The following is a 288,358-nucleotide window of genomic DNA, read 5'->3' on the forward strand; positions in this document are numbered from 1 at the left end:
CGTGGAGCTCAGAGCGAGAATTATCCCAGAAAAAAAAAAAATAAATAAATGAGCAGAGATGGATGGGCCGTCATCAGCGAGAGGCGTGATGACGGCCGGGCTGCTCATGAAAAAAGCAGAAACCTTTTAAGATCCGGGAAGAGACAGAGTAACACAGGCAGCCTCCTTCTTTTGGCCACACATTTGGTTGGTTCAACTTTAAAACCTCTGCTCCGCCAACAGCAAACCCTCTGGAGGTTTTCATGTTTTCCCTCATCACAGTATGTTAATAAGAGATTGTATACGCGATATTATGGGGTTACTAATTTGTTCTGTTGGATTTTGTCATACCTAATTTACATTTAGACTACTGTATGTCTTAGAAATAGGAGCCACGAGAGGGCTTTTGTTTTATAGATAGAATTATATATTCACAGTATATTGCTATGATGGAATAACTTGATTTATTTTAGTTTTATTTTTATCTTTTTTTGGCGTGGTTGCATAGTGCCTATATGGGTCGTGTACCTGCCGAGCTGATCGGCCAGTCAGACGTTGAAGATGCTATTAAAGGAGGAAGAGGAAGGCAGCTGACGAGACACTACATAAAAACGGACCAGGGGTGATGTTGAGGAAAGGGTTTGTGAGCAGAACAGGGCTGTGGCTTTATTGTACATTCCAGACAAGTACAAAAATGAACACGTATGTCTTTTATTTTGATGAGAGTTAAAGGTTCAGAGCCTCTACTTTTGTTTGAGGAACAAAAAATTATACAAAAAAAAAAACCTCATAGCATCTTCTGGGGTCTCTAATTTCAAAGGCACAGTTGCAGGAGGGGGTGTGGGAGGGAGGGGGCGCCGAAGTCTGATTTTATCTTTGTGCAAACAGGTCACATAAATCTAGAATACTGTGGTGCAAAGTTTCAGAGTTTATATTTTATACAGAGGTTTATTTCAGCAGTCTTGTTCGACCGAGACGACGTGTGCATTTCTCAGTTTTATCTCTGGAGTAAAAAACAAAAAAACAAAAAAGAAACACAGCATTTATGCAGTTATACTCAAACCGATGCAAAACGCTCAGATTTTATTTAAACGCCAAACTCTCTCTCTCTCTCTCCAGTGAAACGTCACAGTCCCCGTCCTCCTCAGTGACTATTTGACTGTAGTTTATTAGGAAGGGGTGCGTCGAACCTTTCTAGGCGATGGTGATGAATGTATTTGTGTGTTTTCTATGGTATGTAAAAAAAAAAATTTAAAAAAACAAATTTAAAAAAACCCCGTCAAGTGCTTGTTATAGGCTGTGCTCTTGATGGAACTCGGTTCAAAGGAAAACGGGAGGAAATAAAGACGTCGACATCGAGGGGGAGGAAAAAAATAATAAAAAAATAAAAATAGTTTTGGGAGAGGAAGTCTTCTTTTTATTAGTAGTCAAGTCCAAGTTCAGTTTGATGTATTTTTGGAGAAATTAGGTTTGTACATGTATACTCTGCGTTGGCACACTTAATATGTAACATGAATAATAAAAAAATGTTTCACCTCACACAATCTGGTTTTGTTTTATTATTTCATTTTATTTTATGGTCTATCCATGTACAGTGCAGGCTAAAAGTTTGGGCAAACCTTCTCGTTCAGTGGTTTTGCTTTATTATTATTATTTTCCACATTGTAGAATTATGTTGAAAATGTCTGAACTATAAAGGAGTATGGAGTAATATGGAGTAATGTAGAAAACTAAAAAGTGTCCAAAATGAGTGGTAGAGGTCACCTGGTGACCTCTCAGATTGGCCACAGAAACCAGATGAGAGGGAAATAAGAGGAATGTTAATGTTTGAGAAGGTTTCCCCTCTAAATTAGATCCATAAGACCCTGATGTATTATAAATGTTTGTTTTCTGCATGCTGGTCCCTCCTTCCTTCCTTCCACACGACCTGACATGTACTATATATTAAATATTTAAATAGGATCCAGGCTAAGTCTTTTAATCAAACCTTTAAACCTGAGTTTTCCCTGTTTGTGATATGCATGGTAATATTGGACAGATATTTCTGTATATAAAATCATAAAATCACATTTTGCACATCCTGCGCCTGATTAACAAACAGTTGGATGACTCTTGGATCCCTGTGTTTAAAGATAAGACTGATAATTTAGTCTTTTACAGCAACTTTGAGTAGAGCAGTTTGCACTACTCAAGGCTTCAAAACATGACTGGACGATGCTATTTTCATTATGGTGCAGTATAAGTTCACACAAACCACGGCCACCAGTGAATAGTTGAGGAGCTTTTAACTTTCAAAGTCAAAAACAGTAGAGTGAGGCGAGCTATTCGTCTTGTTTCACTGATCACTACCACTGTATCTGTTAATCAAACAACACAGTGAGAATCCCTCTAAATTAGTCTGATGGGGATGATAAATTGCATTACAGCCAAACATGTCCTGTAGGAGGGATTAACTACTTTTTTTTTTTGGCAGAGGATTTACTGCTGCTGCCAGCGTGAAAGACAGATGTTTGTTTTGTGTTTGTGCCAGTTACGAGTTTTCAAGATGAATGGAGACGCCAAATAACGACTCCAAAGGATAATACCGTGCATCTGTCTTAAAGTCCTGTGATGTGTTTTTATTTCCTGGATGAAATCTTGCTGAGTTTTCATTTTCATGTACAAGGTATTAGGTCTGTTTTGCAGCTGCTGAGTTGTGTTGTGCATTTAAATCTGTTTGGATTTTGTGAACATTTAGAAATATAAACACTCTTGGTTTAAATAAGGGGGGTATAAAAAAAAAATCACCTGTTTCCTTACAATTAACACTGAATGATGAATTCTGTTGCGGTGATGTTATGGCTGCTGCTCCACTGCAGCTCTGCCATCATTAATGTCATTAGTAGCACCTGTGTCTGTCCTGCTTTGTCAAGTGTCTGCTGTGGAAAAAATGGCTGATTACTGCGCAGGTGTGTAACATTAAGAATTTAATTGAATGTGTTATTACTGAGATCCGAGCAGAGTCCCTCTCTCATTTTCCTATATTTGGTGATGAAAGATTTCATTTTTTCTGTCATAATCTATCATTGCAACCCCCTAAACTTGTTTGTATATTCATAAAATGAGTGTGAATATGAGCTGGGAGTGTATTTTTTTTATTTCTCTAATATTTTCCTTCTTATCATGGAGGGTTTGTGTATTTTACTCTGTCATATTTTAATATTTATCATGATTGAATTCTATTCCTGGCCACATGTGCACCTGCAGTTGCTCGCTCTGGCCACAAGATGGCGACAAACGCACAGTATTTAAACCAAACGCAGGCCTTGCTCCGTGCTGCCTTCAGGTGTCAGTTTTAAACTGCGAGGTGTGCAAGTAAATACAGCCTACACGTTTGTCCAGGTGTTGGAGTACAACGGATAATTGTCAGTTGAGCTCTTTTTTGAGGTTTTGGAAGACGCCCAACGCACACAGTTGTTTGGAGAACAACATACGTGACAGACGTAAGTTAAGCACCCGGAAATTAGGTTAAACTTAGTCAAAAGTTAGCTTGTGGCCCGTATTTTCTTATAACGCCGAGTACTCACGGCAACAGCAAATTCAGCTTCGTTAGTTGTGACAGTTAGCTAGAAAATATAACATAAAAAGGTGTAAGAAATCAGCAACAAGTATAGTTTTATTTTTCATGTCCTGAAAACACATCGTTGCATTTACTTAAACTAGAAAGTTAGCTCGATTCCTCGTTTCCGTTTCTCCCACGGTACCCAAAGGCAACACAACGCCAGCTCAGGGCGCCATTTTGGCTCCACAGCTTCTTACCTTGATGCAGCTCCTCTGCTTGGTCATGTGTAGAAATTCAGCGTCATACTATTATTGCGTTTTGAATTATCATATTTATTTTTTTGGTATTATTTTTAATTTAGAAAGACAATAATAGTGAATAAGTTAATAAAATAAAACTATACGCTTGTTTTCAACAGGTGTAAGAGAGTTTAAAGAGACGAAATGTAAATAGTTTTACCGATTTATATGGAAACCGACCTGTAGATTAGTTCTTAACAACTCTAATTAAATAATTACACACATTTGACATGTGTCTGTACATTTTACATGTTTATTTTAAGTAGTTTAACTTAAATAAACGTGTTTTTGGAAGTAAAATAGCCAATAATTTATATATTTTCTCTGTGATATAGGTAGTACAGTTGATTTACACTCACTGCAACAACATTATAAGAGACAAGAGGCGAGCACAAAATATAAAATGCATAAAATAAAAGAGCTTATAGATATTGAGAAACGTGTGCGCGCCAACACACAGAAAGCAGGCACACACATGCGGGCGCGTGCTCAGACCTCCACCCCCTTCTCTCTCTCTCTCTCTCTCTCTCTCTCTCTCTCTCTCTCCCTCTCGTGTCTCACCCTCACACCTCAGCAGCAGCAGCAGCGTGCAAATAACCGCGCACACACTCATGCACACGCACGCACATGCACGATCCCTCCCCCTCTCTCTCTCTCTCCCTCCCTCCCTCCCTCTCTCTCTCTCCCTTTCTTTCTCTCTTCCCCTCTCTCTCACACACACACGCACGCACATACATTTCTGCATCCTGTATTTTTTTTTACGCACCGGGACCCGGGCGCTTTATAAGCGGTCGTGGATTATGTTGCCAGTTTTTATAACAGCGGAATATTGGCCTCTCCTCCTTCGACTCCAACTGTGAACGGCAGCACCGCGCGCGTTTTTCCTTTTTTATTTTCCACATTTCTTTCTCATTTGGTTCCTCGTTACTTCTGAGCGCCGAGAGACCGCCGAGACGCAGAGCCAACGTTCAATGCTGTTGGAACATGTCCTATGTTCCCTTTCAAGGTAAGCTCACATTGGATGTAGCTGTACATATGTGTGTCTATGTCTGTTTTTTATTTTTTTATTTTTTGGACATCTTTCCTGTCCTCCTCCCTCGTTCCTCTCCATCCTCTCCCCCTCTCTCCCTATCTGTCCCTCTCTTCCCTCTCCATCATGTGAAATATCTATAAGCACCATAGCCGACAGGTGCATAGAGATAGCCCGGAGCGCCTTGTGGATGGGACGCACGCACAAACGCGCGCAGATCCGGCGCAGCGTCTCCCAGCGTAGAGCTGTGCATGCGGCAATTATAGTATTGTAATAAGGCGTGCATGTGCGCTGGTGTCACGGTCTGTACTCTTGCAAGTGCATTCCTCCATCTGAGAGCAGTCACCCTGCAAGCCCAGAGCACGAAATGCTTCAGATCCTCCTCTGATAGAACGTTAGAGTCCTCTCCTGAAGAGTTTCTATCTATTTGTGATGTAGTACCTCCTCTGATAATGCAGTTTACACAGCTTTTATCCTACTTAATGGTTCATTCTGTGTATTTTGTGGTGTAACAATCCAAAAATAGCCTTCTCAGTGCTGTATGAAGAGTTTTTATCTCCTATTTTATTCATAAAACGTTCATTTATGGACTTTTCTGCGGCGTGGATTTGATGAAACGTGTTTTAGGGGTTTTGTCAGTAGCCTGTGCAAAAAAAACAACAACTTTGAAATATGGAGACGACCAAAATGAGAGGCCACTTCAAATCATTGCTGGTCTTTTATTTCCCCTCATACTTGAGTGTGAGTGGGTGAAAGGCGCTTCGGTGTACGGTAAAGGCAGATTCCCTTGGTATCGTTGCACTGCAACTGTGACTAATGCTATATGTGAGCAGGCGTGCTGCAGTGAGCTGCCTCACATCTATCCAGTTGGAGATTTGCAGTGTGTATGTGTGTGAGTGTGTGTGCATGTGTGTGTGTGATTAGAGGGTTTAATTTGAGACAAAGCAAGGTCCTTAAAGTGTGATGTTTGGAGTCAGATTGGAGTGAGATGTAACGCAAAGTTTGGAGAGGCCGTGAAGGACTGGGGGGGGGGGCGGGGGGGTGTCGTGGTCTGTGTGAGTATGATCCCAGTAACTGTAGGGATGTGTGTGTGTGTGAGGAAGGCAGCAGTGTGTAGTCAGTGTGTGGGCTCAGGAGAGAGAGTGGAGGTGTGCTGCATGTGACTGCGAGAGTGAGAGCGAGCGCACACCCCTCACAGACCTGTAACCCCTCCGTAGAACAACGTGCGTGCCACCAAAATGGAGACGAACCCGGACCCGAGAGCCTCGGCCGTCGACCCGCGGCCCCTTGCTCTGACCTCGGGAGTCATCATCGCGGAAAAAAGAAAAAGAAAAAAAGAGAGGGCCGAATTTAACAGTGGCAGCCGGCTCGGCTTCTTTTTCACTCCTGCTTTTTTATTCCCTCCGAGCGAAGCAGATAATGGCCAAAATGCCCTCTTGTGCAAGTGCAGTTCTAGAAGTTGGTTGCATAATGTTGGTGAGATGCTCTGTGACACTGTGCGTGTGTGTGTGTGTGTGTGTGTGTGTGCGTGAGCCCACTCTGAGAGTCATTGCCAGGAAATTGTGAGCACAGCGCTGCACCTTCAAAACCTGCCAGCGATGGCAGCGAGTACTCTTTCATTTCCAGCATTGTGGGAGCTAAACAGTGTTTTAGTCTTATCCGAGCTGGTGCAGCCAGCCGAGGGTTTTATTCACTAAAACCACTGCGCCGGGCCTTGCTAATGGTTCAACTCAACATTTACACCAGCGGCATTAATATTTGTGCCGCCAGGTGATGATATGAGATGAAACTTGTAAACTGATCTAGCGTTGTGCAAAAATACAAACGTTTCTTGTGGAGTATTTTTGCAAATCCGCCTTTTAAATCTTTATGCGACACCTTTTTTTTGTTTTAAGACTCTGTTCTCCATAGATACCTTCCAGTCCGTGGTGAGAGCAGGCCCTATAGTGGATATGTTTTGGCCGACCACCTCTGTGCACTCCAGACACATACTCCTTCTAGCTCCCCTGTCTACCTTTACATTAGAAGCTCCATGGTTACTCAAAGCGATTATGTAACACCGTGTGATATTTATTGCTGCACAGTGACTCAACATTCAGAGATAAAATATGTGGCAGGGCGGCTGATATCAGCGTGACATTGATTTGCGTTGAGATACGGATCCACATGAAGGGGAGGCTTTTGAGAATCTTGCAGATGCGTTTTTTTTTTTTTTTTTTTTTCCGAAGCCCACGTTGACGAGTGTGTTTCAGCTAATGTACCAGGCAAGGCATTTGCAGTCATGCCAAGTACCGGCTCACATGAACAGGCAGTTAGTGGGAGGCAGGCAGCAGCAGCAGCAGCAGAAGAAGAAGAAGACATAGGCCTTGCTATCCTATCCTGGCGAAATCTTTCTCTGTCCTCGTTCGTTCTCTTAAGCTCACACCTCCTTCCCGTCTATCTCCATCTTTTTCTTCCTCTCCTCCGCTGTGGTCGACCCCCCTCATGCTGAACCACCCACACATGCACACACATGCTATTCTACCTCCTCTCTGCCTCTTCCCTCTTTCCTTTTCTCTATCCGCGAGACGCAGATGGACACTATGGAGTCAAGCAGCCGTCCGCTGAGCTATCCCTGGCCTTGTCGATTTTACAGTAGTTTGATACAGCAGCTCCTGTCAAGCATGGCCATCGTTAAAGAGACAGCACACCGCCAATGCACTGCAGCACTCCTCCCCCTCTCTCCCTCCTTCTCCATCCCTCTCTTTCTCCCATGTGACATAAGGGACTGTCTTACACCCCTCCACTTCTCGGGCCGTGCCAAGAACCGTCATCTGTTAGACTATTACTGTACTGCATGCGCGGTGTTCATGCAAACCCCGTGCAACAAGATGATCCGTCGACGGAGAGAGCCCATTCATTCTCCAGTGGGCCGCTGAGAGCTTTGGAGATGCGTTCACGGGGTGGCTTTTTTCTTTTTTCGAGTGTGTTTTCAAATTAGCCGTGGAGTCGACCAGCGGCGAGCGTTCGGGACAAGTAATGCTTGCTTTGTATCTCCTATCTCCGGCTGGAGAGCTGCTGGCAGATCTTTAGTGATCTGATGTTTCACGAATCAAAGAACACCCTCCGTCCGCCCTCGTCCATGTTCAAGCTCAGTGACGTCTTAAATCTGTTGGCCGAATCTCCTCTAGATGTGGAAAGTCAGCACTTCTAAATGTCAGCCCAGACTGTGTCTTCAGCCTTTTCTAGTAACCCCAAAGCTCCCCGGTCAAAGACACAATGATGTCTTGGATACTGAGGAAACATCAGTGACACCGTGTCGTTATTCTGGCTCAGAGACGGAGGTTTCAGTCGGCGTTCAACGTGGCCCTCATTTGATTGTGCTCACATAATATTTTACATTACACTCATTAGCACGTGCAAGGATTCAGTGAATCCTGCTGTTCTGTCTTCTCTCTTTTCTGTCTCTACCCAGCGGCCTTAGGCAGATGGGTCCCTCCATATGAGCTTAAGGTTCTGCTCAAGGTTTCTACCTGTTAAAAGGGAGTTTTTCTTGCCACCGTCGCCTTCAGGCTGCTCTGGGGGTTTCAGACCAGATGTTGTAAAGCGTCTTGAGACAATTTGTCTTGTTATTGACGGTATATAAATAAAACTGAACTGAACTGAATAAGCACGGGTTGATGCAAAGTGTTTGTTGAAACGCACATTATCTGGCGTGCTCTTCAAGGTCTTTGGTACTTTGGATGTCAATCAATGATCCAAGATCTGATGCGATTGCTTTTGGGGGCTTTTTTATATCATGGGTAAAAAATTATAGTATGTCATCTGCGTATAGTGTGAAGCAGGTCAGTTTTATAGTCCCACAAAAATGGGAATTCTTAGTCCAGTTGTGTTGTCTGCATCGTTAAGTTGTGTCCAGGGCCCGTCTACTTCAAGTTTGGTTTTAGACTAAAGAAATAAAAGTTTATTGGGCAAGAGGTGGGGTCCACCCTGGACAGGTCTCCAGTCTATCACAGGGCTAACACAGAGAGACACTCACACCTACGGCCAATTTAGAATCACCAATGAACCTAACCAGCATGTCTTTGGACGGTGGGAGGAAGCTGGAGTACCTGGAGAGAACCCACGCAGACACAGGGAGAACATGCAAACTCCACACAGAAAGGAACCAGATGTTATCGAACCCAGAACCTTCTTGCTAACCACCACCACACCACTGTGCCGCCTGATTTTCAATTTAAAAAGCTAAAACAAAAACTGCTAGACAAGTAAATTTACCTTTCGTCCTTTAATGTCTGAAAAAATAAAACAGAAAGAGAACTAAAGGAGAAAATAGACGTTATTTCATTCATTTAAAACCTACAGAGGTTTTTGTAGAAGAAGAAGATGTTTCCATCAGTCAATGCTTTAAAAACTTTCTGTTTGTCTAAATGGAGCACGGACATGACTCTGAAACAATATATCATCTGAATTTCTCTCTGAGCGTTTGCCTTGTGAATCTGGAGAAGTATAATGATCCATGCCTGGACCAGAGAGCACTTAAAATACCAGATGTTGGAGGCTACTTCCTGGTTCATGGAAGGAAAATACGGCTGTTTTCTTTTTTAGTTTTTTGACTTGTTGCACTTTTATCTTTAAAATTACACATTAGTAGAAAGAAAATTCATTCTAATATTAACTTTCTGTAAAAGAAAGATTTCTATTTTATAATCTTTTTGTTTTTTGCATTCAAAAATATGAATCAAATGTCAGTTATTTTTCTAATTTTCGTTTCTGGTTTTAAAAGCAAACCAGAACTCATACCAAAAAAACAAAATGCACGGGCCGTTCAGTCTTCAGCTCCGTCCTCTCTTCTCTGTTTTCCTATCTGTCGCCCAACACTAAACTAGCTCTGGTGAAGAATGCTCTTATCCTCTAAGAGCCTTTAGTGCTTTAGCGATACTGGGGGAATCTACATGGGGGCTGCTGGAACTGAGTCGCCGGGAGGAGTGGCTTTTCAGATTCAGCCGCACTTTGGGTGGGTGGGTAATTCAATTCTGCTGCAAAGCCCGAGTGGAATGACTTGGTGGGTTTGTGCAGGGAGCGAGAGAGGAGGGAGAGGAGAGAGAGGAGAGAGAGGAGAGAGAATGCCTCGGCTTTTGATTGATCTTGTCAGGATTCAGCAGAAAGGTCAGGATGAGCTGCCTCCTCTCTCCCGGGCCAATCAGGGGGGCTGCCAATTTGGAATAATGATCTCCCCCCGGATACGGTTGGCTCATTGGGTTTGCAGGCGTGATGTCATCCAATCCCATGGACGCCCGTGATTCAGAGCTGTGAGGTTTTAGCCAAACACCCGAGGCAGTGTGAGGAGTTACTGTACATATGTCATAGAGTAATGAATTATTTGAAAATCTGCAGATGTGCCATCACTGTTATCTTTTTGTTGGGGGAGGGGGAAATCTGGTCAGTGATTTTATAAAGTTGCATTAAAAAAAGAAAAATCTTTTCTAATGAAAGTTTTAAAATGAGATGTCATACAGTATAAAAGGAACCCCATATTTTTTTATATTTTGTGCTGTGGCTGAAAAAGTCTACATTTAATACCATTTTGCATAATTAAAAAATATGCACAACACACTGGAGGGTTTTTCTTAATAATTTTTTATCATTTTACTTTCAGAGTACTATATTTCAAGTACCTTTTTTTATGAATTTTACCCGACATAGCTCGAGGGTCAGTAAAATAAGTATCTCCACCGAGGCCGGAAGCCGGATTAAACGTCCGTGTCGATCTATCCATCTCTGAATGACAGATTTAACGCGTTCTGCTCGGCCTGCGTTCAACCCGCTTCGCCACGCTCAGTACGACTTCACTACGCCGTCGGGCTGGTTAATTAGGCACCTGTGGAGCCATTCACTTCAGACATATTTCTATTTTTACCTCTTTGTGTATTGAGTTTTGTATTTGTGGAGCTTCGCCGTGCGTGTTTGGTCGCGTGCCTGAAGCCGAGGTGCTGCAGTCAGAGAAGCGGTCACATCAGGTCACGGACGCTATTGTGCGAGCTCAGCCGAGCCAAACCTCCATTCAGCCGCAGCGTTGAGTGTGAGGCACATGACCTCGACTCAGCGTGAGGATGCTCGTGATTTATCTTTTGCTTTTGGCCATTTTAGCGTTCATCAGATTTTTGTGAGGTGATACTAAACTGGAGTACAGACGCTCGGGCTGATTTATCTCAGTTCACTCCTCCTGACAATCAGAGAAAAGATCTGGTCCGGACCTCAGTGGGTACCGAGGCTCAGCCTGGATTATCTGGAAATGTGAGGTGTTTACAGATCAACTCTTGAACCTCAGAGTCACCTTCAATAATGTGCAACATGTTCAATATTTAGGGATTTGTTAAAACTGACACTTCAGGTTCTTGCTGAAGAATAAACACCCTGCGTTTCTTTTCTTTTTTTACACACAGTAAAGTATTCTGAAGCTACAGTGAGTTGTTGCACTGCAGTCTGCAGCCGTTTCCCTGTGGTTATCACACGAGGTGGTGCCTTCAGTGCTCCGTGATATTTTCAAATCTTGTAGAGTGTGCAACTTTGGGATTAGAGATCTTTGAAGTTTCTCCTTAAGTGTGTGATGCAACCTGATCATCGGGCGAGATTTCAAAACTCCCGTGGTCTACGCGCCCGGCTTTATAGTTTTTATAATCTTTCCCCCAACACTGTTGCGTCATGTTACTCCACCTCGTCCATTTTGTACAATTAATTGCATACTTCACTTTTATGCATAGCAACTGGAGGACCCTGTTTTAAAATTAATTTTTAAGGACAAAACTGTCAAGAATAAGTGACAGTAGAAGGATTCCTGTCTCTGGGAAACGCCACCGGAGAAAACTGTAAGCAAGCACAAGCACAGTGGATACAACTAGAGCTAAAACAATTAAATAGATAGATAGACAGCTCACTTAATTGATCCTGTGGGACATTAAGTTTCCTGTATATATATATATATATATATTTAAAGACACCAATCAGGCATAACATTATGACCACCTTCCTAATATTGTGTAGGTCTCCCTTGTGGTGACTCATCAGAGAATGGACATGGGCCTTCTGAGGGTGTCCTGTGGTGTCTGATAACAGAATGTTGTTAGTGGGGGGGCTTTGAGGGGAGGGGCCTCTGTGGATCATCCCACAGATACTTGATCAGTTTGGGATCTAGTGAATTTGGAGGCCAGGTCAACACCTTGTGCTGTTCTTCATGTTTGTTTTTTAGTTGTTCCTAAAGTGTTTTTGTGTGTGTGTCTGTGTCAGGCTGCATCCTGCTGGGGATGGCTGCTGCCATCAAGGAGTGTCATTGCTATGGGGTGGGGGTGTCTGGTCTGGTCTAGGTGGGTGCTACATGTCTAAGTAACATCCACACCAATGAATGCCAGGTCCAGAAGTTTCCCAGCAGAACATTGAATTGTCACAAGATGGTTTAAATGTTATTCACTATTCCTGTCATAATGTTGTGGCTGATCGGTGTATATAAATGCTGAAGAAGGAATAATAATCCATTAAACTGAGTCAATTAACAGAAACTAAACTGTGTCTTTTGATAATTCACAAATTCCTTTTCAAGCTAAATATCCTGACACGTTGAGAATTAGCTCTTTCTTCGTTTCATAAATTGCATTTACACTACTGGTTGTTTCAAGACCTCACCTGAGAAGTAATGATTTCTATTTTCTCACAATTAATGGATTACTGGAGGTAATGGATGAATCAACCGTCAAAATAATGAATATTAAACTGCAGTGCTTTAACTTTCCGTATATCTTCGTGTATTTTCTCTGCCCAGGTTTCATCTGGGCAGCGGCAGGTTCAGTCCTGAGCCAACACATCCATAAATTTAGCGCAGAGGTTTACACCATCGCAGCTAGGAGAGCCAGGTTTGATCCTTGGCTCCTTCCTGCGCGCAGTTTGCACGTTTGTGTGGGTTTCTCTCTTGTTTCCTCCCACATTGCAAAGATGTGCAAGTCGGGCAGAGTGGAAACTCTAAATTGCCCACAGGAATGAATGTGAGCGTGAGTGGATGTCTGCTGATCTGTGTTCAACCTGCCATGGACTGGCGACCTGCCCGGCCTCCCGCTATCCTCCCAGTGCATGCTGGGATAGGTTGTTGCCCCAGGTGTACCAGAACAGGATTAAACGGGCCAGAGAAATTAAATGAATAAATGATTAATCTGACGCAGCACTCTGCATTAAAATATCAAATAAATCGAATATCTTAGACGGTAACAGAACGGGTTCAAGTGATTCTACCCTTTTATACCAATGCAGACATTTTAGGATGTAAAACAGTACATAGAGTCGTTGATATTGCAGATACAAATACAAATACAGATACACAACTGTTCTGATGAATGATTCATTGTTTTGTTGACGCTTTATCCAGGAAAAATGCAAAACGCTCCAATCTTTTAAAATTGAATTTGTTTGGTTTAGACAAAAAAAGGGGTTGAGTTTTAGGACATGTGACGCACGTCTCATCGTCATCTTTAGACCTGAATGATTCACATGTAAAGTTTCTGTCAGAGGCAGCCAGCATATCGGACGTAGAGCATGATAAACGACGACGCCTCCTATGAACAGCAGCTTTACGGATCTGGCTGCGTCTGCACCAGGATGCATTTTATTTTAGATATCTCATATATGACGAGTGGTGGTATGAGAAACTTCACAGGATGTAAGTAGCAGTGACACAGCGGGCGTTGAAAACCATGGCTTCAGCTTTTAGTTTGATCTGTAGCTCTGTACTAAAATTATTTATCGTATTAGTGTAATTGTTGAATGGTTGCTGAGTAGCATGGCTGCGCAGTGACATGCGTTTTAATAAATTTAGTGAGGACTTTCAGGGTGTAAACTCATATTTAAGTTTTGGGAATTGTGTCAAAGGAGGACGTCGGCTCCTCTCTGGTATTTGGAAATTCGGATACTTCAATCAAAAGTGTACCTGTGTTCACACCTGGTACTAAAATGCGTCTGCACTTGCGTTTGAGATGTGATCTCAGTTTTGTGCTTTGTACGCAAATAAACATTGACATCATTTGTGGCACATGTAATATTGTACCGGCTGCTGTCTCTAATGGATCTCTACCTAGCGCTGGATCAGAACCAGCTATTAGTTGTGTGTGTGTGCCATGACTTGGGGTGATGGTTCTTATTTTGGAACAAGTTGTGAAGTTTCTCTGTCATTACATTATTATTTATTTATTTTTCTCCACCCTGCACAAAACTCAGAAGTTGAAACCTTCAGCGCTGTGCTATTTGAGGACACCTGTGAATATTGAGGAAATGCGTAACTTAACTCCACGTGGCTCCTTATACGTCAACGCGAACACATCAATGATGCCGATAGTTCAGAATCACAAAAAGTGCTGTGATTAAAAAATAGTGTTGTGTATTGAATTATTTAATTTGTTAGTTGTAGTTTAGATTTATTTATTATTCAGTTACTTTCAAGGGCTGAATATTTTAAAAGGCTCTTATTTCTAATGAACAAACATCACTCACGGTATTTTTTCCTCTTCTGGTGATGATTTATAATTGTGGTTGTGTGTGTTTTTATTTTCAGAATGAATGAGGCAAAACTCTGTTTGCTTATGCAGGATCATTCCTGCGGTCTTTAATGTGACCGAGGACTCATTGTGTGTTCACACTGCCAAAGGAAGGAGGTCAAATGTGATGCAGACCACCTCCACATGTGATCTGACGTAAATCGTATGTAAAGCGGATTTTCCACGACCCAGAAAGTTAGGGGATCGATCCCTGGCTCATAGACCAGAGTTGCTTCCAGTGCCTGGCAATGTGTAAACGTTCTACTCAAATGTGTCCTGGGTGTGTTCACACCTGTACTTAAACCTGGCCACATGTGATCAGATCACCCACGATGGACAGATGTTGGTATAAGGGTTAGCGTCAGCTAGTGTTAATCATTTACGGATGTGTTGGGAAAGTACCCCTTCTTGCAGGCGGTTTAGGATTCTGCGTCAACTTGATGGCGTAGCTACGGTGACAGCCCAGACCCTACGCAGACCCTAACGCCTTAGAGCATGACTCGTTTCAGTTGCCGTTGTTGAAAGTGAACCAGGAAGTAGAGACAAAAATGAACCCGTCATGTACAAAAGAGCCAGCTCTAAGAGCCGATGCTTGGTAGGGAGTCAGAAGAGCTGATTCCCATCGAATGAGAGCCGGCTCCCCACTGTTGTTTTTGTTTTTTTTTGCCTTTTGCTCGTTCATCTCAGCTCAGGTGAGGACGGAGGTGGAACTTTGTTTTGATGGGCACGCCATGTGGCCAACAACATGTGAGGACTTAGGATAGACGCTGTGGAGCAGAGTGTCTTTACTGCAAAATAAAAATATATTAAGAGCAGGTTCCACCACAAACCTGCACAAGGACATTTGTACCGTTTGTTTACTGAGTTTGGTTCTGTTTTTGCTTGTGTGGATTTGATTGCAGTGTTTTGTTCATACACATTGAATGCAATATGTATTTCTTCTTCGGGAGCCGTGGCAAAAGAGCCGGGTCTCAGAAAAGAGCCGAACTTCCCATCACTATACGCTACGCACGTAGGTTACGACGTCGTCTAGTCCTGCAGTACTGTAAATGAGCCTTTATGCTTCAGTTGTGTGTAGACTTGAGGTGTATAAGAGTTTTAAGGGTTTTACAACCATGTTTTTTTAGATAGTGCACCTCCATTTTAGATGTAGATTACAGTTCCCTGCACTATGTTTGTCTGCATTCGTGTGTGTGTGTGTGCCTGCATGCTGTGTGTATTCATGGAATATGTGCGTAGCAGTATTTTACCTCCACTCAAAAGACCTCACAAAGGTTAGCAGGCTCACTCAACAGCTGATGGTAAATTTAGCCTCCTTTTCACACAGTCCCACACACGATTTGAGTATTTCTCTACTGTATCAGAGCACACTCAGGCATGTTACTGAAAGCACCGGAGAGAGAGGTGCCATTATTTGAAGGCATTAATTATCAGAATGAGAGGTGGCTGTAATGACAATGTTTTGGGGAAAGATTTCACAATTTGTAAGAAATGTTAATTTCAACCCTTGGATTTCTTGTGTTTATGTTTGACAGTGGTGAGTGTTTCTGGGCGCGAACGACTGCAACGTCTGCAACGTCTGCAACGTCTGCAACGTCCCGACTAAAAAGACTGTGTTTGATTAACAGCGCTGACAAACGGGCACAAATGGATGGCGAGGAGAAGGGCTCACCGGATGCCAACGCCACACTTTTAATTTTGTGTTCTCACTTCACCCTCGCGTTTAAATTTGGAAAATTCCAGGCCTTTCTCAGGAGCGTGTAATATTCACTAGTGCCGTTTAAGAACAGAGGGGGGAAAGAATGCTTCCATCCAAGGAGCGCTGCATGAAAGAGGACGTCTCTGGTGGAGTGATGTTTGACGAGAATCCCACTGTTCCTATTGTTAAAACGTTCTGAGGTGTTAGGATTGCTGCATTTAAGGCCAGAAGTAGTTCTCTCGCAGCTCGCAACAAAAGAACCTCTTGCACCTTTCTCCGGGAGGACTTAACTTACATCAAACAAGCTCTTCTCTGATATATTTTTTTTTTGTGCCCTTGCAGCATTTGCATGCACGTTTGTGTTTTTGCAGCAGTCACATTGCTGACATTTTCTAAGTGCTCTCAGCTGTGGCACATGCTGCCATTATTTACGGGTGAAAGGTTGGCTTGTAGATACTTTTGATCCAAGCGGTTTGCCACCACATCTTGACCCCCTCCGAGGTCCCGGTGCCTAGCTTTATGTAATGCATGCAATGACATGGAATATAAACTGTCAGAACTACTTAATGCTAGCCGTTCTCTCTTTTGTAATCTGTTTGCGCTTAAATGGATCAATTAATAAATGATAAATTAAAAAAAAGGCAAGTGCTGCACTCAGAGTTTGGATATTTTCCCATAGAAAGCAAGATTTAAAAATTGTAATCTAATAAGTTATTGAAGAAATTGTAGAACTGTGTCGCTGCTCAAATGACGTACTGCAGTGCTAGCATATTGCTCAGTCAGCACTTTACACCTGAGTTAACACTGCTACAGACTCATGCAAGGTTTTATTAATTACCAGTTTACTTCAAGGTCTACAGGGGACATAAGGTTTAAGCTGTGAAATTATTCAGAACAGTCGCTCAGTAGGAATTTAGAACAGACAAACTGCGGTGAAAGGTGTTGGATGTGACCTCGGACGCTATAAAGGAATGAAGAGCGGTTAGGTCTGGATTGATCTTCCGTATTCCTGAGATATCACTTTGTGTCCGGCTCACATCGGCCTGTCTTTTCTCATCAGCAGAGTCTGCGGGCCACTGTCACAGGAGCTCACACGATCTATCAGTACAGAGAACATCTGATATAACAAGGCTCTATTATCTGACCGCTTTAATGAAGGAAGAGGTCTGATCCTTTTCAAGTGATGTCACCACCTCAGCCACCGAATGAACTCACGGGGTGGGAGACGAAGACACGGAGATAATACACTGTAGGGAAACGGGAAGTGCTGACTCGCATAAAGTGAATGTCAAGCTGTCCCCCGCAGACGGAGCATGCACTTCATACAGATGCAGCAAACTTCCAAGCACGCTCATTCCTGCACTGTTTTTCTCTTGTGCATGAGATCTCAAAACAGTGTCAGCCAATGAATACATTCATGGAGCTCCTGACTCTTTATGTATCTTGGGGAGATTAGCATAGCACCCCGTCTTTCTTTTTAAAACATTCCTCCCGTTTCTCATTCACATTCTTAACCATTCAGGTGCTGCTGGAGCGGCCCCAGGTGTGGCTGCGTCGCCCAGTTTGACTGTTGTTGAGGGGACAGCAGAGCATCTGTCTTTTAAAATACACTGCAAGAATTTTTTTTAGCAAACAAACCAGAAAAACTCTGGGAGTGTGACATGTTTACTTAACTGGCAGTGAGTTTGGAGGGAAGATGTAGACTAATCCACATCCACACTAACAAAGGAGTGAGGTCAAATGTGTCCTGGGTGTGTTCACACTTAAAGCTGGACACTTGTGATCAGATCATGCAGGCCTGCTTTTAATGCAAGGTCTGAGCAGGGCCTTAGCTTCACAGTTCATCTTTTGCAGGTGTATTTGTATTTTTTCCAGCCGAATGTTCTTGCAGATACGAACCAGCAAAAGTCTCAGTCACAAGCACACCCTCCAGGGAAGATACAGCGCTGCATGTTTACTCAACTTGCCATGCATTCGGAGGGAAGATGTGGACTAATGTCATCTGGCAGGAATGGCTGCCGCACACTGGAAGCGCGCTGCTTGTGTCTTGTTTGTGGGGAAAGTGGAGGTTGAAGGGTGTGTGTCCGTTTGTGTTAGCGGCGGAGAGGAGAGTCTGACAGCTCAAGTAACAACAATGAGGACGAGTGAATGAGTCCACAAGGACACGTGTCCATGTAGCTGATGTCTTACATACCTGCATGCTGACCTGGACATATCCTAAACCTCTGTCTCACACACACACACACACACACTATTTCTATGTTTGTGAGGAAGTCCCATTGACATAACACATTCCCTAGCCCCTAAACCTCACTCTAACCCAGTGACGTTATTCAAAACACCTCTTAATACGATCGTTATGACGGCACTGCTATAGAAACCATCAACATCATACAGATACGCAATAAAACAGGACGTTGCATCGTAGACAGGTATCTCATATAGAGACATGAATGTCATTACTAAAGAAAGAAACTCACTTAGAACAATTCATAAAGTCTCCTCTCACTCACTGCAGCCACCAGCGCCATATACATCAAATCCTGCAGAAGCATCGGTGTTGGCACTCATTGGTGTGGATGTTACTTAGACATGTAGCACCCACCTAGACCAGACCAGGCGCCCCCACCCCATAGCAATGACACTCCTTGATGGCAGCAGCCATCCCCAGCAGGATGCAGCCTGACACAGACACACACACAAAAACACTTTAGGAACAACTAAAAAAAAAACATGAAGAACAGCACAAGGTGTTGACCTGGCCTCCAAAAGGCCCATGTCCATTCTCTGATGAGTCACAGCGGTTTTGGAGGCACAAGGGAGACCTATACAATATTAGGAAGGTGGTCATAATGTTATGTCTGATCGGTGTAATCCAGTATGGATCTAGATTGAACATGTCGTCACAATGTTTTATTTGGGGAATACGTTGACTCATGGATGTTTTGTCTTGTCATGATTTGTTCTAACCACTACAGTGATATACAGTCCACATTAACATACCTGGTAATACTTTTCACTTTAACAAAAAAAAAATGTGTATTTTGTCCCCGTAAAAGAATCCCCCAAACCGCTGTCGATACCAAACACAGAAATGTCAGTAATTATTATCTATTAATTGCAAAGACACAATCTTCAGTGATTAATCATTCAAAAGTAGTTTCTGACATTCACATCCAGCCAGTCCCTCATTACGAGCAGGATGTTGGTCTGAATCCTCAACAAGCTCAGCTGCATCATGAACATTGTGCCTGGTAGCAAAGTAATAACGTACAGTACGTTTGTTTGTGTTCATTTGCTTTGTGTGCGCTGGCTGTTTAGAAGAAACTGAGAATGGAAAAGGGCGTTTGTATTGTTTTAATGTGTTCAATCTGTAGTTCTTTACGTACAGCAGGAGCCCACATTGTGATGTGTAGTCCCAGCAGAGAATCTGGTAGTCTGGATTTGGCAATTGTTTGCATTTGGATCAGGGGGGATCTAATCCAATGTTGCGCTGACAAACATGGCCCGGAGTAAGATGGATGACATGATCCCGGATACGTCAACATGGGATTTCCAATGCAGATTGAACTTTGAACAACTACACCCTGGTCAGTGCCAATTAAATGGCTTTAGAGGAGACGGATGAGCTAATCGACCTAACAGGAAAGCAGGTAGATAACTAGTAAAACATAATCATATTGATAAAAAGGAGGCTTGCTCAATGATAACCTTCTTCAACCAGACAAACGCACACATACACAGGGCAAAGAAACTCTTTAATCGTCCTTGTGCACACACGTCTGAGAGCAACAACAAGAAATAAAAAACACGGCTCAATATATCCTGAGAGCATAAAATAAACCTCACTGTTTATCTAGTTTAAAACAAAAAGATGGTGAATTTCACTGCTTACGTAAAGACAGCCTTCTTCCTTTTGCTTCAGCATTTGTTGTCGTGAGCTCAGCATTGCGTTTAGCTTTTTTACCCATTCATGTAACTGTGTGTTTGTTTGTGTGTGTTTCTGTGTACATGCATGAATACTCCTGTGTTTGCAAATGGCAGAGTACCTGATGTTGTGTTTTTTTTTTTGATCGTGTGTCGGTGGATGTGTGCTCAAGCGTCAGCTCCCCAGGGCGTACAGTACCAGAGCGAACGTTCATTTTGTGTAGATTAAAGGAACACCTTCTCTTTCTGTGCAATGAAACATACCTGATTAATCACGTGACCCCGTTTTAATTTCCTTTACGATGACGATCCCACCCCAGACGTGACAGAGGAAGCAGAGGACGGAGATTAAAAAGGTCGAGGCTCGGTATCGGAAGGGGTTCCTAATGTTTTGCACTCTCAGTGTGAGTTTGTCTCTGCATGCGAGTGGTTCATGCACCATGCACTCTGTGAAGAGTGAGCAGTGAAGAATGAAGGAATGTGTTATCCCTGCTGGCAGATGTATGCGTGAAAACATATTTTTGTCTCATACACCAACGGCTTCCAAAGCCCCGTAGTTAATGGAGTTTGCAGGCATGTGCACTGATGAACTTTTATGGAAAGTGACAGTACAGTGATGGTACTCCGTGTAGTCATGAATATGTGAAGACTGTGAAGTGGATGCAGTCTAAATGGCTGCCAGGTCTTTGTAGACATGGATGCCTGTTGTTATAGATGTGAGGCTGTTAATGCACTTACCTTCCCCGTAGCCTCTCACAGGCTTTGATGCATCTCGAGGTTGTATAATATAAGCAAAAGGAACTCTGTGCCACTACTCAAACTTGATGATAAAATGGAATTGCCAAAATCTTCTAAAATAAACATTTAGGTTTATTTTGTCTGATAAATTCAGCAGAACTTTCTTGTCTCCTTTTGGATGCTTCCTTAACCTGAGAGGTTGAGCTCGTCTAAAAAGACTCTTACCAAAAATAAACTAGGAATAGCTCCAAAACTATGCATGACCATGGTCTGTATGGACAAGTTAGACTTCAGAGAATGGATTCTCAGTGTTAGTAACATCTCTTGATTATGACTGTACTTAAGAGTTTATAGAAATACCGCAAAACACACATAGTCTACAAAGCGTTTAGTAGTTTTTGCGGTACCAGGCCGACTCTACATTTGGTCATTTGGTCAACCAAACCAAAACCACGTTGGGTTTGTACCTCTTCAAAGGGAATCTGGCTACAAAATACTACTGATACCCACTACAGGAGGCAATGTACACACAATTCAACTTTTGGCCATTTGATTTAATTCTAGGCATGTTAAACATTGTTGATAACAAACACAATATGCCCACTAGACGGAGGCTAAAGACCATGTATATAATGATGATTCTGTCAGGCAAGTCACCATGTGGTGCATAGTTGGATGGAGACTTAGAAGAAGATGATTAAAAAACAATATAATTTGGCATTTTTGGCAGTTGTTTTTGGATTTGATGAAATAATGACATGCTGAGTGTGAAATCTTAAGTTTGGCTGAGGCTTGCTGGTTAGCTCTAGCTATGTGATGTTTTATATCAATGGAAAGAGTAGCTTCTCTAGTTTCAAATGACACCCAGCGTGGCAGAGTGGACTGTTGTGTTAAATTTTGACTGTCCAGTTTAGGCCTAGTATGGTCTGAACATGTTGCATAGGAAAGCTTTGATGGCTTCATCTTTATCAGCACCATCCCTAGCGCAGTCAAATGTTAAAAGAATGAGCTACCTATATTTACATCATCATCATGGTCTTATTGCAAAGCTGGTTAGATTGATAAAAAAATACATTTTACAATCCTCAGCAAGCACTCTGTGCAGCGAGTTCCTCACATACAGTAATGAGCCCAGGCGTACTTTATTCACAATGCTCCCAATAGGTAAATTTAATCAAGTCCATCGATATTTTAAGTTATGGGATCAAAATGTTAGTCGAATGAATTTAATCTCCAGTATGTGTCTGAGGGATATGCTGAACACCATGTGCAGCTCTTATCTGAATCATCCTGCCAGTGAAGAAATGCTGGCTGCTCATTCAGCTGAAAGATGGGCCAGGTGGAACGAACCATGTCGGTCCTGTGGTCTTCAGCCCACGCTGCCAAATAAATGAGGGTTCTGATAGATACGGGCCTCTGAAAGACAGTGCACACATTTTTTAAACCGAGGCTGCAGATCAGGTGATAGTTCTGTACTACTAAGACGGCAAATAATTACACTATGAGAGACAGTTCACAATGCATTGAGGTTATATGCATTTAAACTCAGCATATGGTTACCATTAAATGAAAAAATTTACATTTATTCTTTTCAAAGCTTTGTCAAACAGCAGCTACTCACAAAGCTCTGGTAACAAAGAAAGTGTAGAGGTCACTAAGGCAATACTCCAACAAGCCCTGCAAATTAAATTACGATAAGCAAATGAAAAATTCATTAAGAGTCATTGTTTGTCCATGCCCTACTGTCGCCCCTATTAGCCAAATGACATTAAGTGGTTTATGTCCTCAAAAAACTGTTAAAAAAGAATTAATCCCAAAAACCAACTCGGTTAGGTTCAAAGAAAGATCATGTTTTAAAATATGGACTTTACTTTGTTAAGGTTTTAAGAAACTGTGTCATATGAAGTTTTAGTTAACGTTAGAGGGCCTTAATCGTCCAGGTTACAGTAATAAATAGTCACGTTTAGGGAATGATTGACCTCTTAAGGCTTTTCTATTTTAACTTCTAAATATTCGGTCAGTATCTGCTCCACAGCTGTGAGGCTCAAAATGAACAAACTTGAGCTCTGTGGAGATAACTTTTCCTATTCAAACTGTGAGTAACTTAATGCTTAAACTGCCTAATGACAACGAATCTGTTAAACTGAACCTATTCTAAAAGTTCTCACACTAGCAAATTTGATTCAGCAGAAATGAAGAACAGCGATGCTACAACCAAGAAACTTTACAAGTCCAGTTGCCCTTGTTTCAGCCCTTTATGGGGTTTGTGTTTTAATATCTGACCCGGTACATGGTCCTCCAGGATGGGAAGGACTTGAACTGTTGTTCTGAATGCAACAAAAAAAAAGAAAAAAGAAAGTTGACTGTTGGAAACGGATTCATATAATAAAACCCCAATGTTCTGTTGACCCGTTAATCCACCCGGACCTGTTCAAACTTGCAGCCACTCTATAACACTGTCTACCCTACTTCCACTTTTTTCCTTTATTCCTAGGCTTTTGTCACTTTTTCAATTTTTACGTAAATGTCAGATCTTGCGTTCATTTAGATGCGTATTAAATGTGCCGTCATTGCAGTTCTTACAGAACACAGATGAGGTGGAAACAGGCGCACCTGTTTGATAAATAACACACGTTTCTTTGTGGCAGAATGTGTTTGAAAGGGAGGCAAAGATTTAGTCCTGAGTGTTCCCCATAATGTATTCTTGTCAGGCTCTGAACACTATTTAGACTCTGGGTTAGTAAAACTCCATTGAGCCTAGGCTAATGAAATTCTTCTTTTTCCTTAAGGCAGAGTGACCCAACTAAGCTTTTCAGTTGTGGAACAAAATTAGCTCACATTAAAAAAAAACTATTTGGAGTTAAATTAATTAAGAGGTGAGTTCCAAAACATATTAGAAAGTAAATTGAAGAAATAAAATAGTTTTATTGTCCTGTTTTTGTGTAGCTATAGCGAAAGAGGACCCTCCGTATTGGTGGCGGTGGTTGTGGCTGTCATTAATAGCTCATATCTGCAAAACGATGCATTATTATGAAGCTCACCAATTAAATTAATGGATTTGAGTTCAGGTACACAGCTTCACAGTTGGATTGTCAGCACATGAATATTGTAATATTGGTCGTCACAGCTCAGAGCGGTGTGTTCCCTGTCATACCTCTAACCTGAGTAATTCCTTGGTCTGGATTGGTGCTCCATACTGCTTACCTGACTCCTCCTCCTCCGGTCCGCCTTCTGCTATCATCTGTCGGAGCGGTGTTCAGATGCATTCTCCAGTCAAGCTGCTGCCATCATCGCACCACCTGCTTTAAAGATCTGCCAAACTGCCGTCCAGGGCGGCTGTGTGTTTTTTCAGCTCTTTGATTTGTTGAATGTGTGTGGTTGGTTTTTTGAAATATCCGCTATTTCTGGATTCTTTCATACCTGGGTTTTGAATGATTGGCTTGTGGCAGAGCCAGTTTGTTATTGGAGCAGGCCTAGGTCTTAGTTTTCTTCCACATATTCCACCAGTGCACCCTCACGTAGGAGTTGTATTTAATCGGGACATTAGGGTTCAGGGGTGCCTCTCATTTTTGTCTTTTGTTTATTTTACAGATAGTGTAGGTTGAGTCATCAGGATTTTATTTCACTTGTTAGACGTTCCTCCTTTTGTTTAAATTTGGAATTATTTTAACCACTACCCGCTGCTTGTAGTTTAATCTGCTCATTAATTCATCAAACCTCCAAATGAACTTTGGTTCATAGAGGAATCCTTTCTATTCCATTTAGCTTAAGTCCCGGGTTGAGCTGGGCCGCAACAAAAAATAGATGCTTTGTTTCTCTAAATTATGGATGACCGATATAAGGCCTGGTGAGCTTCTGCAGCTGAAGAGTGGTATCTCCTCAGGCCTCGTCAGACATCTCTGTTATCCACACCTTCTCAGGTGGGGCTGGTGAGACTAATTAAGATTATGTGCAAGCCAAAGACACTTGCACTGCCATTGCAAGGCTAGTAGGGGTGCAGGAGGGCATAACATTGGTACTAATACCTACTAGGGGTTGCACAAGTTCCTCTGCTAACGTTAGCGGATGCCTTTTCAGATGAGTGAGCATTGCAGCAGTACTTTTGTTGTATTTCAGGACTGACACAGTCATCGTTGTATGGGCTTCATCTTTAGTGAAGTATTTCCACCACACTTGATGAACTGCTGCTAGTTTTTCTTCAACGACCCACTGGGTTCCTCACCTGTCTTCTAGAAGTTGATAAACTGACTAGTCGACGTAAAACCCCTAGTACCTTCCTTGTATTTAATAATGTAGAGTTCAGACTTTCTTGAATCTAAACATGAAGGTCTATTTCTATAACACTCCCTTTACTGCAGGTTTATCTCGTACCCATCGGTGTCTCTGTGTGTCAGCTGTTTGTCAGACAGTGCTGAGACATGAGTTGAGGTGTGTTATGAAGTTTCGGCAACAGCCCTTTGGGTAATAGGACAATGACACAGTTCCTAGTCTATCTCTGGATTGAGGACAGATGACTATAATTGTTCTTTATCTCTCGGGGACAGCTTGGCTCGACCCGCTTTCAATCAGCGTGGTGACACCAGGGAGAGAACCACAAACACACAGGGGTCAGGGCACGGCGAGCGTGACTCGGCGGTGTTGTGGTTCAGCGGCCGCGAGCTCGGCTCCATGTACTGCCTTAGAAAATGAAATAAAAACACAAAGGCTGAAGCTCGGGTGAAAATGGATGCGTCATCGTGACATTAACACGCTGGTGGGGTTGCAGTTTTTCAAAGGGGAATCAAAGCAGGATGAATAACAACGCTAAGTTTAATGAAACTGACTGAATAACAAAAGGCGCTGCAGTGTTAAAGCGGGTAAATCCAAAACATGAATATAACAAAAGGGGTAATCCAACGTGGAGACAAATCCAAAGAATAACAAAGCAGGAAACAGACTAACTGACAACCCACAAGGGAAGGACTGGATATAAATGTACAAAGGTGAAACTAATGAGGGAGGAGCAAATAATCACGCAGGCGGGAAAACAAAGGAAGCGAAATGTAACAGAAACCCACAGGGTCAGAAATCTTTTCAAAGTAAAGCAGGAAGCACAAGGAAAAACCAAACCGTTTATTAATATGTGTGCAACTTGAACAGATATATGCATCGGACCAAGTATAGTCCAAATACCTGGATGTGATCTCACCCAGCCCGTTTTATTAACGATGCACCAGGAGGTAACTTGGACTTAGTACAGCCAGATATCCCATAATGCATTTCAAGGACGCTGCTGTTTCGGTTGTAGAATGAGTTTCCTCTGTCGTCCTGTCCTTCAGAGTCAGTACGTCCAGTTTGCATACTTGGTGTGATCACTAGGTTAGCTGCCAACTTCTCTAGATACCTTTTGACTTAAGTTGTTTGCAGGGATGTGTGTTGGGGAGGCAGAGCCTTCATGAAAAGTAAAAAAAACAAGTAATGATTAAAGAAATGTTAATATTTGTCAACTGATCTGGGTTTTAAATGTAATTTGTGCTGTTATTCCAATAATTTCTTTATTGCCAAATTGTTGAATTTGCTGGGGAGAGACACGAAGTGAAGCAGCAGTGACCCAAGTCTCACCTCGGACTGCACAACCCTTCAGATTGAGTGCATGCAGTTGGCCTGTGACTGTTGCTATCTGTCTGTGTGTGTCACCAATGTAATGTTATTTTATTATACATCCTCACTTTCCATAGTCTAGCTAATGCATTTTGCATATGTCTGCAGATCTGACATAAAAACCGAATGCAAAAAAGCACAAGGTTCTGGTTCTGGTGTTCCTCTTATTTTACATAGAGACGGTAAAGCGCCAGGACGCCATAAAACAAAAAACAAAAAAAAACACTCAAGTGCAGTCTGAATTTTTTGAAATCTTGAATCGAATCTTCCTTTTTTTGCAGTCAAAACAAAATATAAAAATAAATTGACTTTATTTGTAAGTAAAGGTAAATGCAATTTATACCCCTGCGGGACATCGACAGCGTAACCTATGTACGTAGCCTGGTGGGAGCCATTTATACTTGTGCGCTTGTCAGTCTGGCTCGCTCTGTAACGACTCCACCCGAACCCTAGTCGGCGCTGTGTCTTTTTTTGCCAGTCGGGTTCATTTTTGTTTCTACTTCCTGCTTCACTTTCACCAATTGCTACTGAAACTTAACGCAGATATCCCGCCGAGATTTCACCGAAGACAAGTCATTCAAAGGTTTGTATCTCCAAACCTCCTCAGTTAACCTTTCCTCGATGTGTTCCATCTTTACTGATCCAAAATAATCATTTTGAAAATTACAGAGATGGAGAAGCAGCCAGAAATACTAAAGCAGAAACACGCTACTACCAAGCAGACCAATCACAGCTCTTGGTTTCTGTGTCGCCGTGGCGTGTAGTTAATGGGGAGGTGCACGTCAGACTATGTCATTGGGGTCTGCGTAGGGTCTGGGCTGTCGCCATAGTTACGCCGTCAAATTGACGCAGAAGCATAAACCGCCTATAAGACCTTTACAGCTTAAAATATATGTTTTTTTTACACTTTATTTCCAAAGAATATTCTCAAAACAAACAAAAAAAAATGAGAAAGAAAGGTTAAAACAGACTGCAGGTGTTTGTCTTTGCTGATAAGAGATATGAAACATTAGCAGAAGTCGGTGTACAAGCTGCTAATTGAATAGTGAATTTAAGCTTCTCTATTGGTATTTATACCCAATAAAGTAGCTCAAACGGCTCTTGAATCTGTAACTTTGGCTACGGGATGGGACAGCTGTAGATACACCAGTAGGAAAACGCTGGTGTCTGTTTTCATGAATTAGTGGCAAAAATATCTTTCATGGTTTTATGGGCAGAGGTGTGTATCCATACTGCTTTAGAATACCTGGCACCATAAATTAAATTCCCTTGGGAAAGCATATTGGCTCACTATACCATGTTAGTCTTGTCCAAGACGAGGCCAGTGTAAGTAATGGCTCAGTGATATTAGGGGAGAAGCCAAAAAGAACCAGCAGCACTTTAACTAGAGGACAGGGGGCATCTATAAAGCTCTCCCTGACATCCCAGTACATCAGTTCTTCTTCCTCTTATCTCCGCCGCATGTTTTATGGGACCTGCAGATGTCAGCAACAAGAAACGTGATTTTGTCTCGCTTGAGGGACTCCTATCAGTCAGCGAGACAGTTTGTTGTGAACAAAGCAGGCGCGGAAACTTGGTAAGAGACTTGGCAACGCTGCTCTGTTAAATAATGTTTAACAGTTACAACAATAGTGGCTTCTCAGGGTCAGAATGGAGCTGTGACAGTTAAGTTCCTGGGAGCTTTAATGAGTCTTTGTTTTAGTACATTTGTGGGTTTTAAGACAAATGCAAACACATTTAAATGAACTATCACATCCTCGTACATTAACAACAGAACAGAAATGCAGAAATGAGGAAGGAGGGGGAAAAGCAAGAAAGCCTAAAAGTCTTAATCGCCTTGTGGCATAAATCAATCACAGGACTTTCACTGAAGAAAAAGGGTTGTCGTGTCCCATATTGGACCGTCTATTTTATTCTTATATTATTATTTTTGCATTCTGTGTGGTTAGGGTTCAGACCGCTAAACTACTAGGTTGGATTTTGACAAAAGTGGTGCTTTAGGCTTCAATATACCCTTTCATGAGCACATGATACAGGGAAAATTTCTCCCATCTACTTCTCGTCCATTTTCCTTGACAAGCAGAGTGATGAGTTCTGAACAAAAAGATTCAACATACACTTGTCTGCACAGATACAAGAGGGTAACCATCAGCTGTTTCAACCCCTTACAAAATCGGCTAAAAATAAAAATGATCCAGAAGGTTTTTATTCCTTGGAAACAATGGTCAACATTCAGGTTCTGGGACCCTGAAAAAAATAGCTCCATGAAGTATACTATACCTAAAACATTTCTGATGTCTTCAACTGTTTCTTTGTGGCTGATTAGAGACGCTGAAGAGCTCCACCTCTGAGAAATATTGATAAAAATGTGCTTCTTTTTATATGTGTGGCTTCAGCTGAACCTTTGCATCTTATTGAAGCAGCATTTTACTAGCCTAGTTACCAGACTCGATTCTCATCAGAGTCTGAGTCTGGTAACACGCCATTTGGATTTCCTTGTGTGGCTCGTTTCAACCATTAGTGAAATATCTCTGCAACCAATTAGAGACATTCTTAAAGCCCCACCCAAACAATTTGATTGGCTCCATCAGATCTTTGCAGGAGTATAATGAGTTCCCAATGGAGAGACTCCAGACCATAGACTGTATATTAAGTTGATGCCATGACAGCTCCTCAGAAGTGGAGCTCCCACTGGTGGCTGGCTGCAGTATAGGTCGTATAAGCTCCACCCCCTCCTTGTAAGTGGGTGGGGCTTGAGTCAAACTAAAACACTAAAGGACATGTCAAATAAAAACATTTTTGGGATGGTTTCTGTCGTTTGAGGTTTAGTTGTTTGACGCTATAGAAATGGGATGTGACATTATGGCGACCACCAGTTGCCATGTCAACCGCCCCATAAAGAGGTCCAATGTATAAGCCAACATTTCCTTGTAACTGGTGGAGGTAGAGCAGAGCGTGGTATTAATTAAACAAAAACACTCTGGATTAAAACAATCAGACTCTGGCTCCAAACTCGCAAGATGGCGCCGCCTGTATCCCTGGGATACTAGCATCAGTTTGGCCAATGTAAGGAAGTGGGGACACGTTGTCCATATTTATATACAGTCTATGGGACGAACTAAAACACTGAAATACAAGTCAAATAACACTTTTTTGTGATGGTTTCTGTCATTTTAATATAATCCTGATGTAAGTGTCCGTTACTCTGAGGTTTTGTTTTACTTTAGATGTTTGACGACGTAGAAACAGGATGTGACATCATGATGACTACCACAGTTGCCATGACAACTGCTCCATGAAGCAGTCCTGAGCGTGAGAGTAGGAAAAAAGTGTAGCGTATAATCCAACGTTTCTTTGGAAAGGAGGGTGGAGGCAGCGCAGAGATCAGTGTTAACCAATCACCAGCGAGTCTAGAGAAATTGTGGGCGGGTCATCGACTAAACGTGGCGCCACCCTCAGACAGTAGCTTCAAACTTGCAAGATGGCGCCGCCCGTAGCCCCAGTGGAGATGTGTTGTCCACATTTTCTACAGAGGAATTTGCTCGCAGACCAACAAAGGGAAGTTCTTGCTGGATTCCAGATTAACATTAAACTTTATACCCTGACAGTTGAAGTAGCAACACTGCTAATGCTGCGACTACTTTAAAGGAACTGTTTTTGTAGTTGCCACTGAGTTTAAAACTGCACAATGTGGTGTTTAGTGATTCTTATATGAGCAAGCACACACACACATACACATTCAGAGCTCTTTTTCTCCCCCATTCATCTTTATTCTCTGCTCTGAGCACACTGAATATCACCTCCACAGCCAGGTGGAGAGGCAGGACTACACCTCTGAATGAAGCAGCTGCAAAGAGAGAGGGAGCGAGAGAGAGAGAGAGAGAGAGAGAGAGAAGTCCAATGTCTCTTTCTGCCCCTGCAGTGTTTATTTATTCACACACTGAGTGAAAAGGGACTCGCAGAGTAACCTGGAGAGTCTCTTCTCTGGTCTGTCAGAGTGTTTAGAGCCGAACGCAGAAAGAGAGAGACAATAAAACGGCGGTGGACTGGGGAGTTACAGGAGTGAAGGAGGTGCAGGAGCAAAAAGGAGAGATTATATTAGAGAGAAACCGAGCTGAGCTGGTGAATTGTAAATCAGATTGCACTAAAATTAATTTGTGCAACTTTTGCCTCAACTTTAAACCTAATTTTTGCTTTTTTTTAATATAAAAGTTAGATGTAGAGAGAGATGCGATGGGTGACTTGATTACCACATAGACTTGGCTTGAAGAAGCCACAATGTGTTGTTCAATGTAGGCGTACAGCATCACAAAAAAAAAAAAAAAAACTGCCTGGACACTCTGAAGCTTTGTTCTGCTCACCAGCACACACAGAAATATCTTCTTCCGTGAATGGGATGCTTATTATGCGTGTATAAGAATGAGCTCTTTCATTATCGTTCTGTAGATCATGTATATACGAAATATTTTATTCTGGTGTTTCCGGACGACAGGCGGGAAATACAAGATGTGCTTCAGAAGCCTGCATCCAGCACTTGATGGAAGTTGCATTTTCTATTGGTGACATTCTAAAAGTTTGCAAAAAAAAAGAGATTTACTTGACATTTTAATAGAGACACAGAGAGTTAAAAAGACATTAGGTGTTGCGCGAAGGGGAGTTGCGAACAGAGAATGAGCGAGAGAGCGCAAAGAGAGTTGTGGGAGTGAGTGTAAGCGAGTGGGAGACGGAGAGCGAAAGAGCAGCAGAGAGGGAGATAGTGAGAGAAGGCTACTGTAGCCCGACTTTGCTATTGGCCAAAGCCTGAATGGCCTCAAGCTGTTCCCGTCATTCAGCAGCATTTACTTGCAGGCCGAGTGCGTGTCCGACCCATTCACAACGAGCCTCATTGAAACGGAGCCGTTGGTTTATTTGCACCGTGTTTTGACAATAGAGTGAAACATCTGAATGTCGTGTTTATGGCCGATTCACGGCAGTAAATGCAAATGTGCGGGGACACCTTGAGGCCATTTGTGCTACTGCTAAGCCACAGTTGTCTTCCTGAGAAGCGATGAAGATATCAAAACGCTTAAAAGTTGAACAGATGGAGCTTTCTGCATTTATTGTTCATTGTGTAGTTATTATTAGCCCTCAGCTAAACCCTGCATGTGTGCCTTAATTATTCGCCAGTTTGATTGGAATCTTTTACCAAGAATTTGTGCTCCGAGGAAGAAGGGAAAGGCCACGTATCAGACAAGATGATATCAGGCTGTAGAAGTCAGGTGGATGTGTTTGAATTTAGATTTGGGAATACAGAGAGGAATAAAAACATCACAGAGATCTAGAAATAAAAATAGAAGTGTGAGGGATGATTGGAGGAGTGAGAGGGAACGAGAGAGAGAGGTGAACGGCAAAAATGGGATTCTAGGACGGATCATGTTGTTTTTCTTAAAATCCCAGAGAGCGGGATATTGAAGATGAAAGGATGGAAGAGTGACGGCGTGGAAGACAAAAGGGAAGACGAGAAAGAAAGAGGGAGAGAGAGAGGGTTAAAATGTTTTTACGGGACGTGAGACTGAGAAAGCCACATCCAGGAGAAGGAAGCCAGAGAGGCAGCCAAAGAGTGAAGTGGTGGGGGGGCTGTGAAACAGATGGGCAAAAGGAAGAAGAGGAGGAGGAGGAGGAAGAGGAGGAGGAGGAGAGAGATGGCTGGGAAAGGGGAGGGGGCTTTCGAGAAGAGGCTGCCAGGAGTTAGTGCAGAAAGTTGGACTTCATTTGGATTCATAGCGGGATGATGGCCGCATCGATCCCTCCCTCCCCCTTTAGACATATTGCAATTTGTTTGTTTTTTATCTCGAGGTCAGCCTGTGTGCAGAGCCGGCATCTACGCTACATCTATACAGCTCTAGTTTCCCTTTTATAGATAAAAGATAGGTTCCATTTTTTTTTTGCCCTAGTCCATCTTTAGACAGTATCTTATGTAACACAAAACCCTTCATAGTGATGTAAAACCATCTTTCAGGCCACGGTAGAGGGAAAGTGCTAAAGAGACTGGCATCGCAATAGCTGGTTCGACAACGACAAAGATCTGGGGATGTCTCTATCCTCCTTCCTGCCCGACACCCCTGCAGCACTAGTTAAGGTATTGCAAATTGACTGAAATCTAATTTTAAAAAGGGATAAAACTGCTATTGTTCCCATCAATCTACACTCAGTATCCTGAAGTGTAAGTGAAGTAAGTTTGGGCTGCCGATGCGTCTTGTCCGTACTCGGACCTGGACTGCTAACGCTAACAGCTCCGGCGGTTTCTGTGCTCACTCATGCTTTGCATTTAGATGGCACCGTAGGGTTGAAGTGCTTCGGTGATATGCAAGCTCTTTTTTTTTGCACAATATGCGCAAAACTCCGCTTTTATCAAGGCTTCCATCAGGTAGTTTTTTTAATTAAAATTTACCTTCCATCAGTCCTAGCAACGTGCTTTCATCTGATTCCTCCATTTTGGTAGCCGTTAGCCGAGCTCTGACGTGTGCATCAATGTAATCGGTGTACCAGGAAATCATGCACTGACAAAAGTTCTGAGTTGTTTGGAATGCAAATTGCAATTAAATGCGTACATTTTTTAATGCGTTAATTTTTTTGGAATTAATTAATGGTAATTAATGCGTTAAAGTCCCACCCCTAATATATGCAGACAAAAGACAGGAGACACAAGGTAAGACAGAGGAGTGTAAGAACAGGGGGACAAAGACAGGAAGTAAAACAAACTTAGATGCAAGATAACGGGATTACGAAATAAAACAGGAAATGCATGAAAACCAAACTGGATAAAGAAAGGGGTACAAAAACAGTCTTGTGTACTTTTGGTATTTCGAGTTTGGTTTTAGATTGGTTATTTGATTCATTTAAAACCAGAAGTTTTTGTAGGTGAAGAAGAAGTTGTTTCCAGCAGTCAACGGAGAACTTTTCCATTGGTCTAAACAGAGCACGGACTCTGGAACAATATTCAGATGTAAATTTAGACTTTATGACACGAGGCATCTGGTCATCTGAATTTATCGCTGAACATGCCCCGGGCTGTCGTAATGATCCATGCTTGGGAGAGCGCTGTAAATTCCACATGGAGGCTACTTCCTGTACCATTGACGGAAAATACAGCAGTTTTTATTATTCGTTTTTGATTTGTTGCACTTTCTCTTTTTAAATCACATTAGTAGAAAGAAGTTTAAGTCTAATGTTAACTTTCTCTGTTTCGTTTTAGACTACACAATAAAAGGTTTCTTTTTCCAGTTTTTTGTTTCTGGTTTTAAAAGCAAACTAGAAACACAACGAAACAGTAAAACCTCTCATTTAGAGACCCTTACTTCACAGACTTTAATACTTCATCTGAGCCTAAGCAGGACCATTATACACTTGAAGCCACTACTTACATGTTGTGTGCTTCAGGTCATTGAGGGCTGTCTGTATTTGGCTGCATTCATACTTCCCTAATGGGGATAAAATGTCTCATAGCATGATGCTGTCACCACCATGCTTCACTGAGATGGTCCGTTCAGCAAATTCAGCAAAAACAGGTTCTCTGAAGGCCACCGTTCTCCAGTTTATGATGGAGGTCTGTCAAGCGTTTCTTGGACATCACCTGGAACTTAAATTCACAACTCCAGTGCATTCAGTTTGCCACAAATGGACTAAAATGTCAAGGTTTATTAAAGCAAACAATTTGTACCTGAATCTGACCACAATTAGGAAATGGTCTGTTTGCATTTTCAGGTGAGAAATTGTAGTTTTGTCTTTTCATAAATTCTAAACACATGTTTTCACTCGGTCATTATTGGTTGTTGACCGTCCATTAATGGAGGGAAAAGGCATTTTTAAAAAAGATTAATTTAAAATGTAATATATAACGCAGTGAGCCAAACATGAAGGGGGGGCTGAATAAAGAGTTACTGGCGGCTGAATTCATTCTTCCTTTAAATCACTTTGGGACCAAGTCCAAAGTCTTTATTTAGTTTGACGGCAGCTAAAATGAGAGGTCAGTCGTCTGATTTATTTGAATCAGTTGGATATCCTCCAAAGTTACGCTGCTTTTAGTGCAAAATTCCCACTTTGAGTAGACAGAGGGCAAAGTCTCCTCAGCTAAAATGGATCTGCTGATCTTACTTGAGCGTCATTTTAAGGCTTACTCCCAAGTTCTAACGTGGAAAGCAAGAAAACAAGAAACCCGTTTGGCTCATTGAGATGGCAGACCATAGACTGTAGAAATAAATGGATGACAATTGCGGTCGTCAGTGGCAACTGTCAATAATCATGATGTCACACCTTGTTTCCAACGAAAACAAAAAATGGACACTTGAACGTACATCAGCATTATATTAACTCCCTACAATTTATGTCAGTTTGGCTCACGCCCCATCCACTAACATGGAGGGGGGCGGGGCTTATGAGTTACAATGCAGCCAGTCACCAGGGAGGAGCTACACATGCTTTGTCTTCACTTTCAGGGAGCTGTCATGGCGTCCAATTTTCTTACAGTATACGTGGCAGACGTGTCACATCATCTTTTGCTGAACTTTTTGCCGAATGATGGACTGTAGAATTTTTTCTCACATCTTTTAGTTTGCAGCGTGCTTCTCAGATCATTGGACCGTTTGTCAGGTTTCTGGTGGTTTTCATAACTTTCATTACCAGACATAACTGTTAATCACAGCGTGACCATGCCAGATGTGCAGAGGTGGGAAAGTATGCAGGAGTACAACACGGCGGTTTCCATTGAGGGATGTATTCATGAGGCTTTAATGTGTTTCATTAGTTAGTTCCAAGCCTCTTCAAATGTAGTTTCATTCAGTCAGCTTGGAGAGGTGCAGTGATTACAGCACATATGGTCTAATACATAATCAAATGAACCATTGTGTGATGTGGCTAGCGTGAGTGTAAAGAACCACAGACTAAGTGTTGCAGTGCAACACACCGATGGTCTGTTTGGTACCTTTTGAAGTGTTTGACAGTGTTGCAGAGCTTGGATTACTGCATACGTACTCAGTGCCAACTTACGCTCACGGTGTGTGTGTGTGTGTGTTGGTGTGTGTGTGTGTGTGGTGTGTGTGCGTGTGTGTGTGTATATATAGTTAGAGATGGAGAAAGAGAAAAGGAGAGGGGGAGGGATGGAGAGACAGAAACAGAGAGAGAGAGAGAGAGAGAGAGAGAGTAAGAGAGTGAGAGGGAGGTACAAGTCAGTATTTCATGGATGGCTGTGTTGCTATGGGAACAAGATGTGGGCTCCCTATTCCCAAAAAAAGTGTCCTCCCCTCCTTCCTTCCTCCCTTCCTTCCCTCTTTCCCTCTCTCTCTCCATCTCTGATCACTTCATTTCTCTCTTCTTCCTCTTCGCGGCATCCTTAGCATCTACACCTCCTCTTCCCTTTCCCCGATCTCATCCCACCACATGCCTCCTCTCTCTCTCTCTCTCTCTCTCTCTCTCTCTCTCTCTCTCTCTCTCTCTCTCTCTCTCTCGCTCCTCATCCTATCTCCTCTATCATCCATCCTTTCCCTGCCCACTCATTCACCACACACACTCTCTCTCTCTGTCTCTCACACTCCATCCTCTCCCTCTCCTCTTCATCACTCTTCCCCAGTTTTTTCCTCCTCTCCGTCCCCCCCCCCCCCCGGTCCCTCTCTCTCTCTCCATCCCTCTTTTTTCCCTGTCTCCCTCTCTCTCTCTCTCTCTCTCTCTCTCTCTCTCTGATCCCTCTGTCTCTTTAACACTCACTTATATTCTATTCTTTTCTCGGTTGTCATGGCAATAGGCTGGGGGCGTGAGGGAGCGAGTGCGAGCAAGCGAGCGGGAGTGGGTGTTTCGGAAGTGACATCTCTTGGGCAGTAACCTTGTTTCCTGTGTGGTGGAGTTGGGGGCGGATTCAAGGCGCTAGCAGCGCAGCAACAGTGACGCCGTGTGGACGCTTTGGGTGAGCAATGGGGAACCCGGGACGCGCAGCGCAAGGGCTGGGTGAATGATCTGATAGGTGAGAATACTCTGCCTCCATCTCTCTCATAATCTTTTTCACACTCATACACACACGTACATGTACACAAACCTTTACCCCGTCCTCCCTGAAATATCATCCGACATCTCTCTCTCTTCACCGATGAAGTGGAGTCACTGGAGGACGTTGATATTTATATTTTGCACTGGTCTGCACACAGGCAACTCAGACAACCTTATGCTCATTGTGGCTACACTTGCTTTGAAGTAGTGTTTTATTCCTGATCTCTAGTCGCTCTAAAGAGAAGCTATAGAACCTGGTACTATAGATGGGAGGTTCATCAGGTTCAGAGGAGATGTGGGAAGTGCACTTTGTCTCCAGTGTACAAAATATGGGTGCCCACACGTTTCTGGCTTGTGAACTACTTACACAGTGGCCAAGTCAGAAATGATCTACCTACATTAAAAAACGCTATTTATACATACACCGATTAGCCACAACATTATGACCACTGACAGCAGAAGTAAATAACATTGACCATCTTATGACAGTTCAATGTTCTGCTGGGAAACTTCTGGACCTGGCATTCATTGGTGTGGATGTTACTTAGACATGTAGCACCCACCTAGACCAGACCAGGTACCCCCCCACCCCATAGCAATGACACTCCTTGATGGCAGCAGCCATCCCCAGCAGGATGCAGCCTGACACAGGCACACACACAAAAACACTTTAGGAACAACTAAAAAAAAACATGAAGAACAGCAAAGGTGTTGACCTGGCCTCCAAATTCACTAGATCCCAAACTGATCAAGTATCTGTGGGATGATGTGAGAGCCCCCTCCCACCTCAAAGTTCCCCCCACTAAGAACATTGTGTTGATCAGACACCACAGGACACCCTCAGAAGGCTCATGTCCATTCTCTGATGAGTCACCACAAGGGAGACCTACACAATATTAGGAAGGTGGTCATAATGTTATGTCTGATCGGTGTATGTGCGTAACTTGCGTAACTGTAAGAACTCTTATGGGATGATACAATTCTATAATATGATTTATGTTCACTTAAAAAGTCCCCCTCCTATTCTGCATGGAAGTGGTACCTTTACGGTTTCTAACGTGGTCCAGCACTCCCACTCTTTTCTCTTCTTTATAAACTGGAAGGCTAACTACTTAGCTCGCTAGAGATTTGCGTGTGGAGATGTCAGACTGGCTGCCCGGTCATCCATCATTGTATTGTACGTCAAATGCCACAGTGAGGATAGATGATAGACGAACATGATTCATGATCCGTCCTCACTCCCTTTGCGACCTAACGGTCAATCAAGATTGGGCACCCCTGATCTAGGACACAGTCTATGGGTAAACTGTGAAGCTGCCTTAATTAATGATTTGGTGCTTATGCTCCAACTTTGCCACATTTTTACCACGTGAAGTTTCTGTAGCTGATGTGTTGGCAAACATTACGCAGAGAGTACGAGGTGAGTCCTCATGTGGAGCTTCTGGAATATGAAGTCCAGCGTTTATCTCCTTTTAGCTCTGTTTTGGGCTCTAACAAATCCTGGCGACTTTCCTCCTAATCTCTGGTGGTCTCACTTGATTTATTAGAGGTTTGTTTTAGTTTTTGCTAGAAAGAAGCCGTCTTCTGTTGCTTTAAAATAGTCTGATTCACTGTAACGGTGCATTATCAAGTGGTTTCGACCATGACGTGATAGATCCACATCATTAGGGTTAGGTCTTAGGGTTAGGGTTACGGCAAGCAGCGCCGTAGAGTCATTTGATCCATTGTTAATGTAAAAATATTGATTAGTGGCACATACGAAGGGGATTTCATGCCTGCTTTACAACCGAATCAACAAATCCTCGCAAGTCACTCAGCGTGACACTTAATCCAGCAGTTTACCAAATACCACGCTCTGTATTTGATTTGAAGAAGAATCAGACAAAGAGATGCTGCTATATTTACCACTGCTACATTCAACCACACATTGCTCACAGCTCTATTGTAGCGTATAGGGTGTTGACACATGGTCAGGCGGCCTATTTAAGCGCTTTGTTGCTCAGAGTCTCTCTTTTCTCACACCCCGCCGTGCACTTGAAGACCATGTGAAGACGGATCTTGTGGCATTGCAGAAATGGCTGCGTCAGTCTGTTTTCATTCATCGGTCTAATGTCGGTGTAAAGCTGTGAGAAAAATGTTCGGGACAGCCCGTACAATACTCTCTGCAGTCGATGACAAAAAAGTGATAAGCCAAACTAAAGCTAATGTCACATAAAGACGCTGCCATATTTCCTGATTTATTGTGTCTGCAGCAGATAAATGAACTCTTTACCACAAACAAACAACCCACCGTGTGTTTTAGTGAGTTGTTTTCACTTCTCATATCGCAGACAGACAAGGAGAAATGGAAACATCAGCAGCAGTTAAGCAGATAATTGTGGAAACAGGTGTTTTAGCATTTAACGAACGTGTCCCATTAAACCAAGAATGACTCCAAATAACGCCACTGGCCTCGTCATTAAAATGACATTAAGTGATCGACCGCAACGCAGATATATAACTTATCTCCCTGATGCTAGCCCGGAATGGGCACAAATTGGCACATTTTTCACAAAAGAGAGAGAAACTAATTGAAGCAGAGGTGCGACAGAAATGTTTGTGGGTAGTATCATGATGCAAAATGTTGTGATGGCACTGTCGCTGTCGGTTGCCGGTTGATCGCACGGTGCTTTCAGAGAGAAGAGCTGTAGTGGTGGTGGTGCTGGTGGGAAGGGAGGGGAAGGAAGTGGAGAAAGGTTGGGGGGAGTGATGAGACTGTGAGCGCTTTAAATTGCACAAGCTTGGATATCGAGTTTTGAAAGCCAGAGGTCTCAGCACCCCGTGGGGTAATCGTTGAGTAATTGGTATCGATCGACAAACCTATCAGCCCCCCGCAGATATATTTAGGTAATTTTGTGCTATGGAGCGGAAAAATTATACTGATTGCCTTTTGATGAAGCCTGATTTATTTATTTTTTAAAATTTAGATCATTATTATTCCTATTTATCGTGCTGCGCTCCCATGCCAATCCGCCGCCATGGCCTGAACTAATGTTAGTCTAATGAGTTTCTCCTTCGCAGCAGAAGTTGAGGACATGACTGATGTGCTCGTTCAGCAGGAATCCTCACACTCCCAGGCCTCTGTGACCCCCTCTGCCGACACTTGACATCCCACCTCCACCCCTCTCGACTCTGACAGACGCTGACAGCAGCCTACTGTACCGCTCACATACACCGCTCTGACTCAGAACTCGTCAAAGCGCAGATAACCCTTCGCGGCGAATGCGCGTCTGTATTGCGTTATTTTGCAGCGATCCGTTCGAAATGCCATCACATGAGAGAGCGGTGCAGCTGAGGTTACGGAGGAGACATGTGCAGTATGTGGAGCTTTTCCCTGCCTAGAAAGTAAGATGCTCTGCTCCTCCATGCTTGCAGGAGTACATTATCTGCCCCGGGCGGCACGGGGATATTGCAAGCTTTATTTTTAGCGCTGTTTTGGAGCTCAGCGATGTGTATAAATCAACATTAGGTCTGTTGGGTTCCAGTAATGACAACGTTCACTGTGGCTGACCGGTCATCCGATTGGTGCATGGCGGTCTCCTTTGTAAACTGCTAAGGATGGCAGAAAAACGCAAAAGGGCCCGTGGAGGGAAGTAGCAAGAGGAACAAAGGCAGAGCAAAAGAGGTACAGAGAGCAGACCGCAGAGAGAGTGAATGAAAGACAGAGCGAGGTGGAGGAAGACGAGGGGAGAAAAGAGGCGCCTCAGCATTTCTGCCTGTGCCAAATCGCTACAGTATATTCATGCAACCTAGAGCCGCGCCCGCCCGTGCACCGCGAACGTACCAACGGACGGACAGAAGAATGAGTGTGCTCATTGAAATTCTGTCCACTGTGCTTCACAGGCCCTTAATAGGCAGCCTCGGGGGTGGAGAGGTAGGCCTACAGTAGAGTAGTGCAGATTGGGCTGTGGATGACTCACGCTGCTATCCCCCGGTGACTATCTCAGCCTCATGACTTTGCTCTGCTCGGCTGCAAAGTTTGGATTCGGGGGCTTAGTTTCTTTCAGGAGAAAGGTAGAGCATGCCACACTGTGCTGTGTTCCTCTGAAGCCTTGTGATAATGAACAATGATTCATAGTGCACTTACTCAGCATCTATCAAATCAACGTTTATAGTTTGGCTTTGACGGGGAAATGTGCTCCTTTTATGTGGATATTCAATCAGTGCTGATGGTAACTCTTGTCAAGTGAAGCATGTGGGCTATACTGACAGAGCGAACTGAGTTACCCTGCACACATTAGAGGCGGTTTAGACTTCTGCGTTAAGTTGACGCAGAAGCTACGGCGACAGCGCAGACCTCTACGCAGAGCCTGGCGCCGTAACTGACTACACGCCACGGCGACGCAGATCAGAAAAGCTGTGATTGGCCCGCTTGGTAGTAGCGTGTTTCCGCTTTAGTATTTCCAGCTCTGCAATTTTTTAATTGATTGTTTTGGATCAGTAAAGATGGAACACATGGAGGAAAGGTTAACTGAGGAGGTTCAGAGATACAAACATTTGTATAACTTGCGTTCGGTGAAATTTCGGCGAAAGTTTCAGTCGCCATTGCAAATGAAGCAGGAAGTAGAAACAAAAGTTAACCCGACTGACAAAAAAGACACAGCGCCGACTAGCGTTTGGGTGGAGTTTATACAGAGCGAGCCAGACTGACGAGAGCACAAGTATAAATGGAGGTTATGGCGCCAATGTCCTGCAGTACTCTAAAAACACCTTCACTGTTGTTGCATTGCCTACATGTTCCAGAATGCATCAGGTGCAGGCAACGTACACAGCTCATAGTAGTAAAACAAACATAACTTGTGCCAAATGTTTTGAGAAAATGACTTGTTCAGTGTTGGTATGCCTCACCACCCTGTAGCTTTTAATTTGTTGACCAAACATAACGTCATGGGACCGTAACTCCACCACACCTCTGCACATACATAGGAGCAGAGGAGGAAAAAGTTGCGTGCATTGATAGGCGAACAAATATTTACTCCGTCGGGGCCGGTGTCATCGACATCATCCAGCAGAAACAGCCCACGTTGAAATTCACAGCTCCAGAGTGATTCAGTTTCTTTAGGCAGTGGAGATCTTTTGGAGCTATTGCTCTCAGCAGCTCGGTTTCTGGATGGTTTCTCCTTCGGCTGCATCCTCTTGAAAAGACTAATGCAGCTGCAGCCTCGAGCTGTCCCTGTTGGATTTTATTTTTCCTCTTTCTGCTGCATAAAAATAAAATAAAAATGAAATAAAAATAAATACCCTGGCTGTCAGTACGCTGTGGATAAAAAAGGTAGTAGCATGGCTGCATTTTAAATAGCAGTTTTAGCCAGGTCCTGGTACTAGAGTTAATGAACGGACTGATTAATCAACTGAACAAAACCATATTAGATAATAAATTAATTGAGCACATAGACTTAGATAAACTTTATTCATCCACAGGGGAAATTGCTTGGTCACAGTAGCTCAGTTGCACATAAAAAACACTCTTGAGAACCACAACTAAAAATAAAAATAAAAATAAAACAAAATAAAAAAAATATATAAATAAAATAAGATAAAAATAAAATGTAAGTAAAAATCTAGTAAAATAAAATAAAATAAAATAAAATAGTATAAGCAAAAATGGAGAAAAAAGTATATAAATATAAAAATAAATAAATTAGTTATGAACAAAAAAAGGCAGAAGTAAATATATATTATATACATAGGAGGGATTAATAATGTGCAATAATGTGCATTAACATTAATAACAGTTATCTTGTTGTACAACTACATAAGTTTTCTTTGCCACCGTCACCTTTGTGCTTGCTCCGAGTGTCTCAGGCCGGGTTTTGTAAAGCGCCTTGAGGCAATTTGTGTCATTATTGACGCTATGTAAATAAAATAAAATTGAATAATACTATTAATAAAGGCACAGCATTTGTTGCTCAACATTCTGCACTATTTTATGATACCTTATAGACTAACTGATTAATATAATTATTGGCAAGATTGAATAGATTCTACAGAGAAAAAAAAAAATAAGATAAACAATCAGCGTGATGAAAAAATTGCCTAAACCAATAATGGAGTAGTTTGACAGCTCTGTCAGCCTACACGCTACCCTCTCCAACCCCCTCTCCCATCCACCATTTCTCTTTCTTCCTACTCCTCCCGTTGCTTTTATAAAAACCGCACAGAGACAAAGGCTCAGCAGAAGCTTGTTGCGACCCTCTAATGCGATCCCGTCACAGCGGCCTGTGTTCATGGCCTCCAGTTTCTGTCCACCCGAATGATTCATGCTACATCATAGTATTTTTCCAAACGGGCTTTGTAGGGCTAGGAAAAAAAATGTTAGCGGTGGGTTTAGAGTGAATCAGGAAAAAAACAAACATCAGCCGTATGTGAGACTGAAGTGCCCTTAAGCAAAGCTGGAAACCTCTCCGTGCCGTGGCGAGCACACGGTTCATTCACCCCGTTTCATTCCTTGATTCGTCCATATTAATTAGCTCCGCTTGTTTAGGAGATCATCAATATTTCAGCGCCACGATTCATAATTCAAACAAGAAACTGAAAGATCAACTGAGTTGTTGTTACACCAGTATTAGACGAGTTGTTGCGTTGTAGCCGTCAACCGTCCGGCGCCGGGATTTTGGGGAGGGAGAATGTGAAACGTATAAGATAATGCAGTGTTATAATCGGTTGTGACACGCTGTAGTGTTGTATTGTGGGCCACGGGCGACTCTTTCACGAGGCGAGGGCGCACAGCTTCAGTCGGCCACCTCCTGGATCTGTGGATGTTTGCTTTAGGGGTCGGAGGACGCCGTCGGGGCACGAGGTGTCGGGAGTGTTTGTGGACCGGGTCAAACAAACAGCAGTTTTCCTTCCCCCTTGTCTGTGAGCGTGTGTCACTGTGTGAAAATGTGTAAGCGTTCGGGCCTTGTAGCGGAGCCCGCAGATGTTGTAAGTGTGAATTTGTCTTTTCCTTGGTGCAGGAGGTGTGAGCCGCCGGGGAAATGTTACTTTGACTGACTCATACTCTGCAGAAATCTTTCCTAAATTGTTTACCTCAAGATTTAGTGTGAAACTCTTCTGCATTCTCTCGGCTAAAGAATTATTTGGTTTCAGCGTAAATTAGTTAGAGGTAGAAGACAATCCATTGTGGCTAGCACTGCACCAGACCGTCTCTTAAAGAGTCTTTGAATTCCATCGTGGAGCAGCAGGATGAAGCGAGAGAACGCCTCGGGACGTTTGCTTTTGAATCCGTGGATGAAAAACTATAAACTGTTCAGTGTGTAATCTGAAGCATGCGAGAGATGCCGACCGCCGTTGACTTTTCCCTTCGCGGAGGAGACATGAACAGGGAGAGCAAATAAACGCAAGGTCAGCATTAGAACAAGCGTTCCACGGAGGGAGGGAGAGGTTGTTAAACTATTACAGCGTCTTTTATGTGGAGTCATTTCTTTGGAAGAAACTTAATTTCTGTGCTCACGGTGTGACGGCGTATGCTTTACTTTTTATTTCCTTATAATATTTAATATCGTTTCCAACTTTAAAGGCGGTCCAATAAGGCCAGGGAACGTAGACAGCAGCGAGGAAAGAAAAGACAAAGTGCCTCATTTAGCAGCGGTCCTCAGACGCACATTTTTCACCGAAGACAAAGTCAAACATCTACGTGGCTAAAATCCATATTAATGTCTCCAATACTGCGTGATCAATTCCTTTAATTATCTGGAGCTGTAAGCCCTCAGATATCAGCTTCATTCTTTTTCCACATCTTCCTAAATGATCCCTGGAATCAAGTCTGCAGGATATCTCTGGAACCTTTTAAAAAACCCTGCTCATTTAGGTGGACAGGACAGCCTGCAGGCCAAGGAGCAGATCATTAGATCATGGTGCCGAGCTGGACCCAAGACTTCTTCAATTAGACAATTATAGTTTTTAAAACGTAGATAGAGACTTTCAAATCCAGAAGGGCGTGTTTGCAGCTCCACAGTGAAGAGCTGATGCGATGGGAGCTCTTTTCTTTCACGCTGGAGTGTTGGTTAGAAGTGTCTCTTCTTCAGTTTTCTTTAGTCCTGTTTGTGTGAATGGGATGCGGTTATAAAAACAAGGACATTTCGTTTGCACTACTCAGTTATATTAGATGCTTTATTTAAGCCTTTAAAACCTGACGTGTCACCAAACGTGTTGCGAGGTTGCACAAGCGCTCTTTGGATTACCGTAATAATAATAATAATAATGGTTTCTGGAAGCTGACACGTTGCTCTTCACAGCCAGTATGGGGTCATTATGGTAACTTCACCTGGAAGGTTATTACACTCCTATAACATGTAGTAAAAATGAGCAAAGGACTTATTTATGTTTATATATATTTTCTGAGCTTTATATGGTTAGAATAAGCATTTTGAGGTTTGGAGTTAAAGTTTTTTGCGGCATTCCTGATCACAAATCTATAGTAATCGTTGGATGATTTATACAATCTGTGTAGAGGTTAGATTTAAAGCTCTTACGTTTTATTACACATAGAAATAGAGACTGGGACTCCTGTAAGGCAACAAAATCTGTCATATCTAAACATCACCATTTATTTCTCATTTTTTCTTTGTGCACAAAATAAAACTTTATCATATATATGTATATGCGTGTATTTTCATATTTTATTTATGACCAGTTCATCATTTATGAATTAAATATTAAAGTATCATAAGTATAAGTATAAAAATTACACCACAAATTGCCTACCCTATTTCACAGACGTCCTGTGATCAAACGAATCCAGTGAGAATCAGCATCTCTGTGACTTTGGGGGGTTTGTGTTTTCACTTTTTCAAGACTTTTGTTTGATTTGCGGATTTTTTTCTGTCTCTTGTCTCTTAAGAATTACGAAGAATGTGCTGTAAATCAAAGTTTGGACAGATGTTAGGGTGCAAAGTCGAGAGATGTCGCTTTTAGACAGATGAAATCATTAAATCGAGCATTAATGTGTTCACCTGCAAAGGTTAGGTTGATTTAAATACTGCCAGGTCGTTCGTTCCCAGGGATCAATAGTCTCATCATGTTTTATTTTTGAAAATATACTTTTTATTATCAATTAGAATTTGCAAAGTAACTAAAGCTGATAAAAAGTGTAAAATATCCTCTGACATACAGTGGAACGGAACAGAAAGTAGCCGAGACATAAATATGGACAGTAAATTTGAGTAAAACACAGAGTTTGCCTATCCCGTCCCATGAAACAAAGGCGTAGGGGGGTCATTTCTGAATCACATGACGTCCCCAGATAAAACTAATCCCGTGCTAACGGGGCTTTATGCTAAAATAATCTGTTTCATGACTATAGCTTCAATCAGAGTCTTTAAATTTGTGTTTAAATCTTTGCTGTTTTATTTAATAGTGCACCTATAAAGCCTCTAACATCCTGTCATTGTGTCGACTTTATCTTCTTGCTCTACAAGTGTTTGTCGTCTCTATTAATAATTCTTTACTCCACATTAAGGTGTTGTTTTTACAGCATCCTGTTCTCTCTATACCTAATGTCTGTCAAACACACACTAATGACACCTGATCAGCTGATTATGAGGACGAGCATCCTCACCACAACCCTCCTGCCAGTGATCCTAACCGACCTTCTCCTCCCCCTCTCTCCTCCCCCTCTCTCCTCCCCGCCTGCTTCCCCTCACCTGTCTCTCCTCCCTCTCTCCTTTCCAGATGCAAGGTGTGCCGTCCCCCCCTCCTATCATCATCACCATCATCGCACCCACGCCCTCTCCTTCCACGCTCCCTCCTACGACCGTCCCGCTCACGAACGTCCCACCTACGAACGTCCCGCCTACGACCGCCCCTCCTTCGACCGTCCTTCCTTCGACCGCCCCTCCTTCAACCGTCCTTCCTTCGACCGTCCTTCCTTCGACCGTCCCTCCTTCGACCGTCCCTCCTACAGCCGCCCCCCGCACGAGCGCCCCGTCTACGACCGCCCCCAGCACGAACGCCCACCCCACGACCGCTGGAACCCCCGTCTGCGCGTGAGCACCGGAAATCAGCTCTACATGTTGGACCAGGAAGAGGTACTGTCTCCACACTCTGAGGACACACTGGTTCTGATAGCGGTTCTGCACAGATGGAAAAAGAAGGGTGTTCCATAGATCATGATTAAGATCACAATTAGTTGTTATCCTGAGAAAGCACCTTATCCTACGAAATACAGAATAACTTGTCTGAAGATTCCCTCGTCTTGTCTTAGCTTAGCTTGTCTTAGCATAGTTTGTCTTGTCTTGTCTTGTCTTGTCTTGTCTTAGCTTACAATAACTTGTCTTGGTTTAGCTTGTCTTGTCATAGCTTAGTTTGTCTTGTCTTGGTTTGACTTCTCTTGTCTTAGTTTAGCTTAGAATAACTTGTCTTGTCTTGGCTTAGCTTACCCTACAACACTGTCTTGTCTTGGTTTAGCTTGTCCTGTCTTGTCTTGGTTTAGCTTGTCCTGTCTTGTCTTGGTTTAGTTTGTCTTGTCTTGTCTTGTCTTAGTTTGTCTTGTCTTGTCTTGTCTTACAATAACTTGTCTTGGTTTAGCTTGTCTTGTCTTAGCTTAGTTTGTCTTAGCTTGGTTTGATGTGTCTCTTAGTTTATCTTAGAATAACTTGTCTTTGCTTAGTTTCTCTTGTCTTAGTATATCTTAGTTTAGCTTAGCTTAGCTTGTTTTAGCTTATCTTGTCTTAGCTTAGCTTAGCTTGTCCTAGCTTAGCTTGTCTTAGCTTAGTTTGTCTTGTTTTAGCTAATCTTGTCTTGTCTTTAGCTTGTCTTAGCTTAGCCTATCTTGCCCTAGTTTATCTTATCTTTTCTTAGTTTAGGCTGTCCTGTCTTGTCCTAGCTTAGCTTATGATGTCTTAATTTATTTTGTCTCGTCTCGTCTTGTCTTGTCTTGTCTTTGTTACTCCCGTGAATTTAGGGAGAAATAATCATGAGAGTGATTTAGTGGTCTTTGCTCAACAGTAGCTTTACTGGAGTGTGTTTATAGCATATTTTATCTTAACAAATAAATTCAAGTAAATGTCGCAAGATGCTTAAATTACAACAATAGAGGGAAAAACACAGTGTAGATGAAGACAAAAGCAATCGATCTAAGATCAGTTACAACCCATTAAACATCAAGAAATAATGAGCAATGCAAAATAAACACATAATTTGAAGCATTTTCACCTCTTAACAAAACTAGTTTTAAGCATTATTGTTTTTTTTAAAACTGGTTATTACATTTTAGCCTTTGTGTGAACTTTTAACAATTTTTAAAAATTAATTGAAACTGATTTGAGATTATTTAATCTTTTATCTTGTCACATCTTTTGTCTTACACATTGACCCAGCTAATATATTTTATCATAGCACAATCACACACGGTTGACTTTTTGCAGATTGACTTGCCTGAACTCAAAGCAGTACAAGCTGTAATGCATTACCTCTGTTGTTCATATAAAAATAATGATAAGTGCAGCTTTATTTAACTTTTAATTAAACAGTAAATGTACTGTAAGCAAAAACTTTGAGTTGAGGCTGGAATCAGACAACTGCTCTAGTTCCAGTTCCAATATAGGTTCTACAATATATTTCACAAAGATACTTGTTTTAGGGAAAACTACAGGTTGACGGATGTTCTCAGCACGGCCTGTCATAAGTTGCACACAGTTTTTGTGCTACTTTAAGGACTCTACTTTTCAGCTAATAACTATTTAAAAGGAGGTCAGAGAGAGAGAGTCTATCCCAGACGCTCGAGCTTCCTTGGATCCATGTCGCCTTGGGCTTACTTTTGGGGGATTTTTTTATTTTTAAGGGCAGCTGTTAATTTCGTGAGGAGATGTCTGGTTCTTTCTCTACATTGTTTAAAAGCATCTTAACTGCGTAGCCACTAGACTCAAAGCATAAACACACACTGTGGAGGATGACTTGTCTTCAACAATCACTTTGTTGGTGAGTTACGTGGTTTAGTTTCAGTTTCAATAAAGTCTTTTTGAGGAGGGGTCTTCATACTGTCCATTGGGGCCCTAAGGCAAATACTTCCACTAGACTTGGTCACTGATGACAGCTAGCTCAGTTAGCTGATGTTAACCATCAAAGAAAGAACAAATTAAATAATATGACGCTAGCGGCAGTTATTTTATTTAAATGTCTCTCCCTCATAGTTAAGACTAGACCAGCAACATTTGGCTAGCTGTTTATCTGCTGCACGTAGCGTTTATTTCCTCAGTGAGGTATGTTTTGTGCATTGCCACTGCTATAGTTTAAAGTTTGCCAGCCCTCGATGGCTCCCCCTACTGGTCTGGGGTCCTCTGTCCATTAGCGACTAGATAAGGGACATGAACTTGGTTTTAATTTTATTAACGAAGGAACGTTGTGTTGTGTTTTTGTCTTCGGTGGAGAAACACCTGCAGGGGCTGTGTGCATTGTGTCTTATTTTGCAACGCTTTGCTTTAATTCCCCTGTTTAACGTGGCATCTAAATGTCTGATACAGCTTTACGTTAAAAACAATATTTTTGTCAGTGAAGTTACCGTTACCAACTTAAAGTTATCTTTCATTGGGAGCAACTGTATTAGACTGACACATTTCTGGTCTTGGCCTCATGACCCAGATGAAGGTCACAAACCAAAAACATGTCAGTCTAATAGAGTTGTTCCATTTACTACTAGTGTTGCTGGAGTCATGACCTTCCTATGATTATTTTCCACCTCGACACACCATTTTAGTAGGTGAAGCCGCTCCAGAAATACAATTTCTTCTACAGTTATCTTTCTTCAAACATATGTCAACCAAATAAGACAGCAGTCATTTCTTTCCTACTTCTCTGCCAGGAACATTTCAGTTTAGTTTAAGTGAAGTTCATGAGGGCCCATCAGCAGAAGTGTTACGAGAGACTGTTGTGGCCCTAGGCAAGGTACTAGGTGAAGTCGTGCCAGTCGTTACAGGAAGACTTGTGCACCATAAAATCAGATCACAGTTGATCACATGGTGATAGAAAAAGGAAAATTATTGTTTGACTTTTTATTTTATGTCATTAAAAAAACAATAGCTTGTTTGACTGCACTAAAAATTCTGAGCTGCAGTATTAATCTGATTAATCTGCAGTTACCACCAGTGGCCACAGATGTCGCCAGATGACCAGTTGACAAAAATACTTAGCAATAATAAACACTTAAAATGGGCTTGTATCTGCTGATGAATACCAATATATTGTGGTTTATACCAGTCTAATAAAAGCTTACAGACTGCTTATAAATACTAAATTGTTTAACTCAGTTAACAGCATCCCTAGACTTTATCAGTATTTAGTTATTTTCAAGGGATTTGCTCACAGTTAGAAAAATCTAAAATATTAATCCTTTCTGTTGTGGGCATTATGAGACAGAAATTGTGTGACACAGCTCTAGAAGAACATCTCCAGACAGTGTTGTTTCTGTAGTTTACAGAAAGGACATGTTAATGGGTTATTTATTGATAAAAACATCATGGATAGTTTGAAGTATTCCAGAGGTGATTTTCTTTCCTGAATAGTTTCATATAAATATAAGAGACTGCTCGTTTTATGTTTATCAACTGTTTCCTCACTTGTTTTTTTATTATTATTTTTATAGGTGACTTTAAAATGGTAATATTCTAGTGCTGATTAACTTCACTAGTGTGTGTGCTGGTGTTTCAAACGCAGATTCTGCCGGTTGTAAGAGTAAAATCTCATGTTGCTCTTCAGACCAGGAGAGGGTACTGTTCTTCAACTTTTCTAACTCTGCAACAAAAAGTGTTCCCACACACCAGATGACACAGACTGCTGATTTATAACAACGCTTATAACATCACGATAAATGGAGAGCCTCTCCAGGTTTTTCTGATCTGTTATTAGATCATGCATTTATAGTTTTTAATTCGCCTTAAATTCTTACACATCAGCACTTTTAGAAAAGTACCAGGTGATTTGTTTTATATTTTGGTGTTATGTTTTATTTTTTTTTAGTTTCAAAGCTATACACCAGCAGTTCACATTAGAATGAAATAATTCCCAGCAGCAGTTATACATACTGAAAAAAAAAAAAAAATCAGCAATGGAAATAAAAATAGAAAAATTAAATAATAATCATAATAAAACATAATAAAATATTTACAGGTATCAGTGATAAAGAAAAATATGTATATTGCACTAACTGTATAAATATTCTGCACACTTATTGCACATAGTATGTTTTTATCCATTCGGGGCAGGGTTGTTAAGAGTTTAAGAATCTTGTGGGATGAGGCTGTTACCGAACCTGGTTAGTCATAGGATGATGGAAAAAGGCAAATTATTGTCTGACTTTTTATTTTATTTCATTATAACAACAATATCTTGTTTGGCTGCCCTCTAAATTCTGAGCTGTTGTTTTAAACTGCAGTTACCACCAGTGACCACAGGTGTCGCCAGATCAGCAAGTCACAGTATCAGAGTACAACAGGTGACACAAATACAATAATAAACGCTTGTATCTGCTGATAAATACCAGTCTGATAAAGGTTTATGGACTGCTTATGAATGCTAAATTGTCTAAATTGTTCTGATCGGGGTGCTGCGAAACCACTTCCAAGAGGCTAGCGGGAAAAACTGTCCATGGTGGCAGTGGAGGTGGGGTCTTTGATTATGCTGTGTGCCCTGCCTCTGGATTTGCAATGTCCTGGATGGGAGGAAGTGAGGTGTTGGTAATGTTTCCCCACTTCCTATGCTTCCTTTGCAGTGAAGTAATGAATCTTTATGTGGCCAGTCAAAGTGCACGGGTGGCGACTTAACTGTAGTGTTTGTGTATGTATGTGTGTGTGTATGTGTGCACGGCTGCCAATAGTATTTCAGCTTGTCATCACTCAGAGGAATGGAGCATGCTGTGATCCTGATAAGGGACCCATCCTTGCTCTGGAAGGATTGAATGGAGAGCCTGGCTCAATTAATCAGAGCTTCATCCCTGTCTAATTGTGCCAATAAGGCAGCAGCTGTGAAAGGATCGGAGGCAAGACGCGCTGATGGCCGTCACCTCGGCGACGCCGAGAGGCGTTAAATATTCATGCCTGTCACTCACCTCATGCAGAGCGGGTGTCTCTCTCCTACTCTCTCTCTCTTTTTTTCCACGCGCACACTCCCCCTTCAATTTATTTCCATTCGTTTTAGATGGCTTCAGTGGCTCAGCAGAAAAGCAATCATACTGTACTTCTCCATAGCAGAGATGTGGAGGATCACTGCCCTCTCTTTCTTTCTTTCTTTCTTTCTTTTTGTTGTTACTGTTGCTGCTTCCTGCACATTTTGATATCAGAACCATCTCAAACACACACCTTTACTCTCTCTGATTTGTCCGTTTGCCTACATGCATCTAAGCTCAGTGTCGCCTGCTGCACACTTCCTCCTCTCCTTCCTATCTCCGGCTGCTCCGGGCTTTGTATTAATTCCCTCCATTGATCCGTCACTCTTCTCTCCTTTCTTCTCCCTCGTCCTATCTCTCTCTTCTTTATCTAATCTATCTGTCTGTCCTCCCTCCTTCCATCTCCATATTCATCCTCTCTCTGTTTTTTGTTTTTTTTGCTCCATCTCTCCTTCACAGTTTCTCTCTTTCCTGCTCTCACCCTTTCTCCTCATCCACTCGCCCACTCTCCCTCCCTTCCTCCCTCCCTCCCTCCTTCTCTCCAGGGTGACTGGCAGGAGTCCTTGGCTCTCCCACAGGCCACCTGTCTCTGTGCTCCATTCAGTTGGCGCTTCATTTTTTTTTTTAAAGATGTTTTATGAATGATGGCCGTCAGAGAGAGACGACGGAGAGACGTGGTCCCCGGTGGGCCGAGGTGTCGCTTCGGGCGGGGTTTGAGCCTCCTCTTTTGTTTCTAAAATGTGCCGCTATTTAAATTTGTGCCACTCCTTCGCCCGTCTGTGTATCGTCCTCCTCTCCTCTGGTGCGTTGGGTTCATTGAACCGTTTCCTAGAAATCCAGTGCAGTCACTACGCTGGGTTAGAATGGGATTACACCCTCAGTGACACATTCAACACCCATGGCTCATTTTAATTGCCAAGGATAATAGATACACTGACAAGAAGCGCTGTCTGGAGTGGCACATCCACGACACAATACCCTTCAAAGACCCAAAAGAGAAAAAAAAAACAGCTATGAAATTAAATAAGACGAGCAAAACATGCTGCCTACAGTATAATTACAGGGCCTTTTTTTTGTTTTTGTCATTGTCATTCATCACTCGAACGCGACTCCTGCACTGTCTCCCCTGAGCTTCTGTGTGTGATTGGTAGAACATTCTTTTCAGGGCATCGAAAAAAGCAAGAAAGATGGAGCCGTGTTACTTAGAAAACAAGTCAGCGTGCGGCCTGGAGCAGCGGAAAATGTCGCTTGGTTTTACTCCGTCTCTGTCGTCAAATGTTGGGATTTAGAAGAAGAGATGTTTTTTTTTTTTTTTGTGGCACAGATGGACGCAGAGCACAAAATCAAATCTTAACATTACAGAATTCATAAAATCTGTTGCCTTTGGACATTTTGTAGTCCTACAAATTGTTCGCAATCTCCATGTGTCACTGCATATATACACCGATCAGCCACAACATTAAAACCACTGACAGGAGAAGTGAATAACATTTAAACCATCTTGTGACAGTTCAGTGTTCTGCTGGGAAACTTCTGGACCTGGCATTCATGGGTGTGGATGTTACTTAGACATGTAGCACCCACCTAGACCAGACCAGGCACCCCCACCCCATAGCAATGACACTCTTTGATGGCAGCAGCCATCCCCAGCAGGATGCAGCCTGACACAGACACACACGCAAAAACACTTTAGACAGAAAGAAGAAAATGATGGGGTTGTTTCATCCAATCTAAAGGAAACAATTGGCGTCTATAAGTGATCAACTCAGAATGTCAAGATTATCCAGCTGCGATCATTCAATTAACTGATTAGTCAATCAAAAGATAACGATAATGATAGTGGTTTAATTACTTCAGTCTTTATTCAGACATTTGGAAAACAGGCAATCAGAACTAATCAGCAAATTAGCCGACAGTCAGTCTGTACTTAAGCTCTGATCATGTCACTGGATCATATTTCAGTCAGTTTGATGTCTTAAGAGTTTGTAGTTGTTGTAGAGCTCCTCAACGGCTGGACTCCACTTTTTTTGGATCTTCTGTGAAGCTGATCTGTGTGGAGACTGTTTCTCCTTCCTTCTGTCCTGTAGGGGGAGCGAGAGGGCTGACAGTGATTGCTGCCTGCCTTCCTCCTCCTCCTCCTCCTCCTCCTTATCCTTTCATTTTACATTAATCTGAGGTGACAGAGTTTCATATACCATTGCCACGCACCAGTGCCCGGTCCCCCCCCCCCAAGTCATGGGTCCAGGCTTCGCTCCCCCAACTGTGTTACGCAAGAAGAAAAACGACGGGGGGGCATAAGCTACATTCGTCCGGTTTTAGAAGTTTTTAAAAGGAGCTGAGAAATATTAACAGACAAGTAGATGCTTCAAAATGTTTTTTTTTTTTTTTTCTTGCAGCTTTGATGGTGAATTTAAAAGCGCTGCAGCTCGTCTGCAAACAAGCCAGAGCCCCTCGCTGTCTCCAGCCGTTAGCGACTGTTGTCACAGAGTGGCTCAGAGGTGGATGGAGTGTTTGCTCGTGACCCTGGAGAACGCATTCAGGTGGCTGTCGCGTGGGAGTTGGAGGGATTAATTATGTAATAAATGGAAGGTGGGCAGCGGCTCGCGCAAGGGAAGAGAAAGGTTGATTCTTTTAGTAAGATGGCTGACCTGCACCCCTGAGGCGATGTTAACAAGAACGTCCTGGTATTTGAGTAACTATTACATGCCATTTCAAACAAAAGTTGTCACTCACTCAGAAATAAAACATTTTTCTAAAGGTCATCCCGTACGTACAAGGGTTTAACTGACTCTTATCTCAGCGTTTTGATTAATTCGTCCACCTATCCCCGTGCCTGTAGTGTACAGCTTTTTTTTTTTTTTTCTTCAATACCTCGGAGGCGCCGAGAGAAAGAGGAAAACTAGGCCTAATTTGTCTCCTGCCAACTTACCAGAAGCATCTGCCAGATCTCAATGACCTTAAAAGCGCTCCTCTTCCATTTATCTTTTTTTATTAAGAAGAATTGTGCTTGGCCAGGTCCGTCTCTGTGGGACGTGGAGACTTATGAGCGCTTGAACTGCTCCCGTGCACTTATGTCCCGTACACATGTACATGTAACTGACCGGCTGCGCTAACGTTTTACATTTTATGGCTGCAGCTTTCTGTCACCGTCTCTTGCTCACTGTGCATTTTCCTGCATAATTTCCGTACAGTCACTGTTTCAGTGTAATGAGATTTTCCTGCTTATTAACATCGTATTATGTGGTTCTGCTGTTACCTCTAACTCTGCCTCATCTATTCAGGAATGATGTGGGCTAACAGTTTAGCAAGCTAACAGTAGAGTAACTTAAAGTAGGAGATGCAACCACGTCACTTTCTATAGATTTTCAGTTACAAGGCTGCAATACAGCCACAGTAAGTAGAGAGTAGAGAGACTGGGACAAATGTACAAAACACAATTTACACTCAAATTTGAGTCAAATGATGAGATGTTCCTCTGATGCAGTGTTTTATTTTTAATTATCAGTTATAAATCCAATCTAAATGAAGGTTACGAACAGCAATAATCTAGCTCTTTCTAAATGTACATATAACTGTAGTTAGTAACATTTTGGAGCAGGGTGGTTAGCACTGATGCCTCACAGCCAGAAGGTTCTGGGTTCTAATCCATGAGCCGATTGGTTCCTTTCTGTGTGGAGTTTGCATGTTCTCCCTGTGTCTGCGTGGGTTCTCTCCAGGTTCTCCAGCTTCCCCCCACCGTCCAAAGACATGCTGGTTAGGTTCATTGGTGATTCTAAATTGGCCGTAGGTGTGAGTGTCTCTCTGTGTTAGCCCTGTGATAGACTGGAGACCTGTCTAGGGTGGACCCCACCCCAGGACAGGACACAGGACAAGAGGTTACAGAAGATGATGAGACAAATGTACAAAACACAATTCATGCAGTGTTTTATAATCTAAATTATGGCATGGTTACGATCCAGCTCTTTCTAAATGTATGTAGCCTATAACTGTAGTTAGTTACATTTTGAGGGTTTTGTACATTATATGAACATTGTTTGGTTCAACTAAGAATATTCATTCATTCATTCATCTTCTATACCCGCTAGTCCTGTTAAGGGTCACGGGGGTCTGCTGGAGCCTATCCCAGCTGTCATCAGGCGAAAGGCGGGGGTACACCCTGGACAGTTCTCAACTAAGAATAATTTTCTGAAAATGTAAAGGAAACATAGCGTCAAAATAACGAGGACGTAGATAAATAAAGTGAGAGTCTAATGAAAATGAGACAGGTGAACTTTCATTATTTGCCTAAACTGAGACAATTTTTAACTGTTGTGATAGAAGAAACATTATAAGCTCGGTCAGCACGCTTCAAGAAGATCTGGAAATGTTCAGTGTCGAATAAATGATCTTGCCAAACCATTGATCACTCTCTGGGAAGCACGCGTCTCGTTCTGGAACAAACGTTGGATGCTCAAATGGACCAGATGGACCAGACTCTTTGCAAGGCAAGAAAAGAAAAATGCATCCACTGAGTTCCACTAGCATTTCCCTGACTTCTTTCCATCAATATCACAAGATGTTGTCGTGCGACCGATGGTGGTGCTGCGTCTAAAAGTCTGTTTTTGCAACAGCTGCGAACTTTTGAGTTTGAAACCGACAACGGCGTGTCTAGTATCAGTGAAGTAAGCTGTGGATCAGTGGATGGATGCAACACCAAACAGGCTTTAAGGTGTTAGAAATATTAGGGGTTTGTTGACATTAGCTGCACCCAATATTGTCCAATTTGAAATGTGAATTGCAGGCCTGATGGATTTGAGCGTGCATGAACACGACTGTAATTCACAGGATTGAAATCGATCCACGTTTCATTACAATCAGACAATTAAGCGTGCTCGTCAGGTTTCGGTTAGATTCAGACATCACGTCATATGAGGCCAATGTAAGGCTTAGCATTAGGGAAGAGGAAGAGAGGGATGGTGGTGGAGCTGGAGGATGGAGGTGGGGAGGAAGGAAGGAATGAGGGAGGGCCGTGGAGGTGAAGGGAGGAGGGTGTTATTGTTCGGCTTGGCAGGTTGAGTTGAGCGATGCTGCAGGCTGGCTCGCCCATATGTCACTACTGCTTCCTCAGGCCCAGCTGTGAGGAGCAGGGGAGTGTGTTGGAGGCGATGTGAATGTGTGTGTGTGTGAAAGGAAGAGGAAGAAATAACATGTTCGTGTGTGACCGAATGAAACAGAGTGTGTAACGCTGCGAAAACTGAGCGATCCATTATTTCTTAACAGGGCGGTAATCAAACACCGCTGGCCGCCTAACACCGGCTCCGACACAAAACACAAGAACCTGCACAAGAACGAGCAGGAATGTAATAATAATAATAAAAATCTGGCCGTGTATCTGCACAAATACAGAAATAAATTTCCCCCTAGCAGGAGCACACACGATCTGTCCTTCAGAACATCAGCAACGTCCTTTCGCAGATGTTCCTCTGAGCCGACTCACATAATTATACAAAAACACACACACACACACACAGTGCACGGGCCCACAGGACTGAACAATATTTGGTTTTTCAGATGCAAAAATGTCTAAATAAAATTTAATTAGAAGTGTAATAGCTGTTTGTGTGATAAATAGCTCAAGGCCATGTAGGTGTTTGTTCGGTTTTCTTGGTTTCTGTTCTGAAAATTTCTTCTTCGTTTCTTGGATTGTTTGATTGGTTTCTCCTGGTGTGCTCCGCCCTCATTCGGTTCACCTGTTTCTCATCAGCCCGTGTGTGAATACACCGATCAGGCATAACATTATGACCACCTACCTAATATTGTGCAGGTGCCTCCAAAACAGTTGTGACTCATCAGAGAATGGACATGGGCCTTTTGAGGGTGTCCTGTGGTGTCTGGCAACAGAATGTTGTTAGTGGGGGGGGCTTTGAGGGGAGGGGCCTGTGGATCATCCCACAGATACTTGATCAGTTTGGGATCTAGTGAATTTGGAGGCCAGGTCAACACCTTGTGCTGTTCTTCATGTTTTTTTTTAGTTGTTCCTCAAGTGTTTTAGTGTGTGTGTCTGTGTCAGGCTGCATCCTGCTGGGGATGGCTGCTGCCATCAAGGAGTGTCATTGCTATGGGGTGGGGGAGCCTGGTCTGGTCTAGGTGGGTGCTACATGTCTAAGTAACATCCACACCAATGAATGCCAGGTCCAGAAGTTTCCCTGCAGAACATTGAACTGTCACACGATGGTTTAAATGTTATTCACTTCTCCTGTCAGTGGTTTTAATGTTGCGGCTGATCGGTATATGTGGTAGTTTTATGGTTGTGTGAATGGTTTATCCTCACGTGAACCCATGATTTGCGTGTGTGAGCTTTTTCTTGATGATTCATGACTCTAATGTGGACATACTGCCTTTCTGGGATGTATCTGCGACGTCAAAAGATCGATTTTGTCTGTATTGCAGTGAAACACTATTCTGATTCGGCACTGATTTGTGTCTTCATGCCTACTACAAATGAACTAGACATGACTTGTGCCAAAACTAATAAAACTGATACTGTGATCCAACCAGCGTGCCCATTTCCTGCAGCAGCAGGCCAGGTGTTTGGTTAAGCACCAGCCAAATTTTACCTTCTGTCTCAAGCTGTTGTTTTTCAATCTCAGTACTGCAGAGTGAAATACTATAAATACCCTTTAGCAGATACTGTCCGAAAGTGTGTGCCATTATCCCGGTTACAGCAATTACTGCATCTTTCCCCTCTCTTTCATGCCAGACATCTTGCCCGGCCTTTTACTGTGGCCATTTGGATCACATTAAAGCGTCACTTTATTTCAAGCATATGCCGTCGTTAAGAGTTCTCAGTGTGTGGTTTGTTCAGTCCAGTCGGGTCTAATGGACGTTGCAGTTACTTTCCCGTCCCATACCAGACTGTAGTTTATTTTAACGGTGCTATTTTGTGCTCTAAATGAAATAGTCTCCTTGAATATGATTGTGCGACGTACATGCACCGTGTAAAGTGGTTAAAAGTCAGTGTGCAGGCCTAATGCTGCCTCTCTACGGACGCTGAGTGCCAGCTTCCTCTGCCAACTCACGGCAACCCCCGGGCCAGTGTTATGTCACATCTCCAGCTGCACAACCAGCAACATCTGACCAATCAAATCCTGCCACACACGCAGAGAAAAATAATAGCCTCCAGGTGTTTCTTTCACCCCCTGCTGGCTGCAGTGGTGGGATTCTTCTTGGTGGGCTGAAGTGTCGGGGTCGGGGTCGGGTTGAGAGATATTCTGGGTCTTATCCATGAGTCAAGTTGTCAGTGATGAATTGCACTGGGCAGGGCAGCAGTAGGGGAGAGAACGAGTGGGGCTTGCACTTGTTCAAGTAGATGTGACCGAGGGAAATTACCATATTTAGCTCCTTGTAATTGAACGGTGTTGACATCTAGATGGTTAGTCAAGAATTTCGAGACTTCTGAGACCCGTGGATTTAAGATGAGTTCAGCTGTTTGTGTGTGGAACACGTGTTTGCAGCCTCTTATTTAGAAACCACTTAAAGGTGACGGTTTGCTTGTATAAGACAGAAACATAATCCTCAGCTCAGGAAACGTGCGTTTTGTAACCTTCTCACAATTCATACTGTAGATAAAAGTGAGCTCAGACCATTTGTCTCCTCTGGATTCCATGGCAACAGCTGAAAAATCTGGACAGAGAGAAGCATCACTTTAACCCTGCTGAAAATCACAGCTCTCCCTCCAATAACCGCAAAAACCATTCAGTGAGATTACCTGCTGTATGAGTTCGCTACTCCTCCGTACTCCCCCTCCCGGTTCCTCTTTCATGGAGTCAGAGCTGGCGCGGGGCCCAGTCCAACGTTATGAAACCGCTTTGCTCGGCACGTATATTTAGAAACGCCACAAAGCAACGCGGTCGCAGTGAAGCTACAGTCGGAAACTGCGGCTTTATTTCCCGATCTACGTCGAGCTGGTTGAATGTGAGGTTAATTCAGGTTTACTGGCACTCATTGGCACTAAAGCATATTCAATTAGTTGAACAGAGAGCTCAGCCACTCTCTGCTGCCTCCTACATTAATCTGGTGGAGAGAATTAAAAGAGTGTTAGAGAAAGGCTGCGTCCGCTGACAAGACTTGGATTTAAATGGAAGCAAAACGCACTAAAAAGAAAGAGTTTAGATTGAGGCCGGTGGCTTTTAGTTGTTTGTGGGTGAAACAATTCCGCTCTGCTCTTGTCGTCAGGCGATTTAGTTTTACACCGTTGCGTTCAATGTTTATAGTCAGACATATCATTTTCCGGATTTGATTTATGTTATCAATAAAAAGTCTCCCAGTAGCTTTTAATTTTACTGAAGACATAGACTGGGGACGTTTATAATAGATAATATTAATCCAATCTGTGGGACTTAATGAAATTTTGTCATTTTAACCATAGACTGTATAAAAACAGGCGGCGGAACGTCTCCTCAAAAGTGAAGCCAAAGCAAGTAGAGCTCCCCCTGGTGGCTGGCTATAGTATAGGTCATAAGCTCCACCCCCTCCATGTTAGTGGATGGGACCTGAAAGTACACATCAAATACATTTTGAAAGATTTAAAGGATGGTTTCAGTCATTTTAGGTAGTTAATATAATGTTGATGTATGTTTGTTTCGTTATAATTATTTATTTGACGCTACAGAAACAGGATGTGTCATCGCAATGGCTACAAGTTGCCATGCCGACCGCTCTGTGAAGCAGTCCCGTGGGACTAAAAATAAGTACAGTGTATAATCCAGCATTTCCTTATAACAGGTGGAGGTAGAACAGAGCGCAGTGAGTCTGGCGGTAATGTGGGCGGGTCATCGGTAATGTGGCTCCAAGATGGCGCCGCCCATATCCCCGGGAAAGTAGCGTCAAGTTTGACCAATGCAAGGAAGTGGAGACGTCTTGTCCATATTTATATACAGTCTATGGTTCATACACAAGACATACAAATGATACTGAAAAAACATTGAAGTCCTTATATGCAAATATAATTTATGCAGATTCCACTGCCTCATGACACTCAGCCCAGTTTTTCCCAATTGCATATTCAGTATCTCTCAAATTTAACATAACTTTGAATCACAAATTTTCACTTTTTAGAGGCACTTTGTGTCCATTATAGTATCCCTCTGTGGGTGTCATGTGCCAGACATTTAGACAAAACTATTGTCAGTTAACTGCTATTTAACTAAAGTTAAATGTATGTATTTCTTATATATCAGTTTAGTATACGCCCCAGAGTGCAGCATGATTCATCAGCATTAAAATAAAATTTAAATAATTTTCCAGGAAGTTACAGACTCTATAATATTGTTATGCCTCCAAAGAGACTTTGTTTTGTCATTGTTGGGCCAGATACAGACCTATAGGTGATGTATAATGTAAGACATATGTAAAAACATCAAATGTGAGTTCTTGGACACTTTTAGAACATTAAAAATGTCTGATCTGGATTCCCAGAAGGCTATTATAGGATAAATAGCAGTAATACATCCTAAATGAAATCAGCCATCTTCATCTCGGGCGCTTTTCCTGCTGTGACATGTTTGACGTGATAAATGTCTGTTAATGGGGATGGCATTGTTAGAGGAAGCTCTGTGCTAGCTAACATTTAGCACGTTATATGACATATTGCAATTAGCCCGACATTGCCAGATTCAGTCCTCATCAGAATATGAGTCAGGTAGCACTCCATTTGGATTTCATTATAAGGCGTGTTTTTAAAAAATGCATTTAAATGGAAACAAATTCAACTCACAAGGTTCAGATGACATGGATTAATAAAGCCTGTCCAAACAATTTGATTGGCCCAGCAGACCTTTGCAGGAGTTTGGACCACGTTGGGACTCATAGTTTCATCTTATCACATACTGAATAGTTGCCCAGTACAACTTGGTATTTGAGCTTTCTGTAAATTCACGACAACCGGAAGATTGTTCTTCTAGTTTGCTGCAAACTTTATTTCAGTTCATCCAGTGATTAACGTCACAGACACCAACATGCTGGACCAGCACTGATGCAGTGGCTAACAGCTAGCAACGCTAAGAACTTGAATAATGGCTAAATGCACTAACAAAAACAGAGCTGAGTGGATTTACATATTGTACAGTGCACGCTCATTGCATCCACAAACAGGACTCACAGGAATGGATGCTGCTTAATATGTTTTTCATCGAGGAGGTTATACAGTAATATCATCACAGCAGGCAATATGTTCCCAGGAAGCGGCGCACTGCGGCGTCGCTTTGTGCTCTTTGGTTGTGGAGTAGAGAGTAATCGCATTGGCTTTTTGATTTATGATGCTTGTACCTGATTAAGTCGGATAAAGAGACTCATAAACAGAATCCTCGTTCTGTGATGTGAAGCATCTTCTTGCTCGGTCGGTCTAACTCGATTACTCCACTAGAGATGTGATAGAGTGTGTGCTTGTGTGTGTGTGTTTATGTGTGTGTGTGTTCCTCTCTCAGGTGTGATGCAACCCAACGCTGGTAGTGAAGAATATTAGAAGCTTGATGTTGTGCAGTGTCTGCATTCAGTTTTTACGCGCCCTCACTTTTAATGGACGCAGCACACTCCAAGTAGTTCACAAATTCAGGCAACTCCCACACACACACACACACACACACACACACACACAAACACACACACACTCCCTCTGCCAGTCTTTTATCTTAACAGAGCTCCTCTAGGATGAGTGGCACTCGGCTGTCTTGAGGGACATATGGCTCAGTGTGACCTGCCAGTGTCCTTCACTGTTGCTGGCTTTGCCCCAAAGCCCCCCCACACCCCCAGGCTGCACTATCATGCACTGTTCTCTGCAGTCAGTACCACCTTCTGACACTGGCTTTCTGTGTTCACACCAGAGCTCTTTGTACCCCAACGCTGCAGAGGCAGACACTTAACTCAATGAGACATCCTCAGAAGCACCAGTGTGTTGTATGAGAACAGAAATAAGGCTGCTCCTATAATTTCTATAGAATCCTTGAGTATGTCGGTAAAAAAAGGGGGGGGGGGGGGGCTGGAGACTCACATGCACACCTACGGCTTGTATAGAATAACCAATTAACCTGAAGCATGTCTTTGGACTGTGGGAGGAAGCTGGAGCACATGCAACTCCACACAGAAACAAACCCAGAACCTTCCTGGTCAGTGCTAACCACTACACCACTGTGCTGCCCCCTTTTTTTATATATATATTCATGCTTGAAATAATTATTCAACATTTATGAAAGCTGCAATAATTTCAATGATACTTTTGAACATTTTGGGTTCAAGCTGAAAAATACATCCACCCTGCACTCATTTTATAAGGCTCTAAAACTAATGTAGTCCTGCTGTCTAATGTACAACAGCTCAGACATAAATTGTGCCTTCTACTTGCACATGAATATGAACAGGGTTTTGGTAAAATCACATTTGGAAATTCAGAGGCATGTTTCAACAGATGCCTTTGCACACAACCAGACTGTCCTCCAAGCAATCAGAGCCATTTAGTTGTGAAAAAAAATTCAGATGACGTGCATGACTACGTCACTGTTACTCCTGTCCATCGCCATGTAATGCCCTGCCCACACAATTTGATTGGCTTTGCCAGAGCGTAATCAATTCCCAACGGAGAGACTCCAGACCAACTTCATTCAAGTAACTGCTTGTCCTCTGCAGTACTCTGGTAATGGGCAGGTTGGGTACAGTGGATTTATAAACCTGGATTTTTTAACAATAACACCAGTGTCCTCTTCTTCGCTGTGGTGTCCTGGGGAGGCAGCACTAAGGAGAAGGACACCTCACGGCTGGACAAGCTGATCCAGAAGGAGGACTCTATGGTAGGGACAGAGCTGGAATCCCTGACATCAGTGGCAGATGAAAGGACCTTGAACAATGTCCACCACCCTCTACAGGACACCAGGCAGAGAAGCTTGTTCAGTGACAGGCTGCTGTCTCTGTCCTGCTCCATGGACAGGCTGAAGAGGACGTTTGTCCCTCAGGACACAAGACTCTACAACGCCTCCCTGTGAGGAACCAGCTGGACTGTGGTCACTGATGATACTACTGTGTATTTTACACAGCATACTGTATATATCTATTAGGACTTTAATGCGTTAATTATGATTAATTAATTACAAACTGTGATTAAATGCATTAAAAAAAATTATGCATTTAATCACAGTTTGTATTCCAAACAACATGGAACATTTGTCAGTGCGCCATTTCCTGGTACACGGATTTCACTGATGCACACGTCAGAGCTCAGCTAACAGCTACCAGCACGTTGCTAGGACTGATAAAAGGCACATTTTATTTAAAAAAAACTACCTGATGGAAGCCTTGATAAAAGTGGAGTTTTGTGCAAATTGTGCAAAAAAAGAAAAAAGAAAAAAGAGTTTGCATACCACTGAACCTCTTCAACTATACGGTGCCATCTAAATGCAAAACATGCTGCAGAGAGCACAGAAACCGCCGGAGCTGTTAGCGCTAACAGTCCCGGTCGAGTACGGAGATGTGTCGGCAACCCGTACTGTTGGTTTTTTCTTTGTTTTAAAGTCAATACTGTTCTGAAAAAGTACTTAATGTACTTAAAATGGCACTTTAACTTTAGGTCTGTTTAGTTTTGGCCAGGGAGATCTTCTTTCTTTTTCTACTGTTTTTAATTGAAATGCAATTAAATGCATTTTTCCAGACATTAAAAGAGCTTGAGTTTACAATATTCATGTCACTAAAATCCATTTAAATTAAAGAATGTTGCTTTTTGGGCTAAACATTGTTATGCGATTAAAATGTGATTAATTGAGATTAATTAATTACAAAGCCTCTAATTAATTAGATAAATTTTTTTATCTCAAGTCCCAGCCCTAGTATCTATATAATATCTATCTAGATAGACTTAACTCATCTACAAGGGAAACTGTTGCTCAGTTGATTGAATTCTGTGATCTTTATTAACATTTACATTTCAAGTCATTTTCATCTGCTTTCCACTCCTGTTTTACCTCTGCTTTGGTCTCCACCACTTCTTTAAGCTCACACTCTAGTCTGCTAATGGACAGGTGAGGTACGGTCGGTTTATAAAGCTTCCGGCTCATGAAACAAGTCAGCAAAATGAGGCTAAAACTCAAAATACTCACAGCTTCTCAGATCCAGATCGGCTTGGTTCAACAGTCCAGAGCGTCACACTGCGTCTCACTGGGAGGAATCTCACCGTGGTTTTCCTGTTGTTGCTTTTTATTTCCGTGTGTATTTCTCTGCGTTGTGGGGCTCAGTGTCAACAAAGTACCGGCTCTGGTGTTCAGTCAGGATTTATAGGTCTGTACTTTACAGAGTGTAACTGAGATGTTTCAGGACCAGTGTCTCTGATTAGAGCGGCGGCATCTCCCATTTATTTCCCCTCAAGTCTCACTTTTATGAATTCAGGGACCGTGGGCCCAAACGTGGCAGCGTGAAATGTGGTTTATATATATATATATATATATATATATATATATATATATACATATACAGAGAGAGAGAGAGAGAGATTTTTCTTTTCGTTTTATTTTCAGTCGCTCCAAATCAAATGTCTATGGAGTGAAAAATGTTCAATGTTCAGTGTTCTGAACTTTCAACAGTATCTTTCCTCATTCTTTTTTGTATTTGCATTGTGCATATGTGCACCTTAAGCCATTAAAATGGTTTTTGAATTTAAATATGCTTTCTCTGTGTTTATTCTACATTAATTTGATGATTTTACATAAATAAATATTCATTATAAGCTTCAGTCTTAAGTAGAAAAATGCAATTAATTTATTGATAAATTAATTGCGATTAATTACAGAAATTTGTGCGATTAATTAGTTAATTTTTTTTAATCGATTGACAGCCCTACTAATATATCATTTAATAAACTTCTTTCTTGCTTTTGTTTCAGCTTAAAACTCTGATAACCGGGATGTTTGTTCGGAAATGTAACAATTAGTATGTATTAGTCATATTAACTTTAATGTTTTATTACTATTTTTTCTTAGTTTTGCTCTATTTTTCTTTTTGAATGTCTCAAATATTCACATGAGAAGTGAAGATGAAATCCAGAAGTAGACAGGATGAGGACAGGATTATTATTGTGTGATTATTGTACTTTATTATACTTAATTTTTCATCTTCACAATAAAAAATTGGAATATGTTTATGCTGCATTGTAGGTGCAAAACAAGTTCAGAATAAAAACTTAGCATGAACGCAGCAGTTCCTTGAAAACAACAAAGAGTTTTATCTGTGTGTTGATATTCTGCATCAAACTTTGCGGTACTTTTGCAGCAGTGTGTGTTTTCGTGCTGACCTTGTGCGCTCTCTCCCCCCCCCCGCCCCCCGCAGGTACACCCTTTGCTGATGCGCGAGAGGCGCTCAGAGTCTCACAGGAACAAGCTACTGCGACGGACAGTCAGCGTTCCTGTTGAGGGACGGCACCATCCCGAGATGGGTGAGCAGACAAAACCCTTTTAATTGTGAAATCAAGGTTTTTTTTGTGTGTGTTTGTGTTCCTGAAGCGATTTCGCTGTGAGTGACAGAGAATAGAAACTTCATTCTCTGAAAACCAAAAAAAATAAAACTTTTCCACATTCCAGCTGAGGCGTGTATGAGGCTTCAGCCGTCTCTTTGAGTGCAGCATTTCCTCTTCCACTGCAGTCTGGGGACGGTGACGGAAAGAGTGGAAACTTTGTAGTAAATAGTTCAGATGATACCCACATGATTTGACTGCTGAAGGCTTTTTATTGTGTGTGTGTGTGGATTTTGGAACCACTTTGGAAGGCATCTTTAGGAGGGAAAACAGGAGGGAGGGTTTTAAAGCTGTTTACCCAGACATCAAGTCATGTTCTAACTTTTTCAAGCGGCCTGTCTCTGTGTGAGCATTCCTGCGCCTCACCTTTACGCAACGTCTGCTGCTTCCTGGCAGTTTTGATTTTCAAAAACATTAGCACCTGTATTACTTAAGGTTGGGCTGCTCCTAATACGAGTATAGTTGCGTGGCAACAGAAGCGATGTAAAGCCCTGGGTATCCTTTGAGCCGTCACTCTCTCTGTTACTAGCAACGCTCACAGCAGCTCTCTGTATCCGAGCAGAGATGAAAGCGTCTCCTCTGATCAGCGCTTGAGGCCGTTGTTTTCTTTCAGACTTGCTCCTCTTTTGTCAGTTTGAGTGATTTGGAAGTTATCTTGCCTGGAAATGAAATGTATGCATTGATTACTTGATAATGGTTGCGTCTCCTTTGAGTTCTCAGTCTTTGCAAGTGATGAATGTTTGTCTCTTTGCACTTTTTTTTCTTTCTGTCTTTGTGCTTTAAACGCATAGACTGTATATAAATATGGACAACACGTTCCCACTTCCTTGCATTGGCCAAACTGATGTTATTTTCCCGGGGATATGGGTGGTGTCATCACTTAATACTCTACCTCCATCAGTTAAAAGGAAATGTTGGATTATACACTGTACTTATTTTAATTTTTTTTTTTTTACTACTACCGGACTGCTTTACAGCCAGTTGGCATGGCAACTTGTAGTCATCATGACGCCACATCCTGTTTCTGTAGTGTCAAATGACTAACTAAAAGTAAACTTATCAGAAAAATGAACATGCATCAACATTATATTAACTACTGTTGAAAAAAATAATTATTTGACGTGTACTTAAGTGTTTTAGTTTGGCCCAAGTCCCACCCACTAGCATGGGGGGGGGGGGGGGTGGGGGTGGGGGTGGAGCTTATTATCTTTACTACAGCCAGCCACCAGGGGGAGCTCTACTTGCTTTGACTTCACCTTTAAAGGAGCTGTTCTGCCGTCCATCTTTATACAATCTATGATTTAAACTTTTCTGACTCTTCTTTTGCTTCCACCTCTCAGTTTATAAATTACTTAAATTCTCCTCAGACTCGGGGAAACTGACCCTCAGATTCTCCGTCTCACTCAGCTGTTTTAAGTTCCTCCCTGGCGACGTCCTCCATCCATGATTCTACCGCCGCTGCCGCTTCTTTGCTGCCCAGCGGTGCTGAATCGACCGGATAAATGTTTTCCGTTGAGCGGCTGTCTGACCTAAAAGCGGTCAAGTGGTGACACACCAGTTGACGCGGTCCCGCTGCAGTTTGACATGTGCTGACGCTGCGGTCCTCGTTCGTGCTGCCCGTGTGTAAGCGTATTGCAAACACATTCACATATGTTGGTTTGCTGCACTACGGGCCACGATGCACTGACACCATCGCCGGGCCATATGTGGTGCCCACGCCCCAAAGAGCCGGGGGAGATTAATGGACTCCCAACAATTAGTAATTATCACAGACACAATAAAGCAAATGGACGCTGTCATAAGGCCACGCTCTGCAGGGAGTCATATGACCTACTTTATAAATTCCTTGACACATAACACTGAGCTGGTGATGGTCCAGTGAGGATGCTAATACTGTTTATGAATACATCATCTGTTCATTTTGAACTTACTTACTTTTTGCTCCCGGAAATAGATTATTAATATTACTACTGAAGGCCTAGTGTGTAGGAATTAGAGGGATTTAATATCATAAATGGAAATATAGCATTCATAGTCAAGCTGATTTTATTTAGCATATTTACAAACTATAAAAGATGGCTAAAGTGCTGTAGAATCAAAGATACAAACAACAGAAAACACAAGACAGTGAGGAGGAAATACTCATTTATAAAAGCTGCTCTTATATTGCTTTAAACTCCAAAGAATTAAAACAAAAAACAGGGAGTGTGTGGGCCACCCTAACATGCCTGGATCCTGGATCCATTTACTGATGTCTGTGCAAACACTAAATTCTTACAATTAATCCTAAAAGTGACCGGGAAGGAAGGCCAATGTTCTTGCGTTTAAATCCGAGCTGCAGCATTCTGCACTCAGCTGCAAGCGTCAGAGAAAGGCCTGGCTAACTGCAGTATAAAGGGAATTCCAGTAGTCCAGGCGGGACGAGATGAAAACGTGTGTAACCTTGTCGAAATCTTTAAAAGATGAAATAACTACACGGGGGAGCAGGTCGTCTTCCAGGTTTCTACAGTAGCCCAGAGCAGAAAAAATTCAAACACTGACTCTGCAGAAGGCCTCTGACTCCGTGTGAGGAACATTCAGTAGACAGTATGAAACTCAGGATGGTTTTATATCTTAGATCAGAATAGTAAAATTCACATATTTCTATGATGAGTGGACTAAATTTGGAATAAACTCATGATGTCAGTGGCTGTCAGAATCAGAATGAAAACGCCTCATGTAGCCACCTCAATCAGAACAGACTGATCTGATTAGAAGGAGTTTAAATGAGATAATAGAGAGGCGGTGTAAATCTTTAATAATCTGATCTCCTAATAACCAGAAAACTCTTGATCTGCTGGTTTCTCTCTGTTCCATTCTCTCTGAGCATGTTGGAGAAATCAGATGAGGAGTTTCCAGGAGGGACGGAAACATGGAGGTGGAAAAACGAGATGAACCAAGATGGAATCCATGTGGACAGAGATGATGGAGACGTGGAGACATCTCGGTTCATCTTCTTCTGCTCAATTAATTTTGGCAGTAAAGATTAAAATAATAAACATGACACACACACATCGATTAGCCACAACATTATGACCACTGACAGGAGAAGTAAATAACATTTAAACCATCTTGTGACAGTTCAGTGTTCTGCTGGGAAACTTCTGGACGTGGCATTCATTGGTGTGGATGTTACTTAGACATGTAGCACCCACCTAGACCAGACCAGGCACCCCCACCCCATAGCCATGACACCCCTTGATGGCAGCAGCCATCCCCAGCAGGATGCAACCACAAAAACGCTTTAGGGACAACTCAAAAAAACATGAAGAACAGCACAAGGTGTTGACCTGGCCTCCAAATTCACTAGATCCCAAATTGATCAAGTATCTGTGGGATGATCCACAGAAGCCCCTCCCCTCAAAGGCACCTCCACTAACACTACAGGACACCCTCAGAAGGCCCATGTCCATTCTCTGATGAGTCACCACAAGGGAGACCTACACAATATTTGGGAGGTGGTCATAATGTTATGCCTGTTCGGTGTATATTGTAGCCAGTGTCGGTAATTAGCATTAGACCCACGTTCTCCCCACTTAGCAACACATGACCACAGCATCTATTTATATCACGTCAGGGGCCATAACCGACGTCCAGACAACACCAACGAAGGGAAGGGCTGAGGTGGAGAGGTGAGACGTTCCGTGTCGTGCTGCTTCAACTTAAGTTTAATCATAAAACCATTAATTTCTTTACGAATTTATTACTACGAATTGTACACACCCGGTATCATGAACAGATTCCAAGAAGACGGCTGCTCATCATCTATTCATGTGCGACAACAACAATCTCAATCCACCGTTCATCTCAGTTCGTCAAGATTCAAGTCGTGTTCATCGTCACTCCCACATTCACTCGTTCATTCATTATCTGCATCCTCTTGTCCTCTAAATGGTCCAGGTCGCCAGTCCATCACAGGACTAACACACAAACAGACAAACGACCGTTCACACTCGCACCTACGGCCAATTTAGAATCACTAATTAACCTGTCAAGCATGTCTGTGGACTGTGGAAGGAAGTCGGAGCAGCCAGAGAAAACTCACAAACATTCAAGGCCCCAGCCAACCGGAACCGGCACAGTGGATTCAAAGCCAAAACTTTATTGCAAACCACCAAAAAACAAACAAACATGCAGATGTATAAAAGATTGTTTCTCCTTTTCCCATTTTGCTGCAGACAAGATTCAGACAACAACTGCTTCTACAACCACTGGCCTGTTATTTTTACTACTATAACTACTTCTGCAACAATATATTACAACACATACAGTAATACACTAAAGAAAACATAAATAGTTTTGTGTTTGACTTATAGCAGCTCCCCCTCAGAGCCCGGCATCTTCCATCTGCATTAAACATCTAACTGTGGTTGATTCATGCGTCTCCATTCTGTTAAAGAGTGATTTGCACATCGCTGTGAATCCATCGCACAGCTACAAAATAAATCCATTAATAATATTTAGTGTGGGCATGTTATTTCTACCTACACTGTACGTCAGTCGTGCAGGTCATGATGTATCCCAAAAAATAAAAGCTGAAAGCAACGGTAAATGGACTTGTACACTGTGCATTTAATCAGATAAATTTAGTGGCTCTAACTCAGTTTTTGTCAATTCGTTGTCTACACTTACTGTAAATAAGTTTGCAAAGATTTGGGATCGAAAAAACTGGGCTGACTTTTAAGTTCAATCGCCTTAGAAAAAGTAAACTTTTTGGATAAAGAACTTTTTTTCAACATTTGGTCATTCCACTTCCGCTTTCCATTATTTTACGAGAGTATCTAGCCCTCACAGTGTCTGCTGAGAAAAATTCTGGCCTTTGGATAAATATAGTTGATGACCCCTGGTGTAGAGTTTCTCAAAGACGTTTCATCCAAGAAGCTTCTTCAGCTCTAAAAACTTGCATGATTAGTGTCCGACGGGATACCGATCTGTAGTTACTGACAGCCCCGTTATGTTATGTGACCGTTTTCCTTCTCTTTAACTCCAGTCGTTTTTGATATTGAACTCAATTTTACAAGTTAAAGTTAAAAATTGAACTCAAAGTTCAACTGAGTCTCAAGTTTTGAGATGAAAACATAGTCAGTACAAAGATGGATGGTGAAACTGCTTCTCCAAAGCAAGTAGAGCTCCCACTGGTGGCTGGCTGCAGTATATGTAATAAGCCCCTCCTCCTCCATGTTAGTGGATGGGACTTGGGCTAAACTAAAACACTAAAGTACATATCAAATAAAAAAAATTTCAGTGATGGTTTCTGTCATTTTAGGTAGTTGTGCTGCATTGCAGAAAGCTGGGATGTCAGATTTATCCCACTTGGAGGGCACTAGATGCGACCTCAAAGCGTTCCAGGAGAACGAAGTTGAACATAAACAGCAAACATGGCCGACTGCGATAAGATAATGTTTGTTTTGTTTCTGAAGTTTTTGAGGTCTTCCAAAGTTTTTCCACCAGCAATAGTAATATACTTCTCTCTAACGGTAGATGCTCAACAAACCTCTCTTTTTGTCAGACTCATTCGTTGTTTTTTTCTTTTATCGTCAGGCTACACTTCACCTAATAACTTTATGCAGTGAGATTATAGCTCCAACTTGGCTAGCAGGACCTCCAGCTCTAAGTGGCATTCCAGAGCACTTTTTCTCTAGTAGGAGGTCTGAAATTTCAGTGGCTGGCATGGCGATCCAACATTTTTTTGTAACTGGTAGAGGTAGAGCCACGTGACTCCACCCTTGGACCATAGCACTGATCGGACTCTGGCTCCAAAGTCGCAAGATGAGTCGCAAAGAGAGGAAGTGGAGATGTGTTGTGCATATTTAGATACAGTCAAAACTTGAAAAAAAGCAATGGTGGAGGAAGTTGAAGCAGCCAGAGAAAACTCAGAGTAAACATTATTAATGGATTTATTTTGTAGCTGTGCGATGGATTTACAGCGACGTGCAAATCACTCCTCACCGGACACGGATGAATGGAGACGTATGAACCAGCCACAGTTAGATGTTTAATGCAGATGGAAGATGCCGGGCTCTGAGGTGGAGCCGCTATAAGTCAAACACACAACAACTCTTCTGTTGCTGTCATTCAGTCACATTCATTTCTCTCTTTTCATTCACTTTGGAGAACTTCTTATGTCGAAGAGGCAATTAACGTGTAATGAAGACATTAATTTCGCTGGGTAATTATGGAGCAGCATAAGCATTTTAATGCTGATGCAGGGTTTAATTAACGTGTTAAGATGGCGACGAGGAAAACTAGAATAAAAACTGTTTATTTCATGTGTCTTTGCAAACAACTCACTAATAATTCCCTTATTAATAAAAGATCTATTAGAACATATCGTACACACCAGTAAGCTCTTGATATATGCACTGAAAGTTTTTTTGATGATGCTAAATTTAATAATCTTCCAATAATTACTGATATTCTCGTGTGATTTTAGCTCTGACGCTTGGCTTAAACTTGGCAAGGATTCCCTCAAAAGTAGCCATTAAAGAGACGTGGCAAAGATTAATTGTGCAGAATATTTTACAGATCAACAATAGTGATTATCATAAAAGACGACAGTAATATTCTCTGCTGATATAATATTGTAATGAAAGGATCGGGACGGTCCGATGTGAGCTGACATTTATTTCCCAGCTAATTTGAGGAACAGTCGTCCACGCAGTCGTGTTGTCATAGTCAGATGCATCATGGGCAAACAAAAAGCTTTCCTCTCTCTTATTAACCTCTCCAGAATGTGCTGCGATAATCCCCATTAATGAATTTGGCCTTTTAATGTATCGTGTTCGAATAACGTAAATTGACTTCATCTGAGTCCGCTCTGCCTCTGAGAGAAACCTTATTATCTGAATGACTGAGCCCCAGGCAGGAGAAAAATAAAAAATAAAAAAGAAGAAGAAGAAGCGGGGTGGTTAGGAACTTCAGTTGAACAGAGTTTTAACCGACAGTGGTTAAAGCGTGAGGCGGTTCTGCTCACGTCGTCCTTCAGATCTCATTTATTCCTTTAACCATCGCAGCTTAGTCGACTATTGTGATGAAGGAGGCTCGTCTAAGGACTTGTTCCTCGTGTGACCATCATGCAGTACTTCATGCTCATAGATTTCTCTTTCAAGATTCATACAGTATGTACACCGATCAGGCATAACATTATGACCACCTTCCTAATATTGTGCAGGTCTCCCTTGTGGTGACTCATCAGAGAATGGACATGGGCCTTCTGAGGGTGTCCTGTGGTGTCTGGTAACAGGATGTTGTTAATGGGGGGGGCTTTTATGGGGAGGGCCCTCTGTGGATCATCCCACAGATACTTGATCAGTTTGGGATCTAGTGAATTTGGAGGCCAGGTCAACACCTTGTGCTGTTCTTCATGTTTTTTTTTTTTTAGTTGTTCCTAAAGTGTTTTTGTGTGTGTGTCTGTGTCAGGCTGCATCCTGCTGGGGATGGCTGCTGCCATCAAGGAGTGTCATTGCTATGGGGTGGGGGTGCCTGGTCTGGTCTAGGTGGGTGCTACATGTCTAAGTAACATCCACACCAATGAATGCCAGGTCCAAAAGTTTCCCAGCAGAACACTGAACTGTCACAAGATGGTTTTAATGTTATGTACTTCTCCTGTCAGTGGTCATAATGTTGTGGCTGATTGGTGTCAGTAACTCCTCTTCAACCTTTGCTGTGTCTTACTCCATTCCCACCCCGCTCCACAGGCCTGACACTATCCCCCTCCTCTCACCCACTCAGTAAGGCCCACGGGAAACGAGCTCCCTCCCCCCAAAAAAACAATGATGCAGTAATTTAAAGACAGCAAACACAAATCACATACCAATAAACGAATAGAAAAAAAAAGGTGTTAGACTTTTCACAGTTGTTGGTGTCGAGGCAGGCAGGCAGGCGTCGTGAGTCATTCCAATCTGTCATCTCAGGACGATTAAGACAAAGGAATATGGATGATTCTTTCCTCCAAATGACAAATGAACTTCTCTCGTTTGTGCGTTTGAAGGGAAAGTTTTGTCTTCGTCGCTGAAACACACTCAACGCCTCGATGTCGGCTTTAAATGTTATGTCATCGGATGAAATGAGTAACATTCATGTTTATACTTCTGCATTTGGGCAACACAGAACGTACGCCTTATCATCGTTGCATTGTTGTATAATTTGGCTCCCAGTCGGTGACTAGTCAGCTGTGTTGACTTTCTCTGTGTCCTTTAAACTACGGGACTGGAGCTAATGAAGACCAGTTACTTTGGTAACGCCATATAATAACCGCACACTGTGATGCATTCATAAAACACTTCATGCATCATTTATAAAGCGTCTCTCCTACATTAATACATTAATTAACGTTTACAGACAGAGCTGTAGAATAACCTGTTACATCTGCATTGCTGTTATAGTAGGATGTTATAAATGCAGTTATAAATGCTTTATTACTAATTCATAAACATCTCTACAACTTGTCTAATAATTATACTTTCATACTTTACTAATGATCAGTTCATCATTTATAAATTACATATTAAAGTATTTACCAACTAGTTATTAAGGAGTTATCAGTGGTTCATTTAGAAAGTGTAAGTAATTGATTAACAAACCATTGTATGTACATTTATACATCTTATTATTGGGTGGATGGAGATGACTTAAGGATGCGGGCAGGAATGTTTATGTGGGGATTAGGAAGTATGATTTTATAGGTAATGCGGAATTTAACAGGAAGCCAGTGGAGTTGCTGCAGGACAGGTGTTATGTGACTCATGGAGGGGGTTCTGGTGATGACAGAGTTTTGAACCAGTTTCAGTTTATGAATGGACTTGTCCGGTAAACCAAATAAGAAGGAGTTGCAGTAGTCCAGATGGGACGTGACCAGGCTGTGGACCAGAGTTGCAGTATTGTCGGGTGAGAGGGATGGATGGAGACGGGAGATATTGCGCAGGTGGAAATAGGCTGAATGGGTGATATTGTTAATATGATATTGGAATGAGAGAGTGTTATCTGGGGGATTGTCAATCTGAATGGAGAAGCTGTTTATTTTAGATGGATTTGTGGATTTGGTGCCAATGAAAAGCTACTGTTAAGTTTGAGGAAGTTGATGGTGAACCGGGTTCTGATTTCCTGTTGACAGTCAGGGAGGTATGACAGGTGGAATTGGGTTCGGTGGACAGGTAGAGCTGGGTGTCATCCGCATAAGAGTGGAAATGAATATTGTACCTATGAAATATCTGGCCAAGGGGCATGAGGTAGATGATAAATAAAAGGGGCCCAAGAACAGAGCCTTGGGGAACACCAGAGGAGAGGGGGGATGGGTTAGATGTAAATGTTTTATGAAAATAGTTCACTAACAACCACTAAATGTTTTATAACCACCACCATATTATAAACCATCTATTAACTCAGTAACTATTACTACATGTGTAAATGATCAGATGTATTCATGTATATTTAAATACTTTTTAATTAATCCTGTACTTACACTTTCTAAATCAACTTATGAACCTATAATAACTTATTATTATTATTATTTATAAAGCATATGAACTGATTAGTCTATTCATGTCGGAGTGATGCTTTATGAATGATGAATGGAGTATTTACTAATGCTTCATAGTCTGCAGTTATTATAAAACGTTACCGTTACTTTACAGCAAAGGAACAGGAGGATTTGTGCGTGGATGGTGTGTAGGAGGCTTGTGCGTGTCCATCCAGTCCCTCTGAGACATGGACGAGGAAATACAATTTGAACCGATCAGAGTTGTTTTGGTCTTTCCTTCAGTCTGGTGAAACAGTGGAGACTGGGACACGTTGTCAGTCACTTTGACTGAAATAACTGCAATGCAGAAAACTGAGAGGACGTCTGAGTGAAGTAGTGTTGTGTGGAGACGGCAGAACCGGGGAAAATTATCTGTGCAAGGAGATGAGTTCATATGTGTATTTCATGGCACAGTTTATTAGATGAAACTGCGTTCATAGGCCGGCTAGCCTCTATGTCAGGTCTGGATCAGGAGGCACAAACAGCAGTAGAGTAGAATACTTGGTGAGCGAGAAGTGAATTATTTTGTCGACTTTACTGCTTCTGTCTGCTCTGAAACTGATTATTAAATCGCTCACGCCCCCTGAGTTTAAGCATCTGGTATTGACAGTCCAGAGCTGTATGGGGTAACCTGAATTTTCCAGCAGCTGTGCGAGTCCGTCTTACTCTCACTGCATATGAGATCTAAAGCTATGGTGTTTCAGCTGTCTGCAGTCCCCATGGATCGTAGCCAAGCTTGTAAAGTAGTACAAAAGTAGCCGTATTTTAAACTGTATTTTGCAGCACGGCCAGCCGTTACAGTGGAGCTAAACAGATTTATTTGCTCTGAGATCTTTTCACGGCTGCTTCTCCAGATGTCTTGACTCGTTTCTTCCTCTGCCAACGCGCGATACTTTTGTCTTGCGTCACTTTTAGACTGACGTATTCATGCGCGTGTCTGTGTGGAAACCTGTCCTCCGTCTTCTTATTTGTTGCTTTGTCTGTGGTTTAACATTTAGCTCATTAAATCTAGTTGACAGCCTTGATACCTAGAATGAAAGCAGTGACACATGAGAGAAGGCATGAAATTGAAATGCCACCGATCCTGCATCCCAACTGACGACGCTCCCAACACCGAGCCGCGCTGCTCTCACAGTGCTCCCAGTCTTACCATGAATTCACTTGCATATTTCAGGGTTCATTTGATTGCATGAGCGAGCCTTATATTCTCTTAGACCCGGGGCCTTGATTTGGGACACTTTGCCACAGCTGACCTTTAGGTAGCAGCCTGCACAATTCTTCTCCTCTTCCATCATCACTTGAAAGACCTGCCAACCTGAAATGAGCTCGCTGCCGTGGATTTTAAGGTCCTCTGAGAGCCATGACGAGCTGTCGGGCTCTGAGGGCTGTTAATACATTTTAATTCTGCTCTGAGCACACTCACAAAAAACTCTTGATTCTTTTAATCACCGGATCCAGGATAATCGGCCGAGGGACATTTTTATATTTCACTACTTACATCTACCTTTTTATCATGAAAATGCGAAGAAGAAAGAAGTTCAGAAATTACCTCACAGCCTCTTGCTGTATAATGAAAACCATCATAATTAGCTGCTCCAGTGTTTCTTCAAGGCTTCACTGAGAGGGTTATGGCAGCAGAAGTGTTTTACGTCAGAGTGAGCTGGAGCGGCGGTGTTACCCTGCAGCCTGACACTTTATGAACCCTCTGTTGCTGGGAGAAAGTGAACCCCCCCCCTCAAAAAAGAGAAAGAAAGAAAGCCGTCTGTGTGTTTGAGGAGATTTGCTGAATCATCTGCCTGTCTTGCCTTTGGAGCTGCGAACGAATACAAATGGTCCGCTACAGCGTTGTGTTGGAGGTTTGATGGACACGGACACAGAGGCCTCCTGCAAATGAGCTGCGGCGCTTGTTTAAAAGCTTCATGTTCACTGGGCCGGATCAATAGACCGTCTGAGTAATGCTGCACTTTGCTTTTTGCGCGAATTGAATATTTCGACGAGCTGCATATTTTAGCTTATGCAAACAGTGACTCATTATCATAGCGCGAGTGATTGAAAGTTGGCTCTTGGAAGTTGTCGGAGAATATTCCCGGAGGGATGGTGCCAAACTGGGTTTAAATGAAATCAAAGTCGTTGTTTAACTTGGAAATGAAACATGAGGCGTTTGTCTCTTCTTAAACTTATTTATTCTTGGTCACAACAAATGAACTTTCTGGTATTTTCATCTCCTGCTCTGTATGTTTGTGTGTGACAGTGTCAGACAGCTGGTTTGATTCAGGTTGAAATATCTTGGTTGAATCTTCATTCCCCGTAGCGACATCATCTTTCTTATAGTTCTTAATGATATTCACAGACACTGACAAACCCTCCATTATTTCACCCGTAGCTTTCCAGAAGAGTGGCCTCCAGCCGCCACCATTTTGTCAATGTCCAGCTAACTCCAGGCTAATTCGAAAAATGATGCCGGTGCAGACGGTCACTTGTCACAGACTGGATGCATGATTAAGCCTTAAACGTGAATGACTTTATGCCTTTCCTTTAAACAAGTGAGTTGCATTAAATTTTCATTCTCCCTTCATAATGTTGACGTGAGTGGAGATTTTAGACTTTTTGACTTGCTTTTGGAGCCTCGAGTGGTCAACAGAGGAACTGCAGTTTCTATCACTTCCACGTTAGGTTGAAGCTGCATCTCTAACTACTACTGCACAGCTCCCCCTCCATATTAGTGTGACTTTATAACATATTGACTTTATATTGATTTTAGTGCCTGTGGCTCAGTGACTCTGTCCACAAACCAGAGGGTTAGCCGTTTAATCCCTGGTGATCCCCAGTGACTAACGACTGAACCAGTCACTATGACTTTAACCCTTCATGGGGCGATATTTGGTAACTTCAGCACACATTTTAAATTATGTCTCTGTCCCTGGGTTTTCACTCAGCCAATCAGTGAAGATCAAAGCAACGTTCTCAGGTCAAATGTGGCCTGCAGGGTCCACCTCCGCATGAACGCTGAGCGTAACAGCTTCATTAAGTACCATGATTAAGTGTCCTAATGTCGTCTAATGTGATAATGTGTTTGTTGACAAGTGCCTGAATCAGCACTTATGTTCTAATGGTCTAAATCATAGACTGTATATAAATATGGACAATGTGTCGCCACTTCCTTGCACCTACAACTGACACTTGAACATGCATCAGCATTATATTAACTAATTATATTAACTGTGTATTTCTGCTGTAAAGTTGGACAATTTAACATAAAGGTCTAAAGCAGACGTCTCCAACAGAGGGTCCGCAACCCCCAGGGGGTCCTCGGAGGTACTGCAGGGGGGTCGCAAAAGTTTTGGTTGACGAGACATTTTTTTTTATATTCCCCCCGCAATTTTTTCCACAAATTTAAATGTCTTTAAAGACACATATACATAAATAGGGGGTCCCCGCTCCATCTCTCCATCAGTTTGGGGGTCCCTGGCCTGGAAAACGTTGAAGACCCCTGGTCTAAAGGGATCAACTCGCTTTTGGAGCCTCATGTGGTCAGCAGAGGAACTGCAGTTTCTGGCACTTCCTTGTTAGATTGCTGCTTGAGTATCTGAAGCATCAACCTCAGCTCCACTTTATTGTAAATTAACACTCTAAACTAAAGTAGTGGAGATAAAAAAAAAAAACATTAAAGTTGTTAATGAGGTAACATATAGCAGCGTCTTCTCTGTGAATGTCCGCATGCAGCCAATCATTTTTTATTATGCACTGACCGCATATGTACCAGAAAAGTAGCCGAGACGCTTGCATCCACATCAATTTTCAGTCTTTGACTTTCTCTTTCTGTCCAGCCGAACACAAATAGATAAATTAGCTCCTCTTCTTGGTGTCAGGAGGTCACCATCAGGTTTTCTTGTGTGCATCTGAGACACAGTTTACATGCTCCTTACTGCAATATATATGCAAGCACATGCAAGTCTGTTGTACAGTAATGGAAATGGAAATGAGACGTGAGCTCTCATCCAGACAGCTGATTCTGATCTACAGACGTCTGCTGATTTGAGTTGGAGAATTAATGCATGACAACTTTATATACATTCACTGACTTGTTGTAGAAGACCTCACAACTTTTCTCCACCTGAAACATGAAAAGCTTAACGCTCAGAATCAAGTACATGCAACCAGGTAAACATCGGATCTCCATCAGTTCTTTCTTGAGTTTGCTCACAGCTGGCAGCAAGTGAGCCGATAAGGCAGGACGCTCTTCCTAAGGCCATGCGTTAAGATTTCTGTGCAGAGCTCTATGTAAATGGAATGATTATATAACATGACGAGTCTGTCTGAGTGGTACACCCCGTGGGCTGGTGTGATATAACGGTCAGCTATATAATCACACCTTAGCAACATGCAGACAGAGAAAAATAGCGATATGAAGCTGAGCGAGGCCGGTCTGGTTTCTGAGTGACAGCTGGCCACCAGCTCAGAGCAGACAAGGGGTCCTCAGCTCTCCGCCAGTTCTTCCCCGGCTTCGGGTGTGGTTGTCGGCTTATATGCACACTCTCACACAGCATCCCGTTAGCTCTGAAGTCCGTGGGGACTGTTTCTATCTGCCACTGAATGATGAGAGGATGTTAAGCCTCTGTGAAAGGGTTACTCACCAAACACTGCTTTACGTCAAGGTGTTTGAAGCAGATGATTCCAAACCCGTCAACTTGTCGGCGTTTGATATGTTCAGGCTGGAAGCAACATTAGTCTCTGTTTACTGTATCTATGGTGTTGATGGTCTTTCACACCGATCAGCCACAACATTAAAACCACTGACAGGAGAAGTGAATAACATTGACCATCTTGGGACAATTCAGTGTTCTACTGGGAAACTTTAGGACCTGGCATTCATTGGTGTAGACATGTAGCACCTACATTGGCCAGATCTTTGTCTTTAGTTCTTTCTATGTAAAACCTCTGTTGTTCTACATTCATGTTTCTGTTTGTGCAGTTTGATCAGATTTCGCTGACATTACCAGCAGAATAAGCTGCTAACAGTCCCACCACTGTCCACACATTCTGCTCCAAATCCCGACTGGTGCACATCCAACCAGCAGGTCAAAACAAAAAGCAGTGTCAGGGTCTTTAAAGCAGTTCACTTAGATGTTCTTGTAAATAAGAGAGTAAATATTTACAGCATGCCCTGAAACCCAAGCTCCACTCTCCGTCCTCTTCACTGATGACCTTTTGACCCGTCTGGTCATCTTCAGGCCAACGCTCAAGAGCCTTTAAAAGTTTCATCGATGCAGAAACTCCAAGCTCTCCTGTTCTGCATAAATATGCTGCGCCTGACAGCAATGCCTAAAATGAATATTTATTGCGTATTTATTTATTTAAATCTTCTCCGGACCCCCTGCTGGCTTTTTTTCATTAATAAAGTCAGAAGTGAATGAATATGATATGACTTTATATTTATCACAGTCAGCTTCTGCAGATGCATTTGTGTGCACGTGTGTTGCAGACAATGCAGACGTGCCAGTGTACTGTAGGGTGCAGATAAACATGCCTTGTTTGAGGTTTTACACAGTGGGAGTAGTTACATCCTTCTAAGGTATGTTTTTCAGAAGTGTCACAGTATACACCAATCAGGCATAACATTATGACCTAATATTGTGCAGGTCTCCCTTGTGGTGACTCATCAGAAAATGGACATGGGCCTTCTGAGGGTGTCTTGTGGTGTTAGTGGGGGGGCTTTGAGAGGAGGGGCCTCTGTGGATCATCCCAGAGATACTTGATCAGTTTGGGATCTAGTGAATTTGGAGGCCAGGTCAACACCTTGTGCTGTTCTTCATGTTTTTTTTAGTTGTTCCTAAAGTGTTTTTGTGTGTGTGTCTGTGTCAGGCTGCATCCTGCTGGGGATGGCTGCTGCCATCAAGGAGTGTCATTGCTATGGGGTGGGGGTGCCCGGTCTGGTCTAGGTGGGTGCTACATGTCTAAGTAACATCCACACCAATGAATGCCAGATCCAGAAGTTTCCCAGCAGAACATTGAACTGTCACAAGATGGTCAATGTTATTCACTTCTCCTGTCAGTGGTTTTAATGCTGTGGCTGATCGGTGTACATTATTACATATGCTTATTTTTTGGGCCAAATTGCTTTTTTAAAATCTGTTCAGTCATCTGATCACCTGTTTCTTGCCTTGTCTCTCTCGTTGTAATGTTGGTAGCAATGATTACCTGAAGTTATAATAAAGCAGAATGATCCTTTGAGTTGAGTTGTCTATGCAGGCAATCCAACACTATAAAAAGTTTTATTTCAACCATTTGCTCAGGTAGTACCTTCCACTTGGTCATTAAAACGTCTTAATCGCTTTCCGACATCAGCCGGGCCAGACAGCAGGCTGTACTTCCTTACTTCACATACGCCGCATCAAACCACATCACATTCATTTGACGGTTTCCCCTGGGGTGGTATTAAGAAGAACAGGCACATCTGCATGTATTCTGCTGGGAAATAAAAAACTCTTCTACAGCTGTTTGATACATCAAAACACCCCAGGACTCAGACTCGTCTGCATCACGCTCTCCCCAGCAGCACCTCCAGACAGCGTGGCAGTCATTCTCTCACCGCAGTGTGCTTCTTCTGCTTTTTTCTTTTTCAATTTGACTGAGCGCATGTGCTCCGTGACACCCTTCTTCACACCGAGTCACACACGTTCACACCTGGCAGATATCCAGAGCAACCCGTTTTTACTATCGCGCACTTCACAGCACTTCAAGAGTTTTTTTAGGGTGAAGTGTTATGTTTAAACTTGTTTCAGCAGCAGCGGCAGGTGGGAGAGTAATTCACTCGCGGCCCTGCTTTTACCCAGGTAGTTCTGGGTAATGTGGAAATGTGCACCGGTGGTGTGGTACGGCCTCTTGACTGCCTCTGGATGTAGCACCACAGAATCATTCTGCCAACTTGTTTGCCACAGTTGTAATCACAGTATGTCTGTAATGTTCCCCATCAACACGTATTAGACTCATTAAACAGAAATAGCTTCGTAATGTTTCCCCGTCAACGCACGTTAGGCTGCACTAAACAAATATAAATAAACGAGCTGAAACATGCCGAAGCAGCTAAGAGAGCTGCACCTCAGCACGAGGGAAAGTGTTGTAGGCAGGTTAGATTTCTGCGTCAATTTGACACGCTACGGCGACAGAGCAGAGCGGACTTTAACGAAAACAAAACTTGAGAAAGATCAGGAGGAGCTGGCTGGCGAAAAAGGCTGGAGCGTGGGCTGCACTTGGAGCAAACAAAAAGACGCAGGTTAATCGGATTGTGCACGAAGGAAACATGCTGAAAGACAATAGCTGGTTCTCATGTTAGTACCACGTGGGTAAACTGAAGAACTTGGCGATGAGCGGGAGAGTGTAAAGTCCTTAAGTAGGGTTCAGTTTGATTGGATGATGAGAAGCAGGTGAGATGGCAGCCCTGCCCCAGCTTAACAACCAGCAACAGCTCAATTCTAAGCACCTGAGGCAAAAAAAAGAAACCAAACAAACACAAAAGCAAAGCAATAGAGGACGACAAGTCATCTCTTAACGTTAGCGCTGTAGCCTGACGTGCATCTCCCCAGAAATGTAACTATGCGTCACAGCAATTTTGACGGTAAGAGCTGTGATTGGTCCACTTGGTAGTAGCGTGTTTCCTCTTTAGTATTTCCAGCTGCTTCTCCATCTCTGCAATGTTTGAACTGATGGTTTTGGATCAATAAAGATGGAAGACATGGAGGAAAGGTTAACTGAGGAGGTTACAAACATTTGTACGACTCGTCTTTCAGTTGCTATCGTTGAAAGTGAAGCAGGAAGTAGAAAAAAAACAGCTCAGACCAGTGTTTGGGTGGCGTTTTTACAGAGTGAGCCAGACTGATGAGTGCACAGAGTTGGGTTACTGTGTCTATGTCCCGCAGAACTCTAACTGAGCCTTTAGTATTTAGTTCACCTTGTACCATTTTTAAAAAGTTGTTGAAGGATTGCTGAATTGTCTGAAGGATGTGCAGTCATGGGTGGAGGCAAACGTCCTTAAACTAAACAAAAACAAAACTGAAATTATATTGTTTGGACTCCCAGTTCTCTTAGATGGTTTTGACAGCACCATCGGTCCTCTAGCCTCCTACTGTCACCCAGATTGTTGACTCCACCTTTAAATTTGACAAGCAGATTAGTTTAGTAGTCAAGACGTGCTTTTTTAAATTAAGACTTCCTGAACATGATTTTGAGAGGATAATCCACACTTTTATTGCCTCTCATTTAGACTACTGTAACTCTCTCTACATCGGGCTGGACCAGTTATCAGTACGCCGCCTGCAGGCTGCACAGAATGCAGCAGCTCGTCTTTTAACTGGGAACAAACAACAAGATCACATTACACCGGTGCTGGCATCCCTACACTGGCTTCCAGTCCATTTTAGGATTCATTGTAAAATTTTACTACTAATTCTTAAGAGTCTTAACGGCCGGGCACCATCTTACCTGTCTGAACTACTTCGTCGCCACACTCCAAACAGACCAGCTGCTACTGGACTTCCCCCAGACGAAGGCTCAGAAACAGGGGCCATAAAGCCTTTTTGGTGGTGGCCCCCAAACCCTGGAACAGCCGACCTTTTATATCAAAGCTGCTCCCAGAGTTTGGAGCATTTTCAATCATTGATGAAAACCCACTTCTTCTCGCTGGCCTTCAGTCCAAGTTGAGCAGGATCTCTTGGATTTTATTTTGCTAACACAGTTTTTTAATGGACAGTTTTACTTGTGGTTTGTTTTACTGCTTATTGTTGATTTATTTATATTGTTCTGCTTGTACAGGGCTTTGGTTCGAATGAGGTTGTTTTTAAATGTGCTTTAAAAATAAACTTTGACTTGATTATTAATGGTGCGCCACAGCTTTTCAGTTTAGGATTGGTTTCTCTTGTGTTACTAAATAAGATCTGATGGTGATTTAAATGTGCTGCATGTCTAGAAATTCTTCTGATGAGCATCAAATAACAGCACGCGTGTGTTTTTGTCCTGCAAGAGAAAGATATTACATATTAAACAGATCAGACTGAGTTATGGAAGTCAGTAGAAGATTAAAGAATATATAAATATATACTTTAGAGATTATTTTATAAACAGAAAGGAATATAATAATGTAGTAGTTTAAGTAAACTAGCTGGAAAACATGAACATCTGTACACGCGTTTGCATTAATCCAACAGAGGAGATGCAAGAGGAGAAGTCAGGGTATCACTAAGGACAGAGGGATTCATCGTCTGTCCACCATGAATGTCTGACCTAAATATTTAATGTGCATTAAATGATGCCTGATACGTGCAAATGCTCATCATCTTGTGGTGCAAGAGAGAAAGTAAAGGGATCGCTAACGTCCTGTGTGCACCGTGAATGTCTGCACTAAATTCCATGTCCATCGAGCCAGTAGTTTTTTGTCCTATTTTACTAAAAGCCAAAAAGGTCTGCCTCATATTAATGAGAGAGGAAAAGGTAGTATGAATTATCCTTTGGGAACCGCGAATGTCTGGGTAAACGTTCACGTCAATCTCTTACGTAGACGTTGAGATTTTTTTGACTTGATAAATGAAAAAAATTTATCTGCTTTTGGTGCTAAAGAGAAAGTCAGAGGATCACCAAACTTATTAATTCTCGGGGGACCCTGAATGTCTGTATGACCCCTCAGTAAATCCAATAACTGCTTTAATATTTCAGCTTAAACCAAAGAAGTTGACGAATTGACCGTCAGGGCGAAAACATCACTGTCGTCGTTTGAGCTAAGACGGTTCAGGGTGAGGGCAGTCGGCCTCTGAATTCAATTACATTTTAGTCTACAGCTGATCCGTGTGCTGCAGCATGAACACAGATTAAATATATAAGCACTGGACACTGATGTAAGACATAGCTTCAGTTCATGTCTCTTTGTAGCGCGGCCGCCCTGCCCCCCGTTAACAGCAGCAACCCTGCATGTACAAATGCAAACCACCGCCTTTCAGACCTTTAGCGTCCTTCCACCTCGTCACAATGCACCTTCCCTCCCCGGGTGTGAATCATGAATAGGTTGCAAACAACTGCAGTGGCAGTACCGAGGAGGTACAATGAAGTGGATGTGGAGAGATGCACAAAGAGACTGAGGTGCAACAACCTTGACAGCGCTACTGGCAAGTTGGAAACACATCCGCCTTGACAAAAGAGTAAAAATAGACTTAAGCAAGTGGTGGAAAAAAGGCAAGGACAAGGTGGTCAGTGTGACGAGAACAGCTCGCTGGAGAGAGCTTGTGAATGGAGACGTTAGTGTCAGCTCTGTATAAACTGGAAGACACCCGGTGAGTTACTTTACAGCCGAGCAGTTCAGAAGTGAAGGGATGAGCTGCTGGTTTGGTCTTAAGTAGTCATCCATTCTTTGTTTTTGTTTCGTAACACTTCACTGTGACATCCAGGGTGCCCCTTTCACAGTCAGTCCTGATTAAACATCTCTAAGGCAGATTATTTACACTAATAAATCAGGTACAACATCTCCCCGGGTCTTACGCTGTTTTCTTAAATTTAATTAAAGTAATTGAGACGTGTTATGTCAGTCTGCCGCCAAAGGAACCTTGCACTTACAGTGCAATAAAATAATGACATAATTGCATGGTTCAAAAGCTTCACGGAGGAATTGTGATGAGGGACTGTTTTAAATTTAGCAAGCTGTTGTTTTAAGGGCCGACGACGATGGGGGACGTGACAGGAATACAGAGTAAAAGCACACACACACAAAATCTGCTGATGTAATGTAATAGGGAGCAGGTATATCAGCTACGTGGCTGGTTTGAACAAAACCGTTGGGTTAAATGCAAACTTAACGTCCAAGCCATTAAAGATGGACAAACTCTCCGTGACGTAGCCCACATGTTTCCTGAAGAACAGTTTTGAAGCTCAGTGTGTCGTCTCTGGTCGTCTCCATCTTAGCTGCAACTCCCACCTAATTCAAAAATAGACAAAGAGGTTGGAGCATGAGTGGAGCTGAGGCAGGATTGGCGACACCACGATGTATCTTTCAATACTTTGAATTCCGAACTGTACTATTAAATGCTAAAGCTAGCATGTCAATATGACAATGCTGACCAACTGGTGTTGAGCAGGAGTTTTAGTTTATCGTGGCAAAGGAAACACGTCAGGGAGGCTATAGCTTAAGGATAATTTCAAACATGCCTACATTTTCTTAAAAGTGTGGGTTTGCATGCAGATTATAAAACATTAACTTTTCCTAAGTTTGGGTTAGGGCAATTTACGTCCACCATGTTTCTGCAAAAGAACGAGTGTTCCCTATCCCCAATGCAATTGCATTTTTTTCCATTAGTTTGATCAAAAATCTAAGTAAAAGACAAACGAAAATTGTGATGTAGTGATCAGTATGGATGAAAAGCATCGATTGTATCCCACGTCATCCGTAGGCGTGCAGCCGAGCAGTTCAGAAGCTCAGTGTGACGTCTCCGGCCGTCGCCACCTTGGCGCTGCCTCACTCCACTGAACTCCAACTCCTAATTCCAAACTTTTCAAAGAGATTTAAGCATGAGTGAAGCTGAGGTGAGTGGATGACGCTGAAGCAGACAGCTGGCAACCTGACATGGTACCCACATGTCACTCACTTAATTAGTCATAACTTTTGGCCTTGATATAATTTAAACAAGTGAGTTCTATAAAATTAGCCATAGAGATCAGACTGTAATCGTGTTTATTTTTGCTGTAAAGTTGGACATTTTAACACGGAGGTCTATAGGGGTTTGAATCGCTTTTGGAGCCTCAAGTGGACATTTGAGGAACTGCAGCGTTTGCAGCTTCCGTAATAGATTGTTACTTGTGTATGTGAAACATCAACTTCAGCTCTACTTTGATTTTAGTGTAAATTAGCAAGTTTTAGCATGCTAACACTCTAAGGTGATGGAGAACATTAAAGCTGCTCATCAGGCAACATATAGCAGTGTCACTGCTACACTGAATTGCTTTTGGAGCCTCAAGTGGACATTTGAGGAACTTTTTGACACTTTCTGCTTCCAACTATTGGCGATTTAATCCGGTAGTTGTTTCAACATCTCACTAAAACAGTTGTCAAGTTCATGGTGGTGAACTACGGAGTGCAGTGTTCGGGCTTTAGATTCATCTTCTTGGCATTAGAGCCGTAACAATCCTGTCTCCCCGACCAAAATGATAGGTCCCGTGGCAGCCAGCAGCACTTACAGATTGGCTTGTTTTCCAGCCTCGCTCCGAACCTGACCAGCATTTAGCAAGTGTCCGTGTTCATTTCTTTCTCTGATTTGTTGCTTGATCATTTCTAACTCTCACGGCAGCTGAGGCATATTTTAAAACTGTTGGGAGTGAAGCACTAATCAGTCCCGTCACAAATCATGCCCTGTGGTGGTAGTAAATTTGGAAGTGATAATTTATGAATGAAGAAAGCAAGCGGGCCAAGAGAGATAAATTAAAGGCAAAAAAAAGCCGTATCACACATTAGCTCAGCTGCAATTTTATATTTCTCCTGGCGGGCAAATCAACTTTTCAAATGAATTATTCTTTATCAGACCAGATGTTTGGAGCCTGCAGAGACGGAAATGAACAGCTGGACATCGTAAAGAGAAGTTTGCTTCTCTCTAGAAGGAGTTCTCTCTTGGCGATCAGATTTCATGAGTATGACTGCACATACAAGACGACAATTTGTATTATTTAGGCGGCTTGTCTTGCAGCACTCTGCTTTATTGCTTTCACATATCCCACAATGTAGCGGAGAACATTTAGGAGGCTCAAGATGTGCACGAGAGGGAAGAGTTCAGCAGCCTGGTTTTTAATTTATTTCAGCTTTTATGTACTCACAGGTCTGCAAGAGCAGTTCAAAATGTGGCCTATTGATCTGACTCCTGCAGATAAACCACGATCACGCCGCTCTGTTTATTTTTAGCAGACACACACACAAAGCTGCTGGAGGCGCCTTCAAACCGATCACATTGGGATTTTGTGGGCTAAACTTTGCCAGTGCAGTGTTTTGCCAGTGTCTTCAGATGAAGACGGAGGCGGCTGCTCTGTAACACCTGACTTCAGCTGCCCTGCAGACCGTTGCCTACCTCTGTTTAATGAACAGAGGCGGCCGTGGGTCAATACCAGGGCAGTCTGCCAGAGGACTAAGTCAACCACTGATGCCAGAGCAGAAATATTTATCTGAGTTGTGGTAGTTGGGTGCTGTAGACTCAGAGCGTCTCAGTCCGTCAGGAGGAAGATCCGTGCCTTTCGTATTTTCTTCGAGAAAACAAAGTCTTGCATCTTAAAAGGAACGAGTCCTCGTGGGCTTTGCGAGATTACACAAAATTACTCAGCGATAAATACCATCTAAAGCTCGCCTCCAGATTCTTAACGGAGAAAAATGATTCCTGGATGTGATTCCCCCGTAACCGAAACACGCAAACAGGCATGTCGGCGCCATTTATTTATGTTTTGATTGATCTGAAAACAGATTTAGACTTAATCACAGCGAAGTCATCTGAGAGAGAGAGAGAGAGAGAGAGAGAATAATAAAGCTTCTGTTTTGCGGGCGGCCTTCGTGTTTCGCTATAAAACAATTAAAAGTGGAGAAGGCTCGACACAATCTGCCACGTACGGTAATCGCATAAACGCAGTTGTATCTCAGCGACAAATATCTAAAGATCTCCTCATCCCTGAGCTCCTTCTGTGTGATATTAGTTTGCATCTTCCTTTCACTCCCTCCGCTGCTGATCTGGGTGTGTATGTGTGTGTGTGTGTGTGTGTGTATAAATAAACGTGCGGCAACATTTGGCTTTTCAGTTTGTACTCAACAGCCTTTTAATTGAATATCTGCACACAGCGGTGTAATGCAGCTCGGGAGGAGAGAGGCAGGAAAGAGGGAGGGAGGGAGGAGCCAGTGGAGGAAGACGAGGATAAGAAATTAAAAGAGAGAGGAGAGGGAGAGAGTTGGAAGCGGCGAGGACTGTGAGATGGAAAGTAAGAGAGGGTCTGAGGAGGCTGGTGTTGTCAGGCCAACACAGTGGCTCTGTCTCACTGTCACCTTCAGGCTCAGTGCTGTTCTCTGCTGATGAACACAGTCTTCTTCACCCCGGAGTAAGACGTGTCTGTGTGTGTGCTGTGCTAAATCTCCCTCCTCAACACCGAAACCTAAGTTTAGTGCTCATTTATTTCCCTGCTTACTGTAAGCGAACCGTTCTGTACCTGCCTGATATATTTCCGTGAGGCATCACCCTCTCGCGGCAGAAGAAACACAGAGACAGCACAGTCGGTCTGAGCCAGGTCCTGAGCTGCAAATGCAGCACGGCATTCCTGCAAACGTTTTGTCTCCAGTTCCTATACGCGTGTAGGTGGATGTGACAAAGCAGGCAATATGTTCATGTTGTCGTGCAGGTTTTAACATATGTGCGTGATCAGAAGTTGCGTGTTCGAGTGTTTGTCTTCACGCCTCGTCATGTAAGATTTGTTTTCGACTTCATGCGGCTCTGGCTGTCGCTATACTCGGTTGGTTGATGTCGTGATCAGTTAGGATGCGCACATCTTTATTTTGCCATCTGTTTACCTACAGATCTGCTGAATTTCTCTTGGCTCAGTGGCCATTGAATCTGAATATAGGTCCTGCAGCAACTACGCACAAGACGTCTTCATGGTATTATGGAAGCATATACTAGCTGCAGAGCTGGAGAGCACACATGATGTCTACATTAGGAGTTGCACGAGTTCAGAGTTTTTCAAGTCGACTGTTATGTGATTAAAGTCGAGAAAAAAAACACAGTATAAAGTAATGAAATCTCTATCCTTGACCTGAGAACAGACAGCGCACGTACATGCTGTGAGCTGCAGATATGTATAGCCTGTATAAAGACAGGCAGCACCTCAGCACCATCAGTAGCATTTAATAGAACTTTGCAGTGTGTTGTTAGATGGGATAGTGTAGCAGGTATTTCTCTGCAGCTAAAGGTCTAATAACTTTATCAAATCGTTGATGTGCAGCCTCCTTCTCTCTGTTACCACAGGACGTTTGGTGAAGTTATTAACTGACTGCTGTCCAGAGGATTTGGACTGTTCCTCTGCTGGCGTTACCACATGCCTTTTCAGATGCATTGCAGTAGTACTTTAGTTGTATTTCAGGACTGACATGTCACCTCACTTGTCTTCTAGCAGGCGTCCATGTTGTTATTGTCACATGATCAGTGACTAGTTGACGTGATGCTTAAAGCTTCACGGATACAGCAGTGAAGTCGACAGGGGTCTGTACAACCCCTAATATCTACCCAACAGTCGATCTCAGACTGCAGAATCAGGCCGTATCGCTACAGGAGAAGATCGTTCTGTCTCACTCAGGGTGATTGCTTCCCACAAAGATGTACCTGAGGACTGACTCGGCTTCGCTGCGCTCGATAGTCACCTCTTGAAATCCGTCCACATCCTCTGGTACAGCAGCAGTTGGCGAGTACAGATGATTCAGAAATGACTTTGCAATAAATGGAAAGCAGAAAACAAGAGCTGCAGAGATGTGATTATGTGGGCGGCCGGTGCACCGTTTGGCAGGTAGCCGTATTTTTAAGGTTAAAAAATGTGGGCTTTTATTTGGAAAACGCTCTGATGTGGATCTACAGAATGGCTGGAAGAAATGTTAAATTTAGGGTAAAAAAAAAAATAACGAAAATCTTGTGACTGTTGTTGTTGTGATCCTGGGGAAAGGATCTAAAACACAAACTGCTACAGAAATACAGAGATTTGAGGCAGCTGGAAGAAAAGCAAATGACTTTCTCTGAACGGCATCAATGCTCCGCTGCATTTTAGTGTTTATACTATTGAAGAATTGAATCATTAGTAACAGCTGTTATTATACTGAACAGAAGTTTCTACTCTTAAGCCATATCATGTTAGAAAGCTGTAAAACCAAAGACTTAATCTCATTTAAGTTGGAGTTGATGCTTCAAAATGCTATCAGTTACTTATTTCAAAGGTTAAAGGCCATAAAGATGAAATTAATTCCATCTTCTGTTCAATTGCTCTTTCAGACATCAGCAAAAACATCCTCCCAACAAGAAATGTGGACTTTCTGGCCTTGCAATAGTAATGCAGCCGCACACTGTTGGAGTAACTTTTCTAGAGTAGTCTTTTGTGCGGCTGCAAAACTGGAGAAGAAGCTTAAACCTTAAGTTAGAAACGAAGCCGTATTGTGCAAAATGCTAATGCTTTCTTCTGTTCAGGAGCCTTTTTTCAGACATTCGTTTCTTTAAGTCGGAAAGTGGAAACAACGTGCACGCTGCAAACAAGATGTGTTATCTATTTATAACTATGTTCAAACAACACGTTGATAGTTGTGTCTAGTATTTGTGTGATAATATAAAGTGAAGGCAGCACTTAAAAGTGTGGCAAAAAGACATGAAGCATGCATGCAACCATGCTTCTGCAACAAAATGGGCGCTCCCTGTTGCCACTGGAAAGGGGTTTCCTGTAATTTGATCATAAAACAGTGTAAAGAACCAGTGATCAGGACAAAAATCATTGATTGTATATAAAGGTGGAGGTACACTTTGTGACGTAAACCCACAGGTTTCTTGAAGAAGGGTTTTGAAGCTCAATGCAGCATTTCCGGCCGTCAATACGTTGGAAGTGCCTGACTCCAAACTCCAAGACAGTTCCAAAGTGGTCAACGAGGTGGAGCTGAGGTGGGCGGGTAGCCGGCATGAGCTGCCGTTGCCTACCTCTGCAAGAATGAGGAAATGAGCTATACAGACCAAACCATTTTTTTCTACCCGGGGGCTGTTAACGTGTTTATCTCTATGTAACATGGAGCTCTACAAGGATTAACTGGCTTCTGGAGCCTTTAAGTTGCCGACCAAGGAGCTGCAGCTTTTGGCATTTCCTTTGATGGCTTCATTTTTAAGCCCCAGAGTTTGCAGCTTGATGAAAAGTCAGGAGAAAGTTACAACAGTTCATCTTTTGGTTGAACTACTCTTGTTGGTGAAGGGTTGAGTGGAGAGTTCAGGCTGTGGTTCATCAGATCCCTAACAATACTGTCTGACTGACCACATTGCGGCTCCTATTGCAGCCAGCCACCATCCTGAGTCTCTGTGGGACTAGACAGCAACAGGAAATGCTCCAGAGTCTACTGTGTGCAGCCGTGATGGACTGTTTGCTGTGAATATATCTCTGAACCACACATATTTATTGGCTTCTTTCGTGTGTGTCATTTTAAAACCTTGATTTAAGTCCTAATAAACCCCGTCCCGTCCAGAATGCTGCCACTAGGGCATCCCTACTGGCCCGCTAGAGGAAGAACAGCGCCTGTGTGCACATGGCCGACTCCACGCTGGCACACCTTAGACCTCATTGTCTTTGTGCCTTGGCATTAGTCCCAGCGAGGTGGCAGTCTGCACATGTATAGTCCTGTCCTCCTTGTTCAACCATCCATCATCCCGTCACAGAATACAAGACTTTCTCAGTAGTGCTCTTTACAATGCAACACCCGGCCCCCTCTCCTCCCTCCCATCTTTCCAATTTCTCCTGCAGCTCCTCAGGAGTCTGGCTGTCACAGTGTGTTTCCTGTTACAACTCTTCTGGTTCCTTCCTCTCCTGTCAGCCCAAACCTCCCGTTATCTATCCGTCTGAAACATGGAGCCTGACACGAGCCGGTGCCTGCTCTGCAGTGGTTCCGCTGCAGTCGGAGCTGATTGCACTCGGTCGGTCGGGTTTGGACTGGCAGGGAAGTGGTGGGGGAAGTCCGGCAGACATGACAGTATGAGATCGAGACTCGTGAACGCTGATAAGATCACTGGTTCCCGTGAGAGTTGGTCTCTGGGCTGTTAGTAGATAATTAATGAGTACACCTGCACGCTCGTTATCATGATTATGATATTATGACAAATGGTGAAACAAATAGTGTTTGCAGTCATTAGTGCGGTGTGAAACTGTCGTCACTGGGAAGAAGCAGATGTCGTGCAGCTCCCATTGTACGTGCATGGAGTCGGATTAAATCTATATTAAAGAATCACATTAACAAGATACTAACCTTTCAGTGTAGTCATAATGTAATGGTTAATTGGATTTCAGGACTGAGTGAAGGGTCAGACTGAACATTTCTTTCCATTTGAGCGTTTTAACGCGGCGGTCTTTTACATGCGGTAGAAACACTGGCATCTCCCAGATAATTTAACAGAACTACAGTATGTGGTTCCACTAGGTACCAATTAGGGTTAATTATTCTAATTTTCTCTCCAAATACCACGATACCCATGAGCCTCGGTTACCATTGCTGAGCAGAACAAAGGAGCACAAATCGAAGCAGAGATGTTAGAATTCCTTTACATTTCAGTCAGGAACAAAACATGAGCTGTAGAACCTTAAACTCACAGGAAGGGCATTTCATTTTTTGACATCATTTCTTAGATAAGTACCTGGCAGCTCCCTGTCCGCCAGGCTGAAAATGGATAAATAATCAGCCTAGCTCAAGTAAATTGCACAACAGAATACTCATTTGAAAAAACAATATGTGTTGGACTAGTTTCGTACAGGAGTTGGAGACATGTTGGTTGAAGGAAATACTTCATATTTGGAGCAAAAGTTCACTTTTATGAAAGGATAAAGTCTTTAGGCTCTGGTGGTAACATCGAACCCTCTGTAAAGTCATCCATGCGTTTCCTGAACAGCAGATTTTCTCAGTATGTTGTCTCTGGCCGGCGGTGCCTCGCTCCACCTAACTCACCTCTTCAAAAGAAGTGCGACCGGACCTTTGACGGGCCGGTACTGGTGAGACAGTCAGCTAGCAACCTGTCACTGCACCTTAATGTCACCCAAAGAAATTAGCTAAAGACACTCAAACTGCTTTTGCACCAGACTGTTAAACATGATAAACATTACATTTTGAAACTGGGGATTTGTTTGCTAGTCTGTGGGGGACAGATTTCTACCAACGTGGCCCGTCGATTGCAATCTTTTCTGGTGCTAGCAGCGTAGCCAAAAACTAGCCTGATTCATAGTTTGAGCCTCAAGTGGACATTAGAGGAACTGCAGCTTTTCAGACTTCGGACTTCCTGCTTCTGTTCCAGTTCAAAGTGCACATCTGACCAAGTACGTGTGGTCCAAATGCCTGGATGTGTTCTTGCCCCTTTTGTTTTATGAAGTATGCGTCGGGAGGTAACTTTTCTGGACTTGATACAACCACGTGTCCCAGAATGCATTTGCCTAGTGCGCTGCTGTTCCAAATCCAGAATGACCGTCCTGCAGAGTCTGTAGTTTGCATGCTTGGTGTTGGTAAAGAGCTCTGGAGGTTGTGCTCAGTCTCAGGTCAAAGGTCAAGACCACGGTCACCTCACAAGACAGGTTACCGATTTAAACTCAGCACGTTATTTGCTGATACAAATGTCTAATGAGATCAAGTGCTTATATCAAAAAGGTCAAAGGTCAAGTTAAACGCAGCAACATATCGTTCAGCAGGTGATCACTCTGGAGTACATCATGTGACCGTTTCCACTGCATCGTGTCACATCTTGTTTTTATCAGTACATCGGCTTCTTGACCTCGGCCCGGCGTTTAAAACCTTCCCGACTTCCGGGAGCTTCTTTCGGGTCGCATCGTCGCCGCGTGGTTGCCAGGCAACCGGCAGAGACTTCGCGAGGTCAGTGCTCCCGGCCAAGGAGTAGACCTTTCTAACACAGGTTTTTAACTGGAGTAAACAAACAAGGCTGACGCTTTGCTGTGGAGATTTGAGAGAACTTAACTCCCATTTATCTGTACGCATCACTGTTATAAGACCCGGACACTTCCTACCAGAGCTGCTCCGTCTGATGATTCATGACATCTAATCCTGTCGCCTCACATTCACTGTGTCTTTACAGACGAGCAGACTTTTATTCCTGAATCTTTTACAAAAGCGACTTGTGAACATTGCTCACAAGCAGGAACGGGAAAACGTGTGAAAATTAACACGAGAACAAGGGAGTTATCTTGTTCTGCAAATTGCAGCTTGTTTTCGTAGCGGGTGAAACGAGGCCCAGAGCAATTCCCTCTGCTGCTCTCCTTTCTGGCTCAAGAGCACGGAGTTTCTAAGGAACACAGCGTTGCACCCACACCCTGCAGCCTTCCCGTGCAGCTACAAGCGTCGTGCAGTGTCTTAGAGTTCCCACTGAGAACCACGGCAGTAGAACGCGGTACGATTCAAGCTTTCTGGGGACAGATTGATTGCAGGACGTGCTTACATATGGATTACATTGATAGGAATTTGTGCATGTACTGGAGCTGCATAAGCTTCCAAATTAAATGTTGGTTTTAAGCAGATTGCACGTGGAGCAAAATGAGAAGGCTGCAGAGACTCGTGTAGCATAAGAAGAAGAAGAAGAAGAAGCGACGGATGAGAAGAGAGGACAGAGGGAACAGGCGGAGGAGAGGAAAAGATTACTACCACAGTACATCAGGCTTAGCTTCACATCCTTAATGGTAACCATGGAAATAATTATAGAGCAGACAGACAGACTGTGTTGGAGAGAAAGAGAGAGGGAGAGGGAGAGAGAGCTACAGAGAAAGAGAGGGAGGGAAAAGACAACGGGAGAGGAGGAGAGAAGGAAAGCTGTGGGGGGTAAAGTAGCTGAAATGTTTGTTGGAATCTCTAAACCATGTCTCCGCCGCCTGGAACAGTTTAAAGATCACATGAGCAGGATGAGGTGGAGGTTAAGCCCTCTAAAGTCAGTCTAACCAGTCTTACGGCGGCCGCAGAGTCTGCTTTTGACGTCTTCTGAGCCCGATGTAAATCTGTCCTTTGATATGAAGCTGCACGGCAGAGACGAGGCAACGAAGGCGGAGGAGAGCGGCGCGAATGAAGATATCCACCGCCGGAGTGGAGGTCGCATTATTTTTATCCACCTTTCAGTCTTACTGCCAGCGACCGGGGACTCTGCTGCTACGGTGAGTACAGAAACGGTACAGTGTCATAATGAAAACGATGCTTTTAGGGAAAAAAAAGAAAAAAGAGAAAAAGTTGCTTCAAACCCACAGTCGTCATGGAAACTGATCTAAGATACCCTTTACCCCTGTGGAAGTGCTGATTGCTTATCATTGCCGAAAGCTCAATCAATGGTGATATTGTTAGGACTGGAATTAAAGAAATAAATAAGTAAACAGTGCTTGATATAGTTTGAGACGCTGAGAGGGTGAAAAGAAAAGCCTGGGCGTCAGTTTTCTGGAGGGATGCGTGCTCCTGCAGCGGGAGGTCAAGTGAGGCTGAGGCGTAGTGGTGTCATATTTAATTTTGCTGGGTCATGATGGTGTCACAGCGTCCGTGGGCACGTGTTACAGAGCGGGGGCCTCCTCTGCAAACAGCTATGCTGCTGTACTGTACTGTACATCATGTGAGTCATGTTATTCCTGCACGCCTCCCTCACAGTTGCCCCTGGGCTCAGGACGCTCAGGGCTGAGTGTGTGCACGTCAGCTGAAGGTGAAAGGTAAATAGAAGCAGAGTGGGAAAAAGGGAGGAGAGATGTTCCCATCCAGCCCCACCCCTCCTCCTTCTTCTTCTCAGCATCTCTCTCTTCCTCTCTCTCTCTTTCTCTCTCTCTCTCTTGCTCTACTACTGGAAATACAGAGAGAGATGCAGGGAGAGGGAGATTGAAGCGCAGGGCATCAGTGCGCTGCTGCTCCCTCCTCAAACCGTCCACCTGTGCAGGATCATCTCCGTCCAGGCAGCAGACAGGAGACACTGCAAGCATCCATCGCTTGCCTGCCGGATTATTTGAGGATGAAGCACCGTTTGGTGGGAAGGAGGACGAAGGACTAAGTTACCACCATTACCTTTTTATTTTATTTTTTATTTTTGGTGCTGCCTAACAGCTGCTATTATTCGTCCAGTTTGCAGGCAGTGCAGTTTCTACTTTATTCTGCATTTTTTTTACCACTTTTTTTTTTTTTTTCTACAAGGCTCTGTGCATATTTCATTGGAAAGTGAATCTCCCGTTTTGAATCCTCCTGCTGGCTGCACGCCGGAGGGTCCGATCAGAGGAGACAGCGGAGAGAAGCGCGTTTGCAAAGCCTGCACATTGGCGCACACGCACACGAGAGAGAGCAAGCGAGAGAGAGAGAGGCGGACCCATTGCGCACCGCACCTTCACGCACACATGGGCTCAGACGTGCACGCACAGGGCTGCACCTCGAGACACGCAGCTGCCTCCCCATCTGCGTGTCTGCCCGGATTCTGATTTGCAGTTAAAGACTCCGGAGTCCCGAAGTGGAACCGCGTTTACCTCTCACCCAGCTCATCCGCGGCAAGTTCCACCTTCACGTCATGCGCAAGGCGGACACGCACTAAAGGAGACCGGCGCGGAGACATTCCCCCCTGTCTAAAAGATGAGAGAAACTGGCCCCAGCGGATCTTCCGTCGGTCTCCGGAATTGCGAGCGCAGCGTCGGGGCGGAGGGCGCCGGGGAGAGGGGACAGGGAGAGGCCGGGGAGGAGGGGCTCTCATCCGGGCTGCCCGCCGCGGAACAGCCGCTGCTGCCGGTGCTCGAGAAGCGGGCTGCTGCTGCCGCCGGGGGGAGGCGGGGGGAGGATGAACGGTGCTTCAGTGTGAAATTATAACAGTCAGCTGGCTTTGGGAGCGTTTGTTTTTTTTTTCTCCGTGGTTTTACCTCTCACTAATTAGTCCGAAGATGCGAGATAACGAACAGTGGCCTACTTAATCACTGTCACCCTGTTCTCTCAGCTGTGTGGCACTTTTGGGTCAACCTAAAGGTAAATTCAGCACTTTGGAGAAGTGAAGGTCTGCAGGCTGTGAATTTACCTGTGCACGTGAAGGACACCCCCACCCCAACAACACCTACACCCCCTACACCAGTCTCATGTGATTCTTTTTAATCTTAAGGTGTTTGTAGTTGATAAGTCAGATTTAGCCGAGAGAAAACTCCTCATAATATTCCTCTAATCTTTCTGTAGGGCCAGTCTAGTGTGTCTGTGATGCTCAGTAGTGAGTTTATGGCCACCGTATTGCACTTGATGGTTATTTTTATCTCTTAAATCTTGCTAGGCTGTAATATTTGATTAGAATATAATATAGTTTATAGGTTTCTGTGATATTTGTATAGATTTGTCCTTAAATTTACTATAAACTAATCCTATAATTGTCTTTTCTATTAATATATCCATATACCTTGAAGGAACCCTGTATCCAGGTGCCTTGGCAGTGGATGTAATCTATCATTTATTCATATGTGTCGATGAAATATTTAAAGATCATGCATTGATTTAAGGTCATCCATTTGCACCATGGACGTATTTCCGCTGCACAGGGCGTCTGTGGTGGAGTTGATTTCCCTGGCGTTGCTTTAGTTCACGTCCTCTCGGCTCCTTCTTTTGTTCCAGGCTGATTTAAGCGTTGACTCTCTGAGCAATACTTCCTCCGCCTGGGCCTCGAACGCGGCCTTAAGAACCCACCGGAGGACGGTGACCTGCTCAGCAGACGGTCAGACGCGTGGCGTAGACACCTGTTGACGGGTGCCGTTTGCAGATTCGCCCACGCACTCGGTCACTTGCAGACTTTAAATATCACTGTGCGCTTTCGGAGTATCAGTTCAGGACCAGGATGTAACGCAACCTGCAGAGCTGCAGCAGTTTCAAAAACGCGCACACACGGTGGAATACAGGCTGAACTCCAGTCTCAAATTACTGTGGGGGTCACGTCCCGTAAACTGGAAGCGCAGAAACACTTTCCCTGGAAGTTTGGACGCAAAGCACAAGAGCCCCACCTGATCTCGGTAGGACATATTCATCTTTTCATTTGACCTTTGTTGACCTATTATCTATGCATATGTGCAAATCCAACTCATTATAACATCTGAAATATTCACCGAGGTAGAAAACAAACTGATAATGGTTGAAAGTGAGTGTGACTTTCATTTTCTGAGAGGGTGTTGCAGTTTTACAAATGTGCATTGTCTGGATTTGGGAATCGGTTCTGGAAACAACTTTAAAATAAGACACGAACAGCTGTTTCCAGTTATGCTGTAAATGAACTAATCTTCACCCCATCTGGGCTCATCTCTCGCACAATAACGTCTCTTTTCTCACCGCGTCGGTTTGCTCTCGTGCAAAAACTCTGCGGGAAAAACAGTGTTTCTCATTTAATGCTCGACATTTCTGATCACCGGCCGTCGCGACCGAGAGCTCAATTAAAAACTTGTGAGGGGACTGCTCGGCTGTTGATGTCCCCGCGTTGCACTGTGGGGAAATTACACAAACAGTAAATCATGTGCCGTGACAAGCGTTATCCCAGTAAATCAGATCACGCTGAACTCTCTTCCCTTTGCTCTAAAACTCAAACATTTCCCACTAAAAAAAATAAATAAAAGAACACAAGCTAGATCCAAAATTAGACCTTTCATTTCTTTGTGTTAAAGCTGCACTAGATGTGTTTGCAGAGAGACGCTTGCCTGCTCCCTTTCTGCTTCCCACTGAGGCAAAGGCAGAAGCAATCAGCAGGCGGGTGATTGACGGCTCCGGATGAAGCTCTCCTGTTCAGAAGTTTGCTTCCGAATCCCAAACACAACACCAAGCGTGACAGCAGAAACCAGAGGAATGTCGTTATCAATATTACTCACTTCTCTTAACCGTGCATTACGTTTGCCTGATTCAAACAAAATGTCAACCTGCCAAAAAGTCTGCCTATAACAGGTTTAAATAAGAGGAGCAAGAAGATATGTTGAGCTGCAGCACCTGAAATAGCAATGACAGGAAATCGTTTTGTCGTTTCTAAAATTCAAAACCCCTTTTTTTTAAGGTGAATCAGCTTTGAGAGTACAAAGGATTGTCCAGAAAGGTTGGTTAACTGCCCACTTGGCTCAGACCCTCCATGTAGAGTGGAGAAACTTGTCATCAGCAGTCAGGATGTGTCATGATTGGACGGTTGGTTCCCTCTTCGTGAAGCTTTTTATTTTTTTACAGTCGCTGATCTTTGAAACATTCAGCTCCACATTTGAGTTTTTGCTGTCAGCAGCTGTGTTACATTCACACTGGAGACATTTGACTTATTTATGAATCGATGAAATATTTCTATTTCACTCTTGTGTGTGTGTGTATATATATATATATATATATATATATATATATATATATATTAAGAGATTTTTTTTTTTTCTCCAGAGAGCGTGCAGGAAACTTTGTTCTTACGTGAAGCACTTAAAATGATTTGTTAAATTTGTGATTAATCGTTAGAATAAATGGGTAATGGATTACTCCTGCAGCTTTAGCATTAAAATGTTAAACAAACTAGAATATGTTTTATACACCGAACAGCCACAACATTATGACCACTGACAGGAGAAGTGAATAACATTGACCGTCTTGTGACAATTCAGTGTTCTGCTGGGAAACTTCTGGACCTGGCATTCATTGGTGTGGATGTTACTTAGACATGTAGCACCCACCTAGACCAGACCAGGCACCCCCACCCCATAGCAATGACACTCCTTGATGGCAGCAGCCATCCCCAGCAGGATGCAGCCTGACACAGACACACACACAAAAACACTTTAGGAACAACTAAAAAAAAAACATGAAGAACAGCACAAGGTGTTGACCTGGCCTCCAAATTCACTAGATCCCAAACTGATCAAGTATCTGTGGGATGATCCAAAGAGGCCCCTCCCCTCAAAGGCCCCCCTCTAACAACATTCTGTTGCCAGACACCACAGGACACCCTCAGAAGACCCATGTCCATTCTCTGCTGAGTCACCACAAGGGAGACCTACACAATAATAGAAAGGTGGTCATAATGTTATGCCTGATTGGTCTATTTTAGATTCTTCATAGTAGCCAGTCAGCTTCAGGAGGTCTTCACCTGGAATGGTTTTCCAACTGTTCCCAAATGTGTTGAGCTCTTGTCGGCTGCTTTGTTGCCACCAACTCCAGCTCGTCCCAAACCATCTCAGCTGGGTTTAGGTTGGCTGTTAGTGAAGGCCAGGTCACTCCACCACTCTGCTTCTTGACCTGGAGGTGTGTTTTGGGGTCATTGTCCTGATGAAGAACTATTTAACCCACTAGGTTTAAAGGCCACATGGCATGCTTGTTAACTGGGCCTTGAATTTTGAACAAATCATCATCAGTGTCACCACCAAAGCTCCCTGACACCATCACACCTCCTCCTCCATGCTTCACGGTGGGAACCACACATGTAGAAACCATCAGCTCATCTTTTTTTGCGTCTCACAAAGACATGGACTTCTTTTCTTCCTGTTCTTTCTTGACCGTGAAGGTCTGATTCACACAGCTTCCTCTAACAGTTGATAATGAGACTTGTCTACCACTTAAGACTCTGTAAAGGTTTTATGCATGCTCTAATCTGAGCTCCTCTTAATTTGGTAACTCTAATGAACTTCTCCTCTCTCTTGTTCTTCCTTTCCTCACGAGAGCCAGTTTCATCAAAGCGTCTGAATGGTTTTCACAACTGCACTCGAGGGCATATTCAAAGTTATTGAAGTCTTCCACATTGACCGACCTTCATGTTGTTTGTCTTTGCTTAGTTGAGTGGTTCTTGACATAATTTGGGCTAGAACAGCAGTCAAATAGAGCTACGTACCAACCCTGCCTCTGCACAACACAACTGATGGCGTCAGACACCGTAAGGAGACAAGACACTTCACAAATTCACTCCTGGCAACGCTCATTCGTCAACTGAAACCTCATAAAACTGACTAAAATATTCTGGTTTGCTTAATATGTCTTCCCATATGTATTCCTTCATAGTTTCTATGTCTCTACAATGAGAAAGTGTGTCCAAACTCTTGACTGGTGCTTTACACGAGTCATCAGAGCCCTGTATCTTACATTTCCCACAGCTCATCTTGGTAGCTTCTTTAATTATGCAGCGTTTATACTATATCACTCAGATTTTAGGCATTTCAGCTGAGTCTTCTACTTTCTGTGTGTACTTCAGGTACCTGCTTGTCCAATATTAATCTGAAAGGCGCTACACAGAGCTTAGCACAGCAATATTTGCTAATTTAGGCTGTTTGCGTGAGTAATGCAGGTAATGTGCCTCTTTTTGGGCCCTTTCTGCTAATATGGCCCGAACACAACAGCCTGCCTCGTTTTTCAAACTCCCCGTCCCCTGTTTATAGCACGCAGCACTCTCTCTGTTGAAAATTAGAAGTCTTGAGCCAGAATTAGGTTCTGAGACGGGCGGGTGACCCCAGGACAGAAAATCTGGCCCCGCATTCTTAATTATGCATAACTTTAAGCCGCCTTGTTGCGACTCGGCTCGAGGGACGCAACATTAAAAGGAGACATGAGAGTTTCAAAAATTAAGTTTGAGGGGGATTGGTGAAATGTAAAGTCTTCTTCAGCCTTTAAGTGTGGCTGATAAGAGCAAATAAGAACCCATGAACCACACAAAGACACTTTCACCGCCGCTGCAAGGCCAGAGAGGGTGAAAAGGACACAATGCTTCCTCTACATGTTTATTTTAGCTGTAAAGTTGTAAAGTCTGTCGAGATTAACACGTTTTCTCGAGCCTACATGAACTGCAGTTGTTGGCACCTTCCACAATGGCTTCATTTCTCAGCCCCAGAGGTTTCTGCTTGGTAAAAACTGTCCTGCACTGAAAAATGAAACCATCAGTCATCTGAGCCAGTGTAGGAACTATGAGTTACTCTGGGGTCATAGTTGTTATTAAAGAGCTACACAGTCTGCAGAGGGAGGAGGTCAGGGAGGATGAATGGATCAGCACAAAGTGTGACGTTTCACTTCCTGTTCCAAGCCGGCAATTTATTGGGATTTCATGAACCCTAACGACAGAGGTCCCTTAACCGAAACCGGGATCTTTTCCTACCCTGACCCAGTTTGTTTACACCTAAACCAAACTTGCACCTTTTATAAATGGGTTTCTGAAACAGTCCTGTTTGTTGACAGCGTCCTTGGTTCAGAAAAACTATGATGAATTGTTGGGAATTTAGACCAACGAGGTATTTTGTCATTTGCTTTGAAGAACCTGCAGCATTCATAAGGGTTAAGTATCCAATATTGGTTCCTTTCAACTTTCTAAATGTGACAATTTAACACATTTCTTTAATATGAGGTATTGGGAATTGAATATCGATTGTTTTTCACATGCTTTTCACATGAATATGATGGTTGGTTGTAGCTGTATTTCCATGCGCAACCATTAAAAAGTATATTTGTGGCAGCTCAACAAATAAATCCTGCTAAATGCAAGACTCAACCAACCAACCATTCACATTCACACCTACGGCCAATTTAGAATCACCAATGAACCTAACCAGCATGTCTTTGGACGGTGGGAGGAAGCTGGAGAACCTGGAGAGAACCCACGCAGACACAGGGAGAACATGCAAACTCCACACGGAAAGACCCATATACAGTATGTCATTCATAGAAACATATGCACACTGCAGCTTTAGTTCTCATGTATATACAGTATGATGTACACTTATGCATGCAGGGTTTCCCATACAATGCCAATACTATGGCGGCCCGCCAGGGTCTAATTTGCTGAGCCATGGTCTCATAATAAATTGAAGGGAATTTTGCACACTTCAAGAAACGTTGTGTTTTTCATGTTGCCCCCGAAAGCATCTCTCCCTCCCCTCCCCAAAGCCGCCTCCCCCCCTGGACCCTCCACACTCACGTAGTATGTGAAGCTATTTGTGTTCTTCACTAATCAAAATTTTACCACTTTTTAAAACCCAATGTTTGTACTCTTGATGTTTTAGACCATGGAGCTTGACAATTATTTAGAGAGTTGGTCAAAACCTGGATGAAACGACTTCACCAGCTTAACTTTCTAAGCGCTAGCTAGCAAATTTAGATTGAAAGTCAACTGTTTGTTATAAAGTCAGTTTATTTGCTGATACTTTATTTAATCTTACATACATTTGTCCATAGAATGCCACGTCTCAGCAGCCTTTTGTTTAGTATTCATGTAGATGAACTGATGAACTGCGCAGGCTGCTGCTATTTGTCGCTAAATCCAATATCCGTGACTGATACAAAGTGCATGCTCTTATTTGATGTGCAGACATTGCATATGCTGTATAAATAGTTTTTATAATAGTTGGAATAGCGTCCCAATACTGGCATGGAATTCATGCGAGCATACTTGGAGCAGTTTGAGGTTTTTGGACGTGGTTGCTTTTCTAACTACGTGCCATAGCTAAACATCTGCACTGGCCAGGAATCAGTTTGGAAAGCTTAATAGTCCTGGACGGAGAGGCGAAGGTTTAGAGAAATGTTCCTGCTGCTGTATCCACACACATTTATCTCTTTTAGATTTTAGACTTGGAACAGCCACTGCACGGTTTTATCAGCGGCGCCTCAAGTGCGGCCGAGATTCACCCAGATAAATATTTCCAGGAATGCCATCGCTCTCCCGTGTCACTGTAGGGGTTGAGCCCCCCCATGCCCCCGTCGCAGCGCCGGCTCCTCGCCTCACCCGCCGGGCCCCGGATGACAGCGCTGCTACGTTAGATTATGCAATGAGTCTGTCCGCTCTGTGTTCTACTTTAAACACAGGAGAGAACGCCTTGCATTCGTAGTCACAGTTCATGGATCAAAAGCAAACAGGGAGCCAGCCGGCGTTTCTATCATAACAAAGGCAAACATACAAAAAGCCCAGAGCGTTTCGGTGCTATTAAGACACCCACTCCCTCTCCAGCCTCCATCTCTGGCTCTCGCCCGCTCTCCCTCGCTTCATCCCTCTCTCGCTCTCTCTCTCTCTCTCTTATTACCGCTCCCCCAGATGCATTTCCTCCATTTTCACTCTCTTCCTTTTTCTTTCCTCTATTCAGCTCTCTCTCTCTCTTTCTGTCATCCTGTCTTCACAGCATATAGTCTTGCTCTTGCGCTGTCCCTGCTACTCCTACACAAACACTTACCACCCCCGATGCACACTGTTCCTTCTCTCTCTCTCTCTCTCTCTCTCTCTCTTTCTCTTTTTTTTTAAACCAACCTCTTACTCATGTGTGTCTACATCCCTCCCTCCCACTCTTTTAACTCTGTCTCTCTCTCTCGGTTCTCTCAGAGGGTCTAAGCTGGAAGCAGTTGCCACCCACACGTTCCCTCCTCGGCTTTCAGCTTGACATCAGATTTACATTCAGCAGCGAAACAGGCGCAGCCGTTCACATGTAGCCTAGCACGAGTCGTTTCCACACGTGAGCATACATGCATGCCTGTACGTCGCTCTATCGTATGTGACATGCAGATATGACAAGCGATGCTCATGTGGGAGATGCTCAAGAGCTGCAAACTGAAATGTTTTAGACATGGTGCTGTCATGGTGCATTTACACGGAGAACATTTATTCAACTTGACTGAAATCATTCTTGCTGTTTACATGGATGTCAAATGAAATGATCTGATAAGAAATAAGAAAGCTGGAATCTCCTGATGTACATGAGAGAAATCTGCAGATGTGAGGAGATCAGGTTTAGGTTGCTGTTCTAAGGTTTTCTGAGGCTTTTCTTATCTGACTTAATGTAGTGTGGAGAGGGTAGCTGGTACCTTGTGTTCTCTACTCCAGAAATGTTCTGGTCATCCAACGCTGCCATAAACTCCCTAACCCTCTCTGGAAGATTTTCTCCTTGATGCTGTCTCCAGGAAACTTTTCTCTTCTTTTAAACGCAGCGTTCAGTGTGGTAGTTCTGAATGTCGATCAGCTACTACCACCTCACCAAACGTCCACATTGCAAAATTTACAAATCCAAATCCTCCACACAGCAGACATGTTTAGTCACATAATTTTGCTGCTGCTTCTTGTTCTTCTGTGACTAGTGGCAGAAGAAGATGTTTCGACGCTACAGGGACATAGCAGACCTTATACAACTAACTACAAAATTTGGCTAAAGCCTGATCCGGTCATTTAAAAATATATCGATCATCATATCCCTGGTTCTAGTTTATCCGAGACATTTATTCATTCATTTTCTGTAACTGCTTGTCCTCTGGAGGGTCATGGGTGGGGGTAACTGGAGCCTATCCCAGCTGTCACTGGGTGAGAGGCGGGGTACACCCTGGACAGGTCTCCAGTCTATCACAGGGCTAACACAGAGAGACGGACAACCATTCACACTCACATCTACAGCCAATTTAGAATCACCAATGAACCTAACCAGCATGTCTTTGGACGGTGGGAGGAAGCTGGAGTACCTGGAGAGAACCCACGCAGACACAGGGAGAACATGCAAACTCCACACAGAAAGGCCCAGTTATCCAAGTCAGGGTATATCCAAAAAAAACAAGCTGAAACGACGACAACTGGACTGTACTGTAGAGTTTCTTGAAGTGGTGTTTGATGAGCAACACCCACAGATGTTCTTATTTAAACCCCAACTCCCCACCAGTCCTTTACAACTGAAGAAACTGCTTGGATGTTATGTCTTCAAGGAACTCTACAAGTCCAGTTGTCCTTGTTTCAGCTTGATTTTTGGATAAATTCCCTCGTGTGACCATCTCAATTAGAATGGACTGGACCAGCTAAAGGAAATCATCTTTACAATCACTTTGTTCAAACTTTATTCAATACTTTCTACCGTGAATGATGTTTTGGGGCATGTAAACACTTGTATCTTATCAGATCATTGTGAGTTGAAATCTTGAATGATTTCTGTCGGGTTGAAGGAATATTGTAAACCATGTAAATTCACTTCTCTTGTTGTGATTCAAAACTATCCACATTTCAAAAAAGCAGTGATATGCCAACCCAAAAAAAAAAAAAAAGAAGAACGAGCATCTTGGACAATCTTGGTTCTGCACAGGGTTGATTTATTGAGCAGCTAAACAAAAGAGGCAGGCCCGTCTAACTCCGGCCTGACCCCAGCCAGACAGAATCACTACCTCCGACAACACGATAAAGCCTCGGCCGGGCCGGCGTTTCTTCAACTCTGCCTTTTTCAATCCTTTTACATCGCCTCTAATCGTTACATAATGCCGCTTTAAAATACGCACAATAAGCAAATCCAAACACTTCTGCGGATGTCTTCACACTTTCCATTTCAACGCCGCTCATAATCAAACTCATTAGCACACCGTGTCAGTCATGAGCAGCGATCCCAAGACTAATGAAGCTTTAAAATGATTTACTATGATCTGCGAGCGGTCGTTGTTTCTGTTTAACGAACTCCTTTGCTTGGCGTGCATTGATTTGTGTGCGTGTGTGTGTGTGTGTGTGTGTGTGTGTGTGTGTGTGTGTGTGTGTGTGTGTGTGTGTGTGTGTGTGTGTATAAATACTGTTTATAGTAAATGTATGTGTGGCTATGGCCCGTATAAAAGCCCAACGTGAGCACAAATGGTTTCTCTTTTCCAAGCTTTGCCGTACACTGTATGTCTGAAACTCAAATGTAAGGCACTTCAGGAAAAAAAAAAAAAAATGTTTCCATGGCAACGGAACACAGTGCCAGGGTTGGGATCAAAGAGAGTGAGTGAGAAATAGATTTAAATGGACCTATCTGGACTTTTTTTTTTTTTTTTTTTTTTATTATTCAGCCCCAGACTGATGCTTTTGTTAACACTTGAATAAAAGAAATGCTTAATGGCTTCGATTAATTCAGACGGTGTCCGGATGAAGACAGAAAAGACAATGAGCGGGCCGCTTCTCCTGGTTTTAATTTGTCACTGCTTTAACCCCCCCTCTGCTAACCCCACCCACCTCACATCCCTCCACAGCATTTGCAAAAAGACTGTGGATCGGAAGATCTATACAGCGATTCTGAATGAGTCTTTGCACACACGCTCACGCTGCCGCCCACATTTCTCCACTCTGCACATGTTAAGTGTACCAAAAAAAAAAAAGAAAAAGGGTGCAGTTATGGTGTATTGTGTCTGAAAAGTGAACATTTTGGTCTACATTCAAGTTGAAGAGTGCAGTTTTCCAAAAATGAGAAATCAGCTCTCGGCAACCCACTGGTAGCAAATGATAGATAATGCAGCATGTGGAGTAAATCCAGAGGCATGCTGGAAGTATAGGAGGGGTCCAGCTGTGTAACGTCTGCAGTCTAGGCTCAAAACTCAAGAGTCTTTACATCGAATCAAGACTAAAACTTTAGCAGGTGTTGAGAAAAGGGTATATGATGGGCTTTAGTTCCACGTCAGTGAAGAAGCATGTGACAGCTGCAGCTCAGGAGGTCTCTGAAGCATGATCCTAGCAGGAATTCACTTTTCTGGTTATTATCTCATACGGGGCAGAAAAGAGAGAGTAATTTCCAGAAGTATCCACTAGTGCGCAGTGAGATTTTCAAGTGCATATTTATGCAAAATATTCCTAGATTCCACTTCTGCTCGTTGGCACATTCTGCTGGAGTCTTTCTATGGGACGGTTGGTCTCCTGGTCTCCTGTATGTCTTCCATGCAGTAGTCTAAGGCTGAATATAACATTTCTCTGAGCTAAAGGACTGCCAGCACATACCTCTACCTGCTTAGCTAATGTTGGTTACATACTGTAACCCCTGATTCTATGAATTTTTTCATCCTACATCGCCATAAAGTGGTACAGGTTGAGGTTGTATTGGAGCTGTTTTGCAAACCATGTTCTGGCATTGGTGCACAAAAGACAGCCAGCACCTATCTCTGCCTGCTCATCAAACGTTGGTTTAATGCAGGGGTGCTCATTACGTCAATCGCGATCGACCGGTAGATCGCGAAGGTAGTGCGGGTAGATCGCATGCCATTGAAAAATTTCTTTTAGATGTTAGTCTAAAACATTTATCCGTTGCAACTCCAAAACAAACAGCAAGACAAACGTTCATCTTTATTTATTTTTACTTTATATTGCAACATGCCCTCAGTTCAGCGGCACACATCCACAGCCACGCACAACTTCGACAACAACTCAGTACTACCGTCTTTCTTAAAGTAGCTCGCAAGCCAAAAAAGTGTGGGCACCCCTGGTTTAATGCAGCTTGTCTGTGGTTTAAAAGTATAGGCAGGATTCACCCCCTTACGGTATTGATCATCACATTATGTTTGTGTATTTTGCATCATAGCGAAGATGGCGAGGCTGGAGCTACTGCAGGTCACAGAGGTTTCCGTCATCTTCATGTATCTTATAGTCACTGGTGGCTATAAAGACCTCCACACCACTGTTACAGTTTGTCAAACATCTGTGTGGAGACATGCACATGCACACTACTTTATTAAAAACAATAAACTGTATTTACACTATATTGCCAAAAGTATTCACTCATCTGCGCATATGAACTTAAGTGACATCCCATTCTTAATCCGTAGGGTTTAATATGATGTCGGCCCGCCCTTTGCAGCTATAACAGCTTCAACTCTTCTGGGAAGGTTTTCCACAAGGTTTAGGAGTGTGTTTATGGGAATTTTTGACCATTCTTCCAGGAGCGCAATTGTGAGGTCAGATACTGATGTTGAATGAGAAGGCCTGGCTCACAGTCTTCGCTCTAATTCATCCCAAAGATGTTCTATTGGGTTGCGGTCAGGACTCTGTGCCGGCCAGTCAAGTTCTTCCATACCAAACTGGCTCATCTTTATCGACCTTGCTTTGTGCACTGGTGCTCAGTCATGTTGGAACAGGACGGGTCCATCCCCAAACTGTTCCCACAAAGTTGGAAGCATGGAATTGTCTAAAATCTCTTGGTATGCTGAAGCATTCAGAGTTCTTTTCACTGGAACTAAGCCAGACCACCACCAAACCCAGATTCATCCATCAGATTACCAGATGGAGAAGCGTGATTTATCACTCCAGAGAACACATCTCCACTGCTCTAGAGTCCAGTGGTGGCGTGCTTTACACCACTGCATCCGACGCTTTGTATTGCACTTGGTGATGTATGGCTTGGATGCAGCTGCTCGGCCATGGAAACCCATTCCAAGAAGCTCTCTACTCATTGTTCTTGAGCTAATCTGAAGGCCACATGAAGTTTGAGAAAGTTCTTCGTGGCTGAGTTGCTGTCATTCCCAATTGCTTCCACTTTGTTATAATACCACTGACAGTTGACTGTGGATTGTTTAGTAGCGAGGAAATTTCACAACTGAACAGGTTGCACAGGTGTCATCCTATCACAGTACCATGCTGGATACCATTCACTGAGCTCCTGAGAGCAACCCATTCTTTCACAAATGTTTTTACAAGCAGTCTGCATGCCTAGGTGCTTGATTTTGTACACCTGTGGCCATGGAAGTGATTGGAACACCTGAAATCAGTTATTTGGATGGGTGAATGAATCCTCTTAGCAATATAGTGTATCTGCAGAATGCAACACGCAGGTATTCATCTCATTTTTACAGTTGATAGTTTTGGGCATGAGGTGGTGGTCCTGCAGCATCTATGGCAGCGCAGATATGTGGTCAAAGAGGCACAAGATATTACCAATTAATACTGGTTTTGGTGAGATAATATATACAAAATATTAGAAGACTTGGTTGTCCATTTCTATAAAGAAGCAGTTTTTGTGAAGATAACTGCTGGAAGGATAGATGCTGGAGGGTTAGGGCTGACCCTAAGCCAACACTCCTTGTTTGCACTTCACATTTTTAAAGTATGAATAAAAACAGATTAAAATCAGTTCATAGCCAGAATGGTTAAAGAAAATCCATTGCTGCAGATAATCTGACATCAAACCCATCTTCAAATTGAATTTTGTGCCTGTTGTCAACGATGCTTTGAAGCGGTCCACGCTGATGGATTGATTGTGGTTCCTGTGGGCTCACGGTGCAGTACACTCCCACCTCATCAATGTAAGCTGAATATTTACGCAGTGTTTGGATGGTCAGGGTGCGTTCTGTCTGGAATACATCACGTCCGTCTCGAGTTTCATCGCCCTCCAGCAACAGATGCATCGGTTGTGTTCTTTGCTCAGTCATTAGCTTAATGTTGCGGTAAATGGCATTTTAGGAGCAGGCTGAGCGTTTGTCTTGTGAATCTGGAGAAAATGCATGTGTGTGTGTGTTATTGTGTGTTTGCACTACATGCACCAGTGTGATTACCTGCATTATTAGTGCAAGACATGGTTACTGTACGTGTATGAAGAAGCAGGACGTTTACACTGGCTATGCTCTCTGCAATTTAAACACAGTGCCTCACAGTCATGATTTATATACTGCACTGTGCAACTCAACAGTAATTTTCCCTTTGTGGCCTCCTCCGTGAATTAAAAGAAAGAGATTAGTATTCCCCATTCAGAATTCTTTCTGCGTGTGTACATAAAAATAAAAGCAAATCTCCTGTTTTCAGAGGTCAAGCTGCATTTAAATCCCAACACTGCTCCAGAGCCTCTTTGGAGATAGAAGGTAAATGCTTACGTGGTTGCAGGGGATTCATGCTCAGCAGTTTCTGAATGAAATATAATAGGAAGGGCTGCAAGTGGTGAACCTGTGAATACTATTCGGGGAGTTTGGTACTTAATATTTCAACATACCCTGATTTTGTTTTCCATGGTCCAGCTACTTGTCAAGTTTCATTTTAGTTATTTGATGCTATAGAAACAGGATGTGACACAATGCCGACTACCAGTTGCCATGCCAACCGCTCCGTAAAGCAGTCCCGTGGGGAAAAAAATAAATAAATACTGTAAATAAGTAAGTTCAGTGTATAATCCAACATTTCCTTGTAACTGGTGGAGGTAGAGCAGAGCGTAGTATTAATTAAATGAAAACGCGAGTGAGTCAGGAGGAAGTGTGGGCGGGGCATCGATATCGTGGCGCCACCCTCAGGCTGTACTGATCAGACTCTGGCTCCAAACTTGCAAGATTGTCCATATTTATATACAGTCTATGGAATTAACTCAATGAGATCGGCTGATGATTTCCAGGTTTAAGGGCCAGCCCTTCACGCAACATGTAAAAACACTTTCAAACATTTATCGTTACAGACCTTTTGTTCCATAGAGGGAGAATGACAGCTGTGACTTTCAAAAGCAAACAGAAAACTGCTACCCCAATAAAACCCTCCACTGGAGGATGTAATTCAACACATGCTCTCTCTGACTCCAAACTGGCACCAAGTGAGTTTTATTAATCGCCCCGAGGGCTGGGATGATAACACCAACTCATAGACAGCTTGTTTTTGTGATCACTGTCTATAAACCCACAGAAATGCTCCACATGTTCATTGTTAATCACGATGTTTCTCCTGGTTACTGTAATCAGTTTGGGAATGTTGAAAGCCTTTTAATTGAGATGATGCTAGCATGCTGATGGTATTACATCCAGAGGTTCAGGGCATCACCAGAGTAACAAACACCTAAGAAGCTGTGAACGTCTTCAGAGCGAGTGCAGCCTCAACGGGATGATGGAAAAATATTTGAAGAAACAATTCCAAGTTCATGAACATTGATTCAGCATCAAATCAGTAACTTAAAACTCCTGAGAATGTCCCAGGCACCAAACTGTATCACTGTGTTTAATTTAGTGTCTGTCATTCTGAAAGGTTTCATTTTTTTGTAAATGAAAAAAAACTTTGCATTTACGTAAGCCCGTTACAAAACGCAATTTCAAAGAGATCAACTTACCTTTCATATAATTACACGATCAGCTGTCAGAAGCACCCTCGGCACATTTCACCGCAGCTACATTTAGATTTTCCACCTCTGCTGCGGTTTGTCAAAATCGTTTTCATGTAAAGATCCCGGCTACATCGCATTTAATTTAGCGGACTCCTCCACCACTCAGTCAGTCAGCAAATCAGCCGGCCTACAGGTGGTACTTTTAGTGAAACGGTGCATTTAGACACAGAAACGTTGGCATAGTTGTGACAAACTCTGTCATGGTCATATATATATTTTTTATTTTTTTTGCCCCCCCACTTCCTTGCGTGGGTTGGAGAAAATGTTAGGACTGCAGACACAAAGACAGGCAGGCTCAGAGTGAAAAGATTGCCATTTGGACAGGTAAATGAAAGAGAGAGTGAAAGGAGCGGGGCCGGAGAGGATAAAGAAGGAATACAGATAACGGTAAGTATGGAGAAAATGGAGGGTTGGAGATGCCAGAGGTATGAAAACAAGAAGAGGGGTGCAAGGAGGAGAAAGAAAATGAGAGAGACAGGAGAGAGATGAAGGACTGAGGAGAGGTAGAGGGATAAATGGACTATTTGAATTATGTAAAACAGCTGCGTGGGAGAGAGGAGGTGTGTGTGTCGCTGTATTAGAGTGACTGTGACAGAAGAGAAAGAAAGAACGAGCAGAGACCGAATGAGCAACATGAAAAGTCAAGAGTGAGACAGAGGAAGAAATACGACAGAACTAATGCGGCCGACGTGTGTTTGGTTTCAAGCTGAGGATTGATGTTGGAGAGGAGCTGTGAGCAGGAGAGGAAAACAACATGCTGGGATGTAAAGCAGGCGTTCATATCCTCCTGCTGGATCTCAGAGACGGAGGGAACGGTTATCTAAGCAGAGCTCCTGCACAGGTGGTCACCCCGGGCTTTATTAGACACGAAAATGTGTTGTTCTTATCTGGAGGAACGTGCTGAGGAATGCTGCTGGCTTCTCATAACTTTACATGTTCAGTGTGGGCGAGGGATGCTCAGGCAGGAGCTGTGATGGTGTTTGTGCTCCTGGTTTAACACCAAATATACCAAATATGAAATATCACCCATAATTATGTTCCCCAAAAATACCACTCTTGATGGATCATCTGTTCTATAGGAAAGTATTAAAACCTAATAGCCATTTGGTCCATGCATGGTTTGGTGTTTCAAGTTTGCCTTTAAAGCCAGAACTGAAAAACATCTGTTGTTTTATTATAATTTTTTAAATGCAATCTTTTATTCTGCAGTCTAAAATGAAAAAGAGAAGGTAAGTATTAGACAGAATTCAGAAGCAGGAAGTAGTCTCCATGGTGACCACTGGTCCAGGTCTCTCTGGTCCGGGAAGTAGTCTCCATAGCGACCACTGGTCCAGGTGTCTCTGGTTTGGGAAGTAGTCTCCATAGTGACCACTGGTCCAGGTCTCTCTGGTCCAGGAAGTAGTCTCCATAGCGACCACTGGTCCAGGTGTCTCTGGTTTGGGAAGTAGTCTCCGTAGTGACCACTGGTCCAGGTGTCTCTGGTTTGGGAAGTAGTCTCCATGGTGACCACTGGTCCAGGTGTCTCTGGTTTGGGAAGTAGTCTCCATAGCGACCACTGGTCCAGGTGTCTCTGGTCCAGGAAGTAGTCTCCATAGCGACCACTGGTCCAGGTGTCTCTGGTTTGGGAAGTAGTCTCCATAGCGACCACTGGTCCAGGTGTCTCTGGTTTGGGAAGTAGTCTCCGTAGTGACCACTGGTCCAGGTCTCTCCAGTGCAGGAAGTAGTCTTGATTGTGAACACTGCTCCAGGTCTCTCTGCTCCAGGAAGTAGTCTCCATGGTGAACACTGGTCCAGGTCTCTCTGGTTCAGGAAGTAGCCTCCATGGTGACCACTGGTCCAGGTCTCTCTGGTCCAGGAAGTAGTCTCCATGGTGACCACTGGTCCAGGTCTCTCTGGTCCAGGAAGTAGTCTCCATGGTGAACACTGGTCCAGGTCTCTCCGGTCCAGGAAGTAGTCTCCATGGTGACCACTGGTCCAGGTCTCTCCGGTTCAGGAAGTAGCCTCCATGGTGACACTGGTTCAGGATGTAGTCTCCATGGTGACCACTAGTCCAGGTCTCTCTGGTCCAGGAATACCTTGTGTCAGAAGGTCTAAAATTCCATCTGAATATTGTTCCAGAGTCATGTCCGTTGCTCCGTTTAGACCAACAGAAAAGATTTGGAATTAATCAAATAAAGGCTGTTTTCTTTTTTTTCCATATATATAATATTAAAGGACAACAGGTACTTTTAGTTCCTGCTTTTGAAATTGAAAATCAAACTCTAATTCATTTCTTTTTTTATTCAAAGTTTAACACTTGAAATACCAAAAACATCAGGTGAGGAGCTTCCAAGAGGGACAGAAACATGGAGGTAGAAAAACAACCAGCTGCTGAAACAAGATGTGTTTGAGAAGATGAACCTGGAAAGACGTGGTCTTCTTCTTCTTCTACTGAACGTAATCTGTTCAGTTGAGATGTTTCTTCTTCTACAGTTATATTTGCAGCAGATTGGATCCTCCACAGTGTCAATAAAATTCTATTTTGATAGATGTTTTGGTACATTTTAAAGACATACGCGGTCTGATCATTTTATTTAGCGTCCATGTAAACAGTTCAGTTTGAATCTCTGACCAGATTCATTTCAGTCATATTTTCTGTGTAAACGTAGTCACTGTTGAAATGTCATTTTTGTCCAAGCGCCTCACAGAGCTGCTAGCATGTCTGCACAGTCTTTACTAGCATTTAACTCTCCACTTAAAATACATACTCTCCATAGAAGTCATCCATAGCCAGTGTCTTCTGCTGATGGTAGATGACTTCATGTCAGACTGTTTGTTTTCATATGTTTGAGTTTTTCGCAGATCTTTGGTAGAAGATGGATCAAACCGTTTGGATTGGACCTTTTATGTGATATGTAACATCCATTCTCAAATTGAAGCTTATTTTCAGAAACCCAGAACCCCTGCAGTTGCTGACCTCATTCAGAGACCTTAAGATAAAGAACAAACTGAGGAATTAAGCTCATAAATAAAAAACACTGAATAAGATTTAATTGCAGGTTTAGGTCACCTAATTACAGGTTTGTGTTTCCATGGAGCTGAGGTCAGAGAACAATGTGCATTATTATTATTATTACTATGCTACAGCGTGTGCTACAGGTAAATATTCTGTGTTTAATCTAAAAACTAGAATTACAGCCTCCACCGGTCAAGTTTCAGTTTATAACCACGTCTGTCTGGACTCTTGCGTCGTTATTGTATCCTATAAGTCATTTGTAGTTGCGGTGAGACGCTGGAAACAGTTTGGTTACCAGCCTTCCAAGGTCATAACAATCAGTCAGAAAGTACCCGGCCAATGGAGACGTGGATTGAGATCGTAATGTCTGAAATTGAATAACGAAGGAGTGTAGCTGGAAAAAAACAAAAGTTGAGCATGTCATAATTAAAAGCAGCGGTTTAAAGCAAAGTTTTTGCTTTCAGCATATTTTTAATCTTCTTACTTGTTTTTCTTTGATTCTTGTGGGAATGTTTTTCAGTTATTACGACACAAATGTAATCAGTGTTGTGCATGAACGTGTTCAGTGAGCGGTGTTCATATTTTTGTGAACTGTGAACTGAACGCATCATTTTTCCAACTGCGAGCATAGACGTGAGTTTCGCTCAATCTGGAGGGAAATAAAGATGTTCAGCCCCGTTCAGGAAAAAAAAAGAAAATAAAGTTGTACGACAGCTGTCAGCCGACGTGCGCTTTACGAAATACAGCATGGCTGGTGCAGCTGAAAGAGAAGCCACAGTTGAGTTATCTACACAGTCAATGGTTATTCAAAGAAGCAGCACAGACACTGGCGGAAAAAATATGACAGGCCTGGGATGGATGGGCAGGTCAGTCAGAGATTCTATTGATCAAGAATAGATCGATGCTGCTCATTTAAAAAAACTCTGTACCGCCCCTGACTTAAACTTTTGAATGCAGCGATGTCCGAGTCTGTCTAGAGCGTCTAAAAATGCGCATCGTTGGCCCTAGTTCTTTAGGTTGACATCAGTCTCGTGGTCCCGTGGAGTAAAGACAAATCATGTAAGAAAATGAAGCAATAAACCAGAGGACAGAGCTGAGGGGATGTAAAGAAGCCTCTCGGTTCCATATTGTAATTTACAAGCCAGTCAGGTGTGTGCTGTAGCTCATGGGCAGGCTGTTTATTAATTTATAGACATACAGTGATATTTGTGAGCCTATTCTGTGAAGCACGAGGCCTTTCTATTTTTCCTGCTGCTCCAGGACATGTCCCGGTATGTGCTGGACAGACATGAGGGACGGGACGCTTAGAGCACGCTCATATTTTTCCTGGCGCTGAGGCCGTCGGCTCCCTTGTTTTTTTTCCGCTTCGTGTTCTCTGAGTCCACATTTGCATCCTCTCTCCATCATCCATCACATGTAGGACAGTTTAGTTTGCTCCCTCTGCAGCCGGTCCAGTGCATTAGCCTCGGACTCGCTGACGGAAGTCGATAAGTGCTTTGTTTGTTTAACGCTCCCCTCACCCCCCACCCCCTCCCCTCTCGGCTCGTCCCCTCATCATGCAGACTGTTAACATTTGCCAAATCTGACGTCCAGACACAAAATCCATCTCTAACAGTCTCGCACCGACTTTGTCAGCGCCCCTCTCGCCCCCGTCAGATGAAGCTGTGTTTGAGTTGAGAGTAAACTGGTGGACGGGTGTCCTGCTCACCTTTGACCTCCCACCCCCACGTCCTCTGTCTCTACCTGCGTCCGTCCTCGTGTTAGTTTCTCATGTTTCTCTTCCACTGATGTGTGATGCCGTGTTTACCTGACGACCTTCTTCTCTTCCCCCCTCCCTCGCAGATCATCGCGCCCGGCGGAAGAGCATAGCCACCGGGAAGCAGCCCAGCATGGAGGTCCCTCCCACTGCCCCCCTTCAACCCTTCCGACAATCCGTGAGTAACCCCCCCTGTACCCGGCCTCGCTCGCTGCCTCCGTCCCTCTCGCTGTCCCTCCACCCTCCTCCCGCCCTGGGCCCACCGCACACCTGTGGCCGTCGGGCCAGCGGCACCCCGCCTCACCCTTTCCCCCTCCCCTTGGCCGTCTCCCCCTCCCTCGCCTTTTGCCAGCAGCCGCCGCCGCAGCAGCAAAAGAGCTCCAAGAAAGGGCCCGGCACGCCCCCCTTGCCCCGCTCGCTGCCCCTCTCCCCCTCCCTGTCCTTCACCCTGCCCCACTCGCCTGCTGCCTCCTCCTCCTCCTCCCCCTTCTTGTACTGGGGCGGAGACTGGAGGGCTGCCGGTTCGAGTCCCGTGGCGGGAGGAACGCTTATTGCACCACTGCCCCCGGTCGAGGTACGTGACACAAACATGGCTGAAGCAGAGACACTGGCTCCGTTCACATCCACGGGTTCTGACCCGACGTCCAGAGATATCAGAACAGATTCACATCTGAAAGGTTCAGACCAGTCTGGACGGAGGGTTTAAAACTGAGAATATACTTTGAGTCACTTCCTCTTTGTGTAGTGATGATTTTAATTTGTTAGTTTGCAACGTCATATTAATTAATGACTTTAAATAATGGAACCAACACAAAAAAAATTACAGTATAAGCTGGAAAAATGTCGCAAACAACTCAAACATGAACAGAAAAAGGAAATAGGTGAAAAGAAAAGGAACAAAATTAACAATTTTGCCTGTAATTGTGCAAAAATTGAATTTTAAATAGTTATAGTTCTGGTGTTTCATTGATTTTTAGACTTATTGTGTGTTTTTTAACTGATCCGTAAAGAGCTTTGTCTCTGCATTTTAAAATGTTCTTCAAGTATTAAGTTAATTATTCAGGCAAGTTTGTTGAGAGTCGGAAATGAATGAAAACCAAAGAGTCGCTGGGATGAACTCAAAGTAGAAGTGACTTGTAGTAAAAAAAACACCAAACACCTGGTGTGAATCTTTAATGACAGAAATGTGCTGTCGCTGTTACTTCTTGGATCGTCTCTTTTTAGACCAGATATGACCTCAGCCAGGGGGAGGGGTGGGGGGTAGTGGGAAGGGCCTGGCAGAGAAACATCTTCTGAAATAATCATTTTTATTCATGGCTGCTCAGTCGCGAGGTCTCAAACATGAAGCCGAGGGTCTTTAGAGGACAGATCGGTGGCTCATTAAGCGTGTGCCGGTGGCCGTCTCTTTTCCACCATTTCTGCTGGTGTTTGCACGCTGGCACTGCAGCTGGACGCCGTTTCTTCCCTTCGCGGGAAGCCGCTCGCTGCTGGTCCACTGCTGCTGGGTGAAAAATATCTTGAAAAGTTGCAGGAGCCAGATAATCCATTAGAGGAAACGTGAGTTTGGCTTGGTCAGAGGTTTACAGACTCTCTGATTGGACCAGCAGCTGTGAAGGGCAGCTGGAGTGTCACGGTGTAAACACGGGATGCAGACAAACTTTTCTATGTGATCATTACCCTTTACTTAATGAATTCAAGTTAATGTACACTGATCAGCCACAACATTAAAACCACTGACAGGAGAAGTGAATAACATTGACCATCTTGTGACAGTTCAATGTTCTGCTGGGAAACTTCTGGACCTGGCATTCATTGGTGTGGATGTTACTTAGACATGTAGCACCCACCTAGACCAGACCAGGCACCCCCCCCCCCCACACCCCCCCCCCCACACCCCCCCCACCCCCAATAGCAATGACACTCCTTGATGGCAGCAGCCATCCCCAGCAGGATGCAGCCTGACACAGACACACACACAAAAACACTTTAGAAACAACTGAAAAAAAACATGAAGAACAGCACAAGGTGTTGACCTGGCCTCCAAATTCACTAGATCCCAAACTGATCAAGTATCTGTGGGATGATCCACAGAGGCCCCTCCCCTCAAAAGCCCCCACTAACAACATTCTGTTGTCAGACACCACAGGACACCCTCAGAAGGCCCATGTCCATTATCTGATGAGTCACCACAAGGGAGACCTACACCATATTGGAAAGGTGGTCATAATGTTATGCCTGATCGGTGTATATTCCTTTACACAGAACTCATTGCACCTTAAATGGCTCCTTAAATTTAGCCACAGATACACAGCAGTGCAGTTTTTTTTCTGGACTGCATCCAGTCAGTGTTTCATGTAAGCCGTGGCCCTCAGGAGACATTTGACCCCTGACGTCTCAGAAAGCTGAACCTCCTCCCCCGGAAAAGAAAAATGTCAAATATAAATAGCGTTAAAGAAAGGCAAGTGGACCTGGAGAGTTTCTTAAAGATGTTTCAGGACTGGTGGTGGAGTTTGTGGAACATCAGTCAGAAACTCACTTCACTGGACTGAAGCCTCTGACTGACAATGGGTCGTTACCACTGATTGGAGGAGGAGGACGGGGTCAAACAGTCTCCTCTGAGGACAGCTAAGTATCTGGCCGTTAACAGACTCTAGTCATGTGAGTGTCTGATCAGTAACCCAAATGTTCCTATTTAAACCTCAGCTCTTCACCAGTCCTTTAGAACAAGAAACTCTACACGTCCAGTTGTGTTTTGGATAAACCTGGATGGCTGAGAACCGCCAGTCAGCTTTAAACTGCTTGAAATAAACTGGAATGATTGTTTAAGACAGCGGTTTATATCTGATATTCCTTAAAAGATGATTCCAGTTTATTTATTTCAGCTTAAATCCTATAAATGCAGCTGCTAAACTTTGCTCTTGCCACCTCCAGGGAAATGAGGACTCGCAGACTCCTACAGCTTTCCAAATTACTCACTGTACACACATGGAGCCAATGAATTTGAGAAATAGTTGGATAATCTAACGTAATTGAGCCGTAAACTGTAAGAAAGCCCATCAAATAAATGTAGTGTAGTTAAAAAGTGTAATATTCTTCTACACTGGAGTGGAGTGGAGTTATAAAAACAGATTTTTTTTTTAGCCGAGACACAATTCTATTTCACGACTGACAATTTAAAAATGAATGTCTAATTACATGCATCTGTTGAATCTGGGCGGCAGGAAAATGAGCCGCGACACCGCTCACCTGAAATGAACCCGGGCAGCAGCAGAGCGGCCGTGCATGCAAACACTGGAGCTACACCTCCTCCTCATTACCTCCCTTTATTACGCTCCAGTGTGGGTCAGGCTTTTCTCCTCCGCGCGGCGACTGCTCTCGCTCTTTCTGAGACTTAAAGTGTCAGACGGAGCGGCTAATCGAATCAGATGTAGTCATGCAGGCTATTAGCTTGGAACCAGCAGATGGAGCCAAGTCTTTAGTCATATCCTCGAGGCTTCGGAGCCACGTGACTCATGCCAGATGACGAGGTGTCATTTCCCTCCAGTCATTCTCCCGCTGAATAATGCTCTCATGCTACAGGTATATAAAGATGCTAACCTAAAGGCTGAATGAGCGAAGCTTCCTGACGGGACGATAAGAAGAAAACATAAAATGTCACTCCATGCAAATAATGTTTTCCGGGGTCAGACTGGGGGGAGGCAGCTTGGAATAATCACATTATGTCTCCAGACATGCAAGTCACAGTTATCAACATCTTAACATATATAAAACAATGAAATAAAATCTGTTTCAACTATTTACACATTATCAAGTGTCACATATTTTTAGTGTCAGTTTACATCTTTCCGAGAAATGTTTGCAGGAAGTGTAACGGTATACGGTGACTTGCCGAAACATGCTATTATGACAGTCCTGCATTAAATCCTCCTTCATGGCTGCTCTAATGTTCAGCTGATGTCAGAAAGGTGGTGATGCACCTGGATGATCATTATGGAGGATGGAGATTGTGGTGCTTTTTTTCTGGATTGATTTGGGGAGATGATACAGATTTTGGAACAAGCTGTAAAGTCCCTCTCTCACTGAAAGCGCACACACCTCTGCACTGACGTGAGTTGGACCAGGACGGATGTTAATACAAGGTCTGAACACACCTTTAGCTCAGCTACTAATGATAATAAATATATTCTATAAATGTATGTTCAGTTGATGTAGAATCAGCGTCAGAAAGGTGGTGATTCACCTGGATGATCATTGTGGAGGATTGGATTTTTCTGTTACTTAGCCTAGCATGCAGACTACAGTGTCGAAATAAATAAACACAATACTGCCGCCTCCAAAATGAGAACACAGTTCAATGAACGGCTCTTGAAACCAAAGCTGAATACCAGAACCTTCACGAAGACAAGATTCAGAGAAGGACTGTTATATTAGTAATGCTGCGTTCCAAAAAGTTCAGACCTCTTATTAGTAGGAAAAGTGCTCTGGAATGCCACTTGAAGCCGGAGGTCCTACTAGAGAAGTCAGGGCAAATGGATCTGCCCTGACTTCACTGAGATGCAGAAGCTTTTTTTTTTGGTCATACTAGATATCCTCATATTGCACAAGATGACTTCTGCGTGAGGATATGTCGCTATAATCTCTCTGCATAAAGTCAATACGCTAAAAAAAGTTTAAAAAAAACAACAACGAACAAGTCTGACAAAAAGAGAGGAGGTCTGTTGTGCGTATACCGTTAGCTTTCAGCACAGAGAGAAGTATATTACCTATCGCTGGTGGAAAAACTTTGGAGACCTCAGTTTCTATCATTGTCAGTAACTTCAGAAACAAAACAAATATTATCTTATCGTGATCGGCCATGTTTGTGGTTTATGTTCTACTTTGTTCACCTGGAAAATTTTGAGGTTGAGTACATTGCAAGTAGGATAAATCCGACATCGCTGCTTTCTGGAATGCAGCACATGTCTTCACTAGTGTACCTAATGAACTGGCAAGAGTGTGTATAAACACACAAGTGCAGCTTTTCTTCCGTTTTCAGTTTTCAGCTTGTTTTTAGTAGTGTATTCCTACAGGAAAACTGCCACAACGCGGCAGTGTTCAGTGGAAACAAATAAAAATATACTAGTATTTATTTTACATGATGGTGAAATAGCTCCAGAAACAATTAGGAAAACAAAAATAAAAATTTTTGGGACAAGGGTTTGATTGATCTTCTCTCCACCTTATCATCTCCTGCTGCAACAGAACAACTATCGATATGTTTTATTCTCTGTGTTGATTTATTCTGTGGACCTGAGATAAAGTAAAGTTGTCCCTCATCAGTGAATAATGTTGCATCCCGGTGTGAGCCGTCCTGCTGATGTGGCCGGCCTGTACGGCCCACCACTGCCCACCACAGGCTCTGTCACAGCACTGCAGCTGTGTGTGTGTGGCATGTGGTCATGTGCAGGAGGATTTCATGATGATAATAAATGTACCTTGTGCTCTCCCCATCACGCATCATGTCCCTCATTTGTGTGTGTCTCCATTTGATTTTGGTGTTTCCCAAATGACACCTGATGCAAACCACACTGACCTCACGGGAATCCATCCCATCCTCCCTGCCACTCAACCACTTCTCCCACTCTGTAACTTTGCTACATGCACGTCCTCCCCGTCCATCTCCATCTGTTTGCCCTCGTCGTTGCTCTCCTCCTCCTCCTCCTCCTTCCTCCTCCTCCTCTTCCTCCTCCACGCTCCAGAGTTTCCTCAGTAGAAGGTTGAAGGGCTCAATCAAGAGGGCCAAGAGTCAGCCCAAACTGGACCGAACTAGCAGCTTCCGCCACATGATCCTCCCCCGCTTCCGCAGTGCCGACCAAGACAGGTCAGTGTCGAGCGGCTGATGTTTCATGCAGTCAGTGTGGATCGTCTGGCCGTGTGTGTGTGGATGCTTTTATATATGAATTGTGTTTGTGAGCAACCTGCTGGGGGTTGAAATGTTGTGCCTTCGCAATTTATTTCCACTTTTTACAATCCAGATCTGCCCCTATGGTTTAAACAGGATGTAGCTCAGTCGTTCGGGTTCAGATAGATGAAAACTGCAGGTTTTATCTGCTGGGCGACGTGGAGCTGATGTGGAGGTGATGGAGGCTCTGAAAAGAACTGAAAGTCTGTTTATTTCTCACCCTTGAATTCGACAGTAAAGCATTTTACAGTTTGCTATTTCACCCTGGAGCCCTGTGATTGCAGCTGGTGACCTATCACAGGGTTGAAAACCACAATGCATGCTGGGATACGGTCTGTTTATCTCCATCTCTTTCTTTATCTGTATCAGCTCTCTATCAATATCTATCATCTTTTTATTCAGCAGTCTCTATCTTCTTTATACACCAGTCTAAATCCATCTGTTTCTCCCTGTCTCTGCCTCTTTCTCTTTATTTTCCGTCTATATTTGTTTCGCTGCGTCCATCTATCATTGTTATAAACTCCTGTCATGTCCCGCCGCGGTGTCTCTTACAATTAAAACACTCAGCGGCACAGTCGTCCGTTTTCTCTGCCGGAAAAGAAAAGAAAAACACCCCCTCTTTTCACCATGGCAACCAGCCTGTGACAGCCATATGGCGGCTGTACAGACCATAATGAGTCAGTGGGAGATTTGCTTAATTATACCTCCTCTGTATCATGAACATAGTCGAGGCTCAGGATCATCTCCAGGCTCGACGGTGCAGGAGGTTCATTGCGATTTCTGGTTCGGCGTCAGTTTGTGTGTTTTTATTTTGAAGATGGTAAATGATCTCGTATTAATAAAGCTCTTTTCTAACTGTTGGTATTCAAAGCGCTTTTACAGTCCGAATGACACATCTACCCATTCTTTCACACATTCACACCACTGCCAAGCACAGAGAACAGAGAGGAACGGGTGTCCTAACCCTAACCTCCTGGTTCATGGATAACCTGCTCTACCTACTGAGCCACAGTCCCCAGAGAGAATAAATTAAAGGAAACTGGACTTGTAGAGTTCCTTGAAGACATTTCACCACTCATCCATACAGGTTTCTGATGAGCAACAGCCACAGATGTGCCCTGGATTAAACCCCAACTCCTCCACCAGACCTTTAGAACTGAAGACCTGGATGAAACGTCTTCAAGAAACTCTACAAGTCCTTGTTTTTCAACTTGTTTTGGATAGACCAGGACCCTGATGACTGAGAACCTTCACAGACATTTTTACTTGGCTATTATTATTCAGATTATTAGAGGATTATCAGTACCAGATCTTGCAGAATCAACCATCCTAATGCGCAGTTTAAGCTTCTGCGTTAATTTGACGCCATAGCTACGAAGTCAGCCCAGACCTTAGCGCCGTAGCCTGACATGCACCTCCCAGGAAATGTAACTACGTGCCACAACACTTGGTTGTAGCGTGTTTCCGCTTTCTGGCTGCTTTTTCATCTACGCAGTTTTTAAATCGATTGTTTTGGATCAATAAAGATGGAACAAATGGAGGAAAAGTTAACTGAGGAGGTTTGGAGATACAAACAGTTGTACGACTCGTCTTCGGCCAAAGTTTCAGTCGTCATTGCTGGAGTTTTTACAGACCGAGCCAGACTGACTAGAGCACAAGTATAAATGGCTCACACCAGCGTAGGCTCTGTATAACCCGTGCGTAAAACTGTGCATATTAGAAACTATCTGTAGAAAAGGTTCTGTGCAGCTTCATCTGCTACCAAGGTGCATGGAGGAGAAACATAAACTCTTTCAATTGTAAGATTCCTGCAGCGCTTGCAGCATAATGAACAACTTTATTAGGTCGATGCGTCAGAAACACACTGCGGAAGACAATTTAAAGAATTATTTATCATTTATTATTTATTTAAATTGTTCTTCGGTCTGATAAAGTTTTTCCATTTGCTGGAAGTGCTGCTGGAGTCTTGACCTTTCCACATATTAACAACTTTCCACCAATTCATTTGAGGACGAGGAAAAGTCTGTTCCCACAATGGAATGAAAATCATTTCAGTGGCATGCACAAGACTTAACCTTACCTTTAACCTTAATTCAACCAGTTCTTAAGCAGTATATCATGAAAAAAAAAATCTGCATTCTGTCTATAACTGCAACTCACTTCTGTTTTTCACTGTCGGCTCTTCCAGTTAGTCCTTTGTTTGTTTGGTTGGGAGCTAAAGAACCCAAAGATATTCAAATAAATGTCAACAGAAGCACCACAACAGAAGCTTGACCTAGACAGCTTAAACATTGTCTAAATAGATACCAAATGGTTTTCTGTTAATCGATGGATCAATCTAGCTGTCGCTTTGTCCACTCAGTTTATCCATACGCTCCCATGGGTCGGTTACATGCAGCACAAACTTCAGACTTCAGATGTGAAGGTCATGTGTATAATCTAAACAGAGGGCAAAAGTGCACTGAAGAGCATTGAGGCCTTTTCAGAGCCAGCTGTCTGCCAGGGTACGTTTCTACATGATTTATTCATCTGGGGAGATTCTGGATGTGTGTTATCCTCTGATGGTTTGAGGAAACAGAACGGACAGAAAAAAATAAAAGCAGAGTGCCCGGTGAAGTTAAGGTTGTTTCCCTGTTTTCTGTCAGGGATGCTGCTGAACATCTGCAGCTTTGTTCATTTGTATTCTGATTTATATATATATATATATATATATATATCTTTATTTATCCAGGGATGGTTTGCCTTTTTTTATTTTTTTATTTATTTTTATGAGTTCCCAAACGGCCTCTAAAACCTGCAGCGGTACACATTTTTAACATAATTGTTCAATAAGTCCTTTTAACAAGCAGAGACCTCACAGGTCCAGGTTCCCTTTGCAATAAATACAACAAAGCGTATAGCTCCCTAATATTTACTTTAATAAATACAGTATCTAAGCAGGGTTTCAGTGCACTGATATGACCTCAGTTCAGTTTCAGAGGGGATTCTGAAAAAAAGTTTTTGTTTCCATAAAAGACCTAGAAACTTTAGAAGGTTTCTATTCTAAACATGATCAGTGTTTCTATTTTCCAACTAACAGAAATGCATTCAATTTGTAATGGTATAAAAGCATCAAATATTCATATTTGAGAAGATATTCTCTGCTAACCTGGCGTGGCAAGACTCAATTATTACCAGAATATGAGTAACACGCCATTTGGATTTCATTATGCACGCAACTGGATAGTCCTCCAACAAATCAGAGACATTTAGTTGTAAAGAAATTCAACTCCATGCTGCTGGAAGACTAGGACGCTAGGAGGAGTCACTATTAGCTGGGAGGCTTGGAAGCTAGAAAGAGCCACTATTAGCTGGGAGGCTAAAAAGTGCCACTATTAGCTGGGAGACTTGGGAGGCTAGGAAGAGCCACTATTAGCTCGGAGGCTAGGAAGACTACTATTAGCTGGGAGGCTAGGAAGAGCCACTATTAGCTTGGAGGCTACGAAGAGCTACTATTAGCTGGGAGGCTAGGAAGACTACTATTAGCTGGGAGGCTAGGAAGAGCCACTATTAGCTTGGAGGCTAGGAAGCGAGGAAGAGCCACTATTAGCTGGGAGGCTAGGAAGACTACTATTAGCTGGGAGGCTAGGAAGAGCCACTATCAGCTTGGAGACTAGGAAGCGAGGAAGAGCCACTATTAGCTGGGAGGCTAGGAAGCTAGGAAGAGCCACTATTAGCTGGGAGGCTAGGAAGCTAGGAAGGGCCACTATTAGCTGGGAGGCTAGGAAGACTACTATTAGCTGGGAGGCTAGGAAGAGCCACTATCAGCTTGGATGCTAGGAAGAGCCACTGTTAGCTTGGAGGCTAGGAAGCGAGGAAGAGCCACTGTTAGCTGGGAGGCTAGGAAGAGCTGCTAGCTGGAAGGCTAGGAAGCTAGGAAGAGCCACTATTAGCTGGGAGGCTAGGAAGAGCTACTATTAGCTTGGAGGCTAGGAAGAGCGACTGTTAGCTGGGAGGCTAGGAAGAGCTACAAACCATGGCCTCTCCTGTATCATGCAGATTGTTCTACAGTTTATTCATTCTAGATGATCAAGTATTTGAATGTTCAGATTAAATAAAAACATAGAACACCGGTTCACTAAGTTGTCTAAGTCAAACAGAGTGACCTCTCTGGTCGACCTGATCTGTCGCAGAATTGACTTAAAAGCTGTAGGACAGGGTCCGATGAGCAACGGGGCAGGACGCTCACCGGCAGCCCGACACTGACAGACAGTGCCACGTGTCGAATGTCACAGTCTTGGAGTCAAGGATATTTTAATCAGCTTCCTGTAATATTCACTTTGATAAAAGATATTTCCATCTATCTTCTAGTTAAACTTCTCTGAGTCGTGTTTGTGGTCTGACCTACTCGACTTTAATTCGCTGCAACAAAGCACCTGACATATTCCCAGGATCGGTATCCCTGTTTCTATTCTGTCATCGCCGGCGCTGAGTGTTTTTTCTCAGGTGTGTGCTTCATCAGTCATGAAGATGAAGCGTTGTCTTTTTTTTTTTTTTCTGTCTCTCCGCTGAGACTTTTGCGTTCTTTTTACCTCCTGCTCTCGTCTCAATCCTTTCATCCCTCTCGACCCTCGTCCTCCTCTTCCTTCCCTCTAATCCATACTCTCAGTTTCTTCCTCTCCTAAGGACCCACTGTTGACTTAATCAACATGATTTCCTCTGAGAGGTCTTCTCCCTCGTTCCCCCTTTCCTTCCCCTGCTTCCTCTCCTCCCCCCCCACACTCTTTCTCTCTGTATTCCCCTCAATCTGACTCACTCCTTTGGGTCTATTTTTATCCCTCCCTCACTCTGTGTGTTTCTCTCACCCCCCCGGTCACCTACATGTAATCAGTGCTCTGTTGATGAGCGTTATGACTGAACTAAAGCAGGGGAGAGGCTGAGAGTCGGACACAGATCGGAGGATATACAGAATCCTTTTCTCATTTCCAGCCCTCTCTTCTCCTCCGAGGGGCTTCACCACATCCGAGCATCCCTCCGCGCTCTCCGGTTAGACTCATTGTGTCATCGTACGTCTGTCGTAGCGGCTCTGTGATTTATTTATTTACTTTCTGTGCTTGCTTGTGTTTGTGTGTGGAAGTAAGAGTGGTGTGGGGTTGAGCACGGTGGATGGGCTTTAACATGAACCCTGTTCACATGTAAGGGTGAACATGTGCACGTCGGCGTTAATGATGATACCGAGGATTGTTTCGATGTATTGCCTGTAGAGTTTGAAATGTTTTGCCTGCAGGAAAGAGAGCTGAAGACAAGCTGTGTAAATGCTAAATAGGAAAAACAAAAAGCTTCTTAGACAACAGCTGTAACCCATATTTGGAAAGAAAAAGAAATCTGTTTGATCGTGTGTAACCTCTGAGAGATCATTTACATTTCAAACAAGGTCGGGATCAGTTTCTTTAAATGTTTGATCATTCTGTTCACAGCAGCCTTTCAGACAATGTAGATTTTCTTCTTAGCTCGCTGCATTTATACGGTCCACTAATAATAAGAATAAAGAATAAAAACGCCTCATGTAAGCACCTCTGTCAGAACAGACGGTGGAAGTTTTAATCGGATGTAGACCTCTCTTGATGTGATGAGCATGTCTGCTGCACGTAGGGTAAAAAAAAAATCAGGTGAGGAGTTTCCAGGAGGGACAACTGAATTAATTTCAATTTAGTTTCATTTCTACAGCGTCAATAACAACAAATTGTCTCACGAGGCTTTACAAAACACGGCCTGAAACTCCCAGAGCAAGTCAGAAGGCGACGGTGGCAGGAAAAACTCCCTTTTAACAGGAAGAAACCTTAAGCAAAACCTTAAGCTCTCATGGAGGGACCCATCTGCCTAAGGCCGGCCGGGTAGAGACAGAAAAGAGAGAGAAGATAGGAGGAAGGAGATAAACATACATCTGACTAGTGGCTAGTCGTGCATTTTCCACCTAGGCCTTCAATGACCTCCAACTTTATTCAAAACACATCTTAATACGGTCGTTATGACGCCACTGCTATAGAAACCATCAACATCATACGGATAAAACAGGACGTTGCATCATAGACAGGTGTCTCATATAGAGAGATGAATCTCATTACTAAAGAAAGAAACTCACTCAGAACAATTCATAAAGTCTCCTCTCACTCACTGCAGCCACCAGCGCCACATACGTCAAATCCTGCAGAAGCATCAGTGTTTTATATACATAACAGATGTAAATATAATTCATTTTACTCACCAGAACTTAAGAAACTCTCTCCTCAGAGCCTGTCAGCTCAGTTCAACAAATAGCTATCAAAACGTTAACGTTGTGCAGCTAGCAACAGATGAACATGAACCACTAGCTTAGCTTAAACGGAGCGGCTCTCTGATCGTCCAATCAGAGGTCGCGAAGACACTGACGCTACCGTAGGCCACAGAGAAGGACTAAGAATACCAACTTGAAATGTGATTGGTTAAAGGAAGAGCGTCATTACAATGTGTTTCAGTTTTAATTGTGAAGGCCCAGGAAGATTTCTTTGACTCTGGCAACACATGATGGCTGAAATATGATTGGATAAAAGCTCTAATGCTAAGCTACACTGACAGAAGCACCGCAGCTGAGAGACAGACAAGACATAACATGAAAGAATAGGACAGGACAGTTTGATAATGAATATAAGACGGAAACATGGAGGTAGAAAAACAACCAGTTGTTGAAATAAAGAAGTGTTGGAAAAGACGAAGCAAGCTGGAATCCATCTTATTCATCTGCTTCTATTTCAATTCAGTTTTGTCAGTAAAGTTGGGGAAAGTCTGTTATATTTCTAACAGATTTGACAGAGCATCAAAATTGTTGGAAATTAGAAAAAGAAGAAGTTTTTGAGAAGAAGTTGAACACAGCAGCAGAACCACTTTGTTTTGGGGTCATGTGAACATCTTATCAGATCATTTTATTTAGCGTCCATCAAAGTCAAAGTCAGCTTTATTGTCAGTTCTAAGACTGACTAAGGCATGTCCATGTAAACAGGTGGAAATTAATATCGTTCAGTTAAACGTAGAAAGTGACATGTGGTGAATAGCTTTGTCTAAAGTATTACTTAGTCAACAGAAAAACGGATTCAGTGTTGAAAAGTCAGGTAAAAGTCAGTGAAGGATGCTGAAATCTAAATGTGGGGTCATTTATCTTAAAGTATTTTGGATGGAATGACGTATATGCGACCTCAGTGTTGGTCAGCGTACAAACATTAAACATAGAAGGCTCAGCGGTCTAAAGATATTGACAGAAATAAATCTCCTGCTGTTGTTTCTTGTGCACTGAGCTGAAGCCTAACCTTGGATAAAAGGTTCCCCTCAACAACTATCCCTCCCCCAGGACCCGTTTGATGCAGAGCTTCAAAGAGTCCCACTCCCATGAGTCCTTGCTGTCTCCCAGCAGCGCCGCCGAGGCGCTGGACCTCACCCTGGACGAGGACGCCATCATCAAACCCGTCCACTCCAGCATCCTGGGACAGGAGTACTGCTTTGAGGTGAGAGCCGAGCAAAGAAAAGTGGGCAAACAATGACACACTCACACACACCTGAAATGTGTTTCCACCGTGACAAGTCAAAGTGATGTGAAATGAAATGTTTTAGATGTATTGAAATGAGCTCTCAGCTTCTTTTTTTTTCCCCCCGTCACCTTTCCATTAGTGGAACATGACAGCGGTTGAATACAAGACATTGTTGTGGCGCCTTAGTTGCAGTCTCCATAGTGACTAATGGCTGTGGTTGTTGAATTTACCATTGGCTATAACCTCAGGTGACTACGGCATCGGGAACCAAGTGCTTTGCGTGTCGCTCAGCTGCAGAGAGAGACAAATGGATCGAGAACCTGCAGAGAGCTGTCAAGCCCAACAAGGTGAGGGGAGAGAAAGGGATGCGGTAGAGGAAGAAAAAAAGAAAAAGAAAAACCCAAACGGATGATCCCTCTGTCTGTGTGTCTCTCTCTCTCCTCCCCGTCTCCCGTTGTTGTCTGTTTTCAATATGAGCGCACCGCTTCATTCCTCTGTGTGAACCTCCATCCTCGTGTCTGTGTGTGTCTGTGTTGAACAACTTAGCGGCGCCTCCGAGAAAATATTAAAGCTGCACGAGGTGATGTTTCAAGGAGGTGGCTCCAGATTGCTTGTTTTGAGAAGCCACAAATCAGGTAATGTGGCATCAGTCACTTGAACACACAGCCGGCTCGTGTTCCCCAGCCCAGCGTGTCTGTGATAACGGATAGTGAAAGATGCTGCAGGGGCCCGAGGTAAAAGATCAGACAGCGCCGAGTCCAGCTCTGTTCTCACAGAGAGAATGAACCTCATGAAAGAATCACATTAGCTCTCTGCATCTTCAAACAAATGAATCTGAATGGATCTGGAATAAATAAATTAATGTGGAGACACTAGATGTTAACTCCTATTATTGAAGTCCATTATTAAGGATTGTTATTGCATATAAAGGCTTTGTTACAACCTGCTCCAGGGCCGCACCATAGAGACGGTTAAAAAAAATGAATATTACTATAGTTGCTGCTAATATAGTCCGATTCTGAAGCACAGACTCCGGAGGACAGGACGACACAGGACGGTCATTCTGCAACTGAAACAGCAGCTTACATTGAAATGCATCCTCCCTGTTCACCACCACCTGCAGGAACACATCCGGGCATTTGGACTGCGCTTGGTCTGATGTGTACTTTGAATTAGAGCAACAACTGACGACGTTTGCAAAAGTCACAAGACAAGAATGCATGTTGATAAATGTCCCCTGGTGCAAGCTTTGAGCTGATTAAGACGGTTAACCACCCAAAGACCCTTGCACAGCCACTGCAGCACTACAGGTGTATTAATGACGGCTGCATCCCCCTTAGAGGAGCTCATGCTCCTCTGCATGCTGCTTCATACCGGGACAATCAGTTTAGTAGTTTTCACTACTGTGAAAAGTTAATCATGTGTGTGTGTTTGTCAGCCAGTGCTGCACAAGTCTGCTAGATGCCACTGAGGTTTACTTGTTAGCTAGCAAGCTAAACAACCACTTAATGGTAGGAAAGGTGATGAAGTGATGTCAAGATGGGGCTGTCCTGTGTGAGGAAACAGTTTAATCCTGAGAAAGTTGCACTAATACTAAGCCAGTGAAATAATCTTCCTACAAATAAACTAATGAAATAATATTTGAGCCCATTTCTGGCTTGAAAGCAGCTTTTTAAATGAGAAAAACTGCAATGCCGCCAGTAACCACTAGGATGTCACAAGTCTTCTGGAGTTCCCGCTCATTCCAAAAATGAGACAAGAATGCTGTCTTCAAATGGACCTCTTAAATTCGTGGTTATATCATGGGACACACTAAACAGCGTCATAGATAGTGAGAACGACTGGCATCTTGTTGCTAGCACGCTAACGAGCTAGCAATTCGGTAACCAAATGTAGGAAATGCAAAAAAAAAAGACCTTCCTACTTTCCATTCACCTCCACCATTTCTGAACGTCTCAGGAAACACGTCGGAACTCCTGAATTCGAACCTTATACCAAAAATATCCACTCACAGGGACAACCACAAGAGGGCAAACAGCATCATTTCCTAAAGCACGACTTGGAAACTGAGCAGAATAAGAAGCTTTATATAGCTTCATCAGGTGCGTTCACTATGCTAATGCTAATCCATCAGAGACAAACAAGAAATGTGTCACTTAATCAAGTTTGAGGAATCTGATTTGGAACACTTGAATGAACAAATGTCAAAGGAAGAGGTGTTCAGGATCAGATTATAAAGATATTCTTACACGAGGCCCGGTGTCTGACAGCGGCTCATCTACTGTGTGATATAAGGAGACGGTGTTTTATCAAATCTGTCCTGGTGCAGATTTAACTCAATGTGATCTTTACTTTCATCCTCACAGCCTAAAGTACAGCCCTTCATATCAGCTCCAAGTAACACCAGTATCCTAATTTTCTGTCAGATATTTGTAACCGTCCCATATTCCCCCCTCCTCTTTATTAATAGTGAACTGGGATACCAGATATGTAGCTCTGATGGCAACCGGGGACAAAAGAGTTATTAAGCCAGACTGAGATGAAACATCACCCGAGCTGAAAGGCTCGTCCAGATGCTCGGGCCGCGGGGGTCCTGGCTGAGTCATGGAGCTCCAAGGACTCCACACGGGGGCTCTCTCCTAAAAAGCCCCCCCTCCCTGTACGTCTGAACAGCTCAGACCAGATGCACTGACTGAGATAAGACTCACTGCAGGGACGAGGTTTATCGTCATTCTTCTCGACTTTCAGGAGCTTTTAATTCCTTCTTCGAGCTTCGGTTGTCTCTTTTATCCAGACGCGGAGGATCCACTCCACCCTGCGTAACTGTTTCATTCGTTCCAAAGACGTGACACGATATCAAGGTGGAGGACTTGAGCCCATGCTGCTGCTGCTGCACTGTGTGTGCACTGGCAAACTGAGCCACCAGATGCCCGGCGCATCCAAACTCAGAGGTTTGGATTTAATTATGCCCCGTGTTTGGCGCCGCTTATCAAAGAGCATACAAATGGGGAACTTAAGAACTCTGGATCTCGTCTAAATTAGGACGCAAATAGTCTGAAGCAAACGGCGTTTCGGCTCAAATGAAGTGACTCAGCCCCCGATCACTCAGACATCACTCTGCAATCAACACAGCTCTCTCCTCCCATGGGGGATGTCAAATATAGCGCCGGGCTTTGTGATCATGATTAGGAAGTGTAGCCGTCTGCAGAAACATTGCCACCATTGTTTGTCCCTCGTCTTTGTTGCACATGTGCATTGTGTCATTTGTGCTTTTTTTTTCAAGTGGATTGCTTTTCTCAGCCAGTAAGAGCCCTTCACGTTTTCTGTTATCTTTCTTTTGTGTGTCTATCACGCTGTTGTCCGCCTCTGTGTTCAAGTCGAGAGTCGAGAGCAGTTTATCGAGTTCAGCCTCATATCCAGAGTAGCCAAACCACCATGTCACCAGCCATCTCTCTCCTGCCATTGACTCTGTTCTCCTGCAGGCTGGCCTGCTGTCTCTGCTTCCACATCCCTAAATATCTCTTTCTTCGCTGTTTGTCATGTTGTCCGCCGCGCCGTATCCTCTTCCGTCTGTGAAGCATTGAATGACTCTGTTATCTGAGGCCTTGTTTGACCTGACCCCCTCGTCTCAACACAGGACAACAGCCGGAGGGTGGACAATGTGCTCAAACTGTGGATCATAGAGGCCCGCGAGCTTCCGGCCAAGAAGCGCTACTACTGCGAACTCTGTCTGGACGACATGCTGTACGCACGCACCACCAGCAAACCCCGCACCGACACCGTCTTCTGGGGCGAGCACTTCGAATTCAACAACCTGCCAGCCGTCCGCAACCTCCGCCTCCATCTGTACAAGGAGACAGACAAGAAGAGACGCAAGGTGACATCTGTGTGGAAGCAGGAATGAATAATATATTTCCAATCCGTGCATTTTTCTTTTTTGTAAAACTGAAAAAACAATGGGTGTTTGATTTTTATTTTTAAATCCAAACCTGAACAAATGAAATATAGAAAGCTTTTCTTTTATTGTGTAGTTGAAAACGAAAAAGAGAAAGTTAATATTAGATTTGATCTTCTTTCTCCTGAGGTGATTTCTTGTCCTTGAGTGAAGCATCAAGTAGTCTCCATGGTTACCACTGGTCCAGAAAGTAGTCTCCACGGTGACCACTGGTCCAGGTCTCTCTGGTCCAGAAAGTAGTCTGCGTGGTGACCACTGGTCCAGGTCTCTCTGGTCCAGGTCTCCCTGGTCCAGGAAGTAGTCTCCGCGGTGGCCACTGGTCCAGGTCTCTCTGGTCCAGGATGTAGTCTCCACGGTGACCACTGGTCCAGGTCTCTCTCTGGTCCAGGAAATGGTCTCCACGGTGAACCCTGGTTCAGGTCTCTCTGGTCCAGGAAGTAGTCTCCATGGTGACCACTGGTCCAGGTCTCCCTGGTCCAGAAAGTAGTCTCCATGGTGAACCCTGGTCCAGGTCTCTCTGGTCCAGGAAGTAGTCTCCATGGTGACCACTGGTCCAGGTGTCTCTGGTCCAGGAAGTAGTCTCCATGGTGAACACTTGTCCAGGTCTCTCTGGTCCAGGAAGTAGTCTCAATGGTGAACACTGGTACAGGTCTCTCTGGTCCAGGATGCAGTCTCCACGGTGACCACTGGTCCAGGCATAGATCATTGTGTTCAGCTCCAAATAAACCTGGTTCTTCTCCAGATTCACAAAACAAACGCTCAGAGATAAATTCAGATGACCAGATACCTTGTGTCAGAAAGTCTAAACTTACATCTGAATATTGTTCCAGAGTCATGTCCGTGCTCTGTTTAGACAGCCAGAAAGATCTGAAATCACTGACTGATGGAAACTACTTCTTCTTCACCTACAAAAACTTCTGCTTTTACACAAATCAATTAAGTTCTCCTTTAGTCCTTTAGTTTTAGTTTTATATGATAAAGGATAAAAGATGCATTTTCTGTTTTTGCTTTTTAAATTGAAAATCAAATAAACCCTTAATTGTTATTTTTATTTTTTATAATCAGACTTGAAATATCAAAAAGTAACACGGACCGTTTTTGTGTCCTGTTCCCGAAAGTGGGACTAAAATATCCCTGATGTTATTATCAGCTCTATTTTTACAACAGAAACAAAGAGATGAGGACTTAATGCAAGCTAGTGGAAGCACTGGATTTACCTGCAGATACGATATACCAGAAAATGTAATTTTGCAGCAGTTAGTCAACTGTTGGAAAATGAGAGTGTTGAAAAGCAGAGTGAATGCTCCAAAGTAAGAAAAGCCTGATGTAATTGCATTATTGATGAAATAATCAGTGAGCCATTGCTACGTATCAGCAGCTCTTTCAACCTGCTGTGGATTCTCAGAATTATCATCATTTTCTGTTCTTTTCCAGTAGAAACTTTACTTTTTACCTCTTAAAAAATGACTGGTTTTATAAGCAAGAGAATAAAAATCCAGTCATTTTAATTCTCAGTTTAATACAAGAGTGGCACCGCCACAGCAGAACTCATTTCTAGTCTCAAACATCCCTCCAGAGATCCAGTGTTAGTCATAATTTATTCATAGCTAAAGCTTTATATTGGCCTTTTTCTGACATTTCCAACTTTCAGATTGTTTTTGTAGAACACACTGAAGGCGACAACTTTTCTCAGACACATGCTTATTGCATCTATTTCATTTCATTCAAGGAAAAGAGCACATACTTAGGACTCGTAAGCATCCCCATCTCAAGCATCACCGGGCGTCAGTTTGTGGAGCAGTGGTACCCGGTCATCCAGCCCAGCGTCCTCACCAAGGGAGCCGGAGTCGGAGGAGGGAAGATCATCAACGCATCCCTACGCCTCAAATCCCGCTTCCAGACCATGAACATCCTGCCCATGGAGCTCTACAAGGAGTTCGCAGAGTATGTCACCAATAACTACCGCACCATGTGTGCCGTGCTGGAGCCCGTGCTGAGTGTCAAGAGCAAAGAGGAAGTGGCCTGTGCTTTGGTGCACATACTGCAGAGCACAGGGAAAGCTAAGGTACATATCTGGACCAGATCCGTCCAAAACATCGTGTGCAACAGAAAAGCTCTAATCTATTTTTTTGATTTTCTCCAGGATTTCCTGTCAGACATGGCGATGTGTGAGGTAGACAGATTCATCGACCGAGAACACCTTATCTTCAGAGAGAACACTCTGGCCACCAAAGCCATAGAAGAGTACCTCAAACTGATCGGACATAAGTACCTCAAGGACGCTATAGGTGAGTCAGAGGAGTCTGGTTCTCGGTGTCTGCAGTATTCACTCCACTTTCACACCAATTTCAAATTCAGCAGATGAACTTTTGAAAAGTTTTTGACAGACCAACTTTTAATTAAAGGGTAAAATCCCCTCTAAGGTTTCGGCTACACACACTTCCACTCAGCCTGCCTCGTTTAGACAGTTTGGTTTAGGTCTGGAAGTTTTATTATTTTCCAACTCGCTCACAGTCAAACCCGTGTCTTTTTTATTTATTTATTTTTTCCATTGCTGTGTGGAGTTTGATGATATATTGAATTATGTGATTATCCTAGCTCAGCACAAGATGTCTGCCTGCGATTGAGAAGCAGCTCTTCTCAAACGCAGATAGGTGCAGCGTTTCTGAGAGGACGTGAAGGATTCGATATATTCCGAGGAATGGGCTAAAATTCCTCCAAGCTGCTGCAGACGACTGTTCAGCAGTTACCGGAAACGTTTAGTTGCCGGTAACTGCTGCACAGGGAGGTCACGGCAGATACTGGAAACAAGGGTTCACTGACTTTTGCACCTCACAGACAAATGATTTTTTTTTTTTTGAATCAGTAAATGCACAAGTATAATATTTCTGTTTAATTTGTTGATTGGGTTCTTTCAGAAATATCCACTGACGTTTTGGGTCATTTTTATGCAGAAATGTAGAAAATACTTTTAAGCAGCCCTGTATATTGTTTCATGTTTCTTATATTTATTGCACCAAACATCTAGAAAAATTCCCCTGTTTGCATGAGCGTGTAGAATCAGTAAATTTTAGATTTTAGAGCTAGATTTAGGCTTCTCCATCGAATCGAAGTCGGAGGTATGCCATCTGGTCATACCCTGAGCTGTTGCCTATGGCTGACATCCACCTTCCCGGAAATTTAGCTGCAGTTGGTCTGAAATACGGTCCGTTCCAGTGTCTGTTGTTTGAAGTACGCAAAGAAATTCAACACAGATCCATTGCAGAAGTACGAACCAAGCTTAAGCCTGCCACCCAGTTCTCCTGCCTTGTCTTTGATTAGGTGGCAGCGTTGCATTTGGTCTGTTGAATTTGGTGTTTATTGAGAAACTAACAGCCTGTGATGCATTACTTTTTGTGTCACCCTTGTTTATTGATGCTGTCCTCTGCATTAATAAGACTGAACTAATGAAATGTCACTTGTAGGGGAGTTCATAAGAGCCTTGTATGAGTCAGAGGAAAATTGTGAAGTGGACCCCATGAGAACACCACCCTCTGTACTCCCAGACCACCAAGCCAATCTACGAATGTGCTGTGAACTGGCACTCTGCAAGATCGTTAATTCCCATTGGTGAGTACTTAGTAGATGCAAAAAAATATATATATAAATAAATAATGCACTGAGTGCTTTTATTAATCCCTGCTATATACGAGATATTCGGGACTTTAAATTCTGGAGGAAACTCTGAATGTCTGCTCCTAACAAGTGTCAAATCCCTTCACAGTGTGTTCCCTCGAGAGCTGAAGGAAGTGTTTGCCTCCTGGAGAGTGCGCTGCGCTGAGAGGGGTCGAGAAGACATCGCCGACCGCCTCATCAGCGGGTCTCTCTTCCTGCGCTTCCTGTGTCCCGCCATCATGTCGCCGTCACTTTTCAACCTCACGCAGGAGTATCCAGACGAGCAGACGTCACGCACGCTCACCCTCATCGCCAAAGTTGTGCAAAACCTCGCTAACTTCTCCAAGTCAGTTTTTATTTGCTCTCTTACAGCATTAGGTCACTATAACCTCCTGTTTGCACGTACAATGGCAGACTGTATAGAATGTGCTGAGCTGGTAATATGGATATCCCTATCCAATGCTTTAATATTCAGTCAATTCGAGTCCCGATCTGAACTTAAATGTCATAAAGTTCCTCTCCTGTAGCTTCCTAAAGTCCTGCCTTGTCTTCTCCTAGAGTGGACTGGATTCAGTCCAATAAATCTTTCTGTCAAAGTTAATGTAGTGTGGAGAGGGTAGCTGGTACCTTGTGTTCTCTACTCCAGAAATGTTCTGGTCATCCAACGCTGCCATAAACTCCCTAACCCTCTCTGGAAGATTTTTCTCCTTGACGCTGTCTCCAGGAAACTTTTTTTGTTCAGTTTTGTGAGTAAAGTTCGTGTCATGTTTAGCCATGTGATTCTTCTCGTTCTTCTTCTTCTTCTTCTTCTTCTTCTTCTTCTCCTTCATCTTTTTCTGGGATATTCAGCCAACCACCCTTAAAACAGAAGAATAAGCAGTGTTGACGCTACAGAGAAGTGGTTTTGGTTAAAAGGTCGGACTTGGCTGAAGTCCGATCAAATGTCCAGATCGCCCCGATACCGATTGGGACATCCTTAGCAAGTAGACAGTCAGCCAGTCCTTAAACCAGTGGTTCCCAGAGTGGGGGGCGCGCCCCCTAGAGGGGTCGCAGAGTGAAGAGCGTGAAGATTTTCTCATGTACCAAAGGGAGTCCCAGCAGAAAAAGTTTGGGAACCACTGCCTTAAACTATTGAGTGTCTCCAAAAAAAGTCTCTTCTTGTTTTCACTAAAATTAAGTCGTTTATTAAGTTTTTATTTTGATGATAATAGGATAAAAACTGTTTAAGTAAGTACAAGCTTGAAGGACACAGCAGTCACAACAGTACAATAAATAACTGTGTCATCTGCATATACGCAGAGTTAAATATTTGGAACACAAATTTCAGGCCTACACTTTGGTTTATTGAACGATAGGACCTCCTTGAGACCTCCATGTGTTGCTCACATTTCATTCTTACTTTCTCTTTCTTGCCCCCTCGTTCCCTTCCCGCCTGCAGGTTCGGCACTAAAGAGGAGTACATGTGTTTCATGAACGAGTTTCTGGAGATGGAGTGGGGCTCCATGCAGCAGTTCCTCTACGAGATCTCCAACCTGGACAGTGTCAGTAATGCAGGCGGTTTTGAGGGATACATCGACCTGGGCAGAGAGCTGTCGATACTGCACAGTCTCCTCTGGGAGGTCATGGCTCAGCTCAGCAAGGTAAACACGAAAAATACACGTCACCTGTTGGGTTATGAACTGCTAGTTTATTAAGTTTAAACTTTGACTCCAAAATAAGTTTGTGCATAATTAATCCATAATTGTCTTGCTTGTCATTTGTTGCTGATACTTTTATTGTTCTGATATTTTCATAGCTTTAACTTTCAGATGTTGGATGCTAATATAATACTTTCTCATTCATATCTGAGATAATAGTTACACATAATAATACTTTTTTAGGACTGAATCTCGTTTTGCTAAATCTAACTGCGTCATTTATCAGGCCTGTGCTGTCGATTGCTAGCGAAGCGCCACACGAGTAGAGTAGATAACTCAAAACCTCAGAATCTTTTGCCCCTCTCACCGCAGGACGCCATCATCAAACTGGGTCCTTTGCCCCGCCTCCTGAACGACATCAGCATGGCCTTGCGTAACCCCCATCTCCAGAGGCAGCCTAGCTACCAGACAGACAGACAGGTGCAGGAGCGACAGACCGACCGGCTGCTGTCACGGCCCAGCTTCAACCGGGGCATCTCGTCGGAGTTCCAGAATCTCATGATGAGGGATCTTAATAGGTAGGAGCAACTCAAATGACTCTGAATCTCCTTTTTGTTTGTTGTTTTAATGCAGTCGGCAATGAAAATACTGAGGCATTTTACTTTTACTGCTCTACAGTCATCAGGCAGCTGGAATTATATCTCTAACTTTTATTTTGGCTGCACCAGCACTCCACTAGTGATCAGAATAACCACCTCAATCAGAAAAGACTGGCCCTATCAGAAGAATTTTTTTAACTGGGTTGAAAGTGTTGGTGTAAATCTAATAATCTAATAATTATCAGATGATTTTATTTAGCATTCATGCAAACGTTAAGGAATCAGAGCAGAATAATTTCCTTTGGGGTCATGAAAGATTGTGGATCTAAACATTTGACTGGAGCCACCTGACATGTTCCAGATGTCTATTAGCTATTAGCAGGTTGGTTTCATTTAAACACCAGATTAATCAACTCGTGACCCCTCTGATTTTTCATGTGACCCTTTGCCGGGGCCCTGGTCCTTATGTTGGGAACCATCAATGGATCTAAATACTCCTATGACACTGCTTCATGTAGATTTGGTCCTGAAGTCAATATGAAATGTCATGAATCTGTTCTTTGGGGCTCTAGTATGTAACTGCTTTTCCTAAGAGTCTCTATCCTTGTCTGCCTTACTCACTGCCGGTCTCCAGCTCTATAGATATCACTCGTTTGCCTTCCCCTACCTCCACCGGAGGGGTCATGCCATCCCGATCCCAGATGAGCTTTCAGGACCGCGACCACCCTCACCGAGCATCCTCCAAAGACATGTTCTACGTATCCCGGCCACCCCTGGCCCGGTCCAGCCCAGCCTACTGCACAAGCAGCTCGGACATCACGGAGCCAGACCCTAAGGTGAGTTTTGCCACGCTGAATCGGGGGAACCATCATCCCATCCGCTAGGTTTACCTTGTCGAAGTCAGGTTAGTATGACGTGCATGTTAGTCATACTTGACAGAATCTGCCATCGTGTGACCGAGGCTCTAGTATATCATGACATCTGCTTTTTTTCCACTGATTCACCTCGCAACTCATCCTAGCGGTATTTCCTGGGAAATACTTTGAGGCATTCCGATATCCAGGCAGGCCTCGCGGTAAAAACACCCGCACCACCCTCACCCATATCATCCGTGGCCACCTAGCATAACCAAATATTAGGGGGCACACTAGCCTCTCATATCCCGTATTATTTAGCTGCTCAGTGTCAATAAAAGCGTATCTATGATGGACCTCCAGGATTCCCGAATGAACAGCGTGTCTAACCTGCAGTCGGTGGACATGCTCAACTCCTCCCAGGCCTCCATCGCCGGCATGGGCAGCTTCGGAGGGCTGAGCAGCGGAGGCGGTGGCGGCCTGGGGTCGGGCCTGAGCAGCCAGCTGCGGGCCGGTGGGAGGTTGTCAGCTGGCTCTGGCGGCTCCAGTATGTCCGGCGGCCTCCGGCTGAGCCAGCTGAGCCAGATGGGCACCACCACCGACTCGCTATCCCAGCAGCAGCAACAGCAGGCCGCCGCCATGCGCTACCCGCTTTCCTTCCAGAATCCCCTCTTTCATCTGGCGACTGCTGATGGGCCTCAGCAGCATCAGCTCCATCACCAGCACAGCCGGGCTCAGCCCCCAGCACCGCTTCTCCTGGCGCCAGAGCCTGAGCCCTCTCACCAAACCTACATCCCACAGTTCGCCCACGGGGGATTCTCCCGCAGCGAGGATCTGTCCACCCTCAGGACCAGGGACGGTCACCTGGGCCAGCCCAGCATCATCCACTCGCACAGCTACAGCGACGACTACGCCAGGGCCGAGTATGGACGCAGACAGATGTCCATGCATGTGCAGGTATGTTCGTTGTGTTCTTGTCTTTTAAATGAATCCGGTGGCAGTGTTTTCTTTCTGTCTTTAACATCAAGTCTATTGTTGATTACGCTTTGGAGAAGTGGTGGTCGCACTCGTTCTCAGAACCTTGTGTCTTTAGTTTTCTTGCTTCGTTTAACCCAATCTAAAACCCAGAGATGATCAGTTAATGTTAAATTATTAATTGATTCACAAGTCCTTTATTTGTTTCAGCTATAATGAGTTTGTAGAAAATGTAGATAGATACATACTTTATTTGTCCTGAGGGAAAGTCTGTATCCAGCAGCTCCATCACATAGAAACAGATATGAAAGATATTTAAGTTATAATATATAATGCTGTGTAAAAAAATATACAGTATTTGGCAGAAATGACCACAGTCCAGTTGGTTCCTCACAGGGAGGCGTTGTAGAGTCTTATGTCCTGAGGGACAAACGACCTCCTCAACCTGTCCATGGAGCAGGACAGAGACAGCAGCCTGTCACTGAACGAGATTCTCTGCCTGACTATGGTGTCCTGTAGAGGGTGGTGGACATTGAAGTTTGTTCAAGGTCCTTTCATCTGCCACTGATGTCAGGGACTCCAGCTCTGTCCCCACCACAGAGTCCTCCTTCTGTATCAGCTTGTCCAACCGTGAGGTGTCCTTCTTCTTCTTAGTGCTGCCTCCCCAGGACACCACAGAGTAGAAGAGGACACTGACAACGATAGTCTGGTAGAACATGTCCAGCAGCTTCCTGCAGATATTAAACCACCTATCCTCCTGAGGAAAGAGAGACGGCTCTGACCTTTTTCGTACACTGAGTCTATGTTAGCAGACCAGTCCAGTTTGTGATCCAGCTGTAGACCCAGATGTAGACCAAGGTACTTATAGGTCTGAACCACCTCTACACACTCCGGTTTTAGCTGTATTGATCAGAAGGTGGTTCTCTCCGCACCACGAGACCAAGTTGTTCACCAGACTCTTGTCCTCCTGCAGTTGCGGTGTCGTCTGAGAACTTCTGCATATGACATGACATGAGGTGTGAAGTGAATATGTTGCTTTCAGCTCGTTTATCTCAGTGTCTCTAGGCTTGATTTTTAATAGTATTAATATTTCAGTATTCCAAATAATATTTAACTCTCGTTTAGCTCAACTGATTCTGATTTGTGGCTGCTTCTGTGATGTGGACTGTTGTTCAGACGAAAACAAGCACCGCTAAGGGTTTAACATTTTTTTCACCCTTCTGTGACATTTTAAAAGCATTCATTAATTTGGAAAAATAAATTGGCGGATAATGAAAATAGCTGCTGCTCATATTTACCCGTTGGCATAAGAGAGAGAGATGACGCGCAGATCGACGAGCCACAAAGTCGAGATCCTACGCTGCTTTTGACTGATAGCTGATCTGTCATCGGTATGAAAAACCTTTTCTGAAGTAACACATTAAAACTGACTCTCACAGACTCGTTCTAACTCAACGCCACTCACACGTTTAACACAGCCACCAGTGCAGAAGGCTGCAGACAAAACTATAGTATTCTGTTGGAAAAGCAGAGCTGAGCTTACGGTGCAACGTCAGCAAGGTGTTGTATGCGCCAGTCAAATATGTCCAAGCTAAACGAAGTTCCTCTTGAAGTCGTTTCACCATCATCCAAGCGGCTTCTTCAGTTCCACAGGGGTCCGTGCGTTTTTTTTGGTATTAGAAGTTTGCTTTGAAACCAGAAACAAAAACTGGAAAAACAACTTGATTTGATTTTTATTTATAAATCCAAATACAATTTAAAAAGAAGCATTTCTTTTAATCTGCAATCTAAAACGAAAATTATAATGTTAATATTATATTGAATAAGCGCAACAAGCCAAAAAGCAAAAAAATAAATAAAAATAAAAATAAAAATAACTTTTCTTTAATGAAGCAGGAAGTAGTCTACATCTGGAGTTTGAGGTAATCAACAGTTGCACGCTGCTCTTGTCTGCATGGATCATTACAGCAGCCTGGGGCTTGTTTAGCACAAAACATTTTCTGATATTTCTTGCAGAAAGACCTGGTGCTGCTACAGATTCACAAGACAAATGCTCAGAGAGAAATTCAGATTGTTCCAGAGTCACGTCCGTGCGCCATTTAGACCAACAGAAAAGATTTGAAATCACTGACTGAAGGAAACAAGTTATTTTACAAAAAAAAAACTTCGGCTTTTATATGAATCAAATGTTTTTCTCGTTTAGTTCTCCTGCTGTTTTTCTTTTTTAATTTATTAAAGGGCAAAAGGTCCTAAAGGAATCTAAAACCAAACTTGAAATACCAAAAAGTACACGGACCTACGTGACTGGTCGACAGTTGGGGTTTTGTGTTTGCAACATCTGTGCTTGGTTCCCACCGGAGGCTAACATAACAAGGGTCTGATAATGAACAGATGTTATTCAGATTAACCCGGGTGGTATCATCTGTGCACCGTTAATGGTTCTCACCTCCGTTCAGACACTGAGTCTGAACAGTTTCAGTCAGTTTGAAGTGAAGAAACCACTTGGATGAGCTCGTGAAACAGCTCCAAGAAACCTCACGTGCAGCTGCCTGCTTCAGATGTCTGCTCCTGGTCAGCGTATTCGACCAGAAGCATATAACAATATCATGTTATACACCAACGCTGCATTTCACTTCATGATCGTCACCTCAGAAGATAAAATATCATAAACTGCTCTGCAGGATTTTATCATCTGAACGGATTCAAACATCAGTCACTCAAACTAGAACGTTCATTCTCACACACCGTACCACTGCAGCCCATGGGACGTTTCCAGTCTGTGCCCTGCAACAACTGGAATCTAACTAAGATGAAATATCTTAAATCAATTCAAAATATGACTGTTTTTATTGTCTACCAAGAGAATACTTCTTATTAGACTGTTTTTGTTTCATGCATGGACTATCTTAGTAAGCTGTTATAACTTTTAAAGGTTTTACACAACAGATGGACAGGTGCAAAACTACTTTGTGAACATATTCAGTAAATTAAACTAGACTAAACTCTTCTGTTCATAAATCAACTTGTTTTTCCGTCTAAAGAAATTAGTTGTGAGATATCTGTTGGTTCTTTGAGGCTAGATCACTTTGCTTATTTTAAGTGATAAACCTTTTATTTATTTATTAAAGCTTTTCGCCGTGAAGAGTTCGATGGTAAAACAGGTGCAACAATGACTAAAAGTTCTCATTTACCTTCTTTCTCAGGATAATCTTCAACAGCAGCAGCAAATGATGGGCATGGCGTCCCAGACAGGAACCTCCCACTCCTCCCTGGCCACCACGCCCCCCTCCACGGTCCAGCCCATGCGCCAGAGTTCTGTTGCCCCGCCACCCACCCAGCGCGTCAAGTCCCAGACCTCCCATCAGCTGTCCGTCAGCGCCGCCGCTGCACCCGCCGCCCCCGCCAAAACGCGACCGCAGAGCGGCAATCTCCTCCAGTCGCCGGAGTCCGGCTACGGCGGGAGGCAGCACGGGCCGCGGCAGCTGTCCGTCAAAGACAACACTGCCCCCGGCCTGCCCCACCAGCAGAGCTCTGTCAGGGAGAGCCAGAGTCCACAGGGTACCACCAGTCAGAGCACTCAACAGTCGCCACAGCAACAGCAACAGCAACAGCACCTGCTCAAACCCACAATGAGCAAACAGGTAACAGATGCACACGCTCATCACTCTTCTGCTCTTTATTCTTCAACTAGTCTCTGATGATGTCAATAATAAAATCACAGTAGAAAGTAATGAAATCTATATTCTTGATCTGAATACATATGCTGAGAAGCTGCAGATATGTATAGCCTGTATAGAAACAGGCAGCATCGCAGCACCATCTGTGATTAGATGGGATAGCGTAGCAGGTATTTCTCTGCAGCTAAAGGTCTAATAACTTTATCAAATAGTTGATATGCAGCCTCCTTCTCTCTGTTACCACAGGACGTTTGGTGAAGTTGTTAACTGACTGATGTCCAGAGGAGTTGGACCGTTCCTCTGCTGGCGTTAGCATTAGCCTTTTCAGATGCATTGCAGTAGTACTTTAGTTGTAATTCAGGACTGACATGTCACAGTAGTATGGGCTTCATCTTTAGGGATGAACCGATGCTAGTTTGCTCCTCGCATGTCTTCTAGGAGACTAGATCAGTGACTAGTCGACAAACTGACTAGTCTGTACAACCCCTAGCGCTCAGAGCTATCCCCCAACAACGCTCAAGACGTCAGCTACTGTATGTGGCTTTTAATTGCGTGCGTCCGCAGCTCATTTAGAGCTTGAGTCCCATCCCACCAGGGGCCGGCCGCGCTCAAAATGCACGAAACTCATGCAACTGTGAGGCCCTTTGGGTAAAGGCCTGCACAGATCTGCTCGTTAGGAAAGTGACTGTCATCCGCTGAAGAACCCATGTTCTCATATTCAGTGTGCTGGCTGGTTTTCTTCCTAGGGCTCCCAGTCTCCGTCCACCCTCAACCCCCCGACCCCAGCCAACGAGCGCACGGTGGCCTGGGTCTCCAACATGCCTCATCTGTCGGCTGACATTGAAAGTTCTCGGATTGACCGCGAGGAGTTCAAACTTAAGGAGTACTCAAAGAGCATGGATGAGTCACGCATGGACAGGGTAGGTATCACTTTTAAATACCAGTAAAAAAAATGTCTATCATTGCTGAGCAGATGATCTCAAAAGGTGTGGGGATCAACGGCGATCAGTAAATGTTGATAAAGCTTTGCTTTTTAACGGTTTTCACGTTTCATACTTGACTATTTAAAGGTCTACGTTCCAGTTTGTGTGAATGCGGGTAAAGAACCCTCAGATCCGGATGTTTCTGCAGCTGCCGAACGTAAAACAGCCCGCCCGGCCGCCTACTAACCCCGCCTCCTTTCCGTATCTGTGCCTCAGGTGCGGGAGTACGAGGAGGAGATCAACTCCCTGAAGGAGCGCCTGATGATGTCCCACAAAAAGCTGGAGGAGTACGAGCGGCGGCTCCTCACGCAGGAGCAGCAGACCAATAAGATCCTCCTGCAGTACCAGAACCGGCTGGAGGACAGTGAGCGGAGGCTACGGCAACAGCAAGTGGAGAAAGACTCCCAAATTAAAGGAATAATTAGCAGGTAAATGGAGGCTGTTGTTGGGATGGAGGGCAAAAGACAGCTAAGGCATCACGTGGTCTTTTATAGGACAGGCATGGGCCACGTTCTTCACTCTTTGTTTATTGTAGCACCTTTAGTGAATATCAGATTTTTCCAATATATGTGGAAAAATGTACTTTCTGATTGCTACGGTTAATTAAATCCTTCTGAGGAGTAAGTGGAAGCAGATCGATTGACAGCACGACTTTGACTCTATTTAACGCATGAGCTTGAAGCCGCTCTCCCCTAAAATACATCTATTGCATATTGGAATAAGACTCTATTTACCAGAGGTTGTTATCTGGCGAAGATTACTGCAGGGTAGGAGGCTGGTTTCACTTTCATTAAGTGCTGTAGCGCTGGGAGCGAGGCAGGGAGCTGTATATATATTGAAAGCCAACGCTGCAGACATGTAATGAGTGACAAATTAAATGAGAGGCTGTAATACGGGGGACAGAGATCCATATCGCCTCGGATAAAGCATGCAGGCCGTGTTCCCTCGCTGGTTGCTTCTTGTCGAGCTGCACAAAAAACCCGCTGCCATAATCTCACAGCTTGGTCGACTTGTTATTCAAGAGCATTTGGACGACGGCGGAGGAGCTCCAGTCGAGTCCCTATTTATCGGGAGCTGGTGTGAGATAGTAGCGGGAGCGGCGCTTGAGTGCAGTCTTTAGTTTTTATCGATCGCTCACAAATTAAGTAGTTCATGGGAAAGGAGCGGAGCATCGATCGTATCTTTAGCCGTATTCAGATGAAAGTAGATCACCAGATGGTTTTAAGGATTCCTTCAGCGCTGTAACGCGTGGCTGCTCATTAGCGGCGCCGCCCAGATGTTTCAGCTTCAGTTTAAAGACTCTGTAAAGACAATAGTAGAATATTTTCACATCTTATAATAGTCTGTGGTCTGGGTGGATGTCTGTGACAGAGAATATTGCCACTTCTAATCCACTCCAGGAAAGAAGACATGGAATGAAGACAGAGAGTCCTGCTCGTCTTTTATGGGAAAACATCTTTAAAGACCTAACCTTGTATATAACCAGAGCCACCATTAAACCCCCTCCCTTCCCCTCCCCCCTTCCCCTCCCCCCCTCTCCTTTATCCTGTTGCACTTACCATCGGCCACTTTTATGAACACAGCTCTCTGCCGTTAACTGGATCTGGGCGTCATGTGAAATGATTCCTCTTCATTTTCAATCGATGCACTTTCAAAAGCGCAAGAGGATTGAAAATTTGATAACTTCACAAAACATGTCTGCACTTTTTAAAGCAACTCAAAGAATCGCTTTGGACCTTCAGGCACAGGACTACGGAAGACCACGGTTTTAATATTAGCTCTTCCATTTCAAACCAAGGTGAACCGTGTTCACTGAAGGACTGCTGATGTTTCTACAGAGTGAACATGGGGACTAATACCTCTCTCTCTCTCTTTTTTTGTTTTTTTACACAAACACACATATATACGAAGAGGGAAGAACATCAGACTACACTTGAATCAGCCGGTGATTCAGGCGCTGAGGCGTAGACAAGCTATGCCACATTATACACAAACTTTGTCAGAGCACTTAAAGCAAAACCAGTGATTATTTCTCCCCTGGAGTTTAATCTGAACGGCAAAAAATCTGCTGCACACGTGAAGCGTAGTGTGCGGGGAACAGATCTTTTCGAGGCTTACTCTTGTAACCTGTGTGACCTTTTTATCAGCTGACCACACAAGGATGAATTAAGTAGCAGCATCTGGATGCTTCCAGTTTTACACACAGCCCACTGAGCCAGACACGTGTCGCCAGGCGCATCGTAACAAACGGGGACACGTCTGAGTGCAGAGCAGCATCGTCTCAGGCCGTCCCGCCGGGTTGACCGGACTCCAGACTCTTAGTGAAACAACCATAGCCTTATGTGTTGGGTTTTCCTCTTAAATTCGACTCTTCCGTTAAATTTCTCACATTCAGAACATGTGCACATTACGTCGATGCAAACGCGAGCTCGGGTTCTGCAAACGGAGCCGACCTCGCGGGCTCCAGTGTAGGCTTGAAGAAGAAAAAAAGAAATCTCTCTCATCTGCAGAACTACTTGAGTTTGAGAGAAGCCTTAATGTTCTGTGCATATAAACCTTAAGCTCAGAGCAAATCCGATATCTGTCATTAGACCAGGTACGCTTTCTGTTCTCAATTTAAACCAAAGCCACATATTGAGTTTTAGGTCATGTTGGGTTAAATCCACTGAAACACTGAGTCCACTTTACCTGTAGCACTTGTATCTATATATATATATATTTTCTTTAGGGTAGAGATCCTATTAGTTGGCTACAGGCTCTCCTATTATTATTTTTTTTTCTTTTTGTCAAAATATTTTAACTATAAATATGAATTAAATTATTTATCTTCTCCCAAAGCTGTGGCAGTAGAGGGGGAAACGAATCAAATGATCCTAAATGCAACTGTCATAGTAATAATCTATTTTTAACTATAATTCATAGCATATTAAAAATTTAAGAGCCATAAGAATAGTATTATATGAAATATATATATATATGAATTCTATCGAGAGTGAGATTTTGATTATTTTAAACAATTTTGACAATTGCAATAGCTAACTTTTTAGCAAGACGAGCGCAATAATGAGCTACAATACGTCCGGCGTGTGCCGCCTGCTGCAGGCGCGCCGTGCAGGATCCTGATGAGTGTGTATTGTATGCATCAAAGAAAACAGTGACTTCCTGCCAACATCTTTTAAACCAGGTGCCATCTAAGCCGCGTCTAAACAGAGTATACATAAAGACCTGGAGCGCTGTAACGTACCACACAGACGACGTTGACTCTTTGACTCTCAGCCGTGTGTTCTGCAAAGTGTGTTCCTAAGTTCTGAACTTGTTTTTGGAGCCTTTTTTTATTTTATTATTATTGTTTCCTCCTCCCTGTACGGTGTTGTGTGAATTTCTCTGCATTTTAAATGAAAGGCTGCAATGGATTTAATTATTTACTAATTAAAACAAAAAAAAAAAGATATTTTCTCCTTCATCTCTGTATGATTTTGCTGTATATGCTTGGTATGACTTTTGACCTGCAGTCCGTCATTGGTGGTGTCCGGTGACGTGGTGATCAGAATAGTTGTTTTTGAGAAAGTTAGACAGTACTGTCATTTAACTTATGCAGTCACAGTATGATTTAAATATTCTCATTAAAAAGGGGGAAACCATATTATTCTTATTCTTATTCTTCTTATTCTTATTATTTTCTTCTCTTTTTTTCTTTCCCTCTCCAGAGATATAGAAACTATTCTGGTGTCGGTATATCTGCCTCTCTCTTCTGTAGCAAGAACATATTGATAGGCTGTATAGATTGTTACTACGGCAACAACTTCTGTTTAAATCTTGCAACTGAATTCCTAGTGGTGATGGCTTGATGTGTGTGTGTGTGTGTGTGTGTGTGTGTGTGTGTGTGTGTGTGATTGACATGGCTTGTAGCAACAGCCAAGGGTTTATATTCTAAACAGACCTGCGTCAAAATTAGTTGCAAATCATTCTTGGGGGGTGAGGCGGCGGCGGCGGCAGTGGCGGTGGCGGGCGGCGGGGTCGTCTGCTGCTGCTGCTGCTGCTGCTTCGACGCCAATCAGATGCCGACAGGTAAGTTTTCTCAGTCAAAGAATAAACTGCACTTGTTGGCAAAAGAAGAACAAAAACAAAGAAAGTATTTGCAGCTGCTATTTGACCCAGGTCTGTGTCTCCGTTGACTTTGCATTAACTTTTACATCCTATTTGTCTCTTTGCCTTTTTGTTTTTTTCCTCTGTAGCAAAATATTCCGACATTGTGACCTCATGTTGGTGGATGCACACTTTGTTTTGACTAAATGTACGACTTGACCTCAAAAGCACACTACTTGAAGTACAACTGGATATACATACTATATATGAAGCTTCTTTATTTTCATTTCTTTTTTTGTAACATATCACCCACATGAATCATTGTCTGCCTTTTTGAAGTCATGTCAGAATCTAAATGCTGTATGCCCATGTTACATTCCATTGTTTTCTGGGACAGTGCCAATATTTCTGTCTGTGCTTATGACTTGACTCTTTTCTTTTTCCCTCTTCTTCTTCTTCTTCTTCTTCTCCTCCTCCTCCTCCTTTTGTAAAATAACTCTCAACACTGTACACTATTTATGGAATAAAACATCCAAACGCTTATGTTTGAAACTTCACCTGTGGGATTTCGTTCTTTATTGTCGAACATGTGCCTCTGTGTTCTTAATAAAGTGGCGTGAGTGCGGCCTTTGAGTGGCGCGGCGGCTGGTGCAGCTTGATTGCTGCATTGACGACACGGTGGCAATTAAGCCAGCTTGATTGGACTGATGTCGTTCTGACAGCCTGATGTAAAAAGAGAATATCCCTGAAAACGTATTTCATGTTAACATATTTTTAGGATGTCTGTTTATTCCCCGTAACTTCTATTACAAATAATAGCATCCACAGTTTAGCCAGTTGGCTGTAACTGCCTTGTAGGATGACCCAGTGTGAGAAATATCCTTGAATGACCCAATCTGGATTAGATCCACTGGCACTGGGATAATCACAAGCTCTGGGAAACCTGCACCGTCCGCCGGCTCGTGAAAACTGCAGCGGGGTTCTTGTCTTTGAAATGATTAGTCAAAGGCCTTTTCCAACCGGCGCCTTGGTCAGTCCACGTTATGTAAGACGGACAATTCCCTGGGGATGATCGGGATCTGCTCCACATAACCCTGGCGCGCGATTGTCCGAGGTTTTGGCCGTGATTTGCACTTTGAAAACAACTTAAATTGGGCGAAAACGCTTTGATAAATCCCGTGGGGTTGGGGGTTGGGGGGGAGGGTGGGGGAAGAGAAAAGGCTCCACCAGAGAAAAACTGGCAGTGGCCTCACGAAGCCCGGTTAGAAACACTGATGAGGTTTTTTGGGGATGCAGGTGACCGGCATCTTCTCGCCGTGCTGTTGTTGAGCCAGATGTTGGAGATGCACCTGCTTCTTGTTAAGTATCATCTTGAATTCATAATACTCCCTCTCTTTCTGTCACCCCCGTCCCTCCTTCTTCTCTCTCCCCCTCTCTCTCTTTCTCTCTCTCTCTCTCTCTGCTTCCAAGACTCATGGCTGTGGAGGATGAGATAAGGGGAGGAGCCATGATTGAGCCAAAAACCAGGATTTTCGCTGATCAGGTCTGTGAGACTGCTTCTTCTCTCGTCGAGTCCGTTCGGTGGCCCGTGCTGTCCTCTTTCCCCCCTTCTGCCTCCCCCTCCCTGCTACTGTTATGATTTGTCTGCTGTGTGTGTGTGTGTGTGTGTGTGCGTGGGGTCCCTCTGACTGTCTTGCCCTGTCCCCTGACCTGTCCCACATGTGTTTGGGTTTGACTGCCATCCGTCTGCCAGCATACCAGGGAGCTTTAGAGATAGGCCGAGCGCTGCCGTTGCATTCCTCAGCTCCAGCTATGGAGATGTCTTGACTCTAGTTGGGGTTTGTGAGCGCACCCGGGTCTGTTGACGCTCGAATGTTTGTTGTCGAGCATGCTGGGGTCAAAAGACTTCCGCTCGGGTTTTGTGGACCGGCCGAGGGCCCGTAGGGTCTGCAGCGTGGTGGTGGTGCGGCTGTGTCGTCAGGAGCTTCTCATTTCATGCTTTCAACTCGCTCTCGTGCTCGTCCTGTCCAACTGAAGAAGCCCACCTTCAAGCATGAGTCATGCTGCAAATATAGCTTGTGCGTGTGGACTTATATATATATCCATATATATATATATATGTGTGTGTGTGTGTGTGGCTAAGAATGGAAGAGGTAATTAGAACAACGTTCACTCATGAACAGCGACTTGAACTTCAGTTTGTTTTAATTGCAACAAAGGAAACTTCACAGTCAAACCAAAATAATTCTTCTTTTCTTGATGATTATCACCAGCAGTAGTGGAACAATATACATATATTTATCTTATTTCAAGGAAAATTACCAAAGCATGAGCATCAAACTATGCTTTAATACACAAAAAATAAAATAACTCTTTATGCAGAACGGCCTATTATCAGAACTAGTGCAGTGCCCGTCGGAAGTATGTATTCCTACAGTGGGAGCCTACAGGTGCTGTGTATGAGGATTAGTGGAAATATTAGAGCGGAGAAAACCTATTTTACCGATATATTTTACATTTCTTATCCAAACAACGTCAAACTTAGCAGTGCACATCTTCGTGCCCGTAGCGAGACACCTGGCCAGTTTCGAATCAATCGGGCCAACGGTTCGCGAGATATGCGTGCCACAGACAGACAGACAGACAGACACACAGACGCTTCTTGATTTATAGATAGATATGTCACATAAAGCCCCGCCCCCAACGATGTGATTGGCTCTGCAGATCTTTGCTGGAGCAGAATCAGTTCCTAACGTAAAGAGACTCCAGACCAAATGTGCAGGCGCTTTCCAGGCTAGTTGGATACGTCATTGGATCATACACCGATCAGCCACAACATTATGACCACCATCTTGTGACAGTTCAGTGTTCTGCTGGGAAACTTCTGGACCTGGCATTCATTGGTGTGGATGTTACTTAGACATGTAGCACCCACCTAGACCAGACCAGACACCCCCACCCCATAGCAATGACACTCCTTGATGGCAGCAGCCATCCCCAGCAGGATGCAGCCTGACACAGACACACACACAAAAACACTTTAGGAACAACTAAAAAAAAACATGAAGAACAGCACAAGGTGTTGACCTGGCCTCCAAATTCACTAGATCCCAAACTGATCAAGTATCTGTGGGATGATCCACAGAGGCCCCTCCCCTCCCCTCAAAGACCCCCCCACTAACAACATTCTGTTCCCAGACACCACAGGACACCCTCAGAAGGCCCATGTCCATTCTCTGATGAGTCACCACAAGGGAGACCTGCACAATATTAGGAAGGTGGTCATAATGTTATGCCTGATTGGTGTAGTCATAGTTGCATTGATGTGGTTTCTCTTTTTAATGTTGCAGCTTGTAGTAATTGTGCTAACAACTTGATTCAGCTGCATAGTTTGTGAATTATTGTAAACGTTGGTGGCGTATATAATAATGATTTTCTTTCTAATAACTTAACATTCAACATAGACCGTATAAACTGATTTTAGAACCGGTTTCATCCCAACTGCAATAAACTCAAATTTCTTTTGGTTTTTGGTGCCATGTCAGTTGGTCAGTGTGTTTTCAGAGGTTGACTCGGAGCTCCCCTGATCCTTTGAGGACTAAAGTAAGGATGTATAATATTAAGATTCGAGTCTTTCTTTTCGTTCTTGTACGCTGGCGTTGTAAAAAGCATTAGCTGTTAGCGCTTCCCATTTGCAGTGTGCAATGAAAGAACAGATAAAATTAAGGGGATTGCTTTTAAAATGTAAAAAAAATAAAATACAAAGGATTCTCTTGCAAGTTCTGATGGATTTTTAAAACATCTGTCAGTAAACTTACGGATGTTTGATGGTATAGGAGGATAATTGTACCGTACTGTGTTCAGATTGGTTATGAACTGAGGCGTTAGCTGCTATTATCACACGACTACAACCAAATAGTTGCGTCTTCAGCTGCTGCACGGGCTCATTTAAATTCTGCGAATGCATTCATTTCAGAATCGAGAGTGAAACGTAGGGAAGTTCCTCGCCCACCGCTACGAGCTCATTTGGCACATTTCATTGGTTTCTAACAGCTTGATGTCTCCCTCCTTTAATTGGGTCACATTTTAGAGTTCTCCTCGGTTAATTGCGTGAAAAATCAAAGCAAGGGCCTCGCAGCAGATTTCTAGGTGCCTTTCAAAGCAGCAGAGAGGGGGGAAACAATAATTAGCCGTGCCAAGAGGGAAGCCTCGCAGTGTCACGGCGATGGTCACTACTGAAGATAATGTGGCCTTGATGTATGCTGTTAAAATCCACTGTACGTTTAGAAAAATTGAATGTATTTAAATGCATGTAGCCTAAGAGATGTCTGTGTTGGTTGCATTTTACAAATATTCTGCGTCACGTGGACAAAGCTTGCAGCGTAGGATGATGACGCGAGGGCTGTGAAGAGTTTGAGTTTGTGCAGATCAAAATATAAATACACAAAAGCGACAGAGAGAGACTCACATTTAAAGAAAAGGTCTTGGTCTTTTAGAATCCCAGTGAGTCACGGTGAGTCATCTTCTTTGTAAGCAAATAAATAAATAAATAACTCTTTCTCTCAGGCTGCAAATATTAAACGATGACTCTGTGATCGAAGCAAAAGTTTTCTCACGTCATGTTTGATGGCCTCTGTGTCATATTCCAGATTTAAAACAAGAACACATAAAAGCCTTTTTAATTTATTTATTTATTTGATGCCTACCATGACTCACTGCCATTCTAACAGTTGTCAGGCTTTATAATCAACTTCATAATAATCCATTAAGATCTTGTTTTGATGGTTTGGAGAATCTGTTTGTGTTACTGTCGTATAAATGGATGCAAACTGTGCGTAATGGTGCAGGACGCCATAATCCTTCCCAGTCAGTATCCTGATGTCTACGAAGTATAAGCTTTACAAGTAAAGATTTAAGTAAATTTACAATATGTAAAGTATATTAGTCTCATTGTTGTGTAAACTAAAGCTACACTTCAGCCACTGGACAGAGAACGGTGCTGCCAAATAACGTAAGAGATTAAAATAATCTATCAACATGTCAGTGGACAAATATCTTGTTTAATTCAAATGTATGTATAACTTTAATAAGACAAACAATGAGGAAAGTTGTCCAGAATACTGTCCAGACGTCTTTTGTTGCAATTTAATTTTGACGCTACGGGGAATATTACTGTCCTCTGCAGGGTAAAGTTATTTACTACAACTGCACTTGAGATTCTGTTTGCTTTCCACCACATCATTACTGCTGCTTTAATTACTTCCTGATAAAGGTCCTTGTGTTCATTTTGACAGCCTTAGTTTTTATATGATGTGTCATGCACTACACGTCACATATACACCAGTATCTGGCTGAATATTGACCAAAAAAGAGAGTCATTATTGGTGTGTTTCCCAGAAAATTTTTTGAAAAATGATGATGACTCATCCTGCACCAGGGGGCATGAACTAATTTAGCTTCCAATGAAAATGAGAGTTTCTATCTCTATCTATATATGCTCCAATACCAGCAGCACTATCAGTTTTAGCATTTGGGTTGAAACATGTATGGGCAGGGTTTGCTCAGACCTCTGGAGTCGACCAATCAGAGCAGATCAGGCATTTTGCGCTTCCCGCCTCCCCCGCTCTGTCTCCAGAGCTAGCTGTTTTGTGGGAACTTTAAAATGTAAATGCTTTTTTAATTCCATTTTTTTGTGGATGCAACGCAGTTAGCTACAGAAGCTATTCCATCAAAATCTTTAACCCCTTGACGCCTGAAAAGATTTTTCAATTATATAAAGAAATTAGTTATTTGTGTTTTTGCTTACCACTCCGACCGGTCCTAAGAGAAACTAGTGCTTGCAAAAGGTTCCTAGGTATTTTTGAATGTGCACACACCGACATTGGAGGATTATTTGCGTTATTCCGGCTGCAGTCTGAGCGGAAACAGTGCGTCGCGAATTTGCGACACTCTGCGACAAGGGGTTAATAATTTCTGTTTTCATTTTATATATATATATATAAATATATATATTATATTTTTATATTTTTTACAGGTTAATCTTTCTAGTTTCTTGTTGTTATCTGGGACCAGGTAAATAAATAAATTACAAGGAATTATTGCTAAACACTGGTGGAAAGTAATAAATATAATATAATATAATATATACAAATTAGTTTATTTAATAAGCAGATGTAGTGTTTTTTCCCATCTTGTTACAAGTATAATCATGACAAAACTGTTTAATTGCATTTTATGTATGTTAATATATTACTAGGATTGGTTGAACACTAACAACGGTTTGAAAATATATTATTATACGTATTATATATTATAAAAACACAAATCACATAAATCACATCAAATTACAACAATGACATATATTCTTTTTAATGTATTTTAGTCAGGATGAATTACAGCTGAGTCGTCAGTGTTGTGTGAATTTATACTGAACTGGTCTCTGAAGGTCGATGAGTCTCTGATGCAGTGATATCTCCAAAGAAGTAGTAGTAGTAGTAGTAGTTGTAGTAGTAGTAGTAGTGATACGTTTATTTGTTTTTTGCGTTTTTTCCCGTTTCAGTGAGTGACTGTGTGATTTGAACTGAATCTGATGAGTATTTACCAGAGAACAACGCTTCCTGAGTTACACTGATCACATCACCGTCTCATTCATTCAAAATTGAATTGTTTTTATTTGTGCTCATTGTTGCATCTTCTTGAATATAGTTTGTATAGTGTGTGTGTGTGTGTGAGAGAGAGAGCTGTGTGTGTTTTAGCAAAATGCAAAAATCCTTTTCTATCTATATCTATGTGTCTTTTTTGCATATTGTGTTGATGTTAATAGGATTCTGGGTTTCCTGAGTGTATATTTCTATTTCTATATCTGCATAGAGTTGATAGTTGCATGTTTGATACGAGCATGTTTTTACTCCTCTCACCTTTCTGAACCGGGTCTTTCCTGCTTTCAGATGCAGACGTGTCTTTCTTGTCCCGTGAGCATGTTTTCTGGTCGTGACGCTCTGCATGGCTCGCTGCTCTAACGCTTCCAGGCTGCTGCGTGACCTGATAACATGTGTGTGTTGTTGCATTTTCTTTTTGGAAAGCATTATATTTGTATGTTTATGTGTTTGTTTTCTGTTCACTTTGTGTCGTGGCACCGTATACGTATCGTTTGGTGGCTGTTGTTTCTCCTCAACCCTCACATCCCTTCTAAATCCTCCCTCCCTTTGCACACAAGCCTTCCCTCCTTGTTTTGCCGTCAGCCTCCTCCTCCTCCTCCTCCTGCCTCCTTGATTTTAGCCCTCCTCTCCTCTCATCTCCTCTCCTTTCCTTTCCTTTCCTTTCCTCTCCTCCTATGTTGATGAGATACGGTGATTTCTCTTAGGGGAGGCGTCAGTCCATCCTAGTGCAGCCCCGTCTTGCGCCTGTCCCACCCCGAGTACCCAGGTAATAAACAAGCCGGCAAACTGTCACTCTCCATCCATGACTGCTGCCTCTTTCCTTCTGTCCTCTGTGTGCGTCCCTGTCCCGTACGCGGCACCATGTCAACTCACCTCAGGCCGTTTCCCCTGTACTTTACTCCTCAGAGGAGAGAGGCCCGTCACAGAATGATTGGACAGAGGTAACTGATGGTCCTGTTGGGAGGGGGCGCCTCCGTGTTGGAGTGACAACAAAACATTTTTTAATATTTAATGCTGCAGCGAGTGTCGCTCGTCTGATATATATACTGTCTTCAGTATCAGCAAACTGTACGCAGCATCCAAATGTCCTGGAGCCACCCCGTCCAGTACAAAGACAAACTGAGGCACAAAAACTTTCTCCTACTTGGCCTAGCCATCATCTACCATCATCAGTTCAGCAGACGGAGGCTGATAACATCTCAGTGGGCGTAGAATTTAAATCCTGAGAAGAAACCTGCTATTAATCCTGGTAAATGTTTATTTCATGTAAACATGAGTTCAGTTTGAAGGCGGCACTCGTCTCTAAAGGAACAGCGTGCACACCATGTATGGTATGGTTAACCATCTGAAAGTTATTATGAGGCGTGGTTAAACTGGTACAGAGAAGGAAATACCTGTGCATGCATCATTTAGTTAGACTTTATTCACCCACAGGGGAAAATGCTTGATCACAGTAGCTCAGCTGCACATAAAAAAAACACTCCTGAGAAGCACAAATAAAAAGAAAAATAGATGAAGATAGATTAATAAGGTACAAGAATGTGCATTAACATTAATAACTTGGAGTTATCTGTTGCAGAAAGGTGAGTTGTTGTACAGCTGGATAGAGTAGGGGATGAATGACGTCCTGTAGAGTTTCACTGCTCCTCTGTAGTTTGGTGTAGTGGGTGTGAGTTGTAAACTAATTCTAAGCAAGTAGGTAGGAGCCTCCTGTTGGATAATTACTGCATGGGTGATTATCTTTCAGCTGACAACAAGTTATTTAACCCCAACTGATGCAATGAGTAGCTTCTCATTTTTTAAACAACCATGTCTAAAGACACATCCTGTGGAAAAGATGTTAGTCTGTTTGAGAAGGGTCAAATCATTGGCATGCATCAAGCAGAGAAAACATCTAAGGAGATTGTAGAAACTACTAAAACTGGGTTAAGAACTGTCCAACGCATTATTAAAACTGGAAGGATGGTGGAGAACCATCGTCTTCCAGGAAGAATCTGGCAAACACTTAAACGTTTTGTGAAATCAAATTGAAGAAAAAGAAAGTAGAACTCAGGGCTATGTTTAATAGTGAAAGTAAGAACATTTCCGCACGTACAATGTGAAGGGAACTCAAGGGATTGGGACTGAACAGCTGTGTAGCCTTAAGAAAACCACTAATCAGTGAGGCTAACTGGAAAAAAAGGCTTCAATTTGCTGGGGAGCATAAAGATTGGACTATGAAGCAATGGAAGAAGGTCATGTGGTCTGATGAGTCCAGATTTACCCTGATATTTTTGGCCAGGCAGTGTATGTATCTGTACGTTTGTCTGCAGGCTAGACCAGGATGTGATCAATAGCCTCTGTCTCATTATAAACGAAGAAAATAATAATAATACCTTACAAACATGTATCATTAGTATTTCATATTAAAGTTAGTAGGGATGAGATTCAGATTCAGAAATCTTTATTTCTCCATGGGGGGCCAATTTAAGTCACATGTGAGCAGCATGACGTGCAAGAACAAGACACTTTTAAAGAAAGAAAAAATAGAACAAAATACAATATATACAGAAATGATGCCATAAATGTTCCTGCCTCCACTGCTGCTCCGCTTTTAATTAAAATATATTTTTATTTCTGGAGTTTTAATGTCTCATTTTCTTAGACACATGACTGAAATATGTAATTTATCGTCACCCTCCCAACACAATAACACGTTGTCTCGGTTCCTCTCTGGAAATATTCTGTGACGGACCTCGAACTGGACTGAATGATCTGAGACAGACCCCAGGCCTATAAAAAACTACAACAACATCTAACACATTAAAATGTCATCACTTCCTCTGACACAGTCATAACCAGCGGTCCCCTCACATACTGTATATGCCAACATTATTAATTAATAAGTCAACTGTGCACCAAGTAACTTTTTAGGTGGAATGCAGAAACTACAAACCAATCAATGGCTGCCATTGGTTTTCTTTTGTGTTCTGCTGTATTCAGATGTTGGCATTTGCAAAATTCTGCTCTTCATCACATTTAATTATCACCTTTATGTTTCGGCTTTGACTGCAAACATGCAAAACGATGAACTTATCAAATCCAAATTAATTAAATAAGACGTTAAAATGTTAGAAAATGGTGTAAAACCGGCCCGAACATGGATTTCAAAGGCCATCCTTGCCGTATTTGTGTTCTTTCTATCATACCGTGCTTCCTCTTCCTCAGAAACATCATATTTATTCGTTGCCTTCGCTTTTCCTGACCTCATCCTCTCACATTTCATCCCTGTTCCCCAGCACACCCTCTGATTAACGACGGGAATTATGTGAAATCTCCGTATCTGACCCAGTCCTCCCCCCTCTCCGATGAACACTGATAACCGTGCCCATGTTTCCGTGTGTTGTGTCTCTTTCTGTGTTTGTCCCGTGTTTCTGATATTTAAGTGTTTGTGTTTTTGGCATCTGATTATTATTATTATTATCATTATTATTTGGTGAAGTGGTGGTGGCGTGGTTCACCTGTTACCTGTGCATCTGATGATGTGTGACGTGTGTGTTTTTTCTTTCTTTTTTAAATTTTATTTTGCGTCAAAGTCAGAGCTCTTCACCTGGCAAGCGGTTGCTTCTTTATTTTATTTTTTTATTTGTCCTGCCGTAGATAAACTGATCTCAACCAACACTTAACTGCAGGTTTTTGCATTTTCAAACGCGGAGATAAGATTTTCTCTAGACATCCATGAGATCCCAAATTGGAGTGATTGGAGATTGGAGGAGATGGGTAAGACTTTGTGTGTACGATATTCTCTCTGCATCATTTCCTAGACCCCTAACATCCCAGTAATCCACTAAGTGTTTTGTGTTTCTGTCTCCAAAATCACAATTTTCATTAGCATTAAAAGAAAAAACACACACACCAAGCTGTAATTGAATGCACCAAGTAATCAGACACACAAAGAGCGGAGCAAAGCTTGGTAAGTTTAAATAAATACATAAAAGGATGTCAGTAAACATTTTGCCATGTCTTTGTTCAGCTGCTGAGTTTAATAGACATGTGTGTTCGGTCCACACATGGATATTAAACGACATTGTCGGTTGTGTTTGAGAGTAACGAAGCGAGCGGAGTCGGTGGAGTTACTGGCATCCTGTGACCGTCTGCAGCACCAGTCGGCAGCTCAGAGTCTTTTCATTCCCTTTGGTTCTGATTGAGAAGAGAAAAGGCCCGCCGCTAATTCACATCCAACACTGGGGTCTTTTTTTCTTTTAATTTTTAATTTTTCTTTCTTCTTTTCACTTCTTTTTGTTTTTCTCTCAAGTGAAACGGAAACACCTCCCACTCACAGTGTGGACACACCCATCAGATACAGTTTATCCAGTGATTGTTTTGCTTCTTTGATTCTTTGCCTCATTCTCTCGACTGGATGCAGACCGATCGACTGTATCTCTCCTCCTCCCTGTCTCCTTCCCTCTGCAGCGACTCATTCCATCCATAACACAGTATATTTCATACGTTCCTGTACGTGAGCATTGAAGTGCTGCTTACTGTCGTGCGTGCACATTCTCGTAGGTTTTATGCACAAGAAATGTGATTACGTCTAGACGCCACGCACAAATAAACCCAGTGCAATTACCTCAAGAGGTTCCCGGCCCTGATAGGTGTGACGGTTAAAGCTGTGAACTCCAGCATTTAGAATCGTCCTGCAGCACGAGCGGCGTCACCATGAATAGAGTCCTCATAGTTGTCTATTGGCACAATAACCCAATTGTTTTCTCTTCCCACTGCTCCCACACAGACGTCAGTGAACACGGCCGGGAAGTGAAGGCTTGAAATAAACTAATAATGAGACTAGCGTTGTTGTTATTTGTAAGTAAAAAAACAAACTCTGACTCGCTAATCAAAAGCTTGCAACCCGGGACGCAACTCCCACGCTTAGCAACTCGTTGCTACGTGTTTCGGGTTCGGCGTTTTTGGTTGGTGACTCTGGCTCAGGCACTAGGATGCACTTTTATCTTGCTTTTTTGGCGCTGACCTCTATGTGGCTTTTTTTTTTTTGTGCATGTTTTAAGGAACAGTTAAGTGCTGCTAAGTTGTTATTATATAAGATATTTAAGATATTTCCAGCTGATGGAGCGCACGTCGGCAAAGACTGACTTCCTGACTTTGCCCTCTCACCCGACAACACGCCCCCCCCCCCCCCCCCCCCTTGCTGCTCGACCCGAGAGGATCAGGATCCTTCGACCCCTTCATCTCCTCTTTCCCGTGCCGCCATTTCTATCGGTGTACGTCACGCATCCACCTCTTAACTCTCTCTTTCTTCTCTCTGTGTCTCTTCCCTTTTTTCCGTGTGGTTCCTCCACTCCCTCGTCACATGTCGATTCTTTTCTCTTTTGAATTTCCTCCTCGCTTTGCTTTCCTTTTACATGTACTCATTCCCGCCCCGTTCTCTTTCTGTTTTTCGATGTTTTCCACCTCAAACCAATCACATCCCTTTTCTCCTCCTCCTCCTTGGTCACTCCTCTTCAACGTGTGATTTATTTCCCTCTACATGTTACCTGCCTTGATTGGACATCTCCTTTTGCAACTTGTCACTCACGTCCCTCCCATCGCTCATTGAATGGCCTCTCTCCTCCTACCACCATCTCTCCCTGCTCCCACTCCTCTTTCCCCCCCTCTTCTCTCTCTCTGTATCTCGCTAGGAGGACCAGCATTCCTCCCTGGGTTATGCAGACCCCGGTGTGAAAACTGAAGGTGAAGGTGGAGATGGAGGAGGAGGAGGAGGAGGAGCGGTAACCAACGATCAAGGCTTCAGAGTCTCTTCCTTGGGCATTTCCTCCGACAGCTCGCCCCACAATGGAGTCCTCCCCCAAACCGTAGACCCTCCCTCTCTGCCCACTCCTCATCAACATCCTAGTCAGAATGGAGAGCTCCGTGGCAACCAAACGTCCTCCTCCATGACAACCTCACAGGCAACCGGAACCACGGCAACCGCAACTACAGGCATAGCAGAGGAAGGGGGAGTAGGTCAAACACAACACTGAGCCAAATCAGAGAGAGATGACACAAATGAAAACACTGTCCCCCGTCTTTTTCCCATTTAGCGAGACGCTTCTTTAAAAAAAAAAAAAGAAGTCCCCATGTGTATCCTTATTGCCCTCAGGGGGGGCAAGAGAGAGAAGAAATGCGTGCGGGAGACGAGTAGTTACCACACAGCTACTGTGCAGTGAATGACACACTAAGACACACAACGCAAAGGGCTCTTCTATGGACACTTGTTCTCTTGATGCTCACACGGAGCTTCACACCAGTATCAGTCTTGCAGGACAAGATGACGATACCTTATCACACACTCTGAATGCGTCAAACCAAACATTTGACACGCGTGAACGTCAGCTCCGTGCACCCATCGCCTCCGTGAGAAACTAAACCCATGTAGGGATCAAGCACTAGGGAACGCCTTGCACCCCAAAGACTTCACGGTAGCCATTAGCGAAGAAGCAGCCGTAAGCTAAGAGCTAGCTTATGGTAGCCCCTGACTCGCATGGATGTAGACGCATTAATATCCTGAACACACGCCAGGCTGCAGCTTGTTTAGGCGGAGACGCGGCGACGTAGTCTGGCTTCCTTAGTGCCTTTGAGTGTTTTCCAACAGGGTTTTCCAGCAGAGATGCCGGGAGACGGCGATCCGAGGTTAGCGTTGCTAGAGAGAGAAAGGAAAACAGATTCATAAGAGGTTTGAGTGACGGGAGATGCCCTCGGGAACTTTTTCCTTCTTCTTTTCTTTTTTTTCAATTTAAGGGACTCCTTGGTATTTTTGGACTGAGCTCGTGCAATTTTTCTCTTCTCAATCTCAGAACCGATATGTGATAATAAAAAAAAACAAAGAACTGGTGCTAAACAGAAACAAATGGTGCCATTTTTCCAAGTCAACTGTCTGTGTCTGCCATAGCACTGCCTCTTTCATGACTCACTCACTGTCCCTTTCTCTCTCTCTCTCTCTCTCTCTCTCTCTATCCTCAAATTTGTCTTTGACAGGACATGTTTTGTCCCCCCCGGTGTGTTTTCTATGTGTGTCCCTGTTCTTTGTGCATCCTGTTGTTGTCTGACAGGGTTGTTGGGGTTTCCATATCTGTTTTTTTTTTAGGCGCATACTCCTCCAATCTCTGGTTTTATTAACAGTTAATCAAAACTGATGGATCAGCAAATGCACGGGCGACTTTCACAGCCCCAGAGTGCTAATTTAAGACTGAATCAGGTTAATTTAAATGAAAGTGTTTATTTTTTTTCTCTTTTAGATTAAAAGTGTTGGTTCATTGTGTTCACACACAGAAGACGAGAGATCTAAGTGTAAATAAATACTGATGCCAGCTAATGTTTTTCACTTTTGGGCTTGCACTGCGTTTTACCACGTTTTCTAAAGTAACATTTGTAAATGGGAACGTCACAGAGGTCCATTTTTATTCTCACTCTAACGTCAACCATTTTGCTTTGCTTGCCATTAAGTGCCTGGGATAAATATATATGTATATGGAGTATCCTTCGGCCAGTAGACTAGCTAGTCATCGACCAAACGCACTTTACAAAGCCTTGCTTAAGACAATAGACAATATATGATAACCTTAATTCTTAAAATTCTGTAATTAAATGCTTCTTTGTCTTGTTTGAAGATCTATTTATAAAAAACAAATGTAAAAAAACAAACAGGTGGAACAGAGTACTTTAGACAGACGTTATTTGTTGTATTTTTTGAAGTGAACTCCTCCGTTTCTCATGAGTCAGATGCTAAAACACACGTTTGTAATGTGCATCCACATCCCTTCATTCTGTGTATGAACTGTCTCCTGTTAGGTTTGTCTGGATGTGAATCTGTTCTTGTCTTCGTAGCCTCACGCTCTGGTGTCGCTCCGCAGCAACAACGGCCGCTCGGCTCGTTTAAGCGTGAAGGCCGAGCCGAGAGGAGTCCGAGAGAGTTTCACATCGGCTCTGTGTCGTGTCAAAGGTCAAAGGCCGCTAGAGATTAGATTAGACTCATAATTACAGTGAATGTGTAACTGTCCCACCACCAAAATGTCAATAACGCTAGCAGTCATCCGCAGGGAAAGATCGTCTCTTTTAGACATCACGTAGGGCTACTTCTTCTTTCTTGTGAAATGACTTGGTGTGATAAATGTTAAAGCAGGTGAGGGGGGGGTGAACGTGCCGAACGAGATGATCCGTGATTGAGAAAAATTAATTACCATTGCTGTGAAAAATACCTCAGTGACTCAGGTAAACGAGCCTCAGAGCCGAACACAGAGAACTGCAGGACGACGAGTCCGGCTTCGGAGTGACCGCCGCCGCCGACACGCAGACACTCGCTCGAATAGCTATGCTTCAAAAGCACCTGATCAAGCACCCTCCCCCGTTTCTTCTCTCTCTCTGTCTCCCTTTTTGTTTCTCCCCCCTAGCCACTCTCAAAGCTTCATGGAGGACAATGTGGAACCTAATTGGCTGATGCACCATCGGCAGTCGACAGGGTGGCATGGCCAAATGTCCAGGGCCCTCTCTCGCGACGCGATTGGCTGACAAAGGGAGAACTTGGGGCATTGGTCCCAGTCTCTTTGCTCAGAGGATGGTGCAGAGCCCCAGCGGACCATGTAAGGAAAACGCTGGGATTTTTTTTTTTTTTTTTTTATTTTTTTTTTTTTACTTGGGCCCTCTCTCTCTGATTTGATAAAGAGGATGATTTTTTTTTTTTTTTTTTTAAATGTCTTTGACGCCTCGTGGTTTGGATCTACATTTTACTTATAAAAGGTAGGCTGGACGTGCAGTACACTGGTGTTTGTTAGCCTGCCGAGCATGCAAAGAACAGCTATGCAGTCTGATCAATCAGCAGAACAGAGGAGGCACAAAAAAAAAAAGAAAAAGGCTCCGAATGAGAGAGAGGGGCGGGTAGGATCTATTTCAAAGGTGCTTGACTTCTCTTCAAATTTCAGTCAAAGCTGATTTCCTTTCAGAGCATTTATTTCCCTCTCTCTCTCTCTATCTATCTATCTCTCTATCTATATATCTATCTATCTCTCTCTTGTAGTCTTTTCAAATTCCACTTTGACTCCTCTTCATCTGCTCACTCTTTATTCATCCAGGATCCTCAGAGTATTATTTAACCACCACTTCAGTCTCACTTGATCTCGACTCATAGTTTCCAGCTCTTCCGTTTCGACTCCTCCTTTCAGACTTTGATTTTAAAAGGAAACTAAATATGCACAGCCTAATTCAAAAACTAAACAAACAAAAACAAAAAACACTCTGGCTTCAGCAGTGAGGACTTTGAGAAACCGGACTGAATGTCGTTATTTATATTTCTACGATGACGCCGCTTATTCTTACTTCTAAAAAAAGAAACTCTTGGTCAGAAATCTTCCCGGAGCAGATCTTTATTTCTTGATATAGATAGACGCCTCTATCTAATGGAAGTTGACGAATCGAATCCATTTTATATGAACTGACTTTTCTTACTGAGACAATCTGGTGGAGAGACGCGTTGCCCTACAGGACTGTGATGGAAAGGGACAAACTTGTGTTTTACCTACTCCCCTTACAACAGTTTGCACGTTGCTGTGACCTGACCTGACCCCCCCTCCACTTCCTCCTTCCTCTTTGGTTGTTATCGCTCAAATAACAAAAATTCAAAAAGCAGAAAAGCGTCGGGCTGCTTCTCGCCCGACCATCGCCATGGAGCTCTCCATTTACGGACGATGTGAAAGCCGCCGGATGAGGACGTTCTTACTTTTGTACTTATTTGTCTGTAGAGTTTCCACCGGGGCGGAGGATGAACTCTTGGTTTCAGCGTGGTCCCCTTTCTGCAGTCCCCCTCCCTCCCCATTTCTTTCTGCGGATGGACTCCGCTGACACCAATCTGAGTTGAAATCCCCGCCGTTTCCACTTTTTGACTGAACCTGAGGACAGAGAGAGAGAGAGACATGTTAGAGGTCCCGCTGAAACGAGTGAATGTGTTTGTACATATGTGTGCGTACCGCGGCTAAATCTCTGTGTATATACTGGATATATGTGTATATATGGTATGTCTATGTGTATATACAGTTCGTTTGTACATGCAGAGTGTACAGTTATTTTTTCCTCTGATGTTTCTCTCTCTTTCTATGACTGGGTCTTCTCGCGGCACCGATCCCGAGGCGTGGAGAGGTTTTTACTGACGGCTATCAGAGGCACTGTGTGTGCAGACTCGGAGTATATCAGCGAGCTCTGTCACTTATAGCTGCATTCTCGAAGCTCTCACACAGGAATTAACTCACATAATCTATAAGCTTGCACTCATTTTCTGACCAACTAAAAAGCTTTTCTAAGTAGATTTGGGTGACCAAGCAATGTTTGTACATATATAGACTAAGACAATTTCTTTTTTTTTTCCAGAAACCTCCATTTGCATTTCTTTTCAAAATTCTCAACCTGACGTTTTGATTTCTTGCGTATCTGACTTTCACTTTGGGTTTCCTATGGTGTATGTTTGCAGCGGTTGTCTTTCAGAGTTATATATTTATTCCGACAACCCTTATATATTTCTTGGAATTTTTTTGTTCCCCAAATTCTGCTTCTCGTGGAGCTGCCTAGCCTTTTTGCGCGGCCGGGGGGGTTGTAGGCAAATCCCTCCATGAAGACTGTCATCTCTTGACATTGCTTGTTTTTGTATAGGTCCTTACTAAATGAGTGTGCCTCCCCCTTATACTCTTACTAACCTTAGACCCATTTGCTCTGCCGGTCACACATCTTCATACCCCTTGACAAGCCATAGCCCTCCCTCCACCCCGACCTCCTCCTCCTCCTCCCTACCCCCCCCCCCCCCCACCCCCCAAAAACCCCTCCTCTATTGTTGTTTTTGACGGGACAGACATTTGGGGATTTTGTGTATATTAATGGAAGAGTGGTGTTGAAGAGTGTATTGCAGTTGTATCTGGATTTGTTATGAATGTGGATATTCTGATCATTGAATTATTATTGTAATAATGATAATAATTATTGCCACATTGATTTCGTTGAATAATTCCTTTGATGCGGTTGATGAAGATGCCATTGTTCCTCTTTTCTCTTTTTTCTTTTTCTTTTTCCTTTTTTTTTTTGGAATACACCGGAATTTATATTTTTCGGGTGGGTGAATCTGGAGATAGAAATACATAAATGAATTAATAAATAAACAAATAATTAAATTCTTATCTCTGAGTGGAAACACGTGTTTTCTTTTTTCCTAGTGAGCCGATGTAGGCCGCTTTAAAGGTATCCGTTTTCAGATGAAAGGGTTAAGCTTGGTTTATACACCGATCAGCCACAACATTATGACCACTGACAGGAGAAGTGAATAACATTTAAACCGTCTTGTGACAGTTCCGTGTTCTGCTGGGAAACTTCTGGACCTGGCATCCATTGGTGTGGATGTTACTTAGACATGTAGCACCCACCTAGACCAGACCAGGCACCCCCACCCCATAGCAATGACACTCCTTGATGGCAGCATGAAGAACAGCACAAGGTGTTGACCTGGCCTCCAAATTCACTAGATCCCAAACTGATCAAGTATCTGAGGGATGATCCACAGAGGCCCCTCCCCTCAAAGGCCCCCCCACTAACACCACAGGACACCCTCAGAAGGCCCATGTCCATTCTCTGATAGGAAGGTGGTCATAATGTTATGCCTGATCAGTGTACTCTGTATTGCATTTTTTTAGCCAATAAATAACTTTCTGTTGCATTTATTTATGTAAACAGGGTTTGATGGGATTGTCTCTCTCACCTGCAGCATCAGTGTGAAGTGGAGGCACCTGGCTCTCCGCCTCCTCCAGTTCAGCCTGCAGCCGAATGTTGACGTGGTTCACCAGGTGGGAGAACAGGGCCAGAGTAAAAGCTATGGAAGCACTGTACTGCTTTGATCCTGAAGTCAGAAAACACCAACATGTGTCAGTACAAAATGGATTAAAGGAGAACTAAAAGAGACCAGGGACAAATATTCAGAGGCTGAATGAGGTTCAACTTTGGCCATCATCTACACAAAGATATTAATATTTAAATGTATTAAATATCAAAGTAGTGTCCAGATTTCACTTTGAGGTCAAACGCTTCCTATTGTGTGTTTGGACAGAGTCATGTGCTCTAACACATGAGTTATCTGCACAGCACCCCAAAAATAAAACCCAAGCCTGGCTGGCGTCATCGCAAGGGAGACCTACAAAATATAATGTTATGCCTGATGGGTGTAATTCTGCAGCAGATCTATGCAGGACTCACCGTATTTGTGCAATAATTACACCCCTCATCAGCTGTATTAAGTTCCTCTGTGCAGCTGGACATAATAAACCTTTAAACTTTTTTTCTAAACTTTTACTGAAGTCACTGCAGCGCAGTACAAAGGGATGATGTCTGGGTAGATGGTGCATAGGAGGCTGAAGGAGGATGAATTTTCTCTTACTGTCCGAGACGAGGACGAGGAAATGCATTTTAAACCAATCAGAGCTGCTGTAGTCTGCATCGCCCCAACGTGTAGTTACATTTCTGGGGAGGTGAAAGTTTAACACATGCAAACTCAACACAGAAGCCTAAATCTAGTTTTAGTCTGGTCATAATCTTTATTCCAGCCAATTAAACATTTGCTTTTAAACACTGATATTGTAAATTATCTTAAATCAGTCTCAAGTAGACCGTCCTGCTGCTGGTTAGCACCGATGCCTCACAGCCAGAAGGTTCTGGGTTCTAATCCATGTTCCGACTGGTTCCTTTCTGTGTGGAGTTTGCATGTTCTCCCTGTGTCTGCGTGGGTTCTCTCCAGGTTCTCCAGCTTCCTCCCACCGTCCAAAGACATGCTGGTTAGGTTCATTGGTGATTCTAAATTGGCCGTAGGTGTGAGTGTCTCTCTGTGTTAGCCATGTGATAGACTGGAGACCTGTCCAGGCTCTCTAGTCTGCAGGCAGTGACATGTTTGGTGTGTGTGTGACGTCACACAGATGCACCAGCTCAGTAGGTTTGTTAAAAATAACAGAAAAATAAAGAATCATCGACCTTGCTCTGTACTGTTGGTCTGGATTTACCGTCAGCCTACTTCCTGGAAATATGGTAAAGTACGGTCACATGTGATTATCATTCTCATCAGTAATTAAACTGTTTTAGCTAACCAGTTTTCCAGGTTAACTGATTAATATTTAAGTGTGGTAAAAATACAAATTTCCCAGAGTCCAAAGTGTCATCTTTTAAAAGTCAATAAACAAAAAGTCCCAAATCCTCAATCACTTTTTTACCATGCTATGAAACACAGAAAAGTAGAAAAGTAGCAGCTGCTGCAGTTTTTACTTATTAAATTGCTCTTAGTATTTTACCAAAACATTGTGAACTTAACGCGTGAATTGTGAAGAAACAATATTGTCTATTAGGTCGAAAATTCAAAGTTTTACAGCTGAATACTTCTTGTGCACCCTTCTTACGTCGCTTATCATAAAGTTAATATATAATCTGAGTAATTTCAGTTTAATTCTTCAGACCCTCCTCTGCCTGGATCACAGGTTCTGTAAGTATCTGTGCTTCCTTCCCAGCGCTGGCTCATCTGGGTCGTCTCTTTTCCCCTGGACTGTGATTCTTCTCTTGGTGAGCAGAGCAAATCATTTCCTCACACTCTCCCCAGCCGAGGTGCTGGGAGCGAGAGGATGGCAGGCAGGAGCTGGGAGCTGGGAGCTGGGAGCTGGGGACTTGACTGAATATAGCAAGCTTGTAATTATCCTCATCCTCCTACACTTAATCGCCTGCAGTTCCTCTGGGTGGGGGGTGGTTGTGGAGGGGGGGTCTTCTGACTTTGGACAGAGCTGGAAAACAATAGCACAGACAATGTAGGAGCTGTGTGAACAGAACAAGCAGTTGCAGCTTCCTCTTCACCCGAGTGTCAAATACATTCATGGGATTATTCTGATCATTTACACTGAAATAAATTCACATTACAGTTAATTAATAATTCACTTAATTTACTGTATCGACCTGTGTATTTGTAGCTGCATGCCAAAATTGGATTTTTCATTAATAATGTCATAAGTACACGTAAAATCACAGAATGAAAAATGAATTAATCCTGCACCTCACAGCAAGTACCACTGACTTTATTCTCCAGCTAATGGTTAACATCCTCCAGTGGACTCCGCAGTCATCACCTGTCATATCAGTAACGTGTTTCTGCAGTGACAACATGCATTAAAGCATGCAGTTATGGTGGCAAGCCTCTCAAAATATCTTTCCTCTGAGACTTCAACATATCGTGCATGTAGAACAGAAAATAACTGATCTCTGCAGGCCTCTATTGGCAATCAGGAGGAATTACAACACTAGAGGTGCATACCATTTTATTAATAAGCCTCATTCTGCCATCATGGTCAGAATTTTTATTTATTTATTACTATTATTTATTTATTTTTTTACTAACCTTTTTGTCCTTTTTGTAAGGAACAAAAGACAAGGGAGGCTTCCAAAATACAGAAGTAAGAATGCCAAGCTGGGAACAGCAAAGAAGTCACACACAAACCAGAGGATGATTTGCATATAAATACATGACCTGGGGAAATATTTCACAAACCAGAGGAAGAATTCTTCTTCATGTGTGCTTTAGCCGCCTGAAGCCAGCAAGGAATTACTACAAGGCCTGAACGGCATGTGTTTTTGTTTTTCCTCTGACTAATTAGATGTCTGCTTGGATTTTTACTAGGCCAGATTTATGCTTTGGATATATGTTTTATATATATATATATATATATTAATGTTCGCTGGATAGCATAAGAGACTTAATTAATTTTAAACAATAGTATAGTGTGTAGTGGCTTTAACAGATTTCTTCAGCTCATGATATACTCACTTTAAATCTTCATTAATAGTGCGTAGGAAGGCTATAGACAAAAAGGCAGTTCCAAAGAACAACTTTGCATGCAAACCCAGAGGTGGAAGTTATAAATAAAAGATTTGAATTCTGGAAATGCCCGGTTTCACATGCCGCAAACATGAAATAGTTGTCCTGCTCACAAAATATATGCAGGATGCTCCACATTTACTGTCTCTGCTGCAAATAATATCCAAAAACTTATGTGATGTTTGTCTAAAGTTTACATTTCTTGATTTTTTTTTCCAAATTGCAGGGTCATAACAATTTTTTTCATACGGATTTTAAAAGAAATGGGGTTTTGTACGCTATCTGGCAACCCCAGACGTAATCTCGTGATTTCGCTCTATACTCTCGCGATATTCAGGCGGTCAGTGCCTGATCGGAATAATGGCCGCCTTCGTAGCTATGGCCGGAACGGGGAACAACACAAGAGGCACATCAGAGCTTTTTAGCTGACCGGGAAGAGCGTAAATTACCGGGCACCCCCTCCTACCCGGTGTTCAGAACGCATGGGTAGAGGGGGCTTTGCCAAAAGGACACAAGAAACGAAAGAGACTCGGAGGGAAGCGGAGGAAAGCTAACGCTACGTTGATAGCTAGCGCTAGCTGGTTATCAACACGGTTGTCACTGCCGGCGGAACAAACCCCGAGTAGCCGTGACAACTGTGTGTCGGGAGGGTTGAGGGAAGCGGCGACTAAACGCTGGAGCGTGAGATCAAACATCCGGCTTGTCGGTAATATGAGCGGACCGGGGCAGGACAGCGAGCCAGAGGCCAAAGTCCTTCTCATCAAGCGGCTTTACAGGTAACTTGACGAGGCCGTTGTTTTTTGTTTTTTTTGCCTAGCTAACCAAGGTGCTAATTGGACGTTATTGTGCTGGTTAGCTTAGCTTAGCGCTAGCCAATCAGTGCTAGCTAACTACCCTTCCCTTCCTCTTGTCACGACGGTGAGTTCCCAAACATACCTGTCAGTGTAACATCAGCTAAACCTGATGGGGAGCTGCTCATTCTTTGTAGTAGCTTATCTACATGTGAGGCAGCTACATGTGTCATCATTCATGTCTTTGTTAGAGAGAAATGAAACAGAAAAGGCTTTAGCTGGTAGGGCCATGTGTTAGTGATGCTATAGTAATGCGTTTAAAATGTTCTCGTGACACATCACAACGTTTGGGCTTGTTTTTTTTATCCCATCAGTAAATGTTTAGCTCGCAGCGTTAACCTTGTCACCGTGCTGCTGCTTTCAGGGCTGTGGTGGAGTCTGTGCACAAGCTGGATGTCATCATCAGCAGCAAGTCGTCCTACAGAGAGGTCTTCAAGCCGGAGAACATCAGCCTTCGCAACAAGTACGTCCAGCTGTCCTTTTCTTTTAGGGTGTGTGTGTGTGTGTGTTTGAAGGGAGGCAGTATTTTCACTTTAATCTCAGTGGCCACATGGAGGCTGTGTGTGATCTGGTCACTTATCTAACGTGTGGTGAGTCTCTGTTTCTGTGGGCAGCATCCAGACTGTCTCCAAATCCTGTTCAGATGTCTAATACACTGATCAGCCATAACATTAAAGCTACTGACAGGAGAAGTAAATAACATTTAAACCATCTTGTGACAATTCAGTGTTCTGCTCGGAAGCTTTTGGACCTGGCATTCATCCATAGCAATGACACTCCTTGATGGCAGCAGCCATCCCCAGCAGGATGCAGCCTGACACAGACACACACACAAAAACACTTTAGGAACAACTAAAAAAAACATGAAGAACAGCACAAGGTGTTGACCTGGCCTCCAAATTCACTAGATCCCAAATTGATCAAGTATCTGTGGGATGATCCACAGAGGCACCAACTGTTTTGGAGGCACAAGGGAGACCTACACAATATTAGGAGGGTGATCTTAATGTTATGCCTGATCAGTGTATATACAAACTGACCACCTGTGATTATCTTTGAGCAAATATCTCCTTTCATAATCATTAAACAGAGCAGGTTGCAGTGGTTTTCTCTCTCCTGGATACAGCAGAGAAATCGGATTGAATAAGAGGAAGTTGGATCTAAAGTAAATGTGAGAAAGGGACATGATGATGAGTTTCGACACGGTGGGAGAGACAGAGAGGAAATGGCATCTCATCCCGCTCAGTGACTGCTTTGAGAGCTTTCTCAAACTGTATGCAAATGTAAAAGTCAGCCAAACGGTTAATGAGTCGGACTGAAAATGAACCAACAGCTGAACGAGTAGCTTTTCGTTATGAATGCTAAACTGAATAGTTTTGGTTCTAGTTGCAGGATGTATACAAATCCCATCCTTGAAAATTGCAATCGACTAGTTAGTCAAACAAACTGAAGTCTGTGTCTGTGAAGATCTGCAGACATCCAGGTCATAGTTTATCCAATAACAAAGCAAACACAAGGGTGACTGGACTTGATATTTTCTTAAAAACATTTCACTGCTCATCCACGTGACCTCTGCTGTTCAGAAGCTCTTTAGTTAATAAATAGAATAATCCTTAGTTGTTGCCCTGACTGCATGTTTACACTAATGCTAGACACATTCATCTCTGTTCATCTCTGAAAGCGTCGCTAGGCATCGTCATACCCCATAAAGATGATGTTCTACCAGTATTTAGACAGAGCCGCTCATTTTCAGATTCCTCAGGCAGGCTTTTGTGTGTGAGCTGGAGTTTGACATTCAGGATCGATGTTCTTAGTTACAGATTAAAATTTCTGTCCCTTATTGTTCCAGAACTTACTGACATTGGTTTTAGATTGTTCTCTCTTATATGAAAGCTTGGACTGGGTCAGTTCCTCCCTGACACTGCGTCAGATTATTCAGATTTGAAACTATTAACCCTTTGTGGATGTGAAAGAGCTTCTAAGCTACGGCAGCTAATTTCCTGCTCATCTTTAAGTCTGTATGAAATGTGTTACATCACTGTCTTGTGCAGTTTTGGGAAAGGCAGTTTCAGAGACGTATTTGCAAATTGCACCAGAATGATCCAGTAAACATGGAGTGGTTTCCCTGTAATGGCAGGGTAGGTGTCCTCAACAATGAATTGTCACATTTGAATGCAGTTGCGTAACCGTGTTTACATGTGAAGTGGAGGACTTAGATTTTTCTTGTGAATCAGTTCAGAGAAAATGCGAGTCACAAAAAGGGGAAGGCAAACATTTCAGTAATGCCTCAAATATTTCTTTTTGTTCCATGGTATGTAACGTCAGTAAAGTACTAACACACCTGTCAGTTTAATGCAGCGCAGACTTTACTGCGCTGTTTGTTCAGTCTGCTCTAAAACTTTAAGTATTGTGGGACCGTTTTATCAGCTCGCACTCGTTTCAGGGACGTGTAACAGACTGGAAGTTGAATGTACACCGTTTCCCTTAAAGATGGAATAATTTTGTTTTCAGACACATTCATATTACTATTCCTATTTATACAGATCACATTGTTGTACTCACTTTATGAGAAGGTGTAAAAAACATTTTATTCCAGAGCAGCAAATGTTGACACTCGAGAAACTTGAACAGCAAAGGTTGGGATATTTGCATGGAAGAAACCAGAAATGATTAACAGCTTATCAAAAAAAGTAGTATTTGTTCTAGCTGTAGTAGAGAGTAGCTAAGTGGACTGAAGCTGGAAAAGCTTTGTGATAAGTCATGAGTAGGACGGTGTTTGAGTTGTTGCATAGCGCCACACTTAATGTGAAACTGGGTTGACTCATCGGTCCACTTGTCAAATGGGTGACTCGACTTCCTCCTGAATATATGCATGACCTTTTTTATTTTGTTTTCAGGCTGAGGGAGCTTTGTGTGAAACTGATGTTCCTACACCCCGTCGACTACGGCCGTAAGGCTGAGGAGCTGCTCTGGAGGAAGGTTTACTATGAAGTCATCCAGGTCATCAAGACCAACAAGAAGGTAACTTTCACCTGCCTCTCTGCATTTGTTAATCCAGGTAGTTTTTCCACTTGTTAGCTGGTTTGACTGAATGGTTTCCACTTTAAAACCACCCCAGTACACTTTAGGATTACATGTTTTGTGCTTTTCTGAATGAAGAGTTGTAGCTTAAGTCCTATTTGCACTGGACCAGTTTTACCTTTAGGACATCATGTGATTTAAAACAACCCCCCTACGTCTGGGTTTCATGTGGCACATTCGCACGGAATAAACAAACTCTGTGTTTTACACTATGCATATTTATGTCTCTGCTACTTTCCGGTTCATTCCACTGCATGTCAGGGGACATTTGACTCTTTTTACAGTTTTAGTTTCTTTGCACATTCTAATTGATAATAAAAAGTATATTTTTAAAATAAAACATTGTGAGGCTATTGATCCCGGGGAAGAAATTACGAACGACCTGTCAGTATTTAAATCAGCCCCCCCTTTGTCCATGAACACATTAATGCTTGATTTAATGATTTCATCCGTCTACATAGGTGAATGGGTCAAACACATCTCTCCACTTTGCACCCTAACATCTGTCCAGACTTTGATTTACAGCACAGCCTTCGTAATTCTTAAGTAACAAGAGGCAGGAAAAAGCTGCGAATCAAACAAAAGTCTTGAAAAAGTAAAAACACACTCCCCCCAAATCACAGAGATGCTGATTCACACTGGATTAGTTTTATCAAAGGACCGCTGTGTTACGAGAAATAGGGGAGGTAATTTAAGGTGTAATTTTTACGGACATGGCCGATTCACACAGGAAATTATCGGAGGTCGCCAGGTAAAACTAGTCCCATGTGAATAGGGCTTGTGTGCTCAGATCATGTTTATTGTTGTTGTTCTGATCTGTGTCTTTCTTCCACTGCAGCACATCCACAGTCGCAGTGCTTTGGAGTGCGCCTACAGAACACACCTGATCGCCGGCGTGGGTTTCTACCAACACCTGCTGCTCTACATCCAGTCACATTACCAGCTGGAGCTGCAGGACTGCATCGACTGGACCCACGTCACAGACCCACTGATCGGTAAGACGTCCAAGCACAAACTTCTTCTTCTCTCTCTCTCAGCTTTTTCTTTTACATTCTATGACTGGTTCTTTGTCACAACATGAGCCTTTCTAGGGGTGCTCTACTCTGTGATCTCATATTTTCACAGAACACTAAACTGTTGGAAGTCACTACAAGTAACAGTATTGAAGTAAGGGATAATGCCCGACGAGGTGTCCATTAACAGAAATTAATGGACAACGCGGAGGCGTGAACCGTCCGACGCGAAGTCCATTAATTTCTGTTAATGGACACCTCGAAGGGCATTATCCCGCTTATACCATGGTCACTTACGAAAGAAAGAAATATTTAATCAATTAATAATACTTTAATGTGTTTTAGAGTTAAAATAGTGAGGGTTTTTTTATTTTTACAAGTCGAGCGCACTATTTAATATCTCCCGTATGCAGGCGTTGGCCATAGCGACCCGACCGCAGCAGTTGATCAGTGATGGGAAGTGAGATGATGGCTTAACCTTACGTTATGTGATACGAAGTATCATTTCAGAAGGCCAGTGCTACTTGTGTGTGTCCAGAGGATGATGCGAAATTTTGTTTCAAAGAATCAAAGTTCACAGATAGTTTCCTAAATCGTTTTCTTTGTGTTTATCTCGTCCTTGTCATCCTCTAATTCGTTCAATTCCTCCGGTGTCACCTCCTTGTGTCGCTTCCCCTTTTTCTTTTCATATTCTCTTCTCTCTTTTTCTTCTGCTGCATCCCAGTCTTCAAAGTTGTCAAACTCACCAAATAAGTTAAAAGAAATGATAAAATCACTCATGTTTTGTCTGTCTTGCTTTTGCGATGAATAAACTGTGAAATAACGTTGAGTCTCCGTTGCCATGGTTACCATCTAGCGTTTGAGCCAGCGCAATAATTTAGACCTGTCATCAGGCAATTTGACGGAACGTCTTTCCTAGGTGTACATTATCACTTTTTAACCCACACCCTCCAGCCAATCAGAATCGAGTATTCACCCAGACCATGGTATAACATGAGTTATTGCATAGTGAAAAAAACGAATACTGCACAAGGAGATTATTGCACCTGGATTACTGTGATACATAGAGTTTACAATTTACAGTTAACAGAGGATGGTTACATTAAATTATAACAGAGTCTGACCAACACTCAGCAGGAGGAGTTCTAGAGTTTGATGTCCACAGGCTTGAATGAGCTCCTGTGGTGCATTTGGGTTGAATGAGTGTATTGCTGAAGATACTGCTCTGCTGCATTATGACCTGGTGGTGTTGTTGCAGAACTCCGAATCGTTTTGCTCATCGGCTAAATTCTGGAAAAAGTTCAAATAAATCATTGTGTAATTGTTCCCTAACAGGCCGAAAGAAACCGGTGTCAGCCACCCCCAAAGAGATGGAGTGGGCACAGATGGCCTGTCATCGCTGCCTGGTCTATCTCGGAGATCTTGGTAATAATATGTTAATAAAATATGTAATTAATTCATCTCTCTGCCCGGCCTTTAGAGGTGTGAGACAGCATGTGTGTGTCACTGAGCGTGGGAAAATGTTGGCGTTGTTATATATCATGTAATTGGCAGGAGGCTGGAAGTTAGTTTAACTGAGTGATGCATTAGAGTTTGGACTGATAGATTATTTATATATAGTGTTCCCTTTCAGATTTAGACTTGACAGAAAAATGTTGGTTAGACTTAAATTTATATCTGAAGTTTAGTTCCAGTTGTGTGTGAGAACATTTCTGAAATAAATTCAACTAATTATATATTCTCCACCTTATCTTTTAATCATCTCATTTGTGTATTTGCTGTTTTCCCTTCAGCCCGCTACCAGAATGAACTCGCTGGAGTGGAGGCTGAGCAGCTGGCAGAGAGGTTTTACCACCAGGCGTTATCTGTGATGCCACACGTGGGTGAGTGACTGTCGTTTAAAATACACTACCTGACCATGAAAAAAAAAAAAAAAAAAGGTCCCACACTCTAATATATCATTGGACCTCCTTTAGCTTTGATTCCAGCACATTCTCTGTATCATTGTTTCCATAATCTTCTCCAATGTCACCAGATTTACTTCCATCCAGTGTTGCATTAATTTTTCACCAAGATCTTGTATTGATGATGGGAGAGACTTTTTTTTTTTGGGCCAGGCAGTGTATATATAAAGTCAATTTGCCTGTGGTCATAGAGGACATAGTAAAGACATAGTGGATGGGACTTTAGGTAGCTCCGTCAGCCAGAGAGCAAGAAGGAGCGCTTCAGGACGTCCTTTGTCCCCTCAGCAGTCAGAGCGTTTCTTAGCTCTGCTGCTGAGCTTCTTTTCTTGGACATATAAAGAACATAATACATCTGTCTATAGCAACTCATCCCTCGTGTTGCTTCATGTCATTACCTCATGTCATTTTGGTGCAGCTCCTCTTGGAGTTTGTCTTTATACGCGATATTCATGAATATCATTATGTATCTTCAACATCCACCACTTCAACCTTTGATTAACACTCGTTGTTTGCTTAGCTACTTTAAACCTGATGAAATATGTAAATATTTTTTGTACTTTAACATATTTACTTCTGTATAGTTTCTCTTGTCTTATCTTATTCTATTTTTTTTATTTTGTACTGTTGATCCCTGCCGCTGTGACACCTTTATTTCCCCTCTGGGATAAATAAAACTTACCTATCTTATCTTACTTTATATTCAAGTCTTTGCCAATCAGCCTATGAAATGATAACCAGCAGCAGGTAAATCTCCTTGATCTGTTTTTCCAGAGTTGAAGACAAGAGAAATAACTAGGAGTATGTTGGAGACACCACAGTTTTTAATATAACTATAGTTCTGTGAGTTTGCCATTCCCGTTGGTCAGTGACATTGAAATATAATCTAGGAAACATCCAAGAAACATCCAGAGAAGGAGAAACTCAGAGGAATTCAGAGGAAGGATTACGATAGATTATTTTACAAAAGCTGCATTTTGAATGAAGTTATTTGTGTCTAAAATTCTTGACTCGTACGGCTGTAATATTTTAGGTCACGCATTCTTTTTTTTTTTCACAGATTTAGGATTGAACTTGAGCCAATGATTCCCAGTCCACGTTGTGTAACTGTTATTTTCTTTTCTCTCCCACCTATCTGCAGGAATGCCCTTTAACCAACTGGGCACGCTGGCAGGGAGCAAGTTCTACAACGTTGAAGCAACCTACTACTACCTACGCTGGTGAGGGATGTTTATGTGCAAGTCATGGTTGAACTTTAACAACCTGTTGCAAGTCTTTTAACAGATTTCTAATCTCTGCCTGCCTCAGCATCCAGTCAGACGCCCCCTTCGAGGGCGCCTACGGCAACCTGAAGCGCCTGTTCGACAAAGCTGCCAAAATGTACCACCAAGTGAAGAAGCAGGAAATGAAGAAGCTGTCTCCGTCTCGGCAAAGGTGAATGAGTTGCAGATCTTTTATCTTCATTTTGTTGGGTTTTCTGTCTCATATTCTGTTAAATTCTGTTATTAATGGTCATCGTTTACTTGCTTGGTTAACATCCACTTGAAATAAACAAAATATTGTGACTTCAGTCGGCTTCCATCCCAGAGCGGCTTTAATCGGGTCCCAGCTGACTGCTGGGGCTTCACATAATTAATGTAATTGTGCGCTCAGCGCTCTCGCCACTGGTGGGACAGAGCAGCGTCTTTCTCTCTCTGCAGATGAGATTAGATGATTGATGATCCCTGTGGGTAAATTACATTGTTGAAGCAACAAAAGAAACAGGATTCAGGTGGAATAAAAGACAAATATGGGCACAAATAAAGAATGTAAAATAAGCACTTCAGGAGCTTAATGCTTGGTACATCTGGAAGCAGATAAGTCGCATATCACTGCCATCCTCTACTGCAGTGTTTCCCTTTGTTCTACTGTCTTAATAAAAGCCCTTAATAGTGATGACATCCCCAACTATAAAAAACAATTATTTATACATTATATGAAATGTCTGCACATAAGATAAGAGTGTGCCTGTGTGGTTCATCCACAGGAATACTAAACATAACATAAGCTGCTGAGACGTGGCGTTCTATGGACACATGTGTGAAAGATTAAATAAAGTATCAGCGAATAAAACGACTTTATAGTAAACAGTTGCCTTTCAATCTAACTTTGATAGCTAGCGCTTACAAAGTTACGCTATTTCACTTTACGTCTGGAGTTGTTTCATCTGTGTTTTGACCTCCTCTCTTTAAATAATTGTAAATTTCCATGGTCTAAAAGTCAAGAGAGCAAACATCGGTGGTGGTAACATAAAACATTTAGTAGTAAACAACATAAATAGCTTCAAATGCTACGGGAGTTTACCGTTTTTGCCGTCAGGTTAAACTCAAGACAGGGCAGGTGAGCGGCCGGTGTGTGTGGAGTGTTTTGGGAGGAGGCAGCTTTGGGAAGGGGAGGCAGGGAGAGACGCTTTCAGGAGCAAAAGGGAAAAACAACGCAAGCACAACGTTGTTTGAAACGTGCAAAATGCGTTCCAATTCGTAATGAGACCATGTATCTGGACCAGTATTCCAGCCCTGCCATAAGATCTGTAGTTGCAAAGATACTGATGTTTATGCTGAGATCATAGCTAAATGATTTCACCACTGCCTCAAACAGGGAAGTATTACATTGATTTTTGTTGTGGTTTTATAAATAGATATTATATATTTTTTTTTCCGCTTGTCATTTTTCTGCAGATCCAGAGACATTAAGCGCCTCCTGGTGAGCTTCATGTACCTCCAGAGCCTGCTGCAGCCCAAGAACAGGTAAGTTTGTGCTTTCACCGTCCACAGTGGAAATCCACCAGTTCAGTCTGTTTGCACCGGGGGAACAGTTTTAATGTAGTGGCTGACCTCCTACCTGCACCGGTGATATCAAAGTCAAATATTTGTTTTTGTAAAGTGCGAGCAGAGGTCCAGAGACGGTGAATCAAAAAGTTCTGTCGTGATTTCACCTGCTACCAAGGTGCACGGAGCAGGAAAATGAATTGTAATTGTCTAGAGAGGTCGAGAGTCCAGCAGCACTTGTAATAAACAGATCAACTTTATTAGACTGACGCGTTTCAGCTCGTGCTCGTCATCAAAGTGTTTAGTGCCCGTAGAGCTGACGTGAACCGGTTGAACTTGGATTTTTCATTGTTTAATTGTTCCTGATTCAGCGTGTAGAGATGCTTCAGTTTCAAAACAATGGATTTCAGAGCTTTGTGATGCTCTCCCTCTAGTTTCACATCTTGCGTACGTTTTGCTTTTGTGCACCTCATACTTTTTAAAAATCCAATCAGCTTCCAGTCCTGATGTTGCTCTCAGTTAAGCTTCTGCCATGTTTTGGACCTAATCTCATTGCTTGAGGCCTGGCGAGACCACAGTGAGATTTCTCATGAGAGGATGGCGTGTATTTAAATGTTATGAATCATGATTGGATCTTTCAAATCAAGATTATTAACAGTGCGCATCCTCTGTCTGTGTTTAGTCTGATGGAGACGGAGCTGACGTCACTCTGCCAGTCGGTGCTGGAGGACTTCAACCTGGTGCTGTTCTACCTGCCGCCGCCAGCCCACGGCGTGGCTCACCACTGCCCCAGCGAGGAAGAGGAGGAGCAGCAGCCACAGCAGCCGCAGCAGCAGCAGCAGCAGCAGCAGCAGCAGCAGCAGCAGCACACTGACAGCTCCTGCCCCGTACTGCCTGACACCCTCGTCTTCAAGATGGTGGTCACGTGTCTGATGGTGGTGCACAGCCTTAAGAGAGGAGGTTGGTGTGACGGTAACTCAGCAGCTATTCTGGGGTGATTTATCTTCTCCTTTTAAAAAGCTGCAGTTTTATTTTAGCATCATCCTCAGAGGGCCTGTGGATCTGAATCAAGATGTAATTAGTGGCAGATTCAGACGACAACCAGCCAGGCTCTGGTTTTATTTTTGGGGTGCTGTGCAGATAACTCATGTGTTAGAGCACATGACTCTGTCTAAACACACAATAGGAAGCGTTTGACCTCAAAGTGAAATCTGGACACTACTTTGATATTTAATACATTTAAATATTATTATCTTTGTGTAGATGACGGCCAAAGTTGAACCTCATTCAGCCTCTGAATATTTGTCCCTGGTCTCTTTCAGTTCACCTTTAATCCATTTTGTACTGACACATGTTGGTGTTTTCTGACTTCAGGATCAAAGCAGTACAGTGCTTCCATAGCTTTTACTCTGGCCCTGTTCTCCCACCTGGTGAACCACGTCAACATTCGGCTGCAGGCCGAACTGGAGGAGGCGGAGAGCCAGGTGCCTCCACTTCACACTGATGCTGCAGGTGAGAGAGACAATCCCATCAAACCCTGTTTACATAAATAAATGCAACAGAAAAAAACGCCTCAGAATCTTCACAAAATCAAGAGACTGGATCCGAAACCAAATTTATAGATATTGTGTGTGGCAAGAAAACCTTTTAGAATATTTGGCAGCCATATTTAGATCAGACCACTGACAGGAGAAGTAAATAACATTGACCATCTTGTGACAATTCAATGTTCTGCTGGGAAACTTTAGGACCTGGCATTTGAAGTTCAAACACGTCTATTCACTCTTTTTGACAAACTCATGTCGTTGGATGTAAAAGATTTTAGAGAAACGTCTTTGACAAACTGTCAGAGTTAAAGTATTCTATTTTTCTTCTCTTCTCTAGATGACCTGGAGATGAGGGATGTGTCGGCTCCGCCTGCAGATCACTCTGATGAGAGGCCTCTGCAGAACGGTTCCTTGGAGCGAGAGGATGAGGAGGACAAGGAGGCAGATGGCTCCGAGCGGGTCGGCACCCAAAAGCACGTCAGTGTGGAGGAGCAGCGTCAGGTGGAAGAGGAGAAACAGAGGCAGAAGAAGAAGTACACCCGCCTTTCCCGACTCCGCCGCCGCCGCTGCGCTCGCAAAGACACTCGAGGAGAGGACGAAAGCGACCTGAGCGAAGGCTTCGAGAGCGAGGAAGACGAAGACGACGACGAAGAGAGGAGGGGTCGGGCTGATTCAACAGGTGGCACCACGACGGGAACCCCGGTCAATCCTACATCTGTCCGGAAGGAGGCTAAGAGAGACCCGCTGGGCGAGGAAGGCAGCTGGGGAAGTGGCTCGGAGGAAGAGGAGGAGGAGGAAGGAGGAACGGCGTTCGACGTGGAGACGGACTCGGACATGAACAGCCAGGAGTCTCGCTCAGACCTGGAAGACATCGAGGACACGGAAAACTCCGATAACTTAGAGGGCCAGGCCCGGGAGCATCAGGAGGAAGAGGAGGATGAGGAGCAACCAAAGGAGGAAGGAGGAGAGAGGGACGGCGACACACCTCCCACCACCAACGGGCCCCTGGCGCCCAGCGACTCCAGCATCAGCAGTAACCTCCAGGCCATGTCTTCTCAGCTCTTCCAGGCAAAGCGCTGCTTCCGCCTGGCGCCGACCTTCAGCAACATGCTGCTGAGGCCCCAACCCTCATCTTCCTCGGGTATTCCCACCCCTACTGACACCTCTGCTCCCCCCTCCCAGGAGACTCCTCCTCCTCCCGGGGAATCACCTTGTGACATTAATCCCGGTACTGCTAACGGAACCAATGAAAACGGTAACATGCAAAATCTTCCCTTGTATCATCACAGAGAATTTAAACTGTGGTTCTGTTGAAATCAAACTCGTCTTTGTTTTGCCTCGTCCTCTAGACCTGGACTCTGATTCAGAAGGGAGTCAGCACAGCACTCAGTCCGTACACAGTGAAAAAACTCTGCTGGAGAAGCTGGAGATCCTGACCAATCAGGGTTTAATCCAGGTGGTGAAGGTCTTTGTCGATTGGCTCAGGACAAACACAGATATCATCCTCATGTGTGCACAGGTGAGGCGACAGATACTCCTGCTTTGTCTCTCTTTGAAACTCATGACTTTTTCGGAGTGTATTTAACAAACCGCTCATCTCTGCAGAGTTCTCAGAGTCTGTGGAACCGACTGTCTGTGCTGCTCAACCTGTTACCAGACGGCAGCAAGATGCTGGAGGCCGGTGAGTTTCTGCATTCAATCTCACGGGGTCTACAAATATTAAAATTCATCCATGGCATGATGACATAGTAATAAGTTATCAGGCGGTTTAATGAAATGATGTTAATGGATGTTATATCAGATTTTGTACTGTACACTCACTTTCCAAACACTCGGCTCTCACACTGAATAGTTGTCTCCCTGTGTGACTTTTACACTGACGAGTCATTTATCCATCTATCCATCTATCCATCTATCCATCTATCTATCTATCTATCTATCTATCTCTGTGTGTGTGTGTGTGTGTGTGTGTACCCCAGAGCTCGGACTGAACGCGGAGGTGACGGAGTTATTAAACGAGTGTGAGCAGCCGGGTTTGGTCCAGAGTCTGCTGCTGCCGGAGGACCTGGCTCTGCGACACCTGCCCGCTCTCAGCGTGGCTCACCGACGCCTCGATTTCACGCGCCGCAACCCCTCCCTCAGTTCTCTAGAGGAGGTACTAACTCATACTCATACACACACAGGATCAAGCTTTTAGCAAATTATCAAACTACAGATGTGTAGAAAAACAATGGGAATTATCTCTACTGTGCAAATTGCAATCTTATTATTGTTTTTTAAATGAGCCATGTGTATACTGCAACATATATATATATATATATATATATATATATATATAGACCTTCCCGTGTAGTTGATTCAATGAGATTTCAATATCTTGCAATATTTGCAGCAAATTTCATGCAATTAGGTCACGAACTGAGACCAGAGATGAAATGATTAGTCATTAGCCCATTAGGAAAAAAGATATTTGGCTGCTATTTTGATCACAGATTAATTCTTTAAGATGTTTTTCTTTGGCTTGTGGTTGTGAACTAAATATTTTCAGATTTAGGCTGAGAATTCCTTCTAAAAAGCTGATAAAAATAAGAGAAAGTCAGTGTCCTTTCAGAGGATTGTGTACATTTAAGAAACAAATTAAATTAAATTTAAATAAATAAAGGGTTTATAGACTAAAACTGTTAATTGAGAGATCAAACTTGCAGATAAATTGATTTTATATAAGATGAGAGATAAAATATTCCACCATCTCTGTTGGAGCCTGCTGACAAATCACGATGCACTTCACCATCTGCCGTGTTAAAATGTGTCCGCACAGTCTACAAGTATAAAATGAAGAGGGAGGATTGTTAATAATTACAACAGAGAGCACCTTTAAACCTTTAATACAGAGATATTTGAGTCAAATCTCATGAAGTAAAGGCTTTGTCACGTTAAAACCGTTTCCTTCCTTCTGTTTTCTCCCAGTGTGTGGTGCGAGTGTGCTGTATCCGCAGTTTTGGCCACTTCCTCACGAATCTCCAAGGCAACGTTCTGCACTTCAACCCGGAGGCCGGCATCTTCACCAGCATCAGCCAGTCCGAGCAGGAGAATCTGGTGCAGCAGGCCAAGGCCCAGTTCCGAATGGTGAGTGACGTCCGAACAGAACAGTGACCCTGAAGAACCGCAGGGAGTCTGCATTCAGTTGGCGGTGTTGTGTAACGGTTGGCCGGCGTTAAACGTGACGAATGTTTAATTAATGACCTGGAATCAGACTTTTTTTTTGTGTTCAAACAGTCTGTCCCATTTGATGTTGACTCTTCTTTGTTTATCTCTGTTTGTGCAGGCTGAAGAGGAGGCTCGTCGGAATCGCTTGATGAGGGACATGGCTCAGCTTCGACTACAGGTTTTTATTATCAGTCTGTCCCCTGGCTGTTTACCGTGTCTCCGTTTCCTCTTCTTCATATCCGGGCAGAGACACGGCTGTGTGCTGAGTCTGCCGTCGCTGTAAAGGATCCTAGTTTTGTTGAACATAAATTAAATATTTAATTTGTTTTATTTCATTTAAATCAATAAATTAAATTAGGTAAAAAAAAAAACAGGCCTGCACTAAATCACAGCTTCGTGACTCTTCTAGAGGTTGTAATTCAACTGGATGATCATTTTGGAGGATGTGGTTTGTGATGCTGTTAAAACTGGATTGAATTAAACTCTGGTTTGTTTCTGTTATTTACTGCCTACGATGGGGTTGTCAAAATAATAGGAACAAGTGTCGGAACAATTCAGTAGTTCCACAGATCACAGCCTCCAAAACGAAAACACAGTTGAAGCAGAAGCTGTCTCTGTTATGTGACATAAATAACACGCAGAATGCCTGTTATGTTGTCATGCATTCACTAGTGTACCTAATGAACTGGCAAGTGCATGAACATCCATCTGAATCTCAGCTCGTCTTGAAGTCTTCTGCTGCCGTCAAACACGACTCTCTCAGATTAATCACAGCTCGTCTGCTCTCCTCTCTGCAGTTGGAGGTGTCACAGCTAGAGGGCAGCCTTCAGCAGCCTAAAGCGCAGTCGTCCATGTCTCCCTACCTGGTGCCGGACACGGCTGCTCTCTGCCAGCATCTGAACCTCATCCGACAGCTGGCCGGTAGCGGCTGCTTCATCATCATCATCCCTCGGACGGGTCAGTGCGCCGCCCCTCCTCGTCCTCTGTCTGCCCTGCACAGCTAGAATGTGTTGTTTGGCTGATCCAGTGATCTGCAGCAATGCTTCTCGTGATCACTGATTCTTCTTCAGGACAGAATGTCGTTCTGACTGAATGCAGATGTTCAGATGTTGTTTACTGCTGAACTTAAAACTGTCTGCAGGTCTTAAGTCTTTGTTTTAGGGGAGCGTGAGCCACAGAGTCAATGACAAGAGATAGAGAAAGGAAGGAGAGTTGATGCATAGGAAAGTCTCCCATCAGTTTTGGGCCTATAACAGCAGCTTATTTTATAGTACCAACTGTTAATAACTGCTAAATTCATAACACTGATTAATCTGCAAGGTTACGACATATCACGCTGCAGCAACCAAGAGCCAGGAGTCCCAGTAGTCAACAAGTTAAATTAAACCTATTCACCACTTCTTTCCAAAACTGCTGATCTATCTATCTTATCATCAGGAGCTATTGTTCCAAACTAAAATGATGAGATGAAATTAGAAATAATTCCATACCTATTACATTTTTGAGATATCTGGACATGTCTATATGGTGGAAAAAGTCCCTCAAAAGATTTATTATCGAGTCTCAGCTTCTATTATTTTCAAGAAGTCATTTGTTAAGTAAAATGTCTTTAAAACCATAAATTCTCCCTTTCGTTTTAAGACTTTTGTGTCCCTCGCCGTATAAAGTGCATTACATTTGACTTAAATGCATGAAATGCTGAGAAACAGAGGACATGTTTAGGGCTGGTTAAACTTGGGATTATTGTCAAGGAAAGCAAAATCTCAAATATTTTTGTTTCAGCTGCTCAAATGTGAATTTTTTTTGGCATTTTCATATAATTATTTTAGGCACTTGAATGCTACGAGCACTTAAAACATTTTTCCTCATGCTCTTAAATTACTTAATGGACATTTTCTCTATTTTCTGACATTTTGTGGACTAAATAATCAATAATTAATAGAAAAAATGATTAGTTGAGTAGTTGTAGCTCTACTTGACACACATGCACCAATCTGCTGTTCAGCTGTTGTCTGTAAACTCTAAACCCGAGTCAGTCCGTGTGCCGATGACTTTAGTCTGGACCGTCTTTGTGTTGTTAGTGATCGACGGACTCGACAGGCTGAAGAAGGAAAATCCTGGCGCGAGGGACGGCATCCGCTTCCTGGAGTCTGAGTTTCGCAAAGGCAACAGGTGAGCGATGGAGAACAAAGCTCGAGAAGACTCCTTCAACTGTGAGGGTTTGTTTAATCTTAACGTTCTTGATCCCGTCCTCCTCTAGGTACATACGCTGCCAGAAGGAGTCGGGTCGAAGTTTTGAAAGAGATAAACTGAAGCGACAGGACATCGACGCTTGGTGAGGCCTGCTCCTCTTCTGCTGCTCCCCCTAGAATCTAGTCATCGGATGACTTTTTAATTCCCTTCTTCTTTGCTTCCAGGCACTTATACAAGATGGTGGACAGTTGCCGTCAGCTGACCGTCTCCCAGAGCAACGGAGATGAAGACACAGCCGGCATGGTGACCATTCTCACGGGCCATCAGGTGGAGGAGCTCTGCTCTCAGTCAGCAGCGATGAAGGTCAGACACAAACACCCAGGAGGTGACATTTTCCACTCAGACTAACGGCTCCGTGAGGTTCAGCTGCTGCTCTGTTTGTGCTTCAGTGCTGTTCACTGAGCTCCTCATCTCTGCAGGATTTGTCATGCTTTGTAGAACTGAAGGAAAGGTTTGTTTTTTATCTCGTAGTATCTGATTTAGGGCAGAAGTAAAGATTCTTCAGGCTCACTTTTCATCCTGATCCAACAGACACAATCTTCCAGTGAAAAAGCAACAAGTCTTGGTGACTTCTTGTTAAAATATTATTCAGATTGGCTTGATAAGGAAGCTTAGACTCAGTCAGTACAAAGACCTTCATTCAGTATAATCTGGCTTTTAATCAAAGACACTAAAGGAAAGATGTGTTTTTACTTTTTAGTCTGTGTTAAATAAGATCTGTATCTGTTAACCAGCTCATGAAAGTCTCAGATATATCAGCTCATGAAGGATGAGACCTCACACAAATGAAACGCCACATGTTTCTGATCTTATGCTGTAATATTATCTAATGTTATTTGCTGCGTGTCACCCTGTTTCCTTTCTCCACTGTCACAGTGTAGGCACAGATCTGGGGATGCAAAGTTTTAATAAAAAGCCCAAACCTAAACATAAAGGATGTGGAGATTCGTTGTTAATACCTGTATCCAGCAGAGGGCAGTAACGTAACATGATTAGTAGATGAAAACTGACAGAAACCTTTGAGAGAAGAAGACAAAGTGGCTGCACGATTACTGAAATAACTGATGGTTGTTTGGTGTTCAGAGCCTGGGAGTAGCGATGCTAATAGCTAGCATAGCAGCGCTGCTTTCTACTGTACTCACAAGCTGTAAGCAGTATACTTCTTCACGTATAGACCTCTAAAACTAAACCAAGGTAGATTCCCATGAGTTTTCCACTTTATGTCAGTGTTAGCAACTATTAGCAGTGGTTAGCATCACAGCATGAAGGTTTAAAGGGACTCAATGTCCACAAAGTTTGTCTTTTATTTACTTCTTCTCTACAGCACTTTGGTTGTTTTTAAATGGCTTTGTAATTAAAGTTGGACTGGATTGGACAAAGAAAGAAAAGAAAAGAAGACAACGAAGTAGTTTGATCCTTCCTAAAATTTGCCCATGATGGTAATGGAGAAGCTAATGGTAATGCTAATAGATAGCATGGCAGCACTGCTTTCCAGCAGGTTGTTTCTGCACGTATAGACATCTAAAACTAAACCAAGGTAGATTTCCATGAACGTTCCACACTATGTCATTGTTAGCAACCGTTAGCAGTGGTTAGCATCACAGCATGAATGTTCAGTGTTCACAAAGTTTATGTCTTTTATTTAGAACAGCACTTATGTTGTTTTTAAATGGCTTTATAAATTAAGTTGGATGGATTGGACAAAGAGACTCATAATAAATGTGATGAAATCCCAAAAGAAAACAGCAAAGTGGTTGGACCCTTCCTAAAAATTTGCCCATGATGCTAATGGTGATGCTAATGGTGATGCTAATGGTGATGCTAATGGTGATGCTAATGGATAGCATGGCATCGCTGCTTTCCAGCAGGTTGTTTCTGCACATATAGACCTCTAAAACTCAACCAGGTAGATTTCCATGAATATTACACTCTATGTTGGTGTTAGCGACCGTTAGCAGTGCTTAGCATCACGGCATGAGGGTGGTGGGTACTAACCTTCTGGCCTGCTGCGGTCTTTATGTGGAGTTTCCTTGTTCTCCGTGTGTCTGCTGTGTCTCCTCTCATGTCGACATGACTGTTAAGACAGATAACTTTACAACATCAGCACAAGGCATTCAAGTTAAATCATACTCTGTGTATGCTAATTAATGACAGAAGTTTGAAATGTGCTTTTCATTCATAAATATCATGTTTAAATATGTCAAAATCTACCAATGAACCAAAAAGATTAATTGAATCAACTGATCAAACACATAACAGTTTGCAGCAGCTCTACACAGATCCCATTAAGTAACCAGCTGTGGTGTCTGTCTTCTAGGCGGCGGTCCAGGCGGCCGGCTCCGCGGGCATGGAGCTGAAGAACATCGTGGAGTTCTACCGTCAGTGGAAGGAGATCGGCTGAGAGGTCAAAAAGGGGGGCAGCTGTCGGCGCTGCGAACAGCTGATCGATCACAACACTCGCTCCCTCTCTCTCCCACTCTTTTGCTCTGTGTGTATCTGCGTCTCCAAAGGCAAAAAAACAAAAACAAAAAAACAACAACTCGAAAGGAAAGCTGGAAGCAGGATGGAAGAGTTAAAGCTTAGAGGGGTTGGAAAAGTAAATACAGAGGAGTAAAAAACAAAAAACACAAAAAGAGAAACGCGGGTGAAACGTCGCTATAAGAAACGGCAGATCTCCCACCTCCCAACCCGAAACACAAAGAGTGACCCGCTGTGGTCGGGGTGAGGAGACGGTGGGACGACGCTACACAATTTAAAGTGCCCCTGGTTCACGCCCTAACCAGGTTTACACTGTATATGTTAGCAAACGAGTACATAATGTGTTGAGAGAAGCCGCGCACCGCACACACAAACACTCACGCTCAGAAGAATCCATTTAGATATTTAGAGCAGTGGTTTGGATTTCGTTCCCTTCTCCCCTTTCCCTTCGGTCTCTGTTTGAGGAGCAGGTCAAGAGTGTGTGGGTCTGGTGGGGCTGGGTTTTCTTTATTTTTATAAAGTCGAAGGTGTGTGCCGACAAACGCGCTCTGTCTCACCTGACGCTCAGCCTCCACACACACCAGGCGTCCCGTAGCTCGTAGGCCTCTAGAAGGGTTGAGGAAGACAGATGTATTCTTCTCCTCTGGGATCGGGTTCTTTCCTATGTGGCTTTTTTTTTTTTTTTTTTGGTTTTCTTTATTTGCGGTGAACTTTTGTGACCAGTGACTTATGTATTGTGCTCTCTCTGTACGAGGAAAAAAAAAATGCAGGTGTCGCCCTGTTAAAGTTTTAATTTGGATTTTATTTTTGTACCCAAATGATGTCGTTTATTTTGCTTTTTTTTTGTAAGCTGAATCTGAATGATATATGCAAGAATGTTTAAGGGAAGGGGATGGGATGGGGGTTGTTGTCTTGCGTCGATCCACTGAACGAGTCTCGTTGGGAAATGAGCAGAAGCAGCCTGTAATAATCCAGAATCTATTTATCAAAGGGTCATGTGAGAGGGAGGAAGAGGAGGAGGAGGAGGAGGAGGGTATTGGCTTCGTGCCGTAGCCTGCGGGGAAGGAGGCTCAGTGGGGAGAGGCCAGCTGACCTTCCCTGAGGAATGTGGGATGTGTTCGGACCCCTGTAAACCCCTTAAATGTATCCCATCTCCATCACACCTCCATAGTGACTGTCCCATCATGCACAGTGCAAAAGAAAAGCAGTAAATGTGTGTGGCCATGCATTGAACAATAAAAAGAAACTCGTGTATGACCTCTTTGTTTTGATCTGTGCTCATTTCTCTCGTTTTATGATCAACGTTAAGCCTCTGCAGGTGTTTTAACGATGGTTTAGTTTTATCAAGCGTCCAGTGACGGTGAACGAGCGCGATCAGAAACCTCCCAAAATTAAATGTAACCATCATTAATGCACCTGCTGTGTCTTCTTAGCAGATAATTTCAGTTAAAGGACAATTCCACCGTTTTACACACAAACTGCACGTCCATCAACCTCAGGGAAACACGTACACGGCAGTTTGCATCATGGGAAATGTCGCACACAGCGGTTAAAATCAGGAAGTCTGCTGCATTTTGCAAGTACCTGTTTGGATGTGAGAAATCTCTGTAAACATCCAACCAACTGAAAATCTTCTCAAGAAGAGCTGAAGAGCAAACTAGAGATTAAAAATAAATCCTCGAACGAAGTTTCCAGATGATTCTCTTTGAATTAGAACAATAAATGAAACAGCAGAAGTTGAATTCTGCGTCATCAGATGATTAGAGCTGCACAAGACATTTGGATTTGTCTCACAAGGACTTGGCATAAAAAAACACTATCATTAGAATTAATTATTAGACTCATTAAAAGTATAAGAACCAGAAACAGCAGCTGCAGCCTCAGAGCTGACCCTGCATCTTAAACTCCCTGCAGTGAACCTGAACAACCTCCTCATGTGGAGTCTTTCCAGGGACCCCTCTCTCCCCAAACTAGGTCTCCGTGTCCCACTTCCTTGCTCTTCTGTTCCCCTCTGTCCCGGGCCCAGCGCCCGCCACTGACCATGCACACAGAATAACCAATCCCCTGAAAGCGGCACCAGTGCCACCCCAACAGGAGGCAGCTGGCACTGGTGCTGACCCGGTTTTTCTTTCTTTTCTTTCTTTCTTTCTTTTTTTTTTGCTGGGTAAGGGGGTTGGGGAAAACCTCACTGACCCCAAGCAATCCTCTTTCTGTGAGCTCATGAGGCTGCAGAGCTGCAGCAGGGACTTCTGCGTGGACGGATTGGGCTGCAGGGACAGGATGAGAGGCTTAAACACACAGAAAACCAACTAGTTAGATTTCCAAGCGAGTTAAACGCGCCTGTGCTCCGTCTGTGTGAGAGATGTCCATGCAGGGGTCTGTGCTCGCCGTGGGGAAATGCCTCGCCTGCCTGGAGTTCATGCGTAAGTCACCTCTCTACGTTTGTTTTGTTTTTTATACACATTTGGAATCGTGCGCCTTCTTTTTTTTATTGTGTTGCGTAAAATCTCTTAGTGATGGAAGTACGTTTGGTTCTGATTTTCTCCTGTTAAAGATGCTTTTGTCATCTGCGCCTTGTCTCCTGATCGCCTCCCCAACAAAGTCTCTTTTCTTTGCTGCATCCAATGGGAAGGAGGAGGCTCAACCCTGGGGGTGGGACTCCGACACTGGGGGACCCAGTGTTTTTATTTGGTTACTGCAGGAATGTGCAGAGAGAGAGAGAGAGAGAGAGAGAGAGAGAGAGAGAGAGAGAGAGACTGGGGGGATGTTTGGTACAGAATAGGGCCTCGTCCGGTTTGGGAATTATGATGGAACTGTAAGTTTTCTATTCCAAGAAAACAAAAACTATTTCTCCTCTCCTTCTCCTCTCTCTGGAGCCGTTCCACCGGACCCTACCATGAACCAACTGGACGCGTAAAAGCTGAAAGGTCAGGCCAGGTTTCTCTGTTTCCATCAGACCTAGAGCGACCCTGGATGTTTCTAGGAACTCTCTTAATGTTGCTCTGAGCTCACTCCCCTTCCTCTGCTGAGGAGACCCTGGAGGCTCGGCTCGTTTACGGGAAATGAACGTGTATTTTTATTTGTTTTCAGTGTCCTGGATCAGGCTTTGATTCCGCATGCCCAAATCTGCGTCCCCTAAGAGAATATCAATGTGCAAAGTAACTTTTACTGAAGAACTTAAGTGTAGTTTGAGTTACTTACTCAATATTTGCAGCTTTTACATGCAAATCATGAAACCGGCTTATAATCTTTTATGCCTGCAAAGGACTTCTAAATTATATATATATTTAAAATAGATATTAATGCATTCATTAAATAAATCATTAATAATAATATTAGCATAACTGATTATATGAAATAATAAAAAATGCCATTTTTCCCCTAATGAGTACTTTCCTTCTGGGACTTTTTGCACATTGTACTGAAGATACTAAGATTTTGAAAGATTTTGAACCTTACATTGATCTCCTACCATCACTACTTTAAAAATCAAGAACAAAAGAGGCCTTCGTTGACCACAATACAAGACCTGATAAAACTTCATCATCTTATTCAAAAAGTATGTTTCTAAAGGTGATATCTTCTGGTAAATTGGTGAATTAAAGAATCCTAAAATGCCTAAATCTTGACTTTCGAGCAACAACAAGACGAACATGATGATCTCATGGGAGGAGGAGGAGGAGGAGCTGATGTTACGTTAAAGGAGGAGGAGGAGGTGGCTTCTCCCAGTGGGACAGTGGAGGTTTTGTTTTTTTGTTTTCCATTGAATACACCCTGCTATTTCAGGAATTCATAGTAACATGCTGAGCACATGGGTTGTGTCTGGAAGTCATTCGGGTGTGTCCGCTGACTTTTGCCAAAAAGAGAATTCTTGGGAAAAGTGAGATCTGGCTGTTTGACATTTAAAGAAATGACTTAGTGACTAAAACACATGACACTCTGAACAGTTTGCTGACACAGAGCTGTTGCCTATTGTGTTCCTCAAATGTTCAATGAGCTAAAAAAGACCTCTGCAGAAACACCACAACGGGACTGAAAGTTGTGTTGACGCAAACTGGAGGTTTTCCCTGCTCAGAGTGAAACAGGATGTCCTCCCTGCTCCCGGACAAAAGAGTCTCCCCACAGGTTCACGTGGAGGCGCTCATTCATCGAAATCATGTGATTCAGGCAGAAGAACGAGTCAGTGACAGGAGGCTGGAGTTCCTGTAACCGTGAGGACATTCTGTTATCTAAGATGAAGTGATGTGGAGTAACTTCCAGTATGTAACAAACCCTGTGAGGGACTTACGTCACTGCTGGGTCACTGGTGGTTATCGATTCAAGCCCATCTTACTCATTTTATTTAGATGGTGTCAATAACAATTCAAATTGTCTCAGGATGCTTTAGAAAAACCTCAAGACTGAAAGTGCTGGTAACATGAAAAAACATTTTAATAGGAAGAGACCTTGAGCAGAATCCAGCTGATATGGGGGGATGGGGGAGGGATCTGAGTGAGACCAGATAAGAGAAAAGAAGGGGAGACATGGAGTAGTGGTTCACAGGAGGACACTGCACATATGTACAGGTGGACACGCCTCTGTGTGAACAAATGCAGAGAAAGAATTTCAGCATTAAGGATCATTATAGGAAAATTCAATTTTGTTATTCTCATTATAGTTGGACAGTTGGGGTATCAGTCTCAGGGGTCACAGAGGCTCTGGCTCTGGCCCTATGCTGCATTCCAGAAAACTGGGAGGTCTGAAATTTCAGACCTCCTACGAGGAAACGTGCTCTGGAATGCCACATGAAGCCGGAGGTCTTACTAGTGAAGACGGGGCAAATGGATCTACCCCGACTTCAGTGACATGCAGCAGCCTGACGTCACAGAACAATGGCGGCGCCCATGGAGATGCACAACATGAAAACATAATTTACTATACTGTAAAATGCATTTATCTGTTTATACTAGAATGCAGCACTAGCTCTCCCCCTGGTCCTGGCTCTAGCTCTCCCCCTGGCCCTGGCCCTAGCTCTGCCTCTGGCCCTGGCCCTGGCCCTAGCCCTGGCCCTGGCCCTAGCCCTAGCCCTGGCCCTGGCCCTAGCCCTGGCCCTGGCCCTGGTCCTGTTGAAGAGTTTTGTTTGTTTTTCACACCATGAAAACATAATTTACTATACTGTAAAATGCATTTATCTATTTATACTGGAATGCAGCACTAGCTCTCCCCCTGGCCCTGGTCCTGCCTCTGGCGCTAGCCCTGGCCCTAGGTCTCCCCCTGGCCCTGGCTCTGGTCCTGGTCCTGGTCCTAGCCCTAGCCCTAGCCCTAGCCCTGTTGGAGAGTTTTGTTTATGGCTCCTGGGATGTCAGGACTGGCTCAGGCTGCCTGGATAATTGAAAGCAGGCTTCTCCTGAACCAACACCTCCCTCTGCAAAGTAACACGAGCTTTCAAAATAAAAGAACATCATGAACCATGTTGGATTAATAAATATAATAATAATAAGAAGAAAATAAGAAAAAATGGTCAATGAAAAACAATGTGCTTATTAAATTAAAATAATTAAATCATGAAACAATAAAAAACTAAATGAATTAAACTCAGATGATAATCTTCGGCTCCGCTCGGCTCTACTCGGCTCTTCTCGACCAGAACCGGCATCTTTGTACCTGGCATAAGCGCGCGCTCAGACGATGGACAACACATGGCTCGTGTTGTTGTTGCTCCAGAGAGCCACGTGAGCTCCGAGCATCGCTTCCTACTGGCTCGCGACGGCCCAGAGAAGAGAAGGAGGCTGTGGATCTTACACAATTAAACGGAGACGGAGAGACGCCCAGCAGCAGCAGCAGCAGCAGCAGCCAGGCTCCTGTCACTCCGCACCGACGCGCGGCTCTATTGTTAGTGATTTATTTCTGTTTTATGAATTTACTGAGGAGGAACACCTGGAGCTCCGCATGCCCGAGGGTCGCGGTAAGTAAGTGAATTTAAAGTGGGACAGAGATGTTTTTTGTTGTTTTTTTCTCCTCGTTTGTCCGCGGCTGCTTTGTTCAGTTGGAAGTTTTGTTCCGTTGTTTGTTTTCAACCAGCTTCAAATGTTCATTTCACCGAGTGGAGAACACAAGAAAAGGGACACACATGGAGTTCAGGGGGCAACTCAAGTTATTCTGAGAATTGGTTGCATGTGACTGGCATGTTTTCCTCCATGGTTGCTGTGGAGATGTGTCCAGGAAATACTCCAGGACTGCTGCAGGGTTTAGTTGTTTTTTTCCAGCCAGCTTGGATTTTTCCATATTGTAAGAAGTCACCACATGTGTTTCAGCGCATGGGAAAGGTTTTTATTTTTTTAAAAATATTTTTTTTATTTTATTTTTATTATTATTGTTTTTTTTAACAGTTATAACCCTCCACCTTAATTTTACAAATTTATTTTAATTATGATAATTTAATTTTAGAGCTTCAAGAATTAGCAAATTAGTCAGTTAAACGAAATAAATAATTTTAAATTAATTTTAATTTAATCAGTGAGATTTTGCTGCTTTTTTAGTTTTGACTGAATTTTTGGATTTTATTTTTATTTTAGATTATTTTTTTGTGTGTGTGAAAATAATTTTCCAATTATTAATAACAATATTTATTTATTTATTTATTTATTTATACCGCAATTTTCCAGTTAACATTACAAGGTGCTTCACAGCAACAACAAAAAACATGCAAGTTTAAAAACATGCGCATGAAACAAAGTTAATAAAAACTTCCAAAAATACAGTTAATCTTATTTAAAACTCAATTAGATCTCAAGCGAAATAACCAACAAAGGCTCTTGATTTAAAAATAATCACTGGTCGCCGTCAGGTTACAGTTTTAAGCCAAGCGGGTCATATTCTGTTTCTGCTTCTCGTTGCAGGTGATAGAAAGTGTTATATTAAAAGCACAATTGGGGGGGGGGGTCAGGATAACAAACTTGCCTGGAAGGGCTGAAATACCTTTAAAACACAACAACTCCTACACCCAGCAGTGTCTTCTGTCTCAAGTTTAAATCTAATAACCCGCTCTGAGCTTGAACCTGGTCGGTTACTCGTCAGGTGGACATGTTGACTCTTTAATTGGAAACGTTGGAGTAATTAAGATCCTGGTTAGCAGATGTAAGAGGATTTCATCAAAAATAATAAACAGCAACTAATTGTAGGAAATCCTGCAGAGGCTGTGTTACGTAACCTGTTGCAACCACTGAGATGTAGAGGAACGTTCCAGGATGACCTCAGCCTGAAAGCTGGAATAGGGAAGTTGAAAATCACGTGTCATGACATTGTGTGTGATCCTTGTGTGTGCAGGGTCATCCAGCAACGTGTCAGAGGCTAGAGTAGCCACAGACACTTGGTCAGGGTTGAGGGAGTTCATCTGAATTCGTTGTGTGAAGATGCAGATTCAAGTCGTAGGTCGCTTGTTTTATCTGATAACAGAAGAATTCAGTTTAGATTCAGATTTATATAAAACAGACAGAAATGCTCCACTACTTCCAAACACTTTATAGACTGAATGTTAATAGTCACAGGCCTAAAACTCAAATGAAACATAAGCCTTCTGTTAAAAATGTACGTTTAAATATCTGCAAATGCGGATCCATCTGCGATCCTAAATGTCCTCGAGTTGGTCTCCTGTAGTGTCCTAAAGTCTGTCCTTGTCTTCCTTGTCTTCTCCTAGAGTGGACTGGATTCAGTCCAATAAATCTTTCAGTCAAAGTTAATGTAGTGTGGAGAGGGTAGCTGGTACCTTGTGTTCTCTCCTCCAGAAATGTTCTGGTCATCCAACGCTGCCATAAACTCCCTAACCCTCTCTGGAAGATGTTTCTCCTTGACGCTGTCTCCAGGAAACTTTTCTCTTCTTTTAAACGTTCAGTGTTTGTTGTTGTTGTTGTTTGGGTGCAGCCTTAAACCTGAGTTCTGGACATACTGCGTTTTGTGATTTATTTAAATCAAGTTGGTAGTATTGAATGATGATCTCCTACTACCACCTCACCAAACATCCACTTTCAACTTTTTACTAACTGCTGACTGAGTGGCTTCACTTTCCATTTTCCTTTCCTTTCACTTTCCTTCTTCCACACAGCAGACGTGGTTAGTCATGTGATTTTGGTTTTCTTGAATTTCTGTCAGCTTTGACACTAGCCAACCGCCACTAAAACAGAAGAAGAAGAAGAAGTATTGATGCTACAGGCACGTGGTTTTGGTTTATGGCTAAGCTAAAAAGCACGTTTGAGATGCTACACCAAGAGAGGGCTTCATGCATCGTCCCCGATCATTGAATTGCATCCTATAACTGAACTGGACTAGTTTGGAGCATAGACTGTATAAAGATGGACGGCGGAACTGCTCCTCTAAAGTAAAGCAAAGCAAGTAGAGCTCCCCCTGGTGGCTGGCTGCAGTATAGGCCATAAGCTTCACCTCCTAAAACACTAAAATACTCGTCAAATCATTTTTTTTCAAAGATGGTTTCTGTCATTTTAGGTAGTTAATATAATGTTGATGAATGTTCAAGTGTCAATTGTTTGGATAAGTTTTGTTGTAGTTCGTTATTTGATGCTATAGAAACAGGATGTGGCATAAAGGTGACTACCAGTTGCCGTGCAAACCGCTCCGTAACGCGTCCTGTGGGACCATTAGAGTTGTGAAAAAAATAATAAATAAATAAAACAAAAAAATGTGTACAATCCAACATTTCCTCGTAACTGGTGGAGGTAGAGCAGAGCGTAGTATTAATTAAATGACGTGGCTCCACCCTCGGACCATACTGCTCAGACTCTGGCTCCAAAGTTGCAAGATGGCGCCGCCCGTATCCCGGGGAAAATGGCGTCAGTTTGACCAATGAGAGGAAGTGGAGACGCATTGTCCATATTTATATACAGTCTATGGGTTTGGAGAGATGAATGACGCAAATGCTCTAAAGAAGTTTCAGCTCAGTCACAAAGAGACAGAGTGCATGTTATAGTTTATCTGTATGTAGCAAGGTCATCTTGCACAAATGGAGAAATGATTTAGAAAGTGTTTGGAAAAATTAACATTTTGATGTACTTGAGTACATAAGATTATTCACTACTGGGAAGCTGCAAAAACCTAAAACCCATCCTTGTCATATCCAAGAATCAAAATATGAAGAGTTCCTTCAAGAGTCAGAGTAAATTCATTGTAGATATCTCAGTTGATCTGTCATCCTGTGCAGCCAGATTTCTCAAGCTTTCTATAACAGTTCATTTTTCCTGAACTTGAAAAACGTATTTTCTGCATTTCCGTTAGTTACTGATCCCCAGAACGCTAACACCTGGATGCAGGTATGTTCACTGTGCGATTAAAGTTGATCAATGACAAACTTCGCCAGACATGCAAAAGAAACTGGTCGATTTTTCTCTTAAGCCGTGCTACGTGATCTCACGGTTGACATAGTACATGTACTGTGGGATCTTTGTTGTTTTGTTTGTCGTCTCGTGGCTGGACATGTTTCAGCGGGACAGAGGAACGCTCCACAAGCTTAACCTCCAGACTGAGGCGAGACTGTGGAACATGCGGCGTAGGGGAACGTGTGGGCGACAGCGCCGGCCGCAGAGCATTCTTACGGTCAATAAAGACGTCCATTGAAGGGAATTCACGTGACGGCGTCTCCGGCGAGAAGAGAAAGAAATTTTAGTCGATGCGTCGGGAGCCGTGAGGAGAACGAGGAAAGGAGAAGCAGGTGCTTGTGGTCGCCAGATAAAATTAATTTACTGTCAGCTGGCTTGTTATTCCTCCCCGTGTTTGCTGAGTAAATACATTTTCACGGATCAGCACCTCTGTGTACACACAGAAAAGAAAAAGTACAAATGTTTTCTCATGTTTTCTTGTTGCTGACTTGAATTTTTAAAAGGAGAAGTAGTATTATCATTATAGCCACGGTCGGTTAGCGTAACACCATCAAAACCGTCTAATGGTGGGTGTTATCTATTAAAAGAGGATGTGTGCAAGACTTACAGTGTGTTCAGACATGTATATAGATATCAACCATAGGTTTGGAGCTCAGTGTTGTGTCTCCAACTGATTCTTGCTTAATCCAAAAGAAGTGGAGCATGAGTAGAGCTGAGGGTGGGTAGCTGGCATCTAGGCAGCAAGGCAGCAAGGCAGCTAGCAACCTGTCACTCAGTTAACTTTAGGCCAGCTGTCATCGGACAGGTCTCCAGTCTATCACAGGGCTAACACAGAGAGACACTCACACCTACGGCCAATTTAGAATCACCAATGAACCTAACCAGCATGTCTTTGGACGGCGGGAGGAAGCTGGAGAACCTGGAGAGAACTAGTTGCTGCTTGTTCGCATCCAATCAGTTGAGCTGTCGTCAAGTTTTTAACGTTCCAGCGGCTCCGTGACAAAGACCTGCACAGGACGACCAAGTGCACCAGCGTTGTGTCGGGAAATCAAACGCAGACGACTAAGAGGGTCGGGACACGTGCTCAGAATGGACCAGGGTCGAATACCAAAGGTCGTCTTGAGATGGGAAGAGAAGTCGAGCGACCTGGCGACAAACCGTGACAGCAGAGGTAAAGGAGATGAACCTCACATGGGGCACAGCATGCAGCACACGACAGGTTCCGATGGAGGCAGATCGTAGAGGCATCGTGTCCCACCTGGGACGAAGAGGATTAGTAGAAGTAGAAATCAATTGTGTTTGACCAGTTTCACGTTTAATTGGTTTCTGCCTGAAAAAACTGTTTAACTCTACCTTTATATTTTCTACTGCAGCTCAGCAGCTGAGTGCAGCATCTTAGTGGAGGATTATCAGGTCTGTAACAGTCATCTTGAGCAACTACACTGTCACTCTGAGTGTAGCTGGACTGGATGCACTTTTCTGTTTCTTAACTTTGCTGCATGTAGTGTGACTGTAGCAAAGATTTACAGAGAGACTCGTAAAAGCTGATAGAATTTGTTAACCTCAGATATTCAATCTGTCTCCTCTTAGTTCTAGAACACGTGCATACTTTCTCAAGAGAAAAGAAGAAGCAGAGGGCTAACGGTCCGGCTCATATCTGACCTCAGCACAGAGAAGTCTGCGTTCATGCACGTGCCGCCGTCCTAACTGTGGATCTCAGAAACTTGTTTATGACGCAACGTGCTGTGTGTTGGATTCGTGATCTTACAGAATTTGGTTGCGTCTGTACGATAAACAAACAGATCTCATTTGACTTCTTATCAGTTTCTTCAGGTGCCTCTTGTTTACCGAGCTGCTCTGCCTCCGGTCCTGAGCTTCAGACTCTCTGTTTGATGTTGTCTTTGTCTTGGGTCTTGTGTTTGAAGTGCACCGTGTTCATACTGACACACACTTTAGTTTGTGGTTGTTTGTGCAGATATTTGTGGAGGAATTGTTGTTTTTTTTTTTTTTTTTTTCTTCATGTCCTTCCAACTTTGATCAGCCGTCCAAAATTTGCAGTAACAATAATATTCTCTATTCCCTTTAATTTATTTTTTCATAGCCAGTTATCAACCAATCAGCTTCCTAATATTGTGGAGGTCTCCCTTGTGGTGTCTCATCGGAGAATGGACATGGGCCTTCTGGGGTGGGGTGGGGGTGCCTGGTCTGGTCTAGGTGGGTGCTACATGTCTAAGTAACATCCACACCAATGAATGCCAGGTCCAGAAGATTCCCAGCAGAACACTGAACTGTCACAGGATGGTCATAATGTTGTGGCTGATGTAATGCATAATCTTATACATGAAGAAATTTAATATCCACCTAGATCCTGCAAGAATACACATCCTCAAATAATCCACATGATGCTTATGATCTGAATTATAATTTATTTTCCACACCAGTGAGCTCAGAGGATTTTAGTTTAGTTTATCATTAACATGTGGTCTTACGTGTGCTGTTGTGTTCTCCAGGCTGTGATGAATTCAGATTTTGTGCCAGTGTTCAAGGATGTCAGGGAACTTGAGTATGGTCTGCATTTCAGGATAGTGTGTGTGTGTGTGTGTGTGTGTGTGTGTGTGTGAGAGAGAGAGAGAGAGCGAGCGAGAGCGTGAGAGGCCTCCTTTTCATCCGGTGCAGTGTGTAACAGTCATCCTTTGGCCTCTGTGCTCTCAAGGCTCCAGCCTCCACAAAGCTCACTTTGTCAGCGTTAATAGGCCGAGGCCCGCAGCTGGGGTGGGGTAAGCAGCGGCCCCCTCTTGTTGCTCCAACACTGCCAGAGGCGTGGATGTAATGGCGGCGTGGGGTTTTATCCCGTCAGGTCTGAGGAGAGACCCTTATAGAAAACCAAAAAATCACTGTGTGCTAGAAATACAAAGGAAAAACATTAAGTATTGTGAGAATAACAATAAAATAAAACAAATATCATGTTTTATTAATTTATTTTCATTTTCCTGCAGTAATTTGGAGCTTGACGCATGCTTGAGTTTTGAGGCTGATGATAAAAATAAGAAAAAAATGTGTTTTTATCATGAACACATACATTTAAATTGTGCATTATTTCTTGCAATCAAAGAACAGTTTATTAAAAACATTTTACAGCTGATAAACTCGTAGTTTCTCGCTTTATTTCTACAGCCTTCCTGCAGGTTCAGTGTGTTTGCAGTCTTTGGCTGCAGGTGATAAAGCTGACAGGGTTCAGATAATATTGACTGTACTGAGATAGCCGCTGATATCTTGCACAGAACGTTTAGTAGTGGATTAAAAATGCACTTTTTAAAATTTAAAATAGTAAAATTAAAGCAGAACTAATATGTGCATTAGGTAAAATTGATGATGACTGAGTGTTCGGTTTAGTTTGATACTCTTGCAGAGATGTCGACGTGCAGGCAGCCGTCTGTGAAGTTGTGACATTGATGTGTTGTGTTGTACTTCCTACCGTCCTCTCTGTGTAATCATAATAGTATTGTGAACATTATAACCCCCATAAAACTCTGGTTTATTGCAGCACTCTGCGTCTGTGGTTCGGCTACTAACATAAACAAACATGTAGGTCGTGTAATATATATTTAAATAAGAGAAATCCCTGTGCTATCAAATACACTGACAACGTACTGTAAACTGCTAGAATCTGTTGTTAAAACCACTTTCTGATGTTGACATATAAGGACTGTTGGCTCTTGCAGACATGTCGTTATTGCATGTGGTCGCAGGCCTCTCTGCTGTGTGACAATCGCGGCATTCTTCAGCCGGACGTCTGGTCGCGTCTCAAGAGCCACAATAAGAGATTGTCCCCGGTGATGACTGCAGTTGACAGAGATGTCACATGGGAGGACATGCGATCATCATAAGACTAACCTGTCACACGATGAAATTCCAGCGTGTTGAAACGGCGGCGGTCAAAGTGAAGTGAAAGTCTTTAAAATGAGATACTGGAGAAGTCACAGTCACAAATCTTTTCAGTTCAGTTTATCGACCTGTAATCACATCGTATACAGCCTGTGTACACAAAAGAAAATAGACGGTTATAAAAATGTGTGCAAAAGCTATTTATTCCCTACTTTCTCTCTTCAGTTAAACTTACTACTGAGTACTTCTACCTGTTGGTGCTCAAAATGCTTTACTTTCCACTCTCTTGTTACTAATAGTGCATGAACAGTGTTTTATTGGTGGAAGCGTAAGCTGTGTCGTCTGTTCAGCTGCTGATGCATCACATTTAAACCATTTAATTGCATTTTCTGTGCACAGAATTTAAGATATGCAAGAATCTATGCAGCCAGTATGCCTGGGTATGGCTCATGTTTATTCTGAACCAATTTCTGATCAATTCATTGAGAGATATTTCAGTTTTTTAAAAAAAATATTTAAAACTTAAACTACTGTTGTCATTTGTTCCAGAGATTTGTGCTGTTTCCCCAATACTTTACCTCTAGTTTCTTCTTTCCTCTAGCTTTTGTGTAGCTCTTCTCTTTCGTCGTACTTTTTAAATCCAATCATCTTCCAGGTCTGACGGTGCTCTCAGGGTCGGAGCTCCCGTCACGTTTTGGATCTCCGTCACACTGATCTTGTTGTGTGGTCTTGCGAGATATGTCATGTGAAACAAGTCTTGCAAGACTGCAATGAGATTTCCAATGAGAGGATGGAGGAAATGACTTAATGAATTGCTATTGGACCTTTCAAATAAATCAAGATCAATTTGAATCTTTTATTAGATTTTTTTTAAACCCAGCAACAGTAGCCCACTTTCATAAAATCGTCATAAAATCATTCACTGTGAAAACCAAGGACAAATAACTAATGAAAGCTCCTGCAATAATTTTACAACAAAACAAGATGGCAATTTGTACGCTAGTAAAAAGTCTAAAGATCTGAGTGAGCACAAATCAGATCTGAACAATCCTGACCTGGATTATAAATTCTGATGTCTGCGTTTTTTCCCTGCAGTGTTTCCGGTGTGGCGGGGGATCGGGGTGGGTAGTGGCGTCGGAGCCGGATGGAGCCAGGGCTGGGGCCGCTGCTTGAGATGGGAGACCGACGGTCCGGACCGAGGGCCCCGCATCGCGGTGTTTGACTACCCCGTGTGGTTGGTCATCTGCCGCGGGGGGCGCGCCAGGCTCAGGGAGGTCTGTCAGAGGGGGAGAGGCGTCATCAGACTGCCCACAGAAATGCTCAGCATCAAGCTTCCACAACTGTTCAACATCCATCAGGTCCCCAAGGTAAGATGTGAGCGAGACTACCAGGTGTTCAAGGTATCTGAAGGTCTGTTTTACAGTCTGTTATCCTGCTGAAGTCCTGTGGTGTAAGTTTATGAAGTTACTGTCATAATAGAGACAGGTCCTCTACTGTAACTGATGATCTGCTGCATGCTTCACTGATCTAGTTATTCTTCTGTTTTATTCCTTAAAGACTAATAAGAAAGTGAATGCAGGGGAAGTATTAAAGTCTGTGGTGGCTTCTAGTTGAAATATTTTCACTTTCATTTAATATTGAACAAATTGTGAAAAGAAAAAGCAGTAAATGTTAGTACTGACCTCCTGTGCACTCACTAAAAGACTGTCTGTTACACTTGCACCTAATTAATTAATTAAATGGACAGTGAGCTAAAGTCGTACTATTCCCTTCTGTCCAATTATTATGTATAATTCCATATATTTCTGTAGTTGCAGTATTTACATCCAAACTGGAATAAAGGCATGTGTTTCAACTTCAGTATCTTTTGGGAAACGGCTAAAACACTAAAACTGATTGTGTCCAGTCTGTGGCTGTCAAAATGAATACGATAACATGTTATGACCTCAGCCCGCTACGTTGTTTGGGAAAGCCCTCGGTGCAGCAGTAACGCTGTGGAAAGCAAGCAGAATCTGAAGTGCAGTTGTAGTCAATAAATTTACCGCTATTACATCCTGTAGCATCAAAAAAAAACAAATAAACAAATGGATGAAGAACAAATGGATGAAGAAGAGAAAGAATTAATGGATGAAGAAGAAGAAATGGATGAACAAGAGGAAGATTAAATGGATGAAGAAGAAGAAGAAATGGATGATGAAGAAGAACAAATGGATGAACAAGAGGAAGAAGAAATGGATTAAGAAAAAGAAGAAATGGAAGAAGATGAAATGGAGGAAGAAGAAAAAGAAATGGATGAACAAATGGAGGAAGAAGAAGAAGTGGATGAACAAATGGATGAAGAAGAAGAAGAAGTGGATGAACAATAATAAGAAGAAGAAATGGATGAAGAAGAAGAAAAAATTGATGAACAAGACAAAGAATAAGAAGAAGATGAATGACTTCTTAATCCATTTCTTCTTGTTATTTTGAGTTAAACTTCAACGTTCTACCAGATGCTTTTTTCAACAAGAACAAAATTATCTGCATTTACTGTCGATGTGTAAAGTTACCACCGGATCAGTCACACACCTGAGACCAGAGAACTTATCTAGCAGCTGAGACAATGATAAGAGTTAATCAACAGATGTTAAAGTTCTGTTAATCAGCATTAACTCTGGAAATCAGGTGATTTTAACCCTGATCCAAACATTTGTGGACCAGTCTCCATCTGTTTCCAGTAAACTCTCAGGATGTGTTGATGCGTTATTCTAATATATCGCCACCTCACTTCCTCTTTTTATTTTCTAATGTTTATGTAATGCATGTTTTGTTTTTCTCATTGTGTTTCCTCGTATGATCCCAGGAGTCTAACAGGTTTATCTGGATATGGATGTGAGCTCATCAAACATAGGAGAGCTTTTAGGACTCTGAACTACTCGCCAGTAGTTTGTTATATAATTTACTTTGCACACAGAAAAAAAAGTCCCCTCATCCCCCAGCCGGGATGACTTCTTAGAACCATCTTATTTTCTTGAAAATCGCCAAGAAAATGTTGCAGAGAAGCAGATAAATCATTAAAAGCTATCCTGCTAATTGATTTCAAAGCATTATCAACAGTGGCCTAATACAAACCAGAGATGATACCGCAGCAAAAGCAAATGGAAAAATCTATGAAATTCTACTAATTTCTATATTTGGTCATGCTCTGCGGTAGCTTTGTTTTCCTTTCCCCTCTCTACTGGGGCTTGTAGTGTATGTGCACACAAGAGACAAACCATATCAGGGTTCAGTAGGAGAGAAATGTGGTCGCTGATTGAGGCTGAGAGGCCGTCAACGGTCGGGAAGCAAAGCCCTGTGGCTCAAGCATCTGTGTTGGCCGCCATCCACCCTGCTGCAGTGACCATATCTCAGGAGCGATAACAAGTTATTGTTGTAGCAGTTGCACTTATATATCCAAGCGTGGGTTCAGTGTCAACGCCTAAAAGTACTTTTTTCTGTCAGTAGAGTCCCCTATAAACGGTTCCTGCTGCAAAGAACAAGAGCTTAGAGCTAAATGTGATCTAAAACTCAGTCAGGGACGTGCAAGTATATTTTGGAGGCATGTAAAGCAGCTTACCTTAACGTTAGCTAACAAACCTCAGGGGGAATTTAAACTTACGTAAAAGCTTGACCACAGTCCGTTTGAACTGGTGAGTTCATGTCTGATAGCTCCTGCTCAAATATTTACATAGCTGTCGACTCTGTTTATCTTCATTTCTTCCCTCTTTGCGCATCAAGTTCGGAGCCAGCCGCACGCTTTCACCGCTTACCTCCTCAGAATATACAGGACGCCAGTGACGGCGTTCAGCCAGTTAGAGGGAAACCAACATGGGCTGTAAAGGGGCGAAACATCTGCAGATCCTCAGATGTTCACTTGCTCTAAAAGCTCATCAGTCTCCATAGACGTGGATTCTGCAGATTTTTTATACAGCCTGATTCATTTTTGAATCAGCTGTGGGTCAGATGGAGTCAGACGTTGCTAAGATGGTGGCGTGACAGAGGGTTCATCCATCTTTATATACAGGAAATGGTTTCAGGACACTTTAAAGGCCAAGAAATTAAAAAAAGTTGTGGCAATTATTATTAAAAGGATGTTGACCCACAAACGTGCTTCTTTGTTTTTAAGCTACGTATTAGCTGATCTATCGGAGATAGATTTTAGAGTTTCAGGTGTGTCCACGCGTTCACCTGGACCCTCTGCTTGGCCCTCAGGTGTTCAGGGAGGACAGCATCATCTCTGGGTACCGTCACCCCCGGAGCTCGGCGCTGGACTGCGTCCTCAGCAGCTTCCAGATGAACAACGAAACCATCAACATCTGGACGCACTTCCTGCCGACATGGTGTGTTCAAAAACATCACTTAAATCATTCATTTGATGTGTTTTATAGCCACATATTTATTTATTATTTATTTTGTGCAGCTTGGCTCCAGACTTGCATCTTTAAGAAGAAGAAGAATAGAATAGATAGGATCTTTTTATTTTTATTAAAGACCAGGTCACGACCAGAGCGTTGTAGTCAGGACCAAAACAAGCAGTTAAATGCATGTGTGATATCTTTCCAGCTGCACAAACAGGACAGAGTTTGTAAGGATCAGATCTTTGTTGATTATTATAATCTCATAAATTCTTCCCAGTGTGAAAATAAGCAGTGAATAGAACAAAGTTTCTAGGTGGGAAAAAGTTGAAGCAGGATCCCTTTAAACTTCCCTAAGCCTGAATCAAAACACGAAAGTCACAGATGTCAGCTTTGAAGTCTGGGACAGCCGACGAGGGGAGAGAGTTCTTTAACTGGACTGTCTTGCAGGTACTTCCTGTGGCGTTTCTGCGTCCTCTGCTCCACGCTGAACTTCCTGACCGACAGCTACACCTGGCCCCTGCTGGTGTACATGCTGCTCATCTGCATCTACCCCTTCACCTCCAGCTGCGCCCACACCTTCAGCACCATGTCCCCAGAGTCCCGCCACATCTGCTACTTCTTTGACTACGGAGCGCTCAGCCTCTACAGCCTCGGTAGGACACGTGTACACAGACTGATGGGTCAAGACACTTAATGCAACAAGTGTTTCTGTGTGTTGGATAGTGTAGAATAAATATAAAATGAGCTAAGCCTGACACTACATGAATCTGAGAAGAAATCTGAATCATGAATGTTGATTTAGAGGGAGTTAATACGCAGCTCATTTCCATTTTATTCTCATTCTTATCTTTAGGTTTTAGTGGGAGAGTTTTTTAATCTAAATGGTCAGTATCGTCCTGCAACATGAGCACAGAATGACTTTATTACACCAATCATCCACAACATTATGACCACTGACAGGAGAAGTGAATAACATTATGACCATCTTGTGACAGTTCAGTGTTCTGCTGGAAAACTTCTGGACCTGGCATTCATTGGTGTGGATGTTACTTAGACATGTAGCACCCACCTAGACCAGACCAGGCACCCCCACCCCATAGCAATGACACTCCTTGATGGCAGCAGCCATCCCCAGCAGGATGCAGCCTGACACAGACACACACACAAAAACACTTTAGGAACAACTAAAAAACAAACAAACATGAAGAACAGCACAAGGTGTTGACCTGGCCTCCAAATTCACTAGATCCCAAACTGATCAAGCATCTATGGGATGATCCACAGAGAGAGACCTACACAATATTAGGAAGGTGGTCATTATGTTAAGCCTGATCGGTGTACATGCTTGTATATCCTGCAGTGGTTGCATCTCCATTCGGGTTTCAGGTGGCCACCTCCTACAGATGATCTCCAGTCATTTTTAGAATTGTAACTTGGATCAAACGTCTTCAAGGGAACTTTAAGGTGTCCGGTTGTCTTTGTTTTGGACGTACTTTGTCCTGGATCATTGAGAAGATTTAACCACATTTGCTGGGTTGAGGTTAACTGTTAAAAATGAGCTGGTTAAACATTTTCCTGTACAAAAGGCTCCAAAGCTGAAAGCATGTCCTGACGCCTGAGCAACGTTTTCCTTGGACTTTATTCACTTCAATTAAAGAAACAACCAAATGTTCTGGTCTTCATCTGACGTTATATTACATGATGGAAAGTAAAGAAATAGATCTTTGTAGGTGCTTAAACTTGAAAATGAAAACCTCAAACTTCTCTTTTATTTCCAAGAAAATTAATTTCCTGGTTGGAACACTTCCTCCTTCAAACCCTTAAAAAGAACAGTGACGTTCTTCATTATTTTCACCACTGCAAGATATTTTTTTCTCGTTCTTGAAACTGTAAAAGCAGTTATATTCAAAACCTCATTGCACCTCTTTGTCTTTTATGTTGGCCGTGAGAGTCTGCTCCGTGTGATGAGGCCTCGCCTGATTTCCATATAACCTGAAAACACAACGTAGTAATCTCCCGTCTGTTCTTGAGAAATGATTTGTTTCGTTTCTCCTCACAACCAGTTCTCCTATGAATAATATTTCCCTGTCAATGTGCGGTCGTCTCTATAAAGGGATTTCACCAGGGAATAAACAGCGGCACGGCTGTCCTGTGGAACTCGTTCTGCTAGTTCTCATTTGGAAAACTGTTTTTTTCTCCTGCCTGTTTGCACTTGTCCTTAAACAATTACACAGAAATGTGTATTTTACATCGGCTGTGCGTGCATTTCACATTAGACACTGGTCTTTATTGGTGTGTTTATAACCCCTGTGCCACACATTTAGGATCCCATCTGCAAACCAGCAGTCAAACATTAATGTTTAGACTCACTCTTAATCTACAGTAAAGCTTCTTAGTGCCCAGATTTACCCCAAAATGTTCAGAAGTCCTAGCCTGACGAGCCAGACCCACATTAAATGTAGGGTCTGGGCACTCTCCATAGACAGGGCTCAACCGGAGGGGTGGGATAAACGGTTGTCTTTCAAACTCCCTCTCCACGCAATAGGATAGCGCTACAACCAATCAGAGCAACGAAGAAGGTGACGTAGTCAGAGCGATGGAAAAGAGAGTTCCTTTCTCAGAGAAAAGCTTAACTTCAAGTCTTTCAGAGTGGGGGCCAAAGCCGATTCGAAAGAAAGTTGTTGGCTAGCAGCAGCCATCGCTCTGGTAGTTCTAGCAGGATGGGGAATTCACACGTAATTCACGGAACTTATGGTCGCAGGTCAGTCGTCATCATGTTAAGCCCGCCCACCGACTCGTGATTGGCCCGGTCCATCTTGAATTTTTCGAAATCTCAAGTCAACGGAGAGTAACTAGACTGCCCCTGGAAGCAAATGTAATTTGCTGCCGCTAGGGGCGCGTCTAGATTCTAGGCTACAAAAGTCCATCTGAGGGGGGGAAACAGCTGCAGAAGGTTTTTGTCCCTGCAGGACAAAAAAAAAAAAAAAAAGAACTAAAACATACAGATGCTCCAAACAGGAAACTTTTCTCTCATTTATTTATATGAAAAACTCTCAAATGTGTAATTTCATCTAAGATAAAAAGAGCAGAAACTGAATGTGTGTAGGAGACTTTAGCGACTCCCAGTGGTTACATCAGAAACAACACTACTGGAAACAGCTATTTGAAGTCTTTTATATTCATGTTGCGTAAAAATCCTCTGAATCGCAAGTGAAATTATTTTTTTGCATGGCTGCCGGAGAGAGAAATGAGCTTCAACTGTTTTCAAACAAATATGTGACATATTATCTTCCTTTTTCTTTGCCTTATTCTTTTGAAAACTAAATATTGTTAGGTTTGGAGTCCTGCGTTATGAAGCTCTCACATTGGGTGCTCAGAAAATGTGTTATAATCTATTTTATGCAGAAAATAATGAACAAAATCTAAGTTTCAGTCATATTTTAATGCATCTTTTTTTGTATGGACTCTCTAAAAGCAGACGTTTCTATCTCTAGAGATCGTCCCGGTTGAATAATATCCTATTAAAATGAGCTGAAGCAGAGTTAAGTTGTAGAAAATGAACTTCTAATGTTTGTATTCAGGATGTGCCATAAGCTACGGACACTATGTGATGCCAGACTCCTGGGTGAACAGCTGGCTCCATCAGCATTTCGTTCTCATCGCCATCGGAAACACTCTGTTTTGCACCAGCCTGTCCTGCTACTCCAGGTAAGAGGCCGCTGCTGTTTGCTTCCCCTCCGCCTCACACACCTGCAGAGAACGTTTCAAATCTTGCCTTTAGCTCTCTCTTTAACATTATTATGTCTGTTGTGCTGACTGCAGACGATCTTCTCTGCAGCAACATTTGCATAAATGCGTTTCCTCCGGGCCTGAAGACAAAAGACTTCTATGCTTCCTTCGGCCTTGTTTGCTTAGTGCAACAGAAAAGCAGATGAAACGGCGTTTAGACTTTAAGAACTTTAAATGAGATCAGAAACAACTTCATTTGGTACATTTCAACATCCACCGTTAATATCTTTGAGCAAACTTCGTCTTTACCCGCTGCAAAGTACGACTTAGTGCAGTAATATGATTAAAGGGTCTTAAGCCTGCATTACATAAGTTAGACTACAGGTTGAACTGAGACGGAAATACTAATTCCACAAGTCTGAGATGAACAAATGAAGTGATTACTGCCCTCCCGTCCGTCTGTCTGTCTGTCCGTCTGCACAGGTTCCTGGAGCTGCAGTTCCCTCAGAGAAGTAAAGCCCTGCGGACGGGAGCGTTTGTCGTCCCGTTCATATTCGACACCGTCCCTCTGTTCTACCGGGTGAGACGACCACGACACTCTTCTGTTAACTGAATTAGAAGCCTTCACTTCCATCGTGAACTTTTTCAGACGCCCTGTGTGTTTTGTTTTATTGCATAAGTGGCGATTAGTGCCAGGCTCTAATGCTTTCAGCTGGCTCACTAACCCACAAGCTGATTTCCTTTCTTAATCCAATACAAATGCATTGCTGCCATCAATTAATCCCCCTAATTACTGGGATGATCAGTTTGTGCGTTGTGCAAGTCATTTGTCTCAGTGATTTGTCCCCAACTAGCTCAGAAGTGCTCTTTTAAAATCTGTGTTTTATCTCTTTACTGTTTTTTTGTTTTTTTTTCTGAGCAGCTTCTTCTGTGCTGCGGGGGGAGCTGCAGTCCACACGACGCCTTGTCCAGCCACTGTTACCACCTCCTCTTCGCCTTCCTCACCTGTTTCCTGTTCACTGCTCACCTCCCGGAGAGGCTGGCCCCGGGACGCTTCGACTACTTCGGTACGTCCCTCAAGGTGCTCCGTGCAAGGCTGTAAGGAGCCTGTTGGGCTTTTTCCAGCTTCAAATCTGAAAGGGAGAACGGTTAAATAACATAACGAGTCAAATAAAAATATATAAATCTATTACAGTAAGGTAGCATGTCCTAATAAAGACTCTCATTAATGTAATTCCAGAGGTTTTCCCTCCACCTAGGCCTCTAACTTTTATATTTAGCGTCTTTTGTCTTTGCCCGTCCTGACACCGCTGACACTAAATAATGGCTCTGTATCAAACAAGCTTTTGATTCTCAGCATGTAAACTCCTTTGCTCCGTGGATTGTTTTATTTACTGAGGTTTCATTGTCTGTAGAAACTCAAAGTTTACTCTCCTCTAAAGTCAAAGGAAGAGCTGCTGTGTTTGTTAACGAGTTAAAAAGAGAAGGAAGAGCAGAGGGTTCTCTAACGGTGGGAAAACAACGACTAACAGAAGCATCCAAAGACGTAAAACTTTTCTCTCTTTCAAATTAACTTGGAGCCGCAGTAACCGTATAAAGATCCTAGAGTTAAACACTTGCAAAGAACATGTGGTGTCTCCTGTAGTTTGATCTTTTCACCTTTACTGGTTTTCTTTTTCTTTGCCTTTCCTTTTGGAAAACTAAATATTTTAAGGTCCAGGATTGAAGAGCTGTCACCCTGGCTGTGTGCAAAATGTGTCAGCGTTTTATACACTAAACCATAATGTATTCACGTAGAAAATAATGAAGTAAATCTTTCAGTTTCAGTTCTGTTTGATGCTTCCCAAAGCTAACCTCATTTTGTTTCCATTTTTGCTGGGACTCCATGAAAGAGGAGCGTAGAAATGATTCATAGATCAGGTCCCAACATGACTCCAGGGGGTGGAGGTTAAATCTGCAGTCCTGGTTTTGGGCAGGAGTTTGTGTGGTGCTTTCCCGGTCAAAGATTTACTCGTAGTGCGCAGGTGTCAAACAAAAGCGGCTCGTCAGGGGGTCTAATCTGACTTCCAGCGTCAGTTTTTCATTGAAAATAACAGCTAGACCTAATTTGTCCACTGTTTTAGAAAGAGAAGTGGACAGAAGACAATACTGAGACCCAGGACTACACAGCAGACAGCAGTGTGTCCAAATTTGGGCACTTAATTGACCTTATTTATAAGAAATTCCATTTTTTATTGAAGGATAGTTTATTAAATGTAAACATTCTCCTAATTTACTTCTTCTTCTTTGCATTAAAACAAATGGAAAAAGTCTGTAGTTGCTGTTACTTATAGGTTATTATCCTGTTATGTTACCGGTCCGGCCCCCTTGAGGTCAAACTGGGCCGTATGTGGCCCCCGAACTAAAATGAGTTACCTCTATCGAGTGTATTCAGGTTAACCAGTCACTACATTAACTGATTATCTTCTTTATTTTTATTTTCTTGTTCCTTGAAGGCCACAGCCACCAGCTGTTCCACGTCAGCGCCGTGGTGGGGACCCACTTCCAGATGGAGGGCGTGATGTCGGACATGGTGTTGCGGAGGGCGTGGCTCCTGTCCCACGGGGCGGCGCCGTCCTTCCTGGGCACCATCGGGGCGCTCTTCGTCAGCCTCGCCCTCAACCTGGGCATCATCGCCATCTTCAGCGCCCCGCTGCTGTGGAAACCCCCCCACAGCTCCGGACCGCCGCACGCCTCAGCCTCGGCCTCGGCCCGCGAGCACAAGGAGCAGTGAGGGAGCGACGCTGCTTCACTTTCCAAAGGAGAGGTCTGGCTGTTGGTCTGTGTTTGAGGGGACCACTAACAGCTACCAGTAGTTTAACACCAACAGAGAGATCTCCATCGTTCACTCGTTCCTCTAACAGCGTTCCACTCCTGGAGTGTTTGTGTTGAGGCAGAGGCTGAGGACCCACACACATTCACTGATGACGAACATTTCACGGCTCTTATTGAGTCTCTGGGTTGAAGGAAGCCTCCTGCCCCGGCACCAAACACAAGTGCCTTATGGGAGATTTCATTCAGTGTTTGCAGTGAATCACTACAGGTTTAAAACTGGAAACATTTGCAGGGATTCTTTTTTTATATATATATGTATGTATATATAAATGTCTTTTAGTATCATTATTCCTCACTGTGGACTCGCTGGTTTGTTCTGTGCATAACGCAGCATGGATAACTCTACATAATATAATGCAGATTGGATTGCCGGCTCTTATACGTCCACCTATTGATTCCAACGCTGCACCGACTGGGATTGATTTGCAGACCGGTGTGGTGGTTCTTTTTTCCTGATTGCCTGCCTTATTATTATAAACCCCACAATCTGCCCTCAACGGGGGGAAAAAAGTTCATGTTCAGTGGTGATTAAAAGACAGGTACCGCTTTTATAACGCCGCGTTTCCACGGCAACGCTATAGTGGCCTCACCCGAGCAAATGGTGCCCATTTTCTCTCGTCCTGCCGTTTAAAATCCACAACGAAAATGGAAATAAAATCCGAGGTGGTAGTTTGTGTGTTTCCAGTCCGGTGAAATTAGTGGTTTGTAAAATAAGAGCTGAAAGAGAGAGAGAGAGAAAATATAAATAAAAGGGTGTAGGGGTAGTTAGTGGTGGTTTAAGGGTGTTCCAGTATTTTGGTGCATAAATGGTGCATATAACCAACTATTAACAATCCTCATTTACTCCGGGTGATTATCTTCTGGCCACATGTGACTGTTGTTTACATTTATTTACCACTGAATAATATCTGTCCTGTCTATTTATAGAAATGTGTATTTATTGCAGTGTTTTTCTTCACGTGGGGTGGGGGGGGCGCATGTTTAATAATGTAGTAGATAAGGTAACTATAAAAATCCCATCTTATCAAGTTACTTTTGATCATTATTGACATTTAAATCAAATCATTTTAACGTATTTTAAGTGTATGATCCTTTAAAAGATTCATTATAGATTCATTTGGTCACTTTTCAGACACAAACTGTTTAACAGTCCAATTAAAATCACCCACATTTTAGCTGAGTTTATTATTCTGTTCTTTCTCTTTATTTTCATCAACTAATCTTGTTAGTTTTTCTATTAAAAAAGTTAAATTTGTTTAAATATTCTATTTTCCACGGCACAAAAATTTGTTTTTTGAACATTTTGTTCAAAATACTCAATTTTCAGTCGTTTCTGGCTCAAAGAACCTGCAAATAATAAGCTTCAAAACCATCTAATACAGGGTTTTGAAGCCTAAAATATCCTGTTTCTGTCTGCAAAATAGCCACTTTTATTATGTTTGACTGACGAAACCAAACCTAAAACTGTATTTATTTTATCTAAAATAATCTGAAGATTAATAAATAATAACAGCAGCCATGTTTATAATGTGCCACTCTAATAATTTTTTGGCACTTGTTTCAGGAGAAATTGAACAAAACTGACTTGATAAGATCAGATGCTCATTATTAGATCATCTCATGTAGCGCTGACTCTCTCTCTGCAGGTCCAGGCTCAGAATAATCCTCATAACCGTCGTTTTACTTGACAAACAGTAGAATTAAAGCACTTGATGGCACAGATTTAACTCCACCTGCTGAAGCCTCACAGCTAAAACACAGCAGACACGCTCACCTTTAACCTGAGGGGGTAGAGGGGTTCATCAGAGGGGAATCGTATGTGACACAGTGGGAATGAGGGGGGGTGCTGCAGGTCCACGTGGGACGCTGAAGGTTGGAGTGAATGTGTAGAATCACAGAGCACACACACCTACACACACACCTAGGTTTTTATTAGAGCACTTCTTGTTTAAGATGTTTTCAAGGTCGATGTGCAGAGAATTGTTTTTTTACGTTGCAGACAAACAGAGCAGCAGTGTTAGGCCTCAGTGCTTCTGTCTTATCTCCACGCTGCCTGAGGAGCACCACGATCGATTTTTTATTTTCTCCACAGTCATCATCTTACAGCGTTCCTCCGCTCCGACCCTGTCGATTCTCAGAATTGCATCTTTGCCGTCTCCAGATGTGCTTCTTTAGTTTTCTGTTTGTCGTCTCTCTCTCGGTGCAGGATGTGGAGGCTTCCACATCTCTTCAAACATTTTCACCAAATTATCTTTTAAAATAAATTCTCCAGACCAGATCACTGTAAATGTCGCCGGTTGATGCAGGTTGTAATTATTATGAAGCAGGAAAACTTTATTTTATTTTTTTAAATGCAGCGTTTTGAAGGATGTTGGATCACGTGAAACAGAGTGAAGACGAGATCAGGATTAAAACTATTTGAGTCTAGTAGCGGGGAAATAAAATATAACTGGTGCCTTTTTCTGTTTTTTTAACGTTTTGTACAACTTTTCTTTTGATAAAATGCTCTGTTAAAAAAAAAAAAAAAACTACTCTTATAACGTATAAACACATGTTTGCTCCGTGCTGTTATTTGTAACGTGTTACTAGACCTGTGTAATAAATTAAGCCTTTTATAAATTTAACGCTTGTCCCTGGAATAATTTCACACCTGAAACCAGACTGGATGTCAGTTAACAGTCAGAACCAGAAATTACAACTTCCCTAATTTTAGGTGATGATATAGAAGTGTGAACATGTGAACATCTGTTTAGTTTTTCTATTAAAAATAGGGTAGATTTGTTTAAAAAAATATATTATTTTTTTTTATAATTTCTATTACGCAAAATTGTAATTTTGTTCAAAAATATTCAGTTTACAGGCGTTTCTGGCTAAAAGAACCTGCACATATTGGGCATGTTTACTTGAAATATGACAAAACAATAATCTAAATAAGGGAAATTAAAATTTCCCTAATAGCCAGAAGGTTCTAGGTTGTAATCCAGGCCGACTGGGGCCTTTCTTAGTGGAGTTTGCATGTTCTCCCTGTGTCTGCGTGGGTTCTCTCCAGGTTCTCCAGCTTCCTCCCACCGTCCAAAGACATGCTGGTTAGGTTCATTGGTGATTCTAAATTGGCCGTAGGTGTGAGTGTCTCTCTGTGTTAGCCCTGAGATAGACTGGAGACCTGTCCAGGGTGGACCCCACCTCTCGCCCCATGACAGCTGGGATGGGCTCAAATATATTCAGTTTACAGGCATTTCTGACCAAAAAAAAATAAAAATGCAAATATTTGATAGATTTAGCTTAAAATGTGATAATGAAGAATCCATGTCTGGACTAATCTTTGAAGTATTTAACTTTCTATCATGTTTATATCTGCAAAATACTCACTTTTACTGTATTTAACTACTATCTATGGGGTCAATTTGACCCTATTCAATGTTTAATGTCTGTAAATACACAGCCTGGCCAAAAAATAAAAAATAAAAAACAAATAAATAAAAAAGTCACCCACTCTAATATCTCACTGGACCTCCTTTATCTCTGATTCCAGCACATTCTCTGTATCATTGTTTCCATAATCTTCTCCAATGTCACCAGATTTATTTCCATCCAGTGTTGCATTCATTTTTCATCAAGATCTTGTATTGATGATGGAGAGTCTGACCACTGCACAAAGCCTTCTCCAGCACATCCCAAAGATTCTCAATGGGGTTAAGGTCTGGACTCTGTGGTGGCCAATCCATGTGTGAAAATGATGTCTCATGCTCCCTGAACAACTCTTTCACAATCTGAGCCCCATGAATCCTGACATTGTCATCTTGGAATATGATCCATTGATGGAATAACCTGCTCATTCAGTATATTCAGGTAGTCAGCTGACCTCATTCTTTGGACACATAATGTTGCTGAACCTAGACCTGAGCAACTGCAGCAACCCCAGATCATAGCACTGCCCCCACAGGCTTGTACAGTAGACACTAGGCATGATGGGTGCATCACTTCATCTGCCTCTCTTCTTACCCTGATGGTTCTCCACTATTCTTCCAGTTTTTAATAATGCGTTGGACAGTTCTTAACCCAGTTTTAGTAGTTTCTACAATCTCCTTAGATGTTTTCTCTGCTTGATGCATGCCAATGATTTGACCCTTCTCAAACAGACTAACATCTTTTCCACGACCACAGGATGTGTCTTTAGACATGGTTGTTGAAGAGTTGGGGTTAAATAACTTGTTTCCAGCTGAAAGATAATCACCCATGCAGTAATTATCCAATAGGAGGCTCCTACCTGTTTGCTTAGTTAAATCCAGGTGGTGTATGTGATTAATATCTTTTTTTTTGCTTCATACTTAATGTCTGGCCCCGACATAATATATCTTATTATTCTTGATAATAGTTTTTAATACTAAATGTTATATTTAACAGTAATATGTGCTTATAAATGATATAAAGCCTCTTAAACACATCTCTTTCCAATTTAAGGTCAGTCAGTGATTTTATGGTGATCTGCATATTTCTCCATAGTCGTATAACAGGTATTCTGGATGCATGTTTGTTTTATTTAAAGAGCTATTTATGTGGTCAATAAGCTTGGACATTTTTTTTTTTTTTTTTAAGTTGTAATCATTTTTTGGAGGTTTAAATTGACCCCAATGATAAAAAGTGTTAGTAAATCTGAAGGTTAATTTGAGAAATTCAACATGTGGATGTTTTCTAGTTGTATTTAGTAGCGGTCTGAATCTGAGCAGTGAGCGTGAGTGAGCAGCAGAGGGCAGAGCTTCACAACAAGAACATCGTCTTTAATGTGGACGTGAGCTGCAGGTGCAACACAGTGAAGATTCATCCGCAGGAAAAACAGCTGTCGAGGGAAAATGTGCAAAAAAAAAAAAAAAAAAGTTAATTTAAGAAAAAATATTAGCATCTTCTTCTTTCCTTTTGTTTCAGGAAGCTTTTGCAAACATGAGAAAATTTAATTCTCCACAACTCTGATGTTAGATTAGAGTCTGGTGAAGTTTCTAAGACGTGCATTTGGATTGAAACAAATGGTTTTAATGTTTTGGCAGTAACGCACACACTGGTTCACAATGATCAGATTAAAATGAATCTCCACTGAACATATTATAATAAAAAATCGACGTCCGGTAGTTGTGCTTTATATGACGAGGTGGAAGATTGGAAGGGAAATGTCCCCCCCCCCCGCAAAGATCTAATAGGACTTCCATTTTAAACACGGCCTCATTTCCAGCTTTTATTCCAGTCATATTCCACATCTAACCAGGGTGGAGCCTCGAGTGCTTATTCAAAAAAATCCTGAAACCATCTGAAATGGAGGGAGGCCTTTCGGATGACGGGGGACAAACAATAATCCTATCTGGACAGAATCTGCTTGTAAGACACTGGAAGAAACAATGAGCTAGACACGAGTCCTCCGAGTGGTTTTCATCCCACCGGTTCACCAGAGGAGGTGGAGGAGGGGGGGAAAAAGAAAAGAGAGAAAGCAAGAGACAGAGAAAGGGATGATAGCATTACTCACAATCCATTACCACTCCCTGGAGACGCTCTGCATACAGAGTGATGGAGCGAGGGGAGGTGGGGGTGAGGCAGAGAGAGAAAGAGGGAGAGAGAGGGAGATAGGGAGAGAGGCTCAATTTATTTATTTTTTATTTTTTTGGAGGGTGTTTGTTTGCTGGAGGCCCGGCGGCGGTAAGGCAATATGAAACTTGATTATTCCTTTTCAATAACCGTCTGCTGAGCATCCCGTGGAGACGTCGCATGTTGCTGATTAGTTCGTCAAAATAATAGGAGGCTCTTGAATAGCCTTGTTAAGATGTCTAACTTTAAGTACAGAAAGCGGCCCCCGACTCATTGTTGGCGCTGAAGCGTACGATAATGACGGATTGACTGATGGAGGAGGATGTTCCCGCGCGGGCTGCAGCCATTTTTTAATCAAGTTTGTTTATTGTTAAGAGCAGACGATATACAAAGTTCTGGAGTAACAATGCATATACATATACATATACATATATATATTTTAGACATTAATACAGAGTATGTACATTCAGTATTTACACTTGAAGGCATCGCAGTGGTTTGTCCGCCGGCTCCCCAGCCCCTGAATGCACCCCCCATTCATAGCGGAGGCCTGACCTCCAGTCTCTGTTTCAGTGCCATCTGCTCCTCTCCTCCTGGACTCTCACTTTTAATCCATCTGCTACATCTAAAGCCATCTCAGGGTGTCACCTTCCCACCATCTTGCCCCCTTACCGAATTTCACCGCAGCGCTTTGATTGTGGAGGTCGTTACTGGAGCACGTTGGGCCCGCTCCGGGCGTCCAGCCGGAGTAGCCGTAGGAAGCTTCTTTTACAGTGACAATTAAATGTAAACACAGTAGTTAATACACCAGGAGACACGTTCACTGCTAATAGTCAACATCTTCTTCTTTGTGAAAAATATTCATATGACACACTGGATTTGACACGTGAGAAACAGACGAGCTTTCGTTGTGATTATCTTATGTACATTTACTGAAAGCCTTTAAATAACGTTCCATATCAAAACGTCCAAAATCAGGGACTGTTCTGTACAAATGACCCAAATCTGGAAAATGTGTTTTCACCCCTGACTCGTGTGACGTGGAGTGCCCTCTCTTCAGATCAGCTCTTTCATCTTTTTTTAAAAAAAGGCGTCAGGGACATCTTGCTGGGACGTCCGAGCTAAAGATCCCTGACAAGCCCTCATCCCAACCTGGATTCCCAGCAAAGCCCCACATACAGTTACTTCAACACTTATCCATGCATGTCTCTCTCCATCAGACTGATCCCACTCCAGATAAACTTTAAACACTTTGGTAAACATTTGACAGGTTTCCACAGGATGCCGGGGAGTGGGGGTGGGTGGGTGGGTGGGGATGGGGTGGTAAACAGAGAACCGGGTATAGCTGGAACGAGGCAAAATTGAAGCGGAAAGGTTCCTGCAGACCGTTCGTACCTGTCCGTCGAGTATCAAGCAGCAACTGGTAGAAATGGGAAATGAATTCATCCTGGCTTGGCGACTTTTAACCGAAACAACAAAAATGAATCTCAAATCAAAACTCCGACCTCCCCAGCCTCTGGTCTCCGGCCCCTGGTTGGCTCTCGGCGCCGTTAGCCGAGGATGTCCAGGTAAACCGGCGGGTTCTTGACCAGAGCCAGCAGGCGGCTGTGGATGTCCTTGATGACCATCCTCTGCTGGGGCTCTCTCTGCCAGCAGCCCTGCATCAGGAGGTACACCTCCTTGGGACAGGTGCGCGGCCTCTCCAGCTCCCGGCCCTGCGTGATGCATTCGATGGCCTTTGGGGGTGAGAAGGTCAAATAATGAGTCATTATCAGTCGGTGTACAGAGGCAGTTGAAATTATTAAAGACCTCAGCTCTGGTTTTTGCATTTAAAGGGCCGGCGCACCCAAGTTTTAATTATCGTCTTGGCTCAGAAACTTTTAGTGGAATGAGTCTTTTAAAACCACATTAAAGAAGAACCCACATGACTCGTAGACCTGGAAGGAATCTGAAAACATTTCCATGCATGGATTCATTGATTTCATCGAAGTAAAAACCTCAGAGACACACTGATCATGCCCGATCAGTCATTAGCTGCCAGTAGAACAAACAGCAGAGATTATGTTTCACCAGAGCCAGAAAAAAAAGACGAACGAGAGGCAGAATAGACTTAAACCCAGCAGTGGTTCAGTTAAACCTTAAAGTCAGCTTGCTAATATGCTGATACACAGCATAGGAAACGTCTTAGGTTAATGTGCTAGCATGCTAATTAGCGCAGGATCAAGCTGCTGAAAAATAAAGATTCAAAAGCCAAAAGCTGCAGTTATGCTAATGGCCTCAGAGGCTCCCTCTAGTGGCGCTCCCCCTGGTAGCTGGCTGCAGTAGTGGTCACATTATAAGCCCCGCCCACTCTATGTTAGTAGATGGGTCCAAGCTAAAGCAAAAAAGATGGCACCGCCCCTATCCCCAGGAAACTAGCTTCAGTTTGACCAAGTGGAGGAAGCAGAAACACGTCGTCCATGTTTTTCTACAGTCTATGCGCCTTCGCAGACGTCCAAGTTAAAAGTTTTGGTCTCTAGGGTTAATTTCTCCATTTAGTTTTGCATAAATGTGGCTGCTTTGAGTGAAAGATGTACGCTAGCTTGTCTTTAGCCTCAGCTTCCCCTCGTTGACTGTTGGTAAATGAGCAGGGAGTTGGGTGGAGTAAGGCACTGCTACGATGGAGACGGCTGGAGACGCCACACAGAACTTCAAGAAACCTGAGAGCGACATCCCGCACATCATCCACCTTCATATAGTAATGGACTAAACAGATATGTTGATATTTTGTCAACAATCAGCTCATCCTCTGGGGAACATGACTGTTCGTATTCAGTCTTTTCAATAGCTCTTCAATTATTTCAGTGTAGTCCATGCAATCTTCCTCAGATTTATGCTTCTACCTCAACACAATGAAGAACTGAATGATCTTTTTTTTTTGGGTGCTCACAGCGCCGAACAATAACATTTAAAAGAAATAGCAAAATGTTTGCTACTGATCACACACAAACTTTCAGCCAAAGAAAGAGGCGCCACAAAGAACAGCTGATGGTGAGCTCTGAAGCTTTATCTGGAGCAACACCACCGCCATTGTTCCTGGAGAGAGATTCATTCTTCAGAGCTATGAGCAACATGACAGGAGCTAGAATCACCATCACTGTGTTGACAGAAATCTTATTTTGATTTGTGCGTCTTTGTTCAGAGACCGTGCAACAACAGTATTAAACATAAGTCTACAGCGAGTAAGCTGTAGACTGCTGGTCTCAGTGAGAGCATACTGTCACAATCAGTTGTTGTGGAGCTGTTTACTAGACTATGCTGCCACAGTGAAGAAATCCAGCCATGCATTCAGAACTTTTACTGAAGCATACACCAATCAGCCATAACATTAAAACCACTGGCAGGAGAAGTGAACAAAATTGACCTTCTAGTGACAATCCAATGTTCTGCTGGGAAACGTCTGGACCTGGCATTCATTGGTGTGGATGTTACTTAGACATGTAGCACCCACCTAGACCAGACCACACACCCCCACCCCATAGCAATGACACTCCTTGATGGCAGCAGCCATCCCCAGCAGGATGCAGCCTGACACAGACACACACACAAAAACACTTTAGGAACAACTCAAAAAAAACAAAAACATGAAGAACAGCACAAGGTGTTGACCTGGCCTCCAAATTCACTAGATCCCAAACTGATCAAGTATCTGTGGGATGATCCACAGAGGACCCTCCCCTCAAAGGCCCCCCACTAACACCACAGGACACCCTCAGAAGGCCCATGTCCATTCTCTGATGAGTCACCACAAGGGAGACCTGTACAATATTAGGACGGTGGTCATAATGTTATGCCTGATTGGTGTTTACCGGACTAAACTCTTATCAGAACATGAGTCCAGATAGCACGGAATTTGTTTTCATTATGAGACGTGTTTCAGCCAGACTAAAAATACCTCTGCATCAACTGGACAGTCCTCCAACCAATCAGAGACATTTAGTTGTAAACTAATTTAACTCCATGTCTCTCAGATGACGTGTTTGACTACTAGTGATGTTCTGTCCATCACCACGGCTGATAACATAAAGCCCCGCCCAAAGAATCTGATTGGCCCAGCAGATCGTTGCAGGGGCAGAGTCGGTTCTCAACAGAGAGACTCCAGACCAACTTTCCAAAAAGTCAAAGACAAAGAGGAGGAACAAAGTAAAATACTAATGAAAACAGTTCTCAAACCGAATTAAATGCCAAACAATAAAAATAGGTTTTTATGATGGAATTTAAAAACAGGCAGTGTCTGAGGCAGCCTAACAAACACCATCTTCTCTGTGCTTCAACCTTGATCTTGGTTCAACCGGAGGCAAGTGGTCAGTGGACCTGGAGTGAGATCCCATTAAATATAAGCGAGAATTTCATTTTTATTTTTTTTTTTAACTCTGACTCTCTGCTCCAAAAAAGCACAATATTTTTAATAAATGGCACAACAGCCTCCCCCTTTACAGATTTACAGATGCGTGCCCATTAGCGGCGACCTCGAGGACAAATGAGAGCAGCCGAAATATGAATAACCTCCGGCTAATGGCTGCAGCGACGGGCTCGGTTCACACGCTCCCGCTGCTCAGTGAATAAATCACTGTCGAGGATGAGAGAGAGGAGTTCACTGCGCTCTCCATCCGAACGGTCACTGACTCAGTCTCTTCCCCGTTGTTAACCTTGGCCTGATCCGCTGAACAGAGGAGTCCTGTCGCTGCCGAGCCTCTTCAAACCGTCACACAGGCTCTTCTGTAACGGCCTGTTAGAAATGGCCGCTGCCGCCGCTGCCGTGTCAGTGTTTTGGGATGATTTATCTCCACCGCCGAGTATTTAGGCAACGCGATAATTTCACCTGTCCCTCATCGGCCGAGACAGATTAGGTTAACGAGGTTAGGGCTCGTTGGCCCTGGGCAAAAATGTTCGGCAATGAGATTAGAATCGAGTGCAAGGGAAAAGCGATCCACCCTTCTCTTGAAAGGAGAGAGGGTTACGGCCTGTAATAGCACCGCTGTGGTCACAATGGAGTCCCACATCTTAGTGCTCGGGCTGAGAAGGCTAGACTGGGCTGCCCTTAATTACTATGAACTTATTGATTGGTTTAAGAGCGCTCAGTAAAGTCTCCACGGCTGCAGTGAAAGCGGTGCGCTCTGCGACTTTGAACGATGTGAAAGCGATGTTTGGGTTTGCACGACGGCTGGTTAATACAAGTTAAATTTAAGAACAGTAAACGCACTCACTTGCTATGAATCAACCATTTTAGGGGAAATTTTCTTTGGTTTCTGGAAGATAACAGATGAGAGGATGTTACTCTGATTCCTTGTGCGTTAAATATGAGGCTACACTTCACTGACTGTGTATAAAGATGGACAAACGCCTTCCTGACATCAGGCATATGTTGAAGCTCAGTGTGTTATCTACAGCTGTCTACATCTTGGCAGCGCCTGACTACACCTAACTCACCTAGCTGAGGCTAAAGACGGCTAGCAACCAGTGAGGACACACCTTTAATTAATATGTGCACTTAATTATGCATAACTTTACTTTAAGAAAAGCAATTTATCAGAAGTTTTAACATAAAAAGACAAAGAAAAATGCAATAAAATACAAACTAAACATAAACGAATGGTGCAAGGCTTTGAAATGCATCATAAATCCATAACTCAAGCAAATCTAGATTAGTTCTCGGTCCTAATATTGTTAGGAACATGATTCCACAAGGGATGGGAGTGGGTGAGCAGAGATGTAACCAGTAAATTCTATAAAATAATCTCCAAGTACAGTTGTCATGAATGGATGAATTAGCTCTAGAGACCAAAACTGTCTCTGTACCAGGCTGTAAAACATGTTTATTTCTGCTCTAAAGGTTTTAACGTGGAGGTCTACGGTGATGGATTCACTTCTGGAGACAGCCAGTGTGCACCACTTTTCACCTTTTCTAAAAAAAGCTATAAATTCTGTAATTTTCGTGCTTTAAATTTCAGTATCATTTTGTGTTTGATCTTTCTGTTTTTGTGCTATTTATGGCTGAGCTGACCGGCTCTCTTGTCCACAACACCTCATTGCATGTTTGTTGTTAACCCTGCGTTAATCCTGCACATGACACATAAACCTGAATCTGGATCTGGATGATTCATTATTAGATGTCAGCTAACTGACCACTCCGGGTCGGAGAGGAGGTCCTGCCTCAAGTGGAGGAGTTCAAGTATGTCGGGGTCTTGTTCTTGAGTGAGGTAGGATGGAGCAGCGTCTGCAGTGATGCCGGCGCTTGACCGGTGGTCTGTCGTGGTAAAGAGAGAGCTAAGACAAAAGGCGAAGCTCTCAATTTATCGGTCGATCTACGTTCCAACCCTCAGCTACGAGATCGCGAATACAACCCTGATAAGTGGGAGAAGACAATGATGACAACAATGACTAACTGACTGCTTGCTCTAGATTCACATCCTTTAATGTGACAGTGCTATAAATAAAAAGGGAATAAGAGTATTTCTCAAACATGTCAAACTGCTCCTTTAAAGAGTAGAAATGACATTCCTCCCCACGCATCTAACGTTATCTTTGTAGTTTTGGTTTTAAGTGTCAGGATTTTGAGTGAGTCTGAAACACCAGAGAACAGTGTGATTTAAAAACCGAAATGTCACTCAAATGGATTGAGATGAAAAAGAAAAACAAGAGAAAAAAGGGAAAACCATCGTAACCAACACTTCAAATGAACCGATGGGATTTGTGTGTCTGTCCATCAACTGGTAGTAATGTTCATTTGCTAAAGGACATCCTGGCCTCTAAGAAGGATTATTTACCATTAGACCATGGAGCCAGCACTGAGCATGTTTCCAACCAAACTCACCTCGCTGTTGGACAGCTGATACCAGGGCTGTTTGCCGTAGGTGAAGATCTCCCAGAGGACCACGCCGAAGCTCCAGATGTCGCTCTCCGTCGTGAACTTCCTGTACATGATGCTCTCGGGAGGCATCCAGCGGATCGGCAGCATCGTACGCCCGCCCACCTGGAGATTAAATAACATGAGTCTCGGTATTCGCCCCAACAATGCAGATAGTTTGGACAAAAAGAGACTAAATAGACTAAATGTAAAAGAAGGATTTTACCGGAAAACCAGTGGTACATGTTTTTTTATCAGCTCTTCATTCATGGAAAAAAGCTGAATCTAATTAGTTCATCACAAGTGGCCCATGTCCATTCTCTGATGAGTCACCACAAGGGAGACCTACACAATATTAGGAAGGTGGTCATAATGTTATGCCTGGTCGTTAATAAATCCCTCAATTGCTTGAAAATTATTAAATAAGTGCATTTTATTTGGTTTTGCAGGTCCAAAAGTTTCCCAGCAGAACACTGAACTGTCACAAGATGGTCAATGTTATTCACTTCTCCTGTCAGTGGTCATAATATTGTGGCTGATTGTTGTAGTTCTCTGAATTATCCAGAGGAACCAGAGTGTCATATTTCCACTGACCGGTCTTGTGCTTGCAGCAGAGTCTTGGACGTAAACTAAAACTCCTCTTGCACCGAACCTTCAGGTTTTCACGTGACCCCCCCCAAAGAACCCACATCATCCCACTCACTCTATAGTAATCTGTGCTGTAGATGTCCCGGGACATGCCGAAGTCTCCGATCTTGACCACCAGACCCTCCCCCACCAGACAGTTGCGGGTCGCCAGGTCACGGTGGACGAAGTGCAGCGACGCCAGGTAGACCATGCCCGAGGCGATCTGGGCGGCGATGTGCAGCATCTGAGGCAGAGTCAGCTGACCCAGAGGGGGCATCTTCGACTCCTCCAGGATCCGAGCGTCCGGGCCGTGAGCTCTGTAGGGGACACAGGGGTAGATGTAAGAGTTCAGCTTTATTGTTGTTTTGGGGGAAAATTAGATTCTGGCAGAGGTTGACGACATACTCAAGTAAAAGCACTAATCCAAATTAAAGATATTATTAGAAAGATGTAATTAAGCGTAAAATGTTGTTGATACTGATGCAGCGTTTTATTGCTGTAGCTGCTGGAGATTAGTTTAATCCAGCAGCTCCACATCAAGGGGTCGAGGGTCCCTTTACAGGATCACTAGATAAAGCTGAGGGGTCATGAGATGATTGATGAGGTCGGGTCGAGACAAAAACAAAGCTCTGTATTCATTTGGTGGACTCCTCTGGTTGTCCCAAGATCAAGGTTGAAGCACAGAGGGGACGGTTGTTAGGCTGGCCCAACATAAGATCCCATCATAAAACCCACAGCTTTTTTTTACTGGGTGTTTTAGAATAGTATATTTATTTGTGCTTTTTCTAATGTTTTAAATGTGTTTTATACGTTAAATAAATCATCTTATATCATATGAACTAATCTGAAAGCCAGACCTACTCCCACCCGCCCACATTTTTTATTTTTTTGTGGCAGAAAGTTGTTCTGGAGTCTCTCCGTTAGGAACTGAATCTGCTCCTGCAAACATCTCCTGGGCCAATCAGACCGTTGGGGGCGGGGCTTAATGTGGTGACGGACAGAAGAATAACAGTAGTCATACACGTCATCTGAGAACCATGGAGTTGAATTTGTTTACAACAGAACGGCTGCAGTAGAGGCGACATCCACTGTCGCATCTTTTGTAAAAGGTATTGACAGCAACACAGCTCTGATTGGTCGGAGGACTTTCCAGTTATGTGCAGAGGTTTTTCTTTTCTATATAAGTTGAAACACGGCCCGTAACCAAATCCCAAATTTTCTGGTAAGAGTTGAGCCCGGGTCACGACCACGGTTTAGAGGAAATGTCTCTTTAGTTGAGCTGTTAACTGACGCATAACTGAAACTACCTTTTTGAACCTTCAATATTACATCAGGTGTGTCAAACTCATTTTAGTTCGGGGGCCACGTACGGCTCAATTTGACCTCAAGGGGGCCGGACCAGTTACATAACAGAATAATAACCTAAAGAAACAACAACCTCAGACTTTTTACATTTGTTTTAAGAAAAATAAGAGTAATTTGGGCACATTGGTGTCTGCTGTGTAGTCCTGGGTCTCAGTGTTGTCTTCTGTCCACTTCTCTTTCTAAAACAGTGGACAAATTAGGAATAGCAGCATAAAAAAGTATTTTTTTTTTTAAAAAAAAAAAAAGTAATTTTCACACTTTGCAAATTCCTGCTACGGGCCAGATTAGACCTTCTAGCGGGCCACTTTTGGTCCATAGACCGTATGTTTGACACCTGTGCATTATATTATGCACTGATTTAGTTTGGTTCCGTAAAAACTGGCTCTTAAGCATGATTACAGCTGTCAATAAACTAGAACTGGAAAATACACAAGTATCTCAAAATGTTTTTTATCAGAGTGCATATATTTAGTTATTTTCCACTACCAAACCGAAAGAACTACCTAGTGTATGAAGGGCAAGTCAAGAAATTCTTCTCTCTCCAAATAATCTCGTTTAAATCATCTTGTCAAGCACCTCTTACATCTGGTTATTAAACTTCTTTCAAGGGAGATATTTTATCTAGTTTACAGAGAGAGCACAAACATGTACCGACACAAACCTTTTCTTCATATACAACATACTACATAGGAGATAAGTAGGATAATCTTATTAAAATATGAAATCTAGATGAGGTTCAGACATGTTGCTACAGAATAACCATTTCTTTTAATTTAAAAATGTAATTCATGTAATTTCTGATGTCTCTTTTCATTTGAAAAATATGTTTGAAGGCAGAATAGACTCTTCATTAATATAAAAACAAGGTTTATGATTAAAATACATTGAACTGCTTCTATTTTCTAGATAATTAACAATGTGCCCATACGAGTGCACCTGATTCCATCGGTAAAGAACAGAACCCTCTAGCTATTCTTCTCTGTTTCCCTTTGCTCTTCATGTTATTCCAACACTATCATTGGCCTCCTGGCACGTTGGTAACTATGGCACCAACCTTGGGTGACCTGAGGAACAATGACCTCAGCGTGCAATCTGCAGATTGAACATTTCTGACATATAAGAGAGATCCTGAGAGCAGCTCGACCGGTGACTGTTAATAGGAAACATAAGGCTTGTAATACGCCTACAATTGATTTGCAATAATGCAATTCAGAGATGCAGAGCACATTGACTCCCAGTTGTTTGTGTGGATCATAAACACCCACTCTCACGTCCAACTCCAGCCCTAAATGAGCAAATCCCAGCTGACGTGTCTCCATCCATCCTAATATCTCTCCTCTCCACTTTGTCCCCTCCTTACAAAGGAAGTTGTCTATACAATCACTATTAGTTTAAAAGGCAGGTGGCAGGGTGGGAAAGCAGCTGCATCGTGGGGCTCTCAGACGTTTCACCCGTTCTGTCTGCTGGAAATGCGATTTTCCATCCATTGGTGAAACATATATCTCAGGAAGATTCTGTCGTGCATGCATGTGTGTGTGTGTGTGTGTGTTTGTGTGTGTTTTCATCCCCAATCTGTCTCCTGTGGAGGACACCTGGCAGACAGCGTCCACTGCGTCTGCTCCAGCAGTGCTGTCAGATGCTTTCCCAGGTGCCAAGTGAGCTCTGGTAGGTCACCACGGCCATCCAGAGTTAGAAATTACAGCTTTAATCACGAATAAAAAAAAAAAACATCTTACGCAACATTTTAAGTGTTATTAGGAACTAATTTGCTGCATAACTCCTTCTTGAGATTCCACATTAGCTCAGTGAACGGTTCAAGGACTCATCAAGGGCTGAAGCTGGTTCTTTAGCGCGTCCATCAGTATTCAACAAGAAATCGTCCACATTTCTAAAATTCAACCAATTAGTGATGAATGACGGGAGGACATCGTGTAAATAATATAACTGTGAATCCAGCAGATTCAAGCTATTTGCTCAGAGTGTGTGTGTTGTTTTCATCTCTATCTCATTCTTCTCTGCGTTTGCATCCATCATGTAAACATTAAGGATGAGCTCGCATGATGTGTCCTTGTGCAGACCGGTTCGGTGATCACTTAAACGTTTGGTTAAATCAAATGGAAGAAAAACAACAGTAGAACTCAGGGCTATGTTTAATAGTGAAAGTAAGAGCATTTCCACACGTACAATGTGAAGGGAACTCAAGGGATTGGGACTGAACAGCTGTGTAGCCTTAAGAAAACCACTAATCAGTGAGGCTAACTGGAAAAAAAGGCCTCAGTTTGCTAGGGAGCATAAAGATTGGACTCTGGAGCAATGGAAGAAGGTCATGTGGTCTGATGAGTCCAGATTTACCCTGTTCCAGAGTGATGGGGGCATCAGGGTAAGAAGAGAGGCAGATGAAGTGACGCACCCATCATGCCTAGTGTCTACTGTACAAGCCTGTGGGGGCAGTGCTATGATCTGGGGTTGCTGCAGTTGCTCAGGTCTAGGTTCAGCAACATTATGTGTCCAAAGAATGAGGTCAGCTGACTACCTGAATATACTGAATGACCAGGTTATTCCATCAATGGATCATATTCCAAGATGACAATGTCAGGATTCATGGGGCTCAGATTGTGAAAGAGTGGTTCAGGGAGCATGAGACATCATGTTCACACATGGATTGGCCACCACAGAGTCCAGACCTTAACCCCATTGAGAATCTTTGGGATGTGCTGGAGAAGGCTTTGTGCAGTGGTCAGACTCTCCCATCATCAATACAAGATCTTGGTGGAAAATCAGTGCAACACTATTAAAGATGTTTTTGGAGAGTTTTTCCTTTTCTGAATCAAAGGTCAAAGGTCAGAAGAGTTTGGTTAGATATGAAGCTCCTCAAAGCTAATGTGTGATTTATGATGTGTGGGTCTAGAAATAAATAAAATAAACTCTGACTTAGATTTAATTGTAAGAGGAAGGAGAAGGAAGTCAGCTTTTTCTACGTCCTCGGATAATTCAAAGACCTTTTATTTCAAATAGGACCAAAGACACCATGAAGTGCCTCCACGGTCGTCCTCACGGCTGCTTGTTGCATCTCTGCCTTAAACACACAAATCCTGAGTGACCACTGGAACCACACACTGCACCGAGGTCAGCTGAGTGGCTTTGACTTTTAAATACTCCTCGGCTTTGTCGGATAATAAAGTAGCTCACACACACGCCGCTGCTGCTTTTAAAAAGGACTACAGTTACCTGCGTGGTAGAGGTTCTTATTGTCAACAACAGAAAGATGACAGAAAGCACTGATAATCATTTATCACGTTATAATTTAGTTGTAAGTAGATAGCGTGGGGACTCATCCTCTAAGTGGAGGTCTGTGCATGAAAAGACAATAAATGACAATATAGGACAAAACATAGTTATAATAATATAAGTCTGTACATTGATTTAAAGTATTTTAAATGCCTTATATCTGCCTTTGTGCATTATAAACTAATGTTAACTCTTTATATTGAACGTACTGTATACATGCTAAACACATGTCGTTAAAGTAAAATTAAAAGGTAGATTATTCATATGTAAATCAACTAATTGATTAATCGTCTAATTCTTTCAGCTTTAGTGTAAATAATAAAAGCAATCGTGGCTGAATTCCTTTTAGCTGCTTCTATTTCATTTTTCCGACTAGAGATGTCCTGATCGGAATGATCGGAACGGACCGGGCTTCAGCCAAGTCTGATGTTTTGAAGTTATTTATTTTAGGTCTGCTGTGAACCAAAACCATGTCTCTGTAGCGTCCAAACGTCTTCTTCTTCTTTTTTTAACGCCAATAAAGAGGAAGAAGAAGAGGAACCAGAATCACATAACTAAACACCTCTGCTGTGTGGAAGAACTTTACTCTGGAAAATGAGGTGATATGTTTGGTGAGATTTAGTTGATCATCGTTCAGTACTACCAACTTCATTCAGGTCAAAGGCTGCACCCAAACAACAACAACAAACACTGAACATTTAAAAGAAGAGAAAAGTTTCCTGGAGACAGCGTCAAGGAGAAACATCTTCCAGAGAGGGTTAGGGAGTTTATGGCAGCGTTGGATGACCAGAACATTTCTGGAGTAGAGAACACAAGGTACCAGCTACCCTCTCCACACTACATTAACTTTGACAGAAAGATTTATTGGACTGAATCCAGTCCACTCTAGGAGAAGACAAGAAGTTCCTCCCCTGTAGCTTCCTAAAGTCTTTCCTTGTCTTCCTGGTGTGAAGAAGCTTCTGTTGCTTTTGACGCAGCCTCTACTACAGAACTTTTAATCTCCACTTTACTTGTGATCGTCTACGTACCGAAGGAAGCGGTTCAAGTCTCCGTGCCTCATGTACTCGAACACCATGGCCAGCGGCTCTCCGTCCGTGCAGACGCCGTAGAATCGTACGATGTGCTGGTGCTGGAGCACCGTCAGCAGCTCGGCCTCCCGCTGGAAGTCCTGCCGGGTCGACTCGTTGGCGTCCTTCAGAGTCTGCAAACACGGAAAGATTACAAGTAAGACGTCATAAAATGTGCACATATTAACTCGTTAGAAGATCCACATACATATTCAAATATTTCAAGTAATAACGTTGACTTCCCGCTCATAGCTTTGGACTGAATTTCCTGAGAATGAAACTGCTGCTCATATAGAAAATGTCAATAAGGAAACACAAACGTTGAGCTAGAGAGTTTCCATAACTACTATCAGTGCGAATCATGTGAAAAGTTATATATAAATGAAAGAAAAGAAGATATTAGGCATAATTAATGACTGATTATTTGAATAAATGTGACGTTAATTTGTTTTTAAAAATTTAGCCCACCATGATGTCAGCGGGAACAGCTATGACAGCTGCTACAAGAAAGAAGAAGTTACTAAAAATGACATGCATTCATACATAAATCTGACAAAAAGTAAAATATTCTGCACAGATGCCTTCAACTAACATGTTGGTTCTTGGATTTCAAATATTTAAAAGTTAAAAAGACTAAAGACCGCAGATGGTGGGGAGTTTTTTCTTCTCCCTTGCTGCTCAGATGAGTGATGATGTCTTATAAAAGCACATAGTCTGATTAATGGGATGATAAATCTGAGCAGAGCCAGACTCACTGTTTTTTCTTTTTTCAATTTAATTCTCTGCGGTTTGCATTAACCTGTTGGAACTTGAGCCGCGTATTAAAACCACCTGACCGTCCTCTGACGAAGACACTCTCAAACCGCAGGATGTAATTTCAGCACATGGAAGACTTAAGTGTGAGCGCAACGTTTCGGTTCCTCTCGTCGGTGCAGCGTAGTGAATTAAATTTATAACACAAGTGAACAACAGAGACGAAAGAATTACTTTTTTTTCTGAGCCCTTTGCAGTTTTTCAAATTATTTCCTGATTTAAAAAAAAACAAAAAACTTTATTTTTACATCCACTTGAGCAAAAGTCTGCAAGAAACGCTGCAAATAAATCTTTTCAGCACTCTCTCCTCCACTGCTTAGACCTCACGCTAACAGCTGACGTTTTCATGTTTGCTGCCAAACCACATTAACGGTGACGCAGCTTTTAAAACAGTGGAGAGGAACACGTAAGAGTCACTCACCTTGATGGCAACCAGCATCTTGTCGCTGTCGGGGCTGAGGTTTGCACACTCTGCCAGGTAGACTTTGCCAAACGCTCCTTCACCCAGCTCCCACTTCAGCACGATGTCCTGCCGCTTAATGTGCTGCACACCTGAGATCACAAAACGCACTGAAAACCTGGGAGCATGCACGCTGAGAGGCTTGACAGTTAACACCTATGACTTATTTTGTCTTTTCTGAAAACATTTAAATTCAATTTTACAGATTAACAAACAACAAACGAACAAAATGTGAGTTTATTCAGAGCGGAAACAAAAACACTCACACATGTCTTTGTCCTTGATGATGCCGCAGAAGTACTGCGGGTTCTCTACAAAGCTGGACAAACCCGAGTCTTCATCCGAGGAAGGCGGGCTGGCCCCGAAGTTCATGAAACGAAGCGACACGGCCAGGTCATCCTCCGTGCCCAAAACTGATGAGCCTAATGAAACGGGGCGGGACGCAAAAGAAGCAAAACTGAGAGATGTGTTGCACCTAATCAGTCTCCAACCATTTGTGATTGCGGCGGCCATCAAAAGAAGCAATTCAGAGCTCATTTTTCCCCCTTCGAGGAATCGACATTCTCTGCCGCCGACTTGGTTGCACATTTGTTGGTGCCATGGTGACAGATGATGACAAGCGCTAATAATCACCATCATCAACCATGTGGTAATCAGGCCACATTGAAGTGAAAGAAATGACCATACAGGAAGCCTGAACGGTTAGCAACCCCTGACTATAGTGCGTATTAAAAGCCAAACAAGTGGGGCCCAAATTGTAAAACCCCACTCAGCGAGGCAAACCACAGAACCCCCAGAGTCCGACACGGCGGAAAATGGAACAACAAGGAGAGAGCACCAAAGCGATGGAGGGAAGGAAAGAGGGAGCAGGGTCCACTTAGGCAATCAGGCCCACTTAGGCACTTTGAGAGATGTGTGTGAGTATTGTGGGGGTTGGGGGGTTTGGGGGGGGGGGGGTCCGGGTGGAGCTATATCACAAGCTAGCTGTTCCTCCATCCATCCATCCATCCCTCCATCCATCTTCTTTAATGGCCCTCACCACGTGCCGGTGGCCGAGGGAGGCTTCGGCCGCCGTTCTCGTGCAGTAATTAAGGCACTTTAGCCCGGGGGCCGACACAGCGGCTGCCTGCGAGCAAAGTTACAGCTCAGTGGAAATCCTGTATTAGTCCGTCCCTCCTGTGCATTACCTTCTCAGAGTTGCCAGAGCCAACTGGGATTTGAAACAATAATTTGGCAGAACATTTGATGATGGCTTATTTCACTTTACGTAAACATTTTTTTTCCAGGTTGATGGAGACAAAATGAGTGCGGCAGGCAACGGCGAGCATCAGAGCTGGGAATAGCTTCTTTTTTTAACTTTATACAACCTTCTTCCTCGTCAAAATGGCTTACCCACAATGCATTTCGAAGATTCAGGTGTGTTATATTGGTAGCAAGAAATTAAGAGCAAGCTACAGAGGCCTGATCAGCTCACTGTAACTCTTTACCTTCATGCATCTAATTTAATTTGTTAATTTTTTATTCAATGCAACTAGAGGTGACATGTTAAAGGAATAGTTTGCACATTTACTTTCTTCAGCAGATTCAAGCTAGATTTAAGCTACTGCGTTGAAGTAGGCATAGCAAAGATTCAGCGTAGCTCCCTGGCCTATGCCGTAGCCTACAATCGTAGTTTGACAACTACACATTACGGCAACGCAGCCTGCAACAGCTGTGATTGGACCCATGCATTTATCTCCAGTACATCTTTCAGTGACCGACCAAGCGCAGAAAATCTTTCCAACTTCTACAAACCATCTACTAAGACGTTTAATTAGCTCCAACTCTAGAAACTCAACCTGGCTGACTAGCCACCAACTAGCGTTTTAGCAGCGTAATTGCAAAACGAATTTACACAAGTATAAATACGATGGCACGGGCTCTGCAGAGAGCCGTTGCAGAAGCAAAGACCAGGCTTTAGATGAGAGGACTGATGCCACTCTCGTATCTGTGTGCTAAATCTAAAGATAGAGACTGGTTAGCTTAGCTTAGCTTAGCATTAACATCACAAATTATCTGATGGATGCATAAAACCACTTCTAGGCGTTAGTTCATCAAACAAGTTAGATAGATTGTAGCTGAACTTAGAGACACAGGCAGGCAAGCAGTTGATCAGTGTCTTCTAGACTTTATGCTAAGCTAAGTTAAGCTAAACTAATCACTTTGCATGCGTTGGATGTCAAGCTTTTTTAAACGGGTTTGGACCCAGGTAGAGACAAACCGTGATGTGAAGACAAGACACGACGGAATATTAGTGAAAATGAGAGAGTTGCAGGAATGATAGGTGAAAAAACCTTTGGTGGCAACGCAACTAAATTGAAATTGATTGACATATGATGCAAACACTGTGTTCTGATGATATTTACGGAGAGGAAAAACCATCCCTGACCAAATCTACCATGCTTACAGCAAGATAGGAGCGTGGGGTAAACCCAGATAGAAGAGTTAGCTGTATCCATTCACTAGAGATATTTTTATGTTCTGCTTGTTTCACTCTAAAACATTTCGGTTGGGAAACATACGAGAGGCAACCAGAACCTGGAACATCAGCCAGTGAGGTTAAATTACTTCTTTTAACTTACGGTGAATACCGAACTTTGAATGCTGGCCACACTTGTTGATAACCAAAAGCATGATGAGCAGGAAAGTGCAGGCGAACACAGCAAGACCCACGGCCACAGACACCTGTCAAACAAACACGTTCTGTTGTTAATATCACCCGCAGACATTCCTCTTTAACCAGGAAAGATGGATGACGCACACACTGGACGCACCACAAACACTCGACTCTCCGGGTTCTCCGTGACGTCCATGTCTGACTTGATGGTCGGACCTGAGGGGCAGAAGTCAGACTCGTTAAAGATCTCACACCATTCAGTCAGTGTTGAAGAGACTTGCAGAGATGTTTCAAAGTCAATCAGAGACTTACTTGGATTCACATTATGGACTGGCATGTGGGAAGCAAGAGCACAAACACATTTATGACAAACACACATTCAGCAACGAGGCAACTTGGGCTTTTTTTAACATTTGTTTCCTGCCCTGACTTTTCAAACATCCGTACACAAACTGTTTCACTGCCAGTTCAGTGCACCGCCCCAATCCTGCTCTAAATATCAGAATCCTGCATTCTCTGGTTTGCAATTGATTAATTTCCTGGATTTCCCGAAAATAGAAAAAAAAAAACCTCAGAGTTTCAGAGTTATTAGGGACGATAGATCCGCCTTTTAGCCGCTCTAATGGCCTCCTCTGCTCGTCGTGGGTTCCTAATGGAGAGAATAAACACAATTCAGCTGCAAAACAGTTTCTGGAAGTCACCTGGAATGATTCCCTCGGGGTCTAGCGGGTCGAACGGGTTCTCCATAAACTTCCCAACAGCGGTGGCCACGTCCCTCCCCAGCTTGTTCTCCACGATCAGAGTGTAGTTGCCGTTGTTGATGTGGGTCGGCTTGTTGAGGAAGAGGCAGCCGTGTTTCACTGATCCGTCGCCCGAGTCTTGGATTAACTGGGTGTAGGCGTAGACGTTCTCTTTCAGTCTGACGCCGTTGTAGAGCCAGGTGATGCTCGCGTCGGGATTCCCGTCCACGGCGAAGGGGAAGCACCAGTTGTGCTGCTGCACGGCATCTTTCAGGAAGAGGATTTTAGCTGAAACTGTGGAGAGTTTAGTGCTGGTTAGAGGAGAAGGAGAGTGACCTGGAAAGCTTCTAATCTGTTGCAGATGCTTTTATTTAACGTGGAAATTAACACTTAAAAGATTAGTTTGACATTCTGGGAAGCAGACAATTAACTTTTGAAAGGTATTAAAAATCCCATGTCCACAACCTTTAACTCTCCTCTAAATAAACCTTTTGGAGAGGGGCAGGCTCGTTGTTTCTGTTTATCTTTGTGCTTTTCTATCTTCTGATCCATCTTCTCAGCTAGAGCTGCAATAATTGGTCCATAAACACATTGGTTGATTAGCAGCTATTTAAATCTTTTCACATGTTGTTTTCAAGCGTAAATACCAAATACCCCAGCTTCTCCAGTGCAGTGATTTGTTGATTTTTTCTCAATTTTATATCATTGCAGATTAAATATATCTAGATTTGAGGTCGACTTGACATCTGGAGGCATCACTGTAGGCTTATTTTTGAGATTGCATCAACAAAATCATCATCTCAGGCTTCTTTTTAGTTGCATAAAAAAAAATCTTATCATCATTCACTAAAGTAAAAGCTTTAATACCCATATATATGTGTGTATATATATATGTGGGTGCTGATGAAGTACAATAATTGAGTAATAAGTCAAACCTTAACTGTCTATGTGCTCAACCTTACATGCTATGAGTTTCTGCTGAATGTGCACCTCAGTCACATATCACATAAAGTTCCCTTTAGGTTCCCGCAGAGTTTCCGTGAATCAATGTTCTCCATCTGCGCTGCAAACCTGCGCTGACCCGCTATGAATAATGAATCCTGGTCGTCGTCGTGCCCCCGACCACAAAAGCTACCTGGAAGCTCTGCTGGACATGAAGTTACAGGAAATGGCCTCGTTTAGATCGAACACGACTCTCAAGTGCAGAGACCCTTCATCCTGCCCGGGCCGTTCCGCTGCTCTTAACCCGTGACCCAGCCCCAGAAAGTGCTGCGCTAGGGGGGATACCGAGGCATCCGTCTCTTTACTCAGAGCTCGCTGCAGTCCGTTACGCTGAGTGAAAATGAGTGCTATTTATCACATTTAACTAATCATCCATTAGCGACCTCTGCTAATCTTACACAAGCTATTTCTCTGCAGGGGTTAAAAGGAAGGCTAGAATTATGTTTAATGAGCCTGCCAGGTCTCAGACTTCATTGCAGAATATAGACAATGAACATTTTGAAATGTGGCAAAAACAAAAAATGCTTCCTGGCCCCGTTTAAGGCAGAGTCACAGTTAACTGCATGCTTTGAATTTAAAATATTCACTTTTGTGACGATGGATATTGATAAAAATCGTTCTTTGATTTATTTTCATCTTTTTTTAAATTTAAAGTTTAAAATCTGACATGATTTAGAAAAGCTCTTTTATGAAAGAGAAGCCACACGAGTACCATGAATCAATGGCTCAGAGAGCCACTCAGCAGTAAACACCCACTGTTCTGGGAGGTAATTAAGAGTAATTAAAGGGCTCGCGGTTAACGAGTGTCCGTCCACCAGGGGGTCTGATGTTGATAGATTAGCTGCACTAACACATTTACAGACTGCCAATCACTGCGGATGAAGCGGTTTTCCGGAGTAGGAGGGAAAAGTCCATTAGCACAGGCTCAAATCAGATCTTAGCGCGGGTTATCAGCCCCATTTTCCTGATGTTCATTATCTGTCCCTTGATGCTCGTGCATTTGGCTTCAGCTGATTGGCGCCCCCGCTCCTTTTTGCCTTTATTTTCTAATGAATGTCACTGAGTTGGTGATATATGATATTGTTTGGGTCGTATTTGCAGTAATGTATCACTAATGCATCTGACTGTGTCTTCTGCGGGACCACTGGGTGCTGTCATTCTCCACCGTTCCTCAACTTCCAGATGCACTAATGCGTCTGGAAGGAGAAAACAACAGTGAACCTCTTGGGTCAAGCTGCAGCAGTAATTTAAAAGTACGGCGAATATGAGGTGAAAGAGTTCTCTGAGAGCAAGGCGAGATAAATTCACTTCCCTTTGTCCTCTCATTGTATCCCTGCATTAAATGGCAAGCCATACCTGCAGCACTTCACTCAGATTATTTTAACACTTCTCCCCGGTCGCCAGAGTGAGTGGCAGATGACAGAGAGCTCCATTAGAAGCATGGTGGGTACATACTCGTATTTGTGGAAGGGGCATTTAGAAGAAATCAGTGTAGTGCATTTTTCCTTTCTCTGCCTGTCCACCCTGCCTGCACTAGAAAATGGCCTCAGTGTGCTCTCGCCCTAACCTCCATTAAGCCAGGCGACCTGCATTGAGCCTGTGAGCTTTCAGGAGCGAGGTTTTTATTTTGCGGGCACTTACACTCAATGTCCAATTGCACCATCCCCTCCCTGGGCCCAGCTTGGTTCTCGGCCTCACAAGTCAGGTTGTGCAGGTTGTCCTTGGAGGAAACGTTGGTGAGGTAGAGGACCAGCTCTAATGTGGAACCCCAGATTCTTTTCTGCAGCAGCCGGCGGCGCACACAGAGAGAGCAGAGAAGGTTAATGCAGCCAGTTACTACCACATATAGATCACTTAGAGGTGTACAGGTTAGAGGGATGAAATGGGATCCAATTTACTCTACTGTAGATCAATAGATTAGAGAACCCAGCTGGACCTGTCACATGTCACTTTAAGAACAATATGCCTGATCTTAAGAGCTTTACAGTGGGACTAAAGGAGGTAAAACAATCACATCATATGCAAAACTGTGCAAAAGTTTCAGACACTTCCAGATATATGAATGGATCAGTATACTAAAATCTGTAAGTGCATTTGGGTTTTTAGGTGAAACACCGTCTTTCTTTAAGTTAGCTAGCTAATTCATTCAGCATTCAGCAGGAGAGCAGCTGTGCACGCGCCCCTCGAATCACGTTGTGAGTTGCCAGGTTGCTTTGACAGATGGTTTAAAACTGTACGTAGCGTGTGCAGATTGTGTTTCACGCACAATCTGGTTTTATACATCGAGCAAACATGTAACTGTTTGAGGACGATTACTGGACTTTACCTGCAGACGTAACGGCTATAATATTGGCTATGAAATACAAAATAAAACTCTGCAGATATAATCAGATCACTCCCAAAATTAATTTTGCAGCACGGTAACGACTCCCAGCATACAACCAGAGTCATAAAGATGAAGAAGGAGCTGCAACAGATGGCAAGACTCCCTCAGACCCCTGCTCTCAGCATCATCCAATCCATCTGGGATTACATGAAGAGAAACAACCTCCTCAAAGACTGCGTGCAAGAACCGTCGCTGCTTTACAGGCACAAGGTGGTCACACAGATTTTGCATGAAGTCATTAAAAACTAGGTGGGTGTTATTTGTAAAAGCACTTTCTCCTTTCGCAGATTACTCGGGTACCTGTGTGTCGAAGTTAGAGGCCAACTCATCGGTTCTCCATCTCACGGTGGGAGTGGGACTTCCTGTCACACGACACTCAAACGTGAGGTTGCCTCCTTCTTGAACCTTGGACTTGGGAGACTCGATGTTAACCTCAGGCAGACCTGCAGAGGAGACACAGCAATGAGCGCAGGTTTCTACTGTGATGTTATCACTAAGTGTGGAGCCGAGAGTTTTTTTTTTTTTTTTTTTAGCAGTTCAGAAAAAAAACAGCACACGGCCGAAAAACTCTTATATGTTTCCCGGCAACAAGATGTTCCTGCTGTATGTGATTAAAGCAACAATGTTCAGCCAATTTCTTCCCATCATTTGGCTGCACCTGCTTGTTCAGGCTTTCATGCACTGAAGAGGAACAACTAATTAATATTTAATAAAGATTAAAAATGTCACAAAGGTTACGCAGAAATATTTAAAAAAGAAGTTTAACTGTTCTTTTTCTATCTCAAAGAGCTATCTATGATTATGCAAGTATTGTACTGATTTCAAAAAGTTTAACTGCTAAGCACAGGGTTTTCAAGATTTCACATCTCGTGAAATCCTCTCTACTTTTAAGTTCAGGCTTAAGACTTTCCTTTTTGATCAAGCTTATAGTTAGAGCTGGGCTGAACCATCCTTTAGGGTTAGGCTGCAATAGGCCTAGGCGAGCACATGTCCTCTACTCTCTTCTCTCTCGCACCGAGCTCTAGAGGTGTGCGATACCGCTAGATTTGGTATCGATCCGATACCAAGTAAATACTGGGCTAGTATCGCCGATACCGATACGATATCGATACTTTTTAAAAATTAAGGTGGATGCACCATCAATCTGAATCAATCTAAATCTGAATTAATTCTCATGACATTTAAGTGTTTTCGTGATTTGCCTTTTGGATTATTAATCAATTAAAGTTCAGTACAGAATTTGGTTTATAAGTAAAGAGAAAATAATTTATCACAATAAAAGTTTTTGTTCAGAAACAACACAAAATGATCACTTGAGGACAAATAAAAACAAAATTTTTTTCAGGCATGTTCAGAAACTACAATAAAAACCTAATCTCTCCCTTCATTGAACTTCTTTCTGGATTTTTTTTTCTTAAATAAACAAAGTGTAGAAAATTATCACTCCACAACAAATATTATAAACAATGTAAGGACGTGTTTAGGAAGTACAATACAATACAAAAATAAGAACATTTCTCCCCTTTAGTGCACTTTTTTTTTTCTTATCAGCATCTGTAGGGGCCAAGTAGGCGGGGATTTTAAAAATTTCTATATGCTTTTACAAGTTTGTTGTGCCACTGTATCTTACGACCTTTTTACAAATAGCACAACTTGCTATCGTTTCATTTTCGGCCCGAAAATATAACCAAACAGCCCTATTCTTTCTCTCGTTGCTGCTGGCCGAGCCTGGCTGGTAGCGGTGGGCGGTGTTCGGTCACCTGCCGCTGCGGAGTCACATGACGGTAGGCCTACAACAAACTCACGCGAGGGGGAGGAGGAGCAAAACGAGCCTGATCTGCTCTGTGACAGCAGCGGCATCTAGACAAACAGAGTCAGGTCGCTTCTTTAATGAAACGAGAGAAACTGAAACTTAAGTATCGATCTCATTACATTGGTATCGATCAATCTCGATACCAACGTTGGTATCGATATTATCGATATTTGGATCGATCCGCCCACCTCTACCGAGCTCCTGTCCTCTAATTTCTCTTCTCTGGCACTGAGTTCCTGTCCTCTAATTTCTATTCTCTGGCACTGAGCTCCTGTCCTCTACTTTCTTATCTCTGGCACTGAGTTCCTGTCCTCTAATTTCTATTCTCTGGCACTGAGCTCCTGTCCTCTAATTTCTCTTCTCTGGCACTGAGCTCCTGTCCTCTAATTTCTCTTCTCTGGCACTGAGCTCCTGTCCTCTAATTTATTTTATAATTTCTTCTCTATTACTACTCATGCAGTTCTGTTCAACTACTGTATAGCATGTTTACTGCTGTGTGTTGTTGATTCTACATGTATGCTTTAGTCAGATGTATGTATCTATGACAGATGTATGTTTATCTTGTTCCTCCAATCCTCTCTCTTCTGTCTCTTTTCTGTCTCTACCCGGCCGGCCTTAGGCAGAACAGTCCCTCCATATGAGCTTAAGGTTCTGCTCAAGGTTTCTTCCCCAGTGCTTGCTCTGGGGGTTTCAGACCTGATTTTGTAAAGCTTCTTGAGACAATTTGTATTGCTATTGACACTATATGAATAAAACTGAATTGAACTGAGATACAAATGAAACAACATGCTTCCCTGCAGTGAATCTCCAAAAATCCAACTCACTGCAGTTGTCTATCTCCAAAGAGTTGAGGAGTAAATCCTTGTCATCGGACGAGCAGAGCAACATTTGACTGTCCAGGTCGCCGCGGTCATCGATATGCCACTGCTGCAGCCAGTGGAGGTCGCACGAGCAAATGAGAGGGTTGTCCCTTAACACCCTGAAAAGATAAACGAAGGAGATCATCATCCTAGACGTTCAGTTTGAAAGAAAAAATAGCTTCAAACGTTATAAATAAGGAGGAATTAAAAATGCTCTCCTTAGACGTCAGGTTAAACAGTTTTGACTCGATGCAACGCACAAACTAATCTAATAGGCTCTAAAACGATCTCCTTTTAAAAGCTCCAATTTAGACGGCTAGAGACGTATGGAAAAACCGACATAATAAACATCCTTGAACAACTTCACCTTTAGCTGGAAAACAACCTTTCACAGCCTCTAAATTTAGACACCTTCAATAATGATTTTACTTCTCTTTCGCTTTCAGAAAACCTTCTGAACCATAAGCAGCGGAGAGGTGAAGCTGTCTCGCGCTGAAAAGGCAAAAAAATAAAGTTAGAAAAGAAAAGGAGATGTCTATTTTTTTTAATGCCTGAATACGTATGTTCACCTCTGATTTAACCTCGGTAAAAAACAAGGTTGAATATTGAAAATAATATAGAGACAAAGCTTTATAATGATTGCCTTCATGTGTAGCGTCTTTTTATTCTTTAAACGGGCGAATGTAATGATGGTAGCTAAGAGTGCAGAAGCCTCTGTTTTGGTTTTAGAGCGGAAAAACAAACTCTGTCCTTGGAGAGTTCAAATCTAGCTGCAGAACATTAGCCATACTGCTCCGTGGCTGCAAGATACTTCACTGTGAGGTGCATCCAAATACATATTTTGCCAAGAAATCCAAAACAGAAGAACAGGATGCAAACCTCGAATGATGCAAATGAATTTAAAGAGGTCAAATATGACTGATATGACTACCTGTCTGTCACCTACCTGACATCTCAATGAATATATTTAGAATTCCTCTTTTATTTGGCTCATTAGATTCAGATTCAGAGAACTTTATTTATCCCAACAGGGCAATTCATTTGCAGCTTTTCCACATGCATCCCATGCACGGTCAATCAATCAATAGACAAACAAGGAAGCCAAGGAAACAATAAGTGCATGGGCACATAATAATCAATCACAAAATCAGTGCTCATTGGAATCAATAAAATCAATAATAAAATAATAAAAATAAATAAATAAATCCCATGGATAAATCAATCATTTAAAAATGACTCCAAGGAAAGAGAGGATCCTCGTTCTGGATTTAAAGGGACTCACAGGTTGAGCAGAGGTAGAAAATGAAACACCCTCCAGCTGATGTGTTCCAGAAGGTTTGAAGCCAGGTTCCTAAAAATAAAAACCAAAGACACATGTTATATTATCAACACAGTCTGACCTGTTTCATATCTAGTTTGTGATTTATTTATACCTTAACAGATAAAGATATCTGCAGAAACGTGTTACCACCACATATACATGTTGTCTGTACATGCTCCAGTCTTGTCCACATTGTGCTTTGAGGAGGACCACATAAATGCGTCCAACAAAAACCAAACAACCCTCGTCTTAAATATGTTATTTTTTCAGCGTTGTAATCCGGTGCCGCTCTGCAGTTGAGTCACGCTGTGATTTGATTGCTCGCTCTCAGAACAATGTGTACCTGCCTTGAATTACACTCGGTGGAAAAACGTTAATGCATCCAAATGGCTTCTGATCAATTACCTTGGCAAGTATTTCACACCAACCAGGAGCCACGCTCACAGCCGCCACCCCCCCCCCCCCCCCCCCCCCCTCCACCCAGCCACCCAGCCAGCCAGCACACCTCTCAGTGTTTGCTTAGTGTTCGGTACATTAGGCGATTAGTCCAAACAGGAAGGATGCTGCTCGGCTACAGTACGCGGCTTGAGACGCTGCAAACGGCTGCATTTAGGTAAAAAAAGTTTGATATTTATTGGGGAATTGTACAATTTTTTTAAAGTTTGCTTTTAAAACTATGGTTGGTTTGTTACTGAAGCTTGGTACAGTATGTCTATGAAGGCTCTCAGTCATCCAGGTCATGGTATATCCAAAAACTCTACAAGTCCAGTTGCCTTTCTTTAGTATTTTTTGGATAAGCTTGCTAACCCTTAATATATTTACCTTTATATAGTTTTTTCTCTTACCTTATTCTATCTATATCTGACTTGCAGGGTCTTGCATGCCACTGCAACAACTAAATTTTCCCCTCTGAGATCAATAAAGTCTCATCTGATCTTAAAACAAGAGATATTTTAGGTTTTTAATCACACTGGTTTGATTGATCTGTTCCTTGAGACTAAAATGCATCTCAAGAACTGCAGGATCGGCTGTCATGACATTCTGTATCGACATCCGTGGTCCCCAGAGGATGAAAACCCTTCACATGGGTGGTCCAGAGTCTAATATCGCTTCAGTTGCTCCATGAACAGACAAAATATTCTTTTTTTCCCCCAGATATTCATGCTTCACGTCTGTGTTTCTGATCATTTTCATCCATGTCAAAGTTATAATTTTTTTTGATTTAGGATCAAATCTCTGCAAAACCAATGTTTGCATCTGTGTTTTCCAGCTTGTACCCAGTGCACCGTGTCCCGATGCATGTATGGATTACTCTGCTTGCTTCTCCTCCATCTCTTCTATATCTTATTCTGTCTCTATCCAGCCGGCCTCAAGCTGAAGGATCCCCCGCCCCCCCCCCCCCCCCCCCCCCCGCCTCCATATGAACAGGGTTCTGCTCACGGTTTCTTCCTGTTAAATGGAGTTTTCTGTTCTTGCAACCGCCGTCTACCTCTGATTGCTACTGACGCTATATAAATAAAACTGAATTGTCCAAGCTGGAATTATGACTGGGATCAAATGTGGGCCACTTCTTAAAGGAATTAAAATGGTCCTGTGTCTGATATTGTGTCTGTCAGGCTATGATAATAATACTGTGACAGAATACTACACATCCTTTAGCCAATCCTCTCAGGCCACTTGAATATCACCACAGTGGATTTAAAATGATCCTCAGTCTTGCAAGGAACCCGGCTGTAAATAAGCCTCCCTGAGAAGATGACAGAAAGCCACACTGGGGAGCGAGCGCATGGAAACCAATACATAATCACTCTGACAGGGCCAAGGGTTCAATTATTTGTTTTCCTTGCTCCCAAAAGTTCATGTCAGATGGGTTAGCCATTGGGGCTTATCCATTACCAGCTCGATTCCTCCTCGGGGTCCGCAGAGGGGGTGGGAGCAGGCCGGGAATAGCAGCTCATTCTCCGTTAGCCGCGGCTACAAAATACATCTGAGTTCCAGGAGGTTCGTTATAGGACGATGGGAGCAGGAAAAGGAAAGTGGTTCTGGCTGACGTAGCCTGGTTACAGTCAGTCGCTCTTAATCTCAGAAATACATCTGTCACATAGAAACCCCCCCCCCCCCCCCCCCCATCTTCTCCCTCCATAGTGAAATATTGATTAAGTGATAATGGACCCTTAGTGGAGTGTATTTATTATGCATCAGTTGTCGATAATCCGCCAAAGTGAGCGAGTAAAAGGTGACTGGTGGATGTCTTCTCCAATTTCTTGAGCTCACCCTGCCTACCTCACCACCACCACCACCACCACCACCAACACCACCACCCCTGGTCCCTGAAACCCGCCTGTCTTTCAGATAAACAACACTGGACATGCTGCACACTGCTCGGTAAAATGATGAGGACAAGATGCTGCCGATAAGGGTCAGCTGCTGATGAATAGACAGATTTGATGGTTTCGGTCGATAAGTATTCTATTATTATTTATCGCTGGGAACGGACCGTCCGGGTAAAACTGTTCGGAAACTGAAGAAATGAAATGATGCAACAGAAAAACAAATGCAGAGTGCTTTCTGTGTTGCAGACTTGCAGCAATTAGGAAAGAAAATTAAAAAAATTTGGGGCCATGACAGATCATTTTCCACTGATCAATGATAATTTGATTGATGCCTTAAAATCCTGCGTGCTAATCTGTGCATCCTTTAAAAGCAGATGTGAGATGTAAAGCCGTCTGACATGTGCAGTGTTTAAGAGCCGGCTGGTGAGTGACTGACAGCGACAAATAGGTCGATCCCCACACGGGTCAAAACATGACAACACTTACACATACTGCAGCTTCAGGTTGTTCTGGAAGGCGTTGGCAGAGATGTACCTCAGCTTACACATGGTCACCGTGCTGGAGAGGATGAGAGAAAACACACGATCCAGACAAAAGTACGAGGGCATACGTTTAAAAAAGCCTGAGTAAACCATGACTTACAGGTTCTTCAGCTCTCTGTAGTAAGCCAGGTCAACTTCTGTTATGTTCTCCAGGCCGGCTTGGTTTTCTATGTATCTGGTTATTGGAAAAAAAGGAGGAGACGAAGACACAGAGAGAGTTAGATGAAGTTAAATGCATGCATTTCGCTGTAACCTTCAGCCTTTTGTTGTGTCTGCGTTTAGCTGAGACCGTGCTCAGTGGAAATTATGGGTAACCAATGGAAAAAGACTCAACAATGAATACATTCCTTGACTTAGAACGTACAAAAGAATCAGACGGAAGGAATTTGGAGTTTATAAAAAAACACTAATAAAATGGGTCGCACTGTACCCAACAGTTAATGTCACACACATCCAGATATTTCCTCATCTTCATAAACTAGTTGTCAGCCCAATTCAAAACTGACTCTCTGAGGCAGATTGTGTGCAGCTCTCCTCTTATAAACCTGGTTTTTCAATGCAGAGGTGTCACGGATGCATCAAGAGAGCTGCAGACAATTTGTCCGAGTGGTCACTTGCTGTATTGCCGTGTAATCCAGCTGTAAAAATGTTCCCAGCCCATCTATGGGCCAAGAACTAAAGATTATTTAACCATCAGTTGTGTAGATGTTTGGTTGAGTCCAAGCTAAAAACAGAAACTGTAGAGAAGCAAATAAGAAGACACACGAGACTAAAGAATAAATTCCTTGACTGAGAATAAACAAAAGAATCAAGAAGAGGAAGTCTATGTTTGTTATATAGGAAGCATTGGTCCAGTGATTAAAAAGAATTAGAATAAAAATGGCTGTCTTGTCACCAAGACAAGAACACACAGATAAATGCCTGATGAGCTCCCGTCGGTCCAACTCCATGCATCCAGATGTCTGACTCACTGAGGCAGATTCTGTGCAGCTGTTATAAACCTTTTCTTTTCCCCTATGCAGAAGTATGGACGCATAAAGATAGCTGCAGACACTTTGTCCCAGTGGTCACTGGCTGTATTGCAATGAGAAAATCCACATGAGGCCAAAAAAAGCATTTTAAAATCTAGAATATTGTTGAAATCCAGCTGCAAATGTCATCTTTGTAAAATTTCCCCAGCGCCTAGAAAAGCTTTATTATCACAAGGTGATGGCTCAGGCACTAAAGAGTATTTAAACATCAGTGGTGCAGATGTGTGGTTGAGTCCATGCTGAACAGTATGTAGAGAACCAAATAAAAAGACACACAAGACTAAGAACATGCAAAAAGAGTCAAGAAGAGGAAGTGTGTGTTTGTTATATACGGAGCATTGGACCGATGATTAAGACAAGGAACACAGAGAAGCTACCTCTGCAGCTATTATACACCTTTTCTTTTCCCCTATGCAGAAGTGTGAATGCCTAAACTGAGCAAAATCCACATGAGCCCAAAAAAGCATTTTAAAATTTAAAAAACTGTTGAAATCCGTCTGCAAACTGCAAAATTTACTAAGGAAGACTAAGGAATAAACTCGTCGACTAAGACCAAACAAAAGAGTCAAGAAGAGGCATTCAGTGTTTATTATTAGGGAGCCTTGGACCAATAATTAAAAAGAATTGTAATATAAATGGTTGTTTTCTGCTCAATACAAGAACACACCTATAAATAGAAGAGCAGACGCAGTGTTCTCTGTGCTTTCACTCACAGCCGACTATGAAAATGTTCACACTGTCAGCAGCAGAATGGGCTGAATTGAGTCGGCGTCACCTGTGTAACCTCAGTGTCAATACTCAGAGGCTAATTACTTAAACCATTAACCCATCATTATTCACAATGGGAAGAAACAATAGAGGGAGAAAAAAAAACACAGGACGAGAGAAATGACATGCAACCGTTGGGAGAGAATGGGAATCGAAGCCGTAATGATGCGAATAAAAGGAGGTCAACGTTCAAACTCGGCCCCGACGCATAGACAGACCGGCTCGCGTCCTACCTCGCTGACATCCATCGAACAAACTAACGGCAGATAACAAACCCGGCTGTGATGTCCAGGGACCCACGGAGCTCAATCAGAACCTCATCTGGTGGAAAAAAAACAGTCTTAAGAGAGGCTGTGCAGACAAGGCTGATGGGAAATTCTTCTCAATGAGTAATTTTCCACTGTTGCAGACGCAGCCCACCTCAGAATAACTAGTGAGCTGTAGATCAATGTAGCACTCAGCGCAAGGACGCCTCGACTCTTTTCATGAGATGTTTGAATAGATGGCTTCATCTGAGCTTCCAAGGATCTCGCCTCAGCACACCGTCCACCTCATCCTTCGCCCTTCTCCACCTCTCTCCGTCCCCTCGTGTGCTATATATGGACGCTGTCAGGAGGACGCTCTTTATTGTGCTTTATTTTGCAAACAAAGATTCAGATACTGAAGGATTTTATCTATGTGGATGTGTCTTCAGCCCTCTCTCCAACAAATCATAGTATCCTTGTGGAGGAGGAGCACAACGAATCAAATAACCACGATAAAAAGAAATTATATAAATAATGTTATGTTCAGCAGAGTGCCTTGCTTCAAACACAATGGATCTTTTAATTTAGTTCTATTTATTTATTAAACGGCCTTAAAATGTCCACAAAAACCAAACCTCATCTCGCGAACATTAGAAATTCCACAAGGCCGATAAACTCTGTGTTCAAGCCGTCTGGTCAAATTCAATCAAACAAACACTTTTTATTTCTACAATCTTTTAGGATCAGAATCGACGCAGCAGAAGCAGATATCATCTTATTTGTTTTACTGTTCTTCCTTGTGACTAATGGACATTAAGCACGAAACACCCCTACAGCCGATGCATAGATTCTGGTGCGCTATGCTAGTGGTGGCTAATTTAGCCTTGAATCAGCAGCCTCAAGCAGCCTCAAGCAGCATCGAACCTCAAGAGAGCTCCAAACGTCAGCCTTGAACCAAACCAGCAGCCTCAAGTAGCTAATGACTAATGGACATTAAGCATGATACGCCCCTACAGCCGATACATAGATTCTGGGTGCGCTATGCAAGTGGTGGCTAATTTAGCCTTGAATCAGCAGCCTCAAGCAGCCTCAAGCAGCCTCAAGCAGCATTGAACCTCAAGGGAGCTCCAAACGTCAGCCTTGAATCAGCAGCCTCAAGCAGCCTCAAGCAGCATCGAACCTCAAGGGAGCTCCAAACGTCAGGTAAGCTCCTCCTTTCTAACTCCACACATCTAGATTCATTTTTTCATTGCTAATAAAGTGTAGTTTGAGTCCATCTGCCTCTATTTATATATCATTATATGAAGTTATCGCCTGTGCAGAAGTAATATGAGTGCATTAATAGAGCTGTTTTCAAGTGGTCACTTGCGGTACTGAAATGGAAAACGGCCAAAAAGTAGTTATTCCTTCTCTCTATAATTAATTTGTGGTAACTGGACTGAGCACGAAGGAAAATGTGCCAGAAGTTGGAAACTTTCCTGTCTCATGAGCTCAAGATTCAAGTGAGTGGGCTCCAGTATCCAATAAATCCACGTAGTACTCAGCAAAACCTCTAAATAGACTTTAAATGCGTGAAGAACATCTCCAGACATGTTTTAAGAAACGTAATCAAAATGCTCTGCTTTGGATTCTGATGTTTTTCTCAGCTTTTCGCCACAGAAACGTTAAATCTCCTGCAGAAAGATTCTTCTCTTCCCGCTTTAAAAGTTCATCCTCTGAGATTTCACATCACACCTGTGTACGTTGCACACTGGATCGTGATTGGCTACTTGTTGTTGTCACACAAACACATATAATATGTTTTAGAGTGAGACAGAAGAACATGTTCTCTTTCTGCTAATAAATCTGAGAAGTGTCTTCAGCTATCGATCTCTGCACAGTGAAGTTCAAATATTAAATAGAGACAATGAAATAGAAGAAAAACACATTTTAGTGGAACTGGAGTTTAAATATAAATATAATATTTAAAATGCATTGGGTTAACAGGTCCAGCTCCTCCAGACCAGACTGAACGTGCAACAGTGAAACTGAAATTTGACTGAACAGATAAATAAATAGGTATTTACTCCGGAATCAGCTTTCACATTAGACACTCCTGAAGGTGATATCACTGACTTCCATCCATCAGTTCCCACTAATACATACCTAGATGTGTTTCAGTGAAATTCAATGAACCTCTCTTGTTAGTTTAGTCATTGATATTTAGGAAAACTGAGAAAACAAAGAACAAATCTTCATGGGTTTTTGCACATTTAAGGTGGAGACAACAAGATTGTTTGAAACAAGGTTTCTAGAAGGTCATGTGACTAACGGGGCTCCACTCCTGCTCTCATCATGTTTTATGAGATCATTTAATTAAATTAAATCTCATTGCAGCAAACCTTCCATATGTGTACAGGACTCAGGTCTCAAAATAAAGTTAAACTCAGTCCTGTCTGTGACTCCTACATCTCCCAGCAGCAGCGGTGGTGGTGGGAAAGAGAAAAAAAAAAAAGCAGAAGAAGAAACAAGTGCAGCTTTGTTCTTCCTTCTTCCTTCCTCGCTGTCTAATTTACGGGTGTGAAAGCAAAGAGATAAGCGCCTCACACAGGAAGACACAGGAAGGAGGACGCCTCTGAGTTAATGGTGTCTTTGCACACGAGGCCGAACTGTCCTGCCAGGTAGGTAACCTGCACACACACACCTTCCAACATGAAGCTAACTCAGAAAAGTTTCTCTTTTTATCTATTGCTGCTGGTTAATGCTGTGACAATGCTTCATATTTTATAACCGAATCATATGCTTGTAGATTATCTGAACATAGATTTAACGAGTGCCAAAACAACAACAACATACCTGCAGTCATTTCTACTTGACGACAGCCTCTTTCAGCATGTGCCATTGTTTCTGCAGCTCTCTCTGTCGGTCAGCTGCAGCACACAAACCTTTTTTGATTCATGTCTGATTGACCCACACAGCAATAATGTGATTACGGGGCAGGTGGGCCCAGGATCACCCATCGCCCTTACTTATTGGATTGAGCCAAGTGGGCTGTATATCATCTATTGTTCCCGGGGCGGGGGCATTGACTGGCAATTCACAAAATTGAATTTATAACTCGGCTTATGATGAATTTCGGCCCCTGTTCCACGGTTAATGGCCCCTTGTTTGTTTCCGCGTATCGGCTGTGTTCGCTTGCGCTGCCAATAGGCTGAAGTGTTGTTGTTTGCTGGCATGTCGAGCGGCGCAGATGTCCGCTCGCTTATTGACCGGACATTTCAGGGAGAATGTCAAGCCTCACCCTGAGCAACGCAAAACATGTTTGGCTGCAGATACGAGGAAATACCTCTGAGGTAAAAGAGAAAGAAAGAGGGGGATGGAAAGGAGAGAAAAAAGGCAGAAGGGGAGAGCGGGGTACAGATGAATAGAGGTAGAAAGTGGCAGTAAATTGACTTCCTCCACCGAAGTAGCGTTTCACAAATGTAGTTCCTTCTTAACAAGTGCTAATTGCTTGGAAACCGAGGACAGGAACAAAGAGAGAACAGCGTGGTGGTGCAGAGTGTGACATTTAGTTTTCCATGCAGGAGCTGATGGTGGGTTGCATAATAATACAGCAGCCCCCTTTAAATCACAGGTGGTCAGTTTCCACTTCTTTTTCCACAGGAAAGTTTTTAAAAAGCCGACGTTAAATAACAGTCATCTGCCGCAGACGCGACGCCGCGGCTGAGAGAGACGTCTCGGTCCACAGGAGCTGCACCTGAGCTTTCTTCACGCGTCCTCCCAGGGACTACCTGTCCATCAGCTGCAAAGAACTTCCTACATCGGACTAAACTCGCGTCCGAGCCACAGAGCGCTAGTGCTCGTCGGCCATCTTCTGAATCACAGAGAAGGAACGTGAATCAGGTCAGATCAACCTCAGTGGCCAGGGCTTGGAATTTAAATTTGAGGCAAGAAAATTATTTTCATGTTTACTGGACATCACTGCACGATGCATGAAGATTCATACTGATGTGTCTTTTGATTTAACATGCAAAATCTGAGGCGGTTTTTAAAAGCCTCACTCCATCTCAAAGGTGCTCCATCTTTACCAAAGCATGTACAGTTTTGCTCGTTCCCGTCAGCGCCAAAATCCATTATCGATTCCCAATAAGAAGATTTACTGCCACACTGATGCGTCTCAGGTAGCGGTAGAATAACTTTATATCAGGCTGAGATTTGGCAAACGCTGAGAACTAGCTCTGCATGTGATGCACAACAAAATGACTTTGCAAGACCCTAACCCTAACTCACCGTAAACTTGAGGGACTCAAGACAGAAAATACCACCAGTAAAGTCAGACATCAACATTAACTTGACGCATCAAAGATATAAGTTCAAAAAAAAAAAACTGAAGTATACCCAATAGTCAACTTTATAATATATAAAAGCTTATGAACCATCAGGAGGAAAGCACCAAAACTATGTCAAGCAACTTTGGAACTACACGTTCTTACCAACTGCACAAAGAAAATCCATATTCTATCATTTACCTTCACATCAGAAGGTATTGATTGGAGTGATTTCCACCAAAACGCTACCATTGAGACAGTTTAAGCAGATTAAACCCAGACTGAAGAGAGAACATCAAGCCTGGCAAACCACCAACCTGAACGATTCCCTCGTGGTCATTAGAGGAACATGCAGAGCAGGTGACATTTCATACTCACATCTCGGTCACGTTCTCGCTCTCCTGCGGTACCAGCGGCGGGATGCTGGTTATGCTGTTGGACTCCAGGCACAGCAGCATGACGAAAGAGCACCGGCAAGCCGACGGGCATCCTCCCAGGGTGGCTGCCGGCGCCAGGCTCAGCAGGGCCAGAAGCGCCAGGGCCCGGGGTGCCACAGCCATCTCTCAAAGGTTGTTTTTTTTTTTTTTTTTTTCTCGGCAGCACCACCAGGGAGGTTTGGGAAGCTGGAGCTGCTGGAGCTGCTGGAGCTAGTGTCTGTGTGATTCACCTAATGAAGAGAAAACAAATGAGTGGCGGAGAGCTTTCACACACTCTTCTCTTGGCTCTCTGGCGGGGTTGGGATCCCAGCTGGTCAGGGTCTGGTGCTGAGCCACAGCTGTACTGAGCAGCAGGAGGGGCAGGCAGGCAAAGTAGGCAAGGGGCCCCTGGGGACATGGTAGTAGTGGGCTGCTGCCTCTCTTGTTCTCCCTCTCTCTTCCTCTCCTCCACGGTGAAGGGAGGAGCAACACAACATGGGCCAGAGTCACCAGACACCTCAGAGAGCAAGAGAGGGAAGAGGGAGGGGTTGGAGGTGAAGAGTGTGTGTGTGTGTGTGATGAGGATGATGAGGAAGATCTCATATGCTCCCTGTGGATGAGAGGTCCACTGTCCCGCCAAGAAGTCAGGGCTGGTGGCAAACACTCACACTAACAGCACAGTGGACGAGTGGATGTCTCCGTCCTGGGAGGACTGTGTGTGGGATTTTTGAGATTTAGGAGGTCAGGGATGAAGTTAATGGCCGTGGAGACGTGAGGACAGGGTGGGGAGGGGGCTGTTTTGAAACAGTGTGAACTCCCAACAGGATTTAATGAGAGGAAATGAAAGCTGAGAATGCATGTTGTTACCCTCACAAGCGTTCGAGAGAAACGGCAACTTCTCTCTTGAATCCGACGAAGTGCAGAAGCGTGTTTGGGGAATTAAAACAGTCGGTTTTAATGTGAATTCACCAAATTCCCACAACAAAATATGTTGTAGCAGTTGCTTTTTTTAAAATTATTTAGAAGATTGTTTTCTAGGAAGAGCTGAAAGATGAGATCTGCACATCTCAAAACACAAAATCTCATTCCTGGAAACAATTCTGCTGGAGAAATATGACTGGATTCAAGTATCCGTGACACGAAGGCACATTATGGTAACAGCAGCCCTCGATGTGGTTGTAAAGTGGCGACTCATTAGATTTTCTGGGAATGCCAAAGAATACAGATTTATTGGTACAGAATTCAATACAAACCATCTTTGGCGTGCAGAGATCATACAAAAGTCCTACTCACACAGGACTAGTTTAACCTGATGATCTTAAGTAACGTTAGCAGTTTTGTTTTGCTCTGAGCTTTTTTTCTGCCTCTTCTCACTTAGGAATTATGAAGAATGTGTTATGAATAAAGTCTGGACAGATGTTTGGATGCAAAGTCAAGATGTCGCTGCAGAGCATGAAGACCCATTTAAAGAAAAAGAAGCTCAAAAACTATCAGAGGAATAAAATCTTGGAAGAAGAAGATGAGCTGTCATGACATGCATGGCTGCAGACTTAGATGTGTTGGATTTTATCTATTGATGCGTTCATGACGTCAGTAAAGGTGGAGCTGATTTAAATACTAGTTCTTAAATTCTCCACAGGGATCAACACAGTCTCACGACGTCATGTTTTATTTTTATTAGTAACTAAAGATGTCAGAAAGGCGTAAAATGTTCTAACCAAGACGTTATAACCAGGAATAATGTCAATTTTAGTAAAAGGTTGCTTGTCCCGTACAGTGTTGCCATATATATGATAATTATCGTACTGATATGATAGTTTGCCATTTGACAGACAATGAATAAAGCAGCTGTTTCATTCAAACGGCCAAGCCTCCGTTGTTTATTCCTTAGGTTATTGCAGCTACATGCACATAGAATAGTTCTGATTTTAAATGCACCATCATAGTTCTTTTAGTGCATGTGATAGTTTGGGTCAAAACACGATCATTTTAAAGCGACAGTACGATATGTTTTCATTTGCCACCTAGCAACACTGGTCCCGTGCGAATGAGCCAAGCAAAACACAATCGTAGGGTAATTTCTAAATCGCATGACATCCCCAGGTAAAACTAATCCATGTAAGTAGTACTTTAGGATGGAGAAAACTGCTTAAGCTCATAAATGAACCTTTTTTATACAACATGGGAGAAAATTGGTTGAATTAAGTCAAACCTCTGAGATGTGATTTGGGGTATCTCCTAACAGGAGCACAAACGTTTAGCTATTAGCTATTTAGCAAAAACTAAAGTAACAGTTTTTTTGAAAAAACGGAATCGTCCCATATTTAAAAACAAAAGTACGCGTCCCGTATTGAGCTGAAACGGGACGCACTTCGTCCCGTATTACCGTGAGAATCAGAAATAGTGTACACAATGTTGATGGAATTAATTCATGAACAACAGGACGCTTTATATGAACATTTATGGTAAACTTATTCCCAGGTGTCTCCTGCTCTTTGACCAATAAGCTGACAGCAGGAATCCCGCTCATCTCATTGGTCAAGGTACTGCTGCTTGCGAAGAAGATACCGGAAGACAAGAAGCAACAACTTTTCCTCAGAGGAATGTTCTGCTTTCTATTGTTTTATATTCATTTATACAGTTTTAAGTTAAGCAGGACAGGTTTCTGTTTAAGAAAGATATTTATGAATGGATATGTAAACAACATTATATCGATGCCCTATGTCACTTACTTTATAAATATAATAGAAATAAATCACTAAATGATTCATAAGCGCTTAGGATCCGTGCATTTTTCGGTATTTCAAGTTTGCTTTTAAAACCAGAAACAAAAACTGGAGAAAAAGTTATTTGACTTTTATATTCAAATCCCGCAAAAATATGAAAAAAAGGGAAAAAAAAGAAACCTTTCTTTTATTTTATAGTTTAAAACTAAAAGAGGAGGTTCATATGAGACTTCATGGCAGCCTACGTCAGGAATTTGCAGCCGTCACAACTCCCCCGGATCCTTCGTATGTTTCTTGCAGAAAAACCTGGTTCTTCTCCAGATTCAGAACGCTTCAGGAGACATACCTCCTGTCAGAAAGTCTAAAATTACACCTGAATATTGTTCCAAAGTCCTTAACTGACTTCTGGAAACAACTATTTCACCTACAAAAACTTCTGGTTTTATATGAATCAAATCACCACTAGTTTCTCCTTTAGTTCTCTTTCTGGTTTCTTTTTTTTTTTTTCATATATAAAAGGACGAAAAGTAAATTATTTTAAACTGAAAGTCAACTCTTATGTATTTCTTTTTGTATTTTAAAGTCTTAAATCAAACTTGGAATACCAAAAAAGTGCACGGACCACATAGGCATACTCTACATGCCACCAGTGACAGAGTCTCCTATAAGCGCTATAATCCTATAACTGCTACCATTAACCTGCTGCAGAGACTTGCTGTTGGCTGTTGTCCATCTCATATATGATCTTTACATGAGCGGAGCCAGCTTCCACCCGTGGGACTTATTCTGTGCCCCACCCCCATTTCTCTTAAGTCACTCTGCACATGAGTAGGGTCAGAGTGTCCCGACCACAATTACTGGCCATAAGCTGAATAGCCATTTTTGCTGCTGTCATCAGGATTATCTGGTGGCTTAATTACTCTTCCTTTTTACGCCCCCTTTTCCTCTGTCCTGGCTCAGCAGATCGCGCGAAAAGGACAAGATGCTTATTCACAGGAAAAGTGTCTGAAAGCTCAGGAACGCCAGTGCAAAGATTAAAAAACTGAACATGCAACGTATCACACAAAACAAATGCTGTCAAATGAGAGCACGCAGGCCGCAGGCTGCAATGTGCATTATTTATAAGAATATTTATGTTCTTGTAACCACTTCCCAGAATTTCCAGGCTTTCTTTGGTAGTTTACTGCACATGCTATGTGTGCTTATGGAGCATGTGAAGTGTTTTCATTTTAAATTTATGAGTCTGCACACTGTATGTACTGTACACAAGCTCCTCCGGCATCATTACAGTGTTGCATACTCGCTCATATTTGCACAAAGTGGAGCATAAACAACAGACGTTTTATGAACACTCAGTACGCGCTGAAAAAAAAAAAAAAAGCTTAATGTTTTTAATTTCAGACATTAGTTTAGCACAGATATTAACGGGAGCTTTGATTTTTAACATACGCCGTAAAATATGTCAACATCTACTGAATGGATTACAATGAGATTTCATACAGGCCGTATGAAAGGATACCAGTATTAAATATAGCCCTCCAAAAGGAGAAGGATGCACAAAAGCTTGAAGCTAAACCAGGCACAAACCCACAGGAGAAAAAAGAAGATAATCAGAATAAACAGCTGCAAGCTTGACCTCAAAACAGTAGATATACCATCAACTGGTGCATGTAGTGTCCCACACTAGGATGCACTACAACGTAAAAACTGAAAACACTGTGCAGCCACTCATCATACAGTTAAACGTAATGCAATGTCCAAGGAGTTGCGTTGCAGATCCATTTGGTTGCACAATTATTTTGCTCACACCCCTGCAGCTCTGTAGCCTCATTTTTTCTCAAGATATGCATCTAATAAAATTGGGATTTCATTATGTTTCAACTGATACAGAGAAAAATATACCTCTGCATGCATTTGGATAGTCCTACAACAAATCTGAGACATTTGCTGAGCTGAGTACCCGGAGAGAACCCACGCAGACACAGGGAGAACATGCAAACTCCACACAGAAAGGCCAGCCGGCCCATAGATTCGAACCGGTGACCTTCTTGCTGTGAGGCATCAGTGCTAACCACCCCGCCACTGTGCCGCCCCAAATACAAAAATATAGGTTTTAAATTTATAATATCTTTAATTCTTCGCGTAGGAGGTCCAAACAAAGCTCTGGGTGGCGTATGAATCGTTAACTTCAACACAGAGAGGCAAATCATCCATATTAAGTAGGACTTTAAGTCTTATAAAGTCTGTTCAAGTATATATCTAATTCCCTTTGTTTTGCAGCGATGCAGCCTGTTTTACAGCCAAACGAGAGCCGAGTGCAGGGAGGATAAATGTAGTGACCGTGTGTTCAGGTGGGCTGCACCATAAGTCCTGAGAAAACAATAACCCAATCAAGCAGTTTACATTCACCGCCCACACACATCACCAGCTTCCTCCTGAGTGCCCCGTTAATTCTTTAGAGTTGAAAATTAGAAGAAAAAAAAACACCCGCTGAATTTTTTAAACAAAAGAAGAATATGAAGAGTTTATAATGATATAATGATTTTGACAATAGATGAAAATAGTCCACTTGTATGACTGATATTCGTCTGATCTTTTCTGTTTTTATGTGCAACGTTTATGAGGAAAAAAAAAACCTCGATGCATTTCCTTACAGACTACAGATATAATCTTTTGTTGTCCGTTAACACATCTTCTTTAAGTTAGACAATCGGATTTCTACAGTTTTCGACCTTGTGTCGTCTGGACACAGTGGTCGTATGACAGATAATAATGGACTCTCTTCTCTGTGTGCATTTAATCAGATTACTGCTTTTTATGCATTCCAGTGATTGATGAGCATAGAAGGGGTTAATTGCGACACTTGGCTTTTGAATCAACCCCTCCCACCCGGTCATGCTAAAGATAAATAACACTGGTTAGGGCTGCACTGACTGGACAGACGTAGATGACGCTGCATCCTGTTTTATGGACTCTCTCTGTCTCTCTGGGACACAGATAAAAATGCATATTGCAACGATTAGTATGGAAAACAGCATCAAAAAATAAACTGTTTAAAGATTAAAGGGGTAAACTCTCCCTCCAGTCAACAAATCCCATAAAAAACATTGGATCTATATCTTTTACTGTTGTCCAGAAACACTTAAAACACATTTAATTGAGCCTTAAATCATCCTGGAGAATTTTAAAGCCCGCGAGAGCTCCCAGTGTTTCGTAGTGGCCTAACGTACACGTTCCTCCCTTTTCAGTTTCATTTGCAAATGTGATTTTGATTTTTACCTTTTTATTTGTCAGTTACAGGCTCCACCACTTCAGCGCAAACAGAAATACCTCAACAGATTCAAAGTATGTGAAGACATTTATAGTCTTCAGAAAATGAACTTTAATCTTTGCTAGTCTGTGGTCTTGTGACGCTTTCTTTCAAAAATGCTGGAACAAATAAAAAACTAATTTTTTTTTACATCATCGTTTTAATCATTGTAGCAAACTAATTCAAATACTTTTCATGTATCACACTCAGTGCTCCTTTTTTCTTTTTACAAAATACCTTATAGATAGATAAATAGATTTAGCACAAATTGGGACATGTTAGCATGCTAAAGCTTTAAACCAAGAGTTAAACGTTATCTGCAACAAAAAAACAAACAAACAAACATTATATTTAAGAACATTTAGTTAGCATTTAGCTCTAAGACCTGAATGGGCTGTAAACTCAGTTTGCATTAACCATTTTTTTATTCATATAGGCATTAGGACAAATGATGTAACTTACACTTATTCTAGTTTTTGTAAATCAACATAGATTAGGTAAACTTTCTGACTTTATCTCTCTTTTTGTTAAACCTACAGTTGCAGGACATTTGTCTTACCTGGCAGTGGCAACGTCAGTCAACAGTCTCTTCTTTAATTGATTTCAAACGAGGAAAAGACACATCAAAGGTTAGCTGTGTTGGTCTTTACCACTGAACACTATCTCTTTTTGAGTTTGGTTTGTATCTGGAGAATAAGAAACTATTCCTGCACCTACCTTCATTTTATTTCCTGCCAGACGCAGAGAATTCATAGAACCCAGGTTGCATTCGTAACTCCTCCGCGGTACTCTACGCTCCTCCATACTCCTAGTTGGCTGCAGCTACTCAATCTCAGTTGCTCTCCTCTTCAGCTCTGTCAATCAGTCATTGCTGACAGACATAAAACACATCAACACATGAATGTCACCAGAGAAAACAGATTTACTATTCGGAATAACTCTGGCAAAGGTTTGAACATAATTGGATGTTAATTTATGTGTAAAAGTCCCGTACTGTAGCTTTAAATCTAAATGAAAAGATTCCACTTTTCTGACAGCGATGTTGTAAAAGTGGGTCCTCTTCATCCTGTCATGATAGAAATGATTAAAAACACCTTCAAGGCCAAAAAAAGTGCATCGCTGCTCAATTTATGTGTAAAATATGAGCAGCACATGTGGAAGGTTAAATACGTTTAGACAGGAAGAGTCAAAAAAGAAAAAGAAAAAAAAAGAGGGCGCACTTCTCTCAGACCCTTAAACAATAATCAATCAGTTTTATATTTATGCCCTGAGAGAGAGAGAGAGAGAGAGAGAGAGAGAGAAAGTGGGTGCGTAACAAGAGAATGAACGGATGAGTAAAAGCTCTTTTGGATCAAGTACAAGGAAAGGCTTTTACACTCCCGAGTGGTAAATGTATGAAGCTCCCATGTTTGTATGTTCTGCTTCTAGCTGCCATTCACTTGCTGTGCATTGACTCGTGTAGAGAACAGTGATACGATGGATTAAGTTACATAACGTATGTTGGAAATTAAACCGAAGCGTGTCACAGTTTGGCCGCACAAACGCCAACCGTGAATGTCCACATTAGAAAAGTCCGTATTTATTTACAAAACTGCTCATCTCATTTAGCATCCGTCCTGACCTTTTTCATCGTATTACATTAACCCGATCAGTTGACCTGTGGACGTTCAGTTGTGAATTAAATATTCAGAGAGTTTTGCAAAAACTGCAAAATGAATAAAACCAAATTTCTTTCATTTTTTAAAAATACTGAATGAGTAAACATGGATTCTTCAATGATTCAAAATGCATTTATCCGTATTAGAGATGGGATTTATGGCTCTTTGAAGGGAGCTAGATCTTGTGGATCTGTTCCACAGAGGGTTTGTCTCAACCTTTTGGTAGCAGGAGAAATTACACAGCCACAGTTTTTGTGCATTGAAAGGCGCCGGTTGAGGATTTTGAGGCATCTGGTGAGGATGTACCTCGAATGCCTCCTTTTGCAGTTTTACCAAGCATTGTAAGCTGACAGGAGACCACAGGGTAGACCCACAATTTGCTAAAGAGATGACATATCTTTTCAGACTTCGATACACTTTGGGATCCTTCAAAATTAATCCCAAAATCAAAATCCCAAGTTTCTCGGGAGAGGGACGTCTAGAAATTCCGCGCCAAGTCTTTTCCAACTGTGACTTTAGTTTGGGTAACGGGTGACACAAAAGCAACCCGACAGTAGTCTCCATTTGTCTCTTTCTTAATCTAACAAACCAAACTCCTCTAGTTTTATTCTTGCCCGGAGCCTCAGAAACATTTCTTGTACGTTTCCGAGATTGTCATTGTTTCTGATCACGAGAGAAGGTGAGTTCATGGAACCCAGGTTACATTAGTAACTCTCATTTCTAGGTTTCATAGATACTGTAGGCTATTCCATCTCTCCATCTCATGGACATCAATACCAGTTAGTTTGAAGATTAAAAAAAGGTCTTGAATATGTAATTAGTTTTAAAAAAAACACTCATTATAAATGCAAGTAAACAGTGACTCAATAAACTCTTCTCTGTTCCTTTTGCAATGAGCTGAGCAACCAGTAAACGTAGCAATAACCTCTAATAGTTATTGACCTTTTGTTTTAGCCCTTGCACCAATTTCATTTCATAACATTTTCTCACATGCAACACAAGTCCAATCAGAAACGTCCCCCCTTATTTTCTGTATTTGTTAGAAAGACCATATTTTTGAACCTAAATACTAAACTCTCTACCATTATTCTGGGAGGTAATGGTATTGATTCCCTTCACATTAATGCTTCAAAGTTAATTTTCCAAAGAAAATCAAAAGCAGTTAACACCAAAGTCTTAAACACTGAACTAGCTTGTGTAAAAGACGTGAATTCATTCTCTACAAATGAGCCTTCACCAAAAACACTCACAGGGAGATTTTAGCTGTGTGTCCTCAGAAAACCAACATCATCCTATATTCTAGGGAGCACATGTCCTCTGTGTCTTATCAGATCAGTACAAGCTGATGGAACAAGATACAGAGAGGTCAGCACCACATGCTATAGTGTCTTTATCTACAGATCTGGACATGGCAGCCCCCAGCCTCTCGTCAGACAAAGTCCTCTCCTCCCTGATCAATACACCACCAAGCAAAACAGCGGTGTTGGGTGTAGCCGTCTCAAATTCTTCATCACTTTCCTTCTCGTCTTTTTTGCATCACCCAACCCGCACCCATCTTATTTTCCATTTGCATCTGTGGCTGGAGCATCAACACCCAGCCGGTTACACCAGTGTGTGTGTGTGTACACACACATTTAGCTCTGTGCACATGCACTGAAAGAGTGAAGGGGTGTTCTCCAAACTGTATGCAAGCTGTCTTTATGTGCAAGTGCATGCATTTGTGTAAATATCCGTGTGTGTCAGTCTTTCTTTAAATGTGTAAGTGTGAGCAGATCACATGGGTAAACCCACAATCAATGGACTGGAGTAGGCTCTAGTAGAAGTTATATGTGTGTACGTGTATGGTCTGTGTGTCTGTGTAACCGGATCGGCCTGTCTCAGCCCTCATTAGTAACCAGGCTGTGGACACCAGAGGCCTCTGAGAGGCTCATGCAGATGAGCAGAAACCCGAGGAGCAGTGGTGGGAGCTGGGGGTGGGCGAGACGGCACAAGTTGCCTCAGGAGCTAATGAGCGACAGCATCTCTGCTCTCTTTTCTCTCCGTCCTGTTTACGTCTTTGTTGCTGTTGTTTTAATTTCAGTGTCAAGGTTCTGACTGTGTCACAGAAGACATTTTGACTTGTCACAGCAGGAAAAGTCCAGTTTCTCTTCAAGTGTCCCTGTAATACATTTTATAATTTACCCCTGTGCTTTCAATAACATGTCTTCAGTGGGAGAAGGAGGTGTATTGATCATTTGCTGAGATCATTAACTGTGTATAAAAATAAATAAACCCTCCATCCTGGGGAGCGGTTTTGAAGCTCAGAGTGGCGTCTCTGGCCGACGCCATCTTGCTGCTCCCTGTCGACCACATACGTATAATTTATATTATGTTCGATTTTCTATTTTTTGTATTTATTTGGTGTTTTACTTCTTTATCTCATGTGTACACCATCATTTGGACTATCTGCTGCTGCAAACACTGGACATTTACCCACTGTGGGATAAATAAAGGATTATCTTACTTTATTTTATCTTATCTTACCTCAGTTCAAGCGTTAATGGAGCCTGTGAAGCTTAAATATATCTTTAAATATCTCCTCCGTACAGTAACTAGAGACCAAAACATGTTTATTTCTGCTGTAAAATTGGACATTTTAACGTGGACATGTATGGGTCTTTACTCACTTTTTGTACCAGCCTCAAGTGGACATTAGAGGAACTGCAGTTTTTGGTACAAACACCAGTTTTTGGTGCTTCAGAATCTTACCTTTGTCAAAGTACAGTGGTATTATTAACAAAACATACTCAAACTATCACAGAATGAAGTAAATGTGCAAAAAAACATGCGGCATACAGTAATTAGATTGTACTGTTGTAATGTGTCCGGTTAGTTTTTAAGTATGTCTGATACATTTGTAGTCTGGTGGGTTGGGCCCCCGCCAAAGGATCAATGCAAGAAATCTAGAGTAGCATTAAAAAGTAATTATTGGCTTTACCCAAACTTTAATCTTTTAAAGTTTCCACCGATTTGCTTTTAGAGCCTCAAGTGGCCATTTGTGGAACTGCAACTACATAGATTTCCCGATAATTTCTCAAAAACATCTAAATATGAGAGAGATGGGGCGTTTTTTTCCCCCATCTTTATGACAGCTCTATACACAAACAAAAGATGAAAAATTAAAAATGCGTGGGAGTTAAATACAATAAAGAGTTAAAGACACAGGTTGTACAAATTCGTCCTATTTTATTTTTTATTTTTTTGACGGCCACTCTCTCCTGCTCTGTCCCTCACCCTCCCCCCTCCCTCTCTGCACCCACATCTCCAGCTCATATCCATGTTTATAAAGAGCTGCCCTCCATTATCCTAATTGAAAAATGAGAGTAAAGTGCCACTTTATTCACAATACATGGCCGTAACCCTTCTATTCATCTCATGCGTTATGGTTCACCCCGAGGCAGCAAAGACAAATCAGTCTTACTGCAAAGAGATGACAAACTGTTTATTTTCTGTTTGTCTGTGATGCATAGATTTGTATCTATCATTGAACACACACACACACACACACACACACACACACATACATGATTCATCTGGTCAATTATTTTTATGGCTGCCCTCTCAAAACACACACAGAAACATTCCCAGAACCACGAGGACTGCTCATCACGTCAACACTGGCAGCAAACCGTGACTCATGTTCTACATCGAGGTCCACTCACAATAAAGAGGTTTATGGAATATGCCTTCTGCAGCTCTGGGAAAAGTCAATAATCCAGCGAAATACACAGCGGGAACATTATAATCGCGTACCGCTCTCATTCTGCGATGCCGCGAGTTATTAGTGGAAAATAAAGCACAAATATAGAGCCAACGGCCGGCAGAGTGGAGCCAGCTGATGGAGAAAAACAACAGGCGACCCACAGGGTGATTAAAAGTTAAGTACTGAAACATCCACTTTATATTTGTGATGTACGTATGTCACTTCATTTACTGTATGCACATGTAAAAAAGAAGAATTTTCTTTTCTGATTTTACCATTACTCACTGCTTTCGCAGTTTACACAGCAGTGATTCAACCCACACACACAGAAAAAAAAGGCTTTTACTCTTCTAATCATGGAGTCTGATTAGTCTTTCTTGATGAATGCCTGCCTTTGTACGAGGAGACAACAAACATTAGCCAGTGAAAGCCCAGCACTGTGAGGAACAGGGCCGCAACACCACGTCAGCAACGTCAGTTATTACATAAATATGTCGATTTGGGTGGAATATGTTGATGTGTTGGAGAAAGACTAAACAAGATTGTCAGATTTCTGGAAAATCTTAAAACAGAGACTTAATATAAAATGTAAAAATGAAACAACCTACCTACCATGGCAGCAGAACTGCTACGCACAAGCATCTAAACAGAAAACATGCAGCGGCGTCAGCATTTGGACAAATCCAGTGAGTTTAGTCTGATGGTTGGTTGGTTGTCAGAGTCTGGGAGTCAGAGTCTGGGAGTCATCGTTGTTGTGTCTTCATCCATTGGGTTTCAGATACAGAACTCAACAAAGACACTTTCCACTGCATTCACAAGTTGTAAGCAGTTTGTTTCTGCACGTATAGACCTGTAAAACTAAACAGTGTAGATTCGTATTAAATAGACTTAAGTAACCTTTTACAAATAAATAAAACCGGTCCAGCTCAAGACAATGAAGTTAAATCATAAACATAAATTACACAAATTAACCCCAGAATACAGGAAAGAACGTCTTTCTTAATTAGACCAACACTTAGTAAATCTGAATGTATCAGTGAATGATAGTATCATATGGTAAAAGATAAGTTTTAAAAGGTTTCTTCATTCATAGATTAATTGTAAAATACACTGATTAGCCATAACATTATGACCACTGGCAGGAGAAGTGAATGACATTGACCATATTGTGACAGTTCAATGTTCTGCTGGGAAACTTCTGGACCTGGCATTCATTGGTGTGGATGTTACTTAGACATGTAGCACCCACCTAGACCAGACCAGGCACCCCCACCCCATAGCAATGACACTCCTTGATGGCAGCAGCCATCCCCAGCAGGATGCAGCCTGACACAGACACACAAAAAGATAGTGCTGCAAATGACCAACAAGGAGGGGCGACGTGTGTATGGTGACAATTGGAAGGAGATGGACAAGACAGATCTACAGGGATACCTGGGACTTTTGATTCTTGCTGGTGTCTACCGCTCCAGTAAAGAGGCTACGTCCAGCCTGTGGCATGCTCAATCTGGGAGAGTAATTTTTTGTGCCACCATGCCACTGAAGAAATTCCACATCATCTCTAGAGTAATTCGTTTTCATGATCGTGACACAACGGCAGCTCACCGTACCACAGACAAACTCGCTGCCATCCGAGAGGTGTGGGGTAACTGGGTGTGTCGCCTGCGGCTCATGTATAATCCCGGTACTGATGTGAGCGTGGGTGAGCGCCTGGTCCCGTTCAGAGGTCGCTGTGGTTTCAACACACACACAAAAACACTTTAGGAACAACTAAAAAAAAAACATGAAGAACAGCACAAGGTGTTGACCTGGCTTCCAAATTCACTAGATCCCAAACTGATCAAGTATCTGTGGGATGATCCACAGAGGCCCCTCCCCTCAAAGGCCCCCCCAATAACATCCTGTTGATCAGACACCACAGGACACCCTCAGAAGGACCATGTCCATTCTCTGATGAGTCACCACAAGGGAGACCTTCACAATATTAGGAAGGTAGTCATAATGTTATGCCTGATCAGTGTATTTAGAAACTTAATATTTGATCCTAAATGTGTCAATCGGACAAAATGTTGCAAAAGACAGAAGAACACAGGATTTGTGAGGGAGTGAAGTATTTGTGTCATGTTCAAGCATTAAATATACCGTTGACTATCAATAAAGGTTTTTCATGTATAACTGCAGACATGTAATCATTATGTTTTGTTTAATTACAAAAAGCTGTGGAACAACCACTTTTTGATTTTGAAGTGCAGAATCCAATTGTTTAATACATCAGAGTTTAATACATCTTTATGCTAACATGAGTGGAAAGAAGAAAAGCTTCGCTGTTACACCAGCACAGAGAGCAGTTCATTTTTCCATGCATTGTTTTTTCAAGTTGTGGAAGCTCATTAAAGTGATATTGTATAAGTGATTGATTGTTAAGTAGCAGAGTGAAGGAGTAAACAATACACTTGTGTTTTATGAGGGAATGAAACCGAGCGTGGTTGACCATCAAGGACAGTTTCTCAAAGTTTTACATTTAACTAGTTGAAAGTGGATGACGACAAAGAATCTGAGGCTTAATTCACAATGAACAGCATCCTGTTGTGCCTCCCATGTCAACACACAAAGACATTTGCAACAAACTTTTTATGTTAGAAATTAAACTTTCATTCACCATTTTGTCTGTCTCTGGAAGCAAATGTCACCAAAAGGGGGTTTGGCAAATCATTTTCAAATAAAAGTGAATTAGATTAACAACTAGTGCAGCCACTGCAATGAGTGACAACCATGTGACTATGACTCGGCAGACAGAAGGTAATCGAAATGACCCGTGTTGAGGTAGGAAAGCACATGTGAGATCTCCTGGATGGGCCAGGTATCATCTCTGTGGTACACAAGAAAATGGCGAAGAACCTTGTTGCATCTTTTTGTGCAAACCAGGATCTCTTCTAAACATACGTAGAAGCTTTGGCGCCCTTAAGAGGTTTCTACATTTCTGCATAAAATTATTATTAGGTGTATTTGTACTTAAGAAAGTTACTCATTTGTACATATCTGCGAGTTGCAAAAGTATACACCAATTGCCACGAGACCCCTCAAGGTGAGCTGTGGTGTCTGGCACCAAGACGTTGGCAGCAGATCCATTAAGTCCTGTAAGTTGCTAGGTGGGGCATCCACAGACACCTCAAACCATTCCTGAACCATTTTTACTTCATGGCAGGGCGTAGTATGCTGCTGAAAGAGGTCACCGGGTGTACCTGTAACATCTACATGGATGGCAGGACCCAAGGAACCATGGGCGTCATCCAGACTCAAAACCCACCTGTTCCAGATAGCCTATCCACCTTGATTGCACTGTTCCATTTGTTTATTCTGTCTTGTTTTGTGTCTTTATGTTTTTGTACAGTGACCTTGCGAGTCTTGAAAGGTGCTTATAAATAAAATGTATTATTATTATTATTATTATTAGAAAGAGACTGAAACAGGGGCCAAAGGCAGTTGCGGTGCTCATGTGCTACCCCTAGAACCCCCCCACTTTTAAAATTGCTGCTCCACCCCTGCAAGGAACATTTTTGGCTGAGATGAGTTGGGGGACAAATTGGTCCAAAACTCTTTTTAGTCTGAGCCCAGTGTTACACAACTTGACTAAATAATACAAAGAGTGAGTTTTCAGTCATGTACTAATCATTCCAAGTATTGTAAGTCGGCTTTGAGAGTGCAGAGAAACTTTTTCAGACAGTCCTTGATCAGGGTTTTGTTCTTTGTTCTGTCACTGCAGCTTGTTTTCCTTGCTAAAAGTATGTCTTTTCACATGTCCAGCATTTTTCTATCATCAATTATTTGAGCCAGTTTTTTCTGTGACTGCAGATTATTTGTTTAAGAAAGTTCAGTTTAATATTCAAGTTTATTTACAGGTTTTTAACCAGACAGCAGGAACAGTGACAGTCTGGATAGAGAAGTAGTCAGCTGTCTTCCGCACTTTTTGTCCTCCTAGGTCAATTTTGACGGCTTATAAAGCATAAAATATTACACAACTCATTACCACAATCTCTCCATTTATGGACAATAACCTCATTTACATGAAATTATACCAAGTTACTGAATAAAATAAGCAGAAAGTATTAGTTATTTTGGATAACCACTGACTTGTATATGTCAAACATTAGTCAGGATATTCCCAGATCAAAATAAATAAGAGAGAAAACAAATATGATTTGCAAAGCACAACATTTATTTCAAAACTTCTTATTTCAGCTTCTTTCTCAAATCATTTATCATTCATTTGCATGAGTGGCAGGTTACGATGCTATGCGTTTTGCAAATGTGTGCATTGCATTTTTGGCACCTGATGCTGGTTTTGTTGTCGTTCGTGCAGAATCGGCACCTCTTCCTTTTGGGTGACGGGTGAGGAGGTGCAGCTGGTTGAGGGGGAGCAGCTGCAAAGGTCGATGCCGTGACCAAGCTGCTGGAGGCCGGCGTGCGGGGAAGCATCTGGCGTCGTGTCATGAGAGGTGTCACAAGTTCTCTTCCGAGTTCTTCGAGGAACAGCCTCCTCCTGTGGCAGTTCCCCTGATTCCAAGTTGGGTTCATTTTTCTCCACAGCATGAAGGAGTTGTACGCAGACACATCAAGCATGTTGTAGAATACCGCCAGGGGCCAACGGGCTGTCATCCGTTTACAGCTGTATATGCTGGTGACCTGCAACGAGTCATTTAAAGATTAATTCTCATTTTCTTACACAAGAACGCAACACTAATAAATATAACATGCAAAAAGTGAAATACCTTCTCAAGGTTGTCGACTCCCCCCTTGTTCTTGTTATAATCAAGGATGATCTGGGGCTTCTTGTCCTTCGTGGCGCTAACTGCCGCGTCCCGATGTAAAGTGCTCATGAGAAGCACATTTTTTCTCTTTTTAGGGCAGTAGGAGACAAGAGCATGGGTGTCAGTGAACAGAAACTGGGAAGAGAATCTGGCCCGCTCTCTCGTCGCCAGCAGTGCAGAGGGAAGCTCTGGTTTGTTCTTCCTCACCGTTCCCACCATGGCCAGTTTCCTCCGTAGCAGCTCCTGGCCAAGGGCATAGGATGTGAAGAAGTTGTCGCACGTGATGGTGTGACCCCGAAGACCCTCCGTCACCTCGAGAACCACATGCCGGCCCTGAGTTTTCTCCAGCTGGCCATCTGCAGGTTTGCCCGTGTACACCTGCATGTTCCAGGCGTAGCTGGTCTCGGCGTCGCAGGCTACCCAGATTTTGATGCCGTACTTACCAGGTTTACTTGGCATGTATTGTTTGAAACCACAGCGACCTCTGAACGGGACCAGGCGCTCACCCACGCTCACATCAGTGCCGGGATTATACATGAGCTGCAGGCGACACACCCAGTTATCCCACACCTCTCGGATGGCAGCGAGTTTGTCTACGGTATGGTGCGCTGCTGTTGTGTCACGATCATGAAAACGAATTACTCCAGAGATAATGTGGAATTTCTTCAGTGGCATGGTGGCACAAAAAATTGCTCTACCAGACTGAGCATGCCACAGGCTGGACGTAGCCTCTTTACTGGAGCGGTAGACACCAGCAAGAATCAAAAGTCCCAGGTATCCCTGTAGATCTGTCTTGTCCATCTCCTTCCAATTGTCACCATACACACGTCGCCCCTCCTTGTTGGTCATTTGCAGCGCTATCTTTTCAATTTTCTCTGTCATGAACAACTCAAAGGTGGACTTTATGCTATCAGCACGAGAAACGGCATACCTTGTTGGCCCTCGGAGGCTCCTCTCCCTCTCTGCACCCAACATACGTCGACGGTCACTTGGAGGAATGGAAGACCACTGAACAGTTCCATCTTTGGATCGGAAAATATCTTTAATTTCAGGAAGCTCCTCCTCGTCGCTTGAATCCTCCTCAGATGGAGCGTAATCTTCATCGTTTTCAGTGATGTTCTCTTCCTCTGACACGTCTTCCTCTTCTTCTGCAGCTTCTTCTTCGTCTCTCTCCTCCTCCTCCACAGGGCTGAGAATAAAGTCACTAACCTGTGATACAGTGTAGGTCCTCTTCATCATGCTGTCTCGGAGTGAAATGTGAAATACCCCCGAGCATGCTGCATTTATAAGCTCTTTTCTTTTTTTTGAGGGGTTATCATTATCTTGTACCCAATTGGAGAAAAGGCATATAACAGGTGTGAAATGAACATACAGTTACAAATGTGTAGATTTGAAGTTGTATGCTGTCTGGAGGCCGAATGCACATCAGAGATTGTACATTTTACAGCAAAAGATGGAAGTTGTTTTGAAGTTTGTGTGTTCTTGTACAGATATCTTTCTGAGGACTGGGTTTTATACCATCAGAGTGAGGACATTTATGCACACTTCTTTATGAGACAGTTAAGACTGGGTTTTAGGGTAAAGGTTAAAATTAGGTTATGGTTAGTATTAGGGTAAGGGGCAATGAATGTCCTCAGAAAGATATCCATACAAATGCGTGTGTGTGGTGGGGTGGGTGGTGGGGACTTCTGTCAACACAATCACCAGTTGATTGGGGACGTCTTTCAATTTGGGGACCAATTAGAGACCACAGTCTCAATTAGGTTCACTTCATTTGAATGCATGTCTGTCTTAAAATATCCACCGTCCCTAAAAGTGACTTTTTTCAGATTTTTATGACTTTTTTATGACTTTATGTGTGTGCTTGTTCACTGTAATGGAAAGTGCACCACTAAATATAAATGGCTGGGTCAGATTGACCTGGGATGCTATAAATTTTTAATAAAACACGCATTATTCAACAAATACAGTCAGGATTAATTTGACTTGCTTGCAGAGAGCGTAGTAGAGAACTCCATGTTATTTTTCAGGCAATTATATGGAAGAAAACCAAAGTTGTGACATTTTGGATGTTGAAATCGGGTCAAATTGACCTGCAGACAACAGGAGGGTTAATTGGTGCTGCACTAAGGCAACTAATGTGTTTCAGCAGCTTCTCTGCGTTTTAATCTGTCACTGTTGGCTGAGAGAACAAGAGGCTGCTGGTTGAGCGGCGAGTGTCAGCTTGGCAGGATGGGTCGACTGCTGCTCTGTGATCAGAATGGCAGACCAGCTGTTAGCGGCAGCAGGAGGAGTCAACACAGCTCTTTCCAAGTCACGCAGGACCCTGCAGAGAGAAACGCCAGCGACCAGCAACCAGTACGCGTGAGTGTAAGAAAGGTAGCGGGAATTTACGTGTGCATCTTTTGTGGATGAGTGTGAGTCAGCATAGTTGACAGACGATTTTGCAGCAAAAGAAAGGGACGTGAACAGGTGTAAGGCAACATTAATGCCACTTTTGCTTTGCATGCTAAAGAAAAGGCCTTAAGAAAGTGCCTCAAAAGACTCTTTTAAAGACACCTGTGGATCCAGTGCATTTGACAGGAGGCCAGGTCAACACCTTGTGCTGTTCTTCATGTTTTTTTTAGTTGTTTCTAAAGTGTTTTTGTGTGTGTGTCTGTGTCAGTCTGCATCCTGCTGGGGATGGCTGCTGCCATCAAGGAGTGTCATTGCTATGGGGTGGGGGTGCCTGGTCTGGTCTAGGTGGGTGCTACACATCTAAATAACATCCACACCAATGAATGCCAGGTCCAGAAGTTTCCCAGCAGAGCACTGAATTGTCACAAGATGGTCAATGTTATTTACCTCTCTTGTCAGTGGTCATAATGCTGTGGCTGATTGGTGTAGATCATTTCAAACATGTCTGATCATGTGACAGTGAAGTGGGAGACTGCAGGTGTGAGTAGAAGGACTGACAGGCCTGCTAACGGCTCTGTGAGGCTTAGGCAGCAGTACATAGAGATAAATTTTAACATTAGGATGCTAATAAGTCTAATTTTTCTTTTGTGTGTGTGTGTGTATATAGCAGCATGCTAACACTTGATAACTAGCACTAAAAACAAAATCCAGTTCAGGGTTGACCGGACGTCAACTGTCGTGATGATGGCAGCAACTGAAACGTCCCAAAAATTTGTAATTCATCCTGAAGGGAACATGAATTTGTGCACAAAAGGGTTGCATCCCACGCTTATGGAGAATGTTATAGATATTATCTAGATTATCGTAGTAGATCAGGGAGCAACTGAATGCACCACCCCACAGGCTCTGACATGGAAGCCAATGTAAACCAAGAAGAGATGCTGGCTGTAACTTTTTAATAGTTCGAGGTAAGAAAGGAAAAGATAAGACTCAGTCAACATGAGGCGTCTGTTGTTCAGCCAGAACTTGAGGACAGATTTTACCCGTCAGTTTTAGTATCCGTCTACAGCAGGATGCTAGCTAACATTAGCCTCGAAAGCTAGAATGTTTACGGTTGCTTGACAACTCTGTCAGCTGTTCCGTGTCCTTGTAGACTAATTTCTTTCATTGGTTATTGTTAAAGTACTGATGTATTCATCCAGGACTATAAATTTCACAATGACAATGTTTAAGAAAAGTAGTTAAAATCATGTCAACCTCACGGAGCTCACAAACAGTTGACCCAAACCATTGAGATTCATCATCGTGGTACCATGTCAGTAGTCCACTGAGCTGTGAGATATTTAAGTCAGGACTAAAGTGACAGATTTCATGGATCAACTCTTCAAAGTGGAAAAGTAAAAACTTCCACATAACTTTACAAATGAACCAAAGAGGTTTCCTAAGCGTCCTTATCTTCAGATGTATTATCAATGTCCTGACCAGGGTAGAGGACAGATACACTCTGAGCAGCATAAAAGACTGCTGGATAATGATTTAATTGGTGACCAAGAACACAACCAACAACCCTTGGGCAAGATATTAATCCCTCAACCAGATGTATTCCTTTGTTTGCCCCCTGCTCAGACAGAGACTTGCCCCGTCCCATTGGCCGACTGAGGGCTAAACCAGGATAGGGGCCATAAAGCTGCCATTTTGGCAAGATGGATGGGGATCGGTCACCGGGCTGGAAGAGGTGGCCCACCAGAGGCCTGGCAGTAATTACAGTAAATGGATGTTGAATGGTTTCTGTGTCAGAGTTGCACGTCAGCCATAAAACATGGGTAGGTATGGGATCAGGAGCATACACACACATATACACACACCATAGAAAAACTAATACACACAACAGACATCAAGCTCACAAACTTGTGCCGTGCGACAAGAGGTGCTCTGGATTTTGGGCTCACTTCCAAACCAGGAGGACATTGATCGTCAGAGTGGAGCAAGGTGCTGTTGAGTGGCTTGGACCGAGGCCAACCACAAGATCCATCCTTCTGAGTGCGGAGTCACTGTCTGCAGTCTGTCACACACAATAGATCAGCTCTTTCTTTAGTTTATTCTGGGTATTTAGTGTTATGTATGTAATGTTTGTTCTAGGGACGTCCCGATCAAGTGTTTTTGCCTAATGATCTGATATTGATCTTTTAATATTCGCTCTCGCCCAAATTGATCTTAACGAAACAAACAACACCCACCTGTCACTAAAAGCAACCAAGTATAACTTTAAGCCTTGATATATAATCTAAAAAAAAATGAAATAAGCTTGTAAACATGTTTATTTCTGTTGTGAAGTTTGAAATTTTAACATAAAGGTGCATGCGGATTGACTCAATTTTAGAGCCAGCCTCTAGTGGACATCTGAGGAACTGACACCGGCTCATTTTTTTAACCCCAGTTTACTTTTAAAAACTGCACCACTGTTAAATCTGTCTTTCTTGAAAACAAATGCACTTTTAAAAACTGCACCGTTAAATCTGTCTTTCTTGAAAACAAATGCACCATTTTAATTTTGAGTATCCGCCAACCCAAGTCCTGATTCCATCTTAAATGTCCTAGAGTTGGTCTCCTGTGTCTTCCTAAAGTCTGTCCTTGTCTTCCTCGTCTTCTCCTAGAGTTGGTCTCCTGTGTCTTCCTAAAGTCTGTCCTTGTCTTCCTTGTCTTCTCCTAGAGTTGGTCTCCTGTAGCTTCCTAAAGTCTGTCCTTGTCTTCCTTGTCTTCTCCTAGAGTCGACTGGATTCAGTCCAATAAATCTTTCAGTCAAAGTTAATGTAGTGTGGAGAGGGTAGCTGGTACCTTGTGTTCTCTACTCCAGAAATGTTCTAGTCATCCAACGCTGCCACAAACTCCCTAACCCTCTCTGGAAGATGTTTCTCCTTGACGCTGTCTCCAGGAAACTTTTCTCTTCTTTTAAACGTTCAGTGTTTGTTGTTGTTGTTTGGGTGCAGCTTTTTCTTTGATGCGACCCATTTCTTTTCTTTTTGTGGCGAATCAAGCCGGTCTCTCTTGGTACCGCCTCGCGAAACATCCACATTGCACTATGACATGTTTAGTCACATGATTTTGGTTCTTCTTCTTCATTTTTTGGCAGCTTTGACGCTAGCCAACCGCCACAAAAACAGAAGAAGATGTTTTGATGCTACAGGGACGTGGTGTTGGTTTGAGGTATACCTAATATAAAGAACTACAAAAGAGCGGGGTTGGGCTGAAGCCTGATAATGATCCAATCATTTAAAAACAGAACATCTGGATCGGCCCCAGTATCAATTGGGACGTCCCTAGTTTGAACTCACTTTTAAAATATTTTGGAAACTAAATTAAAATATTCCAGGTTTTGTCAGACAAAATTGACAGTTACATGGAGCAGATGATTTTTTTAATGATTTTTTTTTTTTTAAAGGAGATGGTTATAAACCGCAATTAAGATAAATAAAGATGCATGTTCTGAATGTGTCGTATGCATGTCCAAAGAATGCTCCTAAAACCTGATGTAATGTCTTGACTGGAAAATACTACAAAACAGAACTAATTCAAATCATCAAAATTGAATGTACTGCTTATGTGACACAGAGATATTTGTAATATTTAATGTTAATAATTAATAACGTGTAAGATGGCTTCATCTTCAGGAAGCATTACATCTCTTTCTACGTGCATTTGCTGTTGCCGGATGACAGGTGGTTTGAAAGCATTTTAATCTGCAACTTTAATTAAAGCCTCGCTATACAAACCGGACATCAAGTGGCTCTGGTCTGATCTGATCTTGCAAAGAAATTACACAAATTGGTACCATTACTAAAGCCAAAATTACAGAGCCGCCGAATTTCTTCCCACTGTTTTCTCTAAATAGAATAAAAAAGGAGGAGGCCACTCACAGACCTGAATGATTTCAGGACTGGAGCGCGCACAATGAATGTTCAACTCAAACCATCACACCTCTCTTCATGCTATTGTTCCTTAGACAAGGCCCCCCCTCCCCCAGACAAACACTTTACTACTATTCAGCGCAGCGTATGTAAATTGTCAGCAGAAGTGGCAATTTTCTAGAGTTGATTTTTTTTTTTTTTAGAGGTCAAATAATCCTCAACCAACAGCTCACTTTTATTAAAAATATGTCATTGTTGTAGTTTATCTTTTTGTGGGGGATGACCACAGAAAATTACACTTTGAACTAATATAATAATAAGGCTCTATTCACATCATTTTTATTCTTTTTTTCGCCGTGTGTTGTGTGTAAAGCCGGGCCTTTTGTCTCGCCCCCTCCATTTTTTTTTTCTCCAGACCATTACCACCGTATCTAATCCATCTGACACCAGCTTGATATCTAAGTGGACACTCAGGGAAATCACACTTGAGGAACAGAGATGAGATTAAGTTACTCTACTCCCAGGAAGTGGATCAAGAAGAAATTACGCTCGGCATGTAGATAAATAAAATGATTGCACAGAGTAGAGGCTCACTGCTGTAAACACAGAGTTGGTTTATTGATCAGGAAGCCCTCACTGACTCAGATGATGCTCAAAGTCTTCAGAAAAAAAGATGTGCTTTCAACTGATGTCATTCGTTCCTTAACTCTGCCTCCCCTAGTGACTGGTTCCCACTAAGCTCTGACATGTCTTATCTCTCCCGGTGTCATGTTGTCCATGTTTACCCGGTGCATATTAACCTCTGGCAGCATCGCTCCAAACTGTGGCCGTGACCTGTGTCACCCTGCCAGCCTCTGTGGGCCAGAACAGAACTGACCCGAGTCCCAGACGGATCAATGACCGGCTCGGGGGCCGCCATTGATCAGGCCACGAAGACGGCACCGTCGCTCAATGACGCGGAGCAACAGATGCCATTTGCCTGCATGCTGGAAATAAGACGGCATCCCCGTCCAACGCCTATATGTCTCCCTAATGTGCCAAATGTAGAGCAAGTAGCGTCCTAATTGATGACAAGACGCGCACCGTGGTTTTGTGAGACGCTCGATCGATAGAGGTGATTCAATGGTTGCCAAAAAAAACTCCTTTCTCACCTCTGAACAAAACCTCCTCACCTACATGTACCATTTCAGCCTGGTCTCCTGATTTATTTATTTTTTAACTCAAAAGAGCATGCTGCCTTTAAAAGCAAATCCATTTCTCCGCAACAAAGGAGTAGTGAGGGGTACACAACACACAGCTGTCACTAAAACATTGTGCTGTGAGGGCTGAGCTAATGGGATTGCCATCATTTGTGAATCAGAGAAATTATAATTTGGGGGTAAAAGACTACCATCTTTTGTAATAACACGTCTGCTGAATACTTCACATGAATACTGTACCTCAGGGGTTTCCAGAAGTGTGACATGCAGCCTTATTATACTGTTACCATCCTTTCTATGTCATTAACTTTAGCTCACGAATGAGTCCCTTCACAGTGTGTAGCCTAAAAACCCACCTCATTTGTTATGTTTCCATCGTTAGGTTTAGCTCCTGCAGAAGCTCCTTAACCGTCTCCATGGAGCTTTGCGTCGCAGCCGCTGAGCCAAATACATGAGAGAAAGTTCAAAATAACTGTGTGCACTTTCACCTTGGTCTCTAGTTCTTTCAATGCAGAATCAAAAGCATTTAGAAGACTCTTTATTTTATTATATTGTAGTTATTTATTTCAGGTCTACCATAAACCAGAGCTTCATCCCTGTAGCATCAAAACTTCTTCTTTTTGTTGTTTTAATGGTGGTTCCTTGCATCAAAAATCAAAGAAGAGGAACCAAAATCACGACTAAACATGTCTGATGTGTGGATGTTTGGTGAGGTGGTAGTAATTGATCATCATTCAATACTACCAACTTTATTCAACAGCTCCAACTAATATGACCAAACAGAATCCGTGGAGTCCACTCAGTCAAAGGCTGCACCGAAAACAACAACAACAAACACTGAATGTTTAAAAGAAGAGAAAAGTTTCCTGGAGACAGCGTCAAGAAGAAAAATCTTCCAGAGAGGGTTAGGGAGTTTATGGCAGCGTTGGATGACCAGAACATTTCTGGAGGAGAGAACACAAGGTACCAGCTCTAGGACATTTAAGAAGGGATCAGGGCTTGGAATCAGCCTATACTCAAATTAAAAGGCTGTGTTTGTTTTCAAGAAAGACAGATTTAAAGGGGAACTACCATTTTTTACAACCTGGACCTTATTTTTGGCATACAATATGATCGTTTACTCACCCATATAACTTTGGTGTCATTTGGAGTCATTCAGATGATATTTACATCCGCATATATCCATATAGTGGGAGTGACTGGGGCACCGAAACGCAGCCTTAGTAGGTCAATCTACAGACCGGGATGATGATAACAGGTAACTCCGGACTCAACGGGGAACAGCACTAGCGTTTCACAACAAAATATTGGTGAAATTAACGAGTTTTGCGTTATTTAGAGGCTGCGTTTCGGTGCCCCAGTCACTCCCACTATATGGATACACGCGGATGTAAATATCGTCCGAATGACTCCAAGTGACACCAAAGTTATATGGGTGAGTAAACGATTATATTTTATGCCAGAAATAAGGTCCAGGTTGTAAAAAACGGTAGTTCCCCTTTAAGCCGGTGTCAAAAGCTGCAGTTCCTCAAATGTCCACTAGAGCCTGGCTCCAAAATTTAGTCAATCCGTATAGAACTTTATGTTAAAATGTCGAATTTTACAATAGAAATAAACGTGTTTACAACCTGGTATAGGTACAGTTCTTGTCTCTATAGCTTATTTCATTTATTTATTTTTTTAAATGAATCAGGTTTAGATTATATCAAGGCTTAAAATTATACAGAATAAAGGACGTGGTTGCTTTAAGTGACAGATGGGTGTCCTCAACTGTCTCTAGCCTCAGCTCCACTAACGCTCCATCTCTTTTTGACCATTTTCGAATAAACTGGGAGTTACGTAGAATCAGGCACTAGCACAGTGAGCTTCAAAATTGCACTTCAGGAGAATCCTTTAGGGTTTATCCATTTTTATATACAGTCAAACCACAGGTCTGGTCCTTGAAAGAAGACTTTACGATACAGACTTCATTATAATACTAATGAAACTTGATATTATTTGCTGCTATAACAGCTGTTTACATGAAAATGACATATGTACACTTTCAAGTCCCACAGAGCTCTAGTGGCTGCAGGAATTGACACTTGTTCATCTGAAGCAAAGAAAGAAGCGTCAGAAAATTATTTTGTTTGATGTTCACTTTGAAATTATTTTAATTTAAAACGGTTGTCGGATCCTTAGACATAAAGGAACGCTTCATGTAAGCTTCTAAATCATAGAAATATCCAAATAATAATAAAAAAAAGTTCAACAAAAATAAAGACGGGTATAGTCAATAGATCTGGAGATCCTTTCTTCAGTCAACGCTGAACTGGTGGTATATTACAGCACATGTGACATGTTGATAACTGGTTTTCTGACACAGAAACGATGATTGAGATCTTGATAAATGTGCAAGTCTCTGGCCTTTTTCATTTTTGTTGTGCGGTTCGCTAAAGAGCTTAAGGGAGTTCTGAAGAACCCGGGAGTAGGAGGACGAATATAAAAGACAGAGCTGTGGGAGAGCAGGGAGCATGAGGGGATTATGATGAAGGGCATTAAGAAGAAAAGATAGGTGCCGGCAAGAGGGGAGGCTAGAGAGGAAAAAGGGGAACAGAGGAATGGAGGAAGGTGTGGACGAGGAGAGAAAAATAAAAAGTAAAAAAATAGAAGTGAAAGAGCAGAGTCTGAGTGAGCGCGACAGTGGGAGCGAGAGCAGAGGAGAGATGATGATTTGTGGCTCTCTCCAGTGTGCTAGCCTTACAGGAATGGCCCTCCTGGGCAGCATGAAAAGCCTCTTGATTGTTAGGAGTGGTAACTGGAGCCCCCAGCTCCTTGGCCTGATAGATTTATTTACATTTCAGCGCCTGGACCCCACTCAAGGAAAAAAAAAAGAAGAAATAAATAAATAAAAATGAGACGAGGCAGCCAGGGCATCAATATTTTGTAGTAGCGATGATGCTCCTTTTGTCTCATGCCGATGACTTAATGCTGCTGGTGATGCTGCATGTGGTGCTGCAGGGCCAGGACATAAGTGGTGCAGGTTTTATTTTTTATAAAAGGTTGAGCAGATTTGACCGCTGAGTCTAACAGTCTTTTTGTCTCTAATTAACTTTAACTAACACTTAATCAATGACTGTTTCATGAACATGATTGCATTATCGCATCTGATTAAGCACACTACAGCACTTCTCAGCTGTTGTGCCCACTATGATTACTTCCAAGTCATTCCAAATGGCCCAGCCTTCACTTCAATTTTTGAAAGGCTCAAAGACATTTGTGTCGGACCCCATGCTGAGCCAAATATTAGGCCAAATGTGCAATCTAAGATTTTAAATGGCCCTCGAGGTTTTAATTTGTGACTACTATGTAATTACTACAAATCAGCCAGTGAATGCCACGTTTGCTCTCGGCTTTTAGGCTGCATCTCTTCCTGCTTATCTTCTGCAGAGCTGCCTTGCTTAAGAGACCACAACTCTTAAGTAGGAAAAGTTCAAAGCTCAATCACTCAAATTTTCCAGACGGTCAGAGGAAAATCTCCACACACAGTCTGACCTCTAAACGTCCTGTCTGGACGGAGCTAAGTGGCGGGCATCAAACGAGCGTTGGTGGAAAACCAAGAATTGATCAGCTGCCTCTCCAAAAAAGAAAAGCCTGCAGTGTAATGAACAGACGTGTGAGCGTTATACGGCTGTTTCTATTATAAACAAAACACTAGCGGCAAAAATGCTAATGCTAATCGACTTTTCTGCATAAAAATTTGTCAAAAAAAAAACAACGAAAGTCCTGAAAGTAGACCAAGAGAAACCAATCACATAAATTAAACAGAAATGTTATACTTGTGCATTTGTTTATATGGGAAAATGAGCCAATATTACATATCAGTGAGGTGCAAAAGTAAGTGCACGTTTCAGGATTACAACTTAACTTTTAAGACCAGATTAGAGTCCATCTGTGATCAGAAGTGTTTTCAAGTAATGTGATGAGACTCAGCGGTCATTCGGTACCAACACTGTTTACAAACTGCCTGTAACCCTGACTTATAACATGTAACTGTTACACATCATAGGAAGCATTTATCAAGTAGATGTTTCCTCACTTTAGTGGAAAAAATACAGATGAGGCTGAAGGGAATGTCGTTAGTTTTGCAGGTATGTAGCACAGACAGTATAAAGATGATGCCAAAGCAAGCAGAGCTCCCCCTGGTGGCTGGCTGCAGTATAGGTCATAAGCTCCACCCCCTCCATGTTAGTGGGCGGGACTTGGGGCGAAACTAAAACACTAAAATACACGTCAAATAATTTTTTGGTTTCAGTCATTTTAGGTAGTTAATATAATGTTGATGAATGTTGAAGTGTAATTTTTTTTGGATACCGCTCTGTAAAGGAGTCCTGTGGGGCCGTGAGAGTTGTAAAAAAAGAAAAATTAAAATAAGTCCAGTGTATAATCCAACATCTCCTTGTAACTGGTGGAGGTAGAGCAGAGCGTAGTATTAATTAAACAAAAACGTGACCGAGTCTGGAGGAAGTGTGGGCGGGGCATTGATATCACGGCTCCACGTGGCTCCACCCTCAGACCGTACTGATCAGACTCTGGATCCAAACTCACAAGATGGCGCCGCCTGTATCCCTGAGAAAGTAGCGTCAGTTTGGCCAAAGAGAGGAAGTGGAGACGTGTTGTCCATATTTATATACAGTCTATGGTTTGTAGTCACAAACCAAATATGTTTTAGTTGATAATAGAAAGCCGTCAAACAGTGATTAACATATTTCAGACTGGAATTATTAACCTGGAAATACAGAATTATGTCCCACTTTCAAAATAAAAAGGGGTTTAATGCACTGAACTGTGCCAGTATGTTAACAATGAGAGAATATTAAGGACCAGTCCAACAAAATTAAGAGCAAATCATCTTCTCGGGGAACAATACAGACAAGTCAGGTGAAATATGGCACCAAACGCTTACCTGCTTATTCACCTTTTAATCGATAAGAGCAGCTACTAAATGCCAACAGAATTACTATGATTATTACGAGTTTTTTTGTTGTTTTTTATGCCACGTGATAATTGCACTCGTTTTTGATAAAGTGCAAACAAATAATGACAGAGTGGTCACAGTAGGTTTCTTATTTTTAAATAATTTCAAGGAGGTGCTTATCGGCACCGTTTCTACAAGTTCACACATAAACTTTGTCAGTTCATTAAATATGTTGAATTGAAGTCGAGGTTGAAATACTGTACATACACATACAAGCTTTTTATTGGTATTTCTTCTGTACTTTTACATGATTAGGACTTTGAATTACTTTAATAACATGACATTTTTACTTTAAGATATTCAAATTATCCTCTACAGCTGCTTATGATGGAACTTTACTTGATGTCTTCTAATTTTATGAGATATTTTTTCGTCTTCTTGCTGTGGGATGATTTGTGTTCACGCTACAATCTGCTGAGTGATTTTTCCAAAAGTAGAACAAATAGATCAGCAGCAGCAGCAGCAGCAGCAGCTCTGGACGGGCAGCAGATATCCACGAGCAGACGGCTCTCAGTCTTAAGTGGAAGACCAGCAGCCTCTCTCCCATTTAGGATAGTGGGCTATTTAGCCTGACAGCCATTAAATATGAATTAAAAACCACACAGGCCTCTTTGCCTTCGAAAATGTCATTACATATCTTTATGGCAGCCGATTGTTGAATAAGCAGTTTGCAGGGCTCCCCTGGGGGCAAGGCTGGGGATGGGAGTGGAGTGGAGTGGATGCAGGGAGGGAGGGAGGGAGGGGAGGAAGAAACTGGGGTGGTCAGATGAGCGTTGGAGTGGAGGGATAGCAGGATGGGATAGGGGGACAGATGGGTGGAGGGCTGAGGAGGAATGAGAGGATGAGTGGAGGGACAGCAGAAAAAAAGGAAAAGACGAAGGGGTGGTGGGGGTCTGTACGGGCACATGAGGAGGAGAGGCATGAGAGGACGGGGAGAGCAGTGGAGGAATAACGAACAGGCAGGTCTGCTTTAACGGATGAGGCCTAATAGCTGCTGAAATGGAATCTACATTACAGGTCCTAACTGAGTGCAGTACTTCAGGGGCCGGGCCCCGAAAGGAGCAAATAATAGCGCTGGCTTGAAGTGGTGCTTCAGTTTCTCTCCAGTAGATGAGGGAGATGTGTAGGGGGGAAATGAGATTGAAGGGGGAAGGGTGGGGAGGGTACTTCAGAGAGATACTGGCCTTCTTAGTATTTTCAGGGTTGTTAAAAATATCACAAAAGGTCAGCGTGTGCCTGGCGACTCATTTCACCGCACAGTGTTTACGGCGTGGCCTGGAAGCACCGAACCGCCGGGCTGTAATTACCCAAGCTGCACCTCCAGAACCCGTGAGGCTATTGTTGAAGAAATAAAAGACACTGCCATTGGTCTTGCCATGTTCTTGAATACGTCTTTTGTTGCCTTAATGCAGCTAATTTCACTCGAGCATATCTGATATACCCCCCAGACAATATAGGTTATTTTCTGTGATGCACTCATGTTTAACCTAGAGACACGGAGCTTCAAGAGGAGCAGCGAGCGAGAGGAAAATATTACCATAATGTATTCTTTATACATTCTAATGTTCAGTCAGTCAAACACCTCTTGTCAAAGTGCGCTTGTTTGATTTGGCTGCAACAAAAGAACAGTATAAAAAAAAAAAAGTACAGTGCAGTGATTCCACGGAGGACTAATGCTGTTTTCAGGACCGGGCTGTAATTTTACTTCTCTTTCTGCTGCTGAGCTCATTGTTTTGCAGACTGCAGAAGAAAATCACACATATCTGCTCCGTACAGCACACGGCAGGAGAGAAACCAACAGGGAAAAAATAGGGTTTAATGTATTCTATATAGTGTTTGGTTTTCATATTTCAAACTTTATAAAGAACATGCACGACAGCCTATTTACAAATAAATAAATAAATAAAATAAAATGTAAAAACCTAATAAAGAAACTTCAAATATATGTGAATGCAAATAGAATAAAATGCAAAAATAAAAGAAATAATAATAATCAGTTTAGCTAATAAATGATTAATTCTTGGAGGCTTTTTCTGTCCTACAGCCAATCAAATTGCTTCATTTTGAACAAATTTGCATATGCAGTGACGTTTGCTTTTAATTTGAATTAAGCCTCATAATAGCTAATAGCATAACAGGTAGCCTGCAACATAACTCCACGACCATAAACCTGGAGCAGCAACACATGTTAGCCTAGCTGCTTAAAAGTTTAAGCTGATTAAATAGCATGAAAAACATTTCTTGTAAAACTTCATATAGAACATGCAGTGGCATGACAGCTATTATTTTATAATACCAAT

The 288,358-nt window shown here is 42.8% G+C and overlaps 4 protein-coding genes across 4 annotated transcripts; 3 read left to right on the top strand and 1 right to left on the bottom strand.

Moving 5' to 3' along the window:
* Positions 1-46,455: 46,455 nt before the first annotated feature.
* On the top strand, positions 46,456-167,014 carry syngap1b (synaptic Ras GTPase activating protein 1b; the record flags this gene model as incomplete). Its single annotated transcript, XM_084557676.1, has 21 exons — positions 46,456-46,488; positions 65,898-66,003; positions 118,002-118,489; positions 123,654-123,775; positions 131,217-131,370; positions 131,643-131,741; positions 135,032-135,271; positions 137,079-137,414; positions 137,493-137,637; positions 138,814-138,958; positions 139,113-139,349; positions 140,442-140,643; positions 141,013-141,218; positions 141,874-142,075; positions 142,457-143,050; positions 146,272-146,709; positions 147,492-147,665; positions 147,945-148,156; positions 153,285-153,357; positions 159,178-159,239; positions 166,897-167,014. Exons 1-21 carry the CDS (start codon positions 46,471-46,473, stop codon positions 167,012-167,014), a joined length of 4,371 nt encoding a protein of 1,456 aa, XP_084413802.1. The 5' UTR covers positions 46,456-46,470.
* Positions 167,015-173,511: 6,497 nt separating this feature from the next.
* Positions 173,512-193,819, top strand: smg5 (SMG5 nonsense mediated mRNA decay factor). The gene is made up of 22 exons (XM_084557677.1): positions 173,512-174,148; positions 174,588-174,686; positions 177,121-177,244; positions 178,143-178,299; positions 179,653-179,742; positions 180,111-180,200; positions 181,420-181,498; positions 181,587-181,712; positions 182,996-183,064; positions 183,768-184,045; positions 184,460-184,597; positions 184,970-185,887; positions 185,982-186,151; positions 186,238-186,313; positions 186,612-186,787; positions 187,600-187,758; positions 187,958-188,017; positions 188,637-188,796; positions 189,921-190,011; positions 190,100-190,174; positions 190,257-190,395; positions 192,410-193,819. Exons 1-22 carry the CDS (start codon positions 174,084-174,086, stop codon positions 192,491-192,493), a joined length of 3,423 nt encoding a protein of 1,140 aa, XP_084413803.1. The 5' UTR covers positions 173,512-174,083; the 3' UTR covers positions 192,494-193,819.
* A 4,429-nt stretch (positions 193,820-198,248) lies between these two features.
* On the top strand, positions 198,249-219,416 carry paqr6 (progestin and adipoQ receptor family member VI; the record flags this gene model as incomplete). The annotated part of the gene is given in 9 exon segments (XM_084557686.1): positions 198,249-198,320; positions 198,322-198,514; positions 206,916-207,187; positions 210,051-210,178; positions 210,644-210,849; positions 213,778-213,904; positions 214,409-214,505; positions 214,848-214,992; positions 216,421-219,416. Coding segments are annotated over 9 exon segments (1,518 nt in total). The 3' UTR covers positions 216,699-219,416.
* Positions 219,417-223,920: 4,504 nt separating this feature from the next.
* On the bottom strand, positions 223,921-257,440 carry ntrk1 (neurotrophic tyrosine kinase, receptor, type 1; the record flags this gene model as incomplete). Its single annotated transcript, XM_084557685.1, has 16 exons — positions 223,921-224,106; positions 229,224-229,382; positions 229,960-230,200; positions 235,565-235,737; positions 236,838-236,968; positions 237,143-237,298; positions 239,498-239,600; positions 239,690-239,748; positions 240,234-240,566; positions 242,916-243,054; positions 243,961-244,103; positions 246,298-246,452; positions 247,616-247,684; positions 250,474-250,545; positions 250,630-250,704; positions 257,259-257,440. The coding sequence occupies 16 exons, from the start codon at positions 257,438-257,440 to the stop codon at positions 223,921-223,923; spliced, it is 2,376 nt and encodes a 791-aa protein (XP_084413811.1).
* Between the last annotated feature and the right edge of the window lie 30,918 nt (positions 257,441-288,358).

The sequence above is a fragment of the Chelon labrosus genome (assembly GCF_963514085.1).
Source record: "Chelon labrosus genome assembly, chromosome: 12".
NCBI classification, from domain to species: domain Eukaryota; kingdom Metazoa; phylum Chordata; class Actinopteri; order Mugiliformes; family Mugilidae; genus Chelon; species Chelon labrosus.

Coding starts and splice junctions, on each gene's coding strand:
- smg5 (XM_084557677.1), top strand. CDS start 174,084: ATGAGCGGACCGGGGCAGGACAGCGAGCCAGAGGCCAAAGTCCTTCTC. Junction 179,743..180,110: donor GGTCTATCTCGGAGATCTTG/GTAATAATATGT, acceptor TTTTCCCTTCAG/CCCGCTACCAGAATGAACTC. Junction 183,065..183,767: donor CTGCTGCAGCCCAAGAACAG/GTAAGTTTGTGC, acceptor GTCTGTGTTTAG/TCTGATGGAGACGGAGCTGA.